Here is a 266,212-nt window from a genome sequence, read left to right as displayed (position 1 = left end):
CACGGGGAACTTGTCCACCAGCACTACCAGATCCTTCAGCTCCCAGTGAAGCTATCACCTCAGCTACAGCCACCCCAAGCACCTGGTCAAGTCTGCTTTGGTTACCAGCAGGCCTGCAGTCCCTGCTGTGGGATCCAGCTGTATGCACAGCACACCCAGAGCAGAAAACCCTACAGGAGCCATACACCAAAGCCAAGATCTACAGACCACCCTCAGTCCCACACCAGGCAAGAGCAGAGAGGAAGAGCAAATGCCCCCAAGAAGATCAGCTGCTGGGTCCCAGTAAGGAGTCACAGGAGGGTTTGCAATAGCCCTCACTGGACTGGTGGGTGACAGCTTGTAGCATGGACAGCTTATGGCCATGAGGCCACTGCTGAAACAATCCACAGGCTCTGCACTCATCCTGGCAAAACCTAACTGAGAGGTTTGTGAAGCTTGCATGGGTCGGGGCCTGCCTTGCAGGAAACTTCATGGGAGCTCTGCAGCTGGACCACCACAGCAATGAGCACTGAGCCAGGGGCAAAATGCAGGGGAGGGAGGTAGGGCTCCAATGCAGAGCAAGGCCAGCAGCCCTGCAGCTGGAAACTGGACAGAGAAGGGTGAACCTGGGGCTGGAGGCAGCAAAGGGATCAGCACAGAAGCTCTGGGGATGAGGAATACTGCAGGTGCAGGCAGCTAAGGTGGACTCTGGAACCACCACCCGGGGGAGGGGAGATAGAGGAAGCCTACAATCAGCATCAGCATCCTAGAGAGCAAAGGGCTCAGAGCCACAGCCATCAGTGGGATGGGAACGAGCCCAGGAAGCCTGGCTGGGGATTCTCAGAGCTCTGGAACTGGCTGGCATCGTGGATCCCTGATTTGGGCTGAGCCTCAAGAAACTGGTTGGACACTCCTGGGGTTATTTACTCCTCTGTGTATCTGTGTTGTAATGCAGGGCATGTCTGAGCTTTATCCTGCTTTGGGGGCTAGAACTGGGGCAGCAGGGATCTCTGATTAAGAGCTGAGATCTCTTTGGGCCATGAAGACATCTCCAATGTCACCTCAAGTCTGCTTTATGCTCTCTCACATTTCAAAAGCACCAAGCCTCAGCATCTCAAAAGCTCCAGGCTTTAGAGCTTTTTCCTCCCTTTTTTGTTTTTTCCTCACAGGGAGATGTTCCACTGCCAGCAGCAGCTTTGTGGCTCTGTGCCTCCAAGCAGTTCCCTGAGGGCCTTCTTGAACTGAGGGGCCCAGAACTGGACACAGTATTCCAGCTGTTCCAGTTGATCCTCCTGGGGAAGAACTTATTCCTCACATCCTGCCTAGGGCAGGCAGGGTCGGTGGCACACAGGCTGCTGGGGGATGTCCTCAGCAGGACTCTGTGCTCAGGCACTTTGAGCCATCCCCTTGCTCCTGCCGCCTCCTGCTGCCTGTGCCTGCTCCATCCCTGTCCTGCTTCCCCTCCCGGCAGTTTTGTGACACTGATCCTTGCTGTGGATGGCACAGATGTGCAGTGTTGCAGAGACATGCAGTGGGTGGGAGCCCGTTGGCTACAGGGCCTTCCCCTGGTCCACTGTCCCCAGCCTTAGCTGCTGGGGCACCAGCAATGCCATCACCAGCTGCCTGTCCCGGCAGTAGGGAGGGGGAAAGGGAGCAGGCACAAAGGAGGGCACCGTGCTCCCTCTAAGGGAGCACCACCGTGTCAGGGCCGCCAGGGGACATTCTCCCTCCTCCTCTTCCTGCTTTTGCGTGAATGAGTTGCTCCTGGCAGCCTGGGGCACACCAATCTGTCCCTGAATGCAGCTTCAGGTCTTCCTCACACTTTTCAGGTGTTCCCCAGGCTGCTGTTTTGCAAAGCAAATCCAGTTATCCACATGCCCCTTTCTTCAGCCACACAGCCCTTCAGCTGCGCTTGCTGCAAGTCCTTCTCTCTGATGCCCCACAAACAGGGAGAGGTTTAGGTATTTTGGAGGGGCTGAGGTGCTGCCACGACCCCGTAAAACCTGCAGAGATGTGGTGCTAAGGGCTGTGGCTCAGCACTGGGTTTGGTAGAGTCAGAGAATGGCTGAACCCCACGATCCTGAAGGTCTTTTCTACGGTTTGGGTAGCCCAAGGCTTTAGGACAGGGCTGGTCCTCCTCCTTCCTCTGAGTAAGGTTCTTCAGTCATGCTGACAGGCTTGGAATAGCAGCCAGCAGGAACGGCAGGCAGCCTTCTCCTGCAGCCTTCTCCTGCAGCCTTCTCCTGCAGCCTGCCTCAGCCGGGCTCTAGGAGCACCCCAGCAGACGCTCAGAGCCCAAAGGAGGCCGCTGCAGACCCAGAGCCCTGGACACTTCACTTGGGCTTTGGGACACAGCACCTGAGAGCCGGGAGATAGGGAAGCAAAGGATCGGCCCCAACCCGGGGAGCTGCGGCGGGAGAAAAGGAAACCCTCAGCCCGGCACCGACTGACCGCGGCGGCAGCCTGCGTGCGGCACAGAAAGGCTTCCCCCGGGCCGCCTCGGTGTGCCACCGAAAGCCTTCCCCCGGGCCGCCTCGGTGTCTCTCAGAAGGGGTTTCCCCGGCCGCCTGGGTGCAGCACAGAAAGGCTCCCCTAGGCGCCTCGGTGTCTCACAGAAAGGCCTCCCCTGGCCGCCTCCATTAGGCAGGGAATGGTTTTCCCCAGGGCCAGCAGCTCCCTCTGCCTTGCACTACTCCCCAGCACCCAGTGCCAAGGGCTCCGAGCCCCCACGGGCTCCCAGATGCTGCCAGCACTGAACACTGCTGCTGCTTTTCAAGGCTCACCAGAAACAGGGCTCCACGCTCAGACACCCCCCTCCCACCCATGCCAGAGCTCAGGTTCCTATAGGACTCCACCACCCAGCAAGGGGAGCTTAGGGTCCTGCAGACCCTGGCACCATCAGCTCAGGGCACAGGTGCTACACATGCCCTCCACACAGGGACAAGGCTCACAGTGACCTGAAATCTACCCCCACCCCTTCACCCCCAAACCTGAAGCACTGGCATAGTTTAGAACTGGGAGCACCCATCATCCTGTTCCAACCCAGGACTGCAGCAGAGACAGGCACCCCTGGGACTCTCCAAACACAAACCTCCCCGAGTGGAGTTGCTTGGGCTGGAATCAAGCACTGGAATTATTCCAGACTGGACTCTCCGTTATTGGCACCCCACCACCCCAGGGCAGCAGGCCTGCAGTCCCCTCTGTGCGTTAACACAGACCCACAAGGTACCTAAGGTGCAAATAGGAGAGAAAGAGAGCTCTAAGGAGAGGAACACTGCAGAAGGGCCTCCAGCAGTGGGCAGAGGAGGCAGCTCCTTTCCCACTGGCAGCACTGAAGACCTCAGGCATCAGCTGCACAAGATCCAGCTGCCCACAGCTCTCCACTCTGGACTCAAACCCCCACCTCCACCCCCTAGCACCACTTTCTTCCTCCCCCACCAGCCTCACAGCTCACCCTCACTAGAGTCAAGGGGCAGAGAAGGGGATTCCCATGATTTAACTCGTTTTATTGACTCAAAGGTAACTGCAGCCCAGCTGGGCTGTGCACATGGGGTTGAGCCCCAGTAGAAACGCAGCAGTAAGTCAGGAGCAGGAGGGGAGGGGGGGAGCTGCAGAGGGGTGCAGCACCCAGGCTGCTGCAGGAATGGTCAGATGGGAGCAGGGGTTCACGAGAGCTGCCCGCAGTCAGTGATGGTGATCTTCTTGCTCGTTTTGCCATCCTTGGAGCCACAGCGCTCCATGGCCTCCACCACGTTCATCCCTTCCTTGACACGGCCGAAGACAACGTGCTTGCCATCCAACCTGCAGGAGAGAAACCGCTCACAGTGGGCACCTGCCCCCTCACCGTGCACCTCGGCACCCCATCTGTCTCACCACCTCCCCACTGGGTGCTAGGAACCCCCAATTCGCCTCCCAACGTACCACTCAGTCTTGGCAGTACAGATAAAGAACTGGGAGCCATTTGTGTTGGGGCCAGCGTTGGCCATGGACAGGATGCCAGGCCCTGTGTGCTTCAGGATGAAGTTCTCATCGGGGAACTTCTCCCCGTAGATGGATTTGCCGCCGGTGCCATTGTGGCGCGTGAAGTCACCGCCCTGCAGAGAAAACAACTCTCAAACCAGGTGCAGGGGCCCTGCAGAGACTGCGAGCAGGAGCAGAGCTGCCTTCCCACCCCAAACCTGCAAGCACCCAACTCCAGAATGCACCCAAGCACCTCATCTCCTCATCCAGCCACCTCCCTGCTGCAGCAGGGGCACCACACACCTGGCACATGAACCCAGGAATAATTCTATGGAAGCAGGACCCCTTGTAGCCAAATCCCTTCTCACCGGTGCTCAAGGCACGGAAGTTTTCTGTAAAGGAAGAAGAAAACCACCGTGAGTGGCTCGTCCTGCCCAGAGCTGGGGAGAGCAGCAAGGCCCGGTGCAGCCACAGTGCAGCCAGGGCAACTTTACCAACCTGCTGTCTTCGGGACCTTGTCTGCAAACAGCTGCAATGAGAGGAGAGGACGTTAGCCAGGACAGGTGAATAGCAGCCACCACCCCATCCCCAGAAGCACTGGCAGCACATAGGGATCCTCCCTCCCCTCGCTACTCCCAGTAGTGATCCCAGCCGTGTCTGCAGCTGCAGAGGCCTCTCCACCTGATCTGGAGGCGCCCGGGAGCTCTGAGCTAACAGAGGAAGCATCTAAAGGATGACGAGCAGCGGAGCAGCTCCGTGCCCGGCATTCCGTTCGATCCCTCCAGCCTGCCCAGGCAAGGGCCAAGCCGCCTCCCAGTCGCTCCAACTGGATTTGCAGCGAACACCATCTGCACGCCGGGCAGCTCCCCGGGGGCTCTGCCACAGCCGCAGAGCAGCCTCCCGGAGCGCAGCCCCAGCCGTGCCAGAGATGCTTCACCGTCCCGGGGGCCAGCTCGGCAGGGCGCGAAATGCTTCGCTTCGGCCGTGCCAATCCCGCCGCGATCGGGTTGCAGCCGCTCTCGCTCCGACATCGAGGAGCACTACGGGGGCCACGAAAGCATCTCCCGGTGGAGGGACGCGGCTCGCTCGAATGCAGAGGATGGCTCCGGCACTGCTGCGGCTCCGGTGTGGCGGGGGACGGGGACAAAATGGCGGCACGGGCAGTCGCGGCCCCGATTCTGCAGCGGGGGAAGCCGCCGCCGCCGCCGCGCCCCCCCCTCCCCCATCCCCCTGGGGCGGAGCAGGGCGGCGCGGAGCCTGCCCGACGGTAATGGGCCGAGACTGCCGCCGGCCGAGGGCAGCGCATGATGCGGCAGGGCTCCCCGCGGGCGGCACCCCCAGGCTGGCTCTGCGCGGCCGCCGCTTCCCGAGCGGCCGCCGCCGCATCCTCCGCCTGGATCGGCGGCACCAGAAGGCTGCGCCAGGTCCTTTGTTCCCTCCCCGCCGGGACTTGGCGGGCCACTGTCGCCATCCCTGCAGGAGCCACGTGGAGCAAACCGCCAACCTCACCGCTGCCAGCCCCCTCCCCAGGAACGATCCCACAGCGCCGAAATGGCGGCAGCGCCCCTCCCCCGTTCGCGGCGCCCCCTACCCCCACCAGGAAATGGCGGCAACCCCCACCCCTACCAGCCTGCTCCTTTCAGCCCCCAACCCTCAGATCCCCATCCCACCTCGAAGGTGACGCGCCCCAGGGGCTCGTTGTTGGCGGCAATGTCGAAAAAGACGACAGGGTTGGCCATGGCTGGGCGTGCGCTGGGCAGCAGCAAAACAACGAGGCAGCGGGCGCGGCGCAGCGGAAGGAGCGGGGCTCCCCGCCGAACCTTATATAGGGCTGAGAGAGCCCGCCTCTGCCGCAGCGCTAGCCAACGCGTGCTGGTTGTGTGTCGGAGTGACGGGACGGGCAGCCAATCAACGCTGAGGTGTCTGAGTGGGGGGGAGAACGGGGGCGAGGGGCTCCCGAGCCTCGCGGCTGGGCAGGGCGGGTCGCGCATGCGCGATGCCTGCGGGGAGGTGGGAGGCAGCGAGCCGGGGCTGGGGGCTGGGCTGGGGCGGCGAGACCGGTAGCGCGGGGCAGCGCTGTGGCCTGCAGGCGCATCCGGCAGGGCGGCGAGAGGCTAGCGGCAGCCCTGCGATACGGGACTCGTGGGGCCGGGAGCCACGGGCTCCGTTTGGGTCGCCCACCGTGCTTGCGGGACCGGCCTGCTCCGGGCAGCCCCATGCCGCAGCCGGGCCCCGCTTCCGACACTGAGAAGCCCCCTAGAGACCCCCAGCCGGGGGCAAGGACCACTCCCGCCACGCCGCCCCGGGCCTGGCGGCAGCGCTGCCCGCGAGTTAATGATTGCCAGCAGTAGGCACGGTTCACCGGCTCCCCTGGCCGCGCCCCCGCGGGAAGGGCAGGATCCCTCCGGGCACCCGCCGCCCCCTGCCCGCGGTGTGGGGAGAGGGGAAGCCGCAGCCGTGGGTGACAAAGGACCGCGCGAGCCCCGCCGAAACGAAATCCTTTAATAGCCAGTGATGAGGAGACGAAGAGGGGGGTCCGCGAGGCAGCTGGGGGCCACCCACCACCCCCGCACCCCGCGGGCCGGGCGCGGATGGTATGAGGGGAAGCAGCGTGTGCACATGGAGCGGGCGCAGGCCGACCCCAGCGATGCCTTTAAATACGGGGAGTGGGGGGCAGTAGTGTTTCTACACTATGTACAGCCTTGTGCTTCTGGGGGGAGCCCGGGCCTGGCTGCTGCTCCCATCGCAGCCCTTCGGGAGAAGTCTCCGTGTCGCGGGGTGGGGGGCGGGGGAGAAGTGGGGGGGCGGTTGTACGGCAGGCAAGGGCACGCCAGCGCTGCCCCCCCGGGCTCGTGGGGGGCTTGGGGAAGGTCCCGTGTTGGGTGGGTGAGGATGGCTCAGTTGTTCTCAAAGAGGGAGAGGAGATCGTCGTTGCTGCTGCTGGGGAGGTCAGGGGGGCCCAGGTAGGAGAGCAGCTCGTCGGGGTTCGTCAGCTCGGGCAGGAGCTGGAGGCAGCAGCGTGTCACTACCAGCACACCCCCCGCCTCCTCCCCACCCACCCGCTGCGGCTGGGGTCCCGAACCAGCAGCGAGACACCCCCCCAGCCACCCCTGCCCGGGGTACTCACGTCGAGGGCAGGCTCTGACCCGTCGCTCGTGCCGGCCATGCCGGGTGCTGGGGGGAACGTGAGGTCCGGGGCGTGCGCTGGACCGGGGGGGGCCAAGGGGGGCCGTGCCGGGACGCTCCGGTGGTGCAGCGGCTGCGCCGGCTGGCTGCCCGCAGCAGGGGTGTGCAGCCCTGGCTGCACCGGGGGATGGGACGGCTCCATCCGCCCCGGCAGGGGCAGCTGGCGGGTAGAGTGCAGTGGTCAGACCCCCTCTCCACCGGGTCCCCCTGCAGGGAGATGTGGGGGCCTAGAAAAGCCCCCATACCCTCAACCCAGCTGACCTGTGTGGGGAGAGGGGGTGCTGGGGGCTTCTCAGGGGCCAGGAGGCTGCCAGGAATGTCAGACTGGTAGGAGATGGGGGGGGGAGCCGGGGCAAAGTCGGTCAGCGTTGGTGTGCCTGGGGCACCTGGGGGTGGGAAGGGCTCTGGGAAGCCTCCGGGTCCTGGAAAGCTGGAACCTGCATGGGGAAAAGAGATGATTAGGGGTGAGGGGGACAACTGACAGTTCTGCCCCTGTCCACCGTGGGGCCCCCCCATACCCGGGGCACTGTAGTCAGCAGCAGCTCCGGCCGGTGGTGGTGGCAAAGCTGGGAAAGGCGTGGAGCCAGGCCCCAGGGCTGCGATCATCTCCATGATGTTGGGCAGCACCATGTGCGTGGGGCTGAGGGTCCTGCACCGCTTCAGCACCGGCCCCTCGGGCTCCTCCTTGACGTGGATGTCAGGTTTGACCGGGACGGGTTTCCAGCTGCAGGTCGGGTCGATGGTGATCTCCTCGTGCTCAGAGCTGATGGGCAGCAAGATGGCAGAGAGACTCAGGCTGGGGAGGAGGCAACTGCACAGCCTCCCAGGGGGTGGCACAGTGCTGGCCACAAATGGGCAGAAGGGGGTTGCTTACTTCTGGATGTAGATCAGGATGCCCAGCATGTACTGGTCCACCTCCAGCCCCTCCAGCAGGGCTGTCTTACTGCAGGCAGAGAGGGGCAAGGTGAGGGTAGGGAACCAACCCTCACAGGCAGGGAAACCGGGGCAGGGCCCCACTCACTTGCAGACAGGACACCGCCACGTCCCCCTCTCACAGTTGAGCTGCAGGTAGGAGTCCAGGTCGAAGCACTATAGAGGAGAGAAGCAGCTGAACCAGCAGGGGGGAGACACAGGGTGGGAGATGCACCCCAGACCCTGCCACCACCACCACCCCTACCTGTATGTGCCGGCAGTCGTGGCCCCTGGCTGGCAGCTGAATTCTCCGGAAGGTGATGGGACACTTGAGGGACACCTTGATGGCCGTCTGCTCCACTCCATCCTCGCCGTTGGGCCCTGGGGTCCCAGGGATGGTCCCACTGCTGAAGTTGCGTTTGACTGGGGGGAAGCAAGGGACAACAAAAGGTCAGAACTGGGACACCAGGATGGTGGTGACACCGTGGTGACTTCTGTTACCTTATAAACCCCATCGTGCACCAGCCCCCAACCAGGGTGTCCCTTGCACCATGCTGCAGCCCTGGACCAGGGTGTACCCCCAAACCATGCTACAGCCTCCCACCCCCAGGACCCCAAGGGCTCACTTTTGGTGATGCAGTGCTCAGCAGGCAGCAGCCGCTTCTTGATGAGGCCCTGCAGCACGGAGCGCACCGAGGGCCGGTGCACCAGCTGCAGCACGAAGAGGTGGGACTGCAGGGACACAGGGCCAGGGGTGCTGAGCTGAGGGCCCAGCCGCCGCCCGGCCCCGCCCTGCCCCACGCCCGCACACTCACGCAGCAGCAGGCAGTGACGGTGATCTGGATGGTGTTCCTGCCAGGCTGGCACACGTGCTTCAGGTACAGCGGCTTGTGCGAGGTCTTATTGTCGCCACGCTCGATGCTCAGCGGCGTGGCGTTGACGCTCACCTGCACTGACGCCGGCCAGTTGGTGTTCATTTGCCGGTCCTCGTGGTGGTAGCACTTGAACTGCAGCTCCAGGTCAGGCCTGGGGGGCAAGCAGCAGTGTGGGAAGGGCTGTGTGCGGGCAGCAAGCCTGCACCTGTGCCACCACCTCTAACACCATGCCATGCTGAGCTGTGGCGTGCACCATCACATCCTGCAGTGCCTGTGACAAACCACACCGTGTGCCGCTACACAGCACAGCGCTGTACCGTGCCAGGGCATACCGTGCACCAGCACCTCACACAGTACTCTGCCGTGCCAAGGCACACTGGGTACCACTACCCCATACAGCACCACGGCACGCCAAGGCATGCTGTGCACCACTGCATCATACAGCACTGTGCCATGCTGAACCATGACACGCAGCATGGCAGCACCATACCAAACCACACCATGAAGTAACAAGCTGTGCTGCATGGCACCACGCCACACCATGCTGCACTCTGCTGTACCACATGGCACCACACACAACAGTGTGCTGCTCTATGCCACACGGCTGCCATGCTGTGCTGTGCTGTGCCGTGCCGTGCCGTGCCATGAGGCCTGCTGCCCCCCTGCCTCCCCCACCTCATCATGAGGGTCTTGTAGACAGAGTCACGCAGCTGGAAGACGTGGTTGCTGACGGCCAGGTTGTGCTGCAGCCGGAAGGGCTCCAGCACCACTCCGTCCCGCACCGGAAACGTCAGACGCAGCTCCTCCCCGGGGGCCGGCCCTGCTGGGGACACCATCAGCTGGGACCCTGCGTCCCAGCCTTGCCCCGAGCCTTGCCCCTTCGAGCCCCACCCACCAGCCAAGGCCCCACCCTGCGGGAAGCTCCGCCCCACAGACAACCCCCCGCCCCGTGCCCATCCCACTCAGTGATCCCACCCCACCCCTGCTCCCATGGGCCCTCCCCCACGGGAGCTCAGCCCCCTCAGAGCCCCTCCCACTGCCCAAGAGGTGCCTCCCACTCCCCCAAAGCAAGCCCCTTACCCTGAAAGCCGCCCCCGAGCCCCCCTTGTCACAAGCCTCAGGATGCCCTCCCACCGAGCACTGTCTGTGAGGAGCCACCACAGCCCCAAAGCCCCTGGCAGTGCCCACACCCCCTGTGCCCAAGCCCTCCCCTCTTCTTTACAGCTCTCCCCAGTGCCCTGCTCACAAAGGGGCAATGGCTGCAGGCCTGCCAGCGTCTGGCTGCTTGGAGGGCCCTGGGGCATGGCAGGGGGCGGTCCTCTGTGATGTGATGTGGCCCCCCTGCCCCAGCAGCCCCCCGCAGGACACCTACCTGAGGGGGACGGGTGCAAGGAGGTGACACTGGGCTTCATGTCCGGCAGGAAGGGCGACTTGACGTCCTGCCCCGGGGACGTGTACTGGGGCACGCCACTGCCCGGCGTCATGGGCGGCGTGGGGTTCCCTGCCAGTGGCGAGCTGGGGTACCCCGGCAGCGACCGGCCCGGCTGCAGAGGCACCGCGCACCCTCAGCACCCAGCCGGGCTGGCACTGCCACCCCCCGCCCCCTGCTGCCGGACTCACCCCGTTGACAGCTGCCTGGCTGTAACTGCCGAAGCCGCCGCCCTGCCCGTTGAACTGCTCAGCTGGCTGCGGGGGGAGGAAGGTCCCCAGGGACTGTCACCAAGGGATGGCAGACACCCATCGCCCTACCCTGTGCCCGCCGCCCCCCCTGCAGTACCTTGTAATAGGGTCCAGCGCTGCTCGAGGCAGAGAGGTACTGGCCCACACCCTGCTGCAGCCTGTGGCCAGCGTAGGAGGGGGACGGAGTGGAGGGCTGCGGGGCACTGGGGGCATACTGGGCACCAGCCGCAGCATACTGCCCACCCTGCAGGTACTGCTGTGCTGGGTATCCCTGCGAGGCCAGGGGGTTCAGTGCTGGTGGCAAGGAGGGACCCGGTGCTGGTGCGCCGCGGGCCCCGCCGGGGCGGCTGCTCACCTCGCTGGAGTATGCCCGCTTGAGGCCCTGCCGGGGCAGCTGTTGGCTCGCAGGGGGGCCGGGGTATGCGTGCTGGGGCATCCGCTGCCCGCCGTACAGGGGGCCAGCACTGGGTGCCCGTGCGGGGCTCATGCTCACAGGGGAAATGCCAGAGGGAGCCATGATGCCTGCCATGCCAGCCGGGCTCATGCCAGCAGGCCCGCGGGGTCCAGCATGGGGCAGGAACTGGCTGCTGAAGGGCTGTCCCGCGCCCATCTGCAGCAGGGAGAAAGAGGTAGTCACAGTGCAGCTAGGGCGGCTGCTGGCCCCCCGGCTGTGCCATGGCTGGGCTCTTACCGCGCTGTACTGGCTCAGCTCCTGGCTCTGCTTCTCCTGCAGCGCCGCCACAGTTGCCGTGGCGGTGGCCGTGGCTGTGGCGGCAGCAGCGGCGGCCACAGCGGCGGCGGCAGCTGCCTGGGTGAAGTCAGCTGGGGGCCGGCCGGTGTGCGAGGGGAGCCCCATGCCACCAGGGCCGGTGGGGCTGCCGGCGTAGCTGCAGGACAGAGAGGTGGGGAACAGGAACGTGATAGCCCCACAGCAGGGTGTGTGCCAGGATGGGGTGTGCAGGGCCACTCTTACCTGGCAGCAAAGCCTGGCCCACCAGGGTAGGCGCTGCGGCCGTAGATGCCCGGTTGCACATATCCCTTGCCAGGAGCTCCCTCAGTGAAGGGCTGCTGCGGTAAGAATGGTGGCGAGCTCATGCCTGAACCGGTGCCAGCCATGCCAGGCAGCAGTGGGGTGCTGGAGCTGCCTCCCCCGGGGCCCATGGAGCTGCCAAAAACCTGGAGAATGGCATCGTGGGACAGGGGATCAGGCGGGGCACAGCCCTGCCCCTTCACAAGGCAGGGGGGAGCCCAGGGGTGGGGGCCTCGGGTTCTGCCGGGTACCTGGCTCTGGGAGGTGTTGCTGACACCCCAGACGGTGGTTACCACGGAGAGGGATCCCGCGGGCTGATTGGAGCTCTGTTGCCAGGGAACAGCCTCGTATGCAAATGAACCATCACTAGAATAAACCCAAATTAATGAAGATGAGCGAAGGAGAGGCCGGGGGGGCACGGGCCATGGGGCACCCGGGGGTGCCGGCGCTCACCCGTGGGGCGTGGGCGGCAGGGAGGGTTTCATGGGGTTCATGGGGTTCATCGGCGGCAGGCGGGCGCGGGCTGGGTCTTCTGAGGCCGCGGCGGGCGCTGCGGGACGGCGTCACCGCCACCGAGGCTGCGGGAGTCAGAGGAAGCGGCGAGTGAGGGGGCGGCCGGCCCCGGAGGGGCAGGAGTGGAGGGCGCCTGGAGCCCACACGGCTCCCCCCGGCTCCGGCACCGGGACTGAGCGTCCTGCTCGGCCTGGCACGGCTATCCGGCAAGCACAGCCCAGCCCCGCCGCCCGGCGAGGAGCGAAGAGGTGCCCGTGGGCCCCTCGGAAGTCTCCCCGGAGCCAGCCCACCGCGGTTCCCCCCAAACTCCCCGCGGACACCGACTCGAGAGCCGCAGGGCCGGGGGCTTTCCCCATGCCTGTGGGTGGGGGGAAACGGCGGGGACTTCCCAGTGCGTGACCAGGGGCGAGGGGGCGGACGCGAACCCCTTGACATCACCCCCCGCCCCCGGTCGGGAGCCGCCCGGGGTATTTCTAAAGCAGGGAGCACCTGGGGTGGTGCTCCGGGGTCACCCTGACGCTTTCGGCTCCCCGCGGGAGGACGGCGGGGGGCGTGGTGGCGGCCACCCAAGCCGGGCCACCGGGAGGTGCCACCACGGGGCCACCAGCCACGGCGCGTCCCCGCCGACGGTGACAGTTCCCCCCCGCCCCCACCTTCCGCGGCCGCGAATCCGGCAGCAACACAGGGCCAGGCCCCGGGCCCGGGCCGCCCTCCCCAGACCATTGCCATGGCAACAGCCCCCGAGCACGGCGCCCGCAGGGGCACGGGGCTGCGCGCAGGGCCCCATCCTGCGCGCCCCTCGCCGGTCGCAGCCCGCCGCCCGGCCCCGCCGCCCGGCCCCGCCGGCCCCTGCCCCGCACTCACCGTCGCGATCGGCCCAAAATGGCCCTGGCGGCGCCGGGCGCGCGCGGCTGCGCGGAGGCTGCGCGGGATTTTCAGCCCGCGCGCGGCCGTGGCTCCATGGCGGCGCGGGCGGGGCGGGGCGCGCAGGGCCGGGGCGGGGCCGAGCCGGGCCGAGCCGAGCCGGGCCGGACCGAGCCGAGCCCGCGCCGCCGCCGTGCACAATGGGGCCGCGAGCTCATCGGTGCGCTCGGCCCGCCCCGCCCCGGCCAGGCGCAGGCAGCCGAGCACCGAGCGGGGGAGCGCGGGGAGCGTGACGGTGCGGCACGGGTGACACGGGGCGACCGCGCGTGCAGGGCGGGGGACTGCGCGTGCCACGCGCGTGGGCAGCCCGCCTGGGACCGAGGGCTGCGTGGGGCGGGTGCACGCGTGTCCGTGAGCAGGGCCGCGCACCCGTGTCGGGGTGACCGTGGGTGACGTGACGTGCGACAGCGCGGACACCGCGCTGCCGGGCTGCACCCGCGCCCACGGAGGTCCCGCGTGGTGCCAGGACTCGGTGTTTACTGGGGAAGCCGCAAGTGAGCCCCGGCCGGGAGGCTCCATCCCGCACTCCCCCCAGGACTCCCCGTGGAGGATGCAGCCCCCAGCGCCAGCCCGGAGCTTCTAGAGCAGCAAGGGCTCCACGCCAGCGGGGGCAGAGGCGCCCGGGCTCTGCAAGGGCCTGCAGGTACTTTGGAAGCTGAGTGGGGGTCTAGTACCTCCAGCCCTGCCTGGGCTCTGCACAGGGGGTGGTCACCCAGTCTCATTCCCCTGAAAGCAGCAGGGGCTGCAGAGCCAAGTGCAGCACCAGACTGGGAGAGGCTGGGAGGTGGCTGGACCCATGACACTGGATGTTGCCAGAGATAAGCTCTGGGGACCGGTCCCTCCCGGGGGACAGAGGGCCTGAGGGTCCCATCCATCATGGCTGAGAGGGCTGCTCTCAACCCCCCGCCAAAGCTGCTGCACTGACCAGGGCCCCGGCGCAAGCTAGACAAGGACTGCAGGCACCAGCGTAGGGTTTGACAGGGTCTGTAGTTGAGGAGGGAGGGGGGAGACGAGCGAGGGACAGACAGACAGATGGGAGGGTGCTGCCACCAGCAGACTGGTGCTTAGGCCAGGCCCTTGAAGGCGTCGAGGTTGAAGGCCGTGTCGAGGAGCCGCTGCAGCTCCGTCAGGTGAGTTTTCTTGTTGCCGGTGGCAGGGGCAGCTGCCGGCTCCCGTCCTGCATACCTGCAGGGAAGAAGGTGGCAGGTGAGGGTGGGCTCTGCACTACAGAGTGTGTCCCCTAGCAGCACAGCCACTGCCAGGCCCCTACCAGACAGGCTTGGCACGGTTTATGGTGGTGCGCAGGCGGGGTTTGACGTAGTCGTAGTAGCCCTGGTTCTTGTGCTCCTCCTGGCACCACACCAGCTCCGCACCTGGGTACTTCTCAGCCTCCTGCTGCAGCAGGTCAAAGGGGAAGGGCGAGAGCTGCGAGGGACACAGAGTGGCGTTAGGGTGGCGTCAGAGGGAGCCACGGCACCCCCGGGCCTGGCCCGTGCTCACCTGCTCCACCCTGGTGATGGCCACGGCGGCCTCCATCTGCCGCGCCTTGCGCTCGCGGGTCAGGTCGTAGTAGACCTTGCCGGTGCAGAGCAGCAGCCGCTGCACCTGCTCGGGGCACTGCGCCGCGGGGCCGCTCTCAGGGATGACACGGAGGAAGTGAGTGCCTGGAGAACCACAGAACCACTTAGGCTGGAAAAGCCTCTGAGGTCATTCAGTCCAACATCAACCCAACATCACTACAGCCATTAAACCATGCCCCAAAGTGCCATGGCCGTATACTTCAACACCTCCAGGGAAAGGCACTCCACCACCTCCCTGGGCAGCCTGTTCCAATCCCTGACCACTCCTGCAGGTCAGGAATTGTTCCTCCTCTCCAACCTAACCCTCCCCTAGAGCAACTTGAGGCCGTTTCCTCTGGTTCTCAAGCATGGTGCAGCAGCCATTCCCCAACGGTTTGTGGCACGATGACAGCTGAGCTACTGCAGCCCTTAGAGGTCTTAACTGTGAGGGATGCCCACGCTGCAGCCATCCATGGCTGGGAGGATCACAGCCCACAGAAGGGACCCAAGCTGGTGGGAGAAGCCTGTGGAAGGCTGTGGGACCAGCTGCAGCAGTGGAGGAGGGAGCAGCAGATGGTGACTGGGTGGTGGTTTGGTGTAAATTACAATGATTTTGTTTCCCCAGGTCACAGAATGGTTTGGGTTGGAAAAGCCTCTGAGATCCTCCAGTCCAACATCAGCCTAACACCACCACGGCCATCAAACCATGGCACCAGATGCCACGGCCACACGTTTCTTGAAGACCTACAGCAGTGGGGACTCCCACCACTTCCCTGGTGGGGAGGATGCCACAGGAGAGGATGGCACCATCATCTATAGGCAGCCCAGGGCACCATACTGGCAGCTGCCTGCACCCACATCCCAGGCCAGCCCCTCCGGGATGCCAACCTGGGCAGGCAAACAGACAAGCAGAGCCAGGCCAGCAGATGCTGGGCCTAGCTCCAGTTCAAACCATCACAGCTCAATGGGACTCAGGGCTACTAATCCCCAGGCATGGCACCCTGATGGGTAGCAGCACGATGGCAAAACCTGCAGAGCTGAGCCACATCTCTCCAGGGTGCCATCCTGCACCAGGGAGGGGTGACTCCAGTTTACTGGGTAGATGGCCTCAGCTGGCACATGCTGGCTGCCTGCCACTTGGGTGCTAAAGGGAAGCAGGGAGGGAGGAAAGAAGAACCTGTGCCATGTTGGTGCAGAGCTCCCTGGGGCATGGGCTGTCTGCAGTGGCCTGATGCCCATGGTGTCAGCCTCACACGGCTGCCCTTTGGCATGGGGAGGCTGCTGCCAGGTGGACTTTACTCGGGGCAGCCGGTGCCTGCCCTTCACCCTTCATCCCATGGCAGGGAATGGGCAGCTCTGCCCTGCTTGTACCTGGCAGCATGTCGTCAAAGCTGGAGCGGGCTTCAGGGTGGCGCAGCAGTGACTTTGGAGTGAAGATGATAAGCTGGGGTGGAGAAGAGGCAGAGCAAGGTGGTCAGTCTCAGCAGAACCTCCCCAGCAGGCACAGGCCAGAGCATGGAGCTGCTGCCAGCCCTGCCTGGGCACAGCAGCAGCCACGAGAGGTTTGCTCCTCTATCAGCTGCCAGGCTCTGCCAGACTGGGCACCAGTTTCTCATGGCACCAGCTCTCCCAGCTTGGGTTTCCCCTGAGGAGGCCGGGGTGCTGTCAGGAACCTGCCTGCTCCACAGCTGGAGCTGAAGGCAAGTGGCATTTTGGGATGCCTGCCAGCCTCAACGCCTCTGATGTCCCCATGGAGAGCAAGGAAGGGCCTGCAGCCACTCTGGCCTTCCCGAGTCAGCTGGCAGCACATCATGAGCCAGCCCTGACCACCACGAGGTCCTTGGCCCAGGCAGAGGCAAATTGCCCAGGCTGGCTGCCAAGCTGCAAGAACAGGCCTGCTGAGAGCCCTGTCCAGAGGCTTGGCAGGGATGTGAGGCAGGGATGTCCTGGGCGAGCTGGGCACAGCGCAGCTGGCACTGACCGGTTTGTGGAGGGACAGAAGGGGCTGGCACTGACTGATTTGGGGAAGGGCAGCAGAGGCTGGCACTGGCACTGACGGGTTTGGGGAGGCGAGCAGGGGCTGGCACTGACCGGTTTGCGGAAGGGCAGCAGGATCTGGCGCCGAAGGACGTGGAAGAAGTTGGCAGGGGTGGAGCAGTTCACCACGATCCAGTTGCAGTCGTAGAGCTGGCGCACGTCGAAGTCATCCAGCAGCTTCTGCCTCAGCGGACAGCGGCATTGCAGGAAACAGGAGGTGCCCCTTGGCCTCAAAGCTCCAGCAGCGGGCAGAAGGCCCCTGCTCAGCCCTCCCATCCTCCTCTCCCCCCTTCAGAGCACATCTGGGAGAGGCTGCAAGCCTGTGCCAAGGTGAATCACCTTGGGCCACCCAGCAGCCCCCTGCCACACCGCCCTTGGCACCACCTTTGCCTCGTGCCGCCAGCAATGGTGGAGCTGCAGCCTGGGCACCGGCTTCAGCCTCTTTCCCCCAAACCTCCAAGCTGCAGCAGGAGCCCTCAGCTTGCCACACCTGCCCCAGCCCACCCAGCAGTGGCTGCCCCCTTTCCCCCCCCGGCAGGCAGTGCCTGTGCCCCCAGGACAGCCCCACTCACAGGGAAGACGTCAGGGTCGTCATTGCACATCTGCAGGAACCGCTCAGGGCGGGCGGAGGAGTGCTCGGGACCCTGCCATGGGGACAGCAAGTCTAGGGCACAGCTGGCACCAGCAGCTGATGCCAGGCACCGCTGTGCTCCTAGCAGTGCTACCTACCCACTGCTGCCCTCAGCTCGGCCTCTGGTGCAAGCAATGGGCAGCCCGGGGTGCCCCTGAGTTGGGATGGGTCCTTACCATGCCCTCCATGCCGTGGGGAAGCAGCAGGACGATGCCGTTCTGCCGCACCCACTTGGCCTGCCCGGGGCAGATGAACTGATCGATGATGCACTGAGCGGTGTTGTGGAAGTCCCCGAACTGCGCCTCCCACAGCACCAGGGCGTTGGGGCTGGCCATGGCAAAGCCCAGCTCGAATCCTGAGGGGCAGAGGAGAAGCCGAGGGGTTGGTGAGGGCCCAGTGCTCGGCCCCGGCGCCAGGCTCGGCCCCGGCGGGCAGGGAGCTCACCCAGGACGCCGTACTCCGAGAGGGAGCTGTTGCAGACGGTGTAGGGAGCCTGGTTGGGCCAGAGGTGGTTCATGGGGATGCAGGTCCTCTTGTCCACGTTCTGGTCGTGCAGGACATGGTGGCGATGGCTGCAACAGGAGGGAAAAGAGAAAGTGTCACTTCACTGTCAGCCTTCTGCAAGGGCTGCAGTCAGCTTTGTGGCCAGTGAAAGCTCCACCTGAAGGTGCCCCTCTCCACGTCCTGGCCGCTCAGGCGGATGTGGATGCCCTCCTTGAGCAGGGAGCCAAAGGCCATGTACTCTGCCAGCGCCCAGTCCACTGTCCGGTTCTTCACCATCTCCCCGCGGGTCTTCAGGATCCGGCTCAAACCTGCCAGGCAGAAGCTGGTTGACAGCTCCAGAAACATCACAGCTGTCCCACAGACTGCCAGTGCCCGGGGGCAGAGGTGCCTGGGGGCAGTGGAATGGATCCACCTCTGCCAGAGGGATGAGCCAGGACTGCAGGGAAGGAAGGAGCAGCTCCCAAGAGCTGGTTCTGAGTTCACTTCCTGTAACTACAGCTCCTTCAGGAACTAATTCTCGTGGACTCTCAGAAGCATTTGGGTTGGAAAGGACCTTCAGAGGTCACCTAATCCATGCTGTGCCATGGGCAAGGACATCTTTAACTAGATTAGGTGGCTCAAAGCCTCATCTGACCTCGCCTTGAATGCTTCTGCTGGAGGGGCACCCCCAGCTGCTCTGGGCAGCCTGGGCCAGGCTCGCCCCTCCCTCAGTGCCAAACATTTCTCCTTCTCCCCACTCTCAATCTCCCTCTTCTAGTTTCAAACCGTCCCCCCTTAGCCTGTCCCAACAGGCCCTGCTCTAAACTCTGCCCCCAGCTTTCTGCTTAGGCCTTGAAGGTCTCCTGGAGACCTTCCAGCCCTTGGATGTTTATTTTTGTGGCCTCTCCTCATCCCACTCCAGCAGAAACATGTTTGTCTGGTGCTGGATGGAGGGCTCCAGGGGAGGTCTCAGGAGGATGGAGTAGGGGGGCAGAATCCCTTCCCTCCATCTGCTGGCCACACAGATCAAACATCCCTTCCAGGCCACATTCCAGTCCTATCCCACATTTTCTCTGCCACATATGCCCAGCCTGGCACAGCTCCTGCAAGCTCCTACCTCCATGGATAGTGAAATCCTCCACGGGTACCGAGCTGGCCACCTGCCCAATGTGAGTCAGGTCCTCCTCGTTCAGCCCGGTGGAGGGGCAGCTCATGCTCCGTGGTTGCCCATCCAGAGTGAAGAAACCTGCAGGGGAAGGAGCAGTCCAGTGCCTTGTGTAGGCTATGCCCAGCTCCATAGGAAGAGTTCAGGGCACCTTCAAGCACAAGTGGGGATGCCAGGAGCTGCCTAGAAGCCAGGCTCTTGCCAGCAACCTCCAGCACTCTGCTAGTGACTGACCAGGCCAGGGTGAGTCCAGCCAGTGCTTGATGTGCAAAATCTTCTCATCCTTGGACCTGGCGTGGGCCTCCTCGCAGATCTTGTCATACTTGGCAATCTCCTCCTGAAAGGCAGAACCAAGAGGTGGAAAAGCATCACTGAGGGGTCCCCAAACAAGGGTGCCAAGTCTGAGGGCCTCAATGTGAGCTTGCCAGGATGCTGAAGGTCACAGCTGGTCCCCACAGTGCTGTGCAGCTCAGCCTTGGAGAGCAAAGCTGCTGCTGGAGGCCCCTGAGAGACCAAACCAACAACTCAATTCCAACCCTGAAGATGCTGCAGAGCAGCCCTGGGGCAAGAAGGAGCAGGCAGAGCCGCTGCCAAGGCCCTGCACATCCTCAGACAGTGAGCCAAGGGCTGCAGAGCCAAGGTGAGCCCCAGAGCCACGTGGCCTGTGCTGCACTGCCCAGGCCTTGAAGGGGGAGTTCTGGTGCCGCACAGAGCCGACAGGGTCCAAGACCAAGCCCTAGCTCCTACCCAGGGTGGGCAGCACTGCCACCTTTAGGTGACAAGGCCAAGCAGAAACAGGCCCTGGCACAGCCAGCTTCCCAGCCAGCTCAGCCAAGGGAAGTTGTTTTCCTTGTTGACGCTGCCCTCAGCTTCCGTGCCAGGCTGCAGGGGTCAGTACCTCATACTCTGGCTGGTTGACCACCCCCTGGGAGATGAGCAGCTCTGCGTATTTCTGCAGCACAGGCTTCTGCTTCCGGATCTGTTTGTACATCAGGGGCTGGGTGAACATGGGCTCGTCCATCTCGTTGTGACCGTTGCGTCTGTAGCACACCTGCCGGCAAGGCACAGAGCCCCTGAAAGCAGCTGCTTGGAACCTGCAGCTCCAACAGCAGCCCCTGAGGCACAGCAGCAGAGAAGTAGTTAAGTGAGGTGTGGGCTGTGGCAGGACAGTGCAGAAGGCAAAAAGCCCTGGGATTACAGAGTGTCAGAGGTTGGAAAGGACCTCCAGAGATTACCAAGTCCAATCCCCCTGCCAGAGCAGGGGTACCCAGGGCAGATCACACAGGAACACATCCAGGAGGGTTTGGAAGCTCTCCAGAGGAGACTCCACCGCCTCTCTGGGCAGCCTGCTCCAGACTCTGCCACCCTCACAGTGGCAAAGTTTTCCCTTCTCTTCCCCTGGCACCTCCTCTGCTCCAGCTTGCCCCCAGTGCCCCTTGTGCTGTCTGTGGACATCCCTGAACAGAGCCTGGCTCCAGCCCTGCACATCTTTATCCCCAGCAATGAGGGCAGCCCTCAGGCTCCTCTGCTCCAAGCCCCAGCTCCCTCAGCCTGGCCTCACAGGGAGATGTTCCACTGCCTGCAGCAGCTTTGTGGCTCTGTGCTGGACACTCTCAAGCAGTTCCCTGAGGTCCTTCTTGAACTGAGGGGCCTAGAACTGGACATAATATTCCAGATGTGGCTTCAGCAGGGCAGAGGAGAGGGAGGAGAACCTACTGACCACACCCTAGGATGCCATTGGCTGCCTTGGCCACCAGAGCACTTTGCTGGCTCACTGGCATCCTTCTGCCCACCAGGACCCCCAGGTCCCTCTCCTCTGCTCTGCTCTCCACCAGCTCAATCCCCAGCACCTCTACTGGTCCCTGAGGTCATTCTTTCACAGATGCAAGAAGTGCTACAAAGGGTCTGAAAAAGCCCAGGAGGGACCCAAGCATGTCCCCCTCAGCATGGGAGATGAGGGCAGGCTCCATCCAGGGGACACTGTCACTTCCTGAGTGCCTCCTTGCCTTGCTCCCCACCACCTCCTCCCTCCCCTCACACCAAACAGGAGGAGAAAACACACCCCAGGAGGTATGGATGAGCAGCCACAGCAGAGCCTCATCACAGATGAAGCCTGGTGGAAGGTGTCCAAGTGCACCACCACATCCTTGTGGAAGGTGCCTTACCAAGTCCACCACCACATCCTTGTGGAAGGTGCCTTACCAAGTCCACCACCACATCCTTGTGGAAGGTGCCTTACCAAGTCCACCACCACATCCTTGTGGAAGGTGCCTTACCAAGTCCACCACCACATCCTTGTGGAAGGTGCTTCTCCACTCTGCTGCCACGTTGCAGACGTAGACCACGGCCTCGGGGTCGTCGGCGTTGACGTGGAAGATGGGGGCATTGACCACGCGGGCCACGTCGGTGGGGTACGGGGAGGAGCGAGCCATCCTGGGGTCTGTGGTGAAGCCAATCTGCAGGGGGGGCAGGGCATGGCACTGGCACAGTGCAGGGCTTGCAAAGCAGCACCCACAGCCCGGAGGGCGGCTTGGGGGTGTGCCATGGCTCTGCCCCTCAACGCAACCCACCCCTGTCTGCCACGCCTGGGCCAACCTCCTGTTGTGCCCCTGGGGACAGACTGCTCCCAGTGAGAGAGCTCTGGTTTAGAGGGGAGCACAACAGGGCAGTCCTGCGTGCCCTTGCATGATGGGCATCGGGTTGCACCACCCCTGTGCCAGGCTGGATGCCAAGGCTGCTGCTGTCAAGCTTCCTTGACACGCAGCTGGGTGCAAAGCCCCAGATTCCGGCAGGGAATCAGCCACCGCCTGCAGCCAGCGACCATCCAGGCCTGAGCCTGCAGCACAGCCCAGGGGACCTCGAGGACATGGGGACCTGCTCCTCACCTGGTTGTTGACCACCACGTGGACAGTGCCATGGGTGGTGTAGGAGGGCAGGTCGCTCAGGTGGAAAGTCTCATAGACGATGCCTTGCCCCGCGAACGCAGCGTCCCCGTGCAGCAGGATGGACATCACCTGGGGACGGGGAGCCAGGGCTCAAGCTGGGATGGAGGGCAGGGGAAGCCACCAGCAAAGGGCCCAACTCTCATCCCCATGAGCTTTTGGTGTCCTAGACAGGACACAGAGCAACCGGCTCATGCATCTGCTGCTCTCCCAGGGGGTCAGAGCGGAGCAGGGGCAGCAAACGAACGCTGGGGTGGCAACAGGTGCACAGGGCCTAGGAGATGAATCCCAGTCCCAAGCACAGCCCTCAGAGCTACAAAAATGCCCCACTCCCCCATCACCCCAGACCTTTGGGCAGGAGCTGGGCCAGGAGTTTGCTTGGGTGGTGATGCTGGGTTGGCTGAGGATGCAGCCTGCAAGCCAAGGCCAGGGTTTGCCTGTTTATATCCAGCCCCTTTGCATCTCACCCTTCCATTCCTCGGTGCTGAAGCCAGGTCTGCAACAAACTAGCCCTTAAACAGCCCCCCTCAGCCCCCTCCCCACCTGGCTGCCTCCTGCTGCTGGCTCCAGCTGCCCCAGTGCTCATCCCTGGGCATGGTGAGGTCCTTCAGCTGCAGACTCCCACTGCTGAGCCCCCCAGGCTGTGATGCTTGGTTTGGCTTTCAGACCACCCCTCTTCCTGTCCTCCAACCAGGGCTGTGGGTGTCCTGCTCCCCACAGCCCAGCCAGAGGAAAGCAAGAGCCTCGGGTGGACAAGCCCCTACCAGAGCTCCCTCCCAGCAGACACCAAAGTCAGGGTGACAGCAGGATGGCAGCAGAGGAAGGGGCACAACGGCCAAAAGCCACCTGGGCTTCTTCACTTGGCCCCATCCAGGCCAGGTGACCTCACTGGGGTGTCCCAGCACCACTCACCTTCTTCCCCTCCGTGTCCCCACAGTAGAACTGCTCTGCCTTGGTCTTGCCCTGCACAACAGGGTCAGCTGCCTCCAAGTGGGAGGGGTTTGCCACCAGGGACAGGGTGATGTTCCTGTCAGTGACGCGGTTGATCCGCCGGTGGTACATCCCCAGGTGGTACTTCACGTCCCCAGAGCCCTGTTGAGGGGCAGAGGGAAGTCACCCCAGGATCATGGAGGGCTTTTGGACCATGGAAGGAGGCCTGAGGCAGGGCAGCACCACACCATGGCTGCATATTCTGGTGGCACTGGCAGCAAACAGTGGGAACTCACTCACTGCAGGAGCTGTCCTGGCACCTAGCAGAGCAGAATTGGCCTGTTCCAGGTGCTAAAGGACCAGCAAAGCTCAGGTGAGCACCAAGGCCACCGAGGGAAGGTTGTGTGTGCAGGGGGAGACACTGTAACAAGCTCACCAAGCTCTGCTCTGGCACAGTACAGCCATGCCTCGCCCCACTGGCAGTACCCTGCAGTTGCCATCTGGAGCACCTTGATGCCCCAAGCTGCTGCTTCCTCACCTCTAAACCCCACCTGAAGGTGATGGCAGGATAGAGCCAGCCTGGCCCAGCTTCCCAAAAGCCAAATCATCCCAGATTCTGGAGATGGAATCATGGAATTGGTTGGGTTGGAAAAGCCCTCTGAGATCACCCAGCCCAACCAGCAACCCAACAGCACCCATGGCATCAACCACGGCCCCAGGTGCCACGGCCACACCTTTCTAGAACACCTCCAGGGATGGAGCCTGCACCACCCCCCTGGGCAGCCTGGGCCAGTCCCTGACCACTCCTGCAGGACAGGAATTGTTCCTCATCTCCAACCTAACCTTCCCTGGCATGGAAACCTTCAGGGCACAGGCACACTGCCCTGGCACAACCTGCAGCAGTTCAAGCTGTGAGGCTTTTGGAGCTGCTTTAGGACCCTGCACGGGGACCAGGGGCTGCTGCAAGCCAGCCTCTGTTCCTGGCCTCCTTCCCTCACCCAGCTCACCCCAAGGCTGCTTTACCCCTGTGGGAGCTGCTGAAGGCCCAGCCTGCGCTGCAGGCAGCGGCAGCAGCCTGGGCACAGGGCACCTCCAGGCCGGGCAGGAGCAGCCCAGCCCCGCACTGCCGTGAAGGCTGCAGTCACACAGGCAGGGCTGTGCTGGGTGGAAATCCTTGTGATGCTGATGCCACCAAGTGCCACCACAGCCTGCAGGGGCTAGATGGGAACAGGCCACAGCAGGCTGCTGCAGGCAGCAGAGGACATTCACTCACCTCATCAGCAGCCTCCAGCTTGGAGTCAAACTGGCAGAAGATCTGCTCCAGTTCTTTCCTGATCACGTTGGCAAGGACGTTCAGGCGGCCCCTGCAAAGCCAGGACTGCTGTTGGCAGCCAGCAGCAGCAGCCTGAGTGCCAGTGGGGACCTGCCACCCCTCACTGCCACACAGAGGCTGTCACAACCCCACACCTCCTGCAGTGGCTGCAGGGTCACACAGGGAGGAGGCTCTGAGAGAGCCTGCAGATGGGGATGGCCCAGCCACCACCCAGCAAGTGGTTTGGGTGGGAAGGAACCTTTCAGAGCCATCCAGTCCAAGCCCCTGCAGCCAGCAGGGACATCCCCAGCCAGAGCAGGCTGCTCACAGCCCCAGACAACCTGACCTGGGCTGGTGCCAGGCTTGGGGCAGCTCCCAGCTCTCTGGGCAGCCTGGGCCAGGCTCTCCCCATCCTCAAACATTTCTCTCCACTCTCAATCTCCCTCTTTGAGTCCAAACCATCCCCCCTTGGCCTGTCCCAACAGGCCCTGCTCTAAACTCTGTCCCCAGCTTCCTGTTCAGCCCTTGAAGCACTGCAAGGCCACCAGAAGGTCTCCTGAAGCCTTCTCTTCCCCAGGCTGAACAACCCCAACTCTCCCAGCCTGGCCTCACAGCAGAGGGCTTCCAGCCCTGCCAGCACTGCTGTGGCCTCCTCTGGCTCTGCTCCAACAGATCCCTGTCTGTGCTGAGGGCTCCAGAGCTGCCCCAGCACTGCAGGGAGGGTCTCAGCAGAACACAGTAGAGGGGCAGAATCCCCTCCCTGTCCCTACTGCCCACACTCCTGGGGACCAGCCCAGGACTGGGCCGGGGCTCATATCCAGCTCCGCACCCTCAAGTCCTCCTCCTCAGGGCTGCTCTCCAGCCCTTTACCCCCAGCCTGGACTGATACCAGGACTTGTCCCAGCCCAGGTGCAGGACCTTGCACTTGGCCTTGCAGAACCTCATGGGGTTCACACAGCTCCACTTCTCTAGTCTTTCCATCCTCACAGCTGCCCCAGAGAGGGCAGGTGAGTCCTGGCCTGGGACTCCAGCTCTGCCACCCACACCTCCACCCCTCTGCAGGTGAATTCATAATCAAGCTGAAACTAAAATCAGCAGGATGGGCAAAGAGCAGCCAAGGCTTGAGCTCTCCAGCTAAGGTTCAGCCCCAGCCACGAGCAGTTAGGTGATGGCAGGAACCACAGGAACCAGGCTGCTCTCCAGTACTGCACCATCCCCCTCCTCCACGCCCCAAGCATGACCATGGAGACAGTCAGGGTTACCTGTGGGGCATCCCCATGATCACATAATCCACTCCCTTCTCACTTGACTTATCAATGATGGTCTTTAAGGCTGGGATCAGCACCTCACAGCCCTCCAGACCAAAACGCTTCTCTGAAGACCATTTCCGATGGAGAAATTCCTCAAACCTGGGAGGCAAAGGGAGAGGAGTCAGTGCCAGAGCTACAGCTGAGGAGCAGCTCCTCACACCTGGGAGGCAAAGGGACAGAGGGGTCAGTGCCAGAGCTACAGCTGAGGAGCAGCTCCTCACACCTGGGAGGCAAAGGGAGAGAGGAGTCAGTGCCAGAGCTACAGCTGAGGAGCAGCTCCTCACACCTGGGAGGCAAAGGGACAGAGGAGTCAGTGCCAGAGCTACAGCTGAGGAGCAGCTCCTCACACCTGGGAGGCAAAGGGACAGAGGAGTCAGTGCCAGAGCTACAGCTGAGGAGCAGCTCCTCACACCTGGGAGGCAAAGGGACAGAGGAGTCAGTGCCAGAGCTACAGCTGAGGAGCAGCTCCTCACACCTGGGAGGCAAAGGGACAGAGGGGTCAGTGCCAGAGCTACAGCTGAGGGCACCTGGACAAAGGATGGGATGGCACCAAGGGAGCTACAGAACAAACAATGGTTAAGCAGACTATGCAGCAGCCCAACAGCCTACCCAGTCACCTGTCACCTCCTGCAGAGCCCAGCTGGCAGCCCCCATCCCCTGACACCGTGCTGCACTCCAACCTTATTTTTAGAGCGCTGTGCTCAGGCAGGTTTCTGGGCTCTGTGCCAGCCCTGAGCCTGCCAGCAGGCTGGCGTCACCCTGCTGATTGAGCCAACCGTGCCAGCTGACGTCAGGAGGTGACTCAGGTGGTGACTGCGTGGCTCCAGCTGGGAGCTGGGGCCGGCAGGAGGCGAGAGGGCTGCGTGCAGGTACCTGGTGGAGCGCACCAGCCGGGCCAGCAGCGTTCGCTTCTCCTCGTTGGTGAACTGCATGATGCCAGGGGTCTCAAACTTCTGCCGGATCCACTGGCACTGCTCCAGGTCGTTGATGAACATGAACTCCACACCGATGTGCTGGCAATAAGCCATCTGCCCAGGTGGGGTGAGGAGGGCCGTGAGACGCTAGCCAGGGCTGCAGCATCAACCTCACCCCCGCCCAAGACGCGGCCAGGCAGGGGCATCGCGCAGGGGCCAAAGTACGGCCAGGGGCTCCAGAACTCCCCTCTGTGACCTTGTGGGCACCCAGAGCCTTCCTGCAGCAGTGCAGGCACAAAACCTCCTGCCTGGCAGCTGCACCGTGCTGCCAGCATGCTGGCATAAGCAGGGTGGCAGGCTGGGGGGATGCATGAGCAGTGCCCAGCAGCCAGCCCCACTGGGAACCTCACTTGAGCTGTCAATGCAGGGGACACCCCGGGATGCTGTGAGGCAGCTCGGCCCTTGCTCATGATCCAGCATCCAAATGTTTCATTCCCTTTCCCCCAGGGGCCCTGGATCAGACCCTCCAGTCCTTCACATCCACCTGGGAGGTGAGATTTGCCCTCCCAGCGGCATCAGCTGTGACTAGCTCCACAGCCCCACATCAGCCTGCAGCAAAACCACCTCCCCCACCAGAAGAGGAGCCTCTTCCTGCAGCTTATCTGAGATGGTGATGCAGCTTTACTTCTTCCAAGGTCAACCTGTCTTAGCAGAGACCATCTGAGCAAGGCTGCAGCTCACCTGGGAGCTGCCTGCACTCACAGCAGGGTGTGAAATCTGGAACCTGCTGCAAGATCTGCAAGCCCCAGGGTGGAGCTGCTCCTGTCCCAAGCCCCTTCAAAGGGTCACTACCCCGTGCAGCCTGGTGGGTACTGCTTGCCACCAGCCCACTCGTGCACTCCCCCCAGCACCACCTGCTGCTTTGAACTGGAAAACACAGCTGCAGAGGTTTTAAAACATGCAGGATTCAGTTTGCTCCCACCTCAGCTGCACCGAAGGCAAGGTGAGGCTGGAGGTGATCAGAGACGGGCAGGCAACACGAGGCAGCTGCTCCAAGCAGCGCAGGCTCTGCAGAGCAGCTCCCGGCCCAGACGTCCTAAACCCCCCAGGCCGGCCCCGGCTGGGGGCAGCAGCAGGACCCAGGGCCTCCAAAGAGCATCTGCTCCGCCCCCCGTCGAGGCTGCGGCCAGACCCTGCCCTCACCTCCAGCCGGCGGATGATCTCCCGCAGGGGCAGGGCAGACTCGTTCCCACCGATGAAAGTGGTTGTGGGCAGGTGGAACACTTTGTCCAGGTCAGACTCGTCCAGCCCGTAAAAGCCTGCAGGATTCGCCGCGGGGAGCACAAGCAGAGGCAGGAGAAAGAAGGAAGGGAGGGGAGCAGGGGGACACCGTCACACACGTACCAGCGGCATTGGGGAGAGGGGGGGAAGGGACACAAAAGAAAAAAATAAGGAAAAAGGGAACATAAACCCAAAAGTAAAGATGGAGGAGGTCTGGTAGGCGTCAGACCCCGGCAGCAGTTACACACAGACACCCGGGGGGTGCGGGAGGAGACAGCGCGGGCAGCGGCAGCCCCCCGATGACAGAGAGCTGGGGCAGCCCCCGGGGCACAGAACACAGCACAAATGGCACCAGGGAGGAGGAGGAGAGGGGGCAAGAGGTCACTGAGCACAACGGAGGGCTTGTCACCCGGTGAGGATGGAACACGGAGAGCCGAGGTGCAGCAGGAAACAGTTACAGCAGTGGAACCCCAGAGGCAGAAACAGAGGAGAGGAAATGGCATCAGGGTCTGCCATGGGCTCTCCTGAATGGCTCAGCCTGGGAGCAGGGCAGCTGGCTGGCCCCAAGGGGCTTTTGCTCTACCCCTGTCCTAATTAACAGCCTCTTAATGAGGGGTTTAGCCTGGCCCTGCTCAGCAAAGCCCCTGCTTTTTGGTGCTGTGCTTCATGGGCAGCTACTACCCAGGGCCTGCAAGCAGCTGGGTCAGACCCACAGCAGCAGCCTCAGAGCCTGCTGGGGTCAGGGATGTCTGTGGAGAAACTGAAGCACAGAGGAGGAAAGGCAACAGACCCCTTGAACTGCTGCAGCAGGGCAGAAGCAGAGCTGGGAAGAAGAGAGCAGAGCTGCCCCAAGGCTGAGCCCTGCCTGGGGCAGGAGCTGGGCTGGAAGCAGGGCACCGCAGAGGAGCTGCCCACTGCCTGCCAGAGCCCCAGCACTTCCCTCAGGCCCTTCTCTGTCCATTCCAAGCTCACAGCTCAGCTGGGTCTCCAGGTGGGGCCTCCACAAGCTGTAGAGCTGGGTCCAGAGGAACTTCAGGAGGTTCTACAAGGCTAAGGGCACCTGGGCTGGGACAAGCCCTGGTATCAGTCCAGGCTGGGGGGGAAGGGCTGGAGAGCAGCCCTGAGGAGGAGGACTTGGGGGTGCTGGGGGTACAAAGCTGGACATGAGCCACAGCCTGTCCTTGGCTGATCCTCAGCAGTGAGGGCAGCAGGAGCAGGGAGGGGATTCTGCTCCTCTGCTCAGAACCCCCCTGCAGTGCTGGGGCAGCTCTGGAGCCCTCAGCACAGACAGGGATCTGTTGGAGCAGAGCCAGAGGAGGCCACAGCAAGGCAGGGCTGGAAGCCCTCTGTATGAGGCCAGGCTGAGAGTTGGGGTTGTGCAACCTGGAGAAGGGAAGACTCCAGGGAGACCTTCTGGTGGCCTTGCAGTGCTTCAAGGGCTGAGCAGAAAGCTGGGGACAGAGTCTAGAGCAGGGCCTGATGGGACAGGCCAAGGGGGGATGGTTTGGGCTCCAAGAGGCAGATTGAGAGTGGAGAAATGTTTGAGACTGAGGGTGGGGAGAGCCTGGCCCAGGCTGCCCAGAGAGCTGGGAGCTGCCCCAAGCCTGGCACCAGCCCAGGTCAGGTTGTCTGGGGCTGTGAGCAGCCTGCTCTGGCTGGGGATGTCCCTGCTGGCTGCAGGGGGTTGGACTTTCCCACCCAAACCATTTTGTGATTCTGTGTTTGCTAACCCAGGGCAGGAGCCACAGAGGAGGCAGGGTTACCACAGCTCCCCCCAGATCCCTCCAACCCAGTCCAACAAATGGCTGGGAACACCCAGGGCAAGCCTGCAGTGGTTTTCCTGGGTGCCCTTGTGCCTTCCCCCTCCTCTGCCAACAGCAGCCTCCTGGACACTGCCAGTCCCCAGGGATGGAATTAAAGCAGCCCCTGGGGAGCTCTGCGCTGGAGCACTGAGCCACATATTGAGGAGGTAAGGGCTTGGCTCTTTGCCTCCAGGACTTCTCTGCAGCTCCTGCCAGAGCAGCTCAGTGAAGCTGCTGGCTGGAAGCTCCAGGGAAGCATCCAGCTGTGGCTCCCAGGGCACAGGGCTGGGGCTTGCTCTGCTGCTCCACTCCCAGGGCTCAGCCACATTTTGAGGGCTGTCAAAGTTTCGCAAGTTTTCTGGGCTCTCTCTGCTTCTGCTTTGCTGCAGCCTGCCAGTGTCAGATCTCCTGGCAGTGCTCAGCCCTTCAGACCACCACGTGGGGGCTGCCAAACTGTTGCCAGGGCAGAGGCAGAAGACAGCTTGGATTTGAGACTGGAACCAAAGGGGGAGATTGAGGCCTCTTGAAACCAAAGCTGCCAACAAGCCAGGTCCTGCAGCAAGCTAGGCATGCAAACAGGTGGGATGGAGTAGGGCAGCAAGGCTCTGCACCGGGCATCTGCAGCTGAAAGCATCACTAACAGAGCACCTACAGACTGTCCAGAGGGACAAGGTAAAAAGAAACATGCCACAGGATACCAGAGTGGGGTGGGTGGGCAGGGGACAGCTTTACTGCGCTGGTTCATGCCCACATTAGCCTATTCAAAGAGAGTCCTGCACTCCAGAGGGTTAAAGGCTCGTTAGTTGCATACCTCCTACTGTTAACACTCTCAGCCGCTCCTTGAACACTGCAAGATCTGGGGTGGGCAGGGAAGGGGGATGCAGAAAGGGAGAAGATAGAGAGATGCAATCAAAGTTAGTCAAAAAACCTCTGGAACTGTGACAAGTACTGGTGGAAAGCACAAAAAAACCCAAACCACAGCATTTAAAATACAGTCCAAACCATCAGAGGCAAAAGGGGTGGGAGGGAGGATGACTACTAGGCAGAAAAGAAATCTTGGGGAGAGGAGGAAGGAGAAAGGAGGGCAACAAGGCATCAGATCCTGGAGAGCAGTTGAGCTGCATGGTTTGAGATCTCTTCAGATGGCAGGGGAAGACCTGGCACTGTGTCTTCTTCACCTGCTTCACACCACCAAAACTCAGCTTCCCCCTGCCCCCTGCTCCTGTGAGGCTCCACTGAGCTCCTCACTACCAGGAGGCTCTGAGAGTGACTCCTGAGGAGGCAGCACTGCTGCCAGCACTCAGACAGGAGGCAGATCAGACAGTTAACAAGCAGGCTGTTAGTGAGGGAGCCAGGCACAATGCCCACCGAGTGCCAAGCGTGGATGCAGGCAGCAGTGCCGGCAGGCCGTGCCAGCTGCTGGGGCAGGGGGCAGGCAGAGGCCCCACAGCTGCACTCCCGGCTTGGGTTAGGTGCCCCAAGGGCCTCAATCTCACCTAGGTCACAAGAAAGGCTTTGGGAAGCCTTCTCCTGGTCAGCAGGGAAGAATCAGATGTTCTGGGGAGAGGTTTGCTCAGCAAGGTCTCCAAGTAGGGAGGGAAGTGGCAAGGCTCTGGCCCACAGCCCTGCAGGGGCCAGCCTGGCTCTTCCCCAGCTGGAGGAGCAGCTGCCTTGCACAGAGACAGACAGACACTGACACACAGCCCTGGGCACCAGCCTGCCAAGGTGGACAGGTCACATCAAGCTCCTGCAGTCACCTTGTCCCTGCTTCACACCACTTACCAGACCAGAGCAGCTGCAGCAGACCCAGGGGAGAAAACTTTGGGTTTCTTAAACAGAAAGGACAGGAACAGGAGGAATTTGCTGTCTCCAGCCCAAACACTCAGCACCCAGGCAGGCTTCTCTCCACTCACACTGCAAAGGGAGCTCTCAAAGCAGACACAAACCAGCTGCTGAACAAAAGGCAATTGAGGAGCCAGATCTATGTCCAACATTAGCCAGGGAGCTCCTCTGAATTCCAGCACTGCTCAGCCAGGGTTGGAGCTGCTGGCTCCACAGAAGATGACTTTTAAGGACTTCACTGCTCAGAGAGAGCAAACCAGATGGCTTCCAAGTTTCCAGACCACTCCTGTTCTTGGCTGTCCTGGCAAGAGTCAGGAAATGCTCCTTCAAAGCCGAAGCAGCCAGCAGGAGTGGCTCAGAAAGGACCTTTCTGCCACGAGCAGGCAGCAGCCAGCCTCGGGCTCGGCCACACTGCCCCAGCTGTGCTCTCCTGCCCCTCACCCAGTGCTGCTCCCAAGCTCTGCTCCAGCTGGGTTTGAAGGTCAAGCAGATGACAGCAGGGGGAAATCTCTTCACTCATCAAGACTTGCAGCAAGGAAGCCTCCTGTGATTAGACATTGGAGGCTGGGGTCCTAGCAGGGGCAGCTGGCACTAGCTGGTTCCCAGGATTTGTTACTTCCTGGGAATTCCTGGATTCCTGGTCACTAACCCAGGACCCACAAGGACCATCCATGGGAAAGCCTCTAAGAAACACAAGTTTGACTTAGGAGGTCATGGGCTGGAGGAGCAGCCATGCCTGGACACTTCCACTGTGGAGAGCTGGGCTGGGTCATACTGCAGGGGGTCACAGAACCCTCAGTGCCAGCTGAGCTTGGGGGGTGGGGGGAAGGATGCATGGCTGATGGATGGCTGATTGATGGAGAGATGGATGAGTGGATGCATGGGTGGGTGGGTGGGTGGGTGGAGAGCAGCCCTGCCAAAAAGGACTTGGGGATACTGAAGGGTGGAATCATGGGAATAAGCCACCAACAGCTGTGTCCTGGGCTACAGCAGAAGCATGGCCACCAAGCTGAGGGAAGGGACTCTGCCCCTCCAGCCCATTCTCCTGAGCACAAGAGAGACACGGACCTGTTGGAGCAGGTCCAGAGGAGGCCACAAAACCAAAAAGATCCAAGGACTGAAAGCCTTCTGCTGGAGGCCAGACTGAGAGAGTTGGGGCTGTTCAGCCTTGAGAAGGCTCCAGGAGACCTTCTGGTGGCCTTTCAGAGGTGCAGAGAGCCTTGTGAGCAGGGCCTGTGGGGACAGGAGAAGGGGTGATGGGTTTGAACTGGGAGCAGAACCAGACTGGACAGGAGGAGGCTGTGAGACAATGGGACAGGCTGCCCAGGGAAGCCCTGGGTGCCCTCAGCATTGGGAGTGCTCCGGGACAGGGCAGGGCTTGGGGCCACCTGATCCAGCCATGGCAGAGGTGACCTCTGAAGGGAGAGCAGGCACTGCCACCCTCTGCAGCTCTGGGTTCCATGGAGGCCCTGCTCTCCTTTCAAGATGGAAACAGGGCCACCAGGCTCTGCTGCTCCACTTCAAGACTGTGGCACCCACAGCCTTGATCCAGAAAAGGTTCTCCTCACCCTTTCTTCTGCTGAGCCACCAAGAGTGGCATCAGTCACCCACAAACATCTCCTGGAGTTGGCTACAAGCACCTGGGGTCCTCTCTCATGCCTGGGGCCCTGGCCAGCATCTCCCAGCCACAGGACCTGCTCCAATGCAGAGCTCCCAAGGTGCAGCCAGGGACAGGAGTCCAGCCTGAAGCAGCTTCCTCATCACCCATGGGGCTGAGACAACCAAACCCTGCTGCTCCCAGCACACCTCACCCTGTGTGAAGGTCCAGCAGGTCCAGGGCTGGCAGCTGCCCAAGGAATCCAGCTGGTGTCCACGCAGCAAAGGCTGTGATCCAGTTGTGCAGGGTTAGTAACCAGCACTGCTGCACTACTCTAGGTTAGAAGCAAGCCCCTGGAGCCCTCCTCCTGCCAGGGTAACCACCCCTGGGAAGCACCAGCGAGACAGAAGAGCTAAGCACCAGGACCTCCTTGGAGCTGGGGCTCTGCAGATCAGCACGCTGAGAGGTGCTGAGTTTAAGCTCTAGCAGAGAAGGGTTTCAACTCCTGGGTACCACACAGGCTCCTGTGCCACACTCATGCAGCTCTCACCCAAGGGTACTGGGCTCCCATCCCCCTGCTGGGATGGGGGACACCTCCTAAAGCTTCCTTGTTATGATCACCAGCACGGACTCAGAGCTCAGGGGACAATTGAGGCATCTGTGGAGGCTGCAGCAAGTGGAGAGGGAGGGAGGGCAGGACAGTGCCATGGGGTAGGCTGAGATAAAGCTGCCCCATTGCCCTCAGCTCTTGGGGCCCAAGGGGCACAGCTGAGCCCCACTGAGATGAAGCTGCCCCATTGCCCTCAGCTGGCCTCAGGAGCAGCAGGAGGAGCCGAGGGAGCAGACCTCCAGCTGTCCTCAACACAAACCCTCCCTGTGGAAGGTGCAATTGCTTCCACTGCTGGGTCAGCAGATCCAATGACATCACCAGCTGGAAAGAGACACAGGAGCAGGGCACCAGGAGCCATCCAGAGAGGGGCAGAGCCCCTCCGTGGCAATTTGGGAGTGATCATGACTCAGGAAACTTCAGAGCCTCCCCCCTGGCTTGGTGAAGCATCTCCCTAGCAAGCTGTGAGAGAGAGAGGAGCTCAAGCAATACAGCACTAACTGCTCTCAAAGCCCTCACCCAGTTTGTCTGTGGATGTGATAATGTCAGCTGGAAGGGAGGAGTCCAGATCTGCATCCAAGATGCCCAGGGGGTCGAGCTGTGCTACATGGTGCCCTCGAATCTAGGAGAGGGGCCGGGGGGGGGGGGGGGAGAGGGGGAGAGAAACAGGTTCCAGGGAGGGAGAGGGAGATAAAACAAACAAACAAAAAGAGGGGAGGGGGTAAAAAAGTTTAAATTACATTGGGGTTAATGTGCAGAGCAATTCTCACCGACGTTGGGAGAGATGGCGAGGGGAGCATCGTCAAAATTGACACAACTAATGCCCAGGGGGTCCAGCTGTGCAATGTGGTGGCCCCTGACCTGCAAGCAACAACACAGGTTAGCAACTGAGAGCCCCTGCAGGACAGCCTGGCCACTGAGAGCCCCTGCAGCACAGCCCGGCCGCCGAGAGCCCCCTGCAGCACAGCCCGGCCGCCGAGAGCCCCTGCAGCACAGCTCGGCCGCCGAGAGCCCCTGCAGCACAGCTCGGCCGCCGAGAGCCCCCTGCAGCACAGCTCGGCCGCCGAGAGCCCCTGCAGCACAGCTCGGCCGGTGAGAGCCCCTGCAGCACAGCCTGGCCACCGAGAGCCCCTGCAGCACAGCCTGGCCACCGAGAGCCCCTGCAGCACAGCCCGGCCGCCGAGAGCCCCCTGCAGCACAGCTCGGCCGCCGAGAGCCCCTGCAGCACAGCCCGGCCGGTGAGAGCCCCCTGCAGCACAGCCCGGCCGCCGAGAGCCCCCCTGCAGCACAGCCCGGCCGCCGAGAGCCCCCCTGCAGCACAGCCCGGCCGCCGAGAGCCCCCCTGCAGCACAGCTCGGCCGGTGAGAGCCCCTGCAGCACAGCCCGGCCGGTGAGAGCCCCCTGCAGCACAGCCCGGCCGGTGAGAGCCCCCTGCAGCACAGCCCGGCCGGTGAGAGCCCCCTGCAGCACAGCTCGGCCGCCGAGAGCCCCCTACGGCACAGCCCGGCCGGTGAGAGCCCCCTGCAGCACAGCCCGGCCGGTGAGAGCCCCCTGCAGCACAGCCCGGCCGCCGAGAGCCCCCTGCAGCACAGCCCGGCCGCCGAGAGCCCCCTGCAGCACAGCCCGGCCGGTGAGAGCCCCCTGCAGCACGGCCCGGCCGCCGAGAGCCCCCTGCAGCACGGCCCGGCCGCCGAGAGCCCCCTGCAGCACGGCCCGGCCGCCGAGAGCCCCCTGCAGCACGGCCCGGCCGCCGAGAGCCCCCTGCAGCACAGCCCGGCCGCCGAGAGCCCCCTGCAGCACAGCCCGGCCGCCGAGAGCCCCCCTGCAGCACAGCTCGGCCGGTGAGAGCCCCCTGCAGCACAGCCCGGCCGCCGAGAGCCCCCTGCAGCACAGCCCGGCCGCCGAGAGCCCCCTGCGGCACAGCCCGGCCGCCGAGAGCCCCTGCAGCACAGCCCGGCCGCCGAGAGCCCCCTGCAGCACAGCTCGGCCGGTGAGAGCCCCCCTGCAGCACAGCCCGGCCGCCGAGAGCCCCCGCAGCACAGCCCGGCCGCCGAGAGCCCCCTGCAGCACAGCCCGGCCGGTGAGAGCCCCCTGCAGCACAGCCCGGCCGCCGAGAGCCCCCTGCAGCACAGCCCGGCCGCCGAGAGCCCCCTGCAGCACAGCTCGGCCGCCGAGAGCCCCCTGCAGCACAGCCCGGCCGCCGAGAGCCCCCCTGCGGCACAGCCCGGCCGCCGAGAGCCCCCTGCAGCACAGCTCGGCCGGTGAGAGCCCCCTGCAGCACAGCCCGGCCGGTGAGAGCCCCCTGCAGCACAGCCCGGCCGCCGAGAGCCCCCTGCAGCACAGCTCGGCCGCCGAGAGCCCCCTGCAGCACAGCTCGGCCGCCGAGAGCCCCCCTGCGGCACAGCCCGGCCGCCGAGAGCCCCCTGCAGCACAGCCCGGCCGGTGAGAGCCCCCTGCAGCACAGCTCGGCCGCCGAGAGCCCCCCTGCAGCACAGCTCGGCCGCCGAGAGCCCCCTGCAGCACAGCTCGGCCGGTGAGAGCCCCCTGCAGCACAGCCCGGCCGCCGAGAGCCCCCTGCAGCACAGCTCGGCCGCCGAGAGCCCCTGCAGCACAGCCCGGCCGCCGAGAGCCCCCTGCGGCACAGCCCGGCCGCCGAGAGCCCCCTGCGGCACAGCCCGGCCGCCGAGAGCCCCCTGCAGCACAGCTCGGCCGGTGAGAGCCCCTGCAGCACAGCCCGGCCGGTGAGAGCCCCCCTGCAGCACAGCTCGGCCGCCGAGAGCCCCCCTGCAGCACAGCCCGGCCGGTGAGAGCCCCCTGCAGCACAGCTCGGCCGCCGAGAGCCCCCTGCAGCACAGCCCGGCCGCCGAGAGCCCCCTGCAGCACAGCCCGGCCGGTGAGAGCCCCCCTGCAGCACAGCCCGGCCGCCGAGAGCCCCTGCAGCACAGCCCGGCCGCCGAGAGCCCCCCTGCGGCACAGCCCGGCCGCCGAGAGCCCCCTGCAGCACAGCTCGGCCGCCGAGAGCCCCCTGCAGCACAGCTCGGCCGGTGAGAGCCCCCTGCAGCACAGCCCGGCCGGTGAGAGCCCCCTGCAGCACAGCCCGGCCGCCGAGAGCCCCCCTGCAGCACAGCCCGGCCGCCGAGAGCCCCCTGCAGCACAGCTCGGCCGCCGAGAGCCCCCTGCAGCACAGCCCGGCCGGTGAGAGCCCCCTGCAGCACAGCCCGGCCGCCGCGAGCCCCCTGCAGCACAGCCCGGCCGGTGAGAGCCCCCTGCAGCACAGCCCGGCCGCCGAGAGCCCCCTGCAGCACAGCCCGGCCGGTGAGAGCCCCCTGCAGCACAGCCCGGCCGCCGAGAGCCCCCTGCAGCACAGCCCGGCCGCCGAGAGCCCCCTGCAGCACAGCCCGGCCGCCGAGAGCCCCCTGCAGCACAGCCCGGCCGCCGAGAGCCCCCTGCAGCACAGCTCGGCCGGTGAGAGCCCCTGCAGCACAGCCCGGCCGGTGAGAGCCCCCTGCAGCACAGCCCGGCCGGTGAGAGCCCCCTGCAGCACAGCTCGGCCGGTGAGAGCCCCTGCAGCACAGCCCGGCCGGTGAGAGCCCCCTGCAGCACAGCCCGGCCGGTGAGAGCCCCTTGCAGCACAGCCCGGCCGCCGAGAGCCCCTGCAGCACAGCCCGGCCGGTGAGAGCCCCCTGCAGCACAGCCCGGCCGCCGAGAGCCCCTGCAGCACAGCCCGGCCGGTGAGAGCCCCTGCAGCACAGCTCGGCCGGTGAGAGCCCCCTGCAGCACAGCCCGGCCGCCGAGAGCCCCTGCAGCACAGCCCGGCCGCCGAGAGCCCCCTGCGGCACAGCCCGGCCGCCGAGAGCCCCCTGCGGCACAGCCCGGCCGCCGAGAGCCCCCTGCGGCACAGCCCGGCCGGTGAGAGCCCCCTGCAGCACAGCTCGGCCGGTGAGAGCCCCCTGCAGCACAGCCCGGCCGGTGAGAGCCCCCTGCAGCACAGCTCGGCCGGTGAGAGCCCCCTGCGGCACAGCCCGGCCGGTGAGAGCCCCCTGCAGCACAGCCCGGCCGGTGAGAGCCCCTGCAGCACAGCCCGGCCGGTGAGAGCCCCCTGCAGCACAGCTCGGCCGCCGAGAGCCCCCCTGCAGCACAGCACAGGCCGGGCTCAGCTGCAGCCTGCACAGGGTGGGTTCCTGCACAGGGTGGGTTCAAGCTGCAGCCTGCAGAGGCTGGGCTCAGCTGCAGCTGCTGAATGTAGCTGTGAGTGTCACCAGCTGCCAGACTGCTCTGCAGCAGTCAGAGGAGTGGGCAGGGGATGGCAGAGACCTCCCAGAACTGAGGTCTGAGGATCTCCCACCACTTGTGCCCAGCCTGAGCACTGCCCCTCTGCAGCCACAGCAACTCCACACTGATGGCTGCTGCCTAAGCATGCAGGGGGGGAGGGGACCTCTGGAGGTCATCCAGTGCAGCACCCCTGGGCAGGTCAGACAGGAGCACATCCAGGTGGGGCTTGAATGTCTCCAAAGACACTCCAGAGCCTCTCTGGGCAGCCTGCTGCAGGGCTCTAGCGCCCTGGTGATGAAAAAGCTTTTCCTGACGGTCCTGTGGAACCTCCTCTGCTTCCAGCAGGCAGGGGAGGAGGCAGCCCTGCTCAGCTTTGTGCTCCCCTTCCATGTGGCAGGTAAAAGAAGCACTGCCAGCAGCAGCAGCCCCTGCAAGGCAAAGGCCTGTGCCTGAGGACCACCTGCAGTCTGCAGCATCCCTTTGGTGAGAGGAGCCTCCAGCAGGACCTGCAGCGTTCCTCTGGGAAGGGGCAGGGGAAGACATGGCACCAGGAGGAGCTCTGCTGGCTGCTGGCAGTGGCAGTCCAGGCAGGAGTCTCCATGCTGGGTTTGAAGCCACAGAGAACAAAAAGAGGCACCAAGGAGCTTTGCTTTCCACCCCCACAGGAGGTGACCACAGGCAGACCCCAGCACACCCTGCAGGCAGACCTGGCCTGTCCTGGTGGCCAGCACTGCAAGCTTCAGGCTCAGCTGCACTGGGAGCAGGGCAGGAAGCTGCTGGCAGGGTGTAGGCCGCAGAAGCAAGCTGAGAACACTCTGAGCCACCAGCTCTGTGCCCAGCCTGCAGAACCACTCATGGGGGAAGGCATCACCAAAGCTCCTGGGCAGAGCAATGCTGATGTGAGCCCATGCAGGGCAGCCCTCTGCACAGCATCCCCAGGAGCCTCCTGCTGGAGCCCTGCTGCTCTGTGTTCTCCACATGCAGCACCAGAAACACTCAACCCCAAACACAACCACTGCAGATGTTTGCAGAAGCATCACACTGCCAGCCCTGACCCTCTGGGATTCAGCCAGACATGGAGTCACAGAATGGGTTGGCTGAAAGAGACCTTGAAGAGCAGAGTCCAGCCCTGAGCCCTGCACTGCCCCAGCACCATCACCCCATGGCCTCAGCACCACAGCTCCAGGGCTCTGGAACCCCTCCAGGGCTGGGGACTGCACCACTGCCCTGGGCAGCCTGGGCCAGGCCTGGACAAACCTTCCCAGGAGGAAATTGTTCCTCATGGCCAACCTGAGCCTCCCCTGGGGCAGCCTGAGGCCATTTCCTCTCCTCCCATCACTTGTTCCTAGGGAGCAGAGCCCAACCCCCACCTGGCTCCAGCCTCCTCTCAGGAGCTGCAGAGAGCAATGAGCTCTCCCTCAGCCTCCTCTGCTGCAGCCTCAACCCCCCCAGCTGCCTCAGCTGCTCCTCCCCAGCCCTGCTCTCCAGACCCTTCCCCAGCTCTGTTGCCCTTCTCTGGCCCTGCTCCAGCCCTCCAAGTCCTTCTGGCAGTCAGAGCCCAACCCTGACCCCAGGATCCCAGCTGTGGCCTCCCCAGTGCCCAGCCCAGGGGCACAGTCCCTGCCCTGCTCCTGCTGCCCACAGCACTGCTGCTCCAGGCCAGGCTGCTGCTGCCCTCCTTGCCCAGCTGGGCACTCCCTGGCTCCTCTCCAGCCTCCCCCCACCCCAGCCATGAGCAGCCAGCTTCTGCAGGAGGATGCTGTGGGACACAGTGCCAAAGGCCTCACTTAAATCCAGGCAGACAGAAGCACAGCTCCAGCCACACAACACAGGGAGCAGGACAATTAAGAGCTGCCCACCACAGAGGGAACCTAAGGAACCTGACTGCACAGGTCCAGAGGACCTGATGAGATGCACCCACAGGTCCTGAGCAAAGGGGCAGATGAAGTTTCCAAGCTGCTGATCAGCAAGGGTCAGAAGTGGTGGCAGCCCAGAGGAGCTCCTGCGGGCTGGGCCTCCTGCACCGGGCTCACAGCACTGGTGGAGAGCCCAGAAGCCACTGACACCATCCAGCAGGCCTGGTGCAGAGCAGCTGACTCTGCCCCACAGGTCCTCTGTCTCTGAGCTGGAGAGACAGGGGCCTGGCAGGAGAGGCACTGAGTGAGCAAGGAGTTGGCTGAATGAATCCCAGAGCTGGCAGGGCTGGAAGGGACCTCAAGGCTCAGCCAGTCCCAGCCCCCTGCCATGGGCAGGGACACCTCACACTGCAGCAGGCTGCTCACAGCCACATCCAGCCTGGCTGCAAACACCTCCAGGCAGGAGGCTGCCACCACCTCCCTGGGCAACCTGTGCCAGTCTCTCACCACCCTCATGGGGAACAACTTCTTCCTCACATCCAATCTGAATCTCCCCACTTCTAGTTTTGCTCCATCCCCCCCAGTCCTATCCCTCCCTGACACCCTCAAAAGTCCCTCCCCAGCTTTCCTGCAGCCCCCTGCAGACACTGGAAGGCCACAATGAGGTCTCCTGGGAGCCTTCTCCTCTCCAGCCTGCACAGCCCCAACTCCCTCAGTCTGTCCTCACAGCAGAGCAGCTCCAGCCCTCTGCTCCTCCTCCTGGCCCTGCTCTGGGCACCTTCCAGCCCCTCCAGAGCCTTCCTGGCACAGAGGCTCCAGAGCTGGCCCCAGAGCTCCAGCTGTGGTCTCAGCAGAGTGGGGCAGAGGGGCAGAATCCCCTCCCTGCCCTGCTGGCCACACTTCTCCTGCTGCAGCCCAGGCTCTGCTTGGCTCTCTGGGCTGCAAGTGCTCCCTGCTGGCTCCTGTTGAGCTTCTCCTCCCCCAGCATCCCCAAGGCCTTTTCTCCAGGGCTGCTCTCCAGCCAGTCCCTGCCCAGCCTGTATCAGTGCCTGGGATTGCCCTGCCCCAGCTGCAGGAACCTTGCCCTTGGCCTTGTTGAGCTTCAGGAGGTTGGCCTGGGCCCAGCTCTGCAGCCTGTCCAGGTCCCTCCCTTCCCTCCAGCTTGGTGTCAGCAGCACCACACAGCCTGGTGCTGAGGGAGCCTCACTGATGCTGTCCATGGCACCAACAAAGATGTGAAACAAGCCTGGTCCCAGTACTGATCCCTTAGGGACTCCACTTGGACCTGGGCCCACAGCCAGCCACTCTCTGGGTGCAGTTCTTTACCCACCAAACCATCCTGCACCAGCCTGGAGACCAGGATGTGGTGCAGGACAGTGCCAAAGGCTCTGCTCAGGCCCAGGTAAAGGATGCCAGCTGCTCTCCCCTTGCCTATTGATGCTGTGGCCTAGTCTCAGAAGGCCACCAGGTCTGTCTGGCAGCATTGCCCTCGGTGCAGCCCTGCTGGTTGAACAACATCACCTCTCTGTCACTGCTCTGCCTCAGCAGCGCCTCCAGGAGGCTCTGCTCCATGATCTTACTGGGCACAGAGCTGAGACTGCCAGGCCCACAGCTCCCTGGATCATCCTCCTTTCCCTCTTTGGACATGGGGGTCATGTTTGCCCTTTTCCAGCCAGTGGAGACTTCCCCACACTGCCAGGGCTTTGGCAAGGTGCTCTCAGCACCCACAGGTGGGTCCCATGGGGTCCCCTGCACTGGTATGCTCCAGGAGCTGCTGCCTCAGGGGAGAGCCACAGGCACCAAGCTCAGGAGGCAGGGACAGCCACAGGCACCAAGCTCACCCTCAGCAAGTCTGAGATGACACCAAGCTGAGTGAGGTGCTGGACAGTCTAGGTGGAAGGGATGCTGCCCAGAGGGATCTACTTGATAGGCCACAGAGCTTGACCCAGTGAAATTCAGGAGGTCTGCAAGGCCAAGTGCAAGGTCCTGCACCTGGGCTGGGGCAGCTCCTGCTATCAGGCCAGCCTGGGGGTGAAGGGTGGAAGAGCAGCCCCGAGGAGGGCTTGGGGGTGCAAAACCAGACAGGAGCCAGCACCAAGCTGCCAGCCCAGCCCCAGCCTGGCCTGATCCCCAGCAGTGTGGGCAGCAGGGGCAGGGAGGGGATTCTGCCCCTCTGCTGTGCTCTGCTGAGACCTCCCTGCAGTGCTGGGGCAGCTCTGGAGCCCTCAGCACAGCACAGACTGGGACCTGCTGGAGCAGGGTCAGAGGAGGCCACAGCAGTGCTGGGAGGACACATAAGAAGATAAGGCTCTGGGGAGACCTTCTGGTGGCCTTTCAGTGCTTCAGGGGCTTTGAGCTGCCACCCAGAGCCCCAGGAAGTGAGGGGAGTGCAGAATCCTTGTCAAATCCTTGACTTGGACCTGCTGCTTCCCACCATCAGTGGGACCCTCTCACCACCACAATCAGCCACTACTTGTTTGAGCTTGGCATCCCCAAGCTCATTCCAGCAGCAAGAGCTGCATGAAGAGGCTCAGCAGGAAGCTGGTCACCAGCTCCCAGCCAGGTGCCCATGAGCATGTCCCAGCTTCTCCCTCTGAAAACAAGGTAGGGGCAGAGCCTTCAAGCCACAGAGCAGGGGCAAAGCTGTCAGACCTTTGGACCTGCCCAGTGCTGCAGCTCTTGCCTTGACCTGTGGCCTGGACCTACCCCAGAGCTGAGCAGGAACACAACCTGCAGTGGGTGAGAAGCCCACAGCCATGGCCACTCCTCCACAGCATCTTGGGTTAACTTCTCGAGCATGGCCCCGCTTAGAGCCCCCACACCTGACCAACCCAGAGTGCAAAGAGGCTGCAGAACACATCTCAGGGCCCTCTCCACTGGTCACAGCCTCATCAGAGACATCTCCTTCCTGCCTGAAGCTTGGCCCTCCTGGGAGGCTGACTGTGAGAGCAGCTGGAGCCCAGCAGCCCTCTTGCACATCTGCTGTCGCAGGGAAGCGTTTCCTGACCTCATCTTGCAGGGCCTCAGGGCTTGTCCCAGCAGCAGGCTGAGGTGTCCCACACCACTGCTGAGCATGCAGCAGCATTCCAGAAGCCAGCAAGTCACCCTCCCCCCTGGCCCTGCTGGGGCCACCACAGATTTGATCTTCCTATTGTCCAGCGAAACACCGGCGGAGCTCCTGCCCCAGGCAGCCTGCCTGCCCCCATCCTCCTCCCCACCGCCTCACCTGGTAGGCCCTGATGAGGGACTGCACTGCCAGATGATCCTCCACCAGCTTGTCCACGTTGGGCTGTGCCTGAAGCAGGAACTGGGCTTGGGAGAGGGAGGAGAGGCTGGAGCCCAGCGGGGGAGGGCTCTGGTAAGCGCTGCCCGGCGCGGCTCCGGCGTTGGCGTTGCGGAAGAAGATGTCCCACGACTGGCAGGAGGGAGAGCAGAGAGGCAGCAGGGTCAGCACCTGGGGCCCAGACGTCTCAGCCCAGATGATGGGAGGCCCAGAGCCGCCTCTGGCAGCCCAGCTGCAGGCAGCAGGCCCCCAAGCACCTCGGGCAGGCAGCGCCCAGGCTCAGCGCCGCCCGGGCCGGGGCCTCAACTCCCACCCCCCTGGGCCGCTTCAGAGCATCCCCAGAGCCACCCTCCCGCCCTCAGCAGCACTGCCCAGGACAGGACACCCCTGCCCTGGTGCAGCTCTCAGTGGTGAGCCCTGCCCTGGTGCCCAGGCTCTTGCTCCCCTCCCTGCGGGGCAGAGGCTGCCCTCCAAATGCCCACAGAGTTTGCCGAGAGTCAGCTTTGGCCCTCCCCACCCCCACCCTTCCCTGTGCTCTGAGCCCCCAGGCCCAGTGCCTGCTGCCCTGGCCCCTCCTCAACTTCTGCCCCCCCCTTTAGCAATGCCAGGGCCATGCAGACACCCCAGTGCCCTCAGCAAGGTGGGCACCACCCCCAGCTCCTGCTCCCTGCTGCAGGTGGGGTTCCTAGGTGCTAAGATGACCCCCCCCCCCCCAAACGTTCTGGTGTCATTTGGGGGAACTTCTCCAGCCCTGCCTGGAGAGCCCCAGGAGCATCCCAGAAGCCAAGCTCAAGTTAAGGTCTGTTTGGAGAGGCAGGAGTGGACCTGGGCAGGAAGGGAGCAGCAGAGCAAAGTCCAAGCCACATCCTCCTGACACACCTCCCACATGGCACCAGGCAGGGCCCATGGCAAGGTGCAGCTGGCACCTGTGTGTCTGCACCCACCCCAGATGCCAGACAGAGCAAACAGAAGCCACCAGAGCTGCAGCCTGCTTTCAGCCAAAGGCCTCTCCCCACCATCTGAGAGCAGGAGCCCAACTCTGCATCTGCAGAACCTCTGCCTCACCAGTTCAAGCCACACAGAGCCACAACAGCAGCTCCAGAGGTAGTCTGGGGCACCAAAAAGCAGCTTGTGCACCCCGGCAGCCTGGTGGAGGTGGCTGAAAACCTGCCCCTTGCTGGAGGAGCAGCAGCTCTCCCCCCCTGCAGCTGCAGCAGCCATCCAGCACCCCAGGAGCACAGTGCAGGCCAGATGCCCTCTCACATGGCTGCACGAGGAGGCTAACTTTAGCAGTGGGGCACACTGCAGGCACAGAAATAGCCCCTGGGAGCGTTCAGCAGCAGCACTGCTGAAGGACAGCACACAGCCACCGGCACAGCCAGGCAGCACCTGACCCCTCCTGCTGTGCCTGCTCACGAACATTCCACGAGGGAAAGAGGGGCATGCTCCTTCCTCCTGGCACTACAGAGAGCAGCCCAAACCCCTGCCCTTCCCCAGGGCTCCTAGGATCATGGCTTTGGGTCGGAAGGGACCTCCAGAGGCCATCCAGTCCAACCCCCTTGCAGGCAGCAGGGACATCCTCCACCAGAGCAGGCTGCTCACAGCCCTGGCCAGCCTCCCCTTGCATGCCTCCAGGGATGGGGCCTCAAGCCCACCCTGGGCAACCTGCTGCAGTGTTCCTCATGATGCAGATCTTGTCCTCACATCCAACCCAAACCTGCTCTGCTCTCACTTCAAACCACTGTCCCTCAGCCTGTCCCTCCCAGCCCTTGCCTAAAGTCCCTCCCCAGCTCTCCTGGAGCCCCTTCAGGCACTGGGAGGCTGCTCTGAGGTCTCCCTGGAGCCTTCTCCTCTCCAGGCTGAACAGCCTGGCCCCATAGCAGAGGTGCTCCAGCCCCCTGATCATGGAGCTTTGGGTGCCCCAGAAGCCCAGGATGGGCTCTGTGCCCTTGGCAAGGGCAGGAACGTGGCTGGGAAACAAAAGTGGGCTCCAGCTGCCCAGGGAGGGAGCTGGCAGTGCTGCCACAGGGACGGGGTCAAAGCCAGGAGGCAGAGCTGCTGCCTCGGGGACCTCCTCCCTCCTGCCACTCAGCAGCGTGAACCTCTTGGAGATGCAACTTGCTTCTGTCCTGAAGGGCACTTTGCCTCCAGACAAGGGGTGGCACCAGCTGGGCACCGCCACCCACGGCCTGAGGCCCCACGCCTGCCCTGGGCACTGCTGCCACTCAGACCAGCGCCAGGCACCCAGCTGGTGCCAGCTGCGGAGGCGGCCTGCAAGCCAAGGGGCAGCCCTGGGGCTGCTGGGACCCCAGGAGATGCCTCTGGCGCTCATGGGAGAGGCCCCACAGCGCAGCAGCACAGCCCCAGCCCCGCAGCGCAGCCCCGCAGCCACACAGCCCCAGCCCCGCAGCCACACAGCCCCACAGCCCCAGCCCCGCAGCCACACAGCCCCACAGCCCCGCAGCGCAGCCGCACAGCCCCAGCCCCGCAGCCCCACAGCGCAGCAGCACAGCCACACAGCCACAGCCCCGCAGCCACACAGCCCCGCAGCCACACAGCCCCAGCCCCGCAGCCCCACAGCACAGCCACACAGCCCCAGCCCCGCAGCCCCACAGCGCAGCAGCACAGCCACAGCCCCGCAGCCGCACAGCCCCACAGCGCAGCAGCACAGCCCCAGCCCCGCAGCCCCACAGCGCAGCAGCACAGCCACAGCCCCGCAGCCGCACAGCCCCACAGCGCAGCAGCACAGCCACAGCCCCGCAGCCACACAGCCCCACAGCGCAGCCCCACAGCCCCAGCCCCGCAGCCCCACAGCGCAGCAGCACAGCCCCAGCCCCAGCCCCGCAGCCGCACAGCCCCACAGCGCAGCCCCACAGCCACACAGCGCAGCCCCAGCCCCACAGCCCCACAGCGCAGCCCCACAGCCCCAGCCCCACAGCCCCACAGCGCAGCCACACAGCCCCAGCCCCGCAGCACAGCCACACAGCCCCGCAGCACAGCCAAAGGCAGGGGCAGCACAGAAGCTCCTCAAGCAACCCTGGAATGGGCAGGGGTGGCAGAAACATCAAAGCTCATCCAGCTCCAGCCCCTGCCATGGGCAGGGACACCTCCCACCAGCCCAGGCTGCTCAGGGCCTCAGCCAGCCTGGCCCTGAACACCACCAGGCAGGAGGCAACTTCTCTGGGCAGCCTGTTCCCTCCTGGGGAATCACAGTGTCACCAAGGTTGGAAGAGACCTCAGAGATCATCAAGTCCAACCTGGCACCACAGACCTCACGACTAGACCATGGCACCAAGTGCCACATCCAATCCCCTCTTGAACACCCCCAGGGATGGGGACTCCACCACCTCCCTGGGCAGCACATCCCAATGGCTAACAACTCTCTCTGGGAAGAACTTTCTCCTCACCTCCAGCCTAAACTTCCCCTGGCACAGCTTGAGACTGTGTCCTCTTGTTCTGGTGCTGGCTGCCTGGGAGAAGAGACCAACCCCCACCTGGCTACAACCTCCCTTCAGGTAGTTGTAGAGGGCAATGAGGTCTCCCCTGAGCCTCCTCTTCTGCAGGCTAAGCAACCCCAGCTCCCTCAGCCTCTCCTCACAGGGCTGTGCTCAAGGCCTCTCCCCAGCCTTGTTGCCCTTCTCTGGACACCTTCAAGTCTCTCAATGTCCTTCTGAAACTGAGGGCCCCAGAACTGGACACAGGACTCAAGGTGTGGCCTAACCAGTGCTGAGCACAGGGCACAATAACTTCCCTGCTCCTGCTGGCCACACTGTTCCTGATGCAGGCCAGGATGCCCTTGGCCCTCTTGCCCCCCTGGGCACACTGCTGGCTCATGTTCAGGCAGCTGTCAATCAGCACCCCCAGGTCCCTCTCTGTTTGGCAGCTCTCAGCCACTCTGCCCCCAGCCTGTGGCTCTACAGGAAGAGTCAATTCCTAATGTCCAATCTCCATCCAGCTTCTCCCAGCTCAAAGCCATCAGCCCCTGTCCCATTACCCCCAGCCCTTGCCAAAAGTCCCTCCCCAGCTCTCCTGGAGCCCTTTCAGCTCCTGGAAGGCTGCACTAAGGTCTCCCTGGAGCCTTCTCCGAACAGCCCCAACTCTCCCATCCTGTCCCCCCAGGGAAGGGTCTCCAGCCCTTGGATTGTCTTTGCTCCCCTCCAACACTCCCTGTGCCCAGCCCCCCATGAGTGTTCCTCCAGCCCTGTCTCTGCAGGGTGCTCTGGGCATGGCCAGGGTGCAGGAGAGTTCAGCTTCCCCCTGCTGATGCCAAGAGGGCTCAGGGCCATGATCTCCCTGCTCCTGACTGTAGCCCCCCCATGCCCTGGCACAGCAAATGCTGCCAGCAGCAGGTCCCTGCTGTGCCCACCCCAAGCCACAAGTCCCACCACAGCACAGGGCAGCAGCCAAGGCCAGCTGCCCCCAGCCAGGCTCAGCACCAAGATCTCACCACAGTCTCCTCTGCTGAAGAGAGTCCCCAGACCAGCACCTTTCAGTGGAACAGACCCTGGAGAAGACTTCTGTGTCCCAGCCCCCACCACAGAGCCAGCCTGGAGGTCAGGGACAGACAGCAAGACAGAGCTCCCAGCCACAGCAGGACAGCCTCTGCCTCCAGCTCTGCCTACATCCCTGCTCCTGCCGTGGACTCCAGGGGACAGAAGGCACCAACCAGGGCTGCTCCACATGGCTGTCACCTCAGAGAGCAGCTCCTGCCCTCCCTGAGTGAAAAAGAGAGATAGGGACCTGTTGGAGCAGGGCCAGAGGAGGCCACAGCAATGCTGGCAGGGCTGGAAGGGCTCTGGCTGAGAGAGTTGGGGTTGGTCAGCCTGGAGACCTCCTGGTGGCCTTGCAGTGCCTCAAGGGCTGAGCAGGAAGCTGGGGACAGAGTCTAGAGCAGGGCCTGATGGGACAGGCCAAGGGGGGATGGTTTGGGCTCCAAGAGTGGAGATCCAGAGTGGAGAGCAATGTTTGGCACTGAGGGTGGGGAGAGCCTGGCCCAGGCTGCCCAGAGAGCTGGGAGCTGCCCCAAGCCTGGCACCAGCCCAGGGCAGGTTGCTTGGGGCTGTGAGCAGCCTGCTCTGGCTGGGGATGTCCCTGCTGGCTGCAGGGGCTTAGAAGGTCCCTCCCCACCCAAACCACTCCATGAATTCATGATTCACAACCCCAGCCAAGAAGCCCTTTGCTGAGGGGATTGAGAGGATCCAGCTCTGCACCCTGCCCCTTATCCACATCAGACCTTCAGCTCTCCAGAGTGCTCCAAGGGGGGCAAGGAAACCCAAACACTTCAAACTCTCATGCCAGGCTCCCAGCAGCTTCAGGCTGGGCCCCCACCTGCAGCACAACTGCAAAGGACACAGCAAAGATCCAGGGAGCCCAGGCCAGGCTGCAGAGCTGGGGCAGAGGAACCTCAGGAGGTTCAAGCAGGGCAAGGGCAGGGTCCTGCCCCTGGGGAGCAACAACCTCCTGCAGCAGCACAGCTGAGGGGGAACCTGCTGGGAAGCAGCTCCAGGAGAAGGAGCTGGGAGGGCTGGGGGACAAGAAGGTGCCCAGGAGCCAGCAGTGTGCCCTGGGGGCCAAGAAGGCCTCAGTGGTGTCCTGGGGGGCATGGAGGAGAGTGTGGGCAGCAGGGCAAGGGAGGCTCTGCTGCCCTCTGCCCTGCCCTGGGGAGCCCACAGCTGCACTCCTGGCTCCAGTTCACAGTAGATCAGAGGCTGGAAGGGACCTCAAGAGATCATCCAGTCCACCCCCCCTGCCAGAGCAGGGGCACTTAGGGTAGTCCACACAGCAATGCATCCAGATGAGTGTTGAAAGTCTCCAGAGCAGGAGACCACAACCTCCCTGGGCAGCCTGTGCAGGGCTCCAGCAGCCTCGCTGTGAACAAGTCTCTCCTCATGCTGAGGTGAAACCTTCTATGTTCAACTCTGAACCTGTTGTTCCTTGGCTTATTATTGTGCACCACTGGAAAGAGCTTGCCCCACTCCCCCCTTGCCCCCCACCCCCCAGATATTTATACATATTGATGAGATCTGCTCAGCCTTCTCCTCTCCACACTGCACAGCCCCAGGGCTCTCAGTCTCTCTTCACAGGGGAGATGCTCAAGTCCCCTAAGCATCCTCTTGGCTTTCTGTTGGCCTCTCCCCAGCAGCTCTCTCTCTCCTGACCTGGGGAGTCCAGAACTGGACCCAGGATTGCAGCTGTGGTCTCAGCAGGGCAGAGCAGAGGGGCAGCAGAACCTCCCCAGCCCTGCTGGCCACACTCTCCTTGCTGCCCCCCAGGATCCCATTGGCTCTCTTGGCCCCCAGGGCACTTTGCTGTCCCACGCAGAACCTGCTGCCCACCAGCACCCCAAGGTCTTTCTCCATGGAGCTGCTTCCCAGCAGGGCAGCTCCTGAGCTGTCCTGGTGCCTGCTGCTGTTCCTGCCCAGCCACAGGACCCTGCACTTGTCCCTACTGAACTCCAGGAGGTTTGCCTGCAGCCAGCTCTCAGCCTGTCCAGGTCACACTGGATGGCAGCACAGCCTGAGGGGGGTCAGCCACCCCCAGTTTTGTGTCCCCAGGACCTTGCTGAGGATCCCCTCAATGCCCTCAGCCAGGTGGGTGATGAAGATATTGAACCAAACTGGGCCCAGCACTGATCCCTGGGGAGCAGCACTGGCCACAGGCCTCCAAGCTGACTCTGTGCCACTGCTGACAACCCTCTGAGCTGCTGTGGAGCAGTCTGCAACCCACCTCAGTGAGGTGCCATCTGTGCCACATCTCCTGAGCTCTTCTGGGAGGAAGTTACAGGAAACTCAAAAGGTTTCCTGCAGTCCAGACCCATGACAGCCCCTGCTCTTCCCTCATCCACCCATCTGGTCACAATTTCATCATTTCAGGTTAGCCAGCTAGGATCTTCCCTTGGTAAATCCATGCTGGCTACTCCTGACAACCTTCTTGTCTTCCATGTGGCTAGAGATGACCTCCAGCATGAGTTGCTCCATGATCCTTGCAGGGATGAAGGTGAGGCTGACTGCTCTGCAGCTGCCTGGGTCCTCCTCCTTGCCTTTTGTGAAGACTGGAGTGACATTTGCTTCCTTCCAGTCCCCAGGCACCTCTCCTGCTCCCCAGGGCTTTTCAGATGATGGAGAGAGGTTCAGCAGCAGTGGCAGCAGCTCTCTCAGCACTCATGGGTGCAGCCCACCAGGGCCCATGGATTTCACAGTGTCACAGCATCACCAAGGTTGGAAGAGACCTCAGAGATCACCAAGTCCAACCTGGCACCACAGCCCCCATGACTAAACCATGGCTCCAAGTGCCACATCCAATCCCCTCTTGAACACCTCCAGGGATGGGGACTCCACCACCTCCCTGGGCAGCACATTCCAATGCCTAACAACTCCCTCTGGGAAGAACTTTCTCCTCACCTCCAGCCTAAACTTCCCCTGGCACAGCTTGAGACTGTGTCCTCTTGTTCTGGTGCTGGCTGCCTGGGAGAAGAGACCAACCCCCTCCTGGCTACAACCTCCCTTCAGGGAGTTGGAGAGAGCAATGAGGTCTCCCCTGAGCCTCCTCTTCTCCAGGCTAAGCAACCCCAGCTCCCTCAGCCTCTCCTCACAGGGCTGTGCTCAAGGCCTCTCCCCAGCCTTGTTGCCCTTCTCTGGACACCTTCAAGTCTCTCAATGTCCTTCCTAAACTGAGGGGCCCAGAACTGGACACAGGACTCAAGGTGTGGCCTAACCAGTGCAGAGCACAGGGCACAATGACTTCCCTGCTCCTGCTGGCCACACTGTTCCTGATGCAGGCCAGGATGCCCTTGGCCTTCTTGGCCACCTGGGCACACTGCTGGCTCATGTTTAGGCAGCTGTCAATCAGCACCCCCAGGTCCCTCTCTGTTTGTCTTTACTTGGTGTAAGAGATACCTAACCCAGTCCTGACCGACCAGCAGTGTCCACATCCCTCTAGTCCTGCTCCCTTGCTTCTAGAGACTGAGGCTCCTGAGGACTGGTCTTAACAGTAAAGACAGTTTAGGCAGGATGCTGAGCTGCTGGAAGGTGTCCAGAGAAGGGCAACAAAGCTGGGGAGGGGTCTGGAGCACAGGGGGGCAGGAGGCTGGGGCCAGGCTCTGCTGAGTGGTGCCCAGGGACAGGGCAAGGGGCACAAAGTGGCAGCCAGGAGATGCCAGCTGGAGAGGAGGAGAAAGTAGTTTGGTGTGAGCCTGGAGCAGGCTGCCCAGAGAGGTTGTGGAGTCTCCTCTGGAGAGCTTTCAACCCTCCCTGGGCACTGTGCCCCTGGGCAAGCTGCTGTGGGTGCCCTGCTGGAGCAGGGCTTGGGCTGGGTGAGCTCCAAAGGTCCTGCAGGTCCAAGCACCAGTGAACCTATTTTGCACAGCTGGGACAGTGGCACTGGCTGGAGGCTTGCAGTCAAGAAAGGGCAGCTCCTCTCTGGCTGGAGCTCTCACCCTCCCCAGCCAGAGGAGGCCACAAAGATGATCCAAGGGCTGGAGCAGCTCTGCTGTGAGGACAGGCTGAGGGAGCTGGGGGTGTTCAGCCTGGAGAGAAGGCTCCAGGGGAACCTTCTATGATTTCCAAGCCTGTGTTGCTTGGCTCAGCCCCCAGATATTGATAGACACTGATCACATCCCCTCTCAGCCTTCTCCTCTCCACACTGAACAGCCCCAGGGCTCTCAGCCTTTCTCCACAGCAGAGCTGTTCCAGTCCCTTCATCATCCTCATTGCCTCCATTGGCCTCTCTCCAGCAGGTCTCTGTCTCTCCTGACCTGGGGAGCCCAAAGCTGGACACAGTACTCCAGCTGTGGTCTCAGGAGGGCAGAGCAGAGGGGCAGCAGAACCTCCCCAGCCCTGCTGGCCACACTCTCCTTGCTGCCCCCCAGGCTACCACTGGTTCTCTTGGCCCCAAGGGCACTTTGCTATCCCATGCAGAACCTGCTGCCCACCAGCACTCCAAGGTCTTTCTCTATGGAGCTGCTTTCCAGCCTGTCCTGGTGCCTGCTGCTGTTCCTCCCCAGATGCAGGACCCTGCACTTGTCCTTACTGAACTCCATGAGGTTTGCCTGCAGCCAGCTCTCAGCCTGTCCAGATCTCACTGGATGGCAGCACAGCCTGAGGGGTGTCAGGGACCACCCAGCTTGGTATCATCAGTAACTTGCTGAGGGTGCCCTCAATGCCCTCAGCCAGGTCACTGATGGAAGATATTAACCCAAACTGGAGCCAGTCCTGACCCCTGGAGACCACCACAGGCCATAGGAAGGGCAACAATGCAGCTGGGTTCCAGAAACCCTCTTCCCAGCTAAGCCCTGACCCTCTAGACTCTGTGTTAAGGAGCTTGACCTTCTCCCAGCTGGAGGAGCTCCAGTCACTGGGATCCAGACAGCCCTCTGCACACAGCCCAGGATGGTTGGCTTCCCAGTTTTAAGTCTGGCAGCAGCTGGGAATCCTGCTGGCCACCAGCCCCAGGCTGCAGAGCACAGTCTGGCTTTGTGCCCACAGGCTCAAAGTCATGCTCAGCTGTGGCCCATCTGCCCCACCATCTAACAGCACCTGAAGCAAGACACAAACCAGCCAAGGTGTAGACAGCAGCCCCCTGCCCCCCCCACACCATGGGCCCTGATGCTGAGCCATCAGAGCTGCAAAAATGAAGCCATCAGGAGGTGGACTGGCAGGAGAAGGCCTTCCTTGTATCCATTTGCGATCCAGGACGCTGGCCACAGCCCATGGGGTTTCCTCTTGGGCACAGAAGCTCCTCTTGACTCTTGCTCCAGCAGCTGCTGACTCTCCTCTGGGGCAGAGTCAGGCAGAAGCAGCACTCACAACCCTCCGGCGGAATCCACTCCTCCACGGGCCGCCTGCACCTACCTGGCCCCACTGCTCAGACACACAGTGGTGACACCTCAGTGAGGCTGCTCCTTACCTTATGGACACTTTTGGGGTTCTCCAGCCAAGCATAGTACATTTCCTCCACATAGTTTGAACTAGTCCCACTTAAGAAAGGCTCTGCAGCCACCGGTGCGCTGTAGCACCGGATGCGTGCAAACGTCCTGGGTGCTGCCAGCCTGTGCTGGGGCAGAGTCTTTACAGTCTGAGAAGCTGTCAAGGGCCTCAGCTTTGCCACACAAGTCCTTAAGTTCAGCATCTTTGTCCTGTCACCTCACACAAGCTCCTGCTGGGGGAGAAGGAAAAAGTGGGTTAGAAAGCAGTGCAGGAGAGCGCAGAGCAGAGACCACCCCCCCCCCGCCCTCATCAGCCCCAGGCACAGACAGCTGAGCTTAAGATCAGTTTTTCATAGCACAGCTCAGGTGGGAAGGGACCTCAGAGACCTACTGCAACCTCCCTGACACCTCTCAAGTAGCACAGGTTGCTCAAGGCCTCATCCAACCTGGCCTGGAACACCTCCAGGCAGGAGGCATCCAGAGCCTCCCTGGGCAGCCTGTGCCAGAGTCTCAGCAGCCTCCTACTGAAGAACTTCTTCAGCTCCAGTCTAACCCTCAGCTCCAAACCATTCCCCCTTGTCCTGTCTCTAGACACCCTCATGAAAAGCGCCTCTGCAGCCTTCCTGCAGGTCCAAGTCCCCCCCAGAGCCTTTTCTTCTCCAGGCTGAACCACCCCAGCTCCTTCAGCCTGTCCTCACAGCAGAGGATCAATTAACTCAAATTAACCCAGCCCTCCTTCCCAGTTCCAACAACATCTCCTCCTTTCCCATTAGTCAATCCCTCCAGCATGCTTTGACATCTTTTGGTTGCTTTGCTCTCCCTCTGGGAATCCTTCTTCTGTTTGTTTTAAGCAGGAAAATCCTCTCCCTGAAACCAAGACTGCAGCAGGATCCTTTGGCTCCATTTGCAGGGCCATCTGACAGCACCACGCTCAGAAGGTGCTGGGGAAAGCGCTTCCAGGTGGATTTTCCCACTGACCCCCAGGTTTCCCTTCCCCTCAGCACAATGCACCCCTCCAGCTCTCTGCAGGCTGCAGCAGGGCAGCTGCCCTCCTGCCAAGGCAGCACAGAAGCTGCTTCCCTCGCTCGCGTTCCCAGGCAGAGCCTCAGCTTCAGTTTTTGCTGCAGCCACTTTGCTTGGCCACAGCTTTCCTCACACCAGCTCAGTCCCTGGACAAAGCTGGGAAGAAACCATCTACAGAGGAGACCTCCCACACAGCCTGGTGGGAGCTGGGACGGGGGCTCTCGGCCAGACCCTCAGCACTTCTTAGAGGCTCGCCCCCAAGAAGGCTGACGGAGCTGGAAGACCCAGAGAGGGCCCAGAGCACACACAAAACCAAACCAGGTGTGTGGCTTCCCCAAGGTCCTGCAGCATTAACCACCCTACAGCACCTGTACACGCACAAGGAGACCTGCAGCTAACCTCGCTCCTCCTCGCACCCAGGAGCCACGGCCACAGCCCAAGGGGAAAGTGCTACAGCAAGATCACCTCAGAGGAAGCTCTGGAACTCGGAGTCAGCAATTCTTGGAGCTGCCCTTTCCACCCAGCTCCTCCACAAGAGGCAGGACCCGAGGCTGGAGGTGACCCAACTGGATGGTTTCCATAACCCCAACCAGTTGAACAAGCAGCAGCTCAATGTCAAAGCAGCTATCGTGCATTTACCAGGTTAAAAGGAAGTTTTGCAGCAGACTGGAGGAAAACAAAACCTTCATGAGCAGCATTTCGTCAGCTAGGCTTCCAGATTCACCCTGCTGAACCTTCTTCTACTTATCATGGTGGCAGCTATGCTTCCTACCTCTAAAGATCTTGGTCCAAAGAGCCCGAGGAAGACCCAGGATCACTCCAGGGGCAGGGGGAAGCTCATTCCTGCTTCCCACCCTGCCTGCTCCCTTCTGTCCCCTGTCACACCAGGACAGTGACAGGCCAGAAGCAGCATGACAAGGAGCATGGCAGCACTGGGGGTGTCCTCTCAGCTTCCCCTCCTTGGGCTGAAGCACCAAAACACACAAAAAGCCTCCGGCGAGGTGTCAGCACCCCGCCACTGGGCGGTGAAACAGCTTTGAGACAGCAATGTTGGTGGAATCTCCAGCTCTGGTGTTTCATTTCAGTGCTGCCACTCAGCAGCGTCCTGGTGACCTCTCCAGAAAACAAGGGACTCGGTGCTAAGGTTTGCCCCAAAAAACAGCAGAACCAGGCTGGTCCTGGAGAGCCTCTCGCAGTGGAGGCGTTGGCCGGGCTCTCGCAGCCCAAACTGCACCGAGACATCACGGAACAGGGATGTCCCACAGCAAGGACAGGCAGGAGTGCACCGTTAAGCAGATTAAGGAACGTTTGACCTCTGGCAGGCGGAATCCCTGGCACCTGCCCCGGGCGCCGAGCTTCTGGGGGGGTTAAAACCGGACCGAATTCAGCGTTAACAGAGCGGCAGGGCCGTGGCTGCTTCAGGGCCGTGGGCTCCTGACCCGGCTGCTTCAGCCACCGACGCCTCAGGGATGGCGGCAACTAAAGAGTCTCGGGGCAGCCCACGGCAAGGTGCAGACCCTCTCTGAGGGGTGCAGGGTCCCCTCCCAGCTCGGGCCCACCCGAGCCCTCCGAGGCTACCCAGGGAGGCCCCGCAGGGCCGGAGCGAGGGATCCACCCTGCGGGTGGGGCGGAGTGGGGCACCCTGGGCGCGGCCCGGCGGCCGGACGCTCCGGGCAGTGAGGGCTGCCCAAGCGGGTCGCAGGCGGTGCCTGGGGGGACTTCGGAGGGGTCCCGGAGCGGCCCCACGTGGGGGCGGGCGCGGGAAGCGACCGCGAGACCCCCAGCCACCGCGCGCGCGCGCCAGGCCCGCCCCCGCCCCGCGCCCGCCAATTAGCGCCGCCAGCCGCCTATAGGAACGACGCCAGGCGCCGAGCCGCCTTCCCATTGGCCGCGCCGGCTGCCAATCCCGAGGTAGTCCCGCCTCCCCCCTCCGCCCCAAGGCGCCCGGGCGGCGGCGCCAAGGACACCGGGGAGCGGGAGCGGCCGCGGCCCCCGAGAGTCCCGAGAGTCCCCGCCCCGCCGCCCCGCTCTGGGCCTGGCCCCTGGCCCGCGTCGGTCTTGCCCCGCCGCCCGGCCCCGCCGCGGTACCCACCGGGCACGTCCGTCCGCCCCGCTCGTGGCCCCGACTCTGACAGCGGCCCCCAACCGCCGGCTGCAGCCCCGCCCCGCGCAGCCCCGCCCCGAGCGTGCGTCACCGCGGGCGCCCGCCCCGCCCCGCTGCGCGCCAGGGCGCCTGCGCCGGGGCCTCCGCGTACCGAGCGGGGCCAGGGGCGGCGCCAACGTGGGGGAGCAGGGTGGGGCTGTCGCCGTGGTTACCCCGGCGGGGCCTGGAGACCCCTGGTATGGATTCGGGGGTCCTCACCACGACCTGGCACCTCTAGTATGGTCTGGAGACCCTCACCACAGCCTGGGGTGCCCCGCCACGGCCTGAGGACCCCTGCTATGGCCTGGAGACTCCCCCCATAGCCAGGGGACCTCCACCGCAGCCTGCAGACCTCTGCCATGACTTGGATACCCCCACCATGATCTAAAGGCTGTCACTACAGCATTGGGACATCCACCACAGCTTGGAGACCCCTGATACGGCTTGAGGGCCTCCACCGTGGTCTGGGGCTCCTGGGTGTGGCCTAGAGATCCCCACCTTGACCTGGGGACCTTGGCCATGGTCTGAGGACCTCTGCCATAGTGTGGAGGACCCCGTGGCATGAGGGACCCCATTGCCTGGAGGACCTCAGGATTCTGAAGGCATCCCAGCACGGGTGGCAGGCAGTAGGCCTCGCCCAAGCACGGGGCACAGGCAGGGCTGGGCAGGCAGGAGGTGCCCGGGGGAGTTTGGGGATTGTTGGCGATTTCCTGCCAGGTGAGTCATGGCCGCAGCAGCCCCGAGCCCAGCAGCTGCATGGGACTGCCCAGCACTTTCGGGAAGTGAAACTGGTGCCAGGAAAACACCCTGACAGCCCATGGCCATGCAAGCACAGCCACACATGTCCCTGGCACTGCCAACGTGGCGCAACCACCGGCACCCCAGAGGGATGCCGGGTACCCTGCTGAGCGGGGCCTGCCGGGGGATGGTGACAAGGAATGTCCCCAAAGGCACAGCGTGTCCCCACGGCAGCATAGGTGGGCACGAGGGACTAAGCAGGTCCTGCTCCCTCTGGTCGTGGGGTGGTGAGAACGGGAGGCATGATGGAGCAAGTCCTGCAGCAGAGGAGGAAGCCATGGGGAAGTGGCAGTGCTTGCACCACCAGCCCCTCCCTGGCAGCAGTGGCCCCGAGCCTGACGAGGGCAAGCGTCACGGTGTCCGGCTGGGCTGGGTCTGGGGCAGGCCCTGCTGAGTCAGGCAGCCCTCCAAGTGACCCCAAACATCGCCCCGGCTCACCAATGCCAAAGCATCCCCCCTGCTCTGCCCCACACGCAGCCCCTGGCTCAGCCCCACAGCTCTGCTGGGGGACAGACAGCCCCCCCAGCCCTCCCAGTGTCACCAGAGGAACTGGGCAAGCCAGGACGTTGCGAAAGGTGGAAATCCCGCTCTGACGATGCTTCCTTCCAGGCACCCTTGAAAACCTGCTGCGCCCGGGCAGGGCTCACAGAGCACCCAGGCCACGACGCGGGCCCAGCAGGCACAGCAGCGCTCGACGGGTACCAGCAGGTCTCTGCCCAGCTTTGTGCAGTCAGCCGTGGACATGGCCTTTGTTCCCGACCTGGATGTGCTGGAGAGCAGCAAGTAAGCATGGCTGTGCCAGGGAGGTACTGGGGATGTGATTCCACCCTGCTGTCGCAGCTTTCACCATCTCCCTTTGCCTTTCAGCCTGAGCGAGGAGACCTTCTATGGCCCTGACTGCCTCTGCCTGCACGAGGTAATGCTGGGCGGGTAGCAGCTGGGAAGGGTAGGACCCCTGTGATGGGGAAGCTGAGTTCTCACCTCAGGTGCCCCTTCCTCTCTAGAAACCCCATCTAGACATGAAGGTGACCTCGCCTGAGGTGGGCATCCAGGTGACAGTGACCAAGGGGCACTCTGCCAGGACCTTCCGCCAGGCTGCTGTGCTGGTGGCAACTGTGGCCAAGCTCTGGAAGCAGCCAGCGCACAGGGACTTTGCTGACAGTGACCTCGGGGACCTTCTGGATGATATTTTTGGTATGGGGCAGTGGTGTCAGGGCTGTCGCTCCAGCTGGGGATGCTTTTGGGGGATGCTCTTGGGCCTGGGTCTCTCTGCACCCCCTGACGTGTCCCTGTCCCCACAGAGCCGGTCTCCTTCCAGCACATCGAGGGCAGCTGTGCTGGGGCTCCTGTGTACCGCTACACTCGCTCCCAGTCTTTTGACATCCTCGACATCGACCACAAGTGCTTCGTGCTGGAGTCTCCCACCCAGCTGGTGGCCCTGCACCTGCAGGGCCCCTCTGCCAAGCAGAAAGGTGAGAGGACAAGGCCCTGACCCAGTGATCGCAGCCCTGGCACCACCCAGTAGCTCCAGAGCACCCCTTAACCCTTTCCTCCCCTCTGCAGTGAAGCTCAACATTGCTCTGTACCGTACCCGAGCGTCACAGGGCGGGCTGGGGACTGGGCGAGTGCCAGTGGCACTGGGCATCAAGGGCTACCAGCTCTACATGTCCTGTGTGATGAGTGGGGCCCAGCCTGTACTGCAGCTGGAGGTGAGTGAGGCTTCCCATGAGCTCCATCCCCAGTGGGGCTGGGGGGGCTCTATTCCCACCCCCAACCCTGTTTCCCCGGGGGCTCCACCCCAGCCTGACCCCCTCTTCGCTGCAGGAAGCTGACATCAGGAGGGACATTGACAGCATGGAGCTGATTCGCTTCATCTTCTTCCGCCTGGACAGCCCTGCCGAGGGCACCACTCGCTTCGAGTCTGCTGCCTTCCCCGGCTGGTTCATCTGCACCTCGCAGCAGCCTCGCCAGCCCGTGGGCATCACCAACCAGCCCGACCAGGTCATTGCCACCTATGAGCTGAGCGGGCACTGAGGGCCCCCCGAGCCCTCCCCAACCCAACCGGCAGTTGCCGGTTTTCTGGCTGTATGTACCGAGTACAACCCCCCCAGCGGGACCCCCCCTCTATTTCAGGTGAAATAGCAGCTCTGGGCCCCGTGGGCCCAAAGTCACCCCAATGGCTACTAACTTATTGTGTCTCTCAGAGTATTTTATACTTATTTATTGTGCCCCTCCCACAGGCCTTGAGCTTGCACCTGGCATTGGCAGTGCCAGGGGGCTGTCAGCAGGCCTGGGGGTGCTGGTTTATGCTGGAGCTGGAAATAAAAAGATTTCCCAGGATGGTGTCTCTCAGCTGTTTCCTCTCACAGGGGTTAAATGACACAGAGATGGCTCTTGGGGGGAACAATCCCATGGGTTTTGCTGCTTCTGGAGACTCTCCAGGCCTGGGCCCAAGGCTCGAGGAGTAGGGGTGACCCTACAGTGCTGTGACCGTTGCACACTCAGGGGACCTCCTCAGACCTAAGGACCACATTGTTCCCATACCCACCCTGCAGCCCCTGGCAGCCACCTGAGGCTGCCACCTCTGCCCCAGGCACTGCCACCACCCATCACTGAGGCATGCTGCTGTACTCAGCACTGGTTAGGCCACACCATGAGTACCTTGTCCAGTTCTGGGTTCCTCATTTTAAAAAGGATGTTGCGATACTTGAACGTGTCCAGAGAAAGGCAACAATGCTGGGGAGAGGTCTGGAGCATGGCCCTGTGAGGAAAGGCTGAGAGAGCTGGGGGTGTTTAGCCTGAAGAAGAGGAGGCTCAGGGGAGACCTCATTGCTCTCTACAACTACCTGAAAAGAAGTTGTAAGCAGGTGGGGGTTGGTCTCTTCTTCTAGGCTACCAGCACCAGAACAAGAGGACACAGTCTCAAGATGCAGCAGGAGAGGTTTAGGCTGGAGGTGAGGAGAAAGTTCTTCCCAGAAAGAGTAATTGGCCACTGGAATGTGCTGCCCAGGGAGGTGGTGGAGTCACCACCACTGGAGGTGTTCACAAAAGGATTGGATGTGGCACTTGGAGCCATGGTTTAGTTGTCAGGAGGTGTTAGGTAACAGGTTGGACTTGATGATCTCTGAGGTCTTTCCCAACCTGGTTGATTCTATGATTCTATGGTGTGGTGCCACAGCATGCTATGACATGTGGCATCACATAGCATGGCCTGTTGTGATGTAGCACAGAGTGGCTATAGCATGGCATGGTGTGGTGTAGCATGGTCTGGCATGGCATAGAATCACAGAACCATTTAGCCTAGAAAAGACCTTCAAGACCATTGAGTCCAACCATTAAGCCTGCTCTGCCAAGTCCACCACTAAGCCACATCCCCAGGCACCACATCTCCAGGGCTTTGAAACCCCTCCAGGGATGGGGACTACACCACCTCCCTGGACAGCCTGGGCCAGTGTCTGAGAACCTGTTCAATGAAAATGTTTTTCTTAATGTCCAGACTAAACCTCCCCTGGGGCAACCTGAGGCCATTCCCTGTCCTTATATCACTTGTTCCTTGTGAGCACAGCCCAGCCCCCACCTGGCTGCAGCCTCCTCTCAAGAGCTCTGGAGAGCCTCAGCCTCCTCTGCTCCAGCCTCAACCCCCCCAGCTGCCTCAGCTGCTCCTCCCCAGCCCTGCTCTCCAGACCCTTCCCCAGCTGTGCTGCCCTGCTCTGGGCCTGCTCCAGCCCTCAAAGTCCTTCTGGCAGTCAGCACCCAACCCTGAGCCCAGGATTCCAGCTGTGGCCTCCCCAGTGCCCAGCCCAGATGGACAACTCCCTGCCCTGCTTCTGCTGGCCGCAGCATTGCTGGTTCAAGCCAGGCTGCTGGTAGCCTGGGCACACCTTGGTTCATCTTCAAGCTGCTGTCCACCAGCACCCCCAGGGCCTTTTTTTCACCAGGCAGTTCCCAGCCACTCTGCCCCCAGCCTGGAGCCTTCCTGGGATTGTTGTGAGCAATGTTGTGGCACGGCCTGGCAGGGTGTGATGGGGCTTTGGCACGGTGCAATGGAGTTTTGGCACGGCCTGGCAGGGTGTGATGGGGCTTTGGCACGGTGCAATGGAGTTTTGGCACGGCCTGGCAGGGTGTGATGGGGCTTTGGCACGGTGCAGTGGAGTTGTGGCACGGCCTGGCAGGGTGTGATGGGGCTTTGGCACGGTGCAGTGGAGTTGTGGCACGGCCTGGCAGGGTGTGATGGGGCTTTGGCACGGGCAGCCCTGGCAGCGCTGCGGTTGCCCCAGGGGCAGCTGCTGGTGCCGGCCCAGCGCCGTACGCGAGCTGCCGGGGAGGGCGCCTTGGCTCCGCCCCTACCCTGCTCTATCCAGTCACAGGTCCTCTCTCTTGCCTCGCCGCGAGGAGCCGGTGTTTCCTCGCTCTCCATTGGTCGATTTGAAGAAGGCGGCGGTAGCTGGGCGCGGCACGCCGTTGATAGGCGCGGCGCGCCGTTGGCTGCGCTGAGGCCGGGGGGCGGCGGTGGAGCGAGGTGAGGCTCGGAGGGTCCTGCGAGGTGGGGGGCGCCCAGGAAGTCTGAGGGAGGGCGGAGGCCTGGAAGCTCGGTGGGGGCGGGGTGCTTCAGCGGGGCTGTGAGCGGCCGGGGGACCCCTGGTTTCGGGGGGACGCAGCCTGCTGCGTACCGTTTGTGGGGCCCCCTGGTGACAGGGGCGTGGGCAGGTGCTCCGTGGAACGGGGCTGCCGGGATGCTGCGGCTGGCTTGTTGGGGTGGCTGCCCCCAACCTCCGGCGGGGCTGGAGGGGCAGGGAGCGCGGGAGGTGGTTGCAGGTGGGGGGTTTGAGAGCACCCTCTCCCTGGGGTGCCGCTTTGCGCCTGGGGCTTTGTGGTAGCCGTGGGGTGCAGCATCAAGGGAAGGGCTTGGCCTGGAGGAAAGGGCTTGCAGCGGGAAACTGAGGTGCCCTCAGAACACTGGGCTTGTGGGCTGTCAGGTGAGGGTGGGACAGCTTCAGAGACAGGCCCGGGACTGGCCGCTGGACTGTGCTAGGCGAAGCTGTCCTGCCGTGAGGTGCCCCAGGAGCCGCGCCGCGGGGCTCAGGGGCGACCCTGTCACTTTCCCCCCTGCCTGTGTTGCAGAGGGCTTGGCCACAGAGGGGCACAGACTCGGAGACACACAGCTGAAGCAGAGGCAGCATCTCCACTTTCCTGCCCCGCACAGCTGAGGTGCCCAGCAGCAGAGAGCTCTGCTCTTTATGTGCCTCTGGATGGGGAGACACTGGCAGGGGTTGCCCAGGGACGTTGTGGATGTCCCTCCCTGGAGGTATTCAAGGCCAGGCTGGATGAGGCCTTGAGCCCTGGCTAGTGGGAGGTGTCCTTGCCCACGGCAGGGGCGTGATGATCTTCAAGGTCCCTTCCAACCCAAACTATTGTGTGAGTCTGGGAATCCAGGAGTGTTAGTGTGCAGGGAGATGCTCTGGCAATTTCAGGGAACAGCTTTGCCAGGCTTGGATGGGGAGCTCTGGAGACCTGCATGGTTGTGTTGTGAGTGTAAAAGAAATCCAGACAATGAGGTGGTGGTGTGTGCACTGCAGCTTCCTACCTCCCCACCTCCTCTGCCCTGGTGAGGCCATGGCTGCAGCACTGGGTCCAGTTCTGGGATCCCCAGTTCAGGAAGGACAGGGACTTGCTGGAGAGGGGACAGCAAAGGGGACTGGAACATCTCTGTGATGGGGAAAGGCTGAGAGAATTGAGGCTAAAGTCAGGGAAAGAGCAGCCTGAGGGGGGATCTGATCAATGCTGATCAATACTCAAAGGTTGGTTGTCAGGAGAATGGGACCAGGCTTTGTTCAGTGGTGCCCTGGGCACAAACTTCACCATCAGTTAAGTTCTGCCTAAATATAAGGAGGAACTTCTTTAGTTCAAGGGTGACTGAGCCCTGGAGCAGGCTGCCCAGAGAGGTGTTGGAGTCTCTGTTTCTGGGGACATTCTAAACCCACCTGGATGTGCTCCTGTGTGACCTTCTCTGGGTAACCCTGCCCTGGAAGGGGGGTTGGACTGGGTGATCTCCAGAGGTCCCTTCCAACCCCTCCCATTCTGGGATCTCTTTGCAGGAGAGCAGAGAGGACAGATCCAGGAGTACCTGGGAGGCCCAAGTGCAGAGTGAGATCAGCAGGGTGTTGGAGGTAGACTGGACCATCTCTAAGGGTCCTTTGTGACCAACCACTCATAATGCTTTAAGGCCCTCCTGCCAGTGCCCTGCTCTCAGGGCAGCAACTTGGCACAGCTCTGCCCTCACAGCACCCCAGCAGCACTCTGGAGTTACTGGCAGCAGGAGCAAGAGAATGGTTTGGCTGCTGGTGTTTCCTGCTGCCTGCTGTTGTCCCTCTGGGTGTTTTCTGAGTCTCTGTGAGCTCAGCTCAGCTGTTGGGTGCAGCAGCAGAGGTTTCTTTTTGCTTACAGCTCAGCTTTGTACTTGCCTCTCTGAAGAAAGGCTGGGTCAGGTCCCCCTGCTGCTTTTTAATGGCAGGGAGGGGCATTTTCAGTGCATTTGAGAGGTAATAGCTGCACCCACCTGTCAAAGGAGGGCTCTGGGAGCCCTTGGGTACCTCTGGAGCTGGGCAGAGGGGAGCAGGAACAGAGACCAGAAAGCATACCAGGCTGTGGAGAACTGCACTGAGATAACAGAAACAAAGAGAAAAAAATCATGGGGTTCCTTGATGGCATCCTGCACCACTTGTGAAGCAGAGAGGATGCTGCCCAGGCTGTCTCACTGCAGAGAAGTCTCTGCACAGGCATTAATCTTCCCTAATTGCTGAGCTGCCAGCTCCAGGCTGGAGAACCCTGCAGCTGTTTGCTGTCTGAGTGCTCCAATTTGAGGAGAATCAGAGGCTGGGGGTTGCTGCTGCCCCACCAGCTGGTGGCTGAGCCCCCATGGCTCTGCAGCTCTCCATGGCACAGCAGACCTGTGCACCTCGGCTGCCTGCAGCATGCAGGGCAAGTCAGGACACTGCCCAGGGGCAGCCAGAGCCTCCAAAGCCATCCTCTGCTAGGCCCCTGCCTGCAGGAACTGTTTTGGTGCCTGTAGAAGCTGAGAGTTCTGTGCCAGCCTGGGCTGTGGATGTTTTGTGTTGCTTTTCTGTTGCCAGGCATAGAAAACAGAATTAATGTAGCCTGGTACTTCCTGGACAGCTTTTTGATTCCAAAAGCTTCTTGTAAGCTGCTGGGAGTGGGACAGCCAGGAGGGGGTTAGATCTTCAGCCCTTTCTGCAGCTGCTGGTCAATAACCTGTTCTTTGGCTTCCTGCAGACCCTGTGTGAAGGACCAGATGAACCCACCCTTAAAACCACTTCCTAGAAGACCAGGCCAGGTGAGTAGAAACCTTTGAATCTGGTTCTGCATTCCTTGCTTGGATCTGCATGGAGTTGGGCACCCATACTGGGACTCTGATGCTAGATGGGGTGCAGCCAGCACATTGCTAAGGAGCTGGCAGTGAGTCATGGAGCTGTGGGATGACTCAGGCTGGAAGGGACCTTCAAAGGTCATCTTGTCCAATCCCCTGCACTCCAATTAGAGCAGGCTGCTCAGGGCCACATCACATCACCTTGGATGTCTCCAGGAATGGGGCCTCAGCCACAGCCCTGGGCAGCCTGTTCCAGTGTCTCCCCAGCCTCATTGTGCAGAACTTCCTCCTGATGTCCAACCTAACTCTGCCCTGCTCCAGTTTCAAACCATTGCCCCTCCTCCTATCCCCACAGTGCCTCCCCAGCCTTCCTGTAGGTCCCCTTCAGATATTGAAGTACAGCTCTAAGGTCTCCTTGGAGCCACCTCCTTTCCAGGCTTATTTGTCAGAAGGACTAAGTGTGGGAGACTAATCCTCTGCCCCTGTGCTGGTGGGTGTTGTGTTCTTGCTCTGCTGACAGCTGTTTTGCCTTTGCATGCCATCCCCCTGGGCCTGTAGGGCTGGGGCAGGAACAAGTTGTTGGGTCCTCAGAGCTGAGCTTTGCTTCCTGAGCTCTCCTTAGAGCTAAGCTTTGCTTCTCCCTCCAGGTTGACAGGAACAAGAAGGATGTTGGCAGACCTGTGCCAAAGGGTGCTCCAAGGGATGGCAAGCTTGGTGCCAAGCCCACACAGCACACTGGCCATGCTGCTCAGCAGAAGCCTTCAGCTGCATCCCAGAGAGCAGCAGGGCTGCATCCAGTGCAGCCAAGGAAGGGCACAAAGCTTCCTGTGGTGCCAGGCGTGAGCCGCTCTGTGCAGCCCAGAGGCAAGCTCCCAGCCTCAAGTCACCTAAATCCAGGAAGGAGCAAGAATCCTGCTCAGGACACTGCAGCACCTCCAGCTGAAAGTGACCAGCCCCATCCTGGGGCACCTTGCTGCCCAAATGGGGACCTGCAGAACAGGCTGGGGAGCAACAAAGAGAACATCCAAGCACAAGCCCCTGCGCAGCCTGTGCTGAACAGGGCTCTGCAGGCTGCTAGGGACAGACAAGCCTTGACTCCCAGACAGAGCTCAGCCATCACATCCAGAGCCACCACAGGCCCCAGGGACAGAGTGAGCAGCCACCAGGCTAAGGAAAAGCTAGCTCCTGAGAAATTCAGGCCAACAGTCTTGGCCTCCAAGAACCCAAGCACTAAAACTCAGCCACTGCAGCCCCCATGGCAGCCTGCAGCTTCCACTCGTTTCCTGCATAAAAGGTCAGGGGCTACCCAGGAGAAAACTGGCACAGCAAGACCCCTCCACGTGAAAAGATCTCCCACAAAGCCTCTGACCTCCAGCAGGCCCCAGGGGGCCACAAAACTGCAGTCCAGCCTCAAACCGGACGGCACTGTGCGGCAGCAGAAGCCCCTGGCTAAAGGGGAGGCTGACAGGAAGGAGGTGAAGGTGGCACCTCCTGGGCACACAGCAGTCTCCCGAGCACCACCCCCACGAAAGCAGCCCTGCAGCACACAGAGCTCCAGAGCTCCACCAGTGGAGAGTGACTGGAGGAGGGGCAGGGTTGACCCTGAGCTGCCAAAGGCAGGGGGGGTGTTCCCGAGGCGTGTCCCCAAGACCCTCACGCCTGCGGACCGTAAGTAAGTAGCAGCTGCGGCTGCCTCTGTGCTCACCTCCAGGGGACAGCAGAGGTTCAATTGAACCGAGCTGCTGGGAACGGGATCCCAAGTCCCCTCCCTCGTGGGTGGCTGCCTCCTTGGAGGTGACAGTCTCAGCAGAGAGGAGGGTAGGGTACCCTGGTGTGGGAGCAGTGGGTTTTCAGGGCACACCGAAGCCCAGGGAGGTTCTCCTTTCCCAGCCCAGAGCCTTTTCAGGACAGATGTGCTGGCTCTTCCCGAGCAGATGAAGTTGGCAGGAGGGAGATTCTAAGAGCAAAGAGTTTCCCAAGAGAAAAGTTGATCCTGGCAAGTGCTGGCCAGCTGCTGGGGTGGTGACAGTGATCCCTTGGGCTTTTGACAGGAAGCAGCTGCAAGAGTGGTTGGCATCCAAAGGTAAGACATACAAGAGGCCACCAATGATACTGCTGCAGAAGAACCCGGTGAAGCTGTCCTGCAGAAACATCAAGGAGAAAGAGAAGCAGGAGAAACCAGAGCTGCCTTCCCTGGAGAAGACCAACAACCTACTAACTGAGTGCCTGAAGCTTGTGGAGGAGGTGGGGATGGGAAAGTGCCTATTTGATTTGGCTCCTCTTGTCCTGGAGCATCCCAGGAGATGAGGGCCACATCCCCCAAGCTTGGCTTCGGTTCCCTACCTTGTGTGTAGGCAAGGGAAAGATCCCTGTGGAGTTCTGGAGAGGCCAGGGGTACATGGCATAGTACCACAGGGAGAAGGGGGCAGCATCCACTCACAGGGCTCCTGTGTGCCCCTGCCCACCTTCTGGTGACTGCTACTGCAGTTCTACCACAGCAGCCCAGGCTGGTGACTCCAGCTGGAGGAACATCCCTGCTGTGAAGGGGCAGCTCTGGGAATGCTGCCTGCTAGCAATGTTGGTTGGCTCCATTAGTGCCAGCACTCAGGAGTCTGTCCCTCCACATTCCTCTCAAATCCTGGACTCTTTACCAAGGAGGCAGAGTCAGGGGAGCTGTTCCCTGCCCATGACCATGCAGGAGGTGACCCAGAGCCTCTTGCCCCTTTTAGCCAGGGAGCACTGAGGGGCAGCTGTCCACTGACACTTCCTCCAGCCCTCACAACTGATAACCTTCTCTGGTGCTTCCTGCAGGGTGCCCAGGCAGAGGAGGTCCTGGCCATGCTGTCTGCCATGCCCCAGGCAGAGAGGTTTGCCAAGTTCTGGATCTGCAGAGCCAAGCTGCAAGCCCGCAGCGGCCCCTTTGATGTGGCAGGGCTGTACCGAGCTGCTGTCTGCGCTGGTGCCACGGTGAGTGAGGCCCTGCCCTGCCTCTGTTCACAGCAGCTTTCCTGGCACCCAGGGCTCAGGCTTTGGGATGAGTTTAGCACCACAGGTCGCTGCTGGCAAAGTCCTTTTAGAGCTGCTGCTCCTGTGGTGTCCCAGAGAGACACCTTGGCCTTTCCTCAGCCAGGGCCAGGGAGGGGGGCAGCAGTGTCACAGCAGCCTGGTGGGGGTTGCCCCCTGGGTGGTCACCTGCCCAAGCCAGGCCTCTGTGCTGGCATTTTTCTTGGAGAAGAGGAATTGTGCAGCCCCTTGCCCTGGCTCCAGCACGTCCTGATGCAGCCAAACCCTTATCTGCTATTCAGTTACAACTCCAATCTGCTGCCTAGTCAGGCTGCACTGACCTGCACTCTGCTTCTCCTGCAGCCACTCCAGGAGCTCAGAGAAGTTGTCCTTGAGATGTTGAAGGCTGCAGACCGAACATCAGAAGGTAATGTGGGGCCTGGCTAGCAGGCTTCATCATGGGCAGGCTGAAGTTCCCTGCTGCGGCAGGCTGGGCTGCAGCCTGCCCTAGCACCCTGTGTCCCTGCTGCCTTTGATGGAGACTAAGAGCTGTGAGAACCCAGCATCCTGCCCTCACAAAAGGGGTCAGACTCCTCTGCCAGGGCTGGGAATGATCCTGACCCAGTACAGCTCTGTGTCCAGGGGTGCTGTCATCCCTCCCCAGCTACCCCTCTGCAGCCATGCTGTCCCTTTCCTCTCCTCCCAGGGGAGAAGGCTGAGCTGCCCATCCCTGGGGAGCCTGCCACGCCTGGCCCAGGTGGAAGGCAGCCCAGGGCAGTCACTCCCTGTCCAGCTGGGAGGTCCCTGACCTGCCTGCCCGTCTCAGTCAAGCTCCAAGTCACATCTGCACCCAGGTAAGGCCGAGCTGCCCACTGCTGGCAGGAAGCACCCTCGGTGCCAGCGCTCTGCGGGGTTTACCCGAGGGCTCTTGTCCCCTTGCAGAGGCAGGGAGCTGCCGGAGGGCCCCGAGCTGAAGTTCCTGACGCCGGTGCGGCGCTCCCTGCGGATCGAGCGGGCAGGGAGGCGCTACCCAGAGATGCTGAAGGACCACGACCCTGTGGTGTCGTCCCTCCGGGAGATCCTGGACCCAGAGGAGGAGACTCGGTGGTTCTTCCGGAGAAACGAGGCTCTGCCCGAGGTGGTGGAGCCAGAGGGCATCGCTCTGTGTCCCCCCGAGTGCTGCTGAGGGGCTGGGGGGCGGGCTGCGCGCTCCCCCGGGGCCGCCTGGCACGCAGCTCACTGAGCCCTCGGTGCCTGTGGCTCACAAGAAGCCTGCTGGAGATCCTTCAGCAACGTTTTAAATACATCCAACCTTGCGGGAGTGCAGCCTGGTGAGGTGTGCGAGGGCCAGGGCCGTGTCCCCTGGGCTGCCCCTGCCCTGCCGGTGACGCCTGCCCCAATTTCCCTGCGGCAGCCTGCTGCCAGGCAGACTCTGCTGCTCCAGGTGCCTCCTGCTGCTCTGCAAGTGATGTCCCGAGGGATCTGCTCCTGGACAGCACCTGGATGGTCCCTGCTGAGGGGCACCCATGGCCCTGCTGGCCTGAGTTGTGTGTGGTAGTGCTAGCTGTGCCAGGCTGGCAAAGGGCTGAGGGGCTGGGGTACCTGCAGGGCATGGCCCCTGAGGAGAATAAAGGTGACACAGCAAGAGGTGCTTTGGGTACAGCTGGGGGTCCAGGATGGGCTGGCTGAGCCCTGTTAGTGTGGTTAGGAGCCCTTCAGCAGCATGCCCTCCCCACAGGCTGGCCTGGTACCCACAGCTGGTGCTGGGCCAGCAGCTGGGGCCTGGCAGTTCCCTGGTAGTGAGGAGACCAGGGTAGAGAACCCCATTGGCACCTTCCAGTCCTCAGCACCACACCACACCTGTCCTTATCCACCCTTTTGCCTCCTGACACAGCCACCACCAGTGTTGGTTCAGACTCTTTATTGAGAACCCTGGCTGCTGGAAGGAGCCTTGGAGCAGGCTCTGGGGGTCCTGTCAAACCCAGCCCTCTCCCAGGGGGTGCAGGACAGTACCAGTGTGGCTGAGGATCAGGAACTTATTCCCACCCCCAAGTTTTCCTTTAGCTAATGTTGTGTAGCTGCAGGCCAGGAGCTGGAGACTCTTATAAATAGAAAAGGGCAGAAAAGAGAAGAGAGGCACAGCAGCTGCCACCTGTACCCAAGCAGCACCCACCCAGCAGCAGTGCATAAGGCTGAGGCACCCAGGCTGGAGGGGCAGGAGCTGCTGAGCCCAGAGGGTCCTGCAATAACTGGAGCATGGCACTACCACCTTGTCCTGACAGTGGGCAGCACCAGGCTGGCATCGAGTTGGCTGGGGACTCTGAATGAACATGGGGGCACTGGGCAGCCCGTGGGCCCTTCTGCCACCACAGCACAAGGAGAGGCAGGGCACAGGGCTTGGGCCAGGGCCACCAACCTTCCCCTGCCCATGGGAGATGGTGGCTTCAGTCTGTCAGCTAGCAGTACAAGAGGTCCAGGGCCACCAAATGCCCTCCCAGGGCCTGGCACCTGGCAGCTCACCAGCCATTGGTACTGGGGTGGGTTCAGGCTTCTCCATCATCCTCCTCCTCCCCATTGGAGTCCTGGGGGCCCCCAGCGACCTGAGACAGGGGTGAGCAACTCAGTGGGCACAGGGGTTGGTGCTGGCATGCCCATGGCCAGCAGGTGTTTCTGCCCCATGTCACCCACCTGCTGGCCTGGGTGGCCATGCTGTGCCAGCAAGGATGCCAGGCCTGTGCCCATCTCCCCCGTGTCCGGGCGGCTGTGCTCCACCGTCGACTCGTGAGCCATCTGCGGCAGGGAGGAGGCTCAGAGCGGGGCTGGCAGCGAGGCTGGGTGCTCACCGAGCCCTCAGGCAGGGAAACTGAGGCATGGGAGTGGGGGCAGGAGCTTCCTACCAGGACAGGGGGGGCCCGGAAGAGGTAGCTGAAGGGGTAGTAGAGGAAGTTGAGGAAGGAGGCGGCGTAGAGGTCCGCATAGCGCATCAGCTGGCTGGCAAAGAGAGTCTGGCGCGAGCCGCAGCGGAACAGGCTGCCCATCTTGCCATAGCACATGTCCATCTCGTGGGTCACTTTCTGTGGGCACAGCAGCAGGCTCAGGGCTCCCTGCTGGGAGACAGCTGAGCTGTGTGAGCCGGGACAGTGCCCCCCCCGGCCACCACCTGGATCTGACGCTTGATGGAGCTGATGTCTGGCCGCTCGCTGCTGCCGCTGTCCAAGTGCCTGGAGAGGGAGAGACACGGCCGGGGGCTCTCCTAGAGGGTCCTCCCTAGGTGCCCACAGCACCTCTGCCCGCCCTGTGCCCACTCACTGGTACAGCTCTGCCAGGACGAGGTCCAGGCTCCGCAGCTCCTCAAACAGCTCTGCAAGGGCAATGGGGCTGGCTCAATGTCGGCAACATCCCCACTGCCCTGCACGACCAACAGGGCTGGTGGGGTAAGGCCCACCGGGGGCCAGTTCTGCCATCGATGTGGGCAGCAGGCCCCGTGCCCCCTCCCCAAGCTGGGTTGGGCAAGGTCCTTGTCCCCAGCAGGGCTCTGCTCACCGCTCTTCTCCGTCCAGACCTGCAGCTCGTGGGCCAGCTCGGGCACCACCAGGAAGGTTCTCCAGCCCTGCCGCTTCTTGGACTTGAGGATGTCCCCGAAGATGTGGTCCCCCATGTAGAGGATGTCTTTGCCCTTCACCCCCAACAGGTCGCATACCACATCCGAGGAGCCTGTGACAGGCCGAGGTCAGGGGGTGACCCTGTGGGCACGTGCCCATGTGCCCCATGGCACCTGTGGCACCTGGCTGGGCACTCACCGCCGGAGTAGACGGCGCAGTGCTGGAGCGGCCCTGTGTAGGTCCCGATGCGCAGCTTCCCGGTGTCCTGCGGGGCAAGAGAGAGTGTCCACCCCCTGAGCCCCCCCTGCAGCAGCCCCTGCAGTACCCAGGCAGTGCCCATCACCCTGAGTGGCCCCATGTTGGGGTGCCTACCGTGTTGACTTGGCGCAGGACGGTGCCCTCGGCGAAGAAGAGCGGCTTGCGGGTGTCCACCACGATGAGGTCGAAGTAGGAGCGCCAGGGGCGCTGCAGTGCCAGGTGTTGGGGTGGAGGGGGTCAGTGAGGGGCTGACAATGGCACCCTGCAACCCCCCACGAGGTCAGACTCACCTTGTCCCCATTGCTGCAGTCAAACAGGTAGGACATGATGGCCTGCAAGGACACCCAGCGTCTCCACCACTGTCCCAAGGGTGGACAAAGCGCTGCCTTGTGCTTTGCCCACCCCCAAGGGCAGGCTGGGCCTGGCACGGGCAAGGGGACAGGGCCGCTCCCTCCTCACGTGGGTGTAGTCGTAGTCACTGTTGGTGGCCAGGAAAACCTTTCCCACCTCCTTCATGCGGCTCAGCAGCAGTGGCACCCGAGGCTGGCATGGGGCAAAGCAGCACCGTGGGGATTGGGGGTGGCCACAGGCCTCCAGCTGAGGGGTTTGGGGTCTGAGGGCTGTCCCTAGCGTCCCCTGGCCAACACTTACATCCTTCACCACATACTTCTCCAGGTTCTCCAGCGTCTTCTCCTTCAGGCAGCCCTGTAGAGAGGGTGGCTGTAGCTGGGTGGGGGGCAGGACATTCCCAGCCCTCTCAGCATTCCCCCTCCCCTGACCGTGGCAGCCCCCTCCCTAGCCCCTACCCCCCAGGCTCACCGAGAGGTGCACGTGGTCCATGGCCTCACGCACGTCCTGGAACATGCTCCGGAAGGACATGAAGAGGTTCCCGTGCTTGTAGCCAGTGTCACAGCTGCAAGGGTCAGGTAAAGGGGAGGTGGGGTGAGGGGGAGGCCCTGCCAAGCAGAGACAGACAAGGACCCCCTGACCCACCCAGTCCAAACCCCCACCCCCCACCTCCCTCTTACTTGACATATCTGGAGCAGTTGGTGAAGAAGTCCACAAGGCAAGCGTAGAGGTAAGCCTCTGGTGGGGGGAGAGGCTGTGAGAGGGGGCAGGGGGCAGCATCACCCCAGGGTGGGGTGGAGGGAGGCAGGTGGTGGACACGGAGGGGTAGGTGGTGGGCAGCGGATGGGGGGAATGTCTCACCCGTGAGGTTGAAGAGGGTGTTGAGGATGTGGAAGCGCTTCATGTCGTCCCGCTGGATGAACTTGTTGGGGTAATAGTGGAGGATTTCGGCCCTAGGAAGGGAGCACAGAGCTGCACCCCACGCTGAGGACCTGCCCCACCCCCCCTGTGGGACCCTGAGGTCCCACACTCACCCCTTGAGGAAGCGGAAGCCGTGGGCGCAGACCAGCAGGTTCCCATGGGAGTCCACCTTCAGCAGGTTCCCATACAGGGCATCGAACACCAGCCCCCTGCGCCCCACACGCTGTCAATGCGGGGCAGGGTCCCGCTGACCCCCCCGCCCCCTGCAGCCGCGGGCACTTACCGGGTGGGGAAGGTGGGGTCGTATTTGTAGGCCAGGATCTCGGGGGGGTACCCGATGCAGACCAGGTGCTCCAGCAGCAGGCTGAAGGCCAACTCCTCATAGTCGGGGGACTTGTACACTGCAGGGGGCAGGGCAGGGCTGTGGGCAGGGGCTGGGAGGGTATCGCCGCCCCCCGCCCTGCCTCCAGCCCCCTCCCAGCAACGCACTGGCCAAGGTGTAGTCCATGTCAAAGCCGAAGCATTTGATCTTCTCCATCGCCAGGCTCCGGTTCACAAAGATCCTGGGAGTGACCGGGAGGGATTAGGGCTGGAGAGTGCCCAGGGATTGAGGAGGGGAGGGGGAATGTCCCCACGTCCCCCATCCCTGGCCAGGGGGCTGTGGGGGAGCTATGAACCCGCCCTGGCCCAGGGGCCCCACAGAGAGTTACTGGAGCAGAAAAATGGGCTCTGGAGCGGCGGTGGAGCCGGGAAGGCAGGGAAGGGGGTGCAGGGCGGCGGATGCTGAGCCCCTCTTTTGGCCTGCCGCACCCCAGGCGCGTCTCCGGGAGGGACCCCTGCCCCCGCCTGCCACTCCCCGAGGGTCCTCCCCAGTGCCTGCACCCCTGGGGTGGTCCCGCTGAGTCCTGCCCTTCTCCAAAGTGCCCTCCCTAAACCCCGTTCCCCGCAGACCCAGGGTCCCCTCAGCCCGCTCCAGTCCCACCGGTGCTGGCAGTCCCTCCGCAGCGCCCCTGAGTCGCCCGGACCCGGGGTCGCCGTCGGGCCGCGCTGCCCCTCGCTGCCCATCGCCGCCGCCTCCGGCCACCGCCTCCAGGCGCCGCCGCTTTAACGAAGCCCCGCGGGACCGCCCCGATCCGGCCCCCGACACCGGCCCGCCCCCCACGGGCGCAGAAGCGGGGCTGGGACCCGGGCGAGTTCCAGGTGGTGACCCCGGGAGTGAGGCAGCGAGTCCCTGCCGGCCTCCCCCCCACCCCCAAATGGGGCAGTGCGCCCCGAAACGGGGGACAGCCGCCGACGTGCCCCCCAGACAGGACGACGACCCCTCCTCGTGCCATCCCCCGGCAGCCCCCTCCTCGCCCTCCCAGGGCCCCGGTTCGGCCCCAGCGCCGGGGCCGCTATTTGCCCAGCGGGGCCGCGGGCAGCGACCGGCGGCGAATCATTAACCGAGGTCAAGGACTGGCCCCGACAGGCGTCCGGGGGCGGGAGCTGGGGGGGGCTGTCCAGTGCCAGGGGCCAACCCGGGCACTCACACCGCGGGACGGGGACAGGAGGGGGCACCCACAGCTCGTGGGACACAGCCCGGTCCCCGAGGGAAAGGTCCCCATCCCCGTGGGACAGCAACGCTGTCACCACCACACTGGTGCCCCGGGAACCCATCGACAGCCCCGTGGGGCCCTTCCCCACCCCCTTGGGACTCAGCCCTTGGCTCAGCCCCATGGCCTTGTCACCATCCCCAGCCCACTGAGTCACATCCCCACACAGCTCCATCGGGCATATTGTAGAGCCCACGGGGCTCCTCTCTCTCTGAGCTCAACCCCCCAAGGAAGCCCAGGCTGCCCCCCACCCAGCCCCATGCCAGTCCCTGGTGCCACTGCAATCATCCACAGGTCTTGCAACACGCCCGTGCCCACTCGCTGACATGGGCACCCATGCCTGGCCTTGACCAGGGCTGGTCCACCTCCCCCAGGCCAGGAGGGAGCAGCAGCAGCTAGGAGCTTGCTGAGAGGGCCAGGAGCTGTCCCCCAGCTGTGAGGCCCTGATATCCTTCCCCCCCCCCCGCAGGGCTGGGGTGCACCCTGGGACACGTGGGGCTCTTATCAGCCACACCAGCCCCAGCTCCCTCCCAGGGCGTGGGTCCAAGGAAGAACAGGGCAGAGGTCATGAGGCCACATGTGACAGGGGACTGCGGTCAGGGCCCCCCCAGCAGCACTGGAGTACAAAGGAAATCTTTATTGAGTCCGAGGTAGCAGCAGTGAGGGAGCTGGGGCTGCCTCCCAGGCCCCCCAAGCAGGATGGTTGGGCAGCATCTGATGTCTAACACCACTACAGCAATGGAGGCAAAGCTGAACACAGCACAGCCCACGCCAGGGGGTGGTACCCCCCAGCCTGGGCACAGCCCAGCCTCTCAGGCCTTACCCACGGAGCAATCACTGCCAGAGGATGTTAATTAGTCATTAAAAGTAAGTGGCCTCCCAGAACTGCTAATCTAAAGCTACAGCGCAGCAGGGGAGTCACCCCGAGGGGCAGCAGGGGGCACAGCCTCAGGCCTGCACCCACCCCCCCGGGGGCTTGGCGCCAAGACAATTAGATTAAAAAACAAAAGTTCAGTGACAAAACCAAAGAGCTGAGGCCCCCCCGGGGGGGGGGGCAGCAGGAGCAGCAGCAGCCCCCCCCCCCCTCACACCTTCAGGATGGCAAACTTGAAGAGAGCCATGATGGCAGCGCTGATGAGCCCCGAGATGGGCACCGTCACGAACCAGGCCATGAAGATGTTGCGGAACAGGCGCCAGTCCACCGCCTTCCGGGAGCGCAGCCAGCCCACAGACACCACCGAGCCCACCTGCCCCAGGCACCAGGCTCAGCGCCGCGGCAGGATGGGCACCTGCCCCACAGCCCCCACAGCCCTCCCCAGGGGCAGCCTCAGCTGCAGGGCCGAGGGTCTTCAGTTCCGGCCCTTGGGGCCCCCCAGCAGAGCAGAGCTGCCGGCCCCAGAGCATTGATGGGGACCAGGCATTCCCATGGCCGTTTGACAGAGCCCAGGGGTCCATCAAAAGGGGTTTTGTTCTCCCATCACCTCCTCAAGTGCCCTCCCAGGCCTGGGCAGCCACTGCCACCCCGCATTGAGATGCAAGTGGCAGAGCTGGGAGCTGAAGGGCAGCCAGCAGCCTACTTAGGGACCTCCCACACAGCTCAGCCTCAAAAGCAGCAGGATCTGGGGGAAGCTGAGCTGGCAGCAGTCCCCTCCTGCCACCCCCACTCACCTTGCAGTGGGTTGTACTGATGGGGAGGCCAACGTTGGAGGCAATCACCACAGTCACGGCAGACGCCAGCTCAATGCTGAAGCCACTGCAGAGACAAAGCTCTTGAGAAGCTGGGCGCCAGCCCCCTTGCACTGCCTGGCACAGCAGGCACAGCCCCAGCCAGCCCAGGGCCTGCTCTCCCCAGGCAGACCCTGCACAGAGGGCTCAGCTCCTCACTTGACACCCAGCAGTCCCAGAATGACCCCAGCGGGGACGCAGAGAAGTGTTATGGGCCCACATGCACCCAAGTGACACAACCTGAGCAATGAGAGCCGCAGGGGAGCAGAGAGGGAGGCTCCAGGAACAGGATGCAGCTCTAGGACTGCCTGAGGCACCCCTAGCCCTTACCTGGACGGTGTGATGGGGGTCAGGTCCTTCCCCATGGTCTGGATGACTCTCCTGCCCCAGACCCACAAGCCGATGCAAATCCCTGCCCCTCCATAAAGCAGCAGCCAGATGGGAGTTGCCACCTTGGTAGCCACATCGCCCGTCTGATAGACCAGGTAGAGGGCAACCAGAGGCCCTATGGCATTGCTGGAAGAGAAAGGAGAGCTGGGCTAGAGGGCCGGAGGCTCTGGGCAAGGCAGGCACCAGCCCCAGGCAGCAGTCCCACAGCTCCTGCTGACCCAAACTCACCTGACATCGTTGCCACCGTGAGCGAAGGAGCCAAAGCAGGCGGTGAGGATCTGCAGGAACTGGAAGAGGAGGGACACCTCAGGCTTGTCCTGCTCGTGCCACTCTTCCAGGGAGCCACTGCTGCCCTTGTGCTCGCTGCTGCCCATCTCGGCCTGGGCGGCGCTCAGGTCCAGCTCGGCGGCCGGCGGCGCGTCGGCCACGGCGTTGCAGTAGCTGGTGTAGCTGTCCATGCGCAGCCTCTTCCTGCCGTCTGCCGCAGGCCAGGGCGCCTTCTCGCCCTCTTCCCCCTCCCTGGCACGCAGGGAGTCCAGGGGCATGCCACAAATGGCCATGGTGTAGGAGGTGTAGCTGTTGTTGCGCCGCAGGGGCTTGTCCCCGGAGTCCCCCATGCAGTCGCCCATCTTGGCCAGGTGCAGCTTGTGCAGCAGCTCCTTGTAGAGCCCTGAGTCCTTGTGCACGGTGTGGTACTGCCCGCTGGAGCTCAGCTGCTGCCCCACCGCCGGGTGGAACTGCACCAGGCTGCCGTTGGGCAGCCGCACGCCTCCTGCCAACACACGGCACCGCCTCAGCGCCCAGCCGGCACCCAGGGCAAGGGGGACACCCACCCCAGGCCCCCCGGCCCCCGTCTCACCGCTGTCAATGCTGGTTTCCTTCAGGTCGAGACTGGGAAGCCTCTCCTGCTCCTGAGCCTCCTCCAGGTCTCCCAGGTTGAAGGAGACTGTTCTGTCCTCCACTGCTGCCCGCTGGGGCACAGCTGAGCCCACCTCAGCAGCAGGGCTCTTGGCATCACCCAGGGGCACCTTGGGCTCCTCATGGTCCTCCTTCAGGCCGATGTTCTTTTCCATCAAGGGGCTTTCAGAAGGACTTGATTTGATCTCTCCTGCCAAGGGAGGCAGCTGCCATCAAACCTCTTCCCACCACATCCCTCAACCACTCAGATTTATGGCACCTAAATAAAAATGTAACAGCTTCCACCTCAGCCTGAACTTTGGAGACTTGTTGGGCAGTCACACAACATCCAGGCACCGCAGCCAAACCATCACAGGCCACCTCATCTCCTATTTTTAGGCACCCCCCACCTACACAGGGTGTGGTGAGCACCATTATGGGGCTTTTATGCCTGCTCTGCCCAGGGCAGAGGTTGCTTCTTTGAACCATGTTTGTCCCATTCCCAGCAGCCATGGGATGATCTGGACCAGATTCTAGGCTGGTTGTGACCCTTGAAGCCAATGGGAAGCTGCCTGCAAGAGCCTAGCTCCCCTGCTAGCCCATCAGCTCCAGCTTGCTGAGAAGACTCAGCCACCTGGGCTCCCTTCCAGCACCCACGGGTGGGTGATAAACCCAAACAGGAGCTGGTCTCCACCTTCCAAGGGCTGCCTGGTTTCCTGTCCCACTAGAAGAGCCCCAGTGGCACCAAATTCTGGAAGCTGAGGCTGTCATTCCTCCTCTACCAGAAAAAAACATGTTTTCTCCAGGTGAAAACATGAGGTCAGTCCCTTCAGACAACAACACAAGCCACCTCCTTGGCACACACACTGCGAGAGGCAGGCCGTGGCATCCAGCCCCTGCAGAGCTGCCCTTGCACCACCGGCACCTTCCCCAGGCAGGAGCCTGCCTCGCAGGCAGGAGTTAAGCTGGAGCTGGAACAGCTGGAAGAGTGTCAAGGGCAGCCATAAAGCTGTTAGTCACACCCCAATTACACCAGTCTGACAAGGACACTGGTGATTCCTCATCTCCAGTTCCTTTAAGTGCCCCAGACTGCACCACAATTTCTATGCAAGCCCACACACAGCTCCAGGGAGGCTGCCTGCGCTCCTCAGGAGGCACCACTCGGGAGCTGCTCTTTTGGATGGCTTTCAGGAGGGTTTTTGTGTGTGTTGTGTGCCACAGGAAAAGGATTTCATCAGCTTACAGAGCTTTCAACTTGTGATCTGCATCTGCCAGGCCAAAGATTGATCAGCAGGTATGCAGAGGATTAAAGGTTACCCTGGTTAACAGGCAGGTTGTCTCCTGCCTCCTCTTCCTCTCTGTTAAACACTGAAGTCAGGCTGGTCAGTGCTGCCTGCTGGCCTGTGCAGGTCAAGGAGAGATCACTCTGTTCAGAAACAGCTGCCAGGCAGCTTGGCAGCACTGCAGCACCCCGGGAGTGCATTTCAGAGTCCAAGGGACCAGCTGAGTGGTGCTGCTGCAGGTTAGGAGTACACAGGGACCAGCTCCACGAGATGTGCCTCAGTGACTCAGGGTTTGCAGAGCAGCTTAAGCGATAACCCGGGCTGAGGATCCCTGCTAATAACAGCCCTGCAGCTAATGAGATCTCCTGCTAGGGAAAGAAGTTGGTGAGTGCAAGCCTGCCCTTCCCCAAGGACTGGAAAAGAGGAGCCACTTACTTTCAATTTTCTTCTTCATCCTTGGACATACAAAGAACCAGACGACGAGAGCACAGACAACAGCACTCCCAGCCGAAATGAGGAGGATACCCCACAGAGGAAGTTTGTCAAAGCCCAGCACTAGGAAATAAAACAAGGAATCCTTGAAGCCCTCCAGGCAAAAGCCTCCTGCACACACAGCTCGGCTCCTGCAGCAGCACAGGGACTCCATCACCTGCAGCATCCCTTCGCTAAGTCGCTCGTACAGGAGAAAGGCTCTCAGCAAGTCACCGCCGACCACACCAAACCCCCACGGGCTCCCCTCAGGTCACAGCCCCCCCCAGCAGAAGCTAATCTTGCACATGGGCAGACACTTTCCCCTCTGAGCAGGGACAGGAGGCTCCTCACAGCCCTCGTGGTGTCCTCACTTGCTGCAATGTCACAGAAAAAAAAAATCCCCTCCCAGCAGGGCTGCTGCAGCGCCACGGCCAGGGAGAGGACACAGCACCTGCCTGCTCTTGGGGAAGCAGCTTCTCCTGCCCCCTGAGTCCTTAAGCCCAAGTTCCAAGGCATCTGAGGTGTTACCTGACCTACTTAGAGGCATTCTCACGGGTTTTGTGTTTGACAGGCAGCAGCATCCCCTGCCTGGGCTATCAGCTGCTTCTGACCACTCGGCTCCTGCATCCTCTGCTGCAGGCAACAGCTTACTGCTCAGAAAGCAGCAACAGCAGCACTGCAGCCACACATCTGGCCCCTTGCTTATGCCAGCCCTGGCTTGCTGGAGTCTACAGACCTGAGAGTGGTTCAGAGCTCACCTAGCCCCACTGCAGCTGAGGACTTGACTCAAACACCAATCCACCGGGGGGGGGCACAAATGGATCTCAGAGCAGCACAACCCCAGTGTCCCCCACCCACAGCAGTACCACAACAACCCTGCCAAGAAGAGGGGAAGCTGACAACCCTCCAAACATTTTTCCAGCCACTGTTTACGGAGCAAGCACTGCCTGCCCTCACCCCACCTGCACCAACTCCTCCACAACAGGAAACCCAAACTCAGACCAAAAACAGCTCACACCGAGTCACCCTGTGCAGGGAGCTGCCAGCTCCCAGTCCTGCCTGTGACCTGTCCCCCTCCATAACAGCCACATAAGCTTTTCAAACCAAAGTACAACCCTCCTCTTTCTCAGGACAAGGTACCAGCTCTTCTTGCCAGGGATAATGAGCTTATTTCTTAGGGACAAGGTGAACCAGGAGGCACAGCCTCCAACATCTCTGCTCCCTGCCTCGCTACTGGCGGCCAGAGGAGTCTCTTTGGCAGCAGCCAGGTACGTGAGGCTTAGCACAGGTTAAGAGAAGGGAAGGGGAAGTTATCTGCCAATCCTGTGAAGTCTAGGGAGAAAGGTCTGGAGGGGTTTAGTTTGAGGAGGCCTCTTTGGCTGGGCAGCTACCTAGCCCAGAACTCAGCGCACGCTAGCCTGCAGCCTTCTGTAACGGGCACAGGCCAGCCGCCTTCTAGGAGATTTCAGCCCTGCAAAGCAAAAAAGGGGTAAATCATGCATTTAATGGAGGTTTTGGAAAGCACTGCAAAATTCAGGGTCAAGTGTTCTGAGGGCTACTTACAAGGTGCCCCAGTGTACATGATGGAGAAGAGGTTGATCCCCACGGTACAGGCGTAGAAGACAGGCAAGGCTCGCAAGCCGTTGGGAACGGGATCTGCCTGCAAAACAAGGAGCAGTGCTGCTGAAAGCCAGACACTGAGGGATGTGTGGCAGCTGAGGAGCAGCCAAGCAACAGCCCCTTCCAAAACCAGAGCTTCTGCTTTTCAGGCAGCCTCTGCACAAGCAGAGCTCAACAGCTTCTGGACCTGTCAGATCTCAGGCAGTGTGGGCAGAGCAGGTGGCAGAACACCTCGGATCTCCTGGGGACCCAAGGCACCCAAGCTGAGCGTGCCCAGGCTGGAGCATCTCATCTGCCCTTGCAGCCAGGGGCTGCCTGGCTGCTGAACCCTTCCCAAGGCTCCTCAGCCTGCAGCCCTGCCCAGCCTCCAGCTGCAGCAATGTTTTCTTTCAGCTCCCCAGGCACCTTCAGACAAAACCATGTGTCAGACAAAGCTTTCACCCCTCTCCAGCTGACTTGGATGGAAGCAAGAGTTCCATGACTCACAAAGCAGCTTACTTGACCACATACCTGCACAGAGAGGCCCTCACCCAAGCATCAGGAGCACTTAAATCTCTGCTGCTGCCCAGCAGCTGGGGTCTGGGGTGAGTGCAAAGGAAGGGAGCAGGACAGCAGCAGCAGGAAGCACGCTGGGGCCAGCCTGGTTACGCAAGCAGGGAGGCTGAGCTGGTTTAAAGGGCTGCCAGGTAGAAACCAGCAGTGATAAGATCTCAACATCTCCTGAACCAGAAACAATTAGAGAGAAGACCTAAAATAATCTAAAGTTAACCTCAACTATGCAGAAGGAACTGCTGGAGTTTCCCTGCCCAGCTGGGAACCCCTGCCTCAGGCACTCCAGGGTCATCAGCAGCATCTCACAGACAAGGCCTCTCCACTGCAAGCACCTTTTGGTGCCCAGGCTTTCCTCCTGGGCTTTCAGATGCTCCCAACAGTGTCCGTGGTGCCAGCCCAAGCACCTCTGGCTTTCCTTGGGGTCCCAGAAGGAAGGAAAGCACTGTTCCTCCAGCACCAGAGACAATTCTGGCCCTCTTGGGGCTTGCTGCTGGGCACTGCCTTCATCTGCAGCCCGAGACAAGAGAAGGTCCAGCCCTGCAGCAGGACTTTGGAAGAGCCTGGCAAGTAGCTCTGATCTTATCAGTTCTGGGTTCCTTCATTACTTGGAAGCTGCAACTGTCCTGCTGAGGCCAGACAGGACCCTCCTGACTCTGATGTTCTGAAGGAGGTGAAGTGATGCCGTCTGACCTCCCAGGCTCCACTTTGCAAAGCAACTACAGGTCTCATTTTCCTACCCCTTTAGCTCTTTCTGAAGGGGTTTGGAAGGCTCAGCCAAGTGTCAGCACAAAGATGGATGTGCCTGGAGAAGCTCTGGTGCACATAAGCCAAGCAACAGACAGCCAAGGAACACTCAAGAGTACCAAGGTGTCAGGAGGTGGGTGGGCAGCCCTTACCTTACGAAGGATGAACCTCTGGACAAGGAAGAACAGGATAGCAGACATGATGCCTGAAAGGAGGGGTGAGATGAACCAGGACAACACTAGGAGAGAAGAGGTACAGTCAGCACCCTGCTGCTGGAAGGGTGAGTCCATGGGGCACGTGGAGGTCACACAGGCTGGGCTTACCAATCTTCAGCAGCTCAGACCACTTGACACCTTCCTGCCCTTTGGCCACCAGCGAAAAGCCAATAGTTGCTCCAACGATGCAGTGGGTACCAGAAATGGGGAGCTTCAAGAATGAAGCCATCAGCTGCCACACGGCAGATCCTGGAGGAGGAGAAGGACAAGCTTGGTAAGAAAGCCATCACCAGGGTACCCTGGGACGTGCTGCCCCCACATTGTGACCCCCTCTGCTCCTCACCGAACATGGCACTGATCGATCCAGCCATCAGCTCTTGCGTGGAGTTGTACATCTCCACATCGATCAGCCCCTTCCGGATGGTCTCGCTGACTTTGGCTCCCAGCAGGACGGAGCCCACGGTCTCAAAGATGCTGGCTAAGATACAGGCCTGCCGGAGGGTCACCACCCCCGAGCCCACCGCCGTGCCGAAGGAGTTGGCCACATCGTTGGCGCCGACGGAGAAGGCCAGGACGAAGGCAATGATGAAACCCAGGACCAGCATCCAGAGGAAGCCCGCCATGGGCGCGGGGGGCACCGCGGGGGTCGGGTCCATGGTGCGGTGCGAGGTATTAATAAATTAGGTACAAAATTAAATAGGGGGTCGGGGGGGATCGCTATAGGGCACGAGGGAGCTCCGCCGTCCTACGACCCCGCTGGCCGCAGGGGCTGGAGGCAGGGTACCGCGACATGGCCTGCGCCGCTCTTCATCCTGCGGGAGAGACGCGGGGCTCAGCGGGAGGCGAGCGGAACCGGGGAACGGCCCTTCCCGCGCGCCGGTAACGGCCGCTCCCGCGCGCGCCGCCGCCATCACCCCCGCCCTCTCCCACCGCCATGTGCCCACCCCACCCCACGCTGCCGCTCACCGGCAGGGCTGGGCCGGGAAGCGCCGAGAAGCTCTCGGAACCGCCCGCTGCTTAGCCGCTGCCCACTCCGCCGCGCCACCACCTCCGACTAGCGGCACCGCCGCCGCCGCCCGCGCCCTTTAACCGCGCCCCCGCCACACGTGACCCGCGCCACGCCCCGCCCGCTGACGCGCGGCGACATTGGCGCCGCCCATTGGTCCGTTTGCCGCAGGGGCGGGGTCAGGCCGCCCCGCCATTGGCCAGCGCCCTGCACCCAGCCCAGCTCCCCGCCCTCCAGCGCCGCGCCCCCGCGCGGGTAGCGCAGCCCGGCCGGGCACCACGTGCGGGCCGCGCTCGGCCCTGTCCGGCTCGGCCCGGCCCGCTTCGGCCCGGCCCGGCCCGGCTCGGCTCTGCTCTGCTCTGCTCTGCTCTGCTGCGCTCGGCCCGGCCCGGCCCGCCTCGGCCCGGCCCGGCTCGGCTCGGCTCGGCTCGGCTCGGCTCGGCCCGGCCCGGCTCTGCTCGGCTCTGCTCTGCTGCGCTCGGCCCGGCCCGGCCCGGCCCGCCTCGGCTCGGCTCGGCCCGCCTCGGCTCAGCACGGCTCAGCACAGCACGGCGCGGCCTGTCCTGGTTCAGCTCAGCTCAGCCCACGGCGAGTGTGGGCTCAGCCTTTGGCTCAGCCCGGCGCGGCGATGGACGCGGCAGGGCCAGACGTGACCTGATGCACTGGTGCTGCATCAGCTTCAGCGCAGCCGGCGCGGGCGTGGCCTGGCACGGCCCGGCACGGGTGGGCTCAGCTCTGACTGTGTGGCACAGTGTAGTGTGGGTGCGAGCTCAGCTGTGGCATGGCCTGGCATGGGTGCGTGCTCAGCTTGGTTCCAGCAAGGTCTGCTCCAGGTTCCTGTGGGCCTGGCACATGTCTGGCATGGTCTGGCACAGTTCGGCTCTGACAGCAATGGTACCGCAGCAAGTAGCGGGGCACCGCGCTGCAGACCACCAGCCTGGCATCGCAACAAGACTCAGGGCTGCTCCAGGCTCTGAGCTGGCATCACACAGGCCTTGTGCTGGGACCATCTGCAGCCAACACCCTACAGCAGCACCGCCCTGGGGGACGCCCACCTTGCCCTGGCAAAGGACTGAAACTAGTTCCCCCTAGGACTCACCATGGCACCAGCACCCGTGGCCTAGGGGGTCTTGGGGGCTTCTGGGCAGTTTGTGGATCCCCAAACCCTCCCAGCCTGGGTGTCACAGCCAGGGTCACCCCATGCATGAGGGGCACACGTGCCCAAGGGTCAGGTGCTGGTGCCTGTCCCGCCTCTGGTGGGTGCCCGTTGCCCAGCAGGAAGCACGGCTCAGTGGGCACAGCCACGGCATCCTGGCTGTGGAGCAGCAGGTCAGCCCTGCCCAGGCAGCTTCAACATCCGGCCAGGGCTGTGTCCTTGCACAGGGCAGCAGCTCAGCGCTGGCTGGCACTGGTCTGTCACAGGCCAGTGCACTGTGGGGCCACTGGTGACATGGGCCTGTGGGTGGCACCCAGCAGGGGGTCAGAGGCCACGGTGCCCCGGCCCTGCTGGCCCCACATCACCAGGCCAGAGTCCATACTGTGTCCCCATGGACCCTTGTGGCCCCAGCCACGTGTGGCCCTGGGCGTGCAGAGCTGTGGCATGGGCCTGGGAGGCAAGGGATGCATGAGCCTGAAGCCTGGGGTACCCTCACCCCCCCAGCATCCTGAGGGTGCCCCTGGCTCCTGTCCCCCACAGCATCCCAAAAGCTGGGAAGGGACCCCAGGTGCAGCCTGCAGTGCTGTGGGGCAGAGGTGCCTTGGGGTGCAGCATTGGGCAGAAGGGGTGCAGCACTGGATGCTGTGGGTGCAGCACTGAGCACTGTGGGGTGCAGCTCTGGGCACACAGGGGGCAGTGCCAAGGATGTGCTGTGGAAGGAGGCAGGGCCAGGGCTTTTCTGAGACAGCTCCAGGTGGCTGTGGGTGCCCAGCAGGGGCAGTGAGGAGTGCTGGGTGGCAGGGGAGGTGTTTGTGGGTGTGCCAAGAATGGTCAGGCTATAGGGAAGAATTTCCTGAGGCCTGGAGAGAGCAAAACATCTCCCCTGGCATCAGAAGAGAGCAGAGCAGAGCCCTGGGCACCATGGCCAAGCTGAAGAGCAGTGGGCAGCAGTGGCCAAAGGGCAAATCCTTCCGCAGCAGCCTGCTGGCATTCTCCAGGCTGGTGACTGATGGTGTGCAGCAGTGGGTGCTGTGTGGGTGGGCAGTGGGTGGGCAGCAGTGGGTGCTGTGTGGGTGGGCAGTGGGTGGGCAGTGGGTGGGCAGCAGTGGGTGCTGTGTGGGTGGGCAGTGGGTGGGCAGCAGTGGGTGCTGTGTGGGTGGGCAGTGGGTGTGCAGCAGTGGGTGCTGTGTGGGTGGGCAGTGGGTGGGCAGCAGTGGGTGCTGTGTGGGTGGGCAGTGGGTGGGCAGCAGTGGGTGCTGTGTGGGTGGGCAGCGGGTGGGCAGCAGTGGGTGCTGTGTGGGTGAGCAGTGGGTGGGCAGCAGTGGGTGCTGTGTGGGTGGGCAGTGGGTGGGCAGTGGGTGGGCAGCAGTGGGTGCTGTGTGGGTGAGCAGTGGGTGGGCAGCAGTGGGTGCTGTGTGGGTGGGCAGTGGGTGTGCAGCAGTGGGTGCTGTGTGGGTGGGCAGTGGGTGGGCAGCAGTGGGTGCTGTGTGGGTGGGCAGTGGGTGGGCAGCAGTGGGTGCTGTGTGGGTGGGCAGTGGGTGGGCAGTGGGTGGGCAGCAGTGGGTGCTGTGTGGGTGGGCAGTGGGTGGGCAGTGGGTGGGCAGCAGTGGGTGCTCTCTGCCACCACTGCACACTGGCAGCCACAAGACCATGGTGGCCCAGCTGGAGCAGCATGGTTGGGGCAGCACGGTTGGGGCAGTGGGCAGTGGGGCAGACTGCAGGCTGGAGGGTTGGTGCCATCCAGCTGGGCTGAGAGGGATCCTGTGATGTCTTGCAGAGCTCTGCCAACATCTGAGGGGAGGGAATGAAGAAGAGGGAGACAGACCCTGCTTGGTTCTTCCCACAAGTGGACCAGGAGGCACCAGGCACCAGTTCAAACCCCAGGAGATTGCACCTGGATGGCAGAAAATACCCTCCCAGGTGGGCAAACACCAGAAGCTGCCCAGAGCTGCTGTGGAGCCTCCATCCATGCAGACCATGCCCACTGCTCCTTGGCTGCTTAGCAGGCTGCATTCCCTCAGCAGCACCCCTGCTCCACCATGGGGCCCCTCCAGCATGGGATGCCTTCCAACTCTCCTACAGCTCTCATCTGCCTGCTCCTCACTCCTCCTGCCCTTGCAGACCTCCTTGTGCAGTTGCTGAGGTCTCTCCTCTTTGTCTCCTGTCTTCTGCTCTGCACCTCCTGCCTCCAGCCGTGGCTGCTCCTCCAGCAGGCTGAAGCTGTGGGGCCACCATCACACACTTGTGGTTGTCCTCAAAGGAGAAGCCCACCCCTGATGGTAGCAGCCATGCCTCCACCTCTGCAGCCTTCCACCAGACCGGGAGAGGCAGGGCTTGGTGGAGGCCCTGCCTGCACAGCTGGAGGTGCAGGGTCTGGAAGCTGGGAAAGGAGCTCCCAGGTTACCTGTGGAGTTACCTGAGTGCTGGGTTGGGCTTAGGGCCAGGGCAGAGCATGGAGTCATGGAATGGTTTGGGTGGGAAGGGACCTTCCAAGCTCACCCAGCCCAACCCAGCAGGGACATCCCCAACCAGAGCAGGCTGCTCAGAGCACCAAACATCCTGACCTGGGATGGTGCCAGGCTTGGGGCAGCTCCCAGCTCTGGGCAACCTGGGCCAGGCTCTCCCCACCCTCAGTGCCAAACATTTCTCCTCTCTGCTCTCAAGGTGCTGCTCTCTCAGGGGAAACCAGAGTTCCATTCATCCATAAACCCTACCCCAGGTGCATGCAGAGCTGATCTTGGCACTCCCTGGCTCATCTTCAGCTGCTGTCAACAGCACCCCCAGGGCCTTCTCCGCTCCGCAGCTTCCCTGTCACACTTAGTCCTGCAGAGCAGCACCGCCAGGCTCTGCCCCCAGGGGCTTGCTTTGGCATTTGGGTGGGGACTGAGGGCAGCAAGAGCAGGAGGCCCTGCACCAGCACTGCCCAGGGAGTGCCCAGCTGGGCAAGGAGGGCACCAGCAGCCTGGCCTGGAGCAGCAGTGCTGTGGGCAGCAGGAGCAGGGCAGGGACTGTGCCCCTGGGCTGGGCACTGGGGAGGCCACAGCTGGGATCCTGGGCTCAGGGTTGGGCTCTGACTGCCAGAAGGACTTTGGGGGCTGGAGCAGGGCCAGAGAAGGGCAACAGAGCTGGGGAAGGGTCTGGAGAGCAGGGCTGGGGAGGAGCAGCTGAGGGAGCTGGGGGGGTTGAGGCTGGAGGAGGCTCTCCTGGCTCTGAAAGGAGATTGTAGAGGGGTCAGGACCTGACTCTTCTCTCAGCCAGCAAGGGACAGGAGGAGAGGAAATGGCCTGAGATTGCCCCAGGGGAGGTTCAGGATGGACATGAACAATTTCTTCACCCAGAAGGTCACTGGGCACTGGCCCAGGCTGCATAGGGAGGTGGTGGAGTCACCATCCCTGGAGGTGTTGGATGAGGAGCTCAGGGCCATGCTCCCAGAGCTGTGCACAGGCAGATGTTGGTTCTGGGTGGGCTCCACCAACTCAAGGGCTTTTCCCACCAGGTGATTCTCTGGTCCCTGCTGGCTTTCCCTGTCTCAGCCTTTCAAGAACTTCTCCTGCTCATGGGGAAAGATCTACAATGGCCTCTTGACACTGCCTGAGACCCAGCCCCAGCAGCAGCTCAGAGCAGCCCTGCTGCCCAGGGGCTGGCCAAAGTTGTTCCAACGGGCAAGATGGGAGTGGGGGAAGAGCCAGGACAGTCCAGACCTGTGAGGCCAACCTCAGGGCCTGGAGGAAGGAGGGAGATCAGGCTGGATGCTGTGGCAGGCATGCAGCTGACAGGGTGGTCATCAGGGGCTCACCAAGGGAAGGTCCTGCTCGGCTATGTGGAGAACAGCACCTGAGCAGTTCTGCAGCTGCCAGGGGCACCTCAGAGCTTCAGGGTGTCAGGGGAAGGGGAGGGCCTGTGACAAGTGGTCAGTGAGGACACCCAACCTTGAGGGGTGTCCCTGTGAGGTGGTGGGCAGGCCCTTGCTGTGACTGTGTGATCCCAAGAGGACTGGGAATGGCCTGCAGGACAGGACTCCATCGAAACCCAGGGAGCTCAGGGCTCGTGGCCGCAGAGGGTGACCACCAGCAAGGTCTCCAGAGCGAGGTGCCCCGTGGGCTGGAGGTCTGTCAGGGGAGCACAGCATGGCTCAGGCTGGAAGGGACCCCAGAGCTCATCTCTAACCCACTGCCATGGGCAGGGACACCTCCCAGCCAGACGTGGCTGCCCTCATCCAGCCTGGCCTCGAACGCCTCCAGGCAGGGGGCAGCTGTCACTCGGCTCTCCAAAGGTTCCAGCGCTGCTGCCTGGGGGGACACCTGCCCCACTGCCCCTCACAGCATCCTTCTGGAGCAGCCCCTCAAGCCCTGGCTCTGGGGGTGCCCCAGGGGGGGGTCCTCACTCCACAGCTGCAGCCAGGCTGCTTCCCGAAGGAGCCAGGACCTGCTTCAGCGCCAGGCTGTGATGTGCTGGGACTTGGCCAGAGAGAGCTGAGCTGCAGGCAGCTCCTGGCTGCTGATCTGATTCTGTTCTCACTGCCACCCCCACCCCCCACTGCTGCTCTTGCCCCTGCCCAGGGTGCAGCCAGAGGAGGGGCCCTGCCTGCAGCTCCCTCCCTGTCCATCACCAGGCGGATCTGGGGCTTTGTGGCTGTGGCAGAGAGGCAAAGCTGGCTCCAGAGCTGAGCGTGGCAGGGCCTGAGCAGGGCTGGGCTGGAGGCTGGGCAGGGCTCTGCAGCCAGCCCTGTCCCTGCTGGAGGGCACACCAGGAGTGTCCAGCACCAAAGCCTTGCAGACCTTGTTGGGGGGGGCACACCCCAAGCTGTGTCTGACCCAGGGGCTCTGCTGTGGGGCTGTGTCCAGGAGCCCTGCAGGGCCCTGTCTGTCCTGGCTGCCAAGGGGCTGCTTCCCCTGGGGAAGGGGACAGGGGAGTGCCCCCCATGCCACTGCCTGCCCTAAAGGCTGGCAGTGACTCGGTCCTGGGGGGTTGGGCTGCTGAAGGTGCCAGAGCCCACAGGGCTGCCACAACTGCTGGGGGGTCCTGGGGTGCCTCCCTCCTGCCAAGAGTGCCCAGGCTGTGGGCAAGGGCTGCTCCAGCCTGGGCAGTGGGCACAGGGGGGCTGCACCTGGAAGAGAGACAAGAGCCAGGGTGGGGGGTCACCTCTGCTCCTCCCCCAGAGGGTCCCCAGGCTGCAGGGTCAGTCCCTGCCTAGGGGGCAGGGTTTGGGCAGTACAAGAGGCTGCAGCAGCAGGGGCTCTGGGGGGCCTCGGGGCTGTGTGGTAGCAGATGCCATGGTGGCAGTGCCATGATGTGCCCTGGCTGTTGGCTGCTAAGGACTCTCTGGGGGCTCCATGTGTTCCCTCCAGCTCAAAATCAGCCTCCCAGCTTCTCCTGGGGAGGGAAAGGGTTAAGGGGGGCTGGGAGCATCCCAGCTCTTTCTGCCAGGGCCTTTGCTCTGTTCCCGAAGTTGGGATAGCTTTGGCATTAGTGGCACTCAGTGGAGGAGTCCCAGACTGCGGCAGCGGGGCCAGGCTGGCCGCGGAGGGGGAGCTGGCCCACTCCACAGGGGGAGGCTCGGTGGTGCAGCTCCTCCAGTGCGGATGTGGCTGAGAACCCCTGGCCGGTGGAAAACAAAGCAGATGTGCAGTGCGTCCCAACGGCCCAGCCCAGCCGCCAGCACTCCGGAGCTGCTCTCTGGGCAGTTAGGAATCTCTGGACCTGTAGAATCTCCTCATGGAGATGCCAGCAGCTGCCGGCGGAGCGCTCCCATGAGCAGCCCTGGGACAGCCATTCCCTGCGAGCATCCCAAAGCCCCGCGCCTGGCTGCGGCCCTGGAGCCAGCGTGACCGGGACCCCCCCGGCCTGGCCTCTGCAGCCAGCGTGACCGGGACCCCCCCGGCCTGGCCTCTGCAGCCGGCGTGACCGGGACCCCCCCGGCCTGGCCTCTGCAGCAGCCCCAAGGCCTCGGCACGGCAGCGAGGCCTGGCACCCCCGGCCCGACACCGGGCAAGACTCCGGTGTGTGGGGCGGGCAGGGAGCGCGGACAGCGTTAAGAGCTGGCCGAGGCCGCTGCTGGCCGAGAAGCCCCAGCCTGGGGCAGCTGCGGGCAGGTCTGCGCCGCGCTGCGGCCTCCAGGAGCTGCCTTGCCGCTCAGGCCTGCGTGCGGCCGAGCGCCGACAGGAGCCCTGCGGCGCCTCAGCCCCAGGCGCGGGGCCTCCCCCCCGCGCCGGGGCCTCCCCCCCGCGCCGGGGCCTCCCCCCCGCGCCGGGGCCTCCCCCCCGCGCCGGGCCCGGCGCCATGTGCCCTCGCGCGCCACTTCCCCTTCCGCCCCGCCAGGGCTCCTGCTCTGCTGGCGCCATGGCGCCGCCTGGCGGCTCGCAGCAGCCACCGCCGCCCGCGCTCTGCCCCCGCGCAAACGGCGCCCAACCGAGGGGCACCGGGGGCGCTAGCGTGGGGCTGGGAAGCCATCACCGTTCCTGGCGTGGGGAATGCTGGCGGTGGTTGGGGGCAGGACCCAGCGGGAGGGCGGCCATGGAGACGGACCCTCCCCCCCCCCTTCGCCCGAGCACTGTCCCAAAGCTACCCCACCCTGACCCACCGCCATGGCAGGGACAACTCCTGATGCTTCTGCCCCCCCGGTAACCCCCAACTGCCTGCCAGTCACAGAATCACGGAATCCCAGCATGGAGGGGTTGGAAGTGACCTCCGGAGCTCCCCCAGCCCAAGCCCTGCTCCAGCAGGGCTCCCTCAGCAGCTTGCCAGGGGCACAGTGCCCAGGGGGGGTTGGAAGCTCTCCAGAGGAGACTCCACAACCTCTCTGGGCAGCCTGCTCCAGGCCTCCAGCACCCTCACAACAAACTACTTTCTCCTCCTCTCCAGCTGGCATCTCCTGGGTGCCACTTTGTGCCCCTTGCCCTGTCCCTGGGCACCACTCAGCAGAGCCTGGCCCCAGCCTCCTGCCCCCCACAGCTCCTTCAGCTCTTGCTGAGCATTGCTCAGCTGCCCTCTGGGGCTGCTCTTCTGCAGGCTCTCAGCCCCAGGGCTCTCAGCCTTTGCTGCTGCCAGAGCTGCTCCAGGCCCCTCAGCAGCTTCCCAGCCTGCCCTGGACTCTCCCCAGCACTTCCCAGGCTCTGCAACTGGGGAGCCCAGAGCTGGAGCCAGGAGTGCAGCTGTGGGCTCCCCAGGGCAGGGCAGAGGGCAGCAGAGCCTCCCTTGCCCTGCTGCCCACACTCCTCTTCACCTCAGGAGACCATTAGCCTCTCTTGGAGAGCTGAGGGTCCCCAGGCTGCTGGAGGGGAGCAGGGGGCTCTCGTGGGTGCCCCTGTGGGCGCTGGGGTGCTCTGGGTACCGGGGGGGCGCACAGGGAGTCACTGTTCTGGGCGTCCTCCGCAACTGAGAGGAGGAGGAGGGAGCGCTGCTGCCTCCGGGGGGTGCGGGGTGGGGGTTGGGTGTGCCGGGGGCCGCCTCGGGGCCGCCGGGGCCGCGGAACCTCTCTTCGCGGGGCGGGTTCCGGGCGGGCCGGCGCGCGGGGGCCGGGCGCGGGCCGGAAGCGGATGGGGACGGCGCGGGCGGACCGGAAGCGGGCCCGGGAGCCGTTGCCCTGACAGCGGGGCCGGGAGCCGCCATGGAGCCCGCGGCCACGCTCACCGACATGTACGACCAGGCGCTGCTGGGCATCCTGCAGCACGTCGGCAACGTGGAGGAGTTCCTGCGCGTCCTCTTCGGCTTCCTCTACCGCAAGACCGACTTCTACCGGCTGCTCCTGCGGCCCGGGGACCGCCTGGGCTTCCCGCCCGGCGCGGCGCAGGCCATGACCCTGCAGGTACCTGTGGCACCCGCCCGGGGCTGCTGATCCTCGGCGAGCGGTGGCGGGGCCCGGCCGTGCCGGCTGGCGGTGGGAGGCGGAGGCCCCGGCGGCCGCTGCCGGCCCCGCCGCTGGGCCGCACCAGCCGTGTTTGTCTCCACCGAGCCGTGACCCCGCGGCCGGGCGGAGTTTGCCAGGCTCTGCTCTGGGACGGCTGCGGTAGAGATGCGGGGGGGGAAGAACGGGAACGGGGCCGGGCAGCGTAGCAGCCCCCCGTTACCGGCCTCGCCCGGAGCGGGGGCGGAGGAGGAGTCCCGGCAGGTCGGCTGGGAAGGGTCACCCCTGGAGGGTGAGGAGCCCCGGGGGCAGGTAGGGACTGCCAGACTCTCACGGCGAGAGCCGGAGGACGATCCCCGCCTCGCAGCCGGGCCCCGGCTGGTGACGGGGCAGGCGTCTGGGGAGCTGCCGCCTTGAGCTGGGAGCGCAGGGAGCCCTGTGGAGAGCGGCCGAAGGCAGGCAGGGCCCCGGGAGCCCCGCGGGTAGCTGGTCTGGGCTTTGCTCCCTGCGTGGCCCAGCGCCGGCCTCGCTGGGTGAGAGGTGGCAGAAGCCTGGAGCCGCTGCTGGGCTGGGCCTGCTGCTGGACGTCCCTGACCCAGGGCTGCTCTGCTCTGGTGTTAGTCATCATTAGCAGGGAGGAAACAAGCTCCTAAAGCCAGGGGTGAGGCTGGGTTTGGACAGTTCCTCTGCTCAGGCTGATGGCAGCTGCCTGCCCTCCTCCTTGCAGTGGCTTATGGCATGAGAAGGTCCTGGGGCAGCCCTCACTGTGGGGTGAGTGGGGGACCCAGAGGGGTCTCAGGCTGCAGAGGGCAGTGCTGGTGGAAGACCTTCCTCACGTCCTCCTGGAGACTGTGTTTGGGGCTGAGGCTGCAGCCACAAGGAGCTGTGTTGTGAGGGGTGGTTTGGAAGGGCCTGGCTTGGTTGCAGCCCAGTTTGAAGGCTCTGCATCATCTGCATGGGGCTGGCCTGAGCTTGGCCTTTGGCTGGGGAGCAGGAGCTGGGGATGGCTGCTGGGGCTTGGGGGTGATTGCAAAGGAGGCAGCAAACAGAGTGGGCTGGCTGGAAGGAATCTGCAGGCTGGGCTGGCCCTGGCTGCTGGTGGCCTGGGCAGTGACCTGGTTGCCTGCCACACCTCTGGCTGCTCTCTGCACCAGTGCATGGCTGTGGCCTGAATCAGGCAGCTCTGAGGTCACTCTGCTTGTTCACCTGTGCCAGCTAAGTGAGCTCCCAGGCTGTCTGAGCTCAGCCAGCACCATGCAAGCCAACCCCCAGCTCCCCCTGCTGCAGCTCATCCTGCTCAGGCCTCGGAGGTTTGGCCTGAGCTTTGGGCCTGCAGGGGAGCCTGGGATGCTGGCAAGGGGAAGCTGGAGGGGTGGTGGCTCCCTGGGAGTCCCCTCCCTGCCAGGAGCTCAGTGCTGTCCTTTCCCTGGAGCAGCCCTTCCTGGGCTGATGTGAGCTCAGCTGCCAGGGCATGACCCAAGGCATTTCAGAGCAGCTGCCAGGAGCTCAGGCTGTGGGGTGCTGAGCGTGGCTGTGGCACCTCTGGCTGCCTTGGCTGGGGCCTGGGGGGTGCCAGGGCCTGGGGGGTGCAGGGCCTGGGTGGCTGCAGGGCCTGGGGGGTGCAGGGCCTGGGGGGTGCAGGGCCTGGGGGGTGCAGGGCCTGGGGCACATCACTGAGCTCTGCTTTGCCGCCTCCCCTGCAGGCCTTCAAAGCCTTCGACCGTATGGCCAGGCAGGACGACGAGAGGAGGCGCCAGGAGCTGGAGGCCAAGCTCAGGAAGAAGGAGGAGGAAGAGGAGGCTGCTGCAGATGCTGAGAGGGTGAAGCTGTCCCCAGCAGCTCAGGAGATCGAGGTGGAGACGACAGTGGAGCACAGCTCGGCGCCGGATGCCAGGGGGGCTGGGGACGCCCCGGCGCTGGCTGCGGGCCCGGAGCTGGCAGAGCCCCTGGGGGCTGCTGCCCCGGCCCAGCCCCAGCCCCCACAGCTGCCCACGTAAGGCTCTTGCTTTCCATGGCCAGGCCCTGCAGGGGCTTCCTCTGTCTTAGCTTCTCAGGGGGGTTGTGGCACTCTGAGGTCCCCCTTGGGCTGCTCTGGGCAGGGGTTTGTGTGAGCCCCAGGGGAGGGCAGGGTTTGTGTGAGCCCCAGGGGAGGGCAGGGTTTGTGTGAGCCCCAGGGGAGGGCAGGGTTTGTGGGAGCCCCAGGGGAGGGCAGGGTTTGTGTGAGCCCCAGGGGAGGGCAGGGTTTGGACCCCAAGGAGGGCAGGGTTTGTGTGAGCCCCAGGGGAGGGCAGGGTTTGTGTGAGCCCCAGGGGAGGGCAGGGTTTGGAGCCCCAGGGGAGGGCAGGGTTTGGAGCCCCAGGGGAGGGCAGGGTTTGGAGCTCCAGGGGAGGGCAGGGTTTGGACCCCAAGGAGGGCAGGGTTTGTGTGAGCCCCAGGGGAGGGCAGGGTTTGTGTGAGCCCCAGGGGAGGGCAGGGTTTGTGTGAGCCCCAGGGGAGGGCAGGGTTTGTGTGAGCCCCAGGGGAGGGCAGGGTTTGGAGCCCCAGGGGAGGGCAGGGTTTGTGGGAGCCCCAGGGGAGGGCAGGGTTTGTGTGAGCCCCAGGGGAGGGCAGGGTTTGGAGCCCCAGGGGAGGGCAGGGTTTGGAGCCCCAGGGGAGGGCAGGGTTTGTGTGAGCCCCAGGGGAGGGCAGGGTTTGGTGCTTTGGTGTTTCCCTGTTGGCACATCCCTGGGAGGGTCCTTGCAGAGCTGGTCTGGTCTGTGTGGTTCCTCCTGGTGTCCCTGCTGTGGTGCAGCTGGGCTGATGTCACAGCTCTGGCTGATGGTCCTGTCTGGCACTGCCCTGGGAGGCTGGCACCAGCCTGGGAGCCTTTGGTGACAGAAATGCAGGGCCAGCAGCCAGCTTGGAGCTCACACAGCACCTGCCTGGGGGTGCAGCCAGGCCTGGCTGTGTGGCAGCAGACACAGGCAGCAAAAACTGGGTTCAGAGACCTCCAGAGGCCTCTGGGCCAGCTCAGGGCAGGGCTGGCTTTGAAGCTCACTCAAGGGCTGTAGAGTTTCCCCTTCTGCTGTGCTCCTTCAGCAGCCTCCCCAGCTGCAGGCAGGGCTGGGCAGCCTTGGTTTGCACAAAGCTCTTCTTGTTCAAAGCCCTTTGAGGGTGTCTGGGACTGACCCAGTTCATCCCTGAGCAGCTGGCAGTGAGCTCCAGAGGGTGGCACAGCCTCTGAGTCCTTTCCCTGGGGTCCTCTGCAGGCTTTGGTTGTCCTTCCCTGGGTCACCCTGGCTGTGGCACATCCCTGTCTCCTCCTTGGTGTCTCTCTTGGTCAGAGCCCCACACTGTGGCCAAGCCACCCCCAGTGGTCACCCCTGGGACCTGGCTGTGCTCTCTCCCTGCTGGCCTGGGCTGCCCACCCCTGTCCTCTGGGCTGCTTTTACTCCAGTGGTGACAATAAGCTGCTGGGAGGACTGGCCTGGCCCTGAGGGGTGGAGAGGGTTTGCAGCCAAGACCTGAATGCTTGGCAGCCCTTGGTGTGTGGCAGGGGTGGTCTGAGGGTCCTGGTGTGCAGGGGAGTGCTGGATGGCAGCACTGTGGCACTCAGCCTGCAGCTAGAACACAGAGGAGGAGCTGAGCCATGGGGTGAAAGGGGAAGGGTTCTGCCCAAGCAAGGCCCCTGCTCAGGAGCTCAGTGCAGTGAGGAGGGGGAGGAGGAGAAGGCCTGGTGCTTAGCTCAACCCATCTGAGACACATCCTGCAGGATAAAAATAAGCCAGAAATGAGATCACCTGAACCAGCCACATCCTGCTGCCTGTGCTGGAGTGTGACAGGAGGCTTGTCCCCAGGGCTGTCACTCTGACACCTCTGCCAGCACAGAGCTGACAGGCCAGAAAAAGCCCTGGCAGGGCAGGCAGGGCTGCTCCCTGTGTTTCCAGGCCAGCTTTAGCCCACAGAGAGGAGAAGGAGAGGCTCAGGGCCCCCATGGAGATGTGAAAGAGTTGGGGCTGTTCAGTCTGAAGGAGGGAAGGCTCCAGGGAGACCTCAGAGCAGCCTCCCAGTGCCTGAAGGGGCTCCAGGAGAGCTGGGGAGGGACTTTGGACAAGGGCTGGGGGTGCCAGGACGAGGGGCAGTGGGTTGAAACTGGAGCAGGGCAGATTTAGGTTGGACATCAGGAGAAGTTCTGCACCATGAGGGTGGAGAGACCCTGGAACAGGCTGCCCAGGGCTGGGGCTGAGCCCCCATCCCTGCAGCCATTCAGGATCAGGCTCAAGGTGGCCCTGGGCAGCCTGATGCAGTTGCAGGGGAGGTGAACAAGATGACCTTGGAAGGTCTCTTTCAGCCCAATGCCATCTGTGAAGCTGAGGCTGCCCTGGACTTGTGCCCCTGCAGTCCATGGTTGCTGTGTTCTTGCCTCAGACCTTTTGGCTGTGTGGAGCTCTGACAGGCTGCAGGCTCTTGGGTGCTGTTCTGCAGCTTGCAGAAGTGACACTGAATGCAGAACCCTTCTGTGCTGGTCCATGGCAAGGAGCAGAGCCTCACCCAGGAGGCTCCAGGCTGGGGGCAGAGTGGCTGCAAAGTGCCCAGCAGGAAAGGCCCTGGGGGTGCTGGGTGCCAGCAGCTGGAGAGGAGCCAGGGAGTGCCCAGCTGGGCAAGGAGGGCAGCAGCAGCCTGGCCTGGAGCAGCAGTGCTGTGGGCAGCAGGAGCAGGGCAGGGACTGTGCCCCTGGGCTGGGCACTGGGGAGGCCACAGCTGGGATCCTGGGCTCAGGGTTGGGCTCTGACTGCCAGAAGGACTTGGAGGGCTGGAGCAGGGCCAGAGAAGGGCAACAGAGCTGGGGAAGGGTCTGGAGAGCAGGGCTGGGGAGGAGCAGCTGAGGCAGCTGGGGGGGTTGAGGCTGCAGCAGAGGAGGCTGAGGGAGAGCTCATTGCTCTCTGCAGCTCCTGAGGGGAGGCTGGAGCCAGGTGGGGGTTGGGCTCTGCTCCCTAGGAACAAGTGATGGGAGGAGAGGCAATGGCCTCAGGCTGCCCCAGGGGAGGCTCAGGTTGGCCATGAGGAACAATTTCCTCCTGGGAAGGTTTGCCCAGGCCTGGCCCAGGCTGCCCAGGGCAGTGGTGCAGTCCCCAGCCCCGGAGCTGTGGTGCTGAGGGCCATGGGGTGGTGGTGCTGGGGCAGTGCAGGGCTCAGGGCTGGCCTCAATGATCTTCAAGGCAAGGAAGCCACCTCCAGCAGAGCACAGCTGCCCTGCCTGCCTCCCCTTGGCCCCTTCCTCCTCCTGCCTGTGCTGCTCCCCGGTGCCCCAAGCGCGGCGGGGGCCAAGAGCCTCTCCCGGCAGGGCTGTGCGGGGCAGGGGCTGGCTGCAGAGCCCCTCCCGGCAGGGCTGTGCGGGGCAGGGGCTGGCTGCGGAGCCCCTCCCGGCAGGGCTCCAGGCCGCGGGAGCGCTGCTGGCTCTAAGTAGGACAAAGGCAAAGGGCTTCAGTTGCCTGCGGTACCCCTAGGGGGCACTGGAGCCCCCCGAAAGCAGCGGGGAGCAGGAGGAGGCAGCCCCAGACCCTGACCCCCTTGCCCTGGCTGCTTCCTGCCGCGCAGCCCCTGCCCAGCCCGGCAGCCCAGGGCCCCCAGGGGCTCCAGCCCAGGGCCCCCAGGGTCTCCAGCCCCCAGGGGCTCCAGCCAGGGCCCCCAGGGGCTCCAGCCCCCAGGGGCTCCAGCCCAGGGCCCCCAGGGGCTCCAGCCCAGGGCCCAGAGGCTCCAGCCTGGCCCCCAGGGGCTCCAGCCCCCAGGGGCTCCAGCCCAGGGCCCCCAGAGGCTCCAGCCCAGGGCCCCCAGGGGCTCCAGCCCCCAGGGGCTCCAGCCCAGGGCCCCCAGGGGCTCCAGCCCCCAGGGGCTCCAGCCCAGGGCCCCCAGGGGCTCCAGCCCAGGGCCCCCAGGGGCTCCAGCCCCCAGAGGCTCCAGCCCAGGGCCCCCAGGGGCTCCAGCCCCCAGGGGCTCCAGCCCAGGGCCCCCAGGGTCTCCAGCCCCCAGGGGCTCCAGCCCAGGGCCCCCAGGGTCTCCAGCCCCCAGGGGCTCCAGCCCAGGGCCCCCAGGGGCTCCAGCCCAGGGCCCCCAGGGGCTCCAGCCCCCAGGGGCTCCAGCCCAGGGCCCCCAGGGGCTCCAGCCCCCAGGGGCTCCAGCCCAGGGCCCAGAGGCTCCAGCCTGGCCCCCAGGGGCTCAGCCCTGGCAGCAGGGCTGCAAGGAGGGAGCTGGAGAGGGAGAGGTTTTGCCAGCTGCTTTCTTTCCCCCCCCAGGCAGGGAAGCAAGGCCTTTGCCAGCAGCATCTCCATCAAAGCTGCCTCATTCTGCCACCCTGCCTGCTCCTGGAATGTAGGGCAGGGAGCAGCCAGAGCAGCTCCCAGCACAGCCTTCAGCTGGGGGCACTGTGGGGCACAGGCAGGCAGTGGCTGCTGCCTTGGGGCTTCCTCTGGGAGGGGACAGCTTTGTGGGTGCTGAGGGGGCTCAGGGGCAGGGAGGGCTGGCAGTGCTGGCTCTCCAAGCCCTCACTCTCCTGCCTGGTGTCTGCAGGTGCTGAAGTTGCTGTGTGTCCGTGGGGTGCTGGCCAGGGCTGAGCTCTGTGGTGGGGGGAAGGGGTGCTGGCAGCAGTGGCATCTCTGGGGCCTGTTGCTCAGGGGGCATGGATGCCCCCTCCCTGCAGATGCCAAGGGCCAGGTTGGCTGGCATCTGGTGGGAGGTGGCCCTGCACCTGGATGATCTCTGAGGTTCCTTCCCATCCATCCACTGCACAGTCCTGTCCCTGGGGGGCTGTGGAGCCTCAGAGCCCCCAGCCCAAGCCTCTTCCAGGACAGGCAGGGGAAGGGAGGGAGCTTGTGCCTGCTGCTGGTCTGCTCTGTTTGGGACCATCCCACCAGGAATGGGTTGGGTTGGAAGGGACCTCAGGGACCACCCAGCTCCAACCTGCCAGCATAGGCAGGGCCACTCCCCACTGGCCCAGGCTGCTGAAGGCCTCATCCAGCCTGGCCCTGAAGTGGTTGATGTCCCTGTGGGTTTTCCTGCTGAGCTCACTGCAGAGGCTCTGCTGCTCCTCCAGCCTGCCCCAGAAAGGTCCTGAGCCATAGCTGGAGGGATCCTGTCCTGGTTCTGATCCCTGCTGCCAGCTGCTCAGAGGAATATCCCCAGTGTGCCTGGGGCTTGGCACCAGCAGGAGCCTGGCACCAGCAGGAGCCAGCCTGAGCTCCAGGAACGGCCTGACCTGGTCCAGCCCAGCTCCATCTGGCCTCAGATCCTGTCTCCATCCATGGCAGATGCTTGAGGAAGAGGAGAACAGAACAAGTGTGTGGGGATGCTTCCTCCAGGGATGCTTCCTCCATCTCCTCGTGGCCTTGAGCCAGAGGGAGCCCCTGGTGTCCTGTGGCTCTGGCTGCCTGAGGACCTCCTGGCTGAGGAGAGAACTTCTTCCTCACCTGAGGGCTCCACAGCAGGTCCTGCAGCACCATCAGCTGTGGCTTTGTGTTCCTCTGCAGGTGGAGAGTGAGTGAGGGCTGCCCCATGTCCCAGCAGGGCAGGGCAGGGACTGTGCCCCTGGACTGGGCACTGGGGAGGCCACAGCTGGAATCCTGGGCTCAGGGTTGGGCTCTGACTGCCAGAAGGACTCTGAGGGCTGGAGCAGGGCCAGAGAAGGGCAACAGAGCTGGGGAAGGGTCTGGAGAGCAGGGCTGGGGAGGAGCAGCTGAGGGAGCTGGGGGGGTTGAGGCTGGAGCAGAGGAGGCTGAGGGAGAGCTCATTGCTCTCTGCAGCTCCTGAGGGGAGGCTGGAGCCAGGTGGGGGTTGGGCTCTGCTCCCTAGGAACAAGTGATGGGAGGAGAGGAAATGGCCTCAGGGTGCCCCAGGGGAGGCTCAGGTTGGCCATGAGGAACAATTTCCTCCTGGGAAGGTTTGCCCAGGCCTGGCCCAGGCTGCCCAGGGCAGTGGTGCAGTCCCCAGCCCTGGAGGGGTTCCAGAGCCCTGGAGCTGTGGTGCTGAGGCCTTGCTGGGCTCAGGGTTGGACTCTGTGGTCTCTTCCTTCTGGTCCTGCACCATCTTCCATTGCTCCTTGCTGATGCCAGGCTGAGGAGGACCATCCCTGTGCTCTGTGTGTGAGGCCAGCACAGGCCTCCACTCCCTGCCCTGCTTGCTCCTGGGCTGTTCCCCTGGGGTCACCATGGTCCCTTCCAGCTTTCCAGGGGGGAGCTGGGGGCTTCACCACAGCCTTGCCTCTGGAAGCCCCATGTTGGGCAGACCCAAGGGAGCATCCTTGTCCTGTCCTCTGCTGGATCCCTCTGCAGAGCTGCAGCCTTGGCCCTGTGGTGCTGTCCTGGAGGGCTGTGCCCAGGTTCTCCTGGGGAAGCCTCTCTTGAGGTCCTCCTTGCCAGATGGAGTCAGAGGCTGATGGAATGGGTTGGGTTGGAAGGGACTTCAGAGCTCAGCCCCCTGCCATGGGCAGGGACACCTCCCACCAGCCCAGCTTGCTCAAGGCCTCATCCAGCCTGGCCTTGAGCAGCTCCAGGGAGGGCTAGGGGAATGTTCTCACCATGGAGCAAGGCTGTGGCTTCCCCTAGGTCCAGAGCCCTTCTTCCAGAGCTCTGGGAGCTCAGCTGCTTGGGGCTGGGATTCTGGAGCTGGGGCTGAGGTCCTGGCAGCTGGTGAGGAATCAGTCAGGGCCCAGTCCTGCCCCAGGCTCCTGCCAGGTCAGTGCTGAGATCAGCACAGCGGTGCCAGCCCCCCTGGCACGGTCACAGAGCCTCTGAGGGCTCTGCTGTGTCCTACCAAGGTAACTGAGCTCCAAAATTAGGTCCTGGCACCAAAAATAACTAAATTGAAACCCAGAAATCTTTGTCTCTTCCTGAGCAGAAGATGCCAGGGCTGGGGCCTGGGGACAGCTTGTGCCTGATTGAGCTGCAGCCAGGCAGGGGCTGTGTGCCTGGGGCAGGAGCAGCTCCCCCAGGCACCCAGGGCTGTCATGGCCCTGGGGTGCTGTCCTCTGGTGGGAGAGGTCCTGGAGGTGCCAGAGGCCTCCTTGCCTTGTGCTGCTCAGCTCAGCCCTGTTGATCCTTGTGGCCCTGGCCCCCCTTTGCCAGGGGCTGTGCCTGGAGCCAGCCCAGGGGGGGGGAGTCCATCAGAGCCCTCTGAGAGCCAAGGATGTGCAGGTCCCACAGGACCTTCCCAGCATGTCCTGTGCTCCTTGACCTAATTCTAGTGGCAGTTGTGAAAGCCAGCCCTGTGCTGCTGCTCCAGAGCTGTCCTGTGTGGCTTTCCCCTGCACCTGAAACCAGAAGGGGAGGCTGAGAGCTTCCCTGAGGAGCCTGGGCTTGGAGAGGAGCAGAACTCTGACCTGGCAGGGGCTGGGGCAGAGCAGCTCTGGCCCAGTGCTGGGACTGGGGGGACTGCAGCTGCTGGGGTTAGGTGCATTGGTTGGGCGTGGGGGCATCACCTCCTGGGGGGGCACCTGGTAGAGGGGAGCCTGGGCAGGTGTCCTGCTGTGCTCTAGCTGTGGCCCCTGGCTCCATTCCAGTTGAGGCTTTCAGAAGTGGAGAGCCCTGCCTGGAGGTGTCCCTGGGAGCTCCTGCTCTGGCAGGGGGCTGGAGATGCTCTCCAGAGGTCCCTTCCACCCCCTGCTGTCTGTGATGCCCAGAGAGCTGATGGGGGCCACTGAGGGCTGAGCCCAGGCTGCCTGGGCCCTGACTTTTGGGGGTGAGGGGCAAGGCTGTGGCTTCTGTTTTGGAGGTGCATGCTTGGGAGCCCAAGGCCATGAGCAACCACTGCTGAACTTCTGACTGCTTCAGGGCTGAAGGAGACCTTCCACCTGGGCTGGAAGAAACCCTGAGGCTCAGAGGGCCTTAGGATCCTCCCCAAGGCCACCACTGCACTTGGAGCTTGCTGCCAGCCAGAGGGCTCTGGGGTGGCTTAGAGCAGGTGGGAGTGGAGCCTGCTGCTGGGGTTCCATGAGGGAAGGGTTTGGTGTTCTGCTGCCTTCACCTTTGCCCAAGACCTCCTGAGCTGCAGTGCTCCCTGCTGAGGGATCTCTAGCAAGGCCTTGGCTGTGCCCCTCAGGGCTGGGCCCTGGGACCAGAGGCACCCTGAGCACAGCTGAGATGGCACCAAGCTGTGTGGTGTGGGCACCACTGGAGGGGAGAGATCCAGCCAGAGGCAGCTGGCCAGGCTGCAGAGCTGGGCCCAAGCCACCCTCATGAGGCTCAACAATGCAGCTGGGGCAGGGCAAGCCCCAGCACAGCCCCAGCTGGGGGAGCAGAGGCTGAGAGCAGCCCTGAGAAGGCCTTGGGGGGGTCAGGTGGTGACAGAGTCCCCAGGAGCCAGCACTGGTCCCTGGCAGCCCAGAGGCAGCTGAGTGCTGAGCTGCAGCCAGAGCAGGGAGAGCAGCAGCACAGGGAGGGGATTCTGCCCCTCTGCTCTGCTCTGCTCAGCCCCCACCTGCAGCACTGCCTCCAGCTCTGGGCCCCCAGCACAGGAAGGACCTGGAGCTGCTGGAGAGGCTCCAGAGGAGGCCACCAAGGTGAGCAGAGGCTGCAGAACCTCCCCTGGGGGCCAGGCAGAGGTGGGGGGGGGGGGCACATGTGCAGCAGGCAGGGCTCAGCTTCCACAGGGCCAGGGCCCTGCCAGCCCTGGGCCTCAGAGCTGGCTCAGAGAAACCAAGCCCAGGCCAGGGGTGCTAAGGGATCATGGAGTGGTTGAGGTTGGAAGAGAGCTTGAAGCTCTTTGAATGCAAACCAGCACTGCCAGGGCACTTCTTGGCACCACCTGTGGCCCTCAGCACCACATCTTCACAGCTTGGAGACCCCTCCAGGTCTGGGGACTGCACCACTGCCCTGGGCAGCCCTTTCCAGGAAGAAATTGTTCCTCATGGCCAACCTGAGCCTCCCCTGGGGCAGCCTGAGGCCATTTCCTCTCCTCCCATCACTTGTTCCTAGGGAGCAGAGCCCAACCCCCACCTGCCTCCAGCCTCCTCTCAGGAGCTGCAGAGAGCAATGAGCTCTCCCTCAGCCTCCTCTGCTCCAGCCTCAACCCCCCCAGCTGCCTCAGCTGCTCCTCCCCAGCCCTGCTCTCCAGACCCTTCCCCAGCTCTGTTGCCCTTCTCTGGCCCTGCTCCAGCCCTCCAAGTCCTTCTGGCAGTCAGAGCCCAACCCTGAGCCCAGGATTCCAGCTGTGGCCTCCCCAGTGCCCAGCCCAGGGGCACAGTCCCTGCCCTGCTCCTGCTGCCCACAGCACTGCTGCTCCAGGCCAGGCTGCTGCTGCCCTCCTTGCCCAGCTGGGCACTCCCTGGCTGCTCTCCAGCTGCTGGCACCCAGCACCCCCAGGGCCTTTCCTGCTGGGCACTTTGCAGCCACTCTGCCCCCAGCCTGGAGCCTTCCTGGGGTTGCTGTGACCCAGGGTCAGGATCCAGCCCTTGGCCTTGCTGAGCCTCATCCCCTTGGCCTCAGCCATGGCTCCAGCCTGGCCAGGACCCTCTGCAGAGCCTCCAAGGCTGCAGCAGATCAGTTCTCACCCAGCTTGATGCCATCTGCAGACTCACTGAGGGTGTCCCAAGCAGGTCTGAGGGCCTTGCCTGGCTGAGGCAGAGGACATCTCCTGCCTGGCTTTCTCTCCTGCTTGCTCAGATCTTCATCATCACTTCATGAGATCTTTCCACTCTGGGCAACCTCTGGGGCTTGAGGAAGGCTCCATGCAGCTCATGGGGCCTCTGGCAGTGGTGGCAATGCAGAGCTGGGGGCTGCTGTGCTGGCTGCTGGCCTGGTGACTGCAGACCACCCCAGTGCTGTCCCAGTGTGAGTGGGGGAAGGTGCCACGGTGGGCACAGGCTCTCTGCTCTGGCTGGGATGCATTGTGGCCACCCCTCAATGCCATGCTTGTCCAGCCTGGTGAGCAGGGTGTCCTGTGGGCAGTTGCAGAGCCTTTCCACAAGCCCAGGTAGATGTCTCCACTTGCTCTTCCCTTTGGCACTCCCATTGCTGCCTCCTGATGGGCCTTGGATGCTTCCCTGGGAGCTGAGCCCCTGCAGGCTGGGAGGGTTTTGCTTCCTTGAGGAGCTGTGGAAATCCATGGGGTTTCTTCCTTGGATGGAGGAATCAGAAGGTCCTTTGGGGTGAGGTGGGGTGAGGCCCTTCCCACCTCTGCACCCTGCACCAGCTTGTGGCCTCCATCTCTCAGCTCCCTCAGCTTTGGTGTTCCTGCACCACCCCCCGCAGCGAAGAGGCTCTCCCAGGCTGTGCTCCTTGGCCCAAACACGGAGCCAGATCCCTCAGGTTCTGCCTCCTGCTCTTGCTTGCTGCCCCAGCTGGGGCTGGGAGGCCAGGAGGGGCTTCACTTGAGCTGCTGGTGCACAGTGTGCACGGTGGGGCTGCAGAGGCGCCCAGGGGCCTGGCTGTGGGCTCAGCCTGACCCCTGCCTGCAGCCCTGCCTCGGGTGGTGCCTCCTGCTGCCTCCCTCCTGCCCTGGCCCCAGGCAGGGTGCCCAGCTCTGGGATGGGGCCAGCACAGCCCCGGAGGGGGCAGCCCAGCACCTGCTAAGCCTTGCTGGGGCATTGCTGAGGGCTCCAGCTCCCCCAGCACCCCACCTTTGAGCAGAGGTAGCCTGAGCCCAGCCCCAGCAGCCCATGCAGGCCGTGCCAAACCCTTGCTGGATGTTCTGCCACCACCTTCCCAGCTCCAGCAGCAGCTTGGCATCCCAGCAGGGTGAGCACCACGGGAGCCAGCCTGCACCCTGCCCTGCCTCCAGCCCCAGCTGCACCTGGTGCTGCTGGGGTCAGGGCTGGCTGGGGAGGTGCCTGCAGATCTGCCCTGCTGCACGGTGCTGTGGCAGGGCAGCATGGGGGATGGCTCTGGCCTGGGTGGCCACCTCCAGCAGGGCAGCAGGGCCTGGCCCAGCTGCCTGCAGCCATCTCCAGCCTGCTGTGGTCACCTTCTGCGGGCAGGCACCGAGGCGCTTGTGGAGCAGGCAGGGATGAGGCTGGAAGAGCTCCAGGAAAGGAAGGGCTGCTCCAGGAGGTGCTGGAACCCTCAGCTGCTTCTCAGAGGTCCCTCAAGAGGCTGAGGCAGCCCAAGGCCTCAGGAGCAAGCAGGTGGATTTAGCTGCCCTGGGGCACAGCCACCCCATGGGAGTCACCTGGGAGGAGCTGGAGTGGAGAGCTGGAGGCTGTGGGAAGGGCTGGAAGTGATCAGGCTGCAGCCAGGGAGGAGAGGAGCAGGGAAGTGATGGAGCCAGGGCTTGTGTCCCCAGTGCTCCTCATCTCCCCACTGCTTGTGTCCCCCCAGGGCTCGTGTCCCCAGTGCTCCTGTCCCCCCACTGCTTATGTCCCCCAGTGCTTGTGTCCCCAGGGCTCCTCTCCCCCCACTGCTGCTGTCCCCCCACTGCTGCTGTCCCCCCACTGCTGCTGTCCCCCACTGCTGCTGTCCCCCCACTGCTCCTGTCCCCCACTGCTGCTGTCCCCCCACTGCTCCTGTCCCCCCACTGCTGCTGTCCCCCCACTGCTGCTGTCCCCACTGCTCCTGTCCCCCCACTGCTCCTGTCCCCCCACTGCTCCTGTCCCCCACTGCTGCTGTCCCCCACTGCTCCTGTCCCCCCACTGCTCCTGTCCCCCCACTGCTGCTGTCCCCCCACTGCTGCTGTCCCCCACTGCTCCTGTCCCCCCACTGCTCCTGTCCCCCACTGCTCCTGTCCCCCCACTGCTGCTGTCCCCCCACTGCTGCTGTCCCCCCACTGCTGCTGTCCCCCCACTGCTGCTGTCCCCCCACTGCTCCTGTCCCCCACTGCTGCTGTCCCCCCACTGCTCCTGTCCCCCCACTGCTCCTGTCCCCCACTGCTCCTGTCCCCCCACTGCTGCTGTCCCCCCACTGCTGCTGTCCCCCCACTGCTGCTGTCCCCCCACTGCTCCTGTCCCCCACTGCTCCTGTCCCCCCACTGCTCCTGTCCCCCCACTGCTGCTGTCCCCCCACTGCTGCTGTCCCCACTGCTCCTGTCCCCCCACTGCTCCTGTCCCCCACTGCTGCTGTCCCCCCACTGCTGCTGTCCCCCCACTGCTGCTGTCCCCACTGCTCCTGTCCCCCCACTGCTCCTGTCCCCCCACTGCTCCTGTCCCCCCACTGCTGCTGTCCCCCACTGCTCCTGTCCCCCACTGCTCCTGTCCCCCCACTGCTGCTGTCCCCCACTGCTGCTGTCCCCCACTGCTCCTGTCCCCCCACTGCTGCTGTCCCCCACTGCTCCTGTCCCCCCACTGCTGCTGTCCCCCACTGCTCCTGTCCCCCACTGCTGCTGTCCCCCACTGCTGCTGTCCCCAGTGCTCATCTGGTTCCCCTGTGGCAGTGCTCCTGTTGCAGTGCTTGTGTCACAGGCTGGGCAGCCCCAGCTGCAGAGGTCTGGAGGCCTCTGCTCACCTTGGAGCAGGCTGTGCTGTGCTGTGAGTTGGTTGGGCAGCCCAGGCTGGCTGTGGGGAGCAGGCCCCAGGCTCAGACCTGATCCCAGGCATGGAAGGAGAGGCTGCTAAGCAAGGTCCTCTCTGTCCCCTGCCGTTGGACTGGTGTCACGGGGGGCTGGCAGGAGCGGCTTTGGCTGGGTGGCAGCAGTGCAGCAGGGGCACTGCAGAGCCAGCCCTTCCTCAGTTGCCCTGTGGCAGTGCCCAGTCAGCACTGCTGTGTGCATTTCTGACAGGATGGAGTCCAAGCTCGGGCTGAAGAGCTGAAAGCTCAGCCTGGGAGTGGCCAGGGTCTGGCCAGCCCCAGCACAGCCTCTGCCACCTCTCTGCCTTGGGATTGTTCCCCAAGGAAGGCTGAAAGGCAAATGGCCTGGAAGGAAATGGAATCATGGAATGGTTTGGATTGGATTGGAAGGCAGCTTCCAAGGTCCTCCAGACCAGGGACAGCCCCAGCCAGAGCAGGCTGCTCACAGCCCCAACCAACCTGCCCTGGGCTGGTGCCAGGCTTGGGGCAGCTCCCAGCTCTCTGGGCAGCCTGGGCCAGGCTCTCCCCACCCTCAGTGCCAAACATTTCTCTCCACTCTGGATCTGCCTCTTGGAGCCCAAACCATCCCCCCTTGGCCTGTCCCATCAGGCCCTGCTCTAAACTCTGTCCCCAGCTTCCTGCTCAGCCCCTGAGGCACTGCAAGGCCACCAGGAGGTCTCCTGGAGCCTTCTCCAGGCTGCACAACCCCAACCCTCTCAGCCTGGCCTCAGCAGAGGGCCTCCAGCCCTGCAGGTCCCTGGCTGTGCTGTGCTGAGGGCCCTGATGGTGTTTGCTGTTGGGGAGGGTGAGGAGATGCTGGGACAGGTTGCCCAGGCAGGCTGTGGGTCCCTGGAGGTGTTCAAGGCCAGGCTGGATGAGCCCTGAGCAACCTGGGGCTGGTTGGACCATGGCAGGGGGCTGGGACTGGGTGATCTTGAAGGTCCCTTCCAGCCCAACCCATGGTGAGCTCTGCCTTGGCCAGGCTGGTCCCTGGGCCTGGAAGAGTGCAGGCAGGGCTGTGGGGAGCTGCAGGCAGGGCTGGGGGGAGCTGCAGGCAGGCTGCAGGGAGCTGCAGGCAGGGCTGTGGGGAGCTGCAGGCAGGGCTGTGGGGAGCTGCAGGCAGGCTGCAGGCAGGAGCTGCAGGCAGGGCTGTGGGGAGCTGCAGGCAGGCTGCAGGCAGGAGCTGCAGGCAGGGCTGTGGGGAGCTGCAGCCAGGCTGCAGGCAGGAGCTGCAGGCAGGGCTGTGGGGAGCTGCAGCCCCTCCATGCAGCTGCCCCTGTGTGCCCTGCAGCCGCAAGGCCACCAGCCCAGCGGCTTTGTCCTTCACCTCCCTGCATGGCCCCAGCCAGGCCTGCTGCAGCCCAGGGGAGCAGGGGCAGAGGGCAGGAGCCTGGGGGAGCTGCACCGTGCCCACACAGAGCCCCTGGCACGGGGCCACATCCCCATGGGGCAGCAGGGCTGGCCTGGGCAGGGCACAGATGCTCAGCCTGCCGTGCCGGGGGGTGCAGGCTGGTGCCAGGGCAGCGGGGCCGGGGGGCGCTGCTGGGTTGGCTCCAGGTGAGGAGCTGGGGCCACACAAGGTGGTGTGCAGGGCTGTGCCACCTTGCCTGAGTGCCTCCTCCTGCCCTGCTGCTCTGCCTGGCTCCGGGGGCGGCTGGCACCGGGAGCCAGCCCGCGGCAGCGCTGCTATGCCAACCCTGTTGCCATGGCTACAGGCACCCAATGGGCAGCAGCTGAGGTGCCAACAGCCCCCCAGGATTGCTGGGGGCCCCCAGCACTACCTGGGGAACCCCACCAGAGCCCCCCCCCAGGTGTGAGAGCTGGGGACACCCTGGGCACCCAGCCAGGAGCTCTGGGCTGGGGGTGGGGAGGATCTGCAGCCCCTCCAGCAGCCTTGGAGCACTGAGGGGGCTGCAGAGTGCCCAGCACTGGGCCCTTGGGCAGTGCTTCCCCTTCATGCAGCAACCCCTGGGGCCTGGCTGTCCCCAGGTGCCCTGCAGTGCCCCTGCCAGCAGCTGTCTGTGGCAGAGGGCCCCTGGTGTCTGGAAGCCCTCTCCAGGAGGCTTCAGAGCAGTGGATCCTCATGGCTGTGGGGGGATCTCTCCTGCCTGGAGACCAGAAGTGGTTATTGCCTGGGGAGCTGATGAACCCCAGCTGCCCCTACAGCTGCCTCCTCATCCTCCTCCTGAGGTTCCCCCAGCTCCTGAGCCATTCCTCTGGCTGCCCCATGCTGAGCTGTCCTGCACAGCTGCATCACCTCTGCCAGCTGCTGGTGACCTGCTCTGACTGCAGAGAGGGCAACAGCTCTGAGCTCATAGCAGGAGCAGGGCAGGGACTGTGCCCCTGGGCTGGGCACTGGGGAGGCCACAGCTGGAATCCTGGGCTCAGGGTTGGGCTCTGACTGCCAGAAGGACTCGGAGGGCTGGAGCAGGACCAGAGAAGGGCAACAGAGCTGGGGAAGGGTCTGGAGAGCAGGGCTGGGGAGGAGCAGCTGAGGCAGCTGGGGGGGTTGAGGCTGGAGCAGAGGAGGCTGAGGGAGAGCTCATTGCTCTCTGCAGCTCCTGAGAGGAGGCTGGAGCCAGGTGGGGGTTGGGCTCTGCTCCCTAGGAACAAGTGATGGGAGGAGAGGCAATGGCCTCAGGCTGCCCCAGGGGAGGCTCAGGTTGGCCATGAGGAACAATTTCCTCCTGGGAAGGTTTGCCCAGGCCTGGCCCAGGCTGCCCAGGACAGTGGTGCAGTCCCCAGCCCTGGAGGGGTTCCAGAGCTGTGGTGCTGAGGGCCAGGGGTTGGGGGTGGGCAAGGTGAGTGTGGCAGAGTGACTGTCCCAGGGTGATGGTGGCAGGGTGGCTCTGTCCCCTCTCTCTCCCCTCTCTGTCCCCTCTCTGTCCACTCTGTGTCCCGGGGCTGCTGCTCTGAGCCTTCCTGTCCTGGGCCAGCAGCGAGGGGCAGAGGCTTGGGGGCTGCCTGCAGAAGGCTGAACTGTGAGGCCCCCTTGCCCCCTGATCTGAGGCCTGCTGCTCTGCCCAGGCCCTGCCCCCTGCCCCCCCCAGCTTGTGCCCCTGTGCCCCGCAGGCAGGAGCAGTTCCAGACCAACCCTGACAGCTACAACGGCGCCGTGCGCGACAGCTACGCCTGGGCGCAGGACTACAGCGACCTGGAGATCAAGGTGCCTGTGCCCAAGCACGTCCTCAAGGGCAAGCAGGTAAAGTGCTGCTGAGCCTGGGGGCTCTGCCCCTGCCCCCCAGGCTGCCCAGCTTGCCTGGGAAGCTGTGCTGGGAGTGGGAGCTCTGCCTGGCCTCACGCCCGGGGGGCGGCGCTGGGCACGGCCTGGCCCCAGCCCTGCTGCGGTGCCCAGTGCCTCCCTGCCTGCACCTGCCCTGCCTGCACCTGCCCTGCCTGCACCTGCCCTGCCTGCACCTGCCCTGCCTGCACCCTCTGAGCATGGCTGGGCATGGGCACTGCTTCCCTTGGCCTTACAGAGTCTCCTGCCTCTGTGTGCTGGAGCTCCTCTGGCACTCAGGAACTGGAGCAGGCACAGCCTGGGTGGGATATGGACCCCCTCTGAGGCAGGGGCTGAGCCCCCAGGCCCTCAGCTCAGGCAGGGCAGGTGCAGGGTCCTGTACCTGGGGAGCATCAGCCTCCTGCAGTATGGCAGGTGAGAGGTTGAGCTGTTAGGGAGCAGCTCCAGGAGAAGGAGCTGGGAGGGCTGGGGGACAAGAAGGTGCCCAGGAGCCAGCAGTGTGCCCTGGGGGGCATGGAGGAGAGTGTGGGCAGCAGGGCAAGGGAGGCTCTGCTGCCCTCTGCCCTGCCCTGGGGAGCCCACAGCTGCACTCCTGGCTCCAGCTCTGGGCTCCCCAGTTGCAGAGCCTGGGAAGTGCTGGGGAGAGTCCAGGGCAGGCTGGGAAGCTGCTGAGGGGCCTGGAGCAGCTCTGGCAGCAGCAAAGGCTGAGAGCCCTGGGGCTGAGAGCCTGCAGAAGAGCAGCCCCAGAGGGCAGCTGAGCAATGCTCAGCAAGAGCTGAAGGAGCTGTGGGGGGCAGGAGGCTGGGGCCAGGCTCTGCTGAGTGGTGCCCAGGGACAGGCCAAGGGGCACAAAGTGGCAGGCAGGAGGTTGGATCTGAGCAGGAGGAGAAAGCAGTTTGGTGTGAGGGTGCTGGAGGCCTGGAGCAGGCTGCCCAGAGAGGTTGTGGAGTCTCCTCTGGAGAGCTTCCAACCCCCCCTGGGCACTGTGCCCCTGGGCAAGCTGCTGTGGGTGCCCTGCTGGAGCAGGGACCTGGGCTGGGGGAGCTCCAGCCTCTGCCTTCCTGGGCTCCTCTCCCTTCCCACAGCTCATCCAGTACTTTTCCATTTGGGAAGTCCATGCTCCCCCACCTCCCCTGCTCCTCTCCTGCAGGGTGCCTGAGCTGAGCACGTTGGGGTTTGTTCAGCTCTCATCCTACACAGCTCTGAGCCTGCCAAAGGAGCTCCTTAGCAGCACAGCCCAGGCCTGAGGGGTGAGGGAGCTGCCATGGGCATAGCAGGGGGCCAGGAGATGCAGCTCTCCCAGTGGGCATCTCAAAACAAACCCAGGCTGCTTCTTGGAAGGGTTCAGGGGCAGCCAGATGGCTGTGCCAAGCCTTGGCATTGCATTGCCATCATGGGGCCTCTCCCTGCCCAGGGAGGAGCCCTTTGTGCCAGGCAAGTGATGCCCTTGCCAACGTGAAACCTGGGCCACCCAGAGCCACAGGGGCTTGGGGGATCTGGGCTGGGGCCTGGGATGGAGCTGAGCCTGTGCCAGCACTGGGCAGAATCCCTGCCTGCAGCTCCTGCCTGCAGCTCCTGCCTGCCCAGCTCCTGCCTGCCCAGCTCCTGCCTGCAGCTCCTGCCTGCCCAGCTCCTGCCTGCCCAGCTCCTGCCTGCAGCTCCTGCCTGCCCAGCTCCTGCCTGCAGCTCCTGCCTGCCCAGCTCCTGCCTGCCCAGCTCCTGCCTGCCCAGTCCCTGCCTGCCCAGTCCCTGCCTGCCCAGTCCCTGCCTGCAGCTCCTGCCTGCAGGTCCTGCCTGCAGCTCCTGCCTGCCCAGTCCCTGCCTGCAGCTCCTGCCAGCCCAGTCCCTGCCTGCCCAGTCCCTGCCTGCAGCTCCTGCCAGCCCAGTCCCTGCCTGCCCAGTCCCTGCCTGCAGCTCCTGCCTGCAGCTCCTGCCTGCCCAGCTCCTGCCTGCAGCTCCTGCCTGCAGGTCCTGCCTGCAGCTCCTTCCTGCCCAGTCCCTGCCTGCAGCTCCTGCCAGCCCAGTCCCTGCCTGCCCAGTCCCTGCCTGCAGCTCCTGCCTGCCCAGCTCCTGCCTGCCCAGCTCCTGCCTGCAGCTCCTGCCTGCCCAGCTCCTGCCTGCCCTGTCCCTGCCTGCCCTGTCCCTGCCTGCAGCTCCTGCCTGCCCAGCTCCTGCCTGCAGCTCCTGCCTGCCCAGTCCCTGCCTGCAGCTCCTGCCTGCCCTGTCCCTGCCTGCCCAGTCCCTGCCTGCCCAGCTCCTGCCTGCAGCTCCTGCCCCAGCTCCTGCCTGCCCAGCTCCTGCCTGCAGCTCCTGCCTGCCCAGTCCCTGCCTGCAGCTCCTGCCTGCAGCTCCTGCCCCAGCTCCTGCCTGCCCAGTCCCTGCCTGCAGCTCCTGCCTGCAGCTCCTGCCCCAGCTCCTGCCTGCCCAGTCCCTGCCTGCAGCTCCTGCCTGCCCTGTCCCTGCCTGCAGCTCCTGCCTGCAGCTCCTGCCTGCAGCTCCTGCCTGCCCTGTCCCTGCCTGCCCTGTCCCTGCCTGCAGCTCCTGCCTGCAGCTCCTGCCTGCCCAGCTCCTGCCTGCAGCTCCTGCCTGCAGCTCCTGCCTGCAGCTCCTGCCTGCAGCTCCTGCCTGCCCAGCTCCTGCCCCAGCTCCTGCCTGCAGCTCCTGCCTGCCCAGCTCCTGCCTGCAGCTCCTGCCTGCCCAGCTCCTGCCTGCCCAGCTCCTGCCTGCAGCTCCTGCCCCAGCTCCTGCCTGCAGCTCCTGCCTGCCCTGTCCCTGCCTGCCCAGCTCCTGCCTGCAGCTCCTGCCTGCAGCTCCTGCCTGTCCAGCTCCTGCCTGCCCAGCTCCTGCATGCAGCTCCTGCCTGCAGCTCCTGCCTGCCCAGCTCCTGCCCCAGCTCCTGCCTGCCCAGCTCCTGCCTGCCCTGTCCCTGTCCCCAGTCCCTGCCCCAGCTCCTGCCCCAGTGTTGCCCTCTGTGCCAATCCATTGCTCAGGCTTTGGCCTTCCCCTGTCCTGGTGTCTGCTTTGGGCCCCCCCTGGGCTTCCTCTTGGCAGCAGCTTTTCATTGGGTGGTTCCTTAACCCTCTCCTGGCCCTGGGTGTCTGGCAGCAGGCAGGCTGTGGTGCCAGGGGCTGTGGTGCCAGGGGCTGTGGTGCCAGGGGCTGTGCTGCCAGGGGCTGAGGCTGCAGAGCTACCTGCAGGGCCTCTGGACCCACTGCTGAGGGCTTCCTGCAGCCTGCTCCACTTGGCCCTCACCACACAGCTCAGAGGCATCAGGAGCTGGGCTCCCTCCTGCCAAGGGGAGATTCACAGCCCCCTGTGTGTGGTCCCTGGCAGATCTCATGCTGCTCAGAGTCTTCCCTGTGCCACTTCCCCCAGCCAGGCTGTTGCCATGGCACCTTTGTGCTTGGCTGAGCTTAAGGTTTCCCTCCCTGGAGCTCCAAAGCTGTGCCCATGGCCCAGGAGTGGGCAGCAGGGTAGAGAGGGAGCTGCTTCCTCTGGGCACCAGAGGAGCCTGTGGAGCTGAGCAGTGCCTGAGCTCTGGGGCAGAGCTGCTGCCCCCAGCCCCTGGCAGTGCCAAGCTGGAGCCCCTCTGGGCTGCCGCTGGCCTGGGTGGCTCAGCAGGCACCAGAGTGGCTCTGCTGGAGCAGCTGTGGCACACAGCTGAGCTCTGCCTTCTCTCAGCAGCTCCAGGCAAGCCAGGAGGGCAGAGGGGCCTGGGGGGGCCACGGGGAGGGGGCCAAGCAGCCCCGGGGTGCTCCTGGCTGTGCTGCCAGGGCAGCGACCCCCAGGTGAGTCGCTGCGGCCTCCTGCCACGCTCTGCCCACCTCTGCCTGGCTGGGGGGGGAAGGGCAGCCCCTGGCCACTGCCCCTGCTGAGCAGGGATGCCAAGCAGAGGTGGCACCTGAGCAGGAGCCACTGCCCAGCCGTGCCCAGCCCCGCAGCGGGCACCGCCGCTGGGACGCTGGGGCAGGGCCCTCTGTGCCTGCTGCTGGGGGGCTCTGGTGCCAGGAGAGGCTGTGCTGCTGGCAGCAGGCAGAAGTGGGCACTGCCCAGCTGGGATCCCTTCCTCCACTGGGGCTGCTCCACCCCCCCTCTGGTGCCCTGCTGCCCCCAGAGCCCCCAGTGGTGTCCCCCGGTCCCCAGCGGCCGTCCGGCCTGGCCAGCCTGGGACCACCTCCCTCTTGCTGCTGCCCCTGGGGGTCCCACACCTCGGTGCCTCCCTGGCCCCCACCCCCAGAAGGTGCCTTGGGGGTCACTTGGCTTTGTGCCCTTTGTGGGCAGCCCCTGTGCCGTGCTGGGAGCCTGGCAGCAGCGGTCAGGGCTCAGGGCAGGCGGTGGTGGGAGGCAGACCCTCAGCCCCCTCAGCCCCTCTGCCCTGCTGGCAGAGCCTCAGGCTGCAGCAGCTGCTGTGGCCTCTCCCAGCTGGTTGCCATTCAGGAGGAGCTGCTCCTGCAGAAGCTGACCACAGGCAGCTGTCTGCTGCTGTCTGCCAGGGTGTCCCTTTCCCAAGCCCCTGCCAGGCTCCTGCTCCTGCACAGCTGCAGGGGCTCCCTGCTCCTGCTGCCAGCCACTGGCATCAGAGCCCAGGCCTGCTGTGCCCACAGCTGGGCCTCCTCTGCAGCTCCCTGGCCTGGCGGGTTTATTCCCTCCCTGGAGGTGTTCAGGGCCAGCTCAGATGAGGCCTTGAGCAGCCTGCTCCAGTGGCAGGGGGCTGGGGGCTGGGTGATCTCTGAGGGCCCTCCCTGAGCTGCAGGCCTGGTGCCCTCCCTGGCAGAGGCAGCTTTGCCCAGCTCCTGCCTGCGTGGAGCTAGAGAGCTGCTGGCAGGCTCCTCGGGGATGGCTCATGTAATAACATTCCAAATGAGCTCTGCAGAGCAGGAGGAAGAGCTGGGGGAACTCTGGGAGAGAATGCAGGCAAAAATCTCACTGCAGTCTCCTCCTCTTGGGCCAGACACAGGGCAGTGCCAGGGGGGCACAGCCCTGCCTCCTGCCCAGCCAGGCCCTCCCTCGGTGCCCACAGCCCTGCTGGGGCTCTGCTGGCAGCAGCTGAGGGCAGACAGGGGGGGAGGGAGCATCTGTTCCCTCCAGAGAGCCAGGGTACCCTGTGCCATGCTGCCTCCCCAGGGCACAGCAGTGCCACCTCCCCAGCAGGTCACAGCAGGGCTGCCCATATGGCTGCTGTGGGCAGGAGCTGGGCATGCTCCTGGGCATGCTCCTGGGCTGCCTCAGGCCCTGGGGGGCAGCAGGAGAGCCCTGCTGCAGCATCCCCTCCTCCTGGAGGCCCAGGCCAAGCCTGGCAGCAGGGCTGCAGGCAGGGAGCTTGTGGGGTGCAGCAGGAAGGATGAGCTGCTGCAGCCCCCTTACCCTCCCCCCCAGTCCCAGTCCACTCATGCCCAGCCCAGCATGGGCACAGCTGGCACCCAGCCCTAGTGTGGGCACCTGGGGGGGAGAGCTGTGGTGCTGGGGGGTGTCCTGGGGGGGACCCTGAGGCAGAGGCAGCCCCAGGCCTGGCAGCAAGGCCCTGCTGCCTTCCAGCCCCTGCAGTTTGCCTTTCTCCCTTGGGCTGTGGCTGTTGGCTGGGGGGTGGCAGCAGGGTCCCCACCCTGGGGCTCCTCAGGAGCAAAGCCTCCTGAGCCCCCAGCCCAGCAGGCAGCACAGGAGGGCCAGCAGGCACCTCCCTGAGGCTTCTCTCTGTCCCCAGGTGGCTGTGGACATCAGCAGTGACTCCATCCGGGTGGCAGTGCTGGAGGGCAGCAGCCAGCAGGTCCTCATGGAGGGGAAGCTCACCCACAGGATCAACACTGAGAGTTCCCTCTGGAGCCTGGAGCCTGGGAAGTGTGTGCTGGTAAGGGCAGCTGGGCTCTGTGCCCAGGCTTGACCTGGCAAACTGGAGCAGCTGGGAGCCTGAGCTGGGTCTGGATGTGGCTGGCACTCCCCATCCAGCATCCAGCTCCTGTGCCCTGCTCTGCTGGCACAGCAGCAGCCTTGGGGCTAGGCAGGGGAGGTGCCCAGGCTGCAGGCTGTGGCAGCACCTCTGGAGGTGATCATTGTCTCCTGAGACTGGCATGGAGGTGCTGCCAGCAGAGAGAGGCTGTGGTACTGCCCTGTGGCACCAGTGCTGTGGTACTGCCCTGTGGCACCAGTGCTGTGGTACTGCCCTGTGGCACCAGTGCTGTGCCCCAGCCCTGCTGGCTTTGCCCTCTGACTCTCCTGCCCTGCTCCTACCCCAGCACCCTGGCAGATGCCAGCTCCCTGCCCTTAGCCCTGCCCTGGGCCTGGTGCTTGCCCAGTCTGGAGCAGGCACTGGGGCTCCTGCTGCACTGTGGCCTGCCCAGCACCACAGCTCCAGCTTCTTGAGGTCCTTCAGGGAGCTGTTGCCACCCAGCAGTGGTGGTGGTGGGTTCCCAGCTTCAGGCCTCAGGTCTGCTCCAGGTGTCTGAGCCCTGTCCTGGGGCTGCCCTGGGGGCTGTGCTGTCACCCAGCAGCCTGGGGGCTCAGCTTTCAGACTGGAAGAGCTCATTTTCCCCAGGGGAGACCTCACTGCCCTCCACAGCTCCTGAGAGGAGGCTGGAGCCAGGTGGGGGCTGAGCTCTGCTCCCCAGTCTCAGGTGATAGGAGAGGAGGTGGCCTGGAATTGTGCCAGGGGAGGGACAGGCTGGAGATGAGGAAAATGTTCTCTGCTGCCAGGGTGGTCAGGGACTGGCAGAGGCTGCCCAGGGGGGTGGTGGAGGGGTTCCAGCAAGGTGTGCCCATGGCAGCTGGGGCCAGGGCTTGGTGCCCATGGTGGTGCTGGCTTGAGGCTGGACTGCATCTCAGAGGCTGTTCCAGCCCAAACCTTTCCATGGAGGCTGTCAGGAGCCCCAGCAGGGCTTGGGTGCCAGCCTGGGCTGGTTCCTCACCCTTCTGCAAGGCAGGGAGCAGGCTTCAAACCTCCTGCCCTGTGTCCTGGGGGCAGCAGCAGCTGGGCACCCCCAGCTGGGCATGCAGGCACTGTGCTGCCAGGGGCTGAGGAGGCTGCATGAGCACTGTGGATCCTCAGGGAGGGAGCTTGGGGGGACAGGCTGGGACCCAGCAGGGGAGGTCCCTGTGGGAGAGAGGAGCTTCTGTGGGGCTGTGGAGCAGGGGGCAGGGGGCAGTGGCCTCCTGCAGTGCCTTGGAGGTTGGCTGCTGTGGGAAGAGAGACCAGGCCTGGGCTGGCAGGGGAGGTGGCTGCCCTGTGGCTGGCTGGGAGTCCTGGCTGGGTGTCCCCAGGACCACCCTGAGGGGCACTGGGGGCCTCCTGCAGCAGGAGTGGGCAGCATGGGGAACGGTCCCTGGGCCTCCAGCCCCAGGGCTGGGTCTTGCTGCAGCAGCTGCAGGGCTGGGAGGAGCTGCAGCTGGCTGCCAGCACCTTGCTGGGGGATGAGATCTCACTTGCAGGCAACTGCAGCAGGGGCAGCTGCAGCAGGGGAGCAACTCCCACCCCAGAGCAGCTCCTGCTCTGTACCCAGGGCAGGCAGAAGGGCTTGGCAGCTCCTCCTGGTCAGGCCACCAGTTAGTGCCAGCAGGGGACTGAGTCTGGCTGGAGGGCAGGAGCCACCCAAGCCTGTGCCTGCACAGCTCTGGCTGCCCCCTGGGCATGGCTGGGGGGTTCTCACCCTGCCCCAAGGTGCCACCTGGCCTCCCTTGCCAGGACACAGGGAGCAGTGCTCCCTGGCACAGGGGGACCCAGCTGAGACTGAAGCTGCCCAGTGCCAGAGCTGGAGCCACCTGAGCAGGTCCTGGCCCTACTGGGGCACCTCAGCAGCTCTGGCCAGAGAAGAGCCTCAGGGTGCTGCTGGTGGTGCAGTTGGCATGGGGCAGGCCCTGCAGGCTTGGGGCATGTGCCAAAGAGGTGAAATCCCTCCTGCTCCATGCTGCTGCTGTGCTGAGGGGCCACAGAGTCTCTGCTCCTGCAGGACACAGCCAGGGCAGGGTCAGCAGCAGCTCTCCAAGGTGCTCTTGAGCTGCTGGTGGCTTCCCCCGGCCCTGCTCCGCTCCCTGCTGGGGCAGCTCCTCCCAGGCTCCCCAGCTCCTATCCTAATGAGGTCAGTTTGCCTTCTAACCCCTCCTGGCTCTGCTTTCCCACCCTGCCTGGTGTTCCTGGCAGCTTGCTCCCCTGCTCCCCCCCTGCCCAGCGCCCAGAGCCTGCTCTGCCCTTCCCCTGCAGCTCCCGGGGCTGCTTCCTGCAGAGCCTGCGCTGAGCCTCAGCAGCTTTCCCCCTGCCCCAGGCAGGGTTTCCTGGCAGCAGCAGTGCCCAGGCTGTGTTTTGGGAGTCCCACTCACACCTCCTCCTGCTCAGGATAGTGTCCCAGGTTGGTGCCCTTGCCCAGGGTGCTGTGCCAAGCCCCTGGGCCCGGGCAGCATCCCTGTGCTCTCCCTTCTGTGTCGCAGCCTCTCGCCTGTCAAAAGGGAGATTAAAATAACTCTGCAGGAGCTGTTTTTAGAGCTCTCTGCTGGGTGTTGTGCACAACACACTGGGATTATTTTCATTGTGGAGGATCTTTTTCCCCCTCTCTTGCCTCCTTTCCTCCTCATCTCCACCATTTGGGCTTTGTCTCCAGGCCCTGCCTCGAGCAGCTCTTGCACCAGGCCGAGCTCACACCGAGCCGTGGTGCTGCTGGGAGCAGCCCTGCAGCCTCCTCCCAGTGCCTGACCAGCTCCCACTGGCTTTTGGGGTGACATCTGCTGCTCCCCCAGGACAGCAGGTCCCTTGGTGGCATCTCCCCAGTCCTGCCCCAGCACCTGGGGCCGGGGAAGGCTCCTGGTGTCATGACAAAGCCAGGCCCCAGCAGCGAAGGCCGCGGAGATGTGATGTGCTGCCGTGTCCGTGCCAGCATCACCTCTGCTGCTGGAGGCTGCCTCCTGGCCACACACCTGCCCTCCACGTGCCCCATGCCCCCTGTGTGCCCAGCTCTGCCTGCAGCCACCCTCCTTGGGACCCAGCCTCACCTGGCCCCTCTGCTTTGCCCAGTGCCAAGCCCAGCAGCATGGGGCCAGCCACGGCCAGCAGCCCTTGTGGCAAACGTCTCAGCCACTGGCTTTGGACACTGCCAGCTGCTGCCCTTCCCCCTGCCAGCCCTGCTCTCCTCAGGCTGCCCTTGCAGAGGCTCTTCCTGTTCCTCCCGGGCTCCCAAAGCCCAGGAGGCCCTTCAGGACCCACCAGCCTCAAAAGCAGACCCAAGAGCCACAGAGATCTGAGCCTTGCTCTGGCAAAGGGCCACCAGCACTTCCAGGACCCTAGAGGCTGAGGCTGAGCTGTCAGCTGGGGAGCCTGAAGTGACAGCTTGGAGCAGAGGCGAAGCTCTCGCCTTGTCTTGAAGGCAGGAACTAAATCAGGTCAAGATTTGTCCTTGTTGAAGCTCCCTGCTCCCTCCTGGAGCTCCCCAGGGGAGCCTGCAGCCTCCTTTGCTGCTGTGGGCTGAGTGCTGGAGCCTTCCTTCAGGGGTGGGTGAGGGCTGGCACCACCCTGCCTGTGCTGGGCACACAGACCTGCCAGGGTCTCTTGGCTCTCCTGACCCAGGCTCCCAGGCTCCTGGTGAGGCTCCTGCCTTTGTCTCTATCCCCACAAGCTCTTGTAGTGCTCATGGGGCTGCACCAACAGGGAGAGAGGTGGCCAGGAGGTGCCCCTGAGCCTCTGCTCCCTGTGCTGGAGAGCAGACCTGGCCCCAGCAGGGCCCCAGCACCTCTCTGAGGTGCCAGAGCTGTGCCCTGCTGAGGTTCCCCCCTCAGGCCAGGTCCCATTCCTGCCTGTGCCCCAGACCAGGGAGGCTGAGCTGGGCTCCAGGCAGGCTGCAGAGCTGCAGAGTTAATGGTTGAGTGTGAGGCAGCTGGAGGGGAGGGGAAGGGCTCTGGGCTGGCACCAGGGCTGGTCTGCAGGTGAGTTGTGCTCTTGTGTTGTCCATGGCTGGGGTCTGCTGCTCAGAGGATGGTGTGGGGGTGCTGGGGAGGAAGGGGATTTGGTAGAGAAGGGCAGGGGGCTGCAGTTTGCTTCCCCTGGTGCCTGCCAAGTCATGAAGTGTTTGTCCTGCTGCTGCCAGCAGGGCTCTGGTGGGGATGCCCCTTGTGGGGTCAGCTTCAGCTGTCCCCAGGGAAGCTCAGCCCCTCACTGCTGGCACCATGGGGACATTGCTCTTGGTTCCAAGCCAGGGCCTGGAGGAAGCTTTACACAAGGGAAAGCAGAGCTGTCAGTGGCAGCCCTTTGGAAACCCAAGTCTGGGTTGGTTTGGGGGCTGGGTTGGGGTTTTATGGAAGGGACCTTGAGGATTATCCAATTCCAACCACTGCCATGGGCAGGGACACCTCACACCACAGCAGGCTGCTCACAGCCACCTCCAGCCTGGCTGCAAACACCTCCAGGCAGGAGGCTTCCACCACCTCCCTGGGCAACCTGTGCCAGGCTCTCACCACCCTCATGGGGAACAACTTCTTCCTCACAGCCAATCTCAATCTCCCCACTTCTAGTTCTGCTCCATCCCCCCCAGTCCTATCCCTCCCTGACACCCTCAAAAGTCCCTCCCCAGCTTTCCTGCAGCCCCCTGCAGATCCTGGAAGGCCACAATGAGGTCTCCTGGGAGCCTTCTCCTCTCCAGCCTGCACAACCCCAACTCCCTCAGTCTGTCCTCACAGCAGAGCAGCTCCAGCCCTCTGCTCCTCCTCCTGGCCCTTCTCTGGACACCTTCCAGCCCCTCCAGAGCCTTCCTGGCACAGAGGCTCCAGAGCTGGCCCCAGAGCTCCAGCTGTGGTCTCAGCAGAGTGGAGCAGAGGGGCAGAATCCCCTCCCTGCCCTGCTGGCCACACTTCTCCTGCTGCAGCCCAGGCTCTGCTTGGCTCTCTGGGCTGCAAGTGCTCCCTGCTGGCTCCTGCTGAGCTTCTCCTCCCCCAGCACCCCCAAGGCCTTTTCTCCAGGGCTGCTCTCCAGCCAGTCCCTGCCCAGCCTGGATCAGTGCTTGGGATGGCCCTGACCCAGCTGCAGGACCCTGCCCTTGGCCTTGTTGAGCTTCATGAGGTTGACCTGGGCCCAGCTCTGCAGCCTGTGCAGGCTTGGGCTGCCTGAGCCTGCTGCCCCACGGCTGGGCACAGCATTGCCTGCAGGGCTGTTCCTGGGGCAGCTTGGCATGGCCCTGCTGCCCCACAGCTGGGCACAGCATTGCCTGCAGGGCTGTTCCTGGGGCAGCTTGGCATGGCCCTGCTGCCCCACAGCTGGGCACAGCATTGCCTGCAGGGCTGTTCCTGGGGCAGCTTGGCATGGCCCTGCTGCCCCACAGCTGGGCACAGCATTGCCTGCAGGGCTGTTCCTGGGGCAGCTTGGCATGGCCCTGCTGCCCCAGCCAGCACTGGGGAGCCCAGGAGCAAGTGCTCAGCAGCTGTTGCTGCCCTGCAGAGCGGGGCTGTGAGTTCAGAGCAGCAGTAGCACTCCTGTCTAGCTGCAAACACAAGCTGCAGTGTTTTCCCCCTCCTGCTCTCCCCAAAGGCTCCAGCCCCAGCCACCCCCTCCCAGCTTAATTGCTTCCTTTTCTTGGCACCACGGAAGAGCCTCTGGAGCTCCAGAGCTCCGCTGCCTGCCCCTGGTTTCCCCCTCCAGAGCTGCAGAGCTCCAGGGAGGTTTGAGCCAATTGTGTTGTCTGCCTTTATTGATGAGTTTGCAGAGAGGCTGATCAGCGCCATCAATCCTCCCCTGCTGCTGCCATCGCTGCCCACAGCAGGCAGCACACAGCAGCCCACCCCCCGCCCTGGCACAGCCTTGGGGGATGCCCCCAGCCGGCACTGCCCCTCCCGCTGCCGCCCTGCCTGCTGCTGGGCCCCTGGCTGCGGCTGGCGGGGGGGGGAGGGCGCAGGGGATGCCCTCCTTAGCTGAGCAGCCAGCAGGGTGGCATGGAGCAGCAGGTGGCATTGTGGCCTCCTTTGCTGCCCACATTGCTGTGTGCCTGAGGCAAGGGCTCCTTTGAGGCTGCTGGAAGGAGGAGTGGCAGAGTTGCCATGCTGGGAGCCTGGAGGCTTTGCCCACAGCCCCTGGTGTCCTGGGTGGCTGCTGGGCAGGGAGGCTTTGCCCACAGCCCCTGGTGTCCTGGGTGGCTGCTGGCCAGGGAGGCTTTGCCCACAGCCCCTGGTGTCCTGGGTGGGTGCAGCTGAGCTGGCACAGCTCCTTGGGCCCCATACCCAGTGGCTTCTGCCCCACTGGCCTCACCTGTCCTGGCATCACCTGTCCTGGCCCCAAGCTGGGCTGCAAAGGGGCTGCCATGGAGCTGTGCAAAGGGCCTTGGGGCACCACGGGTCGGTCAGCGACCCCCACTCGCGCAGGGCAGCGCACGGGCACCCCTGCCGGGGCCAAGGGGCGGGCTGGAGGCTCTCCTGCCCGCTCTCCTCTTGACCCCACGCCTGTGTGCCCAGATCAACCTGAACAAGAGGGAGGAGTACTGGTGGAATGCCATCCTGGAGGGCGAGGAGCAGATCGACATCGACAAGATCAACAAGGAGCGCTCCATGGCCACGGTGGACGAGGAGGAGCACGCCGTGCTCGACCGCCTCACCTTCGACTACCACCAGAAGCTGCAGGGCAAGCCCCAGAGCCACGAGCTGGTAGGTGCCAGCCCTGCCCTGCCCTGCCCTGCCCTGCCCTGCCCTGCCCTGCCCTGCCCTGCCCTGCCCTCAGCTCCTCTCCCGCTCCCATCGCCGGTGACCGGGTGCGGCAGGGAGCGCTTCCGCGGCTCTGCTCGGCCCGGCGCCGCTCCTCACGCCGCTGCCCCTCCCCCACCTCCCTTCCGGGGGGTTGTAAGGTTGTGCCATGCCCTCTGTTGCCCACACCCTCCCATCGTCCCCTTCCTGGCACCTTGGCAAAGGCCTGCGAGCCCAGGGGGGGGTCCTGTAGCCCACAGAGAGCCTCCCACCCCTGCCTTGTCCCTGGTGGGCGGCAGGTGGGATGGAGCCGTACCCTGGGCAGGGGTGCCGGGTGCTGGGTGCCAGGCGCTGGGTGTTGGGTGCCAGGCGCTGGGTGCTGGGCGCTTGGTGCCAAGTGCTGGGTGCCAAGTGCCAGGTGCAGGGCGCTGGGTGCAGGGCGCTGGGTGCTGGGCGCCGGGTGCCGGGCGCTGGGTGCTGGGCGCTGGGTGCTGGGTGCTGGGTGCCGGGCACTGGGCGCTGGGTGCCGGGCGCTGGGTGCTGGGCGCTGGGTGCTGGGCGCTGGGTGCCAGGCGCTGGGTGCCGGGCGCTGGGCGCTGAGTGCAGGGCACCGGGTGCTGGGCGCCGGGTGCTGGGCGCCGGGTGCCGGGCGCCGGGTGCCGGGCGCTGGGTGCTGGGCGCTGGGTGCTGGGCGCCGGGTGCCGGGCGCTGGGTGCTGGGCGCTGGGTGCTGGGCGCCGGGTGCCGGGCGCTGGGTGCTGGGCGCTGGGTGCTGGGCGCTGGGTGCAGGGCGCCGGGTGCCGGGCGCCGGGTGCCGGGCGCTGGGTGCCAGGCGCCGGGTGCAGGGCGCTGGGTGCTGGGCGCCGGGTGCTGGGTGCCGGGCGCTGGGTGCTGGGCGCTGGGTGCCGGGCACTGGGTGCTGGGCGCCGGGTGCAGGGCGCCGGGTGCCGGGCGCCGGGTGCCAGGCGCTGGGTGCTGGGTGCCGGGTGCCAGGCGCTGGGTGCCAGGCGCTGGGTGCCAGGCGCTGGGTGCTGGGCACTGGGTGCAGGGCGCTGGGTGCCAGGCACCGGGCGCTGGGTGCTGGGCACTGGGTGCAGGGCGCTGGGTGCCAGGCACCGGGTGCCAGGCGCGGGGCTGCGGCTCAGGCCCGGCCTGCGGCTCCTGTTCGCAGAAGGTGCACGAGATGCTGAAGAAGGGCTGGGACACGGAGGGCTCCCCGTTCCGCGGCCAGAAGTTCGACCCCTCCATGTTCAGCATCTCCCCCGGCGCGGTGCAGTTCTGACGGCGGGGCAGAAGCGGCCAGCAGGGGAGAGGAGAGGCTGCCCCGGTGCCCGCCCCGGACCCTTGCCCCCGCAGCTGGCGCCGCGCCCGTGGGCACCGGGCAGGCCGGGGTCCCAGCGCCGCGCCGGCGGCCGGGAGCCCTCTCCTCTCTCCGGCGCCTCCCTGGAGCGGCCTGGGTGACGGCGGCGGCGGCGCCGGTGGCCGAGAAGGCTTCCGGGGCCCGTGTGGGGTGCCGAGCCCCCCCCGGCCCTGGCGTGGGGCAGCAGAGCTGTGGGGGCCGCAGGGGGGAGCGTGGCGCTGCCCCTGCTTCGCCTGCCTGCGTTCCCCCCCTCGTGCTCCGGGGTCTCCTGTGCCACATCCAGTGCCAGGGAGCTTCTCCTGGCTTCCCCCCACCTCAGCCCGTCGCTGGAGGGGGTCCAGGCTGGGCACAACCCCTCGGCACGGGCAGAGGCACCCAGGGTTTGCTACTCTCTTCCCTGGGGGTCGGCAGAGAACAGGGAGGGCTGCTGCCCACACCACCACGGGGGGGGGGGGGGCTGGTAGAGGGCTGCAGGCCCCTGTGGCTACCATCCCCCCCCCATACTGGTGGGCAGCAGCTGGGCTTCCCTGGCACAGCACTTTGGGGTCTGGGAGTGGGGACATGGGAGCCCTGCCCCACCCAGGCCCAACCTGGCCCTTGCAGCTTCTCCCCTGGCCCCCCACCCTGGGGTGCTGGGCTGGAAGGGGCTCTTCAGCCATCCTCTTGCTCCACCCCCTCCCCCCAGCCCTTTCCCCTTGGTTTGCAATAAACAACTTTCTGGAGCGCAGGGCCTGCAGGTGCTTCGGTGCCACCAGCCGGGGGGGCACAGCTGCCCTGCCCCCCAGCACTGGCTCAGGGACAGGAACACCCCGGGGGACACCTGAGTGCCCCCTCACACCCCCGGGGTGGGGTCCCAGCCTCAGGGGGAGGGCTGGATTTGAGAGGGGGAGGGTATGGGGTCCCCCAGGGGGGGTGGATTTTGGGTGTCCTTCATGGGATGGATGTGGGGTCCCCGGCGGGGGGGCAGCTGGAGTTGGGGGATTCATGAAGGGTGGGGGTGGGACCCTGGAGGGGCAGCTGGGTTCAGGGCTCCTGTGCTGGAGGGGGGAGCCTCGGGGGGAGAGGGGGCGGCTGGATTTAGGGGTCCTTTGAGGGCGGGGGTGGGGTCCCCCGGAGGGGCCGGTTTGGGGGAGTGGGCACCGGGTGCCTGGCAGCTCTGGGGGTGCCAACCCCGGGGGTCTGGCCGTGCCGCTCCCCACCCGCCCGTCCCCCCCCTCCCCCCCGCGCCAGGCGATGCACAAATAGAACAGGGCTCGGCGCAGCCCCCCCCCGCCACCGGCCGCCCACGGTCCCCATGGCAACGGCAGCGCCAGCCGCCAGCCGCCCACCCGCGCTCGCCCCGCGCCCCCCCGGCCCCACGGGTGACGAGTGCGTGGGGTGGTGGAAGAGGGTGGCAAAGACTCCCCCGTGACCGGCACCCCGGCCGGGGCCTGGCGCCGCCGCACCGGGCCCCACTCGTACAAAACACAGCGACCCCTCCCCAGCGAGCCTCCGGCGCTGGGGGGCTTCAGTGTGTCCGCAGGGGAGGGGGCAGATCTTTGCCGCCCCCCAGGACCCCTCCCGGGTGTTTCGCTTAGGGGGGCTTGGAGCCTGGAGGGGTTCTTTGGGTGACATTGGTGCGGGGAGGGGAGGACATCGGTACCGGAGTGGGTGCGTGGGGAGGTGTCCGCGGGGAGGTGGGATTCCAGGGAGTGATGGAGGAGGGGGGAAGGCCGTGGGGTGGGGGGAAGCTGGATATTGGGGGTCTCTGAATAGGATGGAGTCCCGGGGGGGTGCATCTGAGGTCCTTTGTCGGGGGGTGGAAATGAGATCCCCGGGCGGGGGGGGAGGGGATCTGGATACAGGGATATTGGAGTGGAGGGGACCCGGGAGGGGGTCTGGGTTGTGGGGGGCCTTTTGGAGGGGGGTGGATGTAGGTCCTCGAGGCGGGAGGGGGTCTGGGTCCTGCGGAAGGGGAGGGAGTGGATATGAGGCCTCTTGGTCCCCCCACCGAGGGGGGAGTTTGGGATAAAGGGGTCCTGGGGGGCGGGGAGGAGGAATTTGTGTGGTTATTGCCCCGCTGGCGAGACAGCGGCTGGGGGAGCCCCGCAGGGTCCCGAGGGTCGCGGGAGAGGGATGCGGATGGGCTTCGGCGTGCGGGGGCGAGAGGGGAGGTGGTCCCAGCGCGGGGGCCGGTTCGAGGCGGGAGGTGCCCCGGGGGTGGGGGGGATCCCAGTCGCGGCAGGGGTGGGGGGCGGCGGAGGCTGTCCCGGGCTGGTGCCTCCCCCGGCCGGTGCCTCCCCCGGCCCCCGGCGGCGCCTCCTCCCGCCCCCCCGCGCCAGGCGGAGCCGGAGCCGGAGCGGAGCCGGTGCCGGTGCCGGGGCGGTTCATTGCGGCGCGGCGCGGCGGCAGCATGGCCACCACCGTGCCCTGCACCCGCTTCACCGACGAGTACCAGCTCTACGAGGAGATCGGCAAGTAAGAGCCGCCGGCACCGGCACGGGCACCGGCACGGGCACCGGCACCGGCACGGCCCGGGGCGGCAGCGGGGGTGGCGGGGGCGGGGGGCGCTGCCCGGGGCTCCGGCCGCCGCTCGGTGCAGACGTGACGCATCCCCTCCTCTCCTCCCCCCCCTCGGGAAGGGACACCCGGGACCGAACCCCCCAGCACCCCCCCGCAGGCCTCCCCCCAACCGGGACCGGCCCTGCCCAGCCTCCCCCTCCCCCCCCCCCATACTGCCCTCCCCCCGGTACTGGCCCTGCCTCCCCTCCCCCTTATACCGGCCCCCCTACCTCGTTCGGGTACCTGACCCCCCCCGGGACCTTACAGCGCCCCCACAGCAGCTCGGACAGCCCTCCCCCACCACCACCTTCCTCCGGGCCCCTCCCGCCTCCACAGACCCCCTCTAGTCCCTGCACCCCGTCGTTCCCAAGCCCCCTTCCCATCCTTATCCTCATGGACACCCATCCCTGCAGACCCCCTCGATCTTTTCTGGCCTTCCCTCTCCATCCCCCCCCTCCCCCCGCCAGTCCTTATCTATGCCCAGGTCACCCCAGACCCCCCTAGTCCCCACTTACCCATCCCCACTGACACTCCCCCCCCAGGCTATAACCACCCAGGACCCTATGGACCCTTCATCCCCCACCTCTCCTGACCCCCCCCCATCCCTCCCCACCTCTCCCCTGGTTCTTACAGACCATCCCCCATCCTTATAGCCCCTCTCGCTCCTACAGCCCCCACCTTCACAGCCTCCCCCACCCCCTCCAGATTGCTTGGTCCTTATAGCCTCAATCCCTCCAGACCCCCCCAAGATTTCACCAACGCCCCCCCCGACTGGTCCATATAGAACCCCCCAGAGCCCCTCAGTCACGCTAGACCACCCCCCATCCCCCCGAGTGCTTATAGCCCCCCAGGTCCCTACAGACATTGCTCATCCTCACAATCGTCCTTGAGCCCTCACAGGCACCTGCTCCTTTCAGCGCCCCCCCATATTCAGGGCGCCCCTGAACCCCCACCCTTATAGATCCCCCAGTTTCTCCAGCTCCACCTGATACCTCTGTAGCGCCCCCCCCCCAGCCCCGGTCCGTACAGACCCTCCTCATCCTCCAGCCGCCTCCCTCCCCAGCCCCCATTAGACCTTCTTGGGCCTTACATAACTCCCCAAATCCACTCTCCCCCCCGCCAGCCTTCTGTAACCCCCCCCAGTTCTAGACCCCAGGTCCCTTTTGCCCCCCCGAGAGAGCCATCCGCCTCCCCACTCCCCCCACCCCCGTGTCTGTGACCCTCCCCGGGGTGAGTGTTGTTGGGGGCGGAGGAGGAGCTTTTGGGGGGGGCTCATTTGCCCCCCAGGCCGTGGTGGAGGGGGGAGATGCACCGTGCCCGACATGCGTGCAGGGCTGAGGGGGGGAAAACTGGGGGGCGGGAGGGGCAGATGGGGACAGACCTCGCCGGGGGGGGCCACCCCCGTAGCAGGGGGGGTGTTTTGCAAGGAGAGCCATGGCCCTTCTGTGGGTACCGCGGGGGGCAGCCGCGGTGCTATCCGGGGCGATTCCTCCTCTCCCCCAAACGCAGCCCGTCCTGGTTGCCATGGCAACATGGCTTCTCCCCCCCCCCCCCGCCATCCCTCCGTGTCACCTGCCAGCCACCGCGCCCGGCCCCCGCCCCTCTCGGGGCTTTCGGGGACATCTGCCCCCGGTGGGGAAACTGAGGCGCAGCTTGCGGGGAGGGGAAGTGAGGGTCACCTCCTCCCGCTGGAGCTGGCATCCCCCTGGTGTGCTCCGTCCCTGCGGCCGCCTGGGCGAGGGTCGGGAGACCCGGGTCGGGAGATCCGGGGGGTGCCGGGCCCCTCGGGAGTTGCCCCTCGTTCCCTAGCGGTGGCATGGTGCCCCCGCCCGGCCAGCAGGGACCCTCCGTGTCCAGGGATGTAGGGACCGCGGCGCGGTAGCACGGGTCGGCCGGTGCCCCCCACAACGGGATCGTCATCTCTGATGTATCCTCACTCGACTCGGGGACTGTGCCCCGTGAGGGTCCCCTCTGTGCCCACCCCGACGCTGCCCGGACCCCCCGCAAGGCATGGGTGCCGCTGAGCTGGGACACAGCTGTCCCTGGGGACCCCGGCGGGCAGGGGACAGGCAGGGACTTCGGCCCGGGACTTCGGCCCTGTGCAGGGACAGGTGGTGGTGGCACTCGGAGGGGCTGCGGCGAGCAGGTGGCACTGCCCGCTGCTAACGAAGCCACCCCGTGCCCTCCCTGTCCCTGCCCCTGTCCCCATTCCGGGGGCTGCCGCTGGCAGCTGGCTCCCTGTCGCCCACCGAGCCCTGGGCCCGCTGCCACCGCCACCAATAACGACACTGCCACCACGATCGCCATCGCCACCACCTGCGCCGCCACCATGGCCACCGCCGGCATCCGGGCCACCGCCGTCCCCATGGCAACGGCTGCCGGGGCCGGATCCAGCCGCCGACCCCCTGCGCGATGCAGCCCCCGCTCCCCTCCGGGCGCGCACCCCACCGCCCCCCTCCCCCCCCCATCCCCTGCACCTCCCCCGCCCCCCATCTGCACCCCGGACGTGCCCAGGGCCGCGCAGCCTCGGGGGCTCCTCCACCCCCCGTGCCAGGGTTCACCCCCCGGGTGCTGAGTCACGGCCAGCACAGCCCTCGGGCGCAGGGTGCTGAGTCACGGGTGGGAGCCCACCCGTGAGCGGTTCGGGCCGGGGGGGAGACAGGCGGGGGTCGCTGAGCCTGGCTCCCCCCCAGGGGGGCTTTCTCGGTGGTCCGGCGCTGCGTCAAGCTCTGCACCGGCCATGAGTACGCCGCCAAGATCATCAACACCAAAAAGCTCTCGGCCAGAGGTAGGACCCCCGGGGCCCCCCCAGCCCGGCCCCCCCCAGCCCGGCCCCCCCAGTGCCTGTGGCGATGCCTGTGGCGATGCTCATGTCGTCCGTAACACCTGTGGTGCCCATGGTGCCCGTGGCACCTGTGATACCCATGACACCTGTGGTGCCTGTGACACCCATGGTGCCCCTGGCGCCCATGGCGTCTGTGACACCCCTGACACCTGTGACAGCTGTGGTGCCAGTGACGCTCATGGCACCTGCGACTCCCAGACACCCGTGGTGCCCATGATGCCCCATGGTACCTGTGGCACCCCTGACACCCGCGGTGCTTGTGGTAGGGGCTGCCAGCTGGGGCTGGGGACCGAATCCTGCCCTTCCCATACCCACTCCTCTGCCCCAGGTTCTTGTGTGTCCCTTCCCCACCCCAGTGCTCAGTGTCCCATGCGGGGGGCCCAGGGCGGGGCACAGGACCCTGAGTGGGGAGGGGTCACACGAGGGAGCCAGAGCCGGCTGCTCATGGGGGGGGCATGGCCCAGGGTGGGTGGGGGACACTTGGACGTGAGCAGTGTGCAGATGTGTGCAGATGTGTGTGTCCAGATGTGTGTGCAGGTGTGTGTGCAGGTGTGTGTGTGCAGGTGTGTGTGTCCAGATGTGTGTGCAGGTGTGTGTGTGTCCAGATATGTGTCCAGATGTGTGTGCAGGTGTGTGTGTGTGCAGGTGTGTGTGTGCAGGTGTGTGTGTCCAGATGTGTGTGCAGGTGTGTGTGTGTCCAGATATGTGTCCAGATGTGTGTGCAGGTGTGTGTGTGTGCAGGTGTGTGTGTGCAGGTGTGTGTGTGCAGATGTGTGTGCAGGTGTGTGTGTGTGCAGGTGTGTGTGTGCAGGTGTGTGTGTGCAGATGTGTGTGCAGGTGTGTGTGTGTGCAGGTGTGTGTGTGCAGGTGTGTGTGTGCAGATGTGTGTGCAGGTGTGTGTGTGTGCAGGTGTGTGTGTGCAGGTGTGTGTGTCCAGATGTGTGTGCAGGTGTGTGTGTGTGCAGGTGTGTGTGTGCAGGTGTGTGTGTCCAGATGTGTGTGCAGGTGTGTGTGTGTGTGTCCAGATGTGTGTGCAATGTGTATGGAGAGGTGTGTGTGTGCAGGTGTGTGTGTCCAGATGTGTGTGCAGGGATGTGTGTGTGCAGGTGTGTGTGCAGGTGTGTGTGGAGAGGGGTGTGTGTGCAGGGATGTGTGTGTGCAGGTGTGTGCAGATGTGTATGTGTGCATGTGTGTGTGTGCAGGTGTGTGTGTTCATGTGTGTGTGAAGATGGGGGTGTGCAGGGTGGGGGTGTGCAGGGGTGTGTGTGTGTGCAAATGAGTGTGCAGATGGATGTGTGTGCCAGCTATACACAGCTATTAGCACACAGAGACAGACATATGGACATACACACATGGACACACACACACACATCTGCACACACACACTTGGACACACATGTGCACATACGAGTGCGCACACATGTGTGCAGACACATGGATACATGTGGACACATCTGCACACACACATGTGCACACACACACGGGGACACACATTGACACACGTGTGCAGACACATGGATACACGTGGACACATCTGCACACACACATGTGCACACACACACACAGGGACACACATTGACACACGTGTGCAGACACGTGGATACACGTGGACACATCTGCACACACACATGTGCACACACACACGGGGACACACACATTGACACACGTGTGCAGACACGTGGATACACGTGGACACATCTGCACACACACATGGGGACACACACATGGACACATGCGTAGATACTCACACACATGGACACACAATCACATACACATATGAACACACACACATGTGCACACTCACACACACTCACACACAGTCACACACACACACACTCACACACACTCACACACACTCACACACCCATGTAGAATAGAATAGAATTAACCAGGTTGGAAAATACCTTTGAGGTCATGGAGTCCAACCTACACCCAGCACCATCTGACACACACACACGGGGACACATATCCACACACACATAGATACACACACACGTGTACTCTCACACACATGGACACACATGGGGACACACACACACACATACCCATGGACACACGCAGATGGGCACACATACATACACATGGTGACACACACACGGGGAGACACACACACACACATGGACACAAACTCACACGGACACAAACTGACACATACAGACATGGACACACACACTGACACACCCATGTACACTCACACACATGGACACACACACTGACACACCCATGTACACTCACACACATGGACACACACACTGACACACCCATGTACACTCACACACATGGACACACACACTGACACACCCATGTACACTCACACACATGGACACACACACTGACACACCCATGTACACTCACACACATGGACACACAGAGAATCACCAAGGTTGGGAGGGACCTAAGATCATCAAGGCCAACCTGTCACCACAGACCTCCTGACTAAACCATGGGCAGACACTCACACACACATGGACACTCACACACATGGACACACGCACACATAGAGACACACATGGGGACACGCACACACACATGGACACACACTCACATACACATGGACACACACAGACACAGACACACACTACACACACACGGACACACTACACACACATGGACACACACACATGAACACATACACACATGGACACACACTACACACACATGGACACAAACACATGTGGACACACACATGGATGGACACACACATGGACACACACTGACATACACACGGACACACACAGACATGGACACACATGGACACACACACAGACACACACACACGGACACAAACACACACATGGACACACATGGACACACACACGTGGACACACACACACGGACACAAACACACACATGGACACACACATGGGCACACACTACACACATACACACACACACACACGGACACACACACACAGACACACTATGCACACATGGATACACATATGGACACACTCACACGGGCATGGACACACACATGGACACACACTCACGTACACATGGACACACACGTGCACACCAACGTACACACGCACGTGGACACACACATGGACACATACACATGGACACATACACACACACACATACCACACACACACATGGACACACACGTGGATACACACACATATGGACACACACTCACACGGACACACACACGCACATGGACACACACACTGACACACACCACAGACACACACATGGACACACACATGCACATGGACACACACGGACACACACTCACACGTGGACACACACACGGACACACACTCGCACATACTGTCACACGCATGTTCGTTCCCACACGTGTGTGTCCCCTGTTCACACCTCCCCTCCTCTGCTCCCACCCTGCTCTCGCTGTGCCTCCTGCGCCTTCCCGGCGCTGCCTGTCGCAGGCACTGCGCTCACCGCTGGGGGGCAGCCGCGGGCCCCTCGGCAGGGGCAGTGACCCCCTCGGGGGTGTCCCCGGGTGTGGGGGGCTGGCCCGGGTGCCCCTCCTGACCCCTGTCCCCCCCAGACCACCAGAAGCTGGAGCGGGAGGCCCGGATCTGCCGGCTGCTGAAGCACTCCAACATCGGTGAGTGGCACCTGCGGGGCGCGCGGCCTGGGGAGGGCTCACCCCTGGGGCACCGCTGGGTGCCACTCCGGAGACATCCTGGATGCCACGTGTGTGGCTGGATGCCCCTCCGGGCCTATATGAGGTGCCACCCTCCTGGGTTCTGTAGGGTGTCAGCACTGGGAGGTATTGAGTCCCCCCGGGCACAACCTGGGCATCCCTCCTGGTGACACACAGTTGATGTGCTGGGTGCCCCCCCGGGCACACACTAAGCACCCCCTTGGTGATGTGGGGTTCCAGGCATGGGGTCCTGCTGGGTGCCCTCCCTGGGGACTCATGGGATGCAGGCATGAGGCTGCGTGTGCCAGGCTCAGCTGTGCCAGGTGTGCCTGCCTGTGCCGTGCCCCACTCCATGCCTGTCCCCTCAGTGCGGCTCCACGACAGCATCTCGGAGGAAGGCTTCCACTACCTCGTCTTTGACCTGTGAGTGAGGGTCCGAGGGGTGCGGGGGGGCCGGGGCGGTACTGGGGGTGGGGGGTTGAAGGTGTCCTTGGAGGATTAGGAGGTGCCAGGGGACGCCGGGGTGCCCGGGGGTGACGCGGTGCCCTGGCTGCCTTGCAGGGTGACCGGTGGGGAGCTCTTCGAGGACATCGTGGCACGGGAGTACTACAGCGAGGCCGATGCCAGGTGAGCCCCTGTGCCCGCCCAGCCCCTCCCCACAGCCCCCTCTGGACAGCCCCCGAGCCCCCCAGTGCCCCCCGCCGGGGGGGCTGCAGGGATGGGGCAGCTGCAGCCAGGCAGGCAGGGGGGGCACCCAGTGGGTGCGGGGTTGCCCGAGGTGCCCCTCACACGCCCATGACCCCAACCCCCTGCCCCCTGCTCCACCCTGCTGCCAGGTGCTCAGTGGGCACCCCCATCCCTCATGCTGCCCCCTCCCCGCTGAGGCCTGGCGCTGTCGCCACTGTGCGCGGGGGAGCTGGCGGTGGGCGGGGGGGCCCTCCCGGCCCCCCCAGCCCCCCCTCCAGCGCCGGTGCCACCCCCAGGCCCTGTGTGCCCGCCGTGTGCCCGTCCCCGTGGTCTCTGGGCTTTCACAACATTGTTTCTCCCCCTCTCTCGTTCCCCCCATCTCCGTCCCCCGGTCCCTGTCCCCCCCTCCCATGCCCCCCAACCCCCGCCTCCGTCCGTCCCCCCCCGCCCCACATCCCCGCCTGTCTCCCATCACGCGTGGCTCGGGCTCTGTGTGTCCGTCTGTCTGTCCATCTGTCCGGCCGTCCCACTGCTGCCTGTCCGCTCGCTGCCACCCCGGCACGCCCCCTCCCCGTGTTTTGTCTCCCACCCCCCACCTGCCCTTCTGCCCCTCCCGCCCCTGTCCCCCCTCCTGCTCCCTCACCCCTTTATCCCCATCCCGGTTCCTCCCTCATCTACTCCCTCCACCCCCCCCCCCAAATTCCTGCCCCCTCTGCTATCCTCTGCCTCTCCATCCTGCCCCCCCCATCCCTATCCTCTGCCCTCTCCCACATCCTGTCCCCCCCTTCACCTGCACCCTGTCCCCCTTTCCTCCCCCCATCCCACGCCTCTCCATCCCGCCCCTCATCCTGCCCCCTTCCCACCCCTTGCTCCCCCTCTGCCCCCCTACTCCTTTTTCCCACCCCCTCCCCTTCTCCCACCCCCTCACCTCCATCCTGCCCCACTCAACCCCTCCCCTTTCCCAATACCTGTTCTTCACCCTGCCCCCCTTTACCCCCATCCTTCCCCCCTCCTGCTCCCCTCCTACCCCCTACTCCCCACTCCTCCCCTCTCCCCTCCCGTGCCCCCGCCCCCCGCCCCCCGTTTTGTTTTGCAGTCACTGTGTCCATGAGCTATTTGCCCGCGTTTCTCCCACCCATCACTTTGCCCCCGTGCAGAGGGAGCCGCAGGTCAGTATACCCCGGGGGGGGCCGGGAGGGGCCGTGCCCCCCGCCCGCAGGAGCATCGTCGCTGCCCGGGCCCACGCTCCCCGCACCGACCCCGCTTTGGGGCTCTCTCCTCCTCCTCCTTTTTCTTGCCCCCCCTCCCTTCCCCTTTTTTTGCCCCCCGTCCTTGAAGGGAGGTTGCCCCCTCCCCACCACCCCCAGCCGGGGGCTCTCCCATCACCCCCATCTCAGCCTCTCATCCCCCCTGCTCCTTCCCTCTTTCTTTCTTGTCTCGTCTCCATTCGCCCCTCCCCCCGCCGGCCCCTCTGTCCCCTCCCCCCACATCAGTCCTGTCTGGGGGACCCCGGCGCCGGGCGGCAGCAGGGCTGGGAAGGTCCCCGGGTGGGGGGCACGGCAGCACCGTCAGGGTGAACCCTTGTGGCTCCATGCCAAGAGGGGAGCCCCCCAGCAGTGACCCCCTGGACAGTGACCCTCCCATGCATTAGCCCCAGGGCTGACATCCCCGGACAGTGACCCCCGCAGGCAGCGACCCCTCGCTTAAGGGTGACTCCCCCCCGCCAAGGGTGACCCTCAGACAGTGAGCTCCCCTTAGGGGTCAGACCCCTGGGGGTCATTGATCCCCCCACGGGTTACCCCCAGACAGGGCTGACTCCCTCAGGCCCCCAAGACTTTGACACTCCCAGGGATGTCCTCCCAGGTGCCACCCAGGCAGTGACTCCTCCATGGTGACCCCTCCAGGGGTGGTCCCCCAGGAGTGTGCCCTCCCCATGAGGCAGTGACCCCCCCCAGACAGTGACCCCCCCCAGACAGTGACCCCCTCAGAGGTGACCTTCAGGAAGTGACACCCCTCTGCCCCAGCGGAAGGGGGGTGCCAGTGTCAGCACCCCAAGGTCACTGTTCGGTTCTGTAGGGCCCCCCCAGAGTGCAGCGGGGTGGAGGGGTTGGCTTAGGGGTCCCGGGGGGTCCAGGAGGTGGTGGGAGGTGGCTGTGCAGCAGGTCCCTGACCACTCCTCCCCCTTTGCACGCAGCCACTGCATCCAGCAGATCCTGGAGGCTGTGCTCCACTGTCACCAGATGGGGGTGGTCCACAGGGACCTCAAGGTGAGTGTCCCCTCCCTGCCCCTCTGCCCCTCAGGCCTGGGGTCATCAGAGTTGGGGGGGAGTGGGGTTGGGGGGTGCAGGATGAGTCCCCAAGCCCCCGGGCCCTTGGAGTGTGGGGGTGTCACTGAGCTCTGCTCTGGATGCCCCCAGCTGCCATCTCCCCTTTCTGGGGGTGCAGGTGACCCACCCCTGAGCTGAGCTGGGGGGCAGTGCCAGTCCCCCTGCCCACGGCTTGCCCTCACCTTCCTCTGTTGTGAGCAGCAGCTGGGTGGGATTTGGGGGTTGGGGGCTGGGCTGTGGGAATGGGATTGGGCAGGACACAGGGATGAGGCTGGGTGGTACTGGGCTGGGGCTGGACGTGGCATCTGTGCCACCTGGCTCCCCCTGGGCATTGGATGGGGGCACTGTCTGCAGCCCTGCTAGCACAGGGGTGGCAGCCAGGTAGGACCCATGTGATGGCTCCTCTGCCTCCCTCCACTGCCCCCCTGCCCTGTGCCCACCACTGCCTGGGCCTGGCACTGCCCTGGCACTGCCACAGCCAGAGAACCTGCTCCTGGCCAGCAAGTGCAAAGGGGCAGCAGTGAAGCTGGCAGACTTCGGCCTTGCCATCGAGGTGCAGGGGGATCAGCAGGCCTGGTTCGGTGAGTGCCAGCCTGGCTCCTGCCCACCACCTCCCTGCCCCATGCCCACCGCGGCCCTTCTGCACGCCCACTGCATCCCGCCTGTACCCACCGCATCCCTGCCCCATGCCCACTGCATCCTGCTCACCAGGCCCCAGCCCTGTGCCTGCCACATCCCTGCTCTTTGCCTGCCAAGTGCCTGTCCCGTGCCAGCCGCATCCTACCCCACGCTCACCCCAGCCCTGCCCCATGCCCACGGCATCCTGCTCACCACCTCCCAGTCCCGTGCCCAGTGCATCCCCGCCCCATGCCTGTGCCCCAGGCCCATGCCCACCACGTGCCCCCGTTGCCAACCCTGTCCCTGCCCCCTGCCTGCCGCAGCTGGGCTCAGCCTCTGCCCCTCTCTGTGCCAGGCTTTGCGGGCACGCCTGGCTACCTCTCCCCTGAAGTCCTGCGCAAAGAGGCCTATGGCAAACCCGTGGACATCTGGGCATGTGGTAAGAGCCTGACCTGCTGCCACCCTGGGCCCCTGCCCACTCTGTGCCCTTCCCAGCTCCATCCTTGCCCATCCCATTCCCATCCCAGCCTCACCTTGCTCCCCTCCCCGCTCCCACACTTGTCCCACCCAGCACCCATCCTGTCCCCATCCTGTCCCTGTTCCCTTCATCCTGTCCCCAGTCCTGATCGCGCCCATCCTGCCCCCTTTATCCTGACCCCACCCTGTCCCCACCCTGTCCCCACTCCCACCCCTGTCCCTGTTCCCTTCATCCTGTCCCCAGTCCTGACCGCGCCCATCCTGCCCCCTTTATCCTGACCCCACCTTGTCCCCACCCTGTCCCCACTCCCACCCCTGTCCCTGTTCCCTTCATCCTGTCCCCAGTCCTGACCGCGCCCATCCTGCCCCCTTTATCCTGACCCCACCCTGTCCCCACCCTGTCCCCACTCCCACCCCTGTCCCTGTTCCCTTCATCCTGTCCCCAGTCCTGACCACGCCCATCCTGCCCCCTTTATCCTGACCCCACCCTGTCCCCACCCCTGTCCCCATCTTGGTCCTGCCTCCTTTATCTCATCCTGGTCCCTGTGCCAGTCCCCATCTTGAGCTGTGTGCCAGGGCTGTTCCACTCTCTCCCAGGTGGCTGCCGCCATAGGGCACAGTGCCATCCTGGGGCCTGTTGCCCCGGGGCAGGGCCCGGTGGGGAGCCACAGGGTGGCAGAGGGTTGTGTGTGCCCTCAACCCTTCCCCTGCTGCCCCTCGCCAGGTGTCATCCTCTACATCCTGCTGGTGGGGTACCCCCCGTTCTGGGATGAGGACCAGCACAAACTCTACCAACAGATCAAGGCCGGTGCCTACGACGTAAGTGCCGGCGCCAGCCCGGCAGCTGCGCGCTCCGGACCCTACCGAGGGACTGACCCCTGCCTCAGGGCTGCTTTGGGTGGCCGCCTGGGGACGCGTGGGGGGGTGGGGGCCCAGAGGTGCTGCAGGGCTGCCCCAGCCCTCACCCCTGCCACCTCCCTGCCCCTTGCCCCGTGCAGTTTCCCTCCCCCGAGTGGGACACGGTGACCCCCGAAGCCAAGAACCTCATCAACCAGATGCTGACCATCAACCCTGCCAAGCGCATCACAGCCCACGAAGCCCTCAAGCACCCCTGGGTCTGCGTAAGTGCCGCGGCCCTGCCGCCGGGGGGCCCTGCCGCCGGGGGGCTCTGCCGCCGGGGGGCCCTGCCGCCGGGGGGCTCTGCCGCCGGGGGCCCTGCCGCCGGGGGGCTCTGCCGCCGGGGGGCCCTGCCGCCGGGGGGCTCTGCCGCCGGGGGGCCCTGCCGCCGGGGGGCTCTGCCGCCGGGGGGCCCTGCCGCCGGGGGGCTCTGCCGCCGGGGGCCCTGCCGCCGGGGGCCCTGCCGCCGGGGGGCCCTGCCCCCGCCCCCGCCCCGCCCCCGCCCCAGCCCAGCCTGGCACTGACGCTGCTGTCCCCACAGCAACGCTCCACCGTGGCCTCCATGATGCACAGGCAGGAGACCGTCGAGTGTCTGAAAAAGTTCAATGCCAGGAGGAAGCTCAAGGTGAGAGAGGCTGAATGTGGCCCTGGTCCTGCCCGTTGGCACCGCCCTGCCCATCCCCACGGGGCACAGCACCGCCCTGCCCATCCCCATGGGGCACGGCACCGCCCTGCCCATCCCCACGGGGCACAGCACCGCCCTGCCCATCCCCAGGGGGCACAGCCCTGCCCATCCCCAGGGGGCACGGCACCGCCCTGCCCATCCCCAGGGGGCACGGCACCACCCTGCCCATCCCCACAGCTCCCGCAGGGGGCACAGCACCGCCCTGCCCATCCCCATGGGGCACAGCACCACCCTGCCCATCCCCACGGGGCACAGCACCGCCCTGCCCATCCCCACAGCTCCCGCAGGGGGCACAGCACCGCCCTGCCCATCCCCACAGCTCCCGCAGGGGGCACGGCCCCATTGCGGCGGTGCCATGGTCCTGGCCCGGCCCTGCCCAGTGCAGCACAGTCACATCTTGGCAGCGCCTGCTGCAGCATGGCCTTGCCCCTGCCACCCCACACTCCTGCCCTGGTGTGATGGGTGCCCAGTGCTTCCGTGCCCGGTGCCGTCCAACCCTGGCAGCGCGCTGGTGCCTCCCTACAGGGCGCAGTCCCTGTGAGGTGGTGCCGTGGTCCCATCCTGGCCATGCCTGCTGCATCACAGTGCCACTCTGGCCGTGCTTGGTGCTGTGCCATGTGCTACTCAGCACAGCACAGTGCCCTCCTGCCCCTGCCCAGGACTGTCACACCGTGTGACAATGTCCTCCTGCCCAGGGTAGCACACTGTGCCATGGTGCCCTCCTGGCCGTGTGCAATGTGTTGCCCAGTGTGCCCTTGCCTCTGCCCAGCCGGTCATGCTGTGCCCCATTTGTGCCCCTGCCATCCCCCCACTCCCTCCCATCCCGCACCCCCGCTGCCACCCCCAGCCTGACACTGTCCCCCGCTTGCAGGGAGCCATCCTCACCACCATGCTGGCCACCAGGAACTTCTCAGGTAAGGGGGGGCTCCAACTGGCTGGGGGGGGCCGGGGGCCGCAGCCCCCTCCCCGCAGCCCCCTCCGAGGCCGGTGCCCCCTTCTCTCTGTCGCTGTCTTTCTCTCTTTCTCCCCTTCCCACCCCCCCAAACACCTCCCACCCCCATTTTTTCCCCCGTCGCCGAGGCATAACCCGGGGGGGGGTCCAGGACACGCCCCCCCCCTCCCCAGGCACCCAGCAGCAGGTAGTGCCCGGTCCCGGTGTGTCCCCCCCTGACCCACCACGGGGGGGACCACGGCGCGGGGCCGGGGGTGACACCGCAGCATCAGCAGCCCCCCGCAGCCCTGCGGCAAGGGCCGGGGCCAGGGGCGCCCCGGCAGCTGTTGGGGGGGGTGGCGGGGGGGGGAGAGGAGGCGGTGGTGTGTGGGGGGGTGTCCCGGCTGCCCCCCGCCCCGGTGCCCCCCTAACGGAGCTCCGCTCCCTCTCTCTCTCTCTCTCCTGCCCGCAGTGGGCAGACAGACCACAGCTCCTCCGACCATGTCGGCGGCCGCCGCCGGGGCCCCCCTGGGGCTGGTGGAACAAGGTAGACGTGTCCGCACAGGGCCCCCCCGGCCCCCACCCCAGCCCCCGACCCCCGGCCCCCGCTTGATCTCTCTCTGTGTGTCCCCCACCCACCCTGGATCCTTTGTCCCTATGTCCCCTTCCAACCATCCTCTTCTCCCCCCCAGGAAGGTTTCGGGTACCCTCCTCGAAAATGGGAGCGCTGGCATGGCCCCCCCCCGGCATGGACTCCCCCTGCATTGCCTCCCCCTCCCCAGCCTCTCCCCCTCCCCACGGGGACTGAGAGATGCCACTGTCCTTTCCCCCTGTCAGGTGGCTGTTGTCACTCTCGCTGCCACCCACCCTGGCAGTGTCTCCTACCCACCCCCCCCACTGTCACCTACGCCTGTGGGGGTCTCTGTGCCCCCTCCCCCACAAGATGTGCCCCTCCCCCCATCCTGGGGATACTGCTTGGGTGCTTGTGCCCTGCCCCAGGCCAGTAGTCCCCGGCATGGGGGACACAGTGTGGTGACAGCCCCCCGGAGGCCCCCCCCGGGGCAGCAATGTGGCTCTCTGGGGGTGAAAGAAAACAAAGATCATTTTAGCCCCCCCCGCCCCCATTGCTCCCTGCCAAGCACCCAGCGGGGGGCACAGCCCTGCATGGAGGGGGACGAACCAGCTGCATGCACCACGTCCCCGCCGTGTCCCCCGCTCTGTGTGCCCCCCGCACGGCCCCCAGCCCCGCACCGCTCCGCACGCCCCCCCCCCGCATGTGCCCCCCCCGCACGGCTTCCCGAGGGCTGCAGCCGGTGTTCGTGGCGCCGCGGAACACTCGGCGGGGTCTTAAACCGTTGCCCCCTGCCCCCACATAAGGGCTACAGCTGCCCCCCCGCGCCCCCTTCCGTCTCCCCTCCTCCCCCTCTCCCCCCCGCCCAGTTCGGCTCTGGTTTAAACTCACCTCTCAGCGCCTGCTTTCAGAGGAGGGACCACGACCCTTGGGGACCGCCCCCACCAGGGTCCCCCGGGAGAAACATGGCTCCGTCAGGGGTGGGGGGGCAGGGGTGTCCCCTCCCCCCCCCCTTCATCTGCCCTACCTCCGCAGTGGGTGCTGCTCGGTGCCACCCGGCTGCCACCCACCTTGGCAAGGCACGCCCCCACTCTGCCCGCGATGCCAGGGCCGGGAGGGGGAGGACGGGGGGGAGAGGGTGGAGTTGGTGTGTCCCCGAGCTCGGAGGTGACACCCCCACCCCACCCCCACCCCACCCCCGGCCTCCTGTGCCCCCTCCTTTCATGTCCCCCCCACGGCCAGAGGTCCCAATAGCTGTGACAGTGAGAGATGCTCTTCCCCACACTCTCCCTCCTCGTCCCCCTCCAGGGTGACACTGAGGGGGGGCACAGGGGGCCGCCCCCCCCCGGCTCAACTCATCTTTTTATGTTGGTTTTTTATGTTTTTCCTTTTCCTCCTCTCCCTCCATTTCTCTCTTGCCCCTCCCCCTCTCTCGCTTTCCTCTCTGCATTTCTCCAAGGTAAGCCAGCTCTGCCCCACCCTCTGGGGGCCACCAGGCTGGGGGACCCCCCCCTCAGTTTGGGGACTCCCCCACCCCCAGGATGAGCACAGTTCCCCCAGGATGGGGACAGGTCCCAAGCCTGGGGACACTGCTCCAGGTTGGGTGTCTGTCCCCCGGGCCCAAGATAAGGACACTCCCCAGGCTGGGGACTCCCCCTCCAGCTCTTGTTTGTGTCCCCGGGGTGGGACACAGCCCACTGGAGGTGTTCCCCAACATGGGGACACTGCTACCAGTTTGGGACACCACCCCCCCCAGGATGGAGAAACACACCCCCGAGATGGGGACATCTCCCCTAGGATGGGGACACCCCCTAGGTTGGGGACATCTGCCTCAGCACGGGGACCCTCTCCCATATAGGGTCACCTCCCAGTTTGAGGACCCCCCCAGGTTGTGGGCACCCCCAGGTTGAGGAAACCCTCAGTTTGAAGCAACGTCCAGGCTGGGAACACCCCCAGGTTGGGGACACCCCACTTTGAGGACATCCCCATGCTGGGGACACCCTCAGGTTGAGGATACCCCCAGGCTGAGGACACCCCAGGTTAGGGACGCCCCAGGTTAGGGACACCCCCAGGCTGAGGACGCCCCCTTGCCAGTGTCGCCCCCTCCAACACTGGGGGGGGCTGGGTGCTGCCGGCTCCCGCTGGTGCCGCAGGGTGGGAGGTGGGCAAGGGCTGTCAGGGTGAGGGGACACGCAGCGTCCTTGTCCCCAGGGAGGGGCAGCCGCTGACGCTCTGCCCCTCTCGCCCCCGCCCCGCAGCAGCTAAGAGCTTACTGAACAAGAAGGCTGACGGCGTGAAGGTGAGGGGCCGCGGGGGGGGCACGGGGGGAGCCAACCCCAACCCGCCCCAGGTCGCTGAGCCCCCTCCTCTGTCCCCTTCCCAGCCCCAGACCAACAGCACCAAAGGCAGCGCCGGCGTCACCAGCCCCAAGGGGACCCTCCCACCCGCCGCCCTGGTAGGTGCCCCCCCTGCCCCCGCCGCCACCACCCCCGGTGCTCCCCCCCGCCGGATCCATCCCCCCGCCCATCCCATCCCATCCCATCCATCGCCATGCCCCACCCCCGCGCGGCTGTCCGTCCGTCTGTCCGGCCCGGGGGTTGGGGTGGGGGCAGCGAGGACAGGGCTGAAGAGTGGGGGCAGGATACGGGCACGGGGGTGCCCCCCCCCCCCAGGGACAAGGTGGGTGCAGGGAACAGGCAGAGAGAAGCCCCTGCCGTGGGGACGTGAGGTGGGTGCAGGGCATGGGGATGCCCCGTGGCAGGGGGGCGAGGTGGGTGCAGGCTACGGGCACGAGGATGCTGCTCCGTGCAGACAGGATGGGTACACATGTGGGCACAGGAGGTACCCGACGGGACTGGCAAGGTAGGTGCAGGAACAGGACACAGCAGTGCCCCTGCCATGGCAGCAACAAGATGGGTGCAGGACGTGGGCATGAGGGTGCCTGCAATGCAGACAGCAAGGTGGGTACAGAGGTGCCTGTCATGCAGAAAAGCTGGGTGCAGGGTACCCCCAGCAGGACCCCAGTGGCATGGACAGCAGGTGGGCACAGTGAGGTGGGGGCAGCATTCAGCTATGGGGATGCCCCCCCCCCCCCCGTGGATGGCAAGGTGGGTGCAGGCTGTGGGCACAGGGGTACCACACCACACAGATAAGGTTGGTGCAGGACGTGGGCACAGGATTTGTCCCCACCATACCCACGGTGAGGCAGGTGCAGGATATGGGCACGGCCCTGGGGATGCCAACCATGACCCCAGCAGCAAGGTAAGTGCAGGATATGGGCACAGGACCACTTGGCTGGCACAGTGGGGGCAGGATATGGGGGTGTGCTACGTGGACGCTAAGGTGGGTGCAGGATATGGGCGTGGGGCAGCACAGCGAGTGCAGGACATGGGCATGAACGTGACCAGCTGGTACCATGGGGGCATGACACGGGTAAAGTGATGCCCAGCTCACACAGTGAGTGCAGGATGCGGGCAGAGGGATGCTCGGCTGGCACAGGGAGTGAGGGATATGGGCACAGGGGTACCTGTGTGGTGCAGTAAATGCAGGATATGGGCATGGGAATGCCCAGCAGTGCAGGGAGCGTGGCACAGAGGCATGAGGATGTCCGGTTGGTGTAGCACGTACAGCCTGTGGCCGTGAGGATGCCCAGCTGGCACAGCGTGTGCAGGATGCAGGCACGGGGCTGCTCAGCTGGCACAGTGAGTGTGGGATACGGGCATGTGCGCGTCCAGCTGGTGCCATGGGCACGGGATACAGGTAAAGGGATGCCCGGGCAGCCCAGCGAGTGCGGGGTACCGGTAGGAGGATGCCCGGTTGGCACAAGCGTGTCGAGCACAGGGATGCCCGGCTGGTACAGCGAGTGTGGGATACGGGCACGGGGCTGCCCTCCAGGACCGGGGCGGCTCCAACTCGGCCGCCCGCGGGGTCCCGCCGCGCCTGTCCCCCGCCTGCGCCCTGCCTCCGTCTCTCTGTGAATTAAACCATTTGGCTGCCGCTGGACTAATGACTCTCTGCTTCTCTTCCCCCCCCCTGCTCCTCCCCACACCCGGTCTGGGTCTCTCTTCGCCCCCGTCCGCGTGCTGCTCGCTCCGTCGTCGTCCGTCCCCGACCCCCCCACCCCTCCGTTGTCCCCTCCCGGGCTCTCGCTTCCTCCTCCTCCCTCCCTCCCTCTCCCCCGCCTCTGTCTCTCTCCCTTCTCCCGTAGGAGCCTCAAACTACAGTAATTCATAACCCCGCGGACGGCGTCAAGGTATTGCTGCCTCTCTTCCCTTCTCGCTGACCCCGGGACCCCCCCGTGGGGGTCAGCAGGGACCCCGCTTCCACCTCCATCTTCCCCCCCCAGCATCACCCACGGCGCGGGTGGGCAGAGGGGGCCGTGGCGCTGGCGCAGACGAGGAGCGCGCGTGGGGCGTGGTGACGGCGGAGAGGGTCCCGGAGCCCCGCCCGCGGCCGTGCCGCAGAGCCCCGGCCGGGCTCGTCGCCCCCAGCCCCAGCCGGGCCGGCCTCTGACTCTCTCTCTTTGTGTCTCTCCCTCCCACACCGCTGCCGTCCCGCGGGCAGGAGTCGTCCGACAGCACCAACACCACCATCGAGGACGAGGACACCAAAGGTGACCCAGGGCAAGGCAGGGCTGGGGGGCGCTGGGGTGCTGCTGGAATGCACTGGGATGGCACTGAGATATGCTGGGATGGTGCTGGAATGCACTGGGATGGAGCAGGAATGCACTGGGAGAGAGATGGAGTGCCCTGGGATGGAGCTGGGTTGCAGTGGGATGGAGCTGGGTTGCACTGGGAGGAAGCTGGGTTGCAGGGGGGTGGTGCTGGAGTGTGACAGAATGCACTGGGATGGAGCTGGGTTGCAGGGGGGTGGTGCTGGAGTGTGACAGAATGCACTGGGATGGAGCTGGGTTGCAGTGGGGTGGTGCTGGAGTGTGACAGAATGCACTGGGATGAGGCTGGGTTGCACTGGAAGGAAGCTGGAATGCTGTAGGATGGAGCTGGAATGCACTGGGGTGGTGCTGGTTTGCACTGGGATGGTGCTGGAATGCACTGGAATGGCACTAGGATACATTGGGGTGTGCTGGGATGTCACTAGGGTGCACTGGAAGGGTGCTGGAATGAGCTGGGATAACACTGGAATGGCACCAGGATGCACTGGGGTGCACTGGGATATACTGAGATGTGCTGGGAAGGTGCTGGGATGGACTGGGATGGCAGTGGGATGCACTGGAGTGATGCTGGCATACAGTGGGATGGTGCTGAGATGAACTGGATAGAACTGGGATGTACTGGAATAGCACTGGGATGTAGCCCTGAGCTGCAGTGGGATGTCACTGGACAAACTGGAGTGTAAGGATGTGCTGCAGAGCAGCACTGGGACATACTGGGATGGAACTGGGTTGTATTGGAATGCACCAGAATGGAGCTGAGAGGTACCAGGGTGCAACAGGATGGCACTGGGATATACAGGGATGGAACTGGGCAGTGCTGAGAACGCACTAGAATAGCAGTGGGATGTACTGGGAAACACTGGGATGCACTGGGACAGCACTGGGATGCTCCTGGGTGACACTGGGATGCTCCTGGGTGGCACTGGGATGCTCCTGAGTGGCACTGGGATGGCACTGAGATGCTCCTGGGTGGCTCTGGGATGCTCCTGGGTGACACTGGGATGCAGTGGGTGGAATTGGGATGTAACTGAAATGGTACTGGGAAGCAATAGCATGGCACTGCAATTCACTGGAGTGGAACTGGGACGTACTGGGATGCACTGGAATAGCACTGGGACGCAGTAGATTTGCATTGGGATGCAGTAGGTTGTCCCTGGGATGCACTGGGACACACTGTGGTGTGATGATGTGCCATGGGCACACTGGGACATACTGGGATGGAAGCAGGCTGTATTGAAACGCACTGGAGGGGCCCTGGGAGGTGCTGGTGTGAACTGGGCTGCAGTCAGGGAGCCTGGGATGGCCCTGCAACACTCCACCATGTGACTGAGATGCAGTGGAGTGCACTGGGATGTACTGGGGTGTTCCTGGGATGCAGCAGGATTGCATTGGGATGGAACTGGAGTGTATTGGAATGCACTGGAACGACACTGGGGTGCACTGGGAGGTATCAGAGTGCACTGGAGTAGCACTGGGAGGCAATAGGATCACGCTGGAAGGTGGTGTGGTGCACTTGTATGGAACTGGAATCCACTGTAATACACTGGGGTGGTACTGGGAGACAGTGGGATGGCACTGGGAGACAGTGGGATGGAACTGGATGTATTGGGATATACTGGCATGTACTGGGGTAACATGTGAGATGCACTGGGAAGCACTGAGACACACTGAGCTGGCACTGCAAGGGCACTGGAATGCCTGAGCATACTGGGAGGGCACTGGGCAGCACTGGGATGTGCTGGGAGGGCACTGAGATGGCACTGGGCAGCACTGGGATGTGCTGGGAGAGCACTGAGATGGCACTGGGCAGCTCTGGGATGTGCTGGGAGGGCACTGAGATGGCACTGGGCAGCACTGGGATGTGCTGGGAGAGCACTGAGATGGCACTGGGCAGCACTGGGATGTGCTGGGAGAGCACTGAGATGGCACTGGGCAGCTCTGGGATGTGCTGGGAGAACACTGAGATGGCACTGGGCAGCACTGGGATGTGCTGGGAGGGCACTGAGATGGCACTGGGCAGCACTGGGATGTGCTGGGAGGGCACTGAGATGGCACTGGGCAGCTCTGGGATGTGCTGGGAGGGCACTGAGATGGCACTGGGCAGCTCTGGGATGTGCTGGGAGGGCACTGAGATGGCACTGGGCAGCTCTGGGATGTGCTGGGAGGGCACTGAGATGGCACTGGGCAGCACTGGGATGTGCTGGGAGGGCACTGAGATGGCACTGGGCAGCTCTGGGATGTGCTGGGAGGGCACTGAGATGGCACTGGGCAGCTCTGGGATGTGCTGGGAGGGCACTGAGATGGCACTGGGCAGCACTGGGATGTGCTGGGAGGGCACTGAGATGGCACTGGGAAGCTCTGGGATGTGCTGGGAGGGCACTGAGATGGCACTGGGCAGCACTGGGATGTGCTGGGAGGGCACTGAGATGGCACTGGGAAGCTCTGGGATGTGCTGGGAGGATGCTGGACCCCTGGGCCTTGGGGTGCTGGTCCTGGTGTGGCAGAGCTGGGGGTCCCTGGGTCTGTACCCAACATCCCCCTGTCCCCGAGGTGTGTCTGTCCCCATGGTCTGTCTCTCTGTCCCCAGGGTGTGTCCCCATGGTCTGTCTGTCCCAAGGTCCATCTGTCCCCATGGTCGGTCTGTCTGTCCCCAAGCCTTCCTCCCCATATCCCTTCTCCACCTCCCCTCCCCGTGCATGTGTCCCCCTGCCTCCCGGCCCCCCCCCCCCCCCCCCCGTCCTCCCCCCCTCTCCCCTGCCTCCGGGGACCCTGGTGCAGGGCGGGGCCTGGCCGCGGCCGGGCAGTGACAGTGTCTGTGTGCCCCCCGTGCCCCTGTGCCCCCCGTGCCCCCTGCAGCCCGCAAGCAGGAGATCATCAAAATCACAGAGCAGCTGATCGAGGCTGTCAACAACGGCGACTTCGAGGCCTATGCGTGAGTGCACCTGGGGCGGGGCCGGGGGCGGGGCTTGGGGTGGGGCCGGGGGCGGGGCCGGGCGAGGCGGGCTGGGGCCGCGCCGCAGCTCACCCAGTGCCTTGCAGGAAGATCTGCGACCCAGGGCTCACCTCCTTCGAGCCCGAGGCCCTGGGCAACCTGGTGGAGGGAATGGACTTCCACCGCTTCTACTTCGAGAACTGTGAGTGACTGCCCTGCCCCCCTGCTCCCCTGCCTGCACCCTGCCTGCCCTCTGCCTGCACCCTGCCCCCCCTGCCTGCACCCTGCCTGCCCTGCCTGCACCCTGCCTGCACCCTGCCTGCCCTCTGCCTGCCCTGCCTGCACCCTGCCTGCCCTCTGCCTGCACCCTGCCTGCACCCTGCCTGCGCTCTGCCTGCCCTGCCTGCACCCTGCCTGCCCTCTGCCTGCACCCTGCCTGCCCTGCCTGCACCCTGACCCCCTGCCTGCGCCCTGCCCGCGCCCTGCCCCCCCTGCCTGCCCCCTGCACCCTGCCCAATCCCTGTCTGCACCCTTCCCGCCCTGCCTGCACCCTGCCTGCCCTGCTTGCACCCTGCTCCCCCCTGCCTGCACCCTGCCTGCCCTGCTTGCACCCTGCTCCCCCCTGCCTGCACCCTGCCTGCCCTCTGCCTGCCCTGCCTGCCCTGCCTGCACCCTGCCTGCCCTCTGCCTGCCCTGCCTGCACCCTGACCCCCTGCCTGTGCCCTGCCCCCCCGCCTGCCCCCTGCACTCTGCCCAATCCCTGTCTGCACCCTTCCCGCCCTGCCTGCCCCCTGCCTGCCCCCTGCCTGCCCCCTGCCCCCCCCCCCGCCTGCCCTGCCTGCACCTCGCCTGCCCTACCCACACCCTGTCTACCCTGCCTATTCCGCTGCCTGTCGCCTGCTGCTTCCCCTGCCTGGTCCCTGCCCATTCCTGTACCTGTTCCCAGCCCATCCCCCTGCCCACTCCCTGCCCGAGCCGAGCCGAGCCGTGCCGTGCCGTGCCCGCAGTGCTGTCCAAGAACAATAAGCCGATCCACACCACCATCCTCAACCCCCACGTGCACGTCATCGGGGAGGACGCAGCCTGCATCGCCTACATCCGCCTGACACAGTACATCGACGCCCAGGGCCGGCCCCGCACCAGCCAGTCCGAGGAGACTCGCGTCTGGCACCGCCGCGACGGCAAGTGGCAGAACGTCCACTTCCACGGCTCGGGGGCCCCGGTCGCCCCCCTCCAGTGAAGGTGAGCAGGGGCTCGGGGGTGCCAAGGTGACCTGGTTTGGGCGGGCCCCCATCCCTGGCTTGGGGACCCTGGTTCGGGCTCACCCCCAACCCCTCAGAGCTCACAGGGTTGGGGTTTGTGGTGCTAAGGTGTCCTGGTCCAGCTTAACCCCATCACTGGGCTGGGGTCTGGGGGCCCTGGTTCAGAGTCACCCCCCACTCCTGCAGAGCTCTTGGGGTCAGGGTTTGGGGTGCCAAAGTGTCCCAGTTCAGCTTCACCCCATTCCAGCAAAGCTCCCAGGATTGGGGTTTGAGTCCCCTGGTTCAGCCTCACCCCCATCCCTGCAGAGCTCTCAGGGTTGGGGGTCAGGGTGCCCTGGTTCAGCCTCACCCCCATCCCTGCAGAGTTCTTGGGGTCAAGCCGAAGTGTCTGGACTTGGGCTTGCACCTGTTCATGCAGAGCTATGGGGGTTGGGGTCTCAAGGTGTCCTGGTCCAGGATCATCCCATCCCTCCAGAGCTCTTGGGGTTGGGATTCAGGGTTCAGGGTGCCCTGGTTCAGCCTCACCCCCATCCCTGCAGAGCTCTCAGGGTTGGGGGTCAGGGTGCCCTGGTTCAGCCTCACCCCCATCCCTGCAGAGCTCTTGGGGTTGGGGGGCAGGGTGCCAAGGTGTCCCAGTTCAGCTCACCCTTATCCCTGGGGATCTGAGGGTCCTGGTTCAGGCTCTTCCCTATCTAGGAGACCACATGGGGTCAGGAGTGAGGGTGCCCCAATTTGGGCTCACCCTTATCCACAGAGTGTGCAGGATCTGAGTCTGGGGTTCAGGGGTGCCAGGGTACCCCAGTTTTGTTTCATCCTGTCCCCACAGGGCTCATGGGGTTGAGGTTTGGGTGCCTCAGCTCAGGCTCACCCCTGTCCTGCAGAGCTCTCAGAGTTGGGGCTCAGAGTTTGGGTGCCTTGGCTGACCCCTGTCCCACAGAGCTCTCAGGGTTGGGGTTCAGGGTGCCCTGCTCCTGGCTGACCCCTGTCCCGCAGAGCTCTCAGGGTTGGGGTTCAGGGTGCCCTGCTCCTGGCTGACCCCCGTCCCGCAGAGCTCTCAGGGTTGGGGTTCAGGGTGCCCTGCTCCTGGCTGACCCCCGTCCCGCAGAGCTCTCAGGGTTGGGGTTCAGGGTGCCCTGCTCCTGGCTGACCCCTGTCCCGCAGAGCTCTCAGGGTTGGGGTTCAGGGTGCCCTGCTCCTGGCTGACCCCCGTCCCGCAGAGCTCTCAGGGTTGGGGTTCAGGGTGCCCTGCTCCTGGCTGACCCCCGACCCGCAGAGCTCTCAGGGTTGGGGTTCAGGGTGCCCTGCTCCTGGCTGACCCCTGTCCCGCAGAGCTCTCAGGGTTGGGGTTCAGGGTGCCCTGCTCCTGGCTGACCCCCGTCCCGCAGAGCTCTCAGGGTTGGGGTTCAGGGTGCCCTGCTCCTGGCTGACCCCCGTCCCGCAGAGCCTGGCGGTTGCTGTCCTGGTTCCAGCCCGACGGAGACGGCGATGGGAGCCGAGCCGGCAGCCGGAGCTGCGGCCCCTCAGCACGCGTCCGCATGCCTGTCCCCCCCCTCCGCCCCGGCCCCTCTCCTCCCCCTTCCAGTGCCTGTGTTTGCAGAAAACAAAAAGACAAAAAAAAAAGGCAAAAAAAAAAAAAAAAAGGCCAAACCGACGAGAAGAAGAACAACGAAAAAAGGGAAAAAAGGGAAAAAGCAACAGAAACAAACAAAACACACACAAAAAAGGGAAAAATCCCCACAGCGCCGAACTCGACCCAGCGCACCCCCAACCCCCAGCGCACCCCCAACCCCCAGCGCAGCCGCTCGGCCACGGGGCGGGGGGGAGCCGGGGGCCCCCTCCCTCCCTCCTCTCTGCTCGTCTCTGCCTTGGGGGGTGCCTCCCGGCCGGCGGGGGCGGGGGTCCCGGGGCGCCGCCCCCTCCCTGGCTGTGTTTGTGGCGTGTCGCTGTCGCTGGTGGTCGTTCTGTGGGCTCCGCTTTCGCTCCCCCCGCCCGGGCCCCTGTACATAGAGAGCTCTTTATTTTTGAATTCCCGGGGGGGCCTCGGCCACGGGGGGCTGGGGGGAGCTGCCGGCTGGTAAATGAGATGGGAGGGCAAGGACGGACAGACCCCCACTCCCCTCCCCCGCCCCCGGGAGCGTTGCGCGCAGGGGGGCCGTGCCGTCCCCGGGGCGCTGCTGGCGCAGGGGGAGCCTTGGGAGGGGGCCCCCGGTGAGCGCCGGTCCCCATCTCGGTGACAAGGCCTAGCGCCCCGGTTCCCCCCTCCCCGGCAGCGGGCGGCAGCCCTAGGTGCCGGCAGTTTGGGGTGAGGGGGGTGCGGGTGTGCGGAGCAGAGGGGAGCGGCGCGATCCAGCCAGCAGCGCCGCAGCATCGAAAGCACTTTAGACTAAGAGAAGGGTCTCTTAGGGGGCACGGGCTGCTCCGCGGGGTGCCAGGGGGGCCCCGCCGCCCCCCGCCCACCCTCCCAAAGGCACAGCGGTGCTGGGCAGTGCCCCCCAGCCCCGGCTCAAAGCGGCTGCTCCTACCCCCTTCACACCTCTTCCCCGAGAGGCATCACCACCGATTCCAGGCACCCTCCAGGCTTGGCCACGGTTCTCTCTCCTTCCTCTCTCGCCGTGTGTTGCTGGGGGCTGGTTTTTGGCTGGGGGGGGAGGGGGGTGGGCCGGGGAATCTCTTCTGGTTTTCTTTTTGGTTCGTTTTTCCTAATTCTGATGGTTTTTTTCTGCATGCCCTTTGCGCGGGAGCAACCCTCGGGCGCTAAACGCTGTTATGTCGAGGAGCTGAGCTGAGCTGTTACTGTCCCATGAATGCTGGTAGATCGTTGCCAAATTTTTTCTCTTCTCCTCCTCCCCTTTTTCTCATTCTTTTTCCACACCTCTCCCTACCTCCCCTCCCCCCGCCCCGGCATACCCCCCCCTCCCCCTAAACCTCCCCTCCTCCCCCCTCCAAACACCCCCCGAGCCTTTCGTCTTTTCTTTCTGAGCCTTGTTAAGTGTAAATGATGACTCTGATTTCGTTTTTGTCTCGGGAAAACCGCAAATAAATTATGAGGAAAAAGAAGTGACCAGGGGGAAAAAAAAAACAAACCCAAAGCCCCAGAGCAGGGGGAGGGAGAAAGCTGTGGCAGTGCCGGCGCCCCCCGGCTGAGCCCCCTATCCCGCGGCACTGCCCGTGCCCGCCGGCTGAGCCCCCTGCCCCGCGGCACTGCCCGTGCCCGCCGGCTGAGCCCCCTGCCCCGCGGTACTGCCCGTGCCCCGCGGCTTGCCGGGGCCCCGCGGCTGTGCTCCCTGCCCCGGGGCTCTGCCCCTGCCCCCCGGCCGTGCTCCTGCCCCGCGGCACTGCCCCTGCCCCCCCGGCTGTGCCCGCCGGCTGAGCCCCCTGCCCCGCGGTACTGCCCCTGCCCCGCGGCTTGCCGGGGCCCTGCAGCTGTGCTCCCGGCCCCGGGGCTCTGCCCCTGCCCCACGGCACTGCCCCTGCCCCCGCGGATGTGCTCCGTGCCCCCCGGCTGCGCCCCCTGCCCCGCGGCACTGCCCTCCCTGCCCCCCGGCTGTGCCCCTGCCCCCCAGCTCTGCCCCTGCCCCGTGGTTGTGCCCCCCGGCTGTGCCCCTGCCCCGCGGCTCGAATCCCACCCTGAGAAGCCACACAGAGAGGCAGAGCCGAGCAACCGCCAAAGACAATTTTTATCCCTCCCGGCCCGGGAACGACAGCGACACCGCTCAGGATAAAGCCTCGAGCCGAAGCTCTGCCCCTGCTGAAGGAGGGAGAGGAGGAAGGAAGGGCTGTGAGTGGTCCCCAGATGCTGCTGAGCTCAGCCAGCTTGATGGCAGCAGGGAAGGGACAGCTCCGAGCGTGGGGAAGCCACCCAGTGGCTGCTGGCACAGGGACCCCAGCCCTGGGGCTGGTTTCCAGCCTGGACCCCTGCGTGGCCCTGCTCCCCCTTCCCCAGCTGAGAAACAGAGGGCTGAGAAGTGTGCCCAGGCAGCACTGTGAGGGACAGAGCCTCCCTCCAGAGCCAGCTGCAGGCACAGGGGGGGCCCATGGGCTTCTCATCCCATCCCAGCTTAGCCCTTTCCCCCATCCCAACACTGCGCAAGGGCCCAGAGGTGACCCCCTTCACATCGCCCCCCTGGCCCCTTCCCCAGCCCCAGGCCTGAGGGGCAGCCCGGGGCAGAGCTGCCCAGGGAGGCAGGCAGCCAGCAGTGAGTGGCCCCCAGCTGAAGGCAGTGCCCTCTGCCTCCCTTCCCAGCCCTCTCCCCCACCCCAGGATCAGTCTCATAAAAGCTTCCCCCCCCCCCGAGCTCCTCTCCCCAACCCTGGCACTGCCAGGCACGAGGCACTGCCTGTAGTGTTGTCAAGGCAGGGTGGGCACACAGCTGGGCACCCCGGGGTCTGAGCCACCCTCAGAAAAGGGAGGAGGGGGCTCTGGTGCCGCCCCCACCCCTGGGAGCCAGCCCCAGGCCTCGGCAAAGCGCGGAGAGGAGAAAGTCATCCCCCGAGGCCTTGGCACTGAGCCAGCCCAGGCCTGGCGACCCCCCCTGGGCTTCCAGGTCCTGTCCTGGGGGAGGGCTGAAGGGAGGAGGCCTGGGGGAGGTGCAGAGGTGGTGTGGAGCTGCAGAGGCTCCTGTCACATGATGGCACAGCAGGAGTTCTGCTTGCGAGCCTGCAGGGAGGAGAGTGTGGGCAGCAGGGCAAGGGAGGCTCTGCTGCCCTCTGCCCTGCCCTGGGGAGCCCACAGCTGCACTCCTGGCTCCAGCTCTGGGCTCCCCAGTTGCAGAGCCTGGGAAGTGCTGGGGAGAGTCCAGGGCAGGCTGGGAAGCTGCTGAGGGGCCTGGAGCAGCTCTGGCAGCAGCAAAGGCTGAGAGCCCTGGGGCTGAGAGCCTGCAGAAGAGCAGCCCCAGAGGGCAGCTGAGCAATGCTCAGCAAGAGCTGAAGGAGCTGTGGGGGGCAGGAGGCTGGGGCCAGGCTCTGCTGAGTGGTGCCCAGGGCCAGGCCAAGGGGCACAAAGTGGCAGGCAGGAGGTTGGATCTGAGCAGGAGGAGAAAGCAGTTTGGTGTGAGGGTGCTGGAGGCCTGGAGCAGGCTGCCCAGAGAGGTTGTGGAGTCTCCTCTGGAGAGCTTCCAACCCCCCCTGGGCACTGTGCCCCTGGGCAAGCTGCTGTGGGAGCCCTGCTGGAGCAGGGCTTGGGCTGGGGGAGCTCCAGAGGTCCCTTCCCACCCACCCAAACCATTCTGACTCTAAGCCAGCACAGTGCCAGCCCTCCTGGCTGGTATGTGGTGATGTGTGCCTCAGGTCCCCATGCTCCTGACACAGATCTGTCCCCCTCAGCTGCAGCCCTCAGCAGCAACCAGGATCAGTGTCCCCCCTCCTGCAGCCCGAGGGGCTCTGTGGTCAGGGTCTGGGCAACCCAGCTCCCTTGAGGCCCAGAGCTGCTGCACATTGGCACCTTGCTCCACAGCCTCTGCCCAGGCTTTACCCCAGCCCAGCCCCACCTCCTCAGGGTGTGGTGACCCCCCAGGGGTGAAGACCTCCACTCACAGTTTTGTAGAAGGCTTTGGACTGTGCCCCCAGCACCTCTGATTTGGACACCAGGTCGTCCAGCTTCTCCCCTCGCTCCAGCAGTGACTCCATCGTGTTGTGCTGCCAAGAGCAGCCAGCTCTGAGCCTGGCACCCTCACCAGCCCCCAGGTACCACCCAGGGGGGAGCCTCTGCCCTCCTGCAGCCGCCCTGGGGCCACAACAATCCCAGGAACCATCCCAGCTCCATAAAGGTGGGGAGGTGCCAGCACACATGGGCAGGGGAGGGGCAAGGCAGGGGAGGGGCAAGGCAGGGGAGGGGCAAGGCAGGGGAGGGGCAAGTTCCCACAGCTGCCAGGAATGCCTCCAGGGCTGGAGAAGGCCTCACCTGCAGGCCCCCTGCACCCCACAAGTGCTCCCACAGCCTCTGGTGTCCTTACCAGGATGATTTTGGTCTCATCCAGCTCTGCCTGCACTTTGGTCATGGGGTCAGCATCTCGAGGGTTCTTGGAGAGAAACAGCCTGGCATGGGCACTGCTGCCCCCTGGGCCACGAGCCAGGGTGCCAGCTGTGCCCCCAGCCCTGGGAGACACGGGCAGCGTGGCCCAGCCCCCACCTGGTACTTGCTGAGGTACCCATCCAGAGCCTCGTAGCTGATGGTGCCAGGGGACCCCGAGGGCCAATCGCTCCTGGGGACCTGCCGGGAGAAGTCCTCCAGCACCTGCAGCACAGGAAGGAGTTAGAGCCCCAGGGGCACGGCCAGGAGGAGCTTCCTCCTCAAATGAGAGGCTTCCTCCTCCTGCTACTTCCCTCTTCTACCTGTGAGGACAGGAGGAGACAGAACCAAACTTCCTTGGCGAGTGCCCAGCCCCGCAGTGCCCAGGGCAGGCAGAGGTGGCTGTCCCTGCCTGACCTCAAAGCCCTGCACCCTGCAGGTGGGCAGATGTCACCAACAGCTTCAGCAGTGCCAGGAGTGTGGCTGCACCCAGCTGTGCCACACCAAACCCAAAGGAGGCTGGGAAGATGTGGCAGCTGGGCACAAGTCCCAGCGGGCCGAGCTGGGACCAGGTCCTGCCCAGCTCTGCTCTGATCCACATGGGCAAGGCCTCCCCCCGACCAGGCTGCGCAAGGCCTTGACCAGCCCCAGGCAGGGCACAGCCACAGCCTCCCCCAGCCCCCCTGGGCTGATGTCCCCAGCTTTGGAGCGGCAGGGTCACAGCCTGCCCATGGCACGAGGAGGTCTGGAAGGGACTGCAGAGCAGCCCCAGCACGGCTCCAGCTGCCCCCAGCCCCTGCATGGCTCCGGCCACCGCCCCCAGCCCCTGCGTGGCTCCATCTGCCCCCGGCCCCTGCGTGGCTCCAGCTGCCGCCAGCCCCTGCGCGGCTCCAGCTGCCCCCGGCCCCTGCGTGGCTCCAGCTGCCCCCGGCCCCTGCGCGGCTCCAGCTGCCCCCGGCCCCTGCGTGGCTCCAGCTGCCCCCGGCCCCTGCGTGGCTCCAGCTGCCCCCGGCCCCTGCGTGGCTCCAGCTGCCCCCGGCCCCTGCGTGGCTCCAGCTGCCCCCGGCCCCTGCTTGGCTCCAGCTGCCCCCGGCCCCTGCGCGGCTCCAGCTGCCCCCGGCCCCTGCGCGGCTCCAGCTGCCCCCGGCCCCTGCATGGCTCCAGCTGCCCCCAGCCCCTGCATGGCTCCAGCTGCCCCCGGCCCCTGCATGGCTCCAGCTGCCCCCGGCCCCTGCATGGCTCCAGCTGCTGCCCCCGGCCCCTGCGCGGCTCCAGCTGCTGCCAGCCCCTGCGCGGCTCCAGCTGCCCCCGGCCCCTGCGCAGCTCCAGCTGCCCCCGGCCCCTGCGCGGCTCCAGCTGCCCCCGGCCCCTGCGCGGCTCCAGCTGCCGCCAGCCCCTGCGCGGCTCCAGCTGCCGCCAGCCCCTGCGCGGCTCCAGCTGCCGCCAGCCCCTGCGCGGCTCCAGCTGCCGCCAGCCCCTGCATGGCTCCAGCTGCCCCCCGCCCCAGCGCGGCTCCAGCTGCCCCCGGCCCCAGCGCGGCTCCAGCTGCCCCCGGCCCCTGCACGGCTCCAGCTGCCCCCGGCCCCAGCGCGGCTCCAGCTGCCCCCGGCCCCAGCGCGGCTCCAGCTGCTGCCAGCCCCTGCATGGCTCCAGCTGCCCCCGGCCCCTGCGTGGCTCCAGCTGCTGCCAGCCCCTGCGCGGCTCCAGCTGCCCCCGGCCCCCCCTTGGCTCCAGCTGCCCCCGGCCCCTGCGCGGCTCCAGCTGCCCCCGGCCCCTGCGCGGCTCCAGCTGCCCCCGGCCCCTGCGCGGCTCCAGCTGCCGCCAGCCCCTGCATGGCTCCAGCTGCCCCCGGCCCCTGCATGGCTCCAGCTGCTGCCAGCCCCTGCGCGGCTCCAGCTGCTGCCAGCCCCTGCGCGGCTCCAGCTGCCCCCGGCCCCTGCGCGGCTCCAGCTGCCCCCGGCCCCTGCACGGCTCCAGCTGCTGCCAGCCCCTGCGCGGCTCCAGCTGCCCCCGGCCCCCCCTTGGCTCCAGCTGCTGCCAGCCCCTGCGCGGCTCCAGCTGCCCCCGGCCCCCCCTTGGCTCCAGCTGCCCCCGGCCCCCCCTCGGCTCCAGCTGCCCCCGGCCCCCCCTTGGCTCCAGCTGCCCCCGGCCCCCCCTCGGCTCCAGCTGCCCCCGGCCCCTGCATGGCTCCAGCTGCCCCCGGCCCCTGCATGGCTCCAGCTGCTGCCCCCGGCCCCTGCGCGGCTCCAGCTGCTGCCAGCCCCTGCGCGGCTCCAGCTGCCCCCGGCCCCTGCGCGGCTCCAGCTGCCCCCGGCCCCTGCATGGCTCCAGCTGCCCCCGGCCCCTGCATGGCTCCAGCTGCTGCCAGCCCCTGCGCGGCTCCAGCTGCTGCCAGCCCCTGCGCGGCTCCAGCTGCCCCCGGCCCCTGCGCGGCTCCAGCTGCCCCCGGCCCCTGCGCGGCTCCAGCTGCCCCCGGCCCCTGCGCGGCTCCAGCTGCCCCCGGCCCCTGCGCGGCTCCAGCTGCCCCCGGCCCCTGCGCGGCTCCAGCTGCCCCCGGCCCCTGCGCGGCTCCAGCTGCTGCCAGCCCCTGCGCGGCTCCAGCTGCCCCCGGCCCCTGCGCGGCTCCAGCTGCCCCCGGCCCCTGCATGGCTCCAGCTGCCCCCGGCCCCTGCATGGCTCCAGCTGCCCCCGGCCCCTGCGCGGCTCCAGCTGCCCCCGGCCCCTGCGCGGCTCCAGCTGCCGCCAGCCCCTGCGCGGCTCCAGCTGCCGCCAGCCCCTGCGCGGCTCCAGCTGCCGCCAGCCCCTGCGCGGCTCCAGCTGCCGCCAGCCCCTGCGCGGCTCCAGCTGCCGCCAGCCCCTGCGCGGCTCCAGCTGCCGCCAGCCCCTGCGCGGCTCCAGCTGCCGCCAGCCCCTGCATGGCTCCAGCTGCCCCCAGCCCCTGCATGGCTCCAGCTGCCCCCCGCCCCAGCGCGGCTCCAGCTGCCCCCGGCCCCAGCGCGGCTCCAGCTGCCCCCGGCCCCTGCACGGCTCCAGCTGCCCCCGGCCCCAGCGCGGCTCCAGCTGCCCCCGGCCCCAGCGCGGCTCCAGCTGCTGCCAGCCCCTGCATGGCTCCAGCTGCCCCCGGCCCCTGCGTGGCTCCAGCTGCTGCCAGCCCCTGCGCGGCTCCAGCTGCCCCCGGCCCCCCCCTTGGCTCCAGCTGCCCCCGGCCCCTGCGCGGCTCCAGCTGCTGCCAGCCCCTGCGCAGCTCCAGCTGCCCCCGGCCCCTGCGCGGCTCCAGCTGCCCCCGGCCCCTGCGCGGCTCCAGCTGCCCCCGGCCCCTGCGCGGCTCCAGCTGCCGCCAGCCCCTGCATGGCTCCAGCTGCCCCCGGCCCCTGCATGGCTCCAGCTGCTGCCAGCCCCTGCGCGGCTCCAGCTGCCCCCGGCCCCTGCGCGGCTCCAGCTGCCCCCGGCCCCTGCACGGCTCCAGCTGCTGCCCGCCCCTGCGCGGCTCCAGCTGCCCCCGGCCCCCGCTTGGCTCCAGCTGCTGCCCGCCCCTGCGCGGCTCCAGCTGCCCCCGGCCCCCCCCTTGGCTCCAGCTGCCCCGGCCCCCCCCTCGGCTCCAGCTGCCCCCGGCCCCTGCATGGCTCCAGCTGCCCCCGGCCCCTGCATGGCTCCAGCTGCTGCCCCCGGCCCCTGCGCGGCTCCAGCTGCTGCCAGCCCCTGCGCGGCTCCAGCTGCCCCCGGCCCCTGCGCAGCTCCAGCTGCCGCCGGCCCCTGCATGGCTCCAGCTGCCCCCGGCCCCTGCATGGCTCCAGCTGCTGCCAGCCCCTGCGCGGCTCCAGCTGCCCCCGGCCCCTGCGCGGCTCCAGCTGCCCCCGGCCCCTGCACGGCTCCAGCTGCTGCCAGCCCCTGCGCGGCTCCAGCTGCCCCCGGCCCCTGCGCGGCTCCAGCTGCCCCCGGCCCCTGCGCGGCTCCAGCTGCCCCCGGCCCCTGCACGGCTCCAGCTGCTGCCAGCCCCTGCGCGGCTCCAGCTGCCCCCGGCCCCTGCGCGGCTCCAGCTGCTGCCAGCCCCTGCGCGGCTCCAGCTGCCCCCGGCCCCTGCGCGGCTCCAGCTGCCCCCGGCCCCTGCGCGGCTCCAGCTGCCCCCGGCCCCTGCGCGGCTCCAGCTGCCCCCGGCCCCTGCGCGGCTCCAGCTGCCCCCGGCCCCTGCATGGCTCCAGCTGCCCCCAGCCCCTGCATGGCTCCAGCTGCCCCCGGCCCCTGCATGGCTCCAGCTGCCCCCGGCCCCTGCATGGCTCCAGCTGCCCCCGGCCCCTGCGTGGCTCCAGCTGCCCCAGGCCCCCACTCGGCTCCGGCCGCCCCCCCCAGCCCCCGCCCGGCTCCGGCCGCCACCCCCAGCCCCCGCCCGGCTCCGGCCGCCGCCCCCAGCCCCCGCCCGGCTCCGGCCGCCACCCCCAGCCCCCGCCCGGCTCCGGCCGCCGCCCCCAGCCCCTGCTCACCTTGTCCAGCAAGGTGAAGCAGACTCTCTGGGGGTACTCGTTGTCGGCCACCACCACGCCGGCCAGCCCGTCGCTGCGCAGGCACACGTGGCACAGGTACTCTGGGCACAGAGCTTCTGTCACTGCAGGGCCACAGCTGCCTCCCACCCGGCCCCTGCAGCCCCTCCCAGCACCCTCCAACCACCTTCCGGAGCCCCCAGCACAAGGAGGACCTGGAGCTGCTGGAGAGGCTCCAGAGGAGGCCACCAAGGTGAGCAGAGGCTGCAGAACCTCCCCTGTGGGGCCAGGCTGGGAGGGTTGGGGCTGTTCAGGCTGGGGAGGAGAAGGCTCCAGGGAGAGCTCAGAGCAGCCTTGCAGTACCTGAAGGGGCTCCATGAGAGCTGGGGAGGGACTCTGGACAAGGGCTGGGAGTGCCAGGCTGAGGGAGCTGGGAGAGGGGAGACTGAAACTGGAGATGAAGAAATTGTTGAGAGTGAGGCTGGGGAGAGCCTGGCACAGGCTGCCCAGGGAGGCTGCAGCTGCCTCCTGCCTGGAAGTGCTCAAGGCCAAGCTGGCTGAGGCCTTGTCCCTGCCCCTGGCAGGGGGTTGGCACTGGATGAGCTTTAAGGTCCCTTCCAACCCAAACCCTTCTGTGATTATGAGTGGGAAAGGCTCAAGAGAAGGTCACAATCAGCCCCACCAAGAGCTTCAGGAGATGACAGCAGCCACCTCCAGGCCACACTCTGCATGTCTGAGAGCTCTGGAAGCTGGCAGTGAGGAGCCCAGGGCACAGAGCCTGGACTGGCATGGCAGGGCTCAGGGCAAGGCACAGTCACACCTCTGGGGACTGCAGCTGGGACAAAGTGGCACAGCTGAGGCACACAGAGCCTGGCAGCTCTGGGTGGCCCAGGGGCCACAAGGTGGCAGGCAGGTCCCTGCTCCTCCTGTGACCTCCTGCGGGGCAGGTTGGGCTCTGCCACCTCACACCTTTGGAACCCCAGACTGGTTTGGGTGGGAAGGGAGCTTCCAAGCTCATCCAGCCCAACCCAGCAGGGACATCCCCAGGCACAGAAGGTTGCTCACAGCCCCAAACAACCTGCCCTGGGCTGGTGCCAGGCTTGGGGCAGCTCCCAGCTCTCTGGGCAGCCTGGGCCAGGCTCTCCCCTCCCTCAGTGCCAAACATTTCTCCTTTTCTCCACTCTCAATCTGCCTCTTGGAGCCCAAACCATCCCCCCTTGGCCTGTCCCAACAGGCCCTGCTCTAAACTCTGTGCCCAGCTTCCTGCTCAGCCCTTGAAGCACTGCAAGGCCACCAGAAGGTCTCCTGAAGCCTTCTCTTCCCCAGGCTGCACAACCCCAACCCTCTCAGCCTGGCCTCACAGCAGAGGGCTTCCAGCCCTGCCAGCATTGCTGTGGCCTCCTCTGGCCCTGCTCCAACAGGTCCCTGTCTGTGCTGAGGCCTCCAGAGCCGCCCCAGCACTGCAGGATTGAGGCCTCCCAGCTCACCTGGACACAAACAGAGGAGGATGGAGCAGATGTGGCCACCTCTGGGCACAGTCCCCTCTTACCTTGCTCCTTGACTGAGGCTCTGCTGCCCAGCTGTGAGCGCTCCACAATCAGCTGGCTGGTGAAGGTCATGAACTCCTGCACACTGCACACACAAAGGGATGGGCTGCAAGGGACCTGCCAAGGCCACCCAACCCCTCTGCAGCCAGCAGGGACAGCCTCCCCTGCAGCAGGTTGCTCCACTCTGCAGTGACCAAAGAGGGGACATCATCTGCCCACAGCCATGGCACCCTGGATGGACTCAACCCCTCCCCCACAGCCCCAGCAGCACCTCTGGGCAGCAGAGAGGTGGCTGAGCCATGACCAAGCTGCAGCCACTCCCCAGCACCTCCAGCCTCAGCCAGGGCCCTCCAGCTGCAGCAAAGAGCTCATGTCCAGGGCTGAGCTTGGCTTCTGGGTGGCTCAGCAGCGAATAAAGCACTGCTGAGGATCCTCAGGGGGCGCTGAGGAACCCCTGACTGTGCCCAGGGACCCTCTAGGGGCGCCCAGGGACCCTGACTGACAGCAGCACAGCATGGACCAGTTCCCTCACTGCTGTACCCCACTGGGAGCAGCTCCAGCCTCAGTCCCCACATGCCTCAGGGATTTCTCCCAGCCCAGCCCCTGTGGCTGGATGGTGACTCTGGTGTCCCCTGACCCAGTTGGCTTTCTGGGCCCTGCAGAAGCAAACCAGCCCCAGGACCTCTCCACACTGCACTCCAGCAGGGGATGGACCTGGTCTCGCTCTAGGGAGCTGCCCACAGCTGGCACAGCTCCAGAGGAGGATCCCAGAGGAAGCAGCCAAAGAGCCTCCTCCCTCCTCTCACTGCATTCCTGACCCTTGGCAGAGTTTGGGGGGAGCTGGGGCTGTACAGCCTGGAGCAGAGAAGGCTCCAGGGGGACTTAGAGCAGCCTGGCAGCAGCTGAAGGGATCCTGCAGGAAGGCTGCAGAGGAACTTTTCCTGAGGGAGAGGGCAAAGGGAAATGGTTTGAAGTTGAGGCAGAGCAGGGTTGGAGTGGAGCTGAGGAAGAAGCTCTACGCTACAAGAGTGCTGAGAGCCTGGCACAGGCTGCCCAGGGAGGCTGTGGCTGCCTCCTGCCTGGAGGTGTTCAAAGCCAGGCTGGATGAGCAACCTGGGCTGGTGGGAGGTGGAGCTGGATGAGCTTTGAGGTCACTCCCAACCCAACCCATTCTGTGATCCTACAAACACCAAGAGCTGAGGGGTTTAAGAGATGACTCTTTGGGAGGCTTTTGGGAGCTCCCCTCCAGCCTGGGCAGCTGTGGACAGCTCCATAACCTCTGTGCCCCACAGCCCAGATGACTGTCCAGGGCCCAACTGCCACTGAAGAACCCAAGCAGAGGTCTGTGGGCTGGGAGAGGTTTCAGGTTAGCCCAAACACCTAATTACAAGGAGAGGTGGAGATGCTGGACCAGCCCTGCCCACCTGGCACCCAGAGAAGCCTCCTCCCATGGCCCTGGAGCTGCTGTGACTACCAGGATGAGGCAGGAGCTGGAGAGAGAGAAGCCAGCCCCAGGGGGTTCCCTGCACCCAGATTTTGTCACCTGCCTCATGTCAGGGGGTTCCCCAAGCCAGAGCCAGCCTCCTGCACTGGTCCTGGGCTGTCTGGAGGGCAAGGAAGGCTTCCTCCTGCTCCCCACTCCAAAAAACCACTGCACGAGGTTCTGTGGCCCTCAGAGGGAGCATCCTGGGGGATTTTATCCCTCAGGAGCAAACTGTCACCACTGCCACCACCTCCTCTGTGACAGAGCAACAGCATATGGGCAGAACCCCCTCCAAAAGCTTCTTATTGCCTGTCCCCAGGAGTCTGACCTGAGCCAGGGCAGAGGGGAGATCCTCCACATCCACCCCAGGATCAGCCCTGGGGCATCTCACACAGCCCTCCCCACCCCATCCCACAGCTCCCTCAGGGAACCTGGCCCAGCCCTGCAGCACACAGGGTAGTTCCTCCCCTACCCTAAAGCTGCCTGTGGAGGTTCTGCCCTCCCCCCCCCCCCCCAGCACCCACCTGGACCTCTGGAAGAAGTTGAAGGTGGACACATCATAGGCAGCTTTCAATAAATGCACTTTGGGGTCACCTTTGTAAAGGACACTTAGGCTGTAGAGCCTCATGGTGGTGGCTCCCACTGTCCAGGGCAGGGGAAAGAGGTTAGACAAGGGCCAGGCACCTGGTGGGACCCTCCTGGGCAGCAGGGCCTCACTCAGACCCCCTTTCCCCACCCCAATTCAACCCCTTCCTCCAACCCCAACTGCGTGCCCCAGGCACCCTGCACTCACCCAACACCCCCAGAAGCCCCTGGACCTCTGGCCTCCCCCAGTCCCCTCAGCCAAGACAGCACAGCCCAGCCAGTGAGGCCCCCAGTATAACCCAGCCCAGCCCCAGCACAGCAGAGCTAACCCTAACTCCGACACGGCCCAGCCCCCCGCACAGCCCTGCCAGCCCCCAGCCCAAGCCACCCCTGGCCTGCCGGCGCCGCCCCCTCGCAGGCTCAGCCCAGCCCGCCCCGGTGCGGCGCGGTCCCCACCCGGTGCGGCCCCGCTCAACACCGCAAGCTCCGCCCCGCCCCGTGGCTGAACCGGGCCCCCTCGGGTCCCCCCCGCGGTACCGGCGGCTCCGGGACGGGCTGCAGCCGACGAGAGACGAAGCGGCGCGACCCGGAAGCAGAACTGCAGCCGCCGGAAGTGACGCAAGCCGAGGGCAACTGCCACGAGCCTGGCCCTCGCTACGCACGCGCCGGCCGCGCTCGCCCCCCTCAGCCTCTTGACCAATGAGCGCCCGACTCTCGCGCTCCCCGTCCGCCCTCGAGCTGAGCAACCAGTCAGCATCGCCCCAGTGTCACGGGGCGGGGCTTCCGCCACAGGGCCTCCAGCAGGGGGCGCGCGAGCCCCTTCCGCTGTGCGCCGGAGGGCGGCGGCGCCCTCTGCTGCGGGGGAGGACTCCGTGGGCTCGCTCCATGGGGCGGGTCCCGCCTGTCGGGGGCGGGTCCCTCCATGGGGCGGGTCCCATCTGTGGGGGGCGGGTCCCACCTGTGGGGGGCGGGTCCCACCTGTGGGGGGCGGGTCCCTCTATGGAGCTGGCCTCCCCCCACGGCATGGGACCCACCTGCAGAGTGCGGACCCCTCGCGGGGGCTGTTCTGCCCATGGATGGGGCCCCTCTGTGAGTTGGGGACCCCTCTGTGAGTTGGGGACCCCTCTGTGTGGCTGTGCTGTCCACCACAAGGTGACAGCACATTGACAAGGTGCCCCCCAAGAGTTTCTGGCCGCCGAGAGTTTCATGGCTAAGCCAGGGCTGCCCCAGCCCTCCCCTGCCCACTGGGTGGGCACAGGGTCATGAGCCAGGTGGGGATGAGGCGCTGTGGGGTGACCCCGACCCCTCCTAGGCCCTGCCATGACAAACCCTATGCCCTCCCCAGAGCTCCCCCATGGGGCTGCCAGCCCCCTCAATGCCCAGCCTGGCTTCCCAGGGACCCTTCCTTCTCCCTCCCCAGGTCCCTGGCTGAGGAGGTGCTGCCAGGGACCAGCACTGGGAGCTTTTGGGGTCCACCGGTGGCTGGGAGCATCCCACTGGGACTCCCCTGAGTCGCCGTTTCCCTCATTGCTCGTCTGACAGCACCGACGGCGGGGCATGAGGCTACTGCTACATCCCTGTGCCCCTAAAACCGGTGTCCGTCCACCACGACGCCTGGCACTGATGCCGGGGCATCGCTGGGTGCATTTCCCATCCTGGGGGACACGGAACACTTCCCTGTCACCCTCAGCCCTCGCCGGGCCGCCGTAACCTTTGTCATCGAGCCGCCGGCTCCTCCTGCTCTGGCGCGGTCTCCATGGGAGCCTGCCGGGTTGCTAAGCCGTCCGGTGGAGTGCTTGCCACAGCCGCCACTACCTCAAGCCGTTGGTATGACAACTGCGGCGGGGGGACACGGCTGGCCCGGGGCGTGGTGCTTCGCATGACGGGGCCCGCGGCCCCCGACGGGGAGGGGTCCCGGCCGAGCCTCGCCGCTGCACCAGGACTTCCCCACTGGCTGTAGAAACCCACCAGGGTGGGCTCTCCACCCCTCACGGCGAAAAAGCCCGCCCTGTGTGCCCGGAGAAAGATTTCCCAGGGAAAGGAAGCGAGGGGGAAGATCGCGATCCACATCGCTCCGCCGTGCAGAGATGTGGGGAGAAAGCGCTGAGCCCCCCAGGGCACCGGGCCCCTCTCCCTGCCCCTGCGCTTGAGGGGTCCGGGGGGACATCAGGACCCCCCTACTCAGCAGGTGCTGGAGAAGGGGCGGGCGCCGGCGCCGTCGGATGAGATAAAGCGGCGAAAGTGGAGCAGCCGCCGGCGGAGCGAGGGACGGAGCAGCCCAGCGCCGGCCGCACGCCAGCCGGGACGGGGAGGGGGGCTCGCTCCCCACGCCAGGCACCGCCGCAGGGTGCCCGGGGGGTTGAGGGGGGACAGCTCGGCCCGCAGCCCACCCTGCCTCGACAGCTGCCCCCATGCTGGATCACCGAGCCAGGATGGAGAGCGGCAGGAAGGAGAAGGTGAGGTCGCCGATGGGACCGTCAGGAAGAGGGGTGGGAGGCACGGGTGGGTGGCACAGGTCCTCGCTGGGCTGCCAGCCACCCCTGCCGTCTGTGGCTGGGCTCTGCGGGTGTGCACCGAGCAAGGTTCCCGCTGTGGACACAGGTGGCCAGGAGGGGAAGTCACTGGTGAGGAGGACACAGGCTCTGCTGTGGGTTAGCCACAGCGTACCCAGGGGGTCCTCAGCCCAAAGGTCACCCCCAGCATGCTCCAGGGAGGGCACTCAGCCCCACAAGCTGTGGCTCTGCATTTTGGTGCGTGGGTCTCAGGCCGTGCCCTGTCCTCATACCACCGAGGACTGGAGACAGAGACACGAGTGTCTGTGGGGCTGCTGCAGGGTGCCCCCACCAGATGGGCATCACCCTTGCCATCTTTGATGCCAGCCCCTGGTCCTGGGCTAAGATGGGCCCAACCCCTTCAGCGAGTCGGCACTGCTCTCACAGAGGCACCCAGGTAGAAGGCTGTGGACTGGCACGTCCGGGGGACACCGACAGGGCATGGCACGTGCCAGGGGCAGGAGCGTGTGGATGGCACCACCACCTGTGGCCGTGCAGCTTCCAGCTGTGCCACGTCTGTAGGATCCCTCAAAGTGTTCCTTGGGAAGCCAGGAGCCCTTTTGAGTGGTGTGAGAGGAGCCAGAGCCAGCAAGGCAGATCCCAGCTCGTTGCTTCAGAAGCAAGAGAAGGGATGAGGCAAGGCTCTGCTGCCACCCTCCAGGTGCCAGCCACAAAGATGGGCTCCCTCTGGACATGGTAAACTTGGTGCTGCAGTGCCAAATTGTGCTGCAGGGCAGCTTCTGCAGCATGGACACCAAGAGCCCTCAGCTGCTCACTCCAGCAAGGTCAGCAAATCCAGCCCCATGCTTCTCCTGGCAGGGCTTTTCTGGCCAGCCTGGGATGAAGACCCTCAGAGCCATGGCAACCTCACCATGGTGCTGCCGTGGGCTGCTCCAGTCCCTTTCTGGGGTGACCAGAGGGGTCCCCAGCCACAGCACCGCTCCCTGTGCTGCAGCTGTGCTCCTCAGGCGGTCGGTGCTGATGACCCCCTGGGATCTGGTGGCACCACAGGCCAGGGAGGATGGCTGGAGAGGTTCCAGGGTGCCAGGATCCAGCTGTGGGTGGTGGATGAGGTCTCCCAGGCTCAACATCTCTGTGGGACAGGAGCTTTGGGGTGAGGAGATACCTGGGGTGGCATCCTGCTTGGGGAGGGGCTGGGAGCTGAGGGGCAGCTTTTGGGGCTCAATAATGATCAGGAGGCACAGAAGGGGTTTGGCTGAGCCAAGGCAGTGGCTGCTGTCCCAGTGCCAGGATGCTCCAAACTAATCCCAGTGCCAGGCTGTTTGAAACTAATCCCAGTGCCAGGATGTTCCAAACCATATCTCAGTGCCAGGATGCTCCAAACTAATCCCAGTGCCAGGATGCTCCAAACTAATCTCAGTGCCAGGCTGTTTGAAACTAATCCCAGTGCCAGGATGTTCCAAACCATATCTCAGTGCCAGGATGATGCAAACTAATCCCAGAGCCAGGATGTTCCAAACCATATCCCAGTGCCAGGATGCTCCAAACTAATCCCAGTGCCAGGATGATCCAAACCATAGCCCAGTGCCAAGTTGTTCCAAACCACATCCCAGTCCCAGGATGTTCCAGACTAATCCCAGTGCCAGGATGTTCCAGACTAATCCCGAAGCCTTTCACGCCCTGGAACCAATCGGGACGAGCTGCAGGCTGCAGGAAAACATTCATCTGGCAGAGAAAGTGCAAGCAGCAGCGTTTGAAGCTTGCCCACGTCCCGGTGACAAATGAGCCCTCTAATGCCACCGGCTGCATCTGGCCGAGCCCCGAGCGGCCGAGGCCGCTCCTCCCCCAGCTCCATCCGGCGGCCGGGAGCTGCCTGCCCCAAATTCACCCTGGTGCCCTGGTTAATGGAGGCTGTGCCGGCGCCGCAGCCGGGGCTCGCTGCGCTAGAGGGTAAACAGCTGCCAGGCACTGCCCTGCCGCGGGCCCTGCGCCTCTCCCGGGCAGCGAGGAGAGGGAGCCCTGCCCGGCAAGGCTTCAGCCTGCGCTCAGCCTCTCTTCATGCCAGGTGGGAGGGGTAGAAAATGGTACCTGGGATTCCCAGCAGGATACAGGGACAGGAATGCTTCCGGGGGGGATACAGGGATTGGGATGCTCCCGGGAGGATACAGGGATGCTCCTGGCTCCCAGGGGACTGAGGATGCCAGCACCCTTGTCACATGGACGCAGAGGGGTCCTTGGTGGGAAGCACTCAGCTCCTGAATGATACTGCTGGAAGTGCTTCCTGCTGGGAAAGACTCTGGGATTCAGCAGGTGGGATATCCCAGGACACTGGTCCAAGTCCTACTGGAATGGCACCAGCCACAATACAGCCAGCCCCCGCTTGCTGCAGAGGGGCTGAGACCAGATGACCTTTGGAGGTCCTTTCCAACCCCGACCACTCTATGGTGATGGCACAGGGATGGCTGTGCCAGCTACAGGCCTCTCACAGGGAGTGCCAGCAGAGGACTTGTCCTGTGTGTGGTTCATGCCAGTCCTATGAAGCTGGAGGGAGAAGAGTGGGGAGCTGGGATGAGGTGTTTAGAGGGGGACAAAGCAGGACCAAGGGAAGGAAACTCTGGTTGTGGTTGAAGCTCCCTGTGCCCCACAGCCCCATGCCCAGCTGATGCCATCCCTCCTGCCGCAGGTGGAGCGGATCCTCTCAGAGTTCCGGCTGAAGGAGGAGGACCTGAAGAAGGTGATGTACAGGATGCAGAAGGAGATGGACCGAGGGCTCAAGCTAGAGACACACGAGGAAGCCTCTGTCAAAATGCTGCCCACCTATGTCCGCTCCACACCCGAGGGCTCAGGTAGGGAGCTGCTGGGCTAGGGTCACTCCTGGTCCTTTGCCATGTCACCTCTTCCCTGCCCCTTGCCAAGCAGGGGCCCAAGACCCCCCTGAGCCATTCACTTTGTGTCCCACCCTGAGCCACTCACTCTGTGTGTCTCCCACCACACGGCTTTGCAGAGGTTGGAGATTTCCTGTCGCTGGACCTGGGTGGCACCAACTTCCGTGTGATGCTGGTGAAAGTGGGAGAGGGGGAGGAGGGGCAGTGGAAGGTGAAGACGAAGCACCAGATGTACTCCATCCCAGAGGATGCCATGACAGGGACAGCCGAGATGGTGAGCTGGGCACACAGGCCATCCTGCTCCCTCCTGCACAGGGCACACCATGGCTGGCAGAAGCTGACCAGTGGCAGGGAGATGACCTTGCTCAGGGAACTTGGGGTGGGGACAGTGGCCAGCCATGGGTAGTGAGAGGATGTGGCCCCTGGCAAAGCCTCGGTCCTCCTCCCCTCCAGCTCTTTGACTACATCTCTGAGTGCATCTCTGACTTCCTGGACAAGCATCAGATGAAGCACAAAAAGCTGCCCCTGGGCTTCACCTTCTCCTTCCCCGTGCGGCATGAGGACATCGACAAGGTGATCAGGGTGGCCGGGCAGCGGGAGGGCTGGGGGGGGCTTCCTTGTGCCTCACAGCTACACCCACAGCCTTCTCTTGGCCTCCCCCTTGCTCCAGGGCATCCTCCTGAACTGGACCAAGGGCTTCAAGGCCTCCGGGGCGGAAGGGAACAACGTGGTGGGGCTGCTGCGAGACGCCATCAAACGGCGAGGGGTGAGGGTCCCCTAGCCCTAGTGCCAGCTGCGGCGGGGGGGACGTCCCTGGCACCCCCAGCCTGGCCCCACGGTGGGGCTGCTGGAGCCAGGCGTGTCCTGGGGAAGGGCCGAGGCACCCTCGGGGACAGCCCAGCCCCCAGGGCAAGGCCCCAGCTGTCCCTGGTGTCTGCCCAGGACTTCGAGATGGACGTGGTGGCGATGGTGAACGACACGGTGGCCACGATGATCTCCTGCTACTATGAAGATCACCGGTGCGAGGTTGGGATGATTGTGGGTAAGATGGCTACAGGCGAGGGGGGGGAGTGCTCCCGTGGCCCCAGGGGCTTGTCTTGTCAGGGGACACACACCGAGGACAGGGCAAGTGGCAGCAGCACCCTACCGAGCGCTCCTGAGGCTGGGATGCCAGCTAGAGTCACCTGGCCCTGGCACGGTGCTGGGGGCACCTTTGGGGTGGTCACTGCACTGGGTCTGGTGACCCACAGCGTGGGTCTGTCCCCAAGGGATGGCCTCTCCCCAGGCTGCCAGCAGCTCCAGCATCTCACTGTAACTGGTGGGGGCTCTCTGGAGGTGCTGCTCCTGCAGAGCTGGGGGGGTGGGGATGGCTTTGAACCCTGCAGGCTCTTCTGCCCCTCTGCAGCTCCCAGCTGCCCACCAGCCCCCCACGGTCTTTAGTGCCGTCAAGCATGTGGCCATATGGGCTCTCCACCGTGCCTCGGCCTGGGTAAACACCGTGTCACCACGTCACCATGTCACCCTGCCCGGCTGTTTATCAGCTCCTGCGGGGCCAGGCTGCCCTCACCAGCAGCATGCAGAGCCCCCGCACCCTGCAGGGGGTGTCCCCAGCCCCCACCAGGGCTGCCGGGCAGGACCAGGGCTGAGCTCCCCTTGTCCACATCGGGGTGGGGACAGGCAGCTCTGGGCACAGCCCCCACATGAGGGTGGGGGCTGGGGAGTCGGCACGGTACCCCCCAGTGCCACCACACGATGCCAGCAGCGGTATCTGCTGGCAGGGACGGGCTGCAACGCCTGCTACATGGAGGAGATGCAGAACGTGGAGCTGGTGGAGGGGGACGAGGGCAGGATGTGTGTCAACACCGAGTGGGGAGCCTTCGGCGCCTCGGGGGAGCTGGACGAGTTCCTGCTGGAGTACGACCGCGTGGTGGACGAGACCTCACTTAACCCCGGTCAGCAACTGTAAGGAGTAGGACGGAGCCAGTTCCTCTGGTCATGTCCCCCCCAGCCCAGCCACGTCCCCCCTGCCCACCTTTCTCCTTCCCACCTGCGCCACGCTGGGCACGGCCCAGGCTGCAGGACCCGTCGCAGGTCCCCCCGAGGCTGGGGTCGCCTCTGCCTCCCACAGCTGGCAAGGCCAGGAAGGAATGAAGTGGGACAGCGGGAATGGGCTTCCCACACACGGTGCTGGCCCTGATGGCTGCCCCTTGGCCTGTGTGTCCCCAGCTACGAGAAGATCATTGGGGGGAAGTACATGGGGGAGATCGTGCGGCTGGTGCTGCTGAAGCTGGTGGATGAGAACCTGCTCTTCAACGGGGAGGCCTCCGAGAAGCTCAAGACCCGTGGGACCTTCGAGACTCGCTTCGTGTCCCAGATTGAGAGGTAACGGGGCAGGGCTGGGCAGGGCTGCGCAGGGGGCAGCACCTCCACACCATCTCTTACCCTGCCCCACACCCAGGTGTCCATCCTGGCACCCCACAGCGCTCCAGGAGCACTGTGGTGTCTGTCCTGTCCCCCCACACCAAGGTGTCCCACGCCAGGATCCCTGTATCACATCACCACACTCTGCTTCCTCCCTTATTGATGTCACCATTTCCTGCTGCCTCAGAGCAGTTCAGATCTCCCACACACACTGCCCCATGCTGGGGTCCCCCTGTCTCATCACCTCAAACCAGCCCCCTATAGCTGCCTGACATTGAAGTTCTGCACCCAATGTGCTCCTCCCTCCATGTCCCTCTCTCCATGCTCCCCTCTCCACGCTCCCCTCTCCACGCTCCCCTCTCCACACTCCTCTCCATGCCCCCCTCTCCACACTCCTCTCTCCATGCTCTCCTCTCCATGCTCCCCTCTCCACGCTCCCCTCTCCACGCTCCCCTCTCCATGCCCCCCTCTCCATGCCCCCCTCTCCACACTCCTCTCTCCATGCTCTCCTTTCCATGTTCCTCACTCCATGCTCCTCTCTCTGCACCGCTCTCCATGCTTCTCCATGCTCCTCTCTCTCTGCTCCTCTCTCCATGCTCCCATCTCTATGCCTCTCTTTCCACGCTCTCCTCTCCATGCTCCTCTCTCCCCACGCTCTTCATGCCCCTCCCTCGGTGCTCCTCTCTCCGCCTCCCAGCGACTCGGATGACCGCAAGCAGATCTACAACATCCTGACGGCGTTCGAGCTGCTGCCGTCGGGCACCGACTGCGACATCGTGCGCATGGTGTGCGAGAGCGTCTCCACCCGCGCCGCGCAGATGTGCTCGGCCGGGCTGGCAGGGGTCATCAATCGCATGCGGGAGAGCCGCAGCCAGGAGACCCTCAAAATCACCGTGGGAGTCGATGGCTCTGTCTACAAGCTCCACCCCAGGTGAGGATCCCCAGGAGCCTCCCTCACAGGAGTTGTTTTGGTTGGAGGAAGTCTTTAGGATCACCCAGCACTGCCAGGGCACCACCACCCCAGGGCTTGCAGCGCCACATCTGGGCAGCTCTGAAAGGCCTCCAGGGATGGGGACTGCACCACTGCCCTGGGCAGCCTGGGACAGGCCTGGGCAAACCTTCCCAGGAGGAAATTGTTCCTCATGGCCAACCTGAGCCTCCCCTGGGGCAGCCTGAGGCCATTTCCTCTCCTCCCATCACTTGTTCCTAGGGAGCAGAGCCCAACCTCCACCTGGCTCCAGCCTCCTCTCAGGAGCTGCAGAGAGCAATGAGCTCTCCCTCAGCCTCCTCTGCTCCAGCCTCAACCCCCCCAGCTCCCTCAGCTGCTCCTCCCCAGCCCTGCTCTCCAGACCCTTCCCCAGCTCTGTTGCCCTTCTCTGGCCCTGCTCCAGCCCTCCAAGTCCTTCTGGCAGTCAGAGCCCAACCCTGAGCCCAGGATCCCAGCTGTGGCCTCCCCAGTGCCCAGCCCAGGGGCACAGTCCCTGCCCTGCTCCTGCTGCCCACAGCACTGCTGCTCCAGGCCAGGCTGCTGCTGCCCTCCTTGCCCAGCTGGGCACTCCCTGGCTCCTCTCCAGCTGCTGGCACCCAGCACCCCCAGGGCCTTTCCTGCTGGGCACTTTGCAGCCACTCTGCCCCCAGCCTGGAGCCTCCTTGGTGTCCTTGGTCCCTTCCCTGGACCCGCTCCGGCCCCTCCGCGCTGGGGTTGGGAGCCCAAAGCTTTGTCGCCCTTCTCTGGCCACGCTCGCCCCGCTCCCCCTACGCTCCCCATGTGCCGCAGCGCTGACGCCGCCCGTCCCGTCCCGCAGCTTCAAGGATCGGTTCCACGCCACGGTGCGGCAGCTGACGCCCGGCTGCGACATCACTTTCATCCAGTCGGAGGAGGGCAGCGGGCGCGGCGCGGCGCTCATCTCGGCCGTGGCCTGCAAGATGGCCTGCATGTGAGGAAGGCCGAGAGCAAGGACTCGGGGGAGGAGGAGGACGGCTGCGGGGGTGGGAGCAGGGTGACCGCCACTCCTCGCCCCTGCGCGGCTCCGCACGGACGCGGGCGGCGGTTTGGCACCGGCCGGGGCGGCTCCGGGCTCCGCAATAAACGGGGTCGGTGCGGGCGGCTTCTGGGGGCCGCTTGAGACACAGCTCCCTCCTCTTCCTCACCATGAACCGGGCCGGGGGCTGCCTGATGAAGGTCCCAGCTCCCTCCTCTTCCTCACCACAAACCCCGCCAGGGGCTTCCTGATGAAGGTCCCAGCTCCCTCCTCTTCCTCACCACAAACCCCGCCAGGGGCTGCCTGATGAAGGTCCCAGCTCCCTCCTCTTCCTCATCACAACCCTGCCAGGGGCTGCCTGATGAAGGTCCCAGCTCCCTCCTCTTCTTCACCACAAACCCTGCCGGGGGCTGCCTGATGAAGGTCCCAGCTCCCTCCTCTTCCTCATCACAACCCTGTCAGGGGCTGCCTGATGAAGGTCCCAGCTCCCTCCTCTTCCTCACCACAAACCCTGCCGGGGGCTGCCTGATGAAGGTCCCAGCTCCCTCCTCTTCTTCACCACAAACCCTGCCAGGGGCTGCCTGATTAAGGTCCCAGCTCCCTCCTCTTCTTCACCACAAACCCTGCCAGGGGCTGCCCACCAAGGGACTTCCTGTGCCCGATGCAGCCTCGTGGCTGGGGGCTCTTGTGTGCAGCCCCAGCCCCTTGGCTGAGGAGATCCCCACCAGGGGCTCAGGGGCTGGTTGGGGTTACCTGGGTCAAGGGATCTCAGCTGCTGAGCTCCAGGGGGCACAAGAGCTGCGCCAGCTGCGTGGGGCAACTATTTTGGGGGATCTCCAGCCTTGTCCCTGCCACAGGGACAAGGATAGAGGACAAAGCTCAGGGACACCTTGGCCTCCCCCTCACAGTGTTGGTCACCAAAAAAGGGGAGCACAGACCCCCACCAATCCTGCTCCTGCCAGCAGCGTGGGCCCTCGGTCCAGTGGGTCCCAGCCCATGCCAAAGGGGAGGCACAGCAGTGACCTCCTCAGCTCCATTTCCAAGCAGCTGAAAATGCTCTGTCCCTGTCTGGTGCCAGCACTGCATGGCAGTGCCAGTACTGCATGGCAGTGCCAGTTTGGTTTGGCAACCTGCCCATGTCTGCCACCCACAATAACTTGGAGCAATAACTTCTGGGGCAACACAGGGACCCCCCGAGGGAGGTGAGTGGCCAGGGAACCCCCCAGGAGCCAGGCATGGGGCACCCCCAGGGTGGGGATGCTGCAGGGGGGACAAGGATACCCAGGTCTGGGTGAGGGATGTGGGTCCCCTCAAAAGGTTTGGGCATCCCAAGGTGTTTGCCCTCTGGGCACCCTGGAGTGTTTGGTGCCCCTAGAGGATCCAGGGCAGGGCTTTGGTGTCCCTCTGGGATCCTGGGGTCACCCCAGGGCGTTGAGGGTCTTCTGGGAGTCTAGGGGCACCCCAGGGGTTTGGGTCCCCCTGAAGGTTTTGGGGCACCCCAGGGGTTCAGGCTCCCTCTAGCTGTCTGTGGTTCCCTGCAGGGTCAGGGGTCACCCCCGGATGTGGAGGCCCCCTTTGGGGTTGGAGAGTTGTGGTCCTCTGGTGGTCTGGGGCACCCTGGGGTGTTGGGGTCCCTCTGGGGATCTGGAGCACCCCAGGGTGTTGGGGTTCCTCAAAGGGTTTGGGGCACCCAGGGATGGGAGGTGGCATCTAGGACAGGGTGTTGGAATCCCTCTGGGGCTCTGGGGCACCCCAGGATGTTGAAGGTCTCCTTGGGAGTCTGGGGGCACGCCATGGTTTTGAGGTCCTCCTAGGGCACCCTAGGGTCTTATTGGTAATCTGGGGGCACCCCATGGCTGTCCTGGGGGTCTGGGGACACTCTTGGACATCTGGGATCACTAGGGGGGGTCTGGGCCACCCTTGGAGACACCCCAAAATCTGGGGATACTTCAGGTTGTTGGGGACACATCAGTGTCCTGGAGCCAGCCTGGGGGCTGGGGCCATTGCCAGCTGTGGGGTCACACAGGCCCAGGGCTCACCTTGGGGGCTGGGGCTCCCATGGGGCAACCCAAGTGCAGGGAGACCCCAGAGCTGGGGACACTGCAGGGGGCTGGGCTCCCCAGGGGGTGGCTGAGGCAGCCCCAGGATCCTCTCAGCTCATTGGAGGAGGGGGAGTAGATCCCTTCAGCTCTGATTGGCTGCAGCCCTCAATTCCAGTTGGCCAGGACCAGACTAAGAGGATTCCCTATGCTCTGATTGGTCAGGGCCAATCCAAAGGGATTTTCTGCAATCCAATTGGCTGGGACAAAAATATCATAGAATCAATAAGGCTGGGAAAGACCTCCTGACAACCAAACCATGGCACCCAGTGCCACATCCAATCCCCTCTTGAACACCTCCAGGGATGGGGACTCCACCACCTCCCTGGGCAGCACATCCCAATGGCCAACAACTCTCAGTGAAGAACTTTCTCCTCACCTCCAGCCTAAACTTCCCCTGGCACAGCTTGAGACTGTGTCCTCCTGTTCTGGTGCTGGTTGCCTGGGAGAAGAGACCAACCCCCACCTGGCTACCACCTCCCTTCAGGTAGTTGTAGAGGGCAATGAGGTCTCCCCTGAGCCTCCTCTTCTCCAGGCTAAGCAACCCCAGCTCCCTCAGCCTCTCCCCACAGGGCTGTGCCCCAGACCCCTCCCCAGCCTCTGCCCTTCCCTGGACGCCTGCCAGGGTCGCAATAAAACAAAGAACCCAGGGGGGAGGGCTTGCTGCACTCTGATTGGCTGGGGCCACACAGGGGAGAGCCCCTGCACTCTGATTGGCTGGGGCCACACAGGGAAGAGCTCCTGCACTCTGATTGGCTGGGGCCACACAGGGGAGAGCCCCTGCACTCTGATTGGCTGGGGCCACACAGGGAAGAGCTCCTGCACTCTGATTGGCTGGGGCCACACAGGGGAGAGCTCCTGCACTCTGATTGGCTGGGGCCACACAGGGGAGAGGCCCTGCACTCTGATTGGCTGAGTCAAGGCAACCCCAGCCCCTGATTTGCTTCCACAGCTCATGGGGGGGCCGGGGGCGCAGTGCAGCTCCTCCGAGCCCTGCCCATGGTGGGAGTGCTGCAGGGCCTGGAGCTGCAGGAGCCGAGGGCAGGGGGAGGCTCAGGGTGGGGATCCTGGGGCGACCCCCCCCCCAGCTCCAGCTGCCCTCCACAGCTGCAGCTGCACCCAGAGCAGGGCTGGGGCAGCTCCAGGGGCACCTGAGGGAGACCTCACAGCTGGGAATGGCACCAAGGGGCTGGTGCCAGCTAGAGGGGCCAGGGACAGCACCAGGTGTGGGACAGGGACGGTGCCAAGTCGGGAGGCAACAGTGATGGCAAATGGGGGCCGGTGCCGGTGCCAAGTGCAGGATAGTCCTGGGGCCGGGACAGGAGCGATGCCAAGCTGGGCACAGTGACAGCCCCAAGCATGGGGACAGCAGTGATGCCATTGGGAGGACAGTGATGACATCAAGTGTGGGGATGGTGGCAGTGCCAAGTTTGGGACAGCGATGCCTGGAACGGGCAGTGCCAAGGAGCAAGACAGTGGCAGTGCCAGGCGCGGGGAAAGCGATGGCCAGAGCTGCCTGGGTGAAGAGAGTGCACCTCTTACCCTCTCTGCCAGAGGACATGTCCCAGAGCTCCAGCTGGCATCTCCAGTGGCACCTCTGCCCCTCTGGGGCCCTGTGCCCACTGCCGTGTGGCCTGGCCACCAAGTGCCCCCAGGGCACATGAAGGTGAGTGACCAGAAGCTGGAGGAGCTGCTTAGGAGGGGAAGTGGCCCAGCAACTCTGCCAAGGTCCTGATGGCCTTCAGGGAGGACCTGAACAGGGAATGGCCCCAGCAGGCCTCTGCCAACCCTTGGCACCCCCAGGTGCCCCAAGGATGGCCTCAAACACCCCCAGCCCTGCCCCTGGCACCCACCGAAGGAGTCCCAAACACCCTAAAGCTTTACGGTCCTGCTGGCACTGGCACTGTGGAGGGATGAGTGAGTGGGGGATGCCAAGGACCCCCGAGGTGCCAGGCTGGGTCCTGCACCCCCCAGGAAGGGCACAGGAGCAGGCCCCGAGCACAGCCAGACCCTCTACCCGCAGGGTCAGGCAGCTGCTGTGCCAGGTGGAGTTCCCCCTGCAGAGGTGGGGCAGGTGCTGTGCCCCATGCTGCCCACCCTGTACTGGGCACAGACCCCCCCATGTCCCCCCCAGACCCTGTCCCCACGGCCCCCCTGCTGGGCCCCATCTTGATCCCAGCCCCCTCCTGAGCCCCCCATGTGTCCCAGACAGGCCTTGTTCTCAAGGTCCCCTTGTGCCCCACAGGGACCCTGTCCCCAGGGCTCCCGGGGTCAGCCCTGCACGGGCCCCTGTGCCCAAGGTCCCCATCCCCCCGGACAGGGCATCTCCTCCTTCCAGCAGCACCCCCAGGGAGGGAGGTGGCTCCGTTCAGCCTGGTCTTTGCCCCCCCCCCCAGCCCCCAGGGTCTCCATGGGGCTGCCCCCCCCGCAGCCTAAGGGACCAGCTCCTCACACAGCCCAGCACAGGGGGTGGCAGTGCCACTGTTCCCAGCAGAGGCAGTGGCTCAGGGCCAGATGCTTTATTGTGGGGAGTGGGACACAGGGCCTGGGGTGGCTGGGAAGGGTTGGGGCTCGGTGGTGGCGCCGGGAGCTGGCTGCAGAGACAGCAAGGGGGGAGCAGTGAGCTGGGGCCCACTGTCACCCCCGTGACCCCAGCCCAGGTGCCAGCCAAAGCGGCTCCTCCAGCATTGCCCCCTCCAGGATGTGTTCTGGGGTTCCCTGTGTCACCCCCACCCTAGAAAAGGTCTCTCCTGCAGGCACAGGACCCCCAAGAGCCCTCCCAGCCCCGGGTGGGTGCAGGGTACAGGGAATAGGAGGTGTGGAAATGTGGGATGCAGGTTGAGAGATCAGGATGTGTCCTGGGTTGGGGTGCAGGATGTGGGAGGTAGGATTGGGATGTGAGACTGGATGCAGGGTGTGGGGTGCAGGCTGCAGGATGTGGGGTGCAGGACTGGGATGCAGGGTCTAGGATGTGGGGTGCAGGGTGCATGGTGCAGGGTGAGGGGTGCAGGGTGTGGGATATGGCATATGGGGCTCCAGATGAGGGGTGCAGGACATGGGATGTGGGGTGCAGCATCAGGGTGCAGGATGCAGGGTCTGGATTCAGGATGTGGGGTCAGGGTGCAGGGTCGGGGTGCAGGATGTGGGGTCAGAGTGTGGGATGCAGGGTGCAGGATGTGGGGTGCAGGATGCAGGGTCAGGGTGCAGGATGTGGGATGCAGGGTCAGGGTGCAGGATGCAGGGGCAGGTGCAGGGTGCAGGATGTGGGGTGCAGGATGCAGGGTCAGGGTGCAGGATGTGGGATGCAGGGTCAGGGTGCAGGATGCAGGGGCAGGTGCAGGGTGCAGGATGCAGGGTCAGGGTGTGGGATGCAGGGTGCAGGATGCAGGGTCAGGGTGCAGGATGTGGGATGCAGGGTCAGGGTGCAGGATGCAGGGGCAGGTGCAGGGTGCAGGATGCAGGGTCAGGGTGTGGGATGCAGGGTGCAGGATGCAGGGTCAGGGTGCAGGATGTGGGGTGCAGGGTGCAGGGTCGGAGTGTGGGATGCAGGATGCGGGGTCGGAGTGTGGGGTGCAGGGTCAGGGTGCAGGATGCAGGGTCAGGGTGCAGGGTGCAGGATGTGGGGTCAGAGTGTGGATGCAGGGTGCAGGATGCGGGGTCAGGGTGCAGGATGCAGGGTCAGGGTGCAGGGTGCAGGATGTGGGGTCAGAGTGTGGATGCAGGGTGCAGGATGCGGGGTCAGGGTGCAGGATGCGGGGTCAGAGTGTGGGATGCAGGATGCAGGGTCAGGGTGCAGGATGCAGGGTCAGAGTGCAGGATGCAGGGTCAGGGTGCAGGATGCAGGGTCAGGGTGCAGGATGCAGGGTCAGGGTGTGGGATGCAGGATACAGGGTCAGAGTGTGGGATGCAGGGTCAGGGTGCAGGATGCAGGGTCAGGGTGCAGGATGCGGGGTCAGGGTGTGGGATGCAGGATGCAGGGTCAGAGTGTGGGATGCAGGGTCAGAGTGTGGGATGCAGGGTCAGGGTGCAGGATGCAGGGTCAGGGTGCAGGATGCGAGGTCAGGGTGCAGGATGCAGGGTCAGGGTGCAGGATGCAGGGTCAGGGTGCAGGATGCGAGGTCAGGGTGCAGGATGCAGGGTCAGGGTGCAGGATGCGAGGTCAGGGTGCAGGATGCAGGGTCAGGGTGCAGGATGCGGGGTGCCACTGCAGGGCCGGTGCTGGCCGCGCTCAGGCCGGGCAGAGGCCGATGGCAGCGCAGGCGGCGCGGGGTTGCTCCGCGCCCAGCAGCGCCTCCGTGAGCTCCTCCCGGTGCTTCCTCACCAGCCGCTTGCAGACGCGGCCCAGGCGCTTGCCCAGCCCCCGGCAGCCCTTGGCCAGGGCCGCCTCCACCGCCGCCTGCCGGGACCGACAGCTCCGCTGGCATCGGGGCTGTGGGTGGGGACCACTGGCCCCACACCCCGTTCCCCGCGTAGCCCTCACCTCATCGGGGTCCTCCCCTGCCATGGCCTTCATTTGCTCCAGGATTTTGGTGCACAGGCTGCACTTCTTGCTCTTGCCTGGTGCCGCCACGTCCCCATCAGCCGTGTCCCCATCGGCCGTGTCCCCATCGGCCGTGTCCCCATCAGCCGTGTCCCCTCTGGCCGTGTCCCCTTCGGCCAGGTCTTGCTGCAGGGACGCAAGGCAGACCCTCAGAGCTGTGCCAGGGCCCTGCCATGGCCCCAACAGGAGGCTGCCCCATGGCTGCTGCTCACCTTGGCCAGGCTGTCCCAGAGCTCATGGCACTCCTGCTCCCTGTGACACCTCCTGGCCATGGCCATGTCCTGGCACCACGTTGCAAGGTCGCCCTGGCAGGGCTTGAGGTCCACAGCCTGCACCACTGAGTGGGGACAGGGACAGCGAACACAGCCTGGCACTGAGCTCCCTGTGTGCCCCAGAGGTGCCCAGACTGTCCCCACACACATCCTGTCCCTGCCAGCCCTGGGTGCTCAACCCTTCACAGCCCCATCCCTGCTGCCCTGCCACCCCTCCTGCCTGGCCCCATGTCCTGCTGTCCCCACCAGCCCCAGGACCCCACACAGACCTTGTCCCTGCCACCCCTCCTGCCTGGTCCCCATCCCTGGGTGCCTGTGCCCATGAAGACCTCAACTATTTTAAGGTCCCCACATGGACTCTGTCCCTGCCAGCCCTATGTGCCTGTCCCCACACCAACCCTGTCCCCATCGTCCCCAGGTCCACACACACACACCCTGCCCCCCCCCCCATACCCCCTGTTGTCTCCCCCCTGCCCCCTGCCCCAGGGTGCCCATCCCCACGCAGACTCCAGCCCTGCCATCCCCAGGCCCCCACGCAGACCCTGTGCCCCCCATCCACAAACACCTTGCCCCTCAGGCTGCCATCCTCCCTGTCCCCATGTCACCCCCATGTGTTCCCTTCAACCCAGGGCTGCCTGTCCTGACGATACCCGCTCCCAGCTCCCCCAGACACGGGGCAGGAAGGATCCCCATTACCTCCCACTGCCAACAGCACCAAGAGGACGGCAGCAGCCATGACCAGCCCCCTGCAAAGGGTGACAGCAGAAGGTGACAGCAGCGGGTGGCAGGCAGCACATCCCACCCTGCTGGCTTTTATAGCCTGGGGAGCAGGCTGTGGGGAAAGCTGCACCACTCAGAGCCACAGAAACCCAAAAACTCTTAAAATGGAGAGAGAGCTGCTGGCCAAACCCCTTCCTCCCTCACACCTCCGCCCCGAGGCAGTGGGGCCCCTGCCTAAGCCCCCCCCGAATTACCCTGAGCCCCTGCAAGTCCCAGGACACAGGAGCTGGGTGTGCTGATGGCACAAAGCCCTCAGCCTGTTTGGAGCTGTGTGTGGGTACCCCACGAGGGACAGCCACAAGACCTCGAAGTGTGGGGTGGGAGGTGGGGGTGGGACTGGCTCCTCATGGGCTCCAGGAGTCAGTCCCGATGTCCCTTGCCCTTCCCAGGCTCCATGGGTCCTAGGGGTCAGTGCCGTGCTGAAGGTCAGCTGGGAGACAGGGCACAGCTGGGGTCAGGGTGAAGCAGGAGGGGAACACCTCTGCAGCAGGGGTGGGGGCAAGGATTGGGGGTTCAGGAGACACAAGGACACCAGGGGTGGGGGAGAAGCTGGACAGGAGCCAGCAATAGGCCTTCCGGGCTGCCAGTGCCCATTGCCAGAGATGGAGAGAGGGGATCCTACTCCTCACTTGCAGGGCTGTGTCCAGATATGGGACCCCAGCACAAGAGAGACCTGGACATGATGTCCAGAGGAGGCCACCAAGATGTTCAGAGGGCTGGAGAACCTCCCCTGTGGGGCCAGGCTGGGAGGGTTGGGGCTGTTCAGCCTGGAGAGGAGAAGGCTCCAGGGAGACCTCAGAGCAACCTTCCAGTACCTGAAGGGCTCCAGGAGAGCTGGGGAGGGACTTTGGACAAGGGCTGGGCGTGCCAGGCTGAGGGACAATTGCTGTGAGCTGGGAAAGGGGAGACTGAGCCTGGAGATGAGGCAGAAATCGTTGAGTGAGGCTGGGGAGGGGCTGGGGCAGGCTGCCCAGGGCGGCTGCGCTGGAGGTCCCCTCCCTGCAGGCACTCCAAGGTCAGCCTTGCTGCGGCGCGGGGCAGCCTGCTCCGGCTGGAGGGGACAGGACAGGCTCTTGCCCCAGGGTGGCACCGGCCCCGTGCGAGCTCTGCGGCGCCGCGGAGGACCCCGGACCCGCTGCGGCCCCCGGGCCCGGGCCCGGCGCCACGCCCACGCCCTCGCCCCTCCCCCGGTGGTCGCCGCGCGCCCCGCCCCTGTCGTCACTTCCGGCGCGCGCCGCTGCGGCTTTCGCGCCTTTTCCTCTCCCCTTCCCCCAGCCCCTCCGCGCTGCCGGCGCTCCCTCCCCCCCCCGCCCAGCCCTGTCCCCGTCCGTGACCTGCCGCCGGGGGGGCTCTGAGGGACTGAGGGCCAGGAGCCGTTGGGGCTCCCGGGGGTCTTTGGCCTTCTCGGTGGGTCCGAAGGGAGCCCTGGGTCGGGGGTAGGGGCTGGGAAGGGTTGAGGGGTCCCTAAAGGGTCCTGCTGCCTGGGGGGGTCTTGGTCCAGGGTGTTTTGGGGTGGCCCTGATGCCCTGAGCGGGTCTCTGTGCGTGGGGCTCTACCAGGGGTGGCCTGGGGAGGGCTCTTGGCTCGGGAGTTGCTCCTGGGGGGGTGGATGCTGGGGGGAGGTCGCTGCTGAGTCCTGCTGTTGGGGGGGAGGGGCTCGGGGTGCCCTGGGCCGTGGTGTTTAGGGGCGGTGATGTTCTTGGGGGTCCCTGGTGCCAGAAGGTGTTTTTGGAGAGGTCCTGCTAGCCCGAGGTGGGGTCTCTGTGCCAGGGGGTGTCCTGAGGGAGCCGGGTTTGGGGCAGGGGTGGGAAGGAGCTGGGGGGGCTGCTATGAGGGGTCCTGGTGCTAGGAGCTGGTTGGGGGGGGAGGGGATTCCCTGTGGCTGGGGGGGGGATCCCTGTGCTAGGGATTGTGTTTAGAGTCTGGGGGTGGTCTTGGGTCAGAGCATTTTGTAAGCTTAGCCTCGGGGGGGATCTGGCGCCAGGGGGAGAGGGGTTCTTAGTGCCTGGGGGGTCCTGGTGGCAGGGTGCTGTGCAGGGTGCAGTTGGAGGGGGGGTGTCCCAGAGCAGTCCTGTGGCCAGGGTGTATCTGGGGGGAGCTGCTGCTGGGCTGTGGGTTTGGGGAAGGGTGTCTGGGGGATCTTCCTGGCAGCTTGAGGGTTGGAAAGGAGGGAAACGAGGTGGGGAGGTGAGGTGGTTGGGGGTGGGAGGATAGACCCGGGGCTGGTTTGCATTTTGGGGGGGGGTCAGTTTGGGCATGGGGGCTGCTTCCCATTCACAGGGTCTGGGGGTGTCCTGGCAGCTGGAGAGTGGCCTGGGGTTGGAAAGGAGGGAAACGAGGTGGGGATAGACCTGGAGCTGGTTTGCATTTTGGGGAGGGGGAGGGAATCAGTTGGGGGGGGGGTTGGTGCTGATTGTAAGGGGGGGTTCACAGTGGGGGTGCTGAGCTTGAGGGCCTCCCCAAGCAGCATCCTTCCTTTGCCTGTTTCTTGTCCTTTTCTTTTCCAGCCCCCCGCCGGGCGCCCAGCCCTGCGTCTCCCAGCCTGGCATTCGCCATGTTCTCGGCAGAGGCTCCCCCCACGGCCCGGGGCCTGCTGGGGCCCCCCTCCAGCCAGGCCTGCACCTTCAGCCGGGTGCCGGCGGCGGCCTACGCCGACTGCTCGCAGCCCTTCCGGCTGGGCGCGCGCAGCTTCGGCCGGCAGTACGCCCACGTCTACGCCGCGCGCCTGGCGCAGATGCGGCCCCTGCTGCAGCAGCGGGCGCGCCGCAAGTGGGGTGAGCGGGGCCCGCGGGGGCCGGGAGGGCGCAGCTGGCACACGGCCCGGGGAGGGCGCAGAGGGCGCCGGCAGCAAGGCGGCACTGAGCTGGCAGGAGCGGTGACACCGCCTCGGGCTGTGCCAGACCTGGGTGTGCTGGAGAGCTGGGCAGGGAGAGGTGGAATGAAGCCCAGCAAGGACAAGGGTGGAGTCCTGCACCTGGGGAATAGTGACCCCAGGGACCAGTAGAGGTTGTGGAGTGAGCTGGTGGAGAGCAGAGAAGAGGAGAGGGACCTGGGGTGCTGGTGGGGCAATGGGATGGGGTTCAAGGGCTGGGGCCTGCCCTTGGGTCACAACAACCACCCCAGGAAGGCTCCAGGCTGGGGGCAGAGTGGCTGCAAAGTGCCCAGCAGGAAAGGCCCTGGGGGTGCTGGGTGCCAGCAGCTGGAGAGGAGCCAGGGAGTGCCCAGCTGGGCAAGGAGGGCAGCAACAGCCTGGCCTGGAGCAGCAGTGCTGTGGGCAGCAGGAGCAGGGCAGGGACTGTGCCCCTGGGCTGGGCACTGGGGAGGCCACAGCTGGAATCCTGGGCTCAGGGTTGGGCTCTGACTGCCAGAAGGACTTGGAGGGCTGGAGCAGGGCCAGAGAAGGGCAACAGAGCTGGGGAAGGGTCTGGAGAGCAGGGCTGGGGAGGAGCAGCTGAGGCAGCTGGGGGGGCTGAGGCTGGAGCAGAGGAGGCTGAGGGAGAGCTCATTGCTCTCTGCAGCTCCTGAGAGGAGGCTGGAGCCAGGTGGGGGTTGGGCTCTGCTCCCTAGGAACAAGTGATGGGAGGAGAGGAAATGGCCTCAGGCTGTGTCAGGGGAGGTTCAGGTTGGACATTAGGAGAAACTTCTTTACTGGAAGGGTTCTCAGCACTGTCCCAGGCTGCCCAGGGCAGTGGTGCAGTCCCCAGCCCTGGAGGGGTTTCAGAGCTGCCCAGATGTGGTGCTGAGGGCCATGGGGCAGCCCTAGCCTTGGCAGAGTTAGGTCATGGTTGGACTGGATGCTCTCAAAGGTCTTTTCCAGAAGACTCAAAGTGACTCAGTGATTCCACGAGGGGCTCACACCACCCACGGGTGGGTTTTGGGGCACAGCTGCTGCCCCTGATGTTGCCCCAGCGTTTCTCACCCCGGGCAGGGAGGCGTGGGGGTGGCATTTGTGCTCCCCAGGCCCGATCAGAGTTTCCACCGTGGTCAGGAGTTTACCGCAGCTTTTGTCGAGGGAGCCTTGGCCAGGAAGTGAGGTGCTGGGGGGGCACTTCCTCCCCCAGCCCGGGGCGGTGTGGGGATGGGGTCCCTGTGCTGCAGCTCCCCCCGCTGCTTCCCTGCCCGGCCTGGGCGCGGTGCTCCGAGCCCGGGGAAGCCTCAGCTCCGATGCTTCCCATGCCTGGCCGGCCAGGCTTTCGGCTCTGCCCTTCTTGGGAAGCCTCGGGCCCCGCCGGCTGTTTTTGTTTCCCTCCCCGGCGCCGCGGAGCCCGGGGCGGAGCTCGGCCCGGCCCCGGCGCTGTGCCGCGGCCGCTGCCGGCCCTTGCCCGGCTGCCCTCGGCTTTGTGGGCTCACGTCTCAGCGTCGTGCCGTGGGATGAGCTCTCGGGGTTGCCTGGCGAAGGGGGGGAAGAGCTTGCAGGCAACATCTGCAAAGCACAACCCCCCCAGACTCGGCACTTCAGGGTTAGAGCCAAGAATAAGAGGCTGAGGCTGGGCTGGAGCCTCCTTCTGGAGCTTGTTGTCATTCCTGGAGCTGATAAGCCCTGCTCTGGCCCTGCTGAGCCTGTGGTGGCTGTGTCCCACTGCAAAGGGTCACGTTCAGCAGTCATGGGAGGGTGTGCAGGGGGGTGGAAATGGCAGCCCAGTGCCCACCCCACAGCTGGGTGGTGGCTGTGGCAGGGCTGCTCTGGGAGAGGAGCCCAGCAGCACTCACTGTGCCAGCCAGCCCCCTGCCCACACCTCGGGGCTCAGGATGGGTGGGAGGGTTTCAGTGGCTGTGTCAAACCAGGAAGGGAAGGTCCTGCAGCATGTACAGGGGGGGCTTAAGTGTCTCTGGGTCCTTCATGGTGAGAAGTTTGGGGCTCAGCTTGTGGGGAAGAAGCTGCACCTTTTGCTGGCTGAGTGCAGTGCTGGGGTTGCACCTCCTGGGGCGTGGGTAGGACTCTCACCTCAACTGTGGGTCTGGTAAGGAGCAGCTGAGGGCGCTGGGGGTGTTCAGCCTGGAGCAGAGGAGGCTGAGGGGAGACCTCATTGCTCTCTACAGCTCCTGAGGGGAGGATGCAGTGAGGTGAGCACAAACAACAAGACAAGAGGGAAAGGCCTGAAACTGCTGCACAGGAGGTTTAGGTTGGCCATGAGGAACAATTTCCTCCTGGAAAGGGTTGTCCAGGTCTGGCCCAGGCTGCCCAGGGCAGTGGTGCAGTCCCCAGCCCTGGAGGGGTTCCAAAGCACTGGAACTGTGGTGCTGAGGGCCATGGGGTGGTGGTGCTGGGGCAGTGCTGGGCTCAGGGTTGAACTCAGTGAGCTTTAAGGTCTCCTCCAGCCAACCCCCCCTGTAGATCCCTGGCTGAAGCCAAAGGATCTCTTTGTGCCACTCCCCAACAGCTGTCAGCATTCCAAGACCTTCCCAAATGCCCAACTTCCATCAGGGATCCCAGGCAGGGGCTGCACAGGGTGGAGGTGGACAATGTGCTTTGCCTGCCAGATCCAAGTGGGACGTTTGTGTTGTCTCCTGGACGGGAAGCAGGGACAGCCCCTTGGACCCAACAGGACACTCCAGGACCTGTGCACCCTCCCTTCCTGGGCAGACCTGGCCCTGTGTGCCCAGTGGGAGCTCAGGACCGTGTGCTGGGTGGTGGCTGGGTGCTGTGGGTCCCCCAGCCCCTGCTGTGACCCAGCTGCTTCCCCCACACGCAGAGGAAATGCCTGCAGGCAGGGCTGGCTCTGATCTGCTCTGCTGGCCCCATCTGGCCTGCACGTGGAGACTGCTGCTGCAGCCCAGTGCCTGTGCAGGCGCCAGGCTGGGCAGGAATTGATCTGCTGCAGCCTTGGAGGCTCTGCAGAGGGTCCTGGCCAGGCTGGAGCCATGGCTGAGACCAAGAGGATGAGGCTCAACAAGGCCAAGGGCTGGATCCTGCCCATGCATCACAGCAACCCCAGGAAGGCTCCAGGCTGGGGGCAGAGTGGCTGCAAAGTGCCCAGCAGGAAAGGCCCTGGGGGTGCTGGGTGCCAGCAGCTGGAGAGGAGCCAGGGAGTGCCCAGCTGGGCAAGGAGGGCAGCAGCAGCCTGGCCTGGAGCAGCAGTGCTGTGGGCAGCAGGAGCAGGGCAGGGACTGTGCCCCTGGGCTGGGCACTGGGGAGGCCACAGCTGGGATCCTGGGCTCAGGGTTGGGCTCTGACTGCCAGAAGGACTTGGAGGGCTGGAGCAGGGCCAGAGAAGGGCAACAGAGCTGGGGAAGGGTCTGGAGAGCAGGGCTGGGGAGGAGCAGCTGAGGGAGCTGGAGCAGAGGAGGACATGAGGAACAATTTCTTCCTGGCTAGGTTTGTCCAGGCCTGTCCCAGGCTGCCCAGGGCAGTGGTGCAGTCCCCAGCCCTGGAGGGGTTCCAGAGCTGTGGTGCTGAGGGTTGGCAGTGCTGGGTTCAGGGTTGGACTGGATGATCTGAAAGGTCTCTTCCAACCAAAAAGCTTCCTTCATTCCATCACTCACTTTGGCCAGGGGAAGGGAGAGGGCTCAGTGTGTTCCCCACCCCCTCCCTGCTCGCAGACCTCCCCGGCCAGGCCCGTGGGGCCCTCCCCGGCAGCCCCCCTGTGTCTCCGCAGGGCCCGAGGTGGCCATCAGGAAGCTCTGTGAGCTGCGTGCGGGGGAGAAGTGCTGTGTGGTGGGGACCCTCTTCAAGGCCATGCAGCTGCAGCCCTCCATCCTGCAGGAGATCAGCGAGGAGGTAAGGCTGGGGACAGTCCCCCCTGGGGGCACCTTCTTAGCACAGCTCTGGAGGCTTTGTGCCAGCTGGGGTCGGGACCTTGACTGCCTTCCCACCGGCTGAGCCAGTGGGAGCTGTGCCAGGGCTGGGACTCTCTGTTGTCTCCTCTGTGCCTTCTCCCTAGCTGCCACCACGCTCAGTGCCATCCCACAGCTTGGTGCTGCTTTTCTTGCCCTGAGAGGGTTTAGTGCCAGTGGGGTTGCCAGACCGAACCTCCCCTTCCCTGCTGCAGGAGAGGAGGCTGAGGGAGGCCTTCAGGGAAGCTTCACCACCCCTGTGTGGTGCCCAGTGCCAGCTGGCCTGGGGGGGGGGGCATGTTGGGAAGTTTAGAGCCTGGAGCCTACTCCTCACCCAGCTGTCAGGAGCAGGGTGGGCACTGCAGAGCAGAGCTTGGCCAGGGAGCCACAGGCTCAGGGCTTCAGTGGAATCAGCCTGGTGACAGCTCCAAGAGCCACCCCTGGCTTGAGCTGCTGGGGCCTGTGCCAGTGGCTTTGGTGAGTCACAGCCAGGCTCTTGTTTGTATGAGCAGGGTTTGTCTGGAGGGGGGAAGGGCCCATGGCTACATTTGTCTCAGCCTGCTCTCTCCTGTGCCCCTCCCCAGCACAACCTGGTGCCTCAGCCACCCCTGCCCAAGTACATCCACCCCTCTGATGAGCTGATCCTGGAGGATGAACTGCAGAGGACCAAGCTGGAAGGAACTGTGGAGGTGCAGAGGCTGGTGACAGGTAGGGAAGGATGGTGGCAGCCACCTGTTGGCAGTGCCAGCTGGGGGCTGACTGCCCACTCTGTGCCCTAGGGACCATCTTTGCTGTGTACGGCTCCGAGCAGGACAATGGCAAGTTCCTGGTGGAGGATCACTGCTTTGCTGACCTGCCCCAGCAGCTGCCCTGGGAAGGGCCCAGCTCAGACCAGTGAGTCCCAGTGGGGCTGCCAACCTGTGCCCTGCCACATCCCTGAGCCCTGGGGGCCTTGTGCCAACACAGTGATGGTGGACAGGGCTTTGTGCCCCTCACTCCTGGCTCCTTAAGCTCCTTGCTGTGAGCATCGTGGTGAGGGCAGGGATTAGAGAAACATGGAATTGTTTAGGTTGGGAAAGATCTTTAGGCTCAGCCAGTCCAGCCCTGAACCCAGCACTGCCAGGGCACCACCAACCAGGGCCTGCAGCACCACATCTGGGCAGCTCTGAAACCCCTCCAGGGATGGGGACTGCACCACTGCCCTGGCCAGCCTGGGACAGGCCTGGACAAACCTTTCCAGGAAGAAATTGTCCAACCTAAATCTCCTCTGACAAAGCCTGAGGCCATTTCCTCTCCTCCCATCACTTGTTCCTAGGGAGCAGAGCCCAACCCCCACCTGGCTCCAGCCTCCTCTCAGGAGCTGCAGAGAGCAATGAGCTCTCCCTCAGCCTCCTCTGCTCCAGCCTCCACCCCCCCAGCTCCCTCAGCTGCTCCTCCCCAGCCTTGTTCTCCAGACCCTTCCCCAGCTCTGTTGCCCTTCTCTGACCCTGCTCCAGCCCTCCAAGTCCTTCTGGCAGTCAGAGCCCAACCCTGAGCCCAGGATCCCAGCTGTGGCCTCCCCAGTGCCCAGCCCAGGGGCACAGTCCCTGCCCTGCTCCTGCTGCCCACAGCACTGCTGCTCCAGGCCAGGCTGCTGCTGCCCTCCTTGCCCAGCTGGGCACTCCCTGGCTCCTCTCCAGCTGCTGGCACCCAGCACCCCCAGGGCCTTTCCTGCTGGGCACTTAGCAGCCGCTCTGCCCCCAGCCTGGAGCCTTCCTGGGGTTGCTGTGATCCAAAGGCAGGCCCCAGCCCTTGAACCCCATCCTGTTGCCCTTGGTGATGCCAGTGCTGCCCCAACCTCTTCCCCCAGGTTTGTGCTGCTGGTGTCAGGACTGGGGCTGGGCAGTGGGAGTGGGGAGTCCCTGCTGGGCACCCAGCTGCTGGTGGATGTGGTCACCGGGCAGCTGGGTGCCGAGGGCCAGCAGAGCTGTGCTGCTCGCATCTCCCGCGTCATCCTGGCAGGGAACCTGCTGAGCCAAAACACCCAGAGCAGGGACACCCTCAACAAGGTAGGGGGCAGGGGGCTGCAGCCCCAGCCTGGCACGGGGAGTCCCAGGGGGGTGGGCCTGGAGGGGCTGGGGCGTGGAGGGGCTGGGGCAGGCGTGGAGGGGCTGGGCAGGGGCTGGGGTGGGCGGGGAGGGACTGGGGCTGGACTGGAGGGGCTGGGGCTGGGGCATGGAGGGGCTGGGGCTGGGGCGTGGAGGGGCTGGGGCTGGGGCGTGGAGGGGCTGGGGCGGGCCTGGAGGGGCTGGGCTGGGGCTGGGGCAGGCGTGGAGGGGCTGGGCTGGGGCTGGGGCTGGCATAGAGTTGTTCTTTCACCATCTGTTCGCTGGCTCAGGCCAAGTACCTGACCAAGAAGACGCAGGCAGCGAGCGTGGAGGCTGTGAAGATGCTGGATGAGATCCTGCTGCAGCTTTGTGTGAGTGTTTGGAGCAGGATGGAGTTGGCCAGAGCTTTGGGTAGTACCTTCTGGGGGAGGTGCCAGCAGCTGGGGCGTCTGGGCTGGCAAAGTGCTCTAGGCCAGCCCCAGCCTCCGGCAGCGCTGCAGCCGGTGCCAGGCAGGAGTGCAGGGAGGAGGGGAGGCAGTGCAGTGCCCGCTTCGGAGCCCTGTCCTGGCATCTGTGGTGAAGCCACCTGGGGCTTCCTACAGAGGAGTGGTGGGAGCTAGACTGGGGAAGCAGGCAGAGCCTGCTGGGGCTTTGCTCTGAGCCCCCCTGGCAGTGGTCTGGCCTCCCGGTAAGGCCTGCTGTGCCCGCAGAGCTCGGTGCCCGTGGACGTGATGCCCGGAGAATTTGACCCCACCAACTACACCCTGCCGCAGCAGCCCCTGCACCACTGCATGCTGCCCCTCTCCCGTGCCTACTCTACGCTGCAGCTGGTCACCAACCCCTACCAGGCCACCGTGGAGGGGGTCAGGTAAGAGAGAGGCTGAGGAGAAACCTGGGGACAGACTTCAGAGCTTCAGGGCTGGAGAGCTGCAGGGTTTGTGCCCAGCTGGAGGGGACAGGAAGAGCTGAGCCTGGGCATGGGACACAGACATCATCCAAGGGCTGGAAGCTCTCTGCTGAGGCCAGACTGAGAGGGTTGGGGTTGGCCAACCTGGAGAAGGCTCCAGGAGACCTTCTGGTGGCCTTGCAGTGCTTTGAGGGCTGAATGGAAAGCTGGGGACAGAGTTCAGAGCAGGGCCTGTTGGGACAGGCCGAGGGGGGATGGTTTGGTCTCAGTAAGAGAGACTGAGACTGGAGAGAAGAGAGAGGGTGGTGACACTGAGGGTGGTGAGAGCCTGGCCCAGAGTGCCCAGAGAGGTGGGAGCTGCCCCATGGCTGGTACCATCCCAGGTCAGGTAGTTTGGGGCTCTGAGCAACCTGCTCTGGTTGCTGGCTGCAGGGATGACCTTGGAAGGTCTCTTCCAACCTAAAGCATTGGATGGCAGCCTGCTGTGGCACCAGCTCTTTGCCATCTGCTGCTGGCATGGGAGCACAGCAGGTAAAGCCTCCACCCCTCTCCTTCCTAGGTTTTTGGGGACCTCAGGCCAGAACGTCAGCGACATCTTCAAGTACAGTAGCATGGAGGACTACCTGGAGATCCTGGAGTGGACGCTGCTGGCAGGACACATCTGCCCCACAGCCCCAGATACCCTGGGTAGGGTGAGGGCTGGGGGGCTGCCAAGGCTGGGGGGGTGTTGGACCCCCCCCAGGTGGGCTGGGTGCAGTTCCTCTGCTCATTTCCATGTCCCCCCAGGCTGCTACCCCTTCTACCAGTCCGACCCCTTCATCCTCACCCACTGCCCCCATGTCTACTTCTGCGGCAACGCTCCCAGCTTCCAGTCCAAGCTGCTGGAAGGTGAGACGCTCAGCACCCCACCCGGGCCCAGGGATGCCCCCTGGGGCCTTCTGTGCCTGATGCCCACCTTGTCGTTGCAGGGGAGGACGGGCAGAAGGTGCTGCTGGTGACAGTGCCAGCCTTCAGTGCCACGCAGACTGCCTGCCTCGTCAACCTGCGTGACCTCAGCTGCCAGCCCATCAGCTTCTCTGGCTTCGGGGCCGAGGAGGACACTGGGGACATGGAGCTTGGGCACTGACTGAGCGGGCAGGGCACGGACTTGACAACGCCCTGGCACCCCAGAGGGTGCCCCCCAAGAGTGCTGCCATGGAGCTGCTGGTACCAATATAACGATTTATTTGTGTAACAAAAACCTGTGTGGAGGGCACAGAGGGATCATGCCAGCCTCCGCCTGGGGCCTGCCCTGGAGAGTGGCACCACCCCTGCTGCTCCTTGCCTGTGGGGTGAGGGCCGGGTCCTGCTTTGCCCCCCTCCGTTTCCAGGCCAAGGGGCAGGGCAGTGTGTCCTTTCCTGCCCTGGAAGGGTGACACTCTGCAGCCAGCCAGCCCTCGGGGCCAGCACTGGCAGGGCACGGCTGGGAGGGGCTGAAGCCCACCCAGGGCCGGGTGCTCCAGGAGGTGTGCCAGGGCCTGTCGGCAGGTGAGGCCAAAGGGGCTGTGCCCACCCAGCTGGTGGTGCTGAGCACGTCCTAGTCCCCAAAGTTGACTGTGTAGCTCTCTGCCGTGGTGAGAGGCTGCGCTGGCCCCGTGCCCACCTCCCAGGCCTCCGTCTCTGTCACCAGCTCCGTCACCACCTCCGTCTCCACCTCCATCTCCCAGGTGCCCGCCGTGGGTGGCTCCTGGCTCCAGGGCACGTAGGCAGTGGTGCTGCCGAAGGGCAGAGCGGTAGAGGGCGCGGGGGCGGCGGTGGTGGGCGCGGGGGTGGTGCTGCGGCGCCGCAGGCGCTGCAGCCGCAGGCGCTGGCGCAGGCGCTGCCGGGCGCCCAGGGGCCGCTGCCGGTTGAGGGCCATGATCTCCAGGATGCGCTTCCAGTTGGAGCGGGACAGGACGAAGTTGCACTGCGTGGCTCCGATGTCGTAGAGCACGGTGCAGGTCTTGACGCTGGGGTTGAAGCCCTCGGCCCGCGCCCACACGCGGTACTCGCCCGGGTTCAGGATGCGCCAGTAGTCCCCGGCGCTGCCTGCGGGGAGCAGGGCGTGAGGAGGAGGTGGCCCTGTGCCACCCGGCCCTGTGCCACCCGGCCCTGTGCCACCCGGCCCTGTGCCACCCGGCGCTGTGCCACCCGGCGCTGTGCCTCTGACCTGCACCCTCCTACCTGTCAGGACGTGGTGGTTGATGCCCCCCACCACGATGGTGGCGTTGGCAATGGGCTCTCCCTGCTGGTCTGTAACCAGGCCCTTGATGCCCCGATGAACCTGGGTATGGGAAAAGGGTGAGAGGGGTAGTGTGGGGCAGGCAGAGCGGGCACTGGTGCCCATGCCCAGCGGGGCCCGGCACCCACCTGCTCCATGAAGGTGAGCAGAGCCTCCTTGTTGTTCTCCCACTCCTGCTGCAGCTCACTCTCGTGGGGGAACTTGTCACAGCCCAGGTAGATGGAGAGCTCCAGGCAGTTGGTGTGCAGGTAGCTGAAGTCGTTCATGCCTGGAAACAAAAGCACCCAGCACCCACCCTGGCACCTTCACCTGTGGCAGCAAGGGCTGGGCAACCCCCAGCCCACACGACTTACTGCCAGCCCGGGGGTGCCACTTGGCTCCCTGCACAATGCCCATGCCATTGGTCATGTCCTGTGTGTGGCAGCCCCCGCGGAAGGTCTCCGTCATGGTGAGGTGGGCAGAGGCGTAGGAGATGGCGAGCCAGCGGAAGATGGCATGGTCAGGGGTCTCCTGCAGCTCGGGGCTGTCCTCATAGTCATCCGGGCTGCCTGCTGGCACCTCCTTGACGGGGTGGGCAGTGTCAAAGGGGTAGGACACCAACTTCTCCCCACCCTGCAGGTTGGCTCCCAGCACGAAGGGGTTCTTGTCCATCCATGCCATGATGGCTCGGGTCTCCACTGCCACCTGCAAGGGGGACACGGTGCCATGAGCCACCCCCTCCCTGGCACCCCCCCTGCTGCCATGCCCCAGGGCTGTGGCTCACTGTGGCATCCTCCGCCAGGTAGTGCTCCGGGATGGGGATGTGGTGGTTGGGGAACTTGTGTGGCACCAGCTTCCGCTCCTCCGCTGCCCACAGCGCCGAGGCCAGGTCGGGGAAGTTCTCAAACAGGTCATAGCCCTCCTCGGTCCAGTGGCCCAGTGCCCAGTTGCCCAGCTCCGAGCCCTGTGGGCAGCCCAGGGCAGCAGTGAGCCTGAGGGAAGTGTCTCAGTGTCCTGCATCTCATCCTATCCTCCACCACCCCTGCTCTGTCCTGCCCCATCCACCTCCTTGCTGTCTCGTCCCCGTGCCCTGCTGTCCCCGTGCCCTGCTGCCCTGTCCCAGCACCCTGCCATAGGATGCTAGAATGGTTTGAGTTAGAAGTGACCTTACAGCTCATCCAGTTCCACCCCTCTGCCATGGGCAGGGACTCTTCCCACAGCCCAGCTTGGCCAGGGGGAGATTGGATGCTCTCCACCCAAGGAGACTCCACAACCTCTCTGGGCAGCCTGCTCCAGGCCTCCAGCACCCTCACACCAAGAAGTTTCTCCTCCTGCTTTCCATAACACACGGACATTTCACTACCCCCCAAGCCCTGCTGGGCACAAGCCAGCTGTAGCTGCCCCACGGTCCCCTCCTCCTCCACCACCCTGTCCCACTGCCCTCCCTCACCACCCACTCCCCCCCTGCCATGCCCGCCTGGCTCTGCCATGCTCACCGCCTCTCGTGCCAGCTCGTAGCCGTCGGGGTTGAGGGCTGGCACCAGGTGGATTCGGGTCTCTGCCACCAGGCTCCTGACGCGGGGATTGCCGTCGCTGTACTCCTTGCACAGGAACTGCATCAGCAGCAGCAGCAGCTCCCTGCCCAGCGCCTCGTTGCCGTGCAGCCCTGCCGTGTAGCGGAACTCCGGCTCCCCTGGGGGGGGTGGGCAGGGGGTGGGCGGAGGTCACCCTGCTGCCCGGAGCGCTGCCTGCGGCGGGGTGCCGGCCCCCTGCCCCCTCACCTGGCTCGTGCTCCCCAGGGTTGTCCGAGATCTCCATGGCGTAGATCTTCAGCCCCCGGGAGCTCCTGCCCAGGCTGTAGATGCGGCTGATGCTGGGGCACTCCTCGTTCACCACCTTCATCAGCTGAGGGAGGCAGGGTGTGGGGGCCTGAGCCACCCCCACCGGGATGCCAACCCCCCCCGGGAGTGCCCCCTCAGCACAGAGCGCCCCGGCCCGGGGAGCTGCTCACCTGCCTCATGTCCTTGTAGCTGTGGTGGCGGAAGTCCAGGTTGTCACTGGAGGTCACTTCGTTCTGCTGGGTGTAGTAGCTGCTGACGGCTGCAGAGGGCACAGGGAGTGGGCGCTGGGGAGGTGCCACCCCCCCCAGCACCCCCAGCCTGCTCCGGGCGCTGTCCCGGGGTGCCCTTACCCGAGAGGGGGCAGCCCAGCACCTCCAGGCGCATGCAGAGGCTGCCGTTCCAGGTCAGCGGGTAGATGCGGATGTACCGAGCCACCACCGGCTCGGGGAACTCGGTCAGAACCGGCGTGTCCTTGTCCACGTTGCCGTAGAACTTCTGCCGAGGGCGGGGGGGAGAGGTCACCGGGGCCTGGGAGTCCCTGCTGCCCCCCCAGCGGCCGCCCGCGCCTCCCCTACCATCTCCTCGTAGCCGTTGCTGTACATCACCCAGGTCTGGCTGTCGTTGCTGAAGCCAACGTAGAAGCTGGTGACGAAGTCCTCACTGCGGGAGCGAAGGGGACAGGTTGGGGCGGGGCGGGCCCCCGAACTTCTCCCCGCGGCTGTCCCCTCCCGGCCGCCCCCGGCCGCCCCCGGCCGTTACTGGATCTGCGAGTCGCGGCCCTGGGTGACGACGCCGCTGAACTTGGTGCTGCGCCTGCTGTCCACCTCCAGCCACTGCGCTCGGCTGCCGTCGTCCTCCGCGCACCACGCCCCGTCGAAGAAATCCTCCTCGTTGGTGCCAGCCTGCGGCGGGGACGGCAGCGGGAGGGACGTGGGCTGGGGCCGGAGGGGCGTCCCCTGGCACGGGTGGTGGGCGCGGGGTGGGCGGATGAGCCTCACCTGCATGTTGAGGCGGCCGCGCTGGGCGCCCAGCCCGTGGCGCAGCATGGAGGAGGCCAGCAGCTGGTCGTCCTCGACGCGGTGCGACTCCAGGCCGAGGGGGGGACAGCCTGGGGACGGGGGGGGAAGGGGGCGCAGGTGGTGGGCATACCCCCAGACTGCAGCGGGGTGCCCACTGCCACCCTGGAATGGGGGCACTCACTTATCTTCTCCGGGGGGGTCCATTCCTCTTCGTCTGTCCCTGGCTTCTTCCCCCCTGGTTTCTTGTGTTTTCCTGGGAAAGGGACACGGGGGTGGGGGTGGGGGTGGGGGTGGGGGTGGGCTGAGGGCAGGACGGAGGGGGCAGGGGCAGGGCTGAGGGGACCGGGACCGGGAGCTGCCACTCACTTTTGCGGTCCTGGCCCTTCTCCTCTTCCCAGGGGTCCTCCTCCTCCTCCTTGCTGCTGCCATCTTTCTTGGGCTTCCCTGGGGAGGAGAGAGGCTGTTGGGGTCATGCCACCCACCCCAGGGACATGCCACCTGCCCTATGGATGTGCCACCCACCCCAGGGACATGCCACCTGCCCTATGGATGTGCCACCCACTCCAGGGACATGCCACCTGCCCTATGGATGTGCCACCCACCCCAGGGACATGCCACACCCCCTATGGATGTGCCACCCACCCCAGGGACCTGCTGCCCACCACAGGGTTGTGCCACTCAGCCTGACACCCTTGGGGTGTGCTACCCACCCTGGAGGACATACCACTCACCACGTGGCTGTGCCACCTGCCCACAGATGTGCCACCTGGGGACGTGCCATACATCCCATGGATGTGCCACCCATGCTGAGGATGTGCCACCAACCAACCAACCCCTGGGATCTGCCACCCACCTTGAGGACATACTGCCCACTATGTGGCTGTGCCACTCAGCCTGAGGGTGTGCCAACCCCCCCAGGGATGTGCCACCCCCCCAGGGATGTGCCACCCCCCAGGGATGTGCCATCCCCCCCAGGGATGTGCCACCCCCCTCTCACCAGGTTTCAGTTTCTCCTCGTCTGTCTCCATCTCCTCTCCTTTGTCTGGGTGTTTCCTGGCCTTTGGGGGGGGGCGCAGGGGGTACCCCACTGTGGGGGGCAAAAGGAGAGCCTGGGCCACCCCTTCAGGTAGTGGGGGGCAGAGGGCAAAGAGGGGGTACAGGGGTGCAGGCCACTGGCAGAGCCTAGCAGAGGGAATCTGTGACTGTGGGGCCAGGCAGAGCCCCCCAGGGGTGGGGGTCCCGGGGTGCCCTGGTGCCCCCTGGTTTGTCACTCACGGTCGTCGTAGTCAGGCAGCTCGAAGCCCTCCTCGTAGTCCCCTTCAGTCACAGGGAAGGGCAGAGAGGGTGGCTGGGGTGGGGCTGGGGGCTCCTCCCGCTTTGCTGGGGAGCGTGAAAGAGGCCATGGTGGGGATGAGGGGGTCCTCGTGTCCCTGTGGGCCCCCCCGTGTCCCCACAGAGTCAGCCTGCCCTTAATGGGATCCCCATGTCCCTGTGGGGATCCCCACACTTCTACTGTGCCCCTATGGGGTGCCCGTGTCCCCTAAGTCCCTGTGGGGTCCCTTGTACTCCTATAGGATCCCCATGTCCCTGCAGGGTGCCCTACATCCCTGTGGGGTCCCCTGCGTGATCCCCATGTCCTGGTGGAGTCCCCTGTGCCCCTGTGGGGTCCCCATGTCTCCACAGGACCCTTCTGTACCCCCAGGGATCCCCAAGACCCTGCAGGGTGCCCAAGCCCCCTGGGGTCCCCACCCCCCATGCCTCTTTGCTGTCCCCCTGACCACCCAGGGTCTGGGCAGCCCCCAGATGCTGCTCCCCTTAGTTCCCAAGGCTGGGGACTGCCCCTCCCCAGCCCTGCGAGTGGTGCCAGCCCCCGCTCTGTCCCCTCCCCCACTGACGTGGCTCCTCGGGCCGGGGCCAGACTCTCTCCGGTCTCCGGCTCGGCGGCTTTCGGGGCTTCTGCTGCCGCCGGACGTAGTCGACTGGGGACACAAAAGGGTGACAGAAGCTTGGGGGTGCCGGGTGGAGGGAACACCCCCTGCCTGCAGGCCAAGGGACCCCGGCAGTGCCCCCACCCGCGCCCTGGCACCGTACAGTCCTCGTAGTCCTCCCGTTCCAGCTGCTCGTTGTAGTCCAGAGTGGGGGCCTCCGGCTCCTCGGGGACCTCTGCCGGGAGGGGACACGTGGGGAAGGGGCGCAGGGGACGTGCCACGTGTGGGGAGGGGGCGCTGGGGAGCAGGGAGGTGGCATTTGGGTACAGGGAGGTGGCCCTGGGATGCAGGGCAGTGTGCCCTGGGAAGAGGGAGATGGCCCCAAAGATGCAGAGGCGTGACACGGGCACCCAAAGAGGGCTCTGGGGTGCGGGGAGACGGCAGCGAGGGGCAGGGAGGTGACAAGAGGGCCCAAGGAAGCGGCACTTGGGGACAGAGAGATGGCCTTGGGGTGCAGGGAGTTGCAGGGAAGTGGCATCAGGGAACAGGGAGGTGGCCCTGGGTGCAGGGCACTCACCAGGCTTGGGCTCAGGGTGCCAGTCCTCGCCCGGGCGCCAGGGCTCACTTGGGGACTTTTCCAGCTCCTCTGTGCAGCGGGAGAATGAGTGAGGAGCTGGCAGTGCCACCACTGCCCAGCGGCCCCCGCGGGGCAGGAAGGCTGTGGGAGACACAGGGGACCCCCACGGGGAGCAAAGCCACAGAGGGCCCCCAGGGACCGGGCGGGACACGGGGTGACACCCCTGGTGTGACGACCCCCAACACTGTCCCCCCCCCCCGACTCACCTCGGGCACCTCCATCCCAGCCACCTCCATCCTTCTCCTCCTCATAGGGCAGATGCTGCTCGGGGGATGTCCCCTCGGTGTCCTTGCCCCGGGGGGACTCCGGGGGGGCGCTGGGGGATGGCTGCGGTGGCTTCTTGCCAGAAGGCTTTTTGGAGGCTTTGGGTGGCTTCTCCTTGGCCTTTTTGGAGCCTTTTTGGGGCTTCTCGGAGCCTTTTGGGGGTTTCTCCTTGGGTTTCTTGGGGGGCTTGTCCTTGCCCTTGCCCTTGTCCTTGCCCTTGTCCCTGTCCCTGTCCTTGTCCCTGTCCTTGTCCTTCTTGGAGCCGCGGGCTCTCTCCTTGGGTTTCTTGGTAGGTTTTGGAAGTTTTTCCTTCTTCTCCTTCTTGGGTTTCCCAGGCTCCATCACCGGCCCCGAGGAGCCTGGGGGGAGGGGGCAAGAAGCAGGGTGGCCAAGGGCGGCCTGGGGGGGGTCCCCAACCCCGCTGCCCCCTAAACCCTGTCCCTACCTCCCCCATCCCGCAAGCTGTGCTCCAAACCCCACTGCCCACCCCCCCACCCCCCGCTTTGCACCCACTCCCCACCCCCCGCTCTGTACCCCCTCCCCCTGCCTCCCCAGCCTTGCCCCACACCCACTGTCCCCCAAACCCTGCCCCGTGTCCCTCTGCCCCCCCAGCCCCACAGCCCCGCGGGATCCCCTCCGGTGCCCGCTGCCGGGGCAGCTCCAACTCGTGGCGCCGATGCCGTTCGCTGACCGGTGCCGGCGCCCAGGTCGGTGCCGGTGCCGATGCCCAGATCAATGGCAGCGCCCAGGTCGGTGCCGAAGCCCAGGTCGGTGCCGTCCCCATCCTCGTCGCCGTCGCCTCGCCCCCCGGGCCCGAGGAAGCCCCGCAGGAACTCCTCGATCTCGGCGTCGCTGATCGCGGGCGGCGCGGCGGGGCCCGGGGCAGCCCCGAGGGGCAGCAGCGGCAGCAGCGCGGCCGTCAGCAGGAGGCAGGAGCGGGGCGGCCCCGGCAGCGCCATCGCCGCGTCCGCTCTGCGGCCTCGAACGGCCCCGCAGAGTCCCGGAGAGCCCAGGCGGGAGCGCGGGGGGCGGATGCAGGGGGCGGGGGCGGCACCGAGCGGCGGCGGCGCGGAGTGGGACCGTCACCGGGACCGGCGCGGCACGGGTCTGGCACTGCACGGCGCTGCATGGGGACTGGCAATAGGGGCTGGCAGTGCACCCGGACTGGCACCGGACAGGAGTGCACAGAGGCTGCCACTGCACCCAGGATGGTGCTGTACGGAATTGGCACTGGCACTGCATGGGACTGGGACTGGCACTGCACAGGACTGCATGGGGACTGCCACTGCTCACTGGCACAGAGATAGGTTCAGCACTGCGTGGGCACTGCCTCTGACACTGCACAGAATCGGGAACCATGGCACCACTGCACCAGCACTGGCACTGTACTGAACCAAGGTGGCACCAGGAGTGCACTGGCACTGCACTGGCACTGCCACTGCAAAGGATCAGCACTGCATAGAGCCGTCACTGCACTGGCACTGCTTGGGACCCACGCTGTATGGGCACTAACGCTGTACAGGGCCCCACACTGGTTGAGGACTGGTGCTGCACTGGCACTGTGTGGTATGTGGATTGCAAGAGACTCACACTGCACAGGGAGCAGCACTGCACTAGCACTGGCACAGCATGGGCACCAGCACTGCACAAAGACCAGCACCACAATGGCCCTGTGTAGGGATCAGTGCTGGATGGGGAACAGCACTGGCACTGCATTAGCCCCTGGCCTGGAGGGCACAGAGAGCCTGTGCACACTCACCACAGCCTGGTACAGACACACACTGCACACAGTGGCCTGGCACTGCCACCTCACAGTGCTCACATGGCACTGGATGCACAGCACGCAGGAACCACCCCCCCACATGCACTGCACAGGGGACACTGCACGCAGGCTGCAGCACATGCAGTCCATACATGTGATCTCTTCCCCCCACATTGCTGCTGCTGGGGAGGGGGCTCAGGACCCGGTGCGGGCCACCCCCTCCCCCGTCCCCTTCCCCGTCCCCCCCCCCCCCCCGCCCCCCCCAGTTCCCAGTGCTCTGAAGTTCTGCGTGGGGCAGTTCTGGAGGGTGCCCCCCGCGGCCCCCGGCCCCGCAGGCTCCCCGGGCTCGGCCGGACACGTGGCGGGGGGGCTGAGGCCGCCCGCGCTCGTCACAGGCGTGCCCCCCCCCGGCTGTGAATCACCTCCCAGCAATGCTGCGGCTGGGAGGAAGAAGTCGGGGGGGGGTGGGGGGGGTGGGCGTGGGGCACCCTCCTTGTGCCCCCAGCAAAGCCTTGTGCCTCCCAGTGAGCCTTTGCTCACTGCAGCTCCGCCCCCCCCCAATCCGTGCAGCCCCCTAGGAGAGCCCCCACTCCCTCCCGGTTCCAGCTCCGCTTCCCGGCCCGGGAAGGCTTCCCCGGCACAGTTCCCCCCCGCCCGGCACAGTTCCCCCCCGCCCGGCACAGTTCCCCCCCGCCCGGCACAGCCCCTCAGCCCAGACCCCAGCATACTCCCCCTGCCCCCCGTGCAGTCTCCCCCAAGCACCCCCAGGCCTGCCCCAGCACCTGGCAGTGCAGAGGGGTGGGAACCCCACCCTAGGGGCTGCCCCCGGCCCCCTGGGCCGTGCTGGGTCCCAGTGCCTGGAGGCTGAGATGGTCCCAGCAGACCCAGTCCAGGGTGGGATGTGGTCCAGTAAGGTACTGGGCTCAGGGGGGGGCAGAGGGTCCGAGGAGTGTGTGTGTGGGGGTGTCCCAGAGGGCAGAGGGACCCCTAAGGAGGTGGGGGTCACAGTAGGGTAGGGGTCTGGGGGGAAGTCCAGGTGGAGGGGGTAGCCCATGAGGGTGGATGTCCCAGCAAGGTCGGGGGGTCCCAGCAGGGGGGGGAGAGGGGGGAGGGCATCCAGAAGAGCAGTGGGACAGGAGGTTGGGATAGCCCCAGCAGTTGGGGGGGAGGTCCTGGCAAATTGGGGTTCCAGGCAGGGGTGGGAGGTTTCAGCACCCACCCGAGCTCTCAGCACCCTCACCACCCCCTGGGCATGTGGGACCCCCTCTGGGTGCCGGGCAGCTGCCCACACCCAGCAGCTGTGGGGCTGCTGGCTGGAGGAGGATGGAGGTGAATGTCCCTGCAGCAGCTCCCCGGGGGCTGTCAGCCTGTCCCACGGCTCGGGAGCAGTGCAGGCAGGGAGGAAAGCCAGCAGCAGAGGATCCCCCCTCAGGGCAGCTGAGTCTGCAGGCCTGATCCAGCCCACAGGGAGGGCTGCTGCCTGCCTGGGGCACAGGTTAGGACATTGCTAAGAGCCTCCCCAGCGCAGCGCAGCCTTCGGACTATTGCCCACTGCTGGCTCTGCAGGTTGGGAGGGAGGAGGCTCCCAAAGCAATGAGAATAGGCTGCAGGGCTCTGGGGAGGTGACCTGCGGGCTCGGGAGCACAGGTGGTGCTCTCCTGGACCCCTCTGGTGACAGGAAGAGGTATGGAAGGAGAATCCCTGAGCACATGGCTCGGAGCTTGGTGCCACCGACAGAGCTTTGGCCGTGGGGAGGTTTTCTTGGCACCAGGGCTGCCGCGACAGACGGAGTCCATCTGTCCCAGCAGGGGACAGCAATCCCAGCACAGGAGCTGCTGAGCTCCGGGAGAAGGCTTTAAACTGGGTTTAAAGGGGGACAGGGGCAGAGCCGGCCCTGGGAATCTGTGCCAGACCACCCAGCCAGGGTGAAGAGGGAGAGGGAAGGTTTCACAGGCAGTTGAGAGAGGTCTCAGAGTCGCTGCCCCTTGAGCTCCTGGGGGACTGCAGCTTCCCAGGTGTCTGCTGGGAATCCAACACAGCAGGGGAAGAACACTCCTGGAGGTGCTTGGGGGGTGTGGAGGATAACCTCCTGACACAGCTGCTGAGGAACCCACCCAGGGCAGGTGCCCTCCTGGACCTGCTTCTCGTGAACAGGGGAAACCTTGGGGGGAAGTAAAGGTTGGAGACTGCCCAGGGCAGGCTCAGGAGCTGGCTGAGTTCTCTATCCCTGGGGAACCAAGGAGAGGGATTGGTAAAACTGCCACCTTGGGCTTCCAGAGGGCAAACCTTGGCCTGTTCAGGGGGCTGAGTGCCAGAGTCCCCTGGGAGGCCACCCTGAAGGATACAGCAGCCCAGGAGGGCTGCAGACAGTCCAGGAGGGAAGTCTCGAAGCTCAGGAGCTGTGTGCTGACAAACAAGTCTGACCTGGCTGAGCAGGGAGCTCGGGCTGCAGCTCCAGGCAAAAGCAGAGTGTGTGGCCTTTGGGAGAGGGGACAGGGCTCTCAGGAGGGCTGCAAAGATGTAGTGAAGCTATGCAGGGAGAAAATCAGGAGAGGCAAAGCACAGCTGGAGCTCAGCTTGGCTACAGCCACTGAGGAGAATAAAGAATGTTTCCATCAATTCATCAGCAGCAAAAGGAGGCCTGGGGGGAATCTCCATTCCTGGTTGGATGCAGAGGGAGCAGTGACCAAGGAGAAGGCTGAGGTGCTCAGTGCCTGCTTTGCCTCAGCCTTTAGCTCTGGACCCAGCAATGCCTCCTGAAGCAGGAGGCAGGGAGGGGAATCAGAGTGAGGTCCCCGCAGTCAGTGAGGCAGTGGTCAGTGACTGCTACACCACTTAGACACACAGAGGTCAGCAGGGCTGGATGGGATGCACCCAAGGGTGCTGAGGGAGTTGGCAGACTGCTGGCCAAGCCACTTTCCATTACTTCCCTGGAGTCCTGGCTCCCTGGGGAGCTGCCAGTGCACTGGAGGGGAGCAAATGTAACTCCCAGCTCCAGAGAAGGAAGAAAGGAGGACCCAGGAACCTGCAGAGCTGGCACTGTGAGCTTGGTGCCAGGGCAGGGCATGGAGCAGGGCACCTCAAGTGCCATTATGCACCACAGAGAGAACAAGCAGGGGATCAGGCCCAGTCAGCATGGGGTTATGAAGGGCAGCTCCAGCCTGCCCGACCTGATCTCCTCTGCCAGGTTGGCCAACTGCTGGATGAGGGAAAGGCTGTGGATGCTGTCCCTGGACTTTGGAAAAGCCTTGGGCACCGCTCCCCCAGAATTCTGTGGCCAAAGAGGCTGCTGCTGGCTTGGCTGAGCAATGCTCTGCTGGATACAGAGGGCCCAGAGAGTGGTGGTCAGTGGAGCTAAATCCAGCTGGAGGCACAAGTGGTGCTCCTCAGGGCTCTGTGTTGGGACCACTTCTGTTTCACATCTTGAGTGATGACCTTGATGAAGGCACAGAGTGCCAGCAGTAAGCTCACAGCTGACACCAGGCTGGGTGTCAGTCTTGATCTGCACAGGAGAGGGAGGCTCTGCAGAGGGGCTTGGGTAGGTTGGATCCATGGCCAACGTTGACAGGAGGAGCTTCAACCAGGCCAAGTGCCAGGGCCAGCACCTGGGGCACAGCCACCCCAAGCAGTGCTGCAGGCCTGGGGCAGTGTGGCTGGAAGCTGCTGGCAGGAAGGGACCTGGGGGTGCTGATGGACAAGCAGCTGAATGGGATCCAGCAGTGCCCAGGGGGCCAAGAAAGCCAAAGGCCTCCTGGCTGGGATCAGCAATGCTGTGCCCAGCAGCAGCAGGGAGGGCATTGGCCCCTGGCACTCAGCTCTGGAGTGCTGTGCCCAGTTGTGGGCAGCTCAGTCCAAGAGAGATGTGGAGGTGCTGGAGCCAGGGCAGGGCAAGGAAGCTGGGAAGGGCCTGGAGAAGAAATCTGATGAGGAGAGACTGAAGGAGCTGGGGATGGTTAGAGTGAAACAGAGGAGGCTGAGGGCAGACCTCATGGCTGTCCACAACTACCTGAGAGGAGGCTGTGGAGAGGTTGGTGCTGGGCTCTGCTCAGGTCATTAGTGACAGAACAAGAGGGAATGGCCTCAAGCTGCCACTGGGAAGCTTTGGACTGGACAGTAAGGAAAAGAGTGGTCAGGGATGGGCACAGGCTGCCCAGGGAGCTGGTGGAGTCCCCAGGCCTGGCTGTGTTTAAGGTGGTTTGGATGTGGTGCTTGGGGATCTGGTTTGGGGGTGACCCTTGCAGAGCAGGGTTCTGGGCTGGACTTGGTGACCCTGAGGGTCTCTTCCACCCTGAGAGTTTCTGTGGTCCTGTGACATCCCCAGCAGCTGCTCAGGCTCCCTGGTGGGTGCTGGGCACCTCTGGGTGCTCATCATCCTTGATGGTGCTGTGCACCTTAGGGAGCCCTCAGCACCTCCACTGGGTGCTCAGCCTCCCTGCTGGTTGCTGGGGGTCCTTGCTAGATGCTCAACACCTCTAGCATCTGCTCAGCATCACCTCTGGGTGCTCAGCACCCTTCTTGGGTGCTCATCATCCCTGTTGGGTTGGAAGGACCTGGCCTGGGCCAGCTGCAGCCCTTGGTGCCTGCTGCACCCTGGACCTGGGCCAGGTGGGTCGGGGCTGGAGGTGGCTCTGTCACCCCTGACCCTCTCCCCCTGCCTCCCAGAGCCTCCTCTCCCGGTATGGGACACAGGATGATGTGTCCTGGGGGTCCCTCTCTCCTCCTGGGGGTCCCTCAGCTCCTTGGGCTGTCCCTCTTCACTGGACCAGCTGTCCCTCCAGCTGTGGCTGTTGGTCCATCCATCCAGGGGGTGTCCCTGGCTGGCTGTCCGTTGGGCTGTCCCTGGCTGTCTGTCCCTCAGCACTCTGTGGGGTTGGGCATTTGAACTTCCAGCTGTCCATCCAGAGGGCTGGGGTCTGTCCTTCTGTCTGCCTCCTGGGGTGTCCATCCATCATTTGGGGTTTCCTTCTGTCCCTAGCTGTCTGTCTGTCCAGCTGGGTGCCCACCCCCCTGCTGGGACAGCCCCTGAGCCATCTGGGTGCCCTCTGCTGGGCACCCATTGCCCCCCTGGAACACCTCAGCCCCAGCCACTGCTTCAACCTCAGCCTGGGCAGGGTGGGTTGGAGGCTTCAGCTCCACTGTCCCCAGACACTCTGCCTGGTGTGGGGCCAGAGCCACCTGCTGGAGGGCAGCCCTGGGGAGGACCTGGTGGCCAAAGGATGCCCTGGTGGCACCCAGCTGAGTGGTGCCCAGAGGGACACCAGGGTGGCTTGAGGGTTGGACATGGCCTGGGGACACCACCATGGCTGCAGTGGGCCCAGGGGAGACCTGCAGCTGATGAGGAGCATGGGGAGAGGACCCCATGGTGGTGCCAGGGTGACCTGGTGCCACCCATGAGGTTTCAGAGGGGACAGGGCACAGAGACCTGAGCCAGACAGCAAGGGCTGCCCATGGCTGGCACAGATGAGCTCACCACATCCTGCTCCCTGGCCTGCCCAGGGCCATGAGATGCCCTCTTCAGTTCTTCTCTGCCAGGGTGCCCACAGGGCCAGCACCTGGCACAGGATAGCACCAGGCTTGTGCCAGCTCTCTGCTGTCTGCACCCTGCTCAGCTGGCCCTGTGACTGTGCCATCCCCAGCCCACATCACTCACATCCCCATGCCAGCCTCACACCACCCCTGTGCCTTTGCCATCCTCACCTCCATGCCATCCTCATTTGTGCCATCCCCATACCTTTGCCCATGTCATTCCCACCCCTATGCCACCCTCAAGCCCATGCCAGCTCTGTTCTTATCCTCAGCCATCTCCATTTCTGTGCCATCCTCATCCCCATGCCTTTGCCCATCCCCTTCCTGTGCCATCCCAATCCTCTCCCATGCCCCTGTGCCAACACTGTCTCCCCACCCTCATCTCTGTGCCACCTCTGTGCCCTCACCACCATCCTGCTTATGACCACACCATGCTGTGCCACCTCTGTGCTCCATCAACTCTGTGCCCACATTCTGCCCATGCCCACATCTTGCCCATGCCACCCCTGTGCCCATGTCACCATCTCCCCCATCCTGTGCCCAGGCCCTAGTGAATGCAGCATTGGTGCCAAGTCCTCACTGCTCTGGGCATGGTGCCAGCCCTTGGGGCAGAAGGGGTGCCCAGCACCCTGGCACAGGGCACCTTCTGGGGCTATCACCTCTGTCTCATGGGGTGATGGCTGCCTACTGCCACAGGATCTCCCCCGGGGCTGGCAGCACCCATGGGTGCCAAGGTGACTGGGGGGAGCCTGGCACCCGCTTCAGAGTGGTTGGCCAAGGTGGGAGAGGTCCTCAGATCCCAGACCCCTGCACCCCTGAGGTCCTCATCCTGCTCCCTGCCACCTCCATGTTCCATGTCCTTGGTGTCCTGCACCTCAAGGTTCTTCGTGTCCCCAAACCCACCCCTGAAGGCCCTTTCTGAGCTCCTTGCCATCGACCTCCCTCCCTCATTAGCCTCCACCAATTAGCACTGGGACTAATTAACCCCCATTAGTGCTGCCTGAGCAGGAGCACCATGGTGACCTGGTCAGCTGGTGATGGCCACTGGTGGCTTCACCTTGGTGAAAGGAACCAAATGCACCCATCCATCATCATCCTCATCCACCCCTATCCTCCATCCCCCCTCCATCCCTCCACCCTCCCTCCAGCCCTCCACCCCCCCTCCAGCCCTTCCTCCCTCCATCCACCCCCCTTCCCTCCACCGCCCCTCCATCTCCACCCCTCCATCACCAAAGAAAAGCCCTTTTATTGTCACCAGGAGGGGTGGGGACAGCACAGGAGCAAAGGACCCCTGGGACCCTGGGAGCAGCCCCTGCGGGGGGGGGGGAGGCCAGGCCGCCCCTGGGGTCCCCAGCAGAGCTCCTGCTACATGTAAAGGGAGAGTGAGGGAGGGCAGGGGGCAGGAGGGGACGGCCGGGCTGGGCTCTTCCTTGTTCACAGTGAATCTGGGCTGCTGGGGGGGAGTCCCAGCCCCTCCCTAGGCTTTGCTGGGTCTGCTCCAGTGGCTGCTGCAGGACTTCAACCCCCAGGCAGCCCTGGGGGCAAGGGAGCTGTGGCAGTGCTGAGCACAAGGGGGCCAGGGGGTGCTCCTCGGGGGCCAGAGGGAGCGTGGGAGGCAAGAGGCAACTTGCTCCCTGGAGGGGTTTGTGCCCCCTGGGCTGGCACTCAACCCCCCCAGCCAGAGGGGCAGGGGGACAGCAGCACTGCAGGGGCTCAGGACATGACGGGACCCTTGGGGCAGAGAGGGGGAAGGAGGCAGGAGCTGAGTGCTGCAGGGAGCTGGAGCAGCTCTGGTGCCAGAGCAGCTCTGGTGCCACGGCAGCTCTGGTGCCACGGCAGCTCTGGTGCCCACAGCAGCTCTGGTGCCATGGCAGCTCTGGTGCCCACAGCATCTCAGGTCCTCCCCAGCAGCTCTGGTGCCACGGCAGCTCTGGTGCCCCCCCAGCTCAGGTGCCCACAGCAGCTCTGGTGCCCCCCCAGCAGCCCTGGCACCCCCAGCAGCCCTGGAGCCCCCTGGCAGCCCTGGAGCCCCCTGGCAGCCCTGGCGCCCCCCGGCAGCCCTGCCCCCCTGCAGCGCTGGAGCCCCCCTGCAGCCCTGCCCCCGGCCCCGGCGGCTCAGGGCAGCAGCTCGACGTAGTTGGCCGGGAACATGCCGAAGCGGCCGTCAGGGCCGTAGCCGCGCCACCAGCCCTCGTCGATCATCTCGATGTTGGTGATGATGTGCTCCGGGTCGAAGGAGATCTCAGTGTCGTCGGCTGCGGGACACAGGGCAGGGAGGCTCAGCCCCGGCCAGCCCCGAGCTGCCTGGCACTGCCCGCCCCAGGCAGGGCGGCTCAGCCCCGAGCTGCCTGGCACTGCCCTCCCCAGGCAGGGCGGCTCAGCCCCGAGCTGCCTGGCACTGCCCTCCCCAGGCAGGGCGGCTCAGCCCCGGCCAGCCCCGAGCTGCCTGGCACTGCCCTCCCTGGGCAGGGAGGCTCAGCCCCGAGCTGCCTGGCACTGCCCTCCCCAGGCAGGGAGGCTCAGCCCCGGCCAGCCCCGAGCTGCCTGGCACTGCCCTCCCTGGGCAGGGAGGCTCAGCCCCGAGCTGCCTGGCACTGCCCTCCCCAGGCAGGGCGGCTCAGCCCCGGCCAGCCCCGAGCTGCCTGGCACTGCCCTCCCCAGGCAGGGAGGCTCAGCCCCAGCTGGCCAGGCCCCGAGCTGCCTGGCACTGCCCTCCCCGGGGCAGGGCGGCTCAGCCCCGGCCAGCCCCGAGCTGCCTGGCACTGCCCTCCCCAGGCAGGGCGGCTCAGCCCCGGCCAGCCCCGAGCTGCCTGGCACTGCCCTCCCCGGGGCAGGGCGGCTCAGCCCCAGCCAGCCCTGAGCTGCCTGGCACTGCCCTCCCCAGGGCAGGGCAGCTCAGCCCTGGCCAGCCCTGAGCTGCCTGGCACTGCCCTCCCCAGGCAGGGAGGCTCAGCCCCGGCCAGCCCCGAGCTGCCTGGCACTGCCCTCCCCGGGAGCAGGGCAGCTCAGCCCCGGCCAGCCCCGAGCTGCCTGGCACTGCCCTCCCTGGGCAGGGAGGCTCAGCCCCAGCTGGCCAGGCCCCGAGCTGCCTGGCACTGCCCGCCCCAGGCAGGGCGGCTCAGCCCCGGCCAGCCCCGAGCTGCCTGGCACTGCCCTCCCCAGGGGCAGGGAGGCTCAGCCCCGGCCAGCCCCGAGCTGCCTGGCACTGCCCTCCCTGGGCAGGGAGGCTCAGCCCCAGCTGGCCAGGCCCGAGCTGCCTGGCACTGCCCTCCCCAGGCAGGGCGGCTCAGCCCCGGCCAGCCCCGAGCTGCCTGGCACTGCCCTCCCCAGGCAGGGTGGCTGAGCCCCGGCCAGCCCCGAGCTGCCTGGCACTGCCCTCCCCAGGCAGGGCGGCTCAGCCCCGGCCAGCCCCGAGCTGCCTGGCACTGCCCTCCCTGGCAGCGGGGCCAGGCTTGCCGGGCCAGGCCGGCACAGGGCTCTCACCAGCCTGGTAGTCGTAGAGCGCCCGGGCACAGAGCCCCTTCCCCGCCAGGTCTGGCACCTCCTGGTACCCCACGGGGTAGGCATCATCCAGGTGGCCCTGCAGGAAGGAGAGGAGGAGAAAAGGACTTATTGGAGGCACCAGCACCGGGCACAGGGAGGGTCACATCCTGCCCCTGGGTCACAGCAACCCCAAGTAGGCTCCAGGCTGGGGGCAGAGTGGCTGCAAAGTGCCCAGCAGGAAAGGCCCTGGGGGTGCTGGGTGCCAGCAGCTGGAGAGGAGCCAGGGAGTGCCCAGCTGGGCAAGGAGGGCAGCAGCAGCCTGGCCTGGAGCAGCAGTGCTGTGGGCAGCAGGAGCAGGGCAGGGACTGTGCCCCTGGGCTGGGCACTGGGGAGGCCACAGCTGGAATCCTGGGCTCAGGGTTGGGCTCTGACTGCCAGAAGGACTTGGAGGGCTGGAGCAGGCCCAGAGCAGGGCAGCAGAGCTGGGGAAGGGTCTGGAGAGCAGGGCTGGGGAGGAGCAGCTGAGGCAGCTGGGGGGGTTGAGGCTGGAGCAGAGGAGGCTGAGGGAGAGCTCATTGCTCTCTGCAGCTCCTGAGAGGAGGCTGGAGCCAGGTGGGGGTTGGGCTCTGCTCCCTAGGAACAAGTGATGGGAGGAGAGGAAATGGCCTCAGGCTGCCCCAGGGGAGGCTCAGGTTGGCCATGAGGAACAATTTCCTCCTGGGAAGGTTTGCCCAGGCCTGGCCCAGGCTGCCCAGGGCAGTGGTGCAGTCCCCAGCCCTGCAGGGCTGTAGCAGCTCAGGCTGGCTGCCTCCTGTTGCTGCCACACACCTCTGGGCCCAGGCTGTGCTGGGCACAGGGAACAGAGGATTCCCTGCCCACAAATCCCTCTGCAAAGTCCTTCTCTTCCTCTCTCCTTCCTCCCTGTCCCATGGGATGCTCCCTAGCAGGTAACACTGGGGGAGGGTCTCAGGGCTCTTAGGTCTGTCTGGGCCTAATGCCAGGAGGAGGCTGGGGGGGGACAGCCCCAGACCTGGGCAGCCTGGGACCAGCCTAGCAGTGGGGGGGAAGAAAGAGCCCTGGGGGGTTTGGGCAGACCCTCAGGTGGGGAGAAGGGAAGTGGGAGGCCTCTGGGTGTGCTGTAAAGGATGCTGCACACTTTGGGATGTCTTTGACTGCTGCTCAGTCAAACCTCCCACCAGTTCCAAGGCACCAGTGCCAGCCCCATCCTGCTGTCCCCCTGGGGGCAAGAGAGACTCTGTCTGGCTCTGACCCAGAGCCCTGCAGATGTGGTGCTGAGGGCCACAGGGTGGTGGTGCCCTGGGGCAGTGCTGGGCTCAGGGCTGGCTTTGATGACCAAAGTTTGATGTCAGCATTGCTAACCCAAGGCCCTCTGTGCCTCCAGGGGCAGCTCTGTGCCTCCAGGAGCAGCTCTGTGCCTCCAGGGGCAGCTCTGTGCCTCCAGGGGCAGCTCTGTGCCTCCAGGGGCAGCTCTGTGCCTCCAGGGGCAGCTCTGTGCCTCCAGGAGCAGCTCTGTGCCTCCAGGGGCAGCTCTGTGCCTCCAGGGGCAGCTCTGTGCCTCCAGGGGCAGCTCTGTGCCAGGACACTGCTGGGCACTGCAGACTCCAGGGGCCAGAGGAGCTGAGCTGGGGCAACTCTCCTGCTGCTGGGTGGGAAAGAAGCAGCAGCAGATGTGGGGCTCCCCCCATGTCCCCCCTGGGCTGGGGGAGGGTGCAGGAAGGGTGCTGAGGGCTCAGCACCGCTGCTACCTCCTGCCAGAACAGGACCATGGCCAACTGCTGGGTGCCCTCCCCCACCCCAGCACCCACCTGGGGAGGTTCCTCATAGATGGCTGCAGAGTCTGCTGGCTCCTCATACAGATTGGCCTCCTCCAGCTGGGCACCAGGGGCACTGCCATTGTACCTGGAGTCTTGTCCTGCAGCACACAGCTCCTGTCATCCCTCCCTGCCACCCCTCCCTGCTCCCTGCCACCCCTCCAGCCTTGCAGTGCCACCAAACTCCAGCTGGACTCCTGCCCTGCTCAGGGGGTGTGGAGCACAGGAAGGGGACAGAGAGGCACAGGAGGCTCTGCTGGGGGAAGGAAGTCTCCTCCAGATGAGCCCTGGCCAAGCTGCTCCTGGTGAGCACCAAGCCTGGTGGAGCAGAGCCTGGCCAAGAGCAGCATCTAGTGGTGACTGAGGCCTGGGGGACCACCAGAGCTTGGCCACCCTGGCTCCTCCTCACTCCTGGCCTCCACCTGCCCCTGGCCCTGCTCACTGGGGTGGATGGAGAAGCTCTGCCACAGCTGCAGGGTTTGAGTCACCAAAGGAGCTCTGCTTCTGGCTGAAGCCAAAAGGCTTCCCAGGTCCATCCTGACTCCTTTGGGCAGCCCCTCTGGGCCTCCCCAGGTGCCCTCTCTGCCTGCTGGAGCTGCCTGTGGACAGGGAGCTGCTTTTGGGTCTCAAGGTGCTTTGGGGAGTTCTGAGTGTGGAGCAAGAGAGCTGGAAAGGAGCTCTGGGGGTGCATGGAGCTGAACTTCACCCAGATGTTCTCAGCCTTTGGGCACTGAACCTCCTGCTGTGGCTGAAGAGGACTGGGTTTGGGTTGGAAGGGACCTTCCAAGGACATCCCCAGCCAGAGCAGGCTGCTCACAGCCCCAGACAGCCTGCCCTGGGCTGGTGCCAGGCTTGGGGCAGCTCCCAGCTCTCTGGGCAGCCTGGGCCAGGCTCTCCCCACCCTCAGTGCCAAACATTTCTCTCCACTCTGGATCTGCCTCTTGGAGCCCAAACCATCCCCCCTTGGCCTGTCCCAGCAGGCCCTGCTCTAAACTCTGTCCCCAGCTTCCTGCTCAGCCCTTGAGGCACTGCAAGGCCACCAGGAGGTCTCCTGGAGCCTTCTCCAGGCTGCACAACCCCAACCCTCTCAGCCTGGCCTCAGCAGAGGGCTTCCAGCCTCTGGAGCACTGCTGTGGCCCATGCCCAGGCTCAGCCCTGCCTGTCCCCTCCAGCTGGAGGCCATCCCTGCAGGTCTCTGGCCCTGAAGCTCCTCCCAAGCCGTGGGGAAAGGAAGCAGAGCTCAGGCAGTGCCCAAGCTGGGGCTGCCCCTGGGAGGGCTGAGGCTGAGCCGCTTCAGTGAGGAGCCAACCCACCTGCAGCAGACCCTGGTGAGGCTGGAGGTGTGCCCCAGGCAGAGGAGGGGGTGAGGGAAGCTGGAGCAGCATCCTGGGCTGGAGAGAGAGCAGGGCCAGGAGCCAGGGGGGTCGGCTCCCGCTGCAGGAAGGGGCTGCGGAGCTTCCCTGGAGAAGGAAGGAAAAGGTCCTGAGGAGCTGGGGCTGGGCCAGGACAGCCCCAGGCCCCAGGGGGAGTCACTGGGGGCAGCTGCTTGGTGCTTTGTGCCCACTGCTGGCTGATCCTCCCAGCTCCCATCCTGGCTGGCAGAACCAGTTTGGCAACTGGGAGCAGCCCAAGCACCAGAGCAGAAGCCTGGGGGAGAAGCTGGGGGGGCCAGGCCCTGCTCCCTGGGAGCTCTGCAGGGGCTTCTGCAGCACCCCTGGGCCTCACAGCTACCAGGAGCAGGGAGGCTGTGGCTGCCCCCTCCCTGGAGGTGCTGAAGGCCAGGCTGGATGAGGCCTGGAGCAGGCTGGGCTGGTGGGAGGGGTCCCTGCCCATGGGATGAGCTCTGAGGTCCCTTCCACCCCAACCCATTCCATGGATCTGTCAGCTGGGAGGATTGGGACAGCTCCAACTCAGCATGGTGTGGAGAGGCAGGAGCCAGGCACAGCCCTGCCAGGGGCTGCCCCTGCCCTGCCCTGCCCCTGCCCTGGGTGCTGGGGGGGGTTTGGCTTCCCTCCTTCCACTGCAGGACTTCAAACCCTGAGGGATTCATTCCTCAGGCTCCAGAATCAACCTGCCCCTGCTAGGACATGGGGGTGGCTCAGCCTGACTGGCAAAGTGCTCAGCACTGTCCCAGCAGGCAGCCTGGTGCCTAGGCCTGGATCAGGGCAGGGCTGGATGGTGGCACTCAGAGAGCTGTGGCCAACAGCTCAACGTTCAGCCAGTGGGGAGTGGAGGCCCTCAGGGCTGGGCCCTGGGACCAGAGGCACCCTGAGCACAGCTGAGATGGCACCAAGCTGTGTGGTGTGGGCACCACTGGAGGGGAGAGATCCAGCCAGAGGCAGCTGGCCAGGCTGCAGAGCTGGGCCCAAGCCACCCTCATGAGGCTCAACAATGCAGCTGGGGCAGGGCAAGCCCCAGCACAGCCCCAGCTGGGGGAGCAGAGCCTGAGAGCAGCCTGCAGGAGAAGGCCTTGGGGGGGTCAGGTGGTGACAGAGTCCCCAGGAGCCAGCACTGGTCCCTGGCAGCCCAGAGGCAGCTGAGTGCTGAGCTGCAGCCAGAGCAGGGAGAGCAGCAGCACAGGGAGGGGATTCTGCCCCTCTGCTCTGCTCTGCTCAGCCCCCACCTGCAGCACTGCCTCCAGCTCTGGGCCCCCAGCACAGGAAGGACCTGGAGCTGCTGGAGAGGCTCCAGAGGAGGCCACCAAGGTGAGCAGAGGCTGGAGAGCAGGCTGGGAGCATTGGGGCTGTTCAGCCTGGAGAAGAGAAGGCTCCAGGGAGGGTGGGGAGAGCCTGGCACAGGCTGCCCAGGGAGGCTGTGGCTGCCTCCTGCCTGGAGGTGTTCAGGACCAGGCTGGATGAGGCCTTGAGCAGCTTGTGCTGGGGGGAGGTGTCCCTGCCCATGGCAGGGGGCTGGAGCTGGATGAGCTTTGAGCTCCCTTCCAACCCAACCCTTTCCATGGTCCCTACCCCTCAAGGCACTTTTCTGCCCCTGTCACAACCCAAAATCTCACTCCAGATGCCTTTGAGCTCCTCTCCAGGAGGCTGAGCTGAGCTGCTGATCCAGCCCTGCCACATGCTCCCAGCAGCTGCTGTCAGCTTGGGTGTTCAGAGCTTCCTGGCTTCTATCTGATAGCTCAGGTTGGTGTCCTCCAAAGGCTCTCACTCCTGCTTGGCTCAAGCAGTGAAGAACACTGGGGGGCAGCCAGGATAGACCATGGCTGTGGGTCCCCTTCTGGCATGAAGAGAGTCAAATTTCATCTTGAAAATGACCTTTGAGCTGCAGAAGTGAAGAACTTTCCTCAGATGCTAAAGCTGCAGCAAGAGCCTGGAGCTGCTTCCCAGCAGGCTCCCCCTCAGCTGTGCTGCTGCAGGAGGTTCCCTGTCAGGGGCAGGACCCTGCCCTTGCCCTGCTTCAGCCACCTGAGGTTCCTCTGCCCCAGCTCTGCAGCCTCCCCAGGGCTCCCTGGGTGTCTGACCTCCTGAAGGAACAGTTCAGGACCACCTGAGGTCTGCTGTCCCTTCATCCAGGTCACTGATGAACACCTTGACCTAGGCTGGACCCAGTCCTGACTAGTGGAGAACACCAGAGACAGGCTGAGAGCTGGCAGAGAGGAACCTAATGGAGTCCTGCAGCTGGGCAGGGAGAGTAACCTGCAGCAGCACAGCTGGGAGGGGATCTGCTGGAGAGCAGCCCCAGGCAGAAGGAGCTGGCAGTGCTGCTGGGCAGCAAGGGCTGCAGGGCACAGCAATGAGCCCTGGGGGCCAAGAAGGCCGAGGGGGTCCTGGGGGCATTCAGAGGAGTGTGGCCAGCAGGGCCAGGGAGGTTCTCTTCCCCCTCTGCTCTGCCCTGCTGAGGCCACACCTGGAACATTGCATCCAGCTCTGGGCTCCCCAGCTGAGGAGGGACAGGGAGCTGCTGCAGAGAGGCCAAGGGAGGGCTGCAAGGCTGCTGAAGGGACTGCAGCACTGCCTGGGGAGAAGAGGCTGAGAGCCCTGGGGGTGCTGAGTGTGGAGAGGAGAAGGCTGAGAGGGGTCTGAGCAATGTCTATCAGTACCTGAGGGCTGGGGACAGGGCCAGGCTCTGCTCACTGTGCCCTGGGACAGGCCAAGGGGCAAGGGATGGAAAGTGCAGCCCAGGAGGCTCCATGTCCCCATGAGGAGGGACTTCTGCCCTGGGAGGCTCCCAGAGGCCTGGAGCAGGCTGCCCAGGGAGGCTGTGGAGTCTCCTTCCCTGGAGCCTTCCCAGCCCTGCCTGGATGTGCTCTGTGTGCCCTGTGCTGGGCTCTGTGCTGCTGCTCTGGCAGGGGCTGGGCTGGATGATCCCCAGGGGTCCCCTCCAAGCCCTCACCTCTGATCTGTGCCCACAACCTCCTGCGCCCCGAGCCCAGCACCTCACCCATCCCCCCCTGCCCAAGCCTGCCTGGGGGCAGCTGTGGGAGAAGGGCTCGGGCCTGGCACCCACCTGGCTGTGCCGCTGGCACCCCCTGGGCCGGTGCCGTCCTCTCCCTCTGCTGGAAGATGTCCCTGGGGTTCACTGCCCTCTGCGCGATCAGCGCCGCGGCCTCCTGCGGGCACACAGCCGGGCTGGGGCCGGGCAGCCTCGGGGCAGCCACAGGGCAGCCTCAGGGCAGCCACAGGGCAGCCTCGGGGCAGCCTCAGGGCAGCCTCGGGGCAGGCCCAGGGCAGCCACAGGGCAGCCTCGGGGCAGCCTCGGGGCAGCCTCAGGGCAGGCCCAGGGCAGCCTCAGGGCAGCCTCAGGGCAGCCTCAGGGCAGGGCAGCCTCGGGGCAGCCTCGGGGCAGCCTCAGGGCAGCCTCAGGGCAGCCTCAGGGCAGCCTCGGGGCAGGGGCAGCTGAGCCACACAGCCACCCCCAGCACACCCCTGCAGCCTACCTGAGCCTTCTCCACCGACTTGCTCCTCTTGAAGCCCTTCCTCTGCCCGGCCTCCTGCTCCTCGGCTTGCTCCCTCTGCAGCCCCAGAGAGAGCTGCTGCAGCCCCCCCAGGCACCCAGCCACCCCCCCAGCCCCCCCAGGCACCCAGCCAGCCCCCCCCAGCCCCAGCAGGCACCCAGCCCCCCTCATCCTGCCTCTTCCATCCCCCTTCCCACTCATCCAACTCCATCCACTCCCATCCAACCCCCCCTGATCCCTCATCCAGCCCTCTCCACCCCTCATCCACCCCTCCAGCCCCATCCAGCCCTCTCCAGCCCTCATCCAGCCCCATCCATCCCTCATCCAGTCCCCCCCAGCCCTCATCCAGCCCTCATCCAGTCCCCACCATCTCTCTTCCACCCCTCCAGGCCCACCCACCCCCCAGGGCTGGAGCTGGTGATGGAGGGTGGATGGGGAGGAAACCCCCAGGACGTGGGAGGGAGAGGCTGGAGCTTTGCTGGGCTGAGGACAAGGATTTGGCCACCAGTGTCCCCATGGAGTTCTGACCTCTGCTTGCCCCCAGGGCTGTGGCTGGGCTGGCCACAGGGAGGTGGCCACCAGTGTGACCATCAAGGGCCACCAAGTGAGATCCCAGGCAGTGGAAGCCCACCCAGAGAAGCCAGTGATGGCCCCAGGGGCCTGGAGGCTCAGCCTCCCCTGCCCAGGGCTGCCCAGGAGCTCCTCCACCCCCCTGCTACCCCAGGCCACAGCATGCTCTGCCCCAGGACACCTTGACCCCCCTGGGGCAGGCCTGAAGTCACCAAGCCCCAGGGACAGCCCCAGAGCTCACCCACTGCTGCTGCTCCTTCTCCCTGCTCTCTGCCTCCTGCTGCTGCTGCAGTCTCCTGCAGGGACAGATCACAGCCTGAGCTTCCCCAGCAGGCAGGGCAGGGGGGGTGGGCTAGGACCTCACCCTGGGGGGCCCTGACATTGGCAGCCAGCTGAGGAACCACAGGAGGAGAGTGGGGCAGGAGCTGCTCCAAGTGGTGGGAGCAAAGCAGGGACCTGCCTTCCCCCAGGGTCACAGAGAAGAGCACCCAGCACAGGGGGGGCAGGGCTGACCCCTCCAGCCCAGCTCCAGACAGGGAGGTGATGTCCTCTGCAGCCCCACACCACCCCTGGGGGAGGAAAGAGCAGCAGAGTGCTGGGCCCTGCACACAGCAGCTGCCCTTGCAGGGCTCCCAGCCCCCCCAGCCAGCCTGGCCCTCTGGCACCCCCCAACTGGAATCTGTGGGAGCCTCATGGTGGTCACAGCTCTCAGGGACACATCACAGAAGCATTCTGCAAGGGGTTGCTTGGTCCTGGGGGGCAGGGAGAGCCATGGAAGGTGCTGCACAAGTGGCCAAGGAGAAGATGCTGTCCCCATCAAGGGGTCTGGCTGGGGGCAGCCCAGCTGGAGGAGCCCCTGGGCCAGCCCAGCCAAACCTCCACCTCCATGAGGGTGAATGTGGCTCAGCCACACCTCAGGTGGCATGGGGGCAAGCAGGGGAGTGAGACCAACAGGTCCAAGGGCCTCAAGGTGTGGTGGTGGCCAGGCTGAGCCTGCCCTGGTGCAGGATGAGTCCTCAGCTGCTGCCTTAAGGGAGGTCTCCGGCACTGCAGCGCTGGCAGCAGCAGGGACCGCACTGCGCTGCTGGGACAAGGGGACACAGCCCCAGCAGATCCTGGAGAGGGCTCTGGGCACTGTGCCCACCCTGTCCAGCCCCAAGACTCACTTCTGGGCCTCAATCTGGCTGGATCTGGCCTTGTAGCTCTGCTCCCTCCTGGCTGCCTCCTGCAGCTCCCTCTCGCGCCGCTCGCGCTCCAGCCGCTGCCGCTCCTCCTCCGCTCGCCGCTTCTCCTCCAGCCTCCTGTTCTCCTCATCCTTCTGGGGGCACAGGTGGCACAAGCCCTGCCTTCAGTCCTCTGGGACCCACCCCACAGCCAGCTCTCTGCCACCCCAGCAGCTTTGCCACCTCCCCTGCCCGAGCACGGAGGGCTCCCTGCAGCCGCAGGCTTCCCCCCGGCGGCTAAGCTGGAAGCCAGCCGGGGAGCAGGCAGCGAGCACAGAGCATCCTCCTCCTGCTCCTCAGCCTCCAGGAGATGCCTTCAGAAAGGCAAAGCCCCCAGCCCCAGCCCCTCCTCACCCAGGTGCAGTTTGCCACCCAGCCTCTCCCCCTGGGCCCAGCCTGCTGCCAAGTCTGAGTGAGCTCAGAAGCTCTTCCAGACCTTTGTCCTCCTCCCTCTGCACCCCAAGGAGGACTCCAGGAGAGCTCCACGTGGAGAGGGGAGCTGCAGAGGGAGAGAAAGCAGAGAATCATGGAGCCCCAGACTGGCTTGGGTGGGAAGGGACCTTCCAAGCTCACCTAGACCCCCCTGCAGCCAGCAGGGACATCCCCAGCCAGAGCAGGCTGCTCACAGCCCCAGACAGCCTGCCCTGGGCTGGTGCCAGGCTTGGGGCAGCTCCCAGCTCTCTGGGCAGCCTGGGCCAGGCTCTCCCCACCCTCAGTGCCAAACATTTCTCTCCACTCTGGATCTGCCTCTTGGAGCCCAAACCATCCCCCCTTGGCCTGTCCCATCAGGCCCTGCTCTAAACTCTGTCCCCAGCTTCCTGCTCAGCCCCTGAGGCACTGCAAGGCCACCAGGAGGTCTCCTGGAGCCTTCTCCAGGCTGCACAACCCCAACCCTCTCAGCCTGGCCTCAGCAGAGGGCCTCCAGCCCTGCCAGCACTGCTGTGGCCTCCTCTGGCCCTGCTCAGATCCCTGTCTGTGCTGAGGGCTCCAGAGCTGCCCCAGGGAACTCCACACCTCCATCCCACCTCCCAACCCACTGATGCAGCTGCAGCAGAGGCTGCTCTCCTGCCTCCCTCACCTCAGCCTTGGCCCAGAAGTTGTCTTTGTTGACTCTCTTGATCTCACACATTGCATTTGTCTTCTGGTACACAGTGCCCTGGGGGGAAGGCAGAAGGTGACCCTCATGGAGCAGCCACAGGTCCTGGTCAGACCCTCTTTGCCTTTCTCCAGTCTCACAGCCCAGCAGCCAGGGCTGGAAGGGCCAACAGAGCCCTGGGACTGGAACCTGATGCTTCACCCCAGGCTTTCAGGAAGGGTTGGCTGAAGCCCATCAGTGCCTGAGCTGCCAGCAGTGGAGGCTCCCAGCCTGCTCCTCCCCTTGCCTCAAGTTAAAAATGAAGTCATCTGCAAAGCCCAGCCTGGGGCAGCCAGCAAGGTGACCAGAAGCCATGGGAAGGTGGCCCTGCCACAGCAAAGCAGGGCTGGGGGACACTGAGGGCTCAGCTCAGCTCTACAGCAGGGCTGCAGATCACCTGAAGCTGAGCTGCTCCTGTGGCAGCTGAGCAAGCTCCTGGCTGGGGTGCTCAAAAACCTCCAGAAGGCTTCAGCTGGAGGGAAGCTGCTGAGGCCTCAACACTTCACAGCACTGGGGGGAGGGAAAGCCTCAGGTCTCCTTTGCAAGAGGGACAAAGTTCTGCTTGTCCCCTGCCCCACAGCTGCTCCACAGCCTGGGAGCAGCCCCACAGCCTCTCTGTGCCTTCAGGCACCTGAGCAGAGCTGTGGACATCAGCCCTGCTGCCAGAGCAGTTGGGGCTGCAATCATGGAACCATGGAATGGTTTCAGTGGGAAGGAACCTTCCAAGCTCATCCAGCCCAGCCCTCTGCACTGAACAGGAACATCCCCAGGCAGAGCAGGCTGCTCAGAGCCCAAACCAACCTGCCCTGGGCTGGTGCCAGGCTTGGGGCAGCTCCCAGCTCTGAGCTGCTCGGGCCAGGCTCTCAGCACCCTCAGTGCCAAACATCTCTTCCTTCTCTCCCTCTTGGAGTCCCAAGCCATCACTCCTTGTCCCCACCTCCCCCTGTGGCTCTGCCACCACCTCATCTCCTTGCCCTGACCCACTCCATAACAAGCCAGAGAGAGAGGAACCAGCCCTGGTGCTGCCACAGCAGAGCACAGGGACCCCGACACCCACCACAGGGTCACTGAGGGTGGCCCCAGCCCCTTCTCCTGCCTGCAAGCACAGAGTGCCCACAGAGCCACCCCAGGAGCCAACTCACCACAGGAGCTTGAGGACCTGAGTCCTGGAACTTGCTGCTCTCCTTGTGGAAGTTGTAGTTGGCCCCAGAGGCCTTGGCAACCTTCTCCATGATGAGCTCAGGCTCCACGTCCTCCTCGGTGCGGGCATTGATGGTGACATGAGCCCCCTGGGCAGGGGTCACAGCACAGGGGTGAGAGGAGGCTCCAGAAGCCACCACAGCTGCTCTGAGAGGTCCCCACCAGCAGGGGAGAAGAGGCTGATGCCAGCTCCTCCCCAGTCTCCAGCCCTACCCTGGCCTGCAGGAGGTTCCTCCATCCCCGAGGCATGGCCCCGAGCTCTCCTGCAGCTGGCCCCGAGCCCGCCCTGCAGCCATCTCTGTGCCACCCCAAAGAGCAGGGCACAGCTCCCTGTGGCCATGGCCTAGCCTGAAGCCCCCCACAAGCCAAGCAGGACCCCTGCCAAAGGCTCAGACCTTCAGGAAGTTGGCCACGGTGCTGACGTGGTTGGCGCAGGCTCCTTTCCGGACGTCGTTGACTCCTTCCCCTGTCTGCAGAGAGGCAGCAGCTGAGAGACCTCCCTCAGCACCAGCCCAGGGCCACAGGGCACAGCCTCAGGCTGCCCCAGGGGAGGCTCAGGCTGATGGGAGGAAGAAATTCTTCCCAGGCACAGACTGGCCACTGGAATGTGCTGCCCGGGGAGGTGGTGGAGTCCCCATCCCTGGAGGGGCTTCAGAAGGGTCTGGAGGAGGCCCTGGGTGCCATGGTTCAGCTGATTGATGGGGGGGGAGGGGGCAGAGCTGGGACTTGGGGAGCCCAGAGGTCTCTGCCAGCCTGGTTGGTGCTGGGATTCTGAGCCTGGGACTCTGTGCCTCTGATGCTGTGACCCTGGAGGTCAGCCAGGAGCTTGGGAAGAAGCTCTTCAGTCCCAGGGCAGTGAAGCTGTGGCCCAGGCTGCCCAGGGAGGCTGTGGCTGCCTCCTCCCTGCAGGTGCTCAAGGCCAGGCTGGAAGAGGCTCTGAGCAGCTGAGTCCAGCTGAGTGGTGTCCCTGGGCATGGGGGCAGGTTGGAGGAGAGGATCTCTCAGCTCCCCACAGGAGAGGTTCTCCAGCCTCAGGGCATCCTGGTGGCCTCCTCTGGAGCCTCTCCTGCAGCCCTTCTGTGGCCTTCTGCCACTCTGTGATTCTGTGCTTGGAAGAGCTGAGGCTGGGGCTGGCTCCTCCACAGCAGCCCCTGGGGGGGGCTGCCACCAGGCTCTAAGGAATGGCATCCTGGCAGCAGGGCATGGAGGTGCCAGGCCCAGGGTGGAGAGGATCAGGGAGCATCACCCCCAGCATGCAGGGTGTGACAAGAGGCCAAGGGTGGATTCTGTGGACCCTCAGCATGGCTGGGTCAGAAGAGACCTCTGGAGGTCATCCAGCCCAACCCCCTTGCTCCAGCAGGGACAGCCAGAGCAGGCTGCCCAGGAGCACAACTGGTTTGGAAGGTCCCCAGAGGAGAGCCCCAGCCCAGGGTGGGTTTCCAGCAGCAGCTCCTCAGCCTGAGTCTGCAGAGCATCTGTGGAGGCCATGGCAAAGCCCTCCCCAGGGGGGGCTGGGTTGGTGTTGGTCACCTTCTGGTACAGAAGCACAGAATCACCTGGTTGGAAAAGACCTCCAAGCCCTTGGAGTCCAACCAGGAGCCAACATCTCCCTGCACACAGCTCCCATGGGGCTGAGCTCCTCCCCCAATCATCTCTGGAACCCCTCCAGGGGACTGCACCCCTGCCCTGGGCAGCCTGGGCCAGGCCTGGGCAACCCTTCCCAGGAAGAAATTGCTCCTCATGGCCAACCTGAGCCTCCCCTGGGGCTCCTTGAAGCCATTTCCTCTCCTGCTGTCCTTGTTCCTTGGGAGCAGAGCCCAGCCCCCACCTGGCTCCAGCCTCCTCTCAGGCCCTTGTAGAGCCCTGAGCTGTCCTGGAGCCCAGGTGAAGCCTATGCCAAGGAGGTGTCCCCAGAGGTCTTGGGGCTATGCAGTGGTTGCCAAAGGACTCCCAGGATGGACACAGCATCCAGTGCTGGCACCTTCCCTGGTGGAGCAGGGGCTGAACATGGTCAGCTTTGAGCCAGGCAGGTCCAGCAAGACCCATTCCAGGACCCCACCCCTGGCCAAGGCTGGAGGCCACAGCTGGGGGGAAGAGGGAGAACATGGGACAGAGCCAACCCTGCAGACTCCAAGGTCAGTGCAGCAGCAGGGGGAGGTGCTCCAGGTGCTGGAGCAGAGATTTCTCTGCAGCCCCATGGTGAGGACCATGAACAGTAGAGCAGATTCCACCTGCAGCCCCTGGAAGACCCCCAGTGGAGCAGGCTAAGGAGGCTGTGGGCAGCTGTGCTGGGGCAGGCTCCTGTCTGACCTGCAGCCCCATGCAGAGAGGAACCCCCACTGGAGCAGGTCTGCTGGCAGGAGCACCCTGCAGGACCAGCTTGCAGTGGAGCCACGCTGGGGCAGGCTCTCCATGGAAGGAGGGCAAGCTGGTGAAGAGCTTGGGAGCCCAGGGAACACCCTCAGGATTGCAGCTGGGGGGAGAGGACTCCAGGTGCCAGCTGCTGCAGGTGAGGCAGCCACGAGCCAGGGGGGAGCTGGAGGGAGGCTCCAGCCCAGCAGGTCCCTGCAGGGCCAGGGCCAGGGCCTGTTCACACTCACCCAGTTGATGAGGACATATTTGGGCAGGCCAGAGTTGGGGTCCTTCACCCTGCAGAAGGCATACATCACCTTCCCACTGTTGAGCTCCTCCACCATCTCCTCCAGGCCACCATCTGCCCCAGGAGAGAAGAGAGGAGGTGAGCTGAGCAGAGCAGGCAGCTGTGGTGGGAGAGCCTGCAGCCTGCTGGCTGCTCATCAGCCAGAGTGCTCCCACACCAAGAGCATTCCAGATGCCTCCTGTTGATCCCAGACCTCCCAGTACCTGCTCAAAGCACCACCCCCCCATGGCCCTCAGCACCACAGCTCCAGGGCTCTGGAACCCCTCCGGGGCTGGGGACTGCACCACTGCCCTGGGCAGCCTGGGCCAGGCCTGGGCAAACCTTCCCAGGAGGAAATTGTTCCTCATAGCCAACCTGAGCCTCCCCTGGGGCACCCTGAGGCCATTGCCTCTCCTCCCATCACTTGTTCCTAGGGAGCAGAGCCCAACCCCCACCTGGCTCCAGCCTCCTCTCAGGAGCTGCAGAGAGCAATGAGCTCTCCCTCAGCCTCCTCTGCTCCAGCCTCAACCCCCCCAGCTGCCTCAGCTGCTCCTCCCCAGCCCTGCTCTCCAGACCCTTCCCCAGCTCTGTTGCCCTTCCCTGGCCCTGCTCCAGCCCTCCAAGTCCTTCTGGGGACTTGTTCTGAGAACCCTTCTGAGGGAAGCAATTCTTCCTGGTACCCAACCTGAACCTCCCTCGGTGCAACTTGAGACCACTTCCTCTTGCCCCGTCTCTTGCTCCCTGGCTCACCAGCCCAGCCCCCACCTCCCACAACCTCCTCTCAGGTAGCTGAGGGGAGCAATGAGATCTCCCCTTACAGAGAGGAGCAGAGCTAACCCCTGGCACATGGTGGGACACAACCTCAGCAGAGGGGCCCAGGGTGACCCTGCCACACGTTGTCCCTGCCCTGACACCCCACCAGCCACAGCCTGGCTGCCAAAACCTCCCAGAGAAGGAGGGAAAATGCAACAAGCTGGCAGCTGGCAGCTCTGAAAGACCTCCCCAGGCCAGGGCCCTCCTCTGGGCTTTGGTCTGAGCCCTGGAACCACGACCTGCAGCTTCCCCCCAGCCTGCTGCAGCTTCCCCCCAGCCTGCTGCAGCTTCCCCCCAGCCTGCTGCAGCTTCCCCCCAGCCTGCTGCAGCTTCCCCCCAGCCTGCTGCAGCTTCCCCCCCGGCTGGCTGCAGCTTCTCATGGGGCGGCTGCAGCTTTCCCCCGGCCCAGCTCCTACAGCATCCTCCCTGACTCCATCCCAGCCCCTGCAGCTTGCCCCCGAGGTGCAGCTTCCCCCCGAGCTGCTGCAGCTTCCCCCCGAGGTGCAGCTCCCCCCGAGGTGCTGCAGCTTCCCCCGGAGCCCCTGCAGCTCCCCCGGAGGCCCTGCAGCTTGCCCCCGAGCTGCTGCAGCTTCCCCCGGAGCCCCTGCAGCTCCCCCCGAGGTGCAGCTCCCCCCGAGGTGCAGCTCCCCCCGAGGTGCAGCTTCCCCCGGAGCCCCTGCAGCTCCCCCCGAGGTGCAGCTTCCCCCGGAGCCGCTGCAGCTTGCCCTGGAGCTGCCGCTGCCACCCCGCAGCTGCTGCAGCTCCCCCCTGCCGGTCTCCCCCGGGCTGGGTTCCCTCTCCGCAGCTCTGTGCCTGCCGCGGAGCTTTCCGGAGCTGCCAGGAACCGAATCCCGGCCGGAAGATGCTAGCCGGGGAGGGGCTGAGGGTTTGCCCTCGCCATGGAACAAATCCTACGGCAGGGGGTGGGAAGTGACCTCTGGAGCTCCCCCAGCCCAAGCCCTGCTCCAGCAGGGCTCCCACAGCAGCTTGCCCAGGGGCACAGTGCCCAGGGGGGGTTGGAAGCTCTCCAGAGGAGACTCCACAACCTCTCTGGGCAGCCTGCTCCAGGCCTCCAGCACCCTCACACCAAACTACTTTCTCCTCCTCTCCAGCTGGCATCTCCTGGCTGCCAATCTGTGCCCCTTGCCCCTTGGCCTGGCCCTGGGCACCACTCAGCAGAGCCTGGCCCCAGCCTCCTGCCCCCCACAGCTCCTTCAGCTCTTGCTGAGCATTGCTCAGCTGCCCTCTGGGGCTGCTCTTCTGCAGGCTCTCAGCCCCAGGGCTCTCAGCCTTTGCTGCTGCCAGAGCTGCTCCAGGCCCCTCAGCAGCTTCCCAGCCTGCCCTGGACTCTCCCCAGCACTTCCCAGGCTCTGCAACTGGGGAGCCCAGAGCTGGAGCCAGGAGTGCAGCTGTGGGCTCCCCAGGGCAGGGCAGAGGGCAGCAGAGCCTCCCTTGCCCTGCTGCCCACACTCTCCTCCATGCCCCCCAGGACACCACTGAGGCCTTCTTGGCCCCCAGGGCACACTGCTGGCTCCTGGGCACCTTCTTGTCCCCCAGCCCTCCCAGCTCCTTCTCCTGGAGCTGCTTCCTAGCAGGTTCCCCCTCAGCTGTGCTGCTGCAGGAGGTTTTTGCTCCCCAGGGGCAGGACCCTGCCCTTGCCCTGCTTGACCCTCCTGAGGTTCCTCTGTCCCAGCTCTGCAGCCTGGCCTGGGCTCCCTGGGCCCCAGCACAGCCTGGGGCTGTCAGGCACAGCTCCCAGGCTGGTGCCAGCAGCAAACTGGCTCAGGGTCTGCCCTGTGCCTCATCCACATTGCTGATGAAGACCTCAACCAAGACTGGACCCAGTGCCGACCCCAGGGGAACACCACCAGGCCTCCAGCCAGACTCTGTGCTGCTGCTCACAAGCCTCTAAGGAGCTCTGTCCTTCAGTTCTCGATGCAACTCATCCAACCCAGGCCTCCTGAGCTTGCCCAGGAGCTGCTCTGGGTGAGAGGACACAAAGGGATGTGCTGGAGGGGCAGAGCTGTGCTGAGTCCAGCCAGGTCCAGGAGCAGCAGCACCTGGGACACTTAACTCACAACCTCACTGAGCAGCAAGACCTAAGCTCACAGCCCTCTTCCACACCACCATCAGCACATGCACATCCCAGAGCCTCACCAGCCCCATGCTGATCTGCAGCACAGAGCCCCCACAGCCCCCATCCTCGATGCAAAACCATCCAGGAACCAAAGCACCCTCGGCCTGGGCCCCACCAGTGCCTGTGGAGCTGCCCAGCACCACCTCACCCAACCAGGAGAAACTAATGGGGAAGGGTGAGGGAGCCTGGCTGAGAGCTGGGGATGCAAATCTCCAGAGTGGAGAAACCAGACAGGACAGGATTGGTGCCAGCTGGGGCTCTGCAGCCAGGAGAGTTTGTGCAGCTGAGTGAGAACCAAAGAACCAATCCTGGGATCATGGAATGGTTCTGTTTGAAAGAGACCTTTCAGAGCACCCAGTCCAAGCCTGACCCCAGCACTGCCAGGGCACCACCATCCATGGCCTCAGCACCACAGCTCCAGGGCTCTGCAGCCCCTCCAGGGCACTGCACCACTGCCCTGGGCAGCCTGGGCCAGGCCTGGACAAACCTTCCCAGGAGGAAATTGTTCCTCATGGCCAACCTGAGCCTCCCCTGGGGCAGCCTGAGGCCATTGCCTCTCCTCCCATCACTTGTTCCTAGGGAGCAGAGCCCAACCCCCACCTGGCTCCAGCCTCCTCTCAGGAGCTGTAGAGAGCAGTGAGCTCTCCCTCAGCCTCCTCTGTGGCCTCCCCAGTGCCCAGCCCAGGGGCACAGTCCCTGCCCTGCTCCTGCTGCCCACGGCACTGCTGCTCCCGGCCAGGCTGCTGCTGCCCTCCTTGCCCAGCTGGGCACTCCCTTGCCGTACAAAAGCAGTTCCAGGAGGCCCAAGCTGGACTCTGAAGCACTCCCAGGTCCTTCCTTCCCTCACCGCCAGCAAACCCCTCCCCCCCCCAGCCACGGCGGCAGGGCAAGGCAGACACTTCCTCCCGCACCGCCGGGATGCCCCCAGAAGCTCCGAGCGACAAAAGCCACCCCGGTCCCACGTGCGGAGCCCTGCAGCCCCCCCGGGGGCGTCTCCCCCCTCACCTCCGGAGCCAGCCACACGCAGGTCATTGCTGTTGCCTTCGTAGGTGAAGAGAGCCCTGAGGCAGGGGAGCAGGGGTTTGTCCAGCCCGGGGGGGGGCAATGTGCGCTCAAAGGAGCACAGCGCCGCCCAAACCCCCCACAGCACCCCCCCGCTGGGCCACCCCCCCATGCACGGAGGTCCCCTCCCCACTCCTGCTGCCCCACAGCCCAGGCACTTCCCGATCCTCCCTTTCCACCCCACAGCCCCCACCCCAGCCCCCCCCGCACCCCCGACCGCCTCCACCCCCCACATCCTCTGACTAATCCACCCCCGCCCCCCACAGCCCACGCCAGGCCCTGGCCCAGCCCCGAATCTTCCCTCACCCACCCTGCAGACACCCCCACCCGGCCTCGCTTCGCTTCCCCCCCCCGTCCCCACCTCCCCCCACTCCGATCCCCCAGACCCTTCCCGATCCTCCGTGCGTAACCCGCAGCCCTCCCCAAACACCCCCAACCCCCTCCTTACCACCCCCAATCCCCCTCCCCACCATCCTCATATCCGCGTCCCCACCATCCTCATACCCTCCCCCCAGCATCCCTCACATCTCCCCATCCCCCCCAAGCCCCCTACCCCCTCGATCCTCCAACACCCCTCGAACCTCCCCTTCCTCAACCCTCCGAACCCCTTCCACCCCTGCCCCACCACATCCTACACCCCCGGCCCACGTTTCCCTCCTGTGCCCCTCCCCGAGCCCCTTCCCAGTCGCTCCCAGTGCCCCCCAGCGCCTCACCAGTCCGTGGGGCTTCCGGCCGCCACGACCCTCCCGTAGGCCTCCTGCAGCGCTCGGCCGTTCTTGCTCAGGTTCAGCGCCATGGCAGCGCCGCTCCCGGACCGCCCCCGCCGCGCTCCGCACCTACCGGCCCCGCCCCGGCCCCGCCCCCCGCCCGCCCCACCGGCACCGCCCCGGCACCGCCTCCCGCCCGCCCCACCGGCCCCACCCCATCGGCACCGCCCCGGCACCGCCTCCCGCCCGCCCCACCGGCCCCGCCCCACCGGCACCTCCCCGGCACCGCCTCCCGCCCGCCCCACCGGCACCGCCCCGGCACCGCCCCTGGGACCACCCCATCGCCGCCTCCCGTCCACCCTACCGGCACCGCCCCGGCACCGCCCCGGCACAGCCCCTGGGGCCGCCTCGGGACCGCCCCACCGGCACCGCCCCCCCCTCCCGTAGCGCCCTTACCGGCACCGCCCCCGGGACCTCCCTCGTCCCGCACGTACCGGCACCGCCTCCCGTCCGCACTTACCGGCACCGCCCCGGGAGCGCCTCCCATCCGCGCTCACCGGCACCGCCCTCGGAGCCTGCTCCCGGGGACGGCCCCCAAGACTGCCCTCCCCGCCCGCACCTACCGGGACCGCCCTCGGGACCGCCCCTCCGGGCTTGGGCTGGGGTGGAACGAGAAAGCCCCCGGTGCCCGCAGCCGGCCCCGGCTGGTGCGACCTGGCTGGGGTGGGAGGGTGTCTGGCAGGGGGGATGAGGGTGGGATAGATGGCACAGGGCAGGGGGGCACGGGCACGGAGGTGCCTGGCATGGAGCAGGATGGCACAGCTGCAGGGATGCCAAGCTGGGCAGCAGGGCACAGTGCAGAGCTGGATGCCTCGGTGGGGCAGGGGGCATGGCTGAAGGGATGCTCAGCACAGTTCACAGGGGTGAAAGCCTGCAGACACCTACAGACCCCTGAACACCTTGGAAGACTCAGACAGAACCCTAGGGACCCCTACAGACCCCAGCTAGGGTCCCCACCTACAGACCCCTAGGGAGCCATAAGGAAGCCAGCAGACCCCTACAGACCCCTACAGATCATTGCATGCCCCTGTGGACTCTTGAAGAACCCTACAGACCCCTACAGAGCCCTACAGAATTCTACAGACCCCTGCAGAGCCCTGCAGACCCCTGCAGACCCCTGCAGAGCCCTACAGAATTCTACAGACCCCTACAGAGCCCTACAGACCCCTGCAAGCCCCTACAGAGCCCTGCAAGCCCCTACAGAGCCCTGCAAGCCCCTACAGATCCCTGCAAGCCCCTACAGAGCCCTGCAAGCCCCTACAGAGCCCTACAGAATTCTACAGACCCCTACAGACCCCTGCAGACCTCTACAGACCCCTACAGAAACTTCCAGACCCCTGCAGACCCCTGCAGACCCCCACAGACCCCACAGACCCCTGCAGACCTCTACAGACCCCTACAGAAACTTCCAGACCCCTGAAGACCCCTGCAGACCACTACAGACCCCCACAGACCCCTGCAGACCTCTACAGACCCCTACAGAAACTTCCAGACCCCCACAGACCCCTGCAGACTTCTGCAGACCCCTACAGAAACTTCCAGACCCCCACAGATCCCTATGGACCCCTGCAGAGAGCTGCAGACCCCTACAGACCCTCTCAGAATGTCTGCAGGGGTCTGCCGGGCTGTGCAGGGGTCTAGAGGGGTCTGCAGGGGTCTGCCGGGCTGTGCAGAGGTCTGCAGGGGTCTGCAGGGGTCTGCCGGGCTGTGCAGAGGTCTGCAGGGGTCTGCCGGGCTGTGCAGGGGTCTAGAGGGGTCTGCAGGGGTCTGCCGGGCTGTGCAGGGGTCTAGAGGGGTCTGCAGGGGTCTGCCGGGCTGTGCAGGGGTCTAGAGGGGTCTGCCGGGCTGTGCAGGGGTCTGCAGGGGTCTGCCGGGCTGTGCAGGGGTCTGCAGGGGTCTGTAAGGTCTGTAGGGGTCTGCAGAGGTCTGCAGGGGTCTGTAAGGTCTGTAGGGGTCTGCAGAGGTCTGCAGGGGTCTGTGGGGTCTGCAGGGCTCTGCAGTGCTCACAGGCTCTGTAGTGCTCTGCCAGGGTCTGTGGCGTTCTGTAGGGGTCAGTCGGGGGCTGTTGGGGGCTGTGAAAGGGTCTGCTGGGCTCCGTGGGGTTCTGTAGAGGTCTGTGGGGTCCTGCAGGGGTCTGCAGGGGTCTGCAGGGGGCTCCCGGGTTCGGCTGGGGTCTGGAGGTGTCGGCAGGAGTCTGCGGAGTTCTGTAGAGGTCTGCAGGGTCTCTGAGAGGTCTGCAGGGGTCTGTAGACATCCGCGGAGTCCACTCGATGTCTGTGGGCTTCTGCGGGGGTCTGCGGGGGTCTGCGGGGGTCTGCAAGGGTCTGCCTGGGTCCATAGGGAGTTGCCAGTGCCTGTTGAGGTCTGCAGGGGTCTGCCTCGGTCTGAGGCCATCTGTAGGTGTCAGTAGAGTTCTGTAGGGATCTGGGGGGATCAGCTGGGGTCTGCCGGGGTCTGCAGGGGGTCTAGAGAGCTCTCTATGTAGGTATCTCCAGGGTTAAGTAAAGGACTGCAGGGGTCTGTGAGGGTCTGTAGAGGTCTGCAGGGCTCTTCAGGATTCTGGAGGGGTCTGCAGGGATCTGCCAGGGTCTGCAGGGATCTGCTGGGTTCTGCTGGAATCTTTAGTGGTCTGTAGGGGTGTGCAGGGTTCTGTATGGGTCTGCAAGGGTCTGTAGGTGCCTGTAGAGGTCTGCAGGGGTCTGCAGGAGTCTATAATGGTCTGCATGGTTCTGCTGGGGTCTCTCGAGGTCTGTAGGGGTCTTCAGAGGTCTTCAGGGGTCTGTACAGGTCTGCAGTGACCTACAGGGCTCTGAAGGGGTCTGTAGGGGTGTGCCAGGGTCTCTAGGGTTTTGTAGGGGTCTATAGAAGTCTGTAGCAGACTGCAGGGGTCTGTAGGGTTCTTTAGGAGTCTTTAGGGCTCTGTAAGATACTGTAGGGGTCTGTAGGCATCTCCAGGGGTCTGATGGGGTCTGTAGGGTCTGCCAAGTTCTGCCAGGGTCTGTAGGGGTCTTTAGGTGTCTGTAGTGGTCTGCCAGAGTCTAGAGGGGTCTGCCAGGATCTCTAGGGGTCTGCAGGGATGTGCAGACCCCTACAGACCCCTTCAGGACCCTACAGACCTTTGCAGACCCTCACAGACTGACACAGACCTCTATAGACCCCTACAAAATCCTGCAGACCCTGGCACACCCCTGCAGACCCCTACAGAACCCTGTAGATCACTACAGACCCCTGCAGACCTCTACAGACTCATACAGCCCCTGGCAGATGCCTGCAGAGGTCTACAGACCCCTGCAGACCCCTACAGAACCCTGTAGATCACTACAGACCCCTGCAGACCTCTACAGACTCATACAGCCCCTGGCAGATGCCTGCAGAGGTCTACAGACCCCTGCAGGCCCCTACAGAACTCCACAGACCCCTACAGACCTCTATAGGCATTTACAGACCTCTGCAGCCCCCTACAGATCCCTGAAGACCCCTACTGATCTCCATAAAGCCCCTGGTGACCCAGGCAGACCCCTGCAAACCCTTACAGCCCCCAGTGGAAGCCTGCAGCCCCCTGCAGCCCCCAGGAGATGCCTGCATAGAATCAGAGCATTGTCAGGGCTGGAAGGGACCTCAAGGCTCAGCCAGTTCCAACCCCCCTGCCCTGGGCAGGGACACTCACACCAGAGCAGGTTGCTCAGAGCCCTGCAGACCCCTAGAGTAGCCTACAGACCCCTACAGACTCCTACAGGACCCTACAGAGGTCAGCTGGCCCTGGCAGTGGCGGCCTGGGGGGTGCCCTCTAGGGGTCAAAAGGGCATGGTCAGGATGCCTGGCACAGGGCCACACCCGGGGGGGATGCCCCATTTGGGGCAGGGGGCACGGCCAGAGGGTTAGATGCCTTTGTGGTGCAGGTGGGCACGGCCAGAAGGGTGCCTGGCATGGGGCAGGGGGGGCACAGCAGGGCAGATGGCAGTGTGGGGCACAGGCTGCTGCTGCCAGGGCTGGAGGCTCACCCTCGGAGTCCCATGCTCCCCTCAGCCTGGGACCACCCACACTTCCCATGCCCCTTCAGCATGAGACCACCCTCAGGATGGGCCCCTCTGTACCCCCCCGTGCCACTCACCCCCCCCCCCCCAGCCTGTTTCCCTTCTCAGAGCGCTGAGACCTCCCCCACTGCCAACCGGGCAGGGGGTGCCCCCTCCTCTAGCTGTGCCAGCACATCCTGGGCACCCTGAGGGGCTCGGGCTGTGGGGCAGGAGGTGACCTGGACCTCTGGGGGGGCATAGGAGGTGGTGACCTCACCCTGCCCTGGGGTGGGGCCAGAGGCTGCCCCCAGGCCCCCTCCCGCTGGGCTGGGTGCCAATGGGCCATCTGCAGCTCCTGGCCCCCACCCTGCCCCTGCCCCCGGGGCACCCCCGCGCCCAGCCCTGCCTGCTGCCAGCCTCTGCCGCTGCCTGGCACTGGGGCTGTGGGCTCACGGGGCAGGGGGGCAGTGAGCCCCTCAGGAGTGTCCCCGGTGGTGGTGACAGTGACCTGCTGGGATCTGCCTCTTTCGCCCCGGAGGTGGTCGAGGTGCTGGGGGGGTCTCCTCCTCCCCTTCCCCATGTGCTTGGTCGCTGTGTGCAGGGGGTGGCATGGGGTGGGCTCCTGGGTGGCCAAAGGCCCTGAGGCGTCCAAGGGTCCTGTGGTGGTGGGGAGCTGCAGGGTGACTGTAGGTCGTGGGACTGACTGCTGAGGGTCCTGGTGGGCCTGAGAGCTCCAAGATGTCCAAGGGGCTTGGGGTGACTGAGGGTCTTAGAGCGTTGGGACACTGTGCCTGAGGAGAGTTCTGGGGTGCCTGAGGGTCTCAAGGTGGCTGAGGGTCCCAGAGCAACCAAGGATCCTACAGCAGTGTCTGTAGGTCATGGAGCTGCCAAGGGTCCTGAGGTGGGTGAGGGTCATGGGTTGTGCCAGGAGGTTCTGGGGTGACTGTAGGTGCCCTGGCTCCTCCCTGCTGGCCCTGCTCCGGGGACTCACTGTTCCAGTGCTCCACCCCTGGGTCTCCAAGGCTCCATCCATTCTCCATCCCAGTCTGACAGCACCCTTGGGACACCACTGCCAGGATCTCAGCAGCTTTTATCACTGGGGCTGTGCCAGGGCAAATGCCAGGTGATGGGATCTGACCTGGGGGCACATGGCAGCAGCCATCAGGGCTTCCCTGTTTGGGCTGTGCCACTCTGCAACATTGCCTGAGGCTGCTGGGGAGGGCTCAGCCCTGCCAAGAGCTCCTCCAGCTCAGGAACCTCCCATCCCATCATTGTCTCCTCCACCTCATGGACCTCTCATCCCACCACCATCTCCTCTATCTCATGCACCTCTCATCCCACCATAGAATCATGGAATCACACAGTTGTCAGGGCTGGAAGGGACCTCAAGGCTCAGCCAGTTCCAGCCCCCCTGCCCTGGCCAGGGACACCTCACACCAGAGCAGGTTGCTGACAGCTTGGCCTTAAATACCTCCAGGCATGAGGCTTCCACCACCTCCCTGGGCAGCCTGATCTCATCCCATCTCCTCCCAGCACCATCTCCTCCATCTGAGAGAACTCTCATCCCAGCATTGTCTTCTCCATCTCACGGACCTCCCACCCCACCACTATCTCCTCCATCTCATGAGCATCCCATCCCAGCCAGGATGGACTTAATTAGCACTTAACAAGGAGGAGGGATCTGGGGAACACCCTGGGAGCTGAGCTGCAGTGAGGTTTGGCCCCTGGAGCACAGGTTCCTTTCAGATGGTGACCTTCACACCCCTTGTGGAGGCTCTCCTGGGTTTGTAGGACACACAGAAGACGTTGGGCAAGACCCAGCCCTGCAGGGCTGGCAGCTCCCCTGCTCTCACTTGGGGTCCTGTAAAGCTGGGGGTCTCCTGGGGAGCACTGGGTGCTGTGGGATGGTCACCCAGCAGGTGGCCTGTGCCAGGAACCAGCCCTCTGCTCACCCTTTGGTGGACTCATGCTGTGCCTTGGTCATCTCCTGGCCAGCCAAGAGGACCCTTGGAGGGATGACTTCTGCTTTCCAGCAGCCAGGGGCTCATGAAGTTCCTGGGACACATCCAGGCTCCAGCCAGGACAACTCTCCTCACCACATCTGTCCCCACAAGCAGAGTGAAGGAACCTCCTGGGCAAGGGCAGATGGGGGACACTCCCCCCCCTTCAAACCTGCACTCAAAGCAGGGTCATAAAAGATCTGGAGGAGGGAGCGGGGCAGGGCCAGCCCCACCGCCTGCAGCTGCTTCTGGCTCTTCCCTGAGACCCCTGGGCTGGAGGACCGAGGTCAGCAGCCACTGCCAGGGCACAAAAGCCTTTTCATGGAGCATCCTAAGCAAGGCAACTGAAGGATCTTTGTGGAGCAGAGTGAGGGGCTGGTGGGGAGGGGTGGGGGGAGGCTGGTAGCCCTGGGGAGCAGGGATTGTCCCTGGTGTCTGGTGAAACGAGGAGGAGGAAAGTGCAGATGAAGAGCAGGGTTCATGGTCAGGCTGTGGGTGATAGGACAGGAGGAAGCCCTGATTTGGCTTCACCATCAAGCATCCTCTTGGGTGTTGAGCTCCTGTCCCACCTGTGTCACCTCACCACAAGCCCACCCCGAGAGAAAAAGGCATGAAAAGTGATTCCTGGTGGGTCTGCCCTCCAGGCTGGCTCAGAGCTGGTGCTCAGCATGGTGGAACCCCAGCACCCTGCACCTCCTGTGGGGTGGGATGGAGAGGACTCTTCTCTTCGAGCACCCCACTGATGTGGGTGGCAGGGACACCTCAGGGGGATGGGGGTGGGCTGGGGGCAGTTGGGCAGATGGAAGGTACCTAGGTGTGGTGGGACACAGTGAGCAGGATGGGGCCACCTCAGAGGGACAGAGTGACTCTGGGCAGCACAGAGGATTCTCCTGTTACATGTAGGCACCCATGGGACCAGGGCACCCTAGCAGGACAGGGACACCCTGGCAGGATGAGGGCACCTTGGGTAGGACAAGGAAACCCCCGGATAGGATAGAGGCACCTGAGAAAGGGGATGGGGCAGGGACAACCTGAGCAGGATGGTGGAACCTAGGTGGGAGGGGTGTCCTGGATGGGATGGGGGCACCCTGGTTGGGGTGAGGACACCCCTGAATGAGATGGAGGGGCCCCAGATAGGGCCCCAGGGATGGGTAGAGGAGCTCTGGATGATATGGGGGGACCCTGAGCAGGATGGGGCTGTGCATTCTATGTTACCCTTGGATAGGATGGAGAGGCTTGGATGGGATGAGAGGTCCTGGGGCGGGGGGGTGTCGGTGGGATGGAGTGACCTGGATGGGGAGATCCTGGGCAGGGTGGAAGCGAGCACAGATGGGATATGTGGGACCCTGGGGAGGGTGGTGGAGAACTGAAAGGGATGAAAGCCCCTGAAGAGAATGGGGGGCCCATGATGGGGGGACCCTGGACGTGCCGGGGACCGCCCGGCTATGGCGGGGACACATCGGGAGCTGCCGGCCCGCGGGCCCCCGTAGGCGGCGAGTTCGGACTGCTCGGTTCGGCGCAGGGCCGGCGCTAGGTCAGCGCCGGTCGGCGGGGCCGGTGCCGGTCGGCGGGGCGGTGCGAGGGCTGTGCCCTGCCCCGCGGTGTCGGTTTGCAGCCGGGGCTCCTCCTCCCCCCGCCGCCCCGCGCATTCCCGACCCTCCCGGGCGGCGGCGGCGGCGACGACGGCGGGGGGAGCCCGGCGGGGCCGGAGCCAGAGGCGGACCCCCAGACCCCCACCATGCCGCAGCTGGAACCGGCGGGGGGGGACGACTTGGGGGCCCCCGACGAGCTCATCGCCTTCCAGGACGAGGGCGAGGAGCAGGACAAGGGCGCGGGGCGCGGCTCGGCCCACGGGGACCTGGACGAGCTCAAGTCCTCCCTGGTCAGCGAGACCGAGAACCGCGGCACCGGCACCGGTCCCAGCCCGGGCTCCGACTCCGAGGTGAGCCCGAGGGGTGGCGAAGAGGGGCTGGGAAGGGGGAGAGCCCTCCGCCCGGCCCCGCTCACTCGCTCTCCCCGCAGGCGGAGCGGCCCCCGCAGCCCCGGGAAAGTTTCCAGAAGCCGCGGGACTATTTGGCGGAAGGTACCGGCACCCCCCCGCGCCCGCTGCCCCCTCCCGGGCCCGCTTCCCCCCAGGCCCTCTCCCCGCCGCATCCCCCCGGGACCATCCGACACTTTGGAACTTCTTTGTTTCCGCCCCCGGCGGCGGGCGGGACCCCCCCGTGTCCGTCCCCCGTCCCCCCCATGTCCGCCCCTCGGTGTCCGTCCCCCCCACTATTGTAACACCCCCCCCCGCCCGGTCCTCTGTCTTCCCCCTCTCCCCGGTGTTCCCCCGTCCCCGCCACCGGAGAACTCGGTCCCGATCCTACCGCGCCTCCCGCGGGCCCCACCGGCTTCAGCTCCTGTCCCCGCTCCCCCGGCCCCTCACGCAAGGACCGATTCCCATCCCCCCGGAGGAACCGAGCCCGGGACCACCCCCCCGCAACACAGGCTTTTCCGGGAGCGACCGCGACCCCCACCCCAGGACCCCCCCAAGCAGCCGGGATCCACCCCCCCAACCCCGCCCCGGGGCGCTTGCTCCAAGGACCCCCCCGGGGCACCAGCCCAGCACCGCTCTGCAGCCGGGACAGCCCGCCGGGGGAGAACCAAAGACCCCCCCAAGAGCCTTGGGCACCCCCAGACGGCACCTAATCCCCCTCCTCAAATGGACACCCCCCCCCCCAAGGATCTTGAGCAACCCCAAACTGACCAACCCGTGACACACATCCCCCCTCCAAGGCCCAATCCTTGCACCCCCCCCCGCATGCAACTGCACCCCACCCCCGTGAGTGCACCCCCCCCGCCAGCTCCTGACCCTCTCTCCCCCCCCCGCTTCTCTCCCCAGTGGTCAGACGGCAGCAGGATGGGGTGTTTTTTAAGGGCCCCCCCTACAGCGGCTACCCCTTCCTGATGCTCCCCGAGCTGGGCAGCCCCTACCTCGCCAACGGAGCCCTCTCCCCCGGCGCCGCCCGCACCGTAAGTGCTCCCCCCGCCCCCCAACCCCGACACCCCTACCCGCACGACCCCCTCTCAGTCTCGGGGACGCTCCAGCCCGTCCTGGAAACAAAACCCAACAACCCCACGGCGAAACCGAGGAAGACATTTGGGGTGATCCCTTTTAGCTGGGGGTCGTTTTGCCCTTTTTCGGGGTGGGGTTGAACCCTCGGGGGGGCTGGGGAGGATTTGGGGCCCCCCCCACTCCCCTTCCCGGCCCCGAAACCTGACCCTGAGCTGCTGCTTTTCTCATTTAAAAGGAGCTCCTTCGCCTTTTGAAAGCTCTTAATGGGTGACATTGTCCGAGGGCTGCGGGGCTGATGGAGCCAACTGAGCCAGCGCTGGGGGGGAGGAGGAGAGGGGATTGACGCCTCCCACCCCCACCTCCCGGGATCCTGGGAGCTGACTTTGGGAGCACAAAGTGATTTTAGGAGCAGAAAAGGATTTGATGCCCAGCACCAGGTCTGGACCCGCCTGGCCCTTGCTGACATCCGGGGGGGTGTGGGGGGGTGTGCTCTTTGCCCATCCCAGCAGTTCTTTCCTTATCCCAGTGTTTTCCTCCCCATCCCAGATGTTCTCTTCCCATTCCAGGGGTTCTCCTCCCATTCCAGACATTCTCCCCCCAGCCCAGGTTTTTACTCCCCCCAGCCCAGGGATCTTCTCTCCATCCCGAGGGTTCTCTTCCCGACCCCGGGATTTCTGTCCCCATTCTGGTGGGGCTCTCACCCCATCTCAGGAGTTCTCCCCATCCCAAGGGGGTCTATGTCTCCATCTCAGGAGTTCTCTCCAGATTCCACAGGGGTTCTCCCCATCCCAGGGCTGCACCCCCCCACCCCCTCACCGCCCCCGAGTCTGGGGTTCTTTAATTCCAGGGTTCTCTCCCCATTCCAGGGGACTCTGTGTGCATTCCATGGCTTCTGTCCCTGTTCTGGGCATTCTCTCCCCATCCCAGGCATTTTCCTCCCCATCCTGAGGACTTTCTCTCCCCATTCCTGGGTTTCTTTCCCCATCCTGTTGGTTTGGCTTTCTTTTTTCCCCATTCCTAGGGGCTTCTCACCTCATCCCAGGAGGTTCTTTCCCTCTCCCAGGAGTTACCTTCCCATCCTGGGGAGTCTCTCTCCCCGTTCCAGATTTTCTTTCCCCATCCTCTTGGGTTTTTCTCCCCATCCCAGAGGTTTCCTCATTCCAGAGGTTCTTTTTCCATCTTAGAAGGTTCTCTCCCCATCCCAGGAGGTTCTCTTCTCCTTTCAGGAGTTCTCTTATTCCAGAGGTTCTCTCCTCATCCCAGGAGGTTCTCTCCCCATTCCAGCTGTTCTCTCCCCATTCCAGCTGTTCTCTCCCCATTCCAGCTGTTCTCTCCCCATTCCAGGGTTTCTCTCCCCATCCTGCTTGTTCTTCTCCCCATTCCAAGGTGATTCTTACCCCATTCCAGGCCTTCTTTCCCCATCCCATGCCTTTTCTCCCTATCCCTGGAGGTTCTGTCCTTATCCTCAGAAGGTCTCTCTCCATCCCAGGGCATTCTCCCCCCCTCCCTGTCAGGGATGCAGTTCCCAGCCATGGTACCCAGGGTATCCCAGGTGTATCCTGGGTGGTTTTCCAGGTGTATTTCTGGGGGTGGCTCTGGAGCTGGCACTGGACAGTGGGCTCCCAGCTCTGTGAAAACCACATTTCCCTATGGAATAGCTATGGGATGGCAAAACCCTGTAGAATGTATGTGGCAAAATCTCTATGGAATACATATGGAATGACAAAATCCTACAGATGGAATGTAGATGGGATGGCAAAATCCCTGTGGAATATCTATGGGATGGCAAACCCCTGTGGGTATGTGGCAAGATCCCTGTGGAAATGCATAGGGGATGGCAACAACCTATGGGAAGTAGATGGGATGGCAAAGAATGGCTACAGCTAAGGTGCTTCAGGCTCCCTGGCCAGGGTTTGCCAGCCAGGATCTGGCTTTCCTCTGGCACCACTTGGAGAGTTTTCCATGTTTTGGGGCTTTTCTTGGAGTTGCTTTAGTAGAAGGGAGAGGCTGGGGAGGGCAGGGGGAGCCCAGGCCTGCTGGCAGACAGAGAAGCTTCATAATCCCAATTTGTCACGTTTGGGATTGCTGCAGTTGGGAGATGATGCCCAGCTGGCCCTAATCCCAAATCCTGGAGAGAGAAGGACAAGGGATGGGGGCTGGGATTCATCTGGGAATGGCTGCTAACGGGAATTTAATGACTCCCAGAGTGGAAGTAGTTAAAAGGGGCTGGAAGAGAGCTGGTGGCAATCCCACGTTTGGACCCGGAGCCTGGAGAAGGGCTGGAGGGATGAGTGGGGATGGGAATGGGACAGGGCAGGGCTGGGGGTGTGTGCGTGGGGAAGGCAAGCCCGGGGTGCTGGGGGCACTTTGTGGGTGCACATCAAAGGTCAGTGGAGCAGGAGGGCTCCTGGGGCTGGATTCAGCTGCGTCACCCCCCGGGGCTGTGTCCTGCATCTGAGCTCTGCTCTGGTCAGCAGCCCTCCCCTTCCATGAGATCCTATGTGAGCAGCAGAGGGATCCACTGGATTCCAGGACATTGTCATGGCAGTGAGCCTGGACCAGGCCTTGGGCAGGTACAGGATCCTGGTCCAGCAGATGCAGCATCCTCAGTCCTGTCCCAGGTGCAGCTGGGCACAGCTTCCTCCGTCCCATCCCGGGTCTGGCCGGGCACAGCTTCCTCAATCCCGTACTGGATCCAGCCAGGTGCAGCATCCTCGGTCCCACACTGGATCCAGCTCAACAGAGCATCCTTGATCTCATGCAAAATCCAGCCAGGCACAAGATCCCCAATCTTGTACCAGACTGGGGATCAGCATTCCTGATCCTGGATGGCTGGGTGCAGCATCCTTGATCCCAAATGGATCCAGCCAAGGCACAGCATCCTCTTAACACCTCTGGATCTGTCTGTGCACAGCACCCTCAGTCCTGTACCATATCCAGCAGCATCCTCAATCCCATGACTGGATCTGGCCAGGCACAGCATCCTCGATCCCAAATGGATCCAGCCAGGTGCAGCATCCTCGGTCCCACACTGGATCCAGCTCAACAGAGCATCCTTGATCTCATGCAAAATCCAGCCAGGCACAAGATCCCCAACTTTGTGCCAGATTGGGGATCAGCATTCCTGATCCTGGATGGCTGGGTGCAGCATCCTCGATCTCAAATGGATCCAGCCAAGGCACAGCATCCTCTTAACACCTCTGGATCTGTCTGTGCACAGCACCCTCAGTCCTGTACCATATCCAGCAGCATCCTCAATCCCATGACTGGATCTGGCCAGGCACAGCATCCTCGATCCCAAATGGATCCAGCCAGGTGCAGCATCCTTGGAGCCCTGTGGATCCAGCTGGACACAGCATCCTTGATCCTGCAGGGATCCAGCCAGGCACAGCATCCATGATCCCGTACTGGGTCCAGCTGAGCACAGCAGCCTCGATCCCATAGGAATGTGGCTGGATGCAGCATCCTCAGTTCCCTAGGGATCCGTCTGAGCACAGCATCCTCAACCCCATCTCGGATCTGCCCGGGTGCAGCACCCCTGATCCCGCAGGCCAGCTGCAGCTCCGCAGCAGGGCCGCAGGGCACCGAGCTCTGTGCCGGCAAATCCTCTCCCACCCTCCCCCTGGGAGGCTCCGGGCAGGACAGGGCCTGCAGAGCGCAGAGCTGGGGAGCAGGAGGCCGCAGAGCAGCCCTGGGAGCCTGGGCTTTGTTTTTCCTGTTTCCTCCTTTCTCCTCTCAGTCGCTGGAGGAAATGAGCTGGTCCCTGGGATCCTCCATCCTGGTGGCCTTGCCTTGATCCACATGGGAAAGGAACCCCAAATGGTCTCGGATTTGTGTGTCCAGGAGGTGCTGCAGCTGGGGCAGGAGCTGGGCCTGGGCCTGCTGCAGGACTTGCTTTGGACACAGCAGGCTGGGATTTGGATCCCTCTGCTCCAAAATCTGGGAAAGCTGTGAGCACAGCACCGAACCAGGAGCACCAACGTGCTGGGCACTGAAGCCCTGGGATGCTCCTGAGCTCCTGCCACCTGAACAGCAGCTGGAGATCTGGGAGGACCTCACCAGGATCACTTGGCCCTGCTCAGGGTGTTGGTTTCTGGGCTCCTCGAAGCTGTTGGAGGATCTAACAACAGGATCCCATCGGGAGCAGCTTTTCAGCATGGTTTTCCCCGTGGGTGCACTGTGAATCAGGGATCCTTGAGGCTGAGTTTGGCTCCCTGGGATCATGGGAGACACAATTCCACCAAACATGAAGGTTCCCAAGGATGGGATGGAAGAGGAAAAAGCTCCGTGGGCACCAGAGCTGTGAGCTGGCTGGATACAAACTCCTGGCACTGGATCCATCCCATCAGGATCATTTGGAGCTGGAGGCTTTTATCCCAAGCACAGAAGAAGCTGGATCTAGACTGGGGTGAAATCCCACCTCCAGTCCCTGGGATCCTCCTCAGATAGGGGAAGGGATGGAAGTGGCCACTTGGCACCCTCAGAACGGCCACAGCCACTCTGGGGGGTGAAGGGCAGAGAGGAAAAACCTGCCCCAGGGATTGTTGTTCTTTGCTTCCATCCAAAAAGCAGCTGGGCCCCAGGAATCCGAGTCTGGAGGCAAAGCCAAAACTTCCTGGGTGTGGAAATCTACCTGAGATACCCAGACAGTTCCTGTGCCCCACCACAGGGCCAGGGTAATTAACACAGCAGGGTAATTAATGCCCCGGGGGGGTTGTGTATTCCCAACGGATGAAGAACCAAAGGGGACCTGGGCTGGGGGTGGCTTCGGTCAGCCCAGTTCCTGAGGATCCCCCGTGGGCTGTGCTCCAGCAGCAGATCCATGGAGGAAAAGTGGTGCTGTGGCCTCCTGCTGCCAAGGGGAAGGATCCAAACCCGGCCCTCTGGCAAGGGAAGGAGGGATGGGGACATGGAAACTGGGAGGCTCTGGCTGAGCGGGGAGGGCTGGAGCGTGCGCCCGGCGGGATGAGGGATGGAGGGGTTGGGATGGGAGCGCTGGAATGGAGATGCTGGGGTGACAGTGTTGGGAGGGGGGTGTTAGGATCAAGTTGTTGCTGAGATGGGGGCAGCAGGATGGGAGTGCTGTGATGGAAGTGCTGGGAATGGGGGGGGGGGAGGGGAGGGGCACGTTTGGGGTGCTCACTTGTGCTGGGCATCCCCCAGCCAGCTCTGTCCGTCCCTCGCTGCTGCACTCCAGGCACTTCCCTGGGATCTTTGGTTTGTTTGGGATCTGCTGCTTTGCTTGGCAATCCACACCCAGTGCCGCCTGCCTTCCCCACCTGGAAAATATTAAGGGGAAAACAAGGAATTTTTTCCCACTTTCTGGCTTCTCAGTGCAGCCACTGCCACCAACCCCCCCCCCTCACCCCCCCAGCCCTCCCCGTGCCTCAGTTTCCCCACCCGGAGGTGCCTGTTGAGCCTTTGCACACAATGGCCCCTTTGTGTCTCTCCCTAATTAATGCTCCTCGGCTAATTACCCTGCCTCGGGTTTTTGGTGAGGAGGGTTGGGTTTTTTTTTTTGGGGGGGGTGGGGGTGGGGGGGAGGCTAAATGAGACCTCCAGGAGGTTTCCAACTAAATTCCCCCTTCCAGCTTCTCCCTCCTCCCTCCCTTTTCCAACACGATTCCCAAATTAAAGCGATGAAGTAAGCGCTCCGGGCGCCGCGCACAAGCGCGGGGTTTGTGAGTGGGACTCGACATTCATCATCCTTCTGGAATTCCCAGCAGCTGCTTCTCATTAACTTGGCTTCCTCCGAGGCGCTGGCGGGAGCCGGCCCGAGAGGAGCCGGGCGAGGAGCGGCCCCGCGCGGCCCGCCCGAGGAGGAGGAGGGTGAAGGGCAGGGGGAGCCAGGCTAGCGCCCGCGGCCCAGCTGCCCGGGCTTAGATCGGGGGTTGGGGGGTGGCGTTCTGAAGGGATGAGCTGAGGGAGGGACTCCAGGGGAGGAAGAAGAGTGCTGGGGATGGTTTGCTTCGTGGCTTGCTGCTTTTTAGGGGTTTGGTAATGATGTCGCCCTGGGATCCCTGAGCCTGGGGATCCCTGGACCCCTGGGTATCTGGGTGTCCTCAAACCCTGGGAATCCCTGAGCCCCGAAATCTCAAGCCCCAGGATTCCTGAGCTCTGGAATCCCTGAGCCCTGAGGATCCCTGGACCCCAGGAGCCCTCAGCCCTGGGATTCCTCAAGCCCCAGGATTCCTGAGCTCTGGAATCCCTGAGCCCTGAGGATCCCTGGACCCCAGGAGCCCTCAGCCCTGGGATTCCTCAAGCCCCAGGATTCCTGAGCTCTGGAATCCCTGAGCCCTGAGGATCCCTGGATCCCAGGAGCCCTCAGCCCTGGGATTCCTCAAGCCCCAGGATTCCTGAGCTCTGGAATCCCTGAGCCCTGAGGATCCCTGGATCCCAGGAGCCCTCAGCCCTGGGATTCCTCAAGCCCCAGGATTCCTGAGTTCTGGAATTCCTGAGCCCTGGGGATTCCTAGACCCCAGGATCCCTGAGCCCTGAAGATCCCTGGACCTCAGGAGCCCTGAGCCCTGGGATTCCTGGACCCCAGGATCCCTGAGATACTGAGCCCTGGGACTCCTTGGAGGCATGGCAAAGGGCAGGGGAGGTGGCAGGCTGTGATCCTGGGAGAGCTGCTGTGCCATGGGTGCTGCTGCAGGTAGGGGATCTGCCCCCCCCGCAGAGCCCTGCAGTGTCCCGTAGGTGCTCTCGGGGGGTACAGGATCCCCTTGGTGCCCCCTGGCATTGCCAAGCAGGATGCAGAGCTGCTTCTCCAGGGTGCCAGCCCCCCAAAAGTCCCTTGAACCCCCTTCCCTGGCCGACCATCCTGCCTCGTGGCCCCCCAGACCCAAGGGGAGGTTTTGAAGCCCGGAGGATTTTTCCTGGCAGGGCGGGGCCGAGCCCCTGGCTCCCGCGGGGACTCCCCCCCGGGCCGTGCGCGGCGGCTGCCGGCGCGGCGCAATGAATGGAGGCATTGAGCGGCAGGGAGAGCGCCGCGGCCCCGCACAAAGGGCCTGGGGCGGCGGGGAAGGCAGGCACCGAGAGGGGAAGGCAGGCACCGAGAGGGGAAGGCAGGCACCGAGCGGGGGAGCGGGGAGGGGACTGCTGCGGGCAGGGGTCCTGCCTGGTACGGGGCTTGGCTTACGGCTGGGTGTGTGTGTGAGGGGTGCTCACGGGTGAGAGGTGCTCAGGGGTGCCCACGGCTGAAAGATGATTTGGGCACTCATGTAGGACACCCATGGTGAGGGATGTTCAAGGAAGGATGTGAAGGTGCCCGTGGTGAGGGATGTTCGGGGCACCCACATGTGGAGGAAGCTCGAGGTGCCCGTGGTGAGAGATGTTCTGGGCACCCATGGGTGTGGGATGCTTGGGACAACCACATCTGGAGGATGCTTGGAGCAGCCATGGGGGAAAGATACTCAGGGTGCCTCCAGGCAAGGGGTGCTCAGACCACCCACAGGCAGGGAATCTTGGGGCATCCATGGCTGAGAGAAGAGTGCTTGGGACATCCCTGCACCAAGGTTGCTTTGGGATGAGGCTGCACTGCCAGCTGGATCCTAGCAATGTTCCAGCCTCATCCTGCTTCCTCCAATCCCTTCCATCCCCTTGCTGCCTTCATCCATGGGGTTGTGGCCAGGGCTGAGCTGTTGGGCAGGTGCCACCCAGCACAGTGATGGCTGTGGCTTGAGGTGGGCACCGAGCACCAGCTCCGAGTTCATCCCAGCTGGAGGGGTTTTGGCTATTTCTCAGCTCCCAGATTTCCTTCTGGTTTCTCATCCCAGTGCTGTTGGCATTTCAGTGTCTGTGTGCTGCTGGCTGATGGGTTTGGGCTGCAGCATGGGAATAGCTGAGCTTCCTTGATCCACCCCCCCCACTCCAGCCCAGTGTCTCCACCTGAGATGGCCTTTCCCTGGCATGGGTGATCCTTAGAGGTTGTCCTGTGATTGCCTTACAGAAGGAGGTTTTCTCTTCCCCCTCCTTCCCTCCCCACCCCCCTTCCCTCCATTGCTCTCTTCTTTCCTTTTCCCTGCCCTTTTTTCTCTCCTTTCTTTCCCTTTTCTCCTTTTTTCCTTCCCCTTGTTTTCCTTCCCCTTGTTTTCCTTCCCCTTGGTTTCCTTCCCCTTGGTTTCCTTCCCCTTGGTTTCCCTTCCCCTTGGTTTCTGCCCCTTATTTCTTCCCCCTTTCTCACCACTTTTCCCATTTCCCTCCCTTTTCCATCCCTTTCCCTCTTTTCCCCTCATTCCCTCTTTTCCTTATTCCCCCCCTTTTCCCTCCTGTTTCTCCCCTTTCCCCCCCTCTTTTTCCTCCCTTCCCCTCCCATTTTCTCCCACACTTTCCCCCTTTTCCCACCCATTTCTCCCCCACACTTCCCCTCCTTATTTTGTCCTCTTACTGGGGGCTCCCTTCCCCACATCTCCCCTTGCTCCCAACCCCTTCACCACATTTCTGGGGTTTGGGGCAGCTTTGTGGTTTTCCCTCTGTTTCCCTCACAGATTCAGGGTCTTCCCCCACCGTCATCAGGGCTATGAACCCCAATTCCCCCCAGATCCCACCTCTGTGCCCCCCAAACTTAGCTGATTTTATCCCACAGAATAAAATCCCAAAGCTCAGCGCTGGATCTTGGGGTGCAGCAGCACTGGGGTGCATCCAGCATTGGGACAGAGACTTTGGGGGCTCCATGAAACACCCCCCCAGACCCCCCCCCCTCAACTCCACTTGCTCCCTCCATGCTTGGCTGCTCCCCTGTCCCCCAGCATAGATTTTGGGATGAATCCAGGGGGGAAAGGGTCTGGAATAGGGGGGGGAGGGGGGGTTAGGGTGAGCTGTCAGTCACCCCACAGCTGTGTAAACAGGCAGGGGGCAGGCAGGGCTTGGGGGGCTCAGAGGTGACCTTGTCAGGGCTTGCAGAGCCTGGAGGCTCCTCAGAACCCTGGGAATTGGGGCTGGAAAAGCCAGCGTGGGGGTTGAGGTCCCACCTCCAGCTGCTCCAGGCTGTTCCCTGGCTGGGGGGGGGACAGGCTGGTTTCTAGGTTGGCCATGGCGGGGGGTGGGTAGGGATGAGTGGCTGGGAGCCAGCATGGTGTGGATCCTAACCATGGAGTTCCTGAGGATCATCTCCTGCTGGAACATGCCTGAGGGAAGGGAAGAGCAGGAACTAGGGCAGAGATTCACCTGGAAAAGCAGCAGCTCAGGGCCCAGAGGGGAGGCAGGTGGGGAGGAGTCCACTGAGCCCTGTGCCAGTAGCATCGGGTCCAGGAACACTAGGATGTGCGGGGTTGGGATGTGAGGGGCTGGGGTGCACGGGGCTGGGGTGAGAGGGGTTGGGGTGAACGGGGCTGGGATGCGCAGGGGCTGGGGTGCATGGGGCTGGGGTGCGCGGGGCTGGGGTGCGCGGGGCTGGGGTGCGCAGGGGCTGGGGTGCGCGGGGCTGGGGTGCGTGGGGTTGGGGTGCGCGGGGCTGGAGTGCGCGGGGCTGGGGTGAGCGGGGCTGGGGTTCGCGGGGCTGGGATGCGCAGGGGCTGGGGTGCGCAGGGGTTGGGGTGCGCAGGGGCTGGGGTGCGCAGGGGTTGGGGTGCGCAGGGGCTGGGATGCGCAGGGGTTGGGGTGCGCAGGGGCTGGGGTGCGCAGGGGTTGGGGTGCGCGGGGGTTGGGGTGCGCGGGGGTTGGGGTGAGCGGGGCTGGGGTGCGCGGGGCTGGGATGCGCAGGGGCTGGGGTGCGTGGGGTTGGGGTGAGCGGGGCTGGGATGCACAGGGGCTGGGGTGCGCAGGGGCTGGGATGCGCAGGGGCTGGGGTGAGCGGGGCTGGGGTGCACAGGGGCTGGGGTGCGCGGGGCAGGGGTGCGCGGGGCAGGGGTGCGCGGGGCTGGGGTGCGCAGGGGCTGGGGTGCGCGGGGGTTGGGGTGAGCGGGGCTGGGGTGCACAGGGGCTGGGGTGCGCGGGGCAGGGGTGCGCGGGGCTGGGGTGCGCAGTGGCTGGGGTGCGCAGGGGCTGGGGTGCGCGGGGGTTGGGGTGCGCGGGGCTGGGGTGCACAGGGGCTGGGGTGCGCGGGGCAGGAGTGCGCAGCGGTTGGGGTGCGCGGGGCAGGGGTGCGCGGGGCTGGGGTGCGCGGGGGCTGGGGTGTGCGGGGGTTGGGGTGTGCGGGGGCTGGGGTGCGCGGGGGCTGGGGTGCGCGGGGCTGGGGTGCGCGGGGCTGGGATGTGCAGGGGCTGGGGTGCGCGGGGGCTGGGGTGCGCGGGGGCTGGGGTGCGCGGGGCTGGGGTGCGCAGGGGTTGGGGTGCGCGGGGTTGGGGTGCGCGGGGGCTGGGGTGCGCGGGGGTTGGGGTGCGCGGGGGCTGGGGTGCGCGGGGCTGGGGTGCGCAGCAGTTGGGGTGCGCGGGGGCTGGGGTGCGCGGGGGCTGGGGTGCGCGGGGGCTGGGGTGCGCGGGGCTGGGGTGCGCAGGGGTTGGGGTGCGCGGGGTTGGGGTGCGCGGGGGCTGGGGTGCGCGGGGGTTGGGGTGCGCGGGGGCTGGGGTGCGCGGGGGTTGGGGTGCGCGGGGGCTGGGGTGCGCGGGGCTGGGGTGCGCGGGGCTGGGGTGCGCAGCAGTTGGGGTGCGCGGGGCAGGGGTGCGCGGGGCTGGGGTGCACGGGGCTGGGATGCGCGGGGGCTGGGATGCGCGGGGCTGGGATGTGTGGGGGTTGGGATGCGCGGGGGCTGGGGTGCGCGGGGCTGGGATGCGCGGGGGTTGGGGTGAGCGGGGTTGGGGTGCGCGGGGCTGGGGTGAGCGGGGCTGGGGTGCGCGGGGGTTGGGGTGCGCAGGGGTTGGGGTGCGCAGGGGCTGGGGTGCGCGGGGCTGGGGTGCGCAGGGGCTGGGGTGCGCAGGGGTTGGGATGCGCAGGGGCTGGGGTGAGCGGGGCTGGGGTGTGCGGGGTTGGGGTGAGCGGGGGCTGGGGTGCGCGGGGGCTGGGATGCGCAGGGGCTGGGGTGCGGGGGGGCTGGGGTGTGCGGGGTTGGGGTGAGCGGGGGCTGGGGTGCGCAAGGGCTGGGGTGCGCAGGGGTTGGGATGCGCAGGGGCTGGGGTGCGGGGGGGCTGGGGTGTGCGGGGTTGGGGTGAGCGGGGGCTGGGGTGCGCGGGGGCTGGGATGCGCAGGGGCTGGGGTGCGCGGGGGCTGGGGTGCGCGGGGCTGGGATGTGCAATGTCAGGAGGTTGGGAAGTGCCAGGCTGTGACCCCAGGGCAGGCAGTGCTGGGATCTGTGACCCTGGGCTGTCAGATGCTGGAGATGCAGCACCAGGACAGGCAGCTCCAGGATGCACCACACTGGGACATGGAAGAGCAGGGCCTGAGATGCTTTGCCACCCCACAGTGCTGGGGTGTGGGACCCCAGGCCACGCAGTGCCAGGATCTGGAACACAGATATGCAGCCCTGGGACATGGGACAGTGGCAGGGTGTAGAGTAGTGACAGTCAGTGAGGGCCACCCAGTGAGGGACACCCAAGGACGGACACTCATTGGGGACACTGAACGAGGGACACCCGGTGAGGGACACCCGGTGAGGGACACCCGATGCGGGACACCATCACCACCACCACCACCGAACCCGACCTGCCCCCAGACAGAGACCAGGAGGCTCGGTGGTGCCTGTGGGCTGTGGCAGGGGAGGGGTTAAGCCCTGCTTTAATTGGGGATGGGGGGGAGGGGGTGTGGTGGTGAGGAGGAGGCTGCAGCCCAGGCTCTAATCTCTCTGGAATGTGACCCATTCTCAGCCCCATTGCCAGCCCTGTTCCCAGCCCTTTACAGCTCTGAGCCTCCACTTCCCTCTTGGGTGGCAGACTGGGAGCTGTGGGCAGGATGGGGCTGAGATGGTGGTGATGGAGGAGGATCCATTTTCCCCTTTCTCCCCCTCTTTCCCCCCCCTTTCCCCTTCTCCCCCTTATTCCCTTCCCTCCCCTTTCCCCTTTTTGCCTTCCTTCCCCCCCTCTTTCCTCATTTCCCCCCATTTTCCCACAGTTTTTCTCCCTTTCCCCAATTTTTCCCCTTTCCCCCAATTTCATTGTTCACCTTTCCCCCCTTTCTCCCTCTCCCCTCATTTCCCTCTATTTTCCCTCCTTTCCCTCCATTTCTCTCATTTCCTCCCTTCCTTCCCCTTTTCCCCCATTTCTCCCCCATTTCCCTCCCCTTTTCCCCCCATGTTCCCCATCTTTTCCCATTCCCCCCCATTTCCCCCTCCTTTTCCCCCCTTCCTCCTATTTCCCCCCTCCCCCTCCCTTTTCCACCATTTCTCCCTCTCCCCTCCTTTTCCTGCCTTTCCCCTCCTTTTTCCCTTCTCCCCCCCTTTCCCACTGGTCCTTTTCCTGCTCCCTGCTTTCTGTCTAGACAGGGCAGGTCCCCCCTGTGCCTCCCCAAAGCCCACTGTGACCCCCAGAAGCCTTCTCCGATGCCTCCCCAGCAGCTCCTCCCTTTCTGAAGGGCCCAGAAGGTCTCTTGGTGGGAAGGGCAACATCTGCCAGGCCCCAGCAGCCCCTGGCCATGCTGGGGACATCTCAGGCATCAACCACCTGTGGCTGTGGGGAGACCCTGGGCAGCTGCAGGGATGTCCCCAACACCTCCTGGTGGAGTTGGGACATCTCCTGATGGACCTGGGGGTCATGGTGTTGGGACATCTAATGATGAGAGGCCTGCAGCATCTCCTGTCAGGGACCAGTGCAGGTATGAGGATGCTCAGAGCATCTCTCGGTGGCCGTGGAGATGTTGGTGCACTTTGTGTCGTGCAAGCATGGCCATGGGGATGCTCAGGACCTCTCATCATGGCCATGCAGATGGCACCTTGTGGGTTGTGGCTGCCACCACAGCCAGCCCAGCAGTGTCCCTGGCACCAGCCATGCCAGCTTTGGTGATGGGTGGGGTGGTGGCACTGGGCTGGTTGGCAGCAGCCCAATCCTGGGGCTGCTCTGCCACCTTCATGGCTAGGAGCTGGGGGTGCAGCTTCAGGATGCTGTGAGCTTGGGGAGCATGAGGGGGGCAGTGGGGCATGAGGGGGTCACAGTGGGGCATGGGAGGTGATTACATGTTGTGGCAGGTCAGTGTGGGTCACGGTGTCTGGTGGCAGGTCATGATGGGTCACGGTGGGTCTTGGTGGGCCGTGGCAGGTCATGGTAGGTCATGGCTGGTCATAGAGGGTCATGGCAGGTCATGACTGGTCATGGCAGGTGTTGGCGGGTCATGGCAGGTCATGGAGGGTCGTGGCAGGTCATGGAGGGTCGTGGCAGGTCATGGGGGATCATGGCAGGTGATGGCAGGTGTTGATGGGTCACGGCAGGTCATGGTGTGTCATGGCGGGTCTTGCCGGGTCATGGTGGGTCATGGCAGGTCTTGGTCTTGCCGGGTCATGGTGGGTCTTGGCGGGCCTTGGCAGGTCATGGTGGGTCTTGGTGGGCCTTGGCAGGTCATGGTGGGTCTTGGTGGGCCTTGGCGGGTCATGGTGGGCCTTGGCAGGTCTTGGCATTCATGGTGGGTCATGGCGTGTCATGGTGGGTCTTGGCAGGTCATGGTGGGTCTTGGCAGGTCATGGTGGTCATGGTGGGTCTTGGTCATGGCATGTCATGGCGTGTCTTCGTGGGTCATGGCATGTCTTGGTGGGTCATGGCGTGTCATGGTGGGCCTTGGTGGGTCATGGCAGGTCATGACAGGTCATGGCAGGTCTTGGCGGGACATGGCAGGTCTTGGCAGGTATTGGCGGGACATGGTGGGCCTTGGTGGGTCATGGCATGTCTTGGCAGGTCATTGTGCGTCATTATGTCTTGTGACAGGTCATGGTGGGTTATGGTGTGTCATGGTAGGTCATTGTGGATCTTGGTGGGTCGTGGCAGGTCATGGTGGGTCATGGTAGGTCTTGGCGGGTCATGGTAGGTCATGGTGGGCCATGGCAAGCCATGGTGGGTCATCATGGGTCACAGGGGGTCTTGGTGGGTCATGGCAGGTAATGGTAGGCCATGGTAGGTCATGGTGGGTCATCATGGGTCGCAGGGGGTCTTGGTGGGTCATGGCAGGCCATGGCAAGCCATGGTGGGTCATCATGGGTCACAGGGGGTCTTGGTGGGTCGTGGCAGGTACTGGTAGGCCATGGTAGGTCATGGTGGGTCATCATGGGTCACAGGGGTCTTGGTGGGTCGTGGCAGGTACTGGTAGGCCATGGCAAGCCATGGTGGGTCATCATGGGTCACAGGGGTCTTGGTGGGTCGTGGCAGGTACTGGTAGGCCATGGCAAGCCATGGTGGGTCATCATGGGTCACAGGGGTCTTGGTGGGTCGTGGCAGGTACTGGTAGGCCATAGTAGGTCATGGTGGGTCATCATGGGTCACAGGGGGTCTTGGTGGGTCATGGCAGGCCATGGCAAGCCATGGTGGGTCATCATGGGTCACAGGGGTCTTGGTGGGTCATGGCAGGTACTGGTAGGCCATGGCAAGCCATGGTGGGTCATCATGGGTCACAGGGGTCTTGGTGGGTCGTGGCAGGTACTGGTAGGCCACGGTAGGGCTGCTCGGTGGGTAAGGAGCTGCCCGGGTGCTCAGTGGTGGGAGCGCAGCTGGAGGGCAGTGGCAGCGGTGTCCCTCGGGGCTCTGGGCTGGGCTCTGGGCTGGGCTCTGGGCTGGGCTCTGGGCTGGCTGAGGTTTGTGCCAGTGCCACAGGCAGTGGGACTGAGGCAGCAGCGGCAGTGAGCAGCGGGCACCGGGCTGAGCGGCGCCGGCCGTGTGCCAGAGGGCAGGATGGCATCCAGGGGGAGCTGGGCAGGCTGGAGAGCTGGTGCCAGGGGAACCTCCTGAGGCTCAAGAAGAGCAAGGGCAGGTCCTGCACCTGGGCTGAGCAATCCTCACTGCCAGCACAGGCTGGGGGAGGAGGGGAGAGAAAGCAGCCCTGAGGAGAAGGCCTTGGGGGTGCTGGTGGGGGAGGAGCTGGCCAGGAGCAGGCAGTGGGAGCCTGCAGCACAGAAGGCAAATCCCAGCCTGGGCTGCATCCACAGCAGCACTGCCAGAGACCCAGAGAGGTGATTCTGGCACTGTGCTCTGCCCTGAGGAGACCTCACCTGGAGTACTGCATCCAGGTCTGGAGCCCTCAGCACAGGGAGGACCTGGAGCTGATGGAGAGGCTCCAGAGGAGGCCATGAAAATGCTCAGGGGGTTGGAGCAGCTCTGCTGTGGGGACAGGCTGAGGGAGCTGGGGGTGTTCAGCCTGGAGAGGAGAAGGCTGCAGGGAGACCTTAGAGCAGCTGCCAGTGCCTGAAGGAGGCTGAAGGAAGGATGCAGAGAGACTGTTTGCAGAGGCCTGCAGGGACAGCTCCAGGGACAATGGCTTCAACCTAGAGCAGAGCAGATTGAGACTGGATGTGAGGAACAAGGTCTGCAGCAGGAGGCTGCTGGAACACTGCAGCAGGCTGCCCAGGGAGGTGGTTGAGGCTCCAGCCCTGGAGATACTCAAGGTGAGGCTGGACAGGGCTCTGGGCAACCTGATCTGGTGGAGGATGTCCCTGCTGAGGGCAGGGCTTGGACTGGAGGAGCTCTGGAGGTCCCTCCCGGGCACCACTCCATGATTCTGTGCCCATGGTGGGTCACAGGGGTCATGGCAGGTCATGGTGAGCCCACGTGGCTCACGGGTTCAGCACATGCCAGGCATCCTCAGGGGGCACCTGAGGCCAGACCTGCTGCCAGCTCACCAGCACCAGCAGGGTCCTGCTGCCCTTGTCCTGGCACTGCCCAAAGCATCCCCAGCCCTGCCCAGAGTGTCCCCTGGCACTGCCCAAGGCGTCCCTGGGCAGGGGGTGCTGCAGCAGCCTGTGAGGGACCAACAGGCTTGGAAGCTGCACAGGTGCAGGAGGGGATACTGGGGATGGAGAGAGGGATACTGGAGGAGCAGGAAGGGATACTGGAGGTGCAGGAGGAGCTGGGGAATGGATGCCTGAGGTGTACTGGAGGTGCAGGAGGGGATGCTGGAGGTGCAGGAAGGGATGCTGGAGGTGCAGGAGGAGCTGGGGAATGGATGCCTGAGGTGTACTGGAGGTGCAGGAGGGGATGCTGGAGGTGCAGGAAGGGATGCTGGAGGTGCAGGAGGAGCTGGGGAATGGATGCCTGAGGTGTACTGGAGGTGCAGGAGGGGATGCTGGAGGTGCAGGAAGGGATGCTGGAAGTGCAGGAAGGGATGCTGGAGGTGCAGGAAGGGATGCTGGAGGTGCAGGAGGAGCTGGGGAATGGATGCCTGAGGTGTACTGGAGGTGCAGGAGGGGATGCTGGAGGTGCAGGAAGGGATGCTGGAGGGAGTGGGGGTGCAGGTTGCAGGGGGTCAATTGGGAAGGAATCAGGAGGCAGTGCTGGTGTTGGGGGGCTCCAGGCCACTCTGGAGGGGGCTGCAGGAGGCAGTGCAGGCTCTGGAAGAGTTAACCTCCAGCAGCTCCTTCCAGCTGCTGGGGATCAGGCTTGGTGCTGGGGGAAATTCCTGCCGGCAGCTGCCACATTCCCAGCCCCAGAAGCTCCCTCCCTGCTGGCTGCCGGGAAATGCCTCCGGCCAGCAGCCTCCAACACAAAGCAGCTTTCTTCTGGGGGGCCAGGGGGACACCCCCACGGTGGCAGGCAAGCTTCAGCCCAGGGAGGGGGAAGGAAAACCCCCCCCCCAACCCCCAAACCGTTCATTTGTGCCTCCCCCCAGCCCCACTATGGGGGGGAGGTGTTCTGGGACCAGGGGCAAGTTTGGGGGCTGGGCAGAGGTGTTTGGGGGCTGGGGGTGGGGAGGTGTTTTGGGGCCTGGAGGTGTTACCATGGAGAAGTTTTGGGGCCAAGAGAAGGTTTTGGGACTGGGGGAAGATATTCTGGGGCCAGGAAATGTTTTGGGGCTGTGGGATATTTAAGGGCTGGAGGGAGATGTCTTCAGGCCAGGGAGAGGGTTTGATGCCAGGAGGTGTTTTGAGGCCAGGGAGATGTTTGGGGGGCTGGGAGGGGGGAGGTGATTCGGGACCAAAGGGAAGTTTTGGGACCAGGAGGTGTTGTGGGGCTGGGGAGGAGATGGTTTTGGACCATGGAGAAGTTTTGGGGCCAAGAGATGTTTTGGGCCTGGGGGGAGATGTTTTGGGACCAGGGGGAAACTTTGGGTCTGGGAGGTGTTTGTGAGGGCTGGGGGATATATAGGGGCTGGGGGAAGTGGTTTTGGGGCCAGGGGGTGTTAGCATGGAGAAGGTTTGGGGCCAAGAGAGGTTTTTGGAGCTGGGGGGAGATATTTTGGGGGCCAGGAGGTGTGTAGGGGCTGGGGAGAAGGTTTGGGGCTGGGGGATGTTTGGGGGCTGGGACAGATGTTTTGGGCCCAGGAGCAGTTTTGGGGCCAAGAGATGCCAGGAGGTGTTCTGGCACCATGGAGAAGGTTTGGGCCCAGGAGATGTGTTTGGGGCTCTGGAATGTTTGGGGGCTGTGGGGAGATACTGTGGGGCCAGGGGCAAGTCCTGGGACTCGGGGAATGCTTTGGGGCTGCAGGGAGATGTTTCAGGGCTGGGAGGTGTTCGGGGGCTGGGGAGAGATGTTTTGGGGCCAGGAGATGTTTGGGGACCCTAGGGGATGTTTTGGGCCTGGGGGAAGGTGTCTGGGGGCCAGGGGGTGTTACCATGGAGAAGTTTTGGGGCCAGGAGAGGTTTCAGGGCTGGGGGGAAGATATTTTGGGGCCAGGAGAGGTTTTGGGGGCAGGAGAGGTTTTAGGCTTAGAGGGACATTCTGGGACCATGGGGAAGTCTCAGGGCCAAGAGATGTTTTGGGGCTGTGGGAAGATATTTTGAGGCCAGGGGGAAGTTTTGGGGCCAGGGAGATGTTTTGGGGCTGGGAGGAAGATATTTTAGGGCCAGGAGGTGTTTTGGGACCATGGAGAAAGCTTGGGGGACCAGGAGGTGTTGTGGGGCCAAGGGCACGTTCTGGGGCCAGGAGCTGTTCTGATGCCTGGAGGTGCTTTGGGAGAGGGCAGGGTGGGGAAGTTTTGGGAGCAGGGAGGAGGTGTTTGGGGCCTGGGGGTGGCTGCTGTGTGGCCAGGCTGGGGGCTGAGGCTGTGTGCCTGCAGTACCTGCAGGTGAAGTGGCCGCTGCTGGACGTGCCCGCGGGTGCCACGCTGAAGGACAGCCGCTCGCCTTCGCCCGCACACCTGGTGAGAGCAGCACCACCCGGGGGGGGACATCCCCGGGGGAACCCCCCCCTGTGATGCTGACAGGGGGGTGGTCTGGGGGGAGGTGTGGTTGTTTCACCCTGCCTGTGCCCTGCAGTCCAACAAGGTCCCGGTGGTGCAGCATGGCCACCACATGCATCCCCTGACGCCGCTCATCACGTACAGCAACGACCACTTCCCGCCAGCCTCGCCCAGCGGGCACCTCTCCCCTGACATCGACCCAAAGACAGGTGAGCAGCCCCAGGCAGGGCAGCCAGGGCCACAGCACACCCTCAGCCAGCTTGCTGATGGCACCAAACTGGCAGCAGTGCCTGGCACCCCACTGAGCTCTGCTGGCAGCCAGCCTGACCAGGGTGGGGGGCAGAGGAACCTCAGGAGGTTCAAGCAGGGCACGGGCAGGGTCCTGCCCCTGGGGAGCAACAACCTCCTGCAGCAGCACAGCTGAGGGGGAACCTGCTGGGAAGCAGCTCCAGGAGAAGGAGCTGGGAGGGCTGGGGGACAAGAAGGTGCCCAGGAGCCAGCAGTGTGCCCTGGGGGCCAAGAAGGCCTCAGTGGTGTCCGGGGGGGCATGGAGGAGAGTGTGGGCAGCAGGGCAAGGGAGGCTCTGCTGCCCTCTGCCCTGCCCTGGGGAGCCCACAGCTGCACTCCTGGCTCCAGCTCTGGGCTCCCCAGTTGCAGAGCCTGGGAAGTGCTGGGGAGAGTCCAGGGCAGGCTGGGAAGCTGCTGAGGGGCCTGGAGCAGCTCTGGCAGCAGCAAAGGCTGAGAGCCCTGGGGCTGAGAGCCTGCAGAAGAGCAGCCCCAGAGGGCAGCTGAGCAATGCTCAGCAAGAGCTGAAGGAGCTGTGGGGGGCAGGAGGCTGGGGCCAGACTCTGCTGAGTGGTGCCCAGGGCCAGGCCAAGGGGCAAGGGGCACAAACCTGAACAAAGAAAGTTCCATCCAAACATGAGGAGGAACTTCTTAGCTTTGAGGGTGGCACAGCCCTGTAGCAAGCTGCCCAGAGAGGTGCCAGGGAGCTTGTGGAGTCTTCATCTCTGGAGACATTCAAAACCCATCCTGATGTGTTCCTGGGTGCCCTGCCCTGGGTGCCCCTGCTCTGGCCAGGGGTGGACTGCATGATCTCCAGAGATCCCTGCCAGCCCCTGCCATGCTGTGATGCTGTGAGCAAAGGCACTGTGCCAGTGTGGTGCCATGCTGGCAGTGGGAGGCTGCTCTGCTTCCAGATGGCCTTCACAGCCTGGTCTGGGGGTACTGGCAGGGGGATGCAGCTGGTGGTCCTGGCCTGGCTGTGGGTTGGGCCTGGGGGATGTGGGGACCCCTCCAGGTCTCCCTTATGGTTCTCTCAGCTGCTGTAGGTAGACAGATGAAGAAGTGGGGTGCTGGGAGAAGGATGGGGTGCTGGGAGAAGGATGGGGTGCTGGGAGAAGGATGGGGTGCCAGTCTTCTGGGTGGGGTGCTGGGAGAAGGATGGGGTGCTGGGAAGGAGATGAGGTGCTGGGAGAAGGATGGGGTGCTGGGAGAAGGATGGGGTGCCAGTCTTCTGGGTGGGGTGCTGGGAGAAGGATGGGGTGCTGGGAAGGAGATGGGGTGCTGGGAGAAGGATGGGGTGCTGAGAAGAACCAGGAGCCATAGAGTTGTTTTGGTTGGAAGAGAGCTCTAAGATCAAGTCCAGCCATCAAGAAGATCTGGTGCAGGAAGGAGGATGGGGTGCTCAGGGGGAGGGCACTGGGGGAGGTGGGGTGCTCAGGGGGAGGGCACTGGGGGAGGTGGGGTGCCTGGGGGAGGGTGCTCAGGGCAGCTGGGGTGCCTGGGAGCAGACAGGGTGCCCTGTCCATGCCCAACTCTGCTTCCCCCTCGTGCCTGTGCCCGCAGGGATCCCGCGGCCGCCGCACCCCTCGGAGCTGCCTCCCTACTACCCTCTGTCCCCCGGAGCCGTGGGGCAGATCCCACACCCGCTGGGCTGGCTGGTGCCACAGTAAGGATGCTCTGGGGGCTTAATCCCACCACCACCTGACCTGCCCCAGGCAGCTCCTGGGAGCTCCACATCCCCTTGACCCCCACACCCCTCTGATCCTGACGTCCCCCTGACCCCACATCCCCTTGAGCCTCACATCCCCTTGAGCCTCACATCCCCTTGAGCCTCACATCCCCTTGAGCCCCATGCCCCCCTCAGCCCACCCCCCCCATCCCCATCCCCGCCTCAGCCCCCCATCCCCTCAGCCCCACATCCCCCTGATTCCCTTTTCCTCCTCTCCCCACATTCTCCTGGGAGCCCCATGGGACCCCAAGGGCTCTCCTGGGAGCTGGGAAGTTGGGGGGCTCCCTGCTGCTGGGAGCTTTGGGTGCCATCAGGAGAGACAGGGGCCAGAGAGCAGCTGGGCCCCCCCGTGCTGCTGGGGGCTGGTTTCCCACCCAAGGCTCTGTGCTGGCAGGCAGGGGCAGCCTGTGTACTCTATCCCCCCCGGAGGCTTCCGCCACCCCTACCCTGCCCTCGCCATGAACGCCTCCATGTCCAGGTGAGTCCCAGGGACCCTTCTTGGACAGCCCAGGGCTGGCAGTGTGCCCTTGGCTGCTTCCCTTGGGACGATGTGGGATTGGTGACCCCAGGGAGACCCTCCCCCCACCCAGGCACAGGGGGTTGTGGTGATCTCCTCAGATGAAAATGCCCCTGGTGGTGGTGCCCACGGGTGGGGGCATCACTTCTGTTGGGTTCGTGCTGCCACCTTGGGCAAGCTGGGGTGGCACCCAGGGTGAAAGCAGACCCGCAGCTGGGTGGAGGCTGGAGGTGTCTTGGCCCAGGAGGTTCTCAGGAGGGTTTGGGGTGGAACTCTGGAGGTGTTCAAAGCCAGGCTGGAGAAGAGAAGGCTCCAGGGAGAGCTCAGAGCAGCCTTCCAGTACCTGAAGGGGCTGCAGGAGAGCTGGGGAGGGACTTTGGGCAAGGGCTGGGAGTGCCAGGCTGAGGGACAGTGGCTTTGAGCTGGGAGAGGGGAGACTGAGACTGGAGAGGAGGAAGAAATTGTTGAGAGTGAGGGTGGGGAGAGCCTGGCACAGGCTGCCCAGGGAGGCTGTGGCTGTCCCCTCCCTGGAGGTGTTGAAGGCCAGGCTGGATGAGCCTTGAGCAGGCTGTGCTGGTGGGAGGTGTCCCTGCCCAGGGCAGGGGGCTGGAGCTGGCTGAGCTTTGAGCTCCCTTCCAGGCTCAGTCCATAGAATCATAGAATTGTTAGAGTTGGAAGAGAGCTCAGAGCTCAGCCAGCTGCAGCCCCCTGCCCTGGGCAGGGACACCTCCCACCAGCACAGCCTGCTCAAGGCTCATCCAGCCTGGCCTTCAAAGCCTCCCTGAGCTGCTGGTGCCCATGGGCAGCTCACCAGCCCTCTGCTCCTGCTCCCCCCCTGCAGTTTGATGTCCAGCCGCTTCTCCCCACACATGGTCCCACCGCCCACCCACGGCCTGCACCCCTCGGGCATCCCGCACCCCACCATCGTCTCCCCCATCGTGAAGCAGGAGCCGGTCCAGCCCAGCGTCAGCCCCGGGGGCACCTCGTGAGTGGGGGCAGGGGGGGCTGTGCCCTGCCGCCGGGCAGCGCGGCCCCGGGGCGCGGAGCGGGCCCTGAGTCCCCTGGCCCCGCCTGCAGGAAGTCTCCTGTCACTGTGAAGAAGGAGGAGGAGAAGAAGCCTCACATCAAGAAGCCTCTCAACGCCTTCATGCTGTACATGAAGGAGATGAGGGCCAAGGTGGTGGCCGAGTGCACGCTGAAGGAGAGCGCAGCCATCAACCAGATCCTGGGCCGGCGGGTGCGGCACCTCCCCGGGCACCTCTCCTGGCACCTCCCGGGGCACCTCCCCATGGCACCTCCCCTGGCATCTCCCTGGGCACCTCCCCTGGCACCTCCCCATGGCACCTCCCCATGGCACCTCCCCTGGCACCTCCCCTGGCATCTCCCCATGGCACCTCCTCTGGGCACCTCCCCGGGCACCTCCCCTGGCATCTCCCCATGGCACCTCCTCTGGGCACCTCCCCGGGCACCTCCCCTGGCATCTCCCCATGGCATCTCCCCGGGCATCTCCCTGGGCACCTCCCGGGGCACCTCTCCTGGCACCTCCCGGGGCACCTTCCGGGGCACCTCCCCTGGCACCTCCCGGGGCACCTCCCTGGGCACCTCCCCGGGCACCTCCCTGGGCACCTCCCCGGCACCTCCCCTGGGCATCTCCCCTGGCATCTCTCTGGGCACCTCCCCTGGCATCTCCCCATGGCACCTCCCCAGGCACCTCCCCTGGGCATCTCCCCTGGCATCTCCCTGGGCACCTCCCCTGGCACCTCCCTGGGCACCTCCCCTGGCACCTTCCCTGGCGTCTCCCCAGCACCTCCCCGGGCATCTCCCCTGGCATCTCCCTGGGCACCTCCCTGGGCACCTCCCCTGGCACCTTCCCTGGCGTCTCCCCAGCACCTCCCCGGGCACCTCCCCGGGCCCTCCCCAGGCACCTCCCCTGGCGTCTCCCCTAGCACCTCCCTGGGCATCTCACTGGGCACCTCCCCAGGCACCTCCCTGGACATCTCCCCGGTGCCTCCCCGGGCATCTCACCGGGCACCTCCCTGGGCACTTCCCCTGGCACCCCCCCAGGCACTCACTGGGCACCTCCCCTGACACCTCCCTGGGCACCTCCCTGGGCACTCACTGGGCACCTCCCTGAGCACCTCCCCTGGCATCTCCCCTGACACCTCCCCTGGCACCTCCCCGGACACCTCCCTGGGCACCTCTGTGCCCACTGCCTGACATCATACAGCAGCCTCCATCCCTCCTGACCCCACCTCTGCCTCTGGCCCTTGGCCAGCCCAGGGGGTCCTGGGGAGCTGGAGGGAGACCTGGCTGGCAGTGGGCCGGGGGGGGCTGGGAGCTGTGCGGCCCCGAGGGTGGGCTCAGAGCCAGAAGTGTGGCTGGAGGGGGGGAGTGTGGAGCTGGGGGTTGCAGGGTGGAGCTGGGGTTCTTAGGGTAGATCTGGGGGTTGCAGGGTGGAGCTGGGGTTTGCAGCATGGAGTTGGGGGTTTCAGGATGGATTTAGGGGTTGCAGGGTGGAGCTGGGGGTTGCAGCATGATTTGGGCTTTTTGCAACGTTGCTCAGGGGGTTGTAGTTTGGCTTTGGGTTTGTAGCATGGATTTAGGGTTGGCAGCTTGGCTGTGGGGTTCCAGGCAGGTGTCTGTGGGTTCCTGGGCTGGCTGTGGGGTTCCCAGGCAGGTGTCTGTGGGTTCCTGGGCTGGCTGTGGGTTCCTGGGCTGGCTGTGGGGTTCCAGGCAGGTGTCTGTGGGTTCCTGGGCTGGCTGTGGGGTTCCCAGGCAGGTGTCTGTGGGTTCCTGGGCTGGCTGTGGGGTTCCTGGGCTGGTTGTGGGGTTCCCAGGTGTCTGTGGGTTCCTGGGCTGGCTGTGGGGTTCCAGGCAGGTGTCTGTGGGTTCCTGGGCTGGCTGTGGGGTTCCCAGGTGTCTGTGGGTTCCTGGGCTGGCTGTGGGGTTCCAGGCAGGTGTCTGTGGGTTCCTGGGCTGGCTGTGGGGTTCCCAGGTGTCTGTGGGTTCCTGGGCTGGCTGTGGGGTTCCCAGGCAGGTGTCTGTGGGTTCCTGGGCTGGCTGTGGGGTTCCCAGGCAGGTGTCTGTGGGTTCCTGGGCTGGCTGTGGGGTCAGGGCAGCTTGGCTGTGGGGTTCCCAGGCAGGTGTCTGTGGGTTCCTGGGCTGGCTGTGGGGTTCCCAGGCAGGTGTCTGTGGGTTCCTGGGCTGGCTGTGGGGTCAGGGCAGCTCTCCTGTCCCCGCAGTGGCACTCCCTGTCCCGGGAGGAGCAGGCCAAGTACTACGAGCTGGCACGCAAGGAGCGGCAGCTGCACTCCCAGCTCTACCCAACCTGGTCGGCGCGCGACAACTACGTGAGTGCCCCCCGAGGGGTCCCCTCCTGCCCCCTTCTTGACTCCCAGGGGGTTCCTTGGTGTCTGGCTGGTGGGAGGTTGCCTCCAGTGCCTGGGGAGGTGTTTGGGGTGCTGAGTCCCTAGGGATGCTCTGCTGCCCTCAGAGGCTGCTGCGTTCTCCTGGGAAGCTCAGGGGCACCATTGGCATCGCTCAGCAGCACGGGGAGGGGATTCTGCCCTCTGCTCTGCTCAGCCCCCACCTGCAGCACTGCCTCCAGCTCTGGGGGCCCCAGCACAAGAAGGACCTGGAGCTGCTGGAGAGGGTCCAGAGGAGGCACAGGCTGCCCAGGGAGGCTGTGGCTGCCTCCTCCCTGGTGGTGTTGAGGGCCAGACTGGATGAGGCCCTGAGCAAGCTGGAGGGAGGTGTCCCTGCCCACGGCAGGGGTTGGCACTGGATGAGCTTCGAGGTCCCTTCCAGCCCAACCCATTCCATCCACCCCTCACCCGTCCAGCAGCCCCGAGGGCTGCCCCCTGGCAGAAAGCCACCTGAGCACCTCCCGCTCTTTGCCAGGGCAAGAAGAAGAAGCGGAAGCGCGAGAAGCTGGCACAGCAGCAGAGCCACGAGCCCGAGGGTGAGTGCGGCCCCGGCCGGCGCCGCCCGCGGCCCTGCCCGGCGCTGAGCCCTGCCCTGTGCCCCGCAGGCTCGCCGGCGCCCCGCAGCAAGAAGCCCTGCGTGCCCTACCCGGCGGCGGAGAGGCCCTGCGGCAGCCCGGCCTCGTCCCACGGCAGCATGCTGGACTCCCCTGCCACGCCCTCGGCCGCCCTGGCCTCGCCCGCCGCGCCCGCGCCCACCCACTCCGAGCAGGCTCAGCCTCTCTCCCTCACCACCAAGCCCGAGGCCAGGGCTCAGCTCGCTCTGCATTCAGCCACCTTCCTCCCGGGCAAAGCTGCTGCTTCTGCTGCTGCTTCTTCTTCCTCCTCTTCCTCTTCTTCTTCCTCCTCCTCCTCTTCTTCCTCCTCCTCCTCCAGCCTGGGCACTCCACCCACACTCCTCTCCAGACCCATCCCCTTCTCCTCCGTGCCCCCCACGGCTCTCCTGGCCTCCCCTCCAGCCAGCTTGGCTGTGCTGCAGACACAGCCCCTGTCCCTGGTCACCAAATCTGCTGACTGAGGGCAAATCCTGGTTCCCCCCCCTCCCCCCCTCCCCCCTCCCCAGCTTCCTGTCCCCTTCCTGTCCCTTTGTCCCTGCTGTACATTTTGCAGAAGCCACAATCAAGAACCCAAGGCAGCCAAACCCATTTATTGGTCAATATTTGACCCTCTCTGAACTCTTTTGGGAGCAGGCTCTGGAGGAAGAGGCTTCCTGCCCCGCGCTGCCGCCGGCAGCCGGCCCAAAGACCGTTTTTGTTACAAAAAAAAAAGAGAAAAAAGGGAAAAAAAGAAAAAAGGAAAGAAAACCAAACCAAAACCCAACCCAGAGCCTCCAGAAGCTGCTGCTGCTGGCAGCCTGTGAGCTGAGCACGGGCAGCCCGGGCACGGCGACGCCAGCGGCCCGGCCGGGAGGCAGAGCGGGCCCCGAGGACGCTGCTCCCCGGCGGGCTGCAGGAGCCGGGGCTGAGCCCTGGGCTGGGGGAAGGCTCTCTGGGGGCTGCCCCCCCGGGGAACCACTTTGGTATTTTTCACAAAAGGAAATAAAAAGATCAGCTGCAGCTCTCCGGCCCCAGCCTGGGCAGTGCCCGCGGCCGCAGCGCGGCGCCACAGCACGGCGGGCACCCTGCACCCCGGGAGCGCGGCAGGGGGCACTGGCTGTGTGCTGGGAAGGGTCCTGGGCTGGGGCTGGGGGTGTGTCCTGCATGGGGCTCTGGGTGTGTCCTGGATGGGGCTCTGGGTGTGTCCTGGAAGGGGCTCTGGGTGTGTCCTGGATGGGGCTCTGGGTGTGTCCTGGAAGGGGCTCTGGATGTGTCCTGGAAGGGGCTCTGGATGTGTCCTGCATGGGGCTCTGGATGTGTCCTGGATGGAGCTCTGGGTGTGTCCTGGGATGGAGCTCTGGATGTGTCCTGGAAGGGGCTCTGGATGTGTCCTGGGATGGAGCTCTGGGTGTGTCCTGGGATGGAGCTCTGGTTGTGTCCTGGAAGGGGCTCTGGTTGTGTCCTGGGATGGGCTCTGGATGTGTCCTGGAAGGGGCTCTGGATGTGTCCTGGGATGGAGCTCTGGATGTGTCCTGGAAGGGGCTCTGGATGTGTCCTGGAAGGGGCTCTGGTTGTGTCCTGGAAGGGGCTCTGGTTGTGTCCTGGGATGGGCTCTGGATGTGTCCTGGAAGGGGCTCTGGATGTGTCCTGGGATGGAGCTCTGGATGTGTCCTGGGATGGAGCTCTGGATGTGTCCTGGGATGGGCTCTGGATGTGTCCTGGAAGGGGCTCTGGTTGTGTCCTGGGATGGGGCTCTGGGTGTGTCCTGGATGGGGCTCTGGGTGTGTCCTGCATGGGGCTCTGGCTGTGTCCTGGGATGGGGCTCTGGATGTGTCCTGGAAGGGGCTCTGGATGTGTCCTGGAAGGGGCTCTGGATGTGTCCTGGATGGGGCTCTGGATGTGTCCTGGAAGGGGCTCTGGCTGTGTCCTGGATGGAGCTCTGGTTGTGTCCTGGAAGGGGCTCTGGATGTGTCCTGGAAGGGGCTCTGGATGTGTCCTGGATGGGGCTCTGGGTGTGTCCTGGAAGGGGCTCTGGATGTGTCCTGGAAGGGGCTCTGGGTGTGTCCTGGAAGGGGCTCTGGGTGTGTCCTGGATGGGGCTCTGGATGTGTACTGGAAGGGGCTCTGGATGTGTCCTGGATGGGGCTCTGGATGTGTCCTGGAAGGGGCTCTGGATGTGTCCTGGGATGGGGCTCTGGCTGTGTCCTGGAAGGGGCTCTGGATGTGTCCTGGGATGGGGCTCTGGTTGTGTCCTGGAAGGGGCTCTGGTTGTGTCCTGGAAGGGGCTCTGGATGTGTCCTGGGATGGAGCTCTGGATGTGTCCTGGAAGGGGCTCTGGATGTGTCCTGGGATGGGGCTCTGGCTGTGTCCTGGAAGGGGCTCTGGATGTGTCCTGGAAGGGGCTCTGGATGTGTCCTGGGATGGGGCTCTGGCTGTGTCCTGGAAGGGGCTCTGGATGTGTCCTGGGATGGGGCTCTGGTTGTGTCCTGGAAGGGGCTCTGGTTGTGTCCTGGAAGGGGCTCTGGATGTGTCCTGGGATGGAGCTCTGGATGTGTCCTGGAAGGGGCTCTGGATGTGTCCTGGGATGGGGCTCTGGCTGTGTCCTGGAAGGGGCTCTGGATGTGTCCTGGAAGGGGCTCTGGATGTGTCCTGGGATGGAGCTCTGGCTGTGTCCTGGGATGGAGCTCTGGCTGTGTCCTGGAAGGGGCTCTGGTTGTGTCCTGGAAGGGGCTCTGGATGTGTCCTGGGATGGAGCTCTGGCTGTGTCCTGGGATGGAGCTCTGGCTGTGTCCTGGAAGGGGCTCTGGTTGTGTCCTGGGATGGGGCTCTGGATGTGACCCAGGAAGCATCTCAGGGCAGGGCTCTGATCCAGCCCCAGAGCAGGGCCAGGGCCCAGGCACAACCTCAGCTTGGGAGCAGCATCTCCACACTTCCAATGTGGCCTTGAGCAGCCAAGTCCAGCTGAGAGCCATCCCTGCCTGTGGAGGTTGCTGCAGATGAGCTCTGAGCTCCCTTCCAAGCCTCTGCTGGGCACAGGGTGGGTTTGGGGTGCCCATCCCAGTGCTGTGCCAGCAGCTGTAGAGGGGCAGCAGGAGGCTGGCTTAAGGAAACCACTCCAGGAGGTGCTTTGTGGTCTTCAGTGTCCTCTCTCACCTCCTGATCTCAACTTCTCAGCCCTTTTCCATTTCCCAGGCCCCAGCCTGGCCCCTGTGGGCACCTTGCTGTCCTCAGGCTCCTGGCCCCTGGCAGTGGGCAACATCCAAACCATCCCTGAGCCCCGCTCCCAGTTCCCTGGGTGCTTGTGCCCACTTGGTGGGGCAGGGACACCCCCTCCTCTTGTGACCTTTCTCTTTTCCTTTCCAGTGCCAGGCTGGTGTGAGAAGCCCCTGGGAAGGTGTCCTCAGCCAGCTGGAGTGGCAGCAGATGCCCATCTGCAGGCAGAGGGAAAGAGAACCTCCTGGTGTCTTGCCCTCATTGCAGGTGGTGCCAGCACCTGGCAGAGGTTGGATGAGGCAGGTGGGTGCCATGGGGTGATGCTGGCAGCTGCAGCAGATGGCACCTGGGGGCCAGGATTTCACAGACTCACAGAACAGGAGGGGCTGGAAAGGACCTCTGGAGATCACCCAGGCCAAGCCCCTGCCAGAGCAGGAGCACCCAGGGCAGGGCACCCAGAACACATCCAGGAGGGTCTGGAAGCTCTCCAGAGAGGAGACTCCACAACCCCCTGGGCAGCCTGCTCCAGGGCTCTGTCACCCCCACAGGGAAAAATTCTTCCTCCTGTTTCCATGGAACTTCCTCTGCCTCAGCTTCCATCACTGCCCCTGGTGCTGGCATTGGGCATCCCCCAGCAGAGCCTGGCTCCAGCCTCTGGGCACTCACCCTGCACATCTCTATCCCCAGCAAGGAGCTCACCCTCAGGCTCCTCCTCTCCAACCTGAAGAATTGCAGAACTACAGAATCAGAGTCCCAGGCCCAGAATCCCAGCACCAACCAGGCTGGCAGAGACCTCTGGGCTCCCCAAGTCCCAGCTCTGCCCCCTCCCCCCCCATCAATCAGCTGAACCATGGCACCCAGGGCCTCCTCCAGGCTCTTCTGAAGCCCCTCCAGGGCCAGGGACTCCACCACCTCCCCAGGCAGCACATTCCAGTGGCCAGTTTGTGCCTGGGAAGAATTTCTTCCTCCCATCAGCCTGAGCCTCCCCTGGAGCAGCCTGAGGCTGTGCCCTGTGGCCCTGGTGCCTGGGAGAAGAGCCCAGCCCCCAGCTGGCCACAGCCTCCTTTCAGGTAGCTGTAGAGAGCAGGAAGGTCTCCCCTGAGCCTCCTCCAGGCTAAATACCCCCAGCTCCCTCAGCCTCTCCTCACAGGGCTGTGCTCCAGCCCCTTCCCCAGCCTTGTGCTCCAGCCCCTTCCCCAGCCTTGTTCCCCTCCCCAGCCTTGTTCCCCTCCCCAGCCTTGTGCCCCCTCCCCAGCCTTGTGCCCCCTCCCCAGCCTTGCTGCCCTTCTCTTGACACCTTTCAGCATCTCCACATTCCATGCTGGAGCTGGCCAGAGCCATCAGAAGAGCAGAGGCAAGAGATGCCCCCAGCCATGGGTGCAGGGAGCCTTGGCTGGGCACATGGGGCACATGGGGCAGGTGCTGGCTGCTACCACACTGAGAGAGCTCCAGAGGGCTTCTGCAAGCCACTGGTGCAGCCACCAGCAGAAGACAGCTGCTGGAAGCAGCTCAGGATCATCCTCTGGCTGGGAAGTGACAGCTTAAGCCCACAGCTCAGAGCATCCTGGCTGGGTGGCAGCTCTGAGGGGTCCTGCCTGGTTGGGAGCCTTGAGCAGTGGGAAGAGCCTGCACCAGAGCCAGCTGGAGGAGCTTCTTGCTCCAAGCTTCTTGGTGGCCACCACCACAGCCTGTGAGGAGGAAGTGCCTGGAGCCTCTTCAGTTACTGTCACACCCACGGCAGGCCCTGGGCTCCGAGGCTGTGTCCACTCCACACACAAAAGTGCTTCAAGTTCCTGCTCCCAAACAGCACATTGGGGTGGGAGGAGGGAGCTGGGGAGAGGCTGAGGGAGCTGGGGAGAGGCTGAGGGAGCTGAGGGCAGGGTGAGGGAGCTGGGGAGAGGCTGAGGGAGCTGGGGAGAGGGTGAGGGAGCTGGGGAGAGACTGAGGGAGCTGAGGAGAGGCTGAAGGAGCTGGGGAGAGGCTGAGGGAGCTGGGGAGAGGCTGAGGGAGCTGGGGAGAGGCTGAGGGAGCTGGGGAGAGACTGAGGGAGCTGAGGAGAGGCTGAAGGAGCTGGGGAGAGGCTGAGGGAGCTGGGGAGAGGCTGAGGGAGCTGGGGAGAGACTGAGGGAGCTAAGGAGAGGCTGAAGGAGCTGGGGAGAGGCTGAGGGAGCTGAGGAGAGGCTGAGGGAGCTGGGGAGAGACTGAGGGAGCTGGGGAGAGGCTGAGGGAGCTGGGGAGAGGCTGAGGGAGCTGAGGAGAGGCTGAGGGAGCTGGGGGCAGGGTGAGGGAGCTGGGGAGAGGCTGAGGGAGCTGAGGAGAGGGTGAGGGAG

General features: G+C 64.7%; 15 protein-coding genes across 26 annotated transcripts; 7 read left to right on the top strand and 8 right to left on the bottom strand.

The window, feature by feature from the left end:
* Nucleotides 1–3,469: 3,469 nt before the first annotated feature.
* PPIA (peptidylprolyl isomerase A) lies at nt 3,470–5,751 on the bottom strand. The gene is made up of 5 exons (XM_054175015.1): nt 5,610–5,751; nt 4,438–4,468; nt 4,243–4,331; nt 3,901–4,073; nt 3,470–3,780 (listed from the first exon to the last, which is right to left on the bottom strand). The coding sequence occupies exons 1-5, from the start codon at nt 5,676–5,678 to the stop codon at nt 3,645–3,647; spliced, it is 498 nt and encodes a 165-aa protein (XP_054030990.1). The 5' UTR covers nt 5,679–5,751; the 3' UTR covers nt 3,470–3,644.
* Nucleotides 5,752–6,728: 977 nt separating this feature from the next.
* ZMIZ2 (zinc finger MIZ-type containing 2) lies at nt 6,729–12,140 on the bottom strand. Of its 2 annotated transcripts, XM_054175013.1 has the most exons (18): nt 12,076–12,140; nt 11,874–11,988; nt 11,566–11,768; nt 11,284–11,479; nt 10,948–11,202; nt 10,690–10,863; nt 10,533–10,598; nt 10,285–10,456; nt 9,588–9,732; nt 8,853–9,063; nt 8,664–8,769; nt 8,303–8,460; nt 8,147–8,214; nt 8,000–8,068; nt 7,644–7,888; nt 7,387–7,562; nt 7,067–7,285; nt 6,729–6,944 (listed from the first exon to the last, which is right to left on the bottom strand). In XM_054175013.1, exons 1-18 carry the CDS (start codon nt 12,123–12,125, stop codon nt 6,837–6,839), a joined length of 2,736 nt encoding a protein of 911 aa, XP_054030988.1. In that variant the 5' UTR covers nt 12,126–12,140; the 3' UTR covers nt 6,729–6,836. The 2 variants fall into 2 exon arrangements, with proteins under 2 accessions (XP_054030988.1, XP_054030987.1); XM_054175012.1 differs by lacking the exons at nt 11,566–11,768; nt 11,874–11,988; nt 12,076–12,140 and having other exon boundaries at nt 9,588–9,735; nt 10,690–11,202; nt 11,284–11,476.
* Nucleotides 12,141–14,019: 1,879 nt separating this feature from the next.
* On the bottom strand, nt 14,020–56,012 carry OGDH (oxoglutarate dehydrogenase). Of its 4 annotated transcripts, none has more exons than XM_054175010.1 (24): nt 55,920–56,012; nt 52,786–53,034; nt 42,826–43,014; nt 34,242–34,332; nt 30,237–30,281; nt 27,546–27,661; nt 26,302–26,456; nt 25,381–25,527; nt 24,080–24,170; nt 22,789–22,968; nt 21,820–21,948; nt 21,211–21,390; nt 19,833–19,985; nt 19,169–19,271; nt 18,887–19,015; nt 17,948–18,098; nt 17,731–17,858; nt 17,463–17,641; nt 17,228–17,299; nt 16,710–16,835; nt 15,990–16,062; nt 14,560–14,723; nt 14,330–14,484; nt 14,020–14,244 (listed from the first exon to the last, which is right to left on the bottom strand). In XM_054175010.1, exons 2-24 carry the CDS (start codon nt 53,005–53,007, stop codon nt 14,124–14,126), a joined length of 3,099 nt encoding a protein of 1,032 aa, XP_054030985.1. In that variant the 5' UTR covers nt 53,008–53,034; nt 55,920–56,012; the 3' UTR covers nt 14,020–14,123. The 4 variants fall into 4 exon arrangements, with proteins under 4 accessions (XP_054030985.1, XP_054030983.1, XP_054030984.1 ...); XM_054175008.1 differs by lacking the exon at nt 34,242–34,332 and adding an exon at nt 33,991–34,093; XM_054175009.1 differs by lacking the exon at nt 34,242–34,332 and adding an exon at nt 33,991–34,093 and having other exon boundaries at nt 52,786–53,037; nt 55,920–56,007.
* Nucleotides 56,013–57,263: 1,251 nt separating this feature from the next.
* LOC104305921 (interleukin-1 beta-like) lies at nt 57,264–58,961 on the top strand. Its single transcript, XM_054175014.1, is given in 6 exon segments — nt 57,264–57,551; nt 57,636–57,726; nt 57,728–57,962; nt 58,070–58,240; nt 58,332–58,477; nt 58,593–58,961. Coding segments are annotated over 6 exon segments (894 nt in total). The 5' UTR covers nt 57,264–57,510; the 3' UTR covers nt 58,803–58,961.
* Nucleotides 58,962–63,739: 4,778 nt separating this feature from the next.
* Nucleotides 63,740–68,341, top strand: CKAP2L (cytoskeleton associated protein 2 like). The gene is made up of 8 exons (XM_054174926.1): nt 63,740–63,750; nt 64,059–64,119; nt 64,800–65,824; nt 66,204–66,396; nt 66,964–67,119; nt 67,519–67,582; nt 67,862–68,009; nt 68,098–68,341. The coding sequence occupies exons 1-8, from the start codon at nt 63,740–63,742 to the stop codon at nt 68,339–68,341; spliced, it is 1,902 nt and encodes a 633-aa protein (XP_054030901.1).
* A 728-nt stretch (nt 68,342–69,069) lies between these two features.
* LOC104305992 (cytosolic purine 5'-nucleotidase-like) lies at nt 69,070–75,048 on the bottom strand. 2 transcript variants are annotated; one of them, XM_054174813.1, is made up of 18 exons: nt 74,968–75,048; nt 72,774–72,847; nt 72,568–72,685; nt 72,398–72,493; nt 72,225–72,316; nt 72,044–72,101; nt 71,835–71,928; nt 71,667–71,720; nt 71,475–71,558; nt 71,306–71,347; nt 71,130–71,222; nt 70,956–71,022; nt 70,699–70,869; nt 70,465–70,516; nt 70,316–70,376; nt 70,053–70,229; nt 69,844–69,945; nt 69,070–69,755 (listed from the first exon to the last, which is right to left on the bottom strand). In XM_054174813.1, exons 2-18 carry the CDS (start codon nt 72,820–72,822, stop codon nt 69,699–69,701), a joined length of 1,467 nt encoding a protein of 488 aa, XP_054030788.1. In that variant the 5' UTR covers nt 72,823–72,847; nt 74,968–75,048; the 3' UTR covers nt 69,070–69,698. The 2 variants fall into 2 exon arrangements, with proteins under 2 accessions (XP_054030788.1, XP_054030787.1); XM_054174812.1 differs by lacking the exon at nt 74,968–75,048 and adding an exon at nt 73,267–73,365.
* On the bottom strand, nt 74,962–82,863 carry SLC20A1 (solute carrier family 20 member 1). Its single transcript, XM_054174811.1, has 11 exons — nt 82,740–82,863; nt 82,117–82,585; nt 81,882–82,022; nt 81,711–81,796; nt 80,206–80,302; nt 78,607–78,726; nt 76,851–77,099; nt 76,220–76,763; nt 75,932–76,117; nt 75,545–75,629; nt 74,962–75,123 (listed from the first exon to the last, which is right to left on the bottom strand). The coding sequence occupies exons 2-11, from the start codon at nt 82,427–82,429 to the stop codon at nt 74,962–74,964; spliced, it is 1,983 nt and encodes a 660-aa protein (XP_054030786.1). The 5' UTR covers nt 82,430–82,585; nt 82,740–82,863.
* Nucleotides 82,864–91,478: 8,615 nt separating this feature from the next.
* Nucleotides 91,479–123,434, top strand: NUDCD3 (NudC domain containing 3). The gene is made up of 6 exons (XM_054175018.1): nt 91,479–91,739; nt 93,482–93,771; nt 109,316–109,445; nt 115,186–115,329; nt 121,893–122,081; nt 123,288–123,434. Exons 1-6 carry the CDS (start codon nt 91,542–91,544, stop codon nt 123,396–123,398), a joined length of 1,062 nt encoding a protein of 353 aa, XP_054030993.1. The 5' UTR covers nt 91,479–91,541; the 3' UTR covers nt 123,399–123,434.
* Nucleotides 123,435–125,800: 2,366 nt separating this feature from the next.
* CAMK2B (calcium/calmodulin dependent protein kinase II beta) lies at nt 125,801–150,162 on the top strand. 7 transcript variants are annotated; one of them, XM_054175416.1, is made up of 21 exons: nt 125,801–125,933; nt 128,711–128,805; nt 132,374–132,433; nt 132,841–132,895; nt 133,034–133,099; nt 135,354–135,426; nt 135,965–136,067; nt 136,460–136,543; nt 137,306–137,400; nt 137,580–137,702; nt 138,020–138,103; nt 139,035–139,077; nt 139,567–139,641; nt 141,927–141,964; nt 142,049–142,120; nt 143,873–143,917; nt 144,229–144,277; nt 147,194–147,269; nt 147,377–147,471; nt 148,277–148,511; nt 149,973–150,162. In XM_054175416.1, exons 1-20 carry the CDS (start codon nt 125,869–125,871, stop codon nt 148,507–148,509), a joined length of 1,629 nt encoding a protein of 542 aa, XP_054031391.1. In that variant the 5' UTR covers nt 125,801–125,868; the 3' UTR covers nt 148,510–148,511; nt 149,973–150,162. The 7 variants fall into 7 exon arrangements, with proteins under 7 accessions (XP_054031391.1, XP_054031390.1, XP_054031394.1 ...); XM_054175415.1 differs by having other exon boundaries at nt 141,924–141,964; XM_054175419.1 differs by lacking the exon at nt 139,567–139,641 and having other exon boundaries at nt 125,802–125,933; nt 141,924–141,964.
* A 2,659-nt stretch (nt 150,163–152,821) lies between these two features.
* On the bottom strand, nt 152,822–163,253 carry YKT6 (YKT6 v-SNARE homolog). The gene is made up of 8 exons (XM_054174990.1): nt 163,166–163,253; nt 162,568–162,685; nt 160,563–160,645; nt 159,017–159,117; nt 154,659–154,763; nt 154,483–154,548; nt 154,064–154,165; nt 152,822–153,188 (listed from the first exon to the last, which is right to left on the bottom strand). The coding sequence occupies exons 2-8, from the start codon at nt 162,669–162,671 to the stop codon at nt 153,153–153,155; spliced, it is 597 nt and encodes a 198-aa protein (XP_054030965.1). The 5' UTR covers nt 162,672–162,685; nt 163,166–163,253; the 3' UTR covers nt 152,822–153,152.
* Nucleotides 163,254–165,039: 1,786 nt separating this feature from the next.
* On the top strand, nt 165,040–172,457 carry GCK (glucokinase). Its single transcript, XM_054175046.1, has 10 exons — nt 165,040–165,084; nt 167,825–167,987; nt 168,146–168,300; nt 168,480–168,599; nt 168,697–168,792; nt 168,969–169,068; nt 169,805–169,988; nt 170,253–170,408; nt 171,145–171,378; nt 172,253–172,457. Exons 1-10 carry the CDS (start codon nt 165,040–165,042, stop codon nt 172,386–172,388), a joined length of 1,389 nt encoding a protein of 462 aa, XP_054031021.1. The 3' UTR covers nt 172,389–172,457.
* A 10,211-nt stretch (nt 172,458–182,668) lies between these two features.
* Nucleotides 182,669–191,065, top strand: POLD2 (DNA polymerase delta 2, accessory subunit). The gene is made up of 10 exons (XM_054175059.1): nt 182,669–182,894; nt 186,717–186,838; nt 187,479–187,602; nt 187,674–187,788; nt 188,744–188,942; nt 189,272–189,352; nt 189,692–189,849; nt 190,448–190,575; nt 190,675–190,776; nt 190,857–191,065. Exons 1-10 carry the CDS (start codon nt 182,675–182,677, stop codon nt 191,012–191,014), a joined length of 1,407 nt encoding a protein of 468 aa, XP_054031034.1. The 5' UTR covers nt 182,669–182,674; the 3' UTR covers nt 191,015–191,065.
* Nucleotides 191,066–191,107: 42 nt separating this feature from the next.
* On the bottom strand, nt 191,108–198,835 carry AEBP1 (AE binding protein 1). The gene is made up of 21 exons (XM_054175068.1): nt 198,508–198,835; nt 197,759–198,175; nt 197,493–197,561; nt 197,079–197,150; nt 196,883–196,966; nt 196,263–196,367; nt 195,985–196,074; nt 195,354–195,431; nt 195,169–195,240; nt 194,967–195,076; nt 194,728–194,870; nt 194,544–194,628; nt 194,319–194,463; nt 194,139–194,227; nt 193,909–194,032; nt 193,624–193,820; nt 192,912–193,091; nt 192,502–192,832; nt 192,277–192,416; nt 192,091–192,190; nt 191,108–191,955 (listed from the first exon to the last, which is right to left on the bottom strand). The coding sequence occupies exons 1-21, from the start codon at nt 198,773–198,775 to the stop codon at nt 191,465–191,467; spliced, it is 3,390 nt and encodes a 1,129-aa protein (XP_054031043.1). The 5' UTR covers nt 198,776–198,835; the 3' UTR covers nt 191,108–191,464.
* An 8,384-nt stretch (nt 198,836–207,219) lies between these two features.
* DBNL (drebrin like) lies at nt 207,220–226,952 on the bottom strand. Its single transcript, XM_054174925.1, has 14 exons — nt 226,820–226,952; nt 226,050–226,105; nt 222,057–222,169; nt 219,852–219,926; nt 219,399–219,545; nt 218,200–218,277; nt 217,065–217,216; nt 216,140–216,194; nt 215,311–215,385; nt 214,881–214,983; nt 211,733–211,879; nt 210,414–210,520; nt 208,588–208,684; nt 207,220–207,359 (listed from the first exon to the last, which is right to left on the bottom strand). The coding sequence occupies exons 1-14, from the start codon at nt 226,900–226,902 to the stop codon at nt 207,220–207,222; spliced, it is 1,428 nt and encodes a 475-aa protein (XP_054030900.1). The 5' UTR covers nt 226,903–226,952.
* Nucleotides 226,953–234,555: 7,603 nt separating this feature from the next.
* On the top strand, nt 234,556–261,189 carry TCF7L1 (transcription factor 7 like 1). Its single transcript, XM_054175045.1, has 11 exons — nt 234,556–234,828; nt 234,909–234,969; nt 235,771–235,901; nt 253,999–254,082; nt 254,198–254,330; nt 255,970–256,072; nt 256,530–256,613; nt 257,494–257,637; nt 257,730–257,889; nt 259,895–260,002; nt 260,553–261,189. Exons 1-11 carry the CDS (start codon nt 234,625–234,627, stop codon nt 261,150–261,152), a joined length of 1,812 nt encoding a protein of 603 aa, XP_054031020.1. The 5' UTR covers nt 234,556–234,624; the 3' UTR covers nt 261,153–261,189.
* Nucleotides 261,190–266,212: the final 5,023 nt, after the last annotated feature.

The sequence above is a fragment of the Dryobates pubescens genome, chromosome 31, assembly GCF_014839835.1.
Source record: "Dryobates pubescens isolate bDryPub1 chromosome 31, bDryPub1.pri, whole genome shotgun sequence".
In the NCBI taxonomy this organism is placed as follows: domain Eukaryota; kingdom Metazoa; phylum Chordata; class Aves; order Piciformes; family Picidae; genus Dryobates; species Dryobates pubescens.
Note: the sequence above shows the minus strand (reverse complement) of the source record. Positions and strands in the feature narration are given on the sequence as shown.

Coding starts and splice junctions, on each gene's coding strand:
- SLC20A1 (XM_054174811.1), bottom strand. CDS start 82,429: ATGGACCCGACCCCCGCGGTGCCCCCCGCGCCCATGGCGGGCTTCCTC. Junction 82,023..82,116: donor ATCGATCAGTGCCATGTTCG/GTGAGGAGCAGA, acceptor CTCCTCCTCCAG/GATCTGCCGTGTGGCAGCTG. Junction 75,630..75,931: donor ACCCCCATCACACCGTCCAG/GTAAGGGCTAGG, acceptor TTGTCTCTGCAG/TGGCTTCAGCATTGAGCTGG.
- ZMIZ2 (XM_054175013.1), bottom strand. CDS start 12,125: ATGAACCCCATGAACCCCATGAAACCCTCCCTGCCGCCCACGCCCCAC. Junction 11,769..11,873: donor GCAACACCTCCCAGAGCCAG/GTACCCGGCAGA, acceptor GCCATTCTCCAG/GTTTTTGGCAGCTCCATGGG. Junction 8,069..8,146: donor TGGCGGTGTCCTGTCTGCAA/GTGAGTGGGGCC, acceptor CTCTGCCTGCAG/TAAGACAGCCCTGCTGGAGG.
- OGDH (XM_054175008.1), bottom strand. CDS start 53,007: ATGCTGAACTTAAGGACTTGTGTGGCAAAGCTGAGGCCCTTGACAGCT. Junction 30,282..33,990: donor CACATCCACAGACAAACTGG/GTGAGGGCTTTG, acceptor TGCCCACCCCAG/ATCTTGCAGTGTTCAAGGAG. Junction 19,272..19,832: donor TCAACCAGCCAGAGTATGAG/GTACTGACCCCT, acceptor TCTGCCTTTCAG/GAGGAGATTGCCAAGTATGA.
- CKAP2L (XM_054174926.1), top strand. Junction 65,825..66,203: donor CTCACGCCTGCGGACCGTAA/GTAAGTAGCAGC, acceptor GGCTTTTGACAG/GAAGCAGCTGCAAGAGTGGT. Junction 67,583..67,861: donor TGCAGACCGAACATCAGAAG/GTAATGTGGGGC, acceptor CTCTCCTCCCAG/GGGAGAAGGCTGAGCTGCCC.
- GCK (XM_054175046.1), top strand. CDS start 165,040: ATGCTGGATCACCGAGCCAGGATGGAGAGCGGCAGGAAGGAGAAG. Junction 167,988..168,145: donor CTCCACACCCGAGGGCTCAG/GTAGGGAGCTGC, acceptor ACGGCTTTGCAG/AGGTTGGAGATTTCCTGTCG. Junction 170,409..171,144: donor TTCGTGTCCCAGATTGAGAG/GTAACGGGGCAG, acceptor TCCGCCTCCCAG/CGACTCGGATGACCGCAAGC.
- PPIA (XM_054175015.1), bottom strand. CDS start 5,678: ATGGCCAACCCTGTCGTCTTTTTCGACATTGCCGCCAACAACGAGCCC. Junction 4,469..5,609: donor TGGGGCGCGTCACCTTCGAG/GTGGGATGGGGA, acceptor CTCTCATTGCAG/CTGTTTGCAGACAAGGTCCC. Junction 4,332..4,437: donor CAAGGTCCCGAAGACAGCAG/GTTGGTAAAGTT, acceptor CTTCCTTTACAG/AAAACTTCCGTGCCTTGAGC.
- LOC104305992 (XM_054174812.1), bottom strand. CDS start 73,349: ATGGGCAGCGAGGGGCAGCGCGGCCCGACGGCGACCCCGGGTCCGGGC. Junction 72,848..73,266: donor CGGAGGGACTGCCAGCACCG/GTGGGACTGGAG, acceptor GGTCACTCCCAG/GATCTTTGTGAACCGGAGCC. Junction 72,317..72,397: donor GGCTTCCGCTTCCTCAAGGG/GTGAGTGTGGGA, acceptor CTCCCTTCCTAG/GGCCGAAATCCTCCACTATT.
- YKT6 (XM_054174990.1), bottom strand. CDS start 162,671: ATGAGGCTCTACAGCCTAAGTGTCCTTTACAAAGGTGACCCCAAAGTG. Junction 159,118..160,562: donor AGCCTCAGTCAAGGAGCAAG/GTAAGAGGGGAC, acceptor CTCTGTGCCCAG/AGTACCTGTGCCACGTGTGC. Junction 154,764..159,016: donor GCTTCACCTTGCTGGACAAG/GTGAGCAGGGGC, acceptor CCTGTGCTGCAG/GTGCTGGAGGACTTCTCCCG.
- POLD2 (XM_054175059.1), top strand. CDS start 182,675: ATGTTCTCGGCAGAGGCTCCCCCCACGGCCCGGGGCCTGCTGGGGCCC. Junction 187,603..187,673: donor GGTGCAGAGGCTGGTGACAG/GTAGGGAAGGAT, acceptor TCTGTGCCCTAG/GGACCATCTTTGCTGTGTAC. Junction 188,943..189,271: donor GCAGGGACACCCTCAACAAG/GTAGGGGGCAGG, acceptor TCGCTGGCTCAG/GCCAAGTACCTGACCAAGAA.
- NUDCD3 (XM_054175018.1), top strand. CDS start 91,542: ATGGAGCCCGCGGCCACGCTCACCGACATGTACGACCAGGCGCTGCTG. Junction 91,740..93,481: donor CGCAGGCCATGACCCTGCAG/GTACCTGTGGCA, acceptor CCTCCCCTGCAG/GCCTTCAAAGCCTTCGACCG. Junction 122,082..123,287: donor AGCCCCAGAGCCACGAGCTG/GTAGGTGCCAGC, acceptor TCCTGTTCGCAG/AAGGTGCACGAGATGCTGAA.
- CAMK2B (XM_054175415.1), top strand. CDS start 125,869: ATGGCCACCACCGTGCCCTGCACCCGCTTCACCGACGAGTACCAGCTC. Junction 128,806..132,373: donor CAAAAAGCTCTCGGCCAGAG/GTAGGACCCCCG, acceptor TGTCCCCCCCAG/ACCACCAGAAGCTGGAGCGG. Junction 136,068..136,459: donor GGATCAGCAGGCCTGGTTCG/GTGAGTGCCAGC, acceptor TCTCTGTGCCAG/GCTTTGCGGGCACGCCTGGC.
- TCF7L1 (XM_054175045.1), top strand. CDS start 234,625: ATGCCGCAGCTGGAACCGGCGGGGGGGGACGACTTGGGGGCCCCCGAC. Junction 234,970..235,770: donor GCGGGACTATTTGGCGGAAG/GTACCGGCACCC, acceptor TTCTCTCCCCAG/TGGTCAGACGGCAGCAGGAT. Junction 235,902..253,998: donor CCCCCGGCGCCGCCCGCACC/GTAAGTGCTCCC, acceptor GTGTGCCTGCAG/TACCTGCAGGTGAAGTGGCC.
- DBNL (XM_054174925.1), bottom strand. CDS start 226,902: ATGGCGCTGAACCTGAGCAAGAACGGCCGAGCGCTGCAGGAGGCCTAC. Junction 219,927..222,056: donor AATATGTCCTCATCAACTGG/GTGAGTGTGAAC, acceptor GCCTCTCTGCAG/ACAGGGGAAGGAGTCAACGA. Junction 216,195..217,064: donor AGCCAGATTGAGGCCCAGAA/GTGAGTCTTGGG, acceptor CTGTCCCTGCAG/GAGACTGCAGCAGCAGCAGG.
- AEBP1 (XM_054175068.1), bottom strand. CDS start 198,775: ATGGCGCTGCCGGGGCCGCCCCGCTCCTGCCTCCTGCTGACGGCCGCG. Junction 196,368..196,882: donor GCCCCGGCCCGAGGAGCCAC/GTCAGTGGGGGA, acceptor CACGCTCCCCAG/CAAAGCGGGAGGAGCCCCCA. Junction 194,871..194,966: donor GCGGCCGCCTCAACATGCAG/GTGAGGCTCATC, acceptor TCCCCGCCGCAG/GCTGGCACCAACGAGGAGGA.